Source organism: Phyllobates terribilis, unplaced genomic scaffold, assembly GCF_046119375.1.
Source record: "Phyllobates terribilis strain yellow unplaced genomic scaffold, ASM4611937v1 Scaffold_156__1_contigs__length_4398808, whole genome shotgun sequence".
NCBI lineage: Eukaryota > Metazoa > Chordata > Amphibia > Anura > Dendrobatidae > Phyllobates > Phyllobates terribilis.
This window is the reverse complement of record NW_027362916.1, coordinates 1,655,880-1,944,237: the sequence shown is the minus strand read 5'-3', so window position 1 is coordinate 1,944,237 and position 288,358 is coordinate 1,655,880. Positions and strand designations below refer to the sequence as shown.

At 45.6% G+C, this 288,358-nt stretch overlaps 4 protein-coding genes and 2 pseudogenes across 7 annotated transcripts; 4 read left to right on the top strand and 2 right to left on the bottom strand.

The window, feature by feature from the left end:
- Window positions 1-58,107: 58,107 nt before the first annotated feature.
- LOC141206999 (uncharacterized) lies at window positions 58,108-66,120 on the bottom strand. Its single transcript, XM_073664357.1, has 6 exons — window positions 66,049-66,120; window positions 65,740-65,919; window positions 65,533-65,656; window positions 65,352-65,449; window positions 65,063-65,153; window positions 58,108-62,029 (listed from the first exon to the last, which is right to left on the bottom strand). Exons 1-6 carry the CDS (start codon window positions 66,118-66,120, stop codon window positions 59,748-59,750), a joined length of 2,847 nt encoding a protein of 948 aa, XP_073520458.1. The 3' UTR covers window positions 58,108-59,747.
- Window positions 66,121-75,976: 9,856 nt separating this feature from the next.
- Window positions 75,977-158,033, bottom strand: LOC141206990 (gastrula zinc finger protein XlCGF66.1-like). The gene is made up of 5 exons (XM_073664348.1): window positions 157,939-158,033; window positions 77,701-77,850; window positions 77,392-77,571; window positions 77,186-77,309; window positions 75,977-75,981 (listed from the first exon to the last, which is right to left on the bottom strand). Exons 2-5 carry the CDS (start codon window positions 77,776-77,778, stop codon window positions 75,977-75,979), a joined length of 387 nt encoding a protein of 128 aa, XP_073520449.1. The 5' UTR covers window positions 77,779-77,850; window positions 157,939-158,033.
- Window positions 112,887-194,700, top strand: LOC141207004 (uncharacterized; annotated as a pseudogene).
- Window positions 185,273-185,942, top strand: LOC141207001 (oocyte zinc finger protein XlCOF29-like). The gene is made up of 2 exons (XM_073664362.1): window positions 185,273-185,476; window positions 185,606-185,942. The coding sequence occupies exons 1-2, from the start codon at window positions 185,384-185,386 to the stop codon at window positions 185,825-185,827; spliced, it is 315 nt and encodes a 104-aa protein (XP_073520463.1). The 5' UTR covers window positions 185,273-185,383; the 3' UTR covers window positions 185,828-185,942.
- Window positions 194,701-198,324: 3,624 nt separating the features above from the next.
- Window positions 198,325-212,057, top strand: LOC141207000 (uncharacterized). Of its 4 annotated transcripts, none has more exons than XM_073664358.1 (8): window positions 198,333-198,393; window positions 199,130-199,210; window positions 199,411-199,561; window positions 202,872-203,051; window positions 203,135-203,258; window positions 203,342-203,439; window positions 203,638-203,728; window positions 210,161-212,057. In XM_073664358.1, the coding sequence occupies exons 3-8, from the start codon at window positions 199,484-199,486 to the stop codon at window positions 211,486-211,488; spliced, it is 1,899 nt and encodes a 632-aa protein (XP_073520459.1). In that variant the 5' UTR covers window positions 198,333-198,393; window positions 199,130-199,210; window positions 199,411-199,483; the 3' UTR covers window positions 211,489-212,057. The 4 variants fall into 4 exon arrangements, with proteins under 4 accessions (XP_073520461.1, XP_073520459.1, XP_073520462.1 ...); XM_073664361.1 differs by having other exon boundaries at window positions 199,411-199,633; window positions 210,161-212,055; XM_073664359.1 differs by lacking the exon at window positions 198,333-198,393 and adding an exon at window positions 198,446-198,971.
- Window positions 212,058-246,721: 34,664 nt separating this feature from the next.
- Window positions 246,722-254,208, top strand: LOC141206989 (uncharacterized; annotated as a pseudogene).
- The last annotated feature ends 34,150 nt before the right edge of the window (window positions 254,209-288,358 follow it).

Below are 288,358 nucleotides of genomic sequence, written 5' to 3'. Positions count from 1 at the left end.
AGTCAGAGATGTTTCCAGAGGTCTTCCCCTTGCTGTTCCCATGTCTTTTCAGCACTGTATGCATGTGTCTGATGATGTGTCACACACCACATGGCCAGATAAGGTTGTAAAATGTTAAAATGACATTTCCTGGTGAATGCATTTGTCTTGGTTGAAAGCAATGCAAAAGTGCAAAAATGTGTGAAAAATGCTACGTGTGTAGGAGTATTTTTGTTTTTGTTTATTTATTTTGCCTTATATACAAGTCATCACCCTGGAAAGGATGTTCCTTACGCCGTAAAAGTGGCGTAATACTCTGACGACATTGTTGACAGCAGGGATCTGGGAGTCAGAGATGCTTCCAGGGGTCTTCCCCATGCTGTTCCCATGTCATTTGAGCACAGTTCCCATCGATTTGGGCAATTTTTAGGCCCTCTGCAGACCGCCGTGGGGAGCCACCTGAAAAATGCCCAAGTTTCCCCTAGACTTATATTGGGCTCATTGCTCGGGTTGAGCACCCGAGTATTTCAATTTGTTCGACCCGAGCAACGAGTACTCGAGCATTTTAGTGCTCGCTCATCACTAATGACAACCAAAAACATCCAAATAATCCTGACCAAAAAGTTCACATACCCTGGTGATTTTGGCCTGATAACATGCACAGAATTTGACACAAATGGGTTTGAATGGCTACTAAAGGTAACATCCTCACCTATGACCTGTTTGCTTGTAATCAGTGTGTGTGCATAAAGCTGAGTGAGTTTCTGGGATCCAGCCACTGACGTTTCTGGATTTTGAGATGGGGAAAGCAAAAGAATTATCAATGTATCTACGGGAAAAGGTAGTTGAACTGTATAACACAGGAAAGGGAGGCAAAAAGAGTATAACACAGGAAAGGGATACAAAAAGATATCCCAGGAATTGATAATGCCAGTCTGCAGTGTTCAAACTGTGATTAATAGAGATGAGCGTTGTTCTACTCGAACTGTTCGCCAATCTCAAATTCGAGCTGTTTTGGGCGGTGTTCGATCCGTTCGGCGAACACGAACAATTTGAGAAAAATTCGGCTGTTCGAGGTTATGTTCGATAACTGTTCGTGCACCAAAATCATAACTGGATTTTTTCTCAGTAATGATGAAAATTAATGTTAATACGCAGTTTGAGTGTACAGCGGGGTGGGGGGAGGGGCAGGGGATGGATCTCTGCAGGAACAATGAAGATCTCCATTTTTTTTTCTCTTTCCCGCATTTGCAGTGGGGAGGTGCAATCTGTCAGCCTATCAGCAGCGCACACACGGAACGAAGTGCTTTTTTTCACACAAGCAAGGGCATGTGTCATTGGCAGTGTATGTCACATGTCCTTGCCCTATAAGACCAAGCCATTTTCCCCGTCGCCACCATTTTCTCACTGCTGCAGCTGCGTGTTAGACGGCACCGCTGTTGCTGTGTGCGCTATACCTTGTTAATTTCAAGCCAATTTTCGCACAAATATACAGATAGCTTGGGAGTAGGGAATAGTTGTGATTGCAGTCCTTTTAAGGACTAGGTTACAGCATTTCCTACGACTTTTATCAGGGAGGTCTGTGCTCTTAAATAGATAGGTTGTGGGAGTAAAGACTAATTGTAATTGCAGTCCTTTTCAGGACTAGGTTACATCAGTTCCTATCAGTTTTTGCCAGGCAGGTCTGTGCCAGTGCTGTGCAAGTTTTTTTCACAGCATTTGGCTGAATCTAGCAAAGCTAATCCTTTTTGGCCTATTGCAGAGTGTGTTAGTCAGTGGAGTAGCCTATCTGTGTTGCAAGATATAACACCTGTGTATAGAATACCAATTTTTTTACTGCACCTAGTGAAGTAAAATCTTTTGGGCATAGCATCATTCTATTAGTCCATCTATACTGACCTCCATCAGGTTGCAAACTGAATATAATTTTTTTCTGCATCTAGCTCTGAAAAAATATTTGGGCTTCTAGCAGTGTGTGGGTCTTGGTCTATTAGTCCATCTATACTGACCTCCATCAGGTTGCAAACTGAATATAATTTTTTTCTGCATCTAGCTCTGAAAAAATATTTGGGCTTCTAGCAGTGTGTGGGACTTGGTCTATTAGTCCATCTATACTGACCTCCATCAGATTGCAAATTAAAAATAATTTTTTTCTTCATTTAGCTCTGAAAAAATATTTGGGCTTCTAGCAGTGTGTGGGACTTGTTCTATTAGTCCTTGTATACTGACCTCCATCAGGTTGCAAATTAAAAATAATTTTTTTCTGCATCTAGCTCTGAAAAAATATTTGGGCTTCTAGCAGTGTGTGGGACTTGGTCTATTAGTCCATCTATACTGACCTCCATCAGGTTGCAAATTAAAAATAATTTTTTTCTTCATTTAGCTCTGAAAAAATATTTGGGCTTCTAGCAGTGTGTGGGACTTGTTCTATTAGTCCTTCTATACTGACCTCCAGCAGGTTGCAAATTGAATATAATTTTTTTCTGCATCTAGCTCTGAAAAAATAGTTGGGCTTCTAGCGGTGTGTGGGACTTGGTCTATTAGTCCATCTATACTGACCTCCATCAGGTTGCAAATTAAAAATAATTTTTTTCTGCATCTAGCTCTGAAAAAATATTTGGGCTTCTAGCAGTGTGTGGGACTTGGTCTATTAGTCCATCTATACTGACCTCCATCAGGTTGCAAATTAAAAATAATTTTTTTCTGCATCTAGCTCTGAAAAAATATTTGGGCTTCTAGCAGTGTGTGGGACTTGGTCTATTAGTCCATCTATACTGACCTCCATCAGGTTGCAAATTGAATAAAAAAATTTTCTGCATCTAGCTCTGAAAAAATATTTGGGCTTCTAGCGGTGTGTGGGACTTGGTCTATTAGTCCATCTATACTGACCTCCATCAGGTTGCAAATTAAAAATAATTTTTTTCTGCATCTAACCCAGCCAATAGTTTTGGCCTAATACCACAGTTTGGCCACTCAGCTCTGCTCGGTTACCATCCATTGTTTTTTTGTGCAAACAACTCCAGAGTTGTGAATTAGTTAACCACCAAAATGAGTGGAAAAAGGCCTGCTGCTGGTGGAAAGGGGAATAGGCGTGTTGGGAAGGGGAAAAAAGGTTGTGTCCGTGGGGTAGGTGCAGAAGAAAGACCATCTTCCAGCCAAACTAAAATGTCTACTTCTTTTAGCGGACAATGTGATAAGATCCCTTTCTTACGGCCACGCCAATCGCTACAAATTCCAGATGAGGCACAAAAACAGCAGGTGCTTCAACGGATATCAAGTGCTCCTTTAAGTGGGCTCTCCTCCACATCAACTTCAACATCACAAATACTCCAGTCCTCAAAGGTGTCACCCAAATCGCACTTGCTTCCTCACAGCTCCCAAATCTCCAGCTGCCCGTCTGAGTATGAGGTAGAACAGATGGTTGAGTCTGCAGAGCTGTTTACTCATACTATAGCCTGGGAATCAGAGGTCGACTCCAGCGCTTCTGTGAATCCAGACGAGGAAATGATCTGCACTGATGCCCAGAATCTTTATGAGTCGGATCCAGGACCAGACGCAGAAGGTTCTGACCATAATGTAGACCCTCATTCCCAAACTGTAACTCCTGTTGGTGGAGACAATGAGGAAGACGATGATAAGACTCAAATACCTGATTGGAGCGACAACTTTAGTTTTTTGTCAGGGCAGGAACAGGTTGGCTCTGAGGACGACGGGTGTGATAACACACAGGGTGATGATGATGAGGTTGGAGATCCCACTTACTGTCAACCCACAGTCAGCCAAGAGATGAGGTCAGCAGAGGAGGTGGAGGAAGATGCTAGTGACGACGAGGTCAGGTTGCGCCTTCCTGGACAGAGACGTAGTACTGGAAGCACGTCAACAACTGCATCCTCAAACACAACTCTGCCTCTCACCACAAGTCGTGGTGGCTCTTCAGGTCGCATGGGTGCTAAGCCTTGCATAGCCTGGGCATGTTTTCAGATCGATAAAGATGACCCAACTCGTGTTATCTGTAACATTTGTCAGCAAAAGCTAAGTAGAGGCCAAAAAATACATAGTTTGAGTACTTCATGCATGAACCGGCACATGGACATGAAGCATAAGTTGCAGTGGGAAGCTCAGTGTGCTACAATGCGGCCTAGCCAGCCGGGCCAACCACCGTCTGCCATATCTTGTGCATCCGCGGCCTCTTCATCCTCTGTGACTGGGGGGACAGCAGTCACACCTGTTTTGGGGCGCAGACCTGCCACCTCTTTACCCGCAACAGCCAGCGTGATTGGCAGGTCATCATTTTCTTTGGAGGTGGTAACAGCAGCTGGTGTTGAGCGCTGTCCGACATCGATAGCACCACCTTTGGATCAAGGCAACCTAACATGTCCGCCTGCATCTTCCTCACAGACCGGCAGTTTGCCGGGGACACCCTTATCAACCCCGTCTAAGCACAATAGCCAGCCCTCGGTCCCTCAGATGTGGACAAGTAAAAGACCATTTCCTCCTAGCCATGAGAAAGCTAAGAGGTTGAATTTCACCATCTGCAAGCTCTTGGCTACAGAAATGCTGCCTTTCCGCCTGGTGGACACAGAGGATTTTCGAGACCTTATGTCCGTCGCAGTGCCCCAGTACCAGATGCCCAGTCGGCACTACTTCTCAAAGAAAGGTGTGCCTGCGCTCCACCAGCATGTCGCACACAACATCACCGCTTCTTTGAGAAACTCTGTGTGTGACAGGGTGCATTTCACCACAGACACTTGGACGAGTAGGCATGGACAGGGGCGTTACATGTCGCTGACTGGGCACTGGGTAACTATGGTGACAGCAGGACAAGGGGCTGCTGTCCAAGTCTTGCCGTCCCCACGAGTTGTGCGTCAATCCTCTTTATGTCAAAGTTCCTCCACTGCTTCTGCCTCCTCAACCTCCTCTCGGTCTTCCACCTGCACCCAAAGCCTGTCTGGTCATGCCACAAGCTTTCTAACTGCGCAGAAGGGATCCTGCACACCTCTTTACTATGCTGGCAGTAGGGCTCAACGTCATCAGGCGGTTTTTACATTGAAATGTCTGGGAAATGTGAGTCACACAGCTGAGGAGTTGTGGTCAGCTCTGGAGAACCAATTTCATGAATGGTTGTCTCCACTGGACCTGAAACCAGGGAAGGCCGTGTGCGACAATGCTGCAAACCTGGGTGCGGCCCTTCGCCGGGGCAATGTCACACACGTGCCTTGTATGGCTCACGTGTTGAACCTGGTTGTCCAGCAATTTTTAGCCCACTATCCCAGACTAGATGGCCTTCTGCAGAGGGCACGGTCGCTGTGTGCTCACTTCCGCCGTTCGCATCCCGCAGCTCAGCGACTTACATCTCTACAGAAGTCGTTGGGCCTGCCACTTCACCGGCTAAAATGCGATGTGCCTACCCGGTGGAATTCAACTCTGCACATGTTGCAGCGACTGTGGCAGCACCGACAAGCCCTGGTGCAATACGTTCTGACGTATAGCCTGGGCCAACGAGATCCAGAGGTGGGGCAAATCACGCTGGAGGAGTGGTCTCAGATCAGGGACCTATGCACCCTTCTGCACAGTTTTGAAATGGCGATGAAGATGTTTAGTGCTGACGATGCCATAATCAGCATGACTATTCCAGTGGTTTACATGCTGGAGCACATGTTAAACAGAATTCGGAGTCAGGTGGTGGCACAAGAGGAGGTGGAGGAAGTAGAGGAGGAGGAGTTGTATGCGGAAGGGCTAACATCTGCAAGGTCCAGACGGTCGGCAGCACCAAAGCGGCAGGCATGTGAGGGTGGGGGAGATGGTTTTACCAGGGCGCATGGTAGCAGCCAAACTAGTGAGGAAGGTGCAGGAGCCCAGGAAGAAGTGGAGGACGAACTGATGGAAGACTCATCAGATGAGGGAGACCTTGATCACATTTCTGTTGTGCAAGGTTGGGGGGAGAGGACAGAGGAAGGAAGCATGATTGTTACCTCGCCACCAACACAACAGGGACTTGGTGCTCCTGGATGCGCAACACACATGAGTGCCTTCTTGCTGCACTACCTGCAACATGACCCTCGAATTGTGAGAATTAGAAATAATCCTGACTACTGGGTTGCCACACTGTTAGATCCCCGGTACAAAAGTAAATTTGCAGAAATTATTCCTGCCATAGAAAGGGATGCACGCATGCAGGAGTATCAGCAGAGACTGTTGCAGAATCTTACATGTGCTTTTCCACAAAATACCAGTGGTGCACGTAGTGAATCTCACAGTTCCAACTTGCCAACCGTGGGTCCGTCAAGTGTTCAGCACTCAAACCGTAACAGAACCACAGTATCTGGTGGTAACATCAATTTTGCGGAATCATTTCACCACTTTTTTAGCCCATCCTTTGCAAGGCCACAGGAGACAAGAAGTCTGACACATAGTCAACGCCTAGAGACGATGGTACAGGAGTATCTCCAAGTAAACATTGAAGCCACGACTGTGTCACTGGACCCTTGCTCTTTTTGGGCTTCCAATCTGGATAAATGGCCGGAGCTAGCCACTTACGCCTTGGAGATCTTGTCATGCCCCGCAGCCAGCGTTCTGTCTGAACGTGTGTTCAGCGCTGCTGGTGGTGTGCTGACAGATAAGCGCACGCGGCTCTCCACTGATAATGTAGACAGACTCACGTTCATAAAGATGAACAAATCATGGATCCGAAACGACTTTTCTACCCCTGTGTCATCCTGGGGAGAGTAAAAGCTTGATGATTGTTTAAAATCACCCTACCAACCGTTTTAAGCTTTCAAATTACTAATCATGTTTATCTGTATCTTGACTGGAAAATAATTTGGGCTTTGTAGCAGTGTGCAGCACTGATCCTATTAGGCCATCTATAATAAGCTCCACCAGATTTAAAATTAAAAATAATTTTTAGCTGCATCTAGCCCGGAAAATAATTTTGGGGCTCCGAGATGCGCAAGACACATAAGTGCCTTCTTGCTGCACTACCTGCAGCATGACCCTCATATTGTCAGAAATCGAAGTAATCATGACTACTGGGTTGCCACACTCTTAGATCCCCCAAACTTTTCGATCAACCTTTTCATTTTAATAAAGACCAAAAAAATGGTCATTTTTGAAATTATAAGCATTAGCAGGTTGTTAGAAACTGAAATCAAACAGTTTTCAACTCAAAACTTTATTCTAGGTGATGTTACATTTTCACATAGGACCCCTTGTTCGAAAGGAGCTTCTGAACTCTCTCGTCCATTGAATTTGTCAGGTTTTGGATGGTTTCTGCTTCAATTGTTTTGCATGAGGACAGAATACCCTCCCAGAGCTGTTGCTTAGATGTGAACTGCCTCCCGCCATCATAGACACTCCTTTTAATGATGCTCCAAAGGTTCTGAATGGGGTAGAGGTCAGGGGAGCACGGGGGTCACACCATAAGTTTGTCCCCTTTTATGCCCATATCAGCCAGAGATGCAGATGTTTTATGTGTAGCATGAGATGGTGCATTATCATGCAGAAAAATGATCTTGCTGTGAAATACACGGTTCTTCTTCTTGAACCATGGCAGGAAGTGCTGTTTGAGAAAATCCACATACATTATGGAGTTCATCTTTAGCGCCTTCAGGGATCCTAAAGGGGCCGACAATCTCTCTCCCCATGATTCCAGCCCAAAACATTACTCCACCTCCTCCTTGTTGGCGCTGTAGCCGTGTTTGCGTGGGGTGTCCATCAACCAGCCATCCTCCACTCCATCCATCTGGACCATCGAGCGCTGCACGGCACTCATCCGTGAACAAAACAGTTTTGAAATCAGTCTTCATGTAATGTTTGGCCCACTGGAGCCGTTTCTGCTTGTGTGAAGTGGATAGAGGAGGTCGACAGGATGGCGTATGCACAGCTGCAAACCTCTGAAGGACCCTGCATCTTGTTGTTCGGGGGACGTTGGAGGCACAAGCAGCTTCAAAAACTTGTCTGCTGCTATGACAAGGCTTTTTTGCCGCTGCTCTTTCAACCTGACGTAATTGCCTGTAGGAAAGAGTCCTCAATTTGCCCTTATCAGCACGCACACGTGTGTACTGTGAATCAGCTACATACTTCTTGATTGCCAAGACACTTCATCCTGATCATCGCACAATGTTGATTGTAGTCATGCCTTGACCTAAACACTCCACAATTTGTTGCTTCTCAGCAGCAGACACATCCTTTTTCTTTCCCATTTTGGCAGAAAATGTAGGCTGCTGAATAATGTGAGAGAGCCTTCTTAAGTAGTCTTGCCTTTCATTGGACACACCTGCCAAACTAATTAGCACAGGTGTCTGCAATTGCTTACAGTGATATAAAGAGCCCTGACACACATCACCATCAATGAGTTTAACTGACAAACAAACAAATTCTTCCCTTATCACTCCTAAACACTTTTTGCATAATAATTTGGAACGCAGTGTACATGTGCTTTTCCACAAAACACCAGTGGTTCACGTAGTGAATCTTACAGTTCTAACTTGCCAACCGTGGTCTGTATGGAGTTGTTCAATAAAGGGCCCAAAATTAAGATAACATAGATGGGAGAGGTCTCTATGAATAGGAATTCCTAAGTATTTGATACCCTGTGAGGGCCAGGCAAAGGGAAAGTTGGACTGGATGGAATCCTATATGGATTTGGGGAGGGAGACATCGAGGGCCTCAGACTTCGCTGCATTGATTTTAAAATTTGACCATGTAACAAAGTGATCTATTTCAGCCATAACAGCATGGATGGATATATGTGATTGAGTGATATGTACTAGGACATCATCAGCAAATAGAGAGCACTTGTACTCGGTGCCTCCCACCTCAATCCACCTAATATTGGGGTTATGGCGAATTGATGAGAGCAGGTGCTCCGTCACTAGGATGTATAAGAGAGGGGACAGAGAACATCCCTGCCTTGTCCCATTGGTGATTGTGAAAGGTGATGAAAATGTTCTGACGCGCCCCCTGGGCCTTGGGACACCCGGAGCCGGACCCTTTTTGGTGGATGCTGGTGGTTGTAGTCTCCGTGGCGGCAACCCGGTTCCGTGGCTCAGGGCGGTCAAACCAGTGGCGGAACTATTTATGTGGTTTTGATGTTTAAATGTCCGACTACGCCACCCGTGGATTGCGGTCAGAGTGAACCGCCGCTCCAGGGCAGACCGCTGAGGCTGGTATTGTGGGTGCAGCAGAGCGTAGCATAACTCCCCACGGGAGGAGTATAGCCTCAGGGCAGTGTATGCGGAGGATGGGGGTGATGGTGCAGGGCAGCAGCAGTAATGACACGGAGTCAGTGATGCAGTCCAGGGCCTTTACTCACAGTTCTTATTATCCAGACCACGTCTGCAGGTAACGGCTGCCCACGTCGTACTGTGCTCACCAGGTGAGGGGCTCAGACAACTCCCAGATAACTTTGGAGTGCTTCACAGGACCCCCTTTGTGTGTCCTTTGTCTGGCCTTTCTTACCAACACTTCTGTCCGGCTGCCTCGGGCCTCCTCTTGGTAAACTTGGCGCCAGTTTCCCTGACCCTATGTGGTGCCTTCCTAGCGGGTGTAGCGAGGGGCTGCACCACATAAAATGTCACAGCCTCCTGTTTCTAGCTGAGGGTCGTTTCCTGCCTCCACTAGTTTCGGGGACCGGTCTCCCCCTTTGGCCTGACCCCTCCACGCAGGTGGATTCTGGCGTGCGGTGGCGACTCGCCCGTCCGCACCCCTGAGATCCCTTCGTTCCTCGTTCCTGGAGCCTTCTCCGCTCCTCTTCCTTCCTTCTCCCTCTTCCAGGCCTGGGCCTCTGTTACTAGGCCCGCCTCCGGAGCAGAGCTCATGCAGAGCCCCTGCTCCCTGCCACTTCTGCTCAGACTTCTCTGCACTGAACTAAGATGGTGCCCACCTTTTATACTCCCTTCTCAATGCACCCAGGAACTGCTTCCTCCCTGCTCCTGCACTACAGGGTTCCCCTTCCTCAGTGTTCCCTCCCCCCACTCCAGCCAGGGACAGGGACTGTCGTGCCCATCTCAGGGGCATATTGGTCGCCCTGCCCCATGGCAATGTGGTGTAATGCATGCAGGTGTCGGGTCCTGATCCACACTACATCCTTACCTGAGAGTGAGATATCACACCTCTGAGTGAGGTGCAATACCTCTGTAGCAACCGAGCCCTCAGGGTGCTACAGTTCCATTTATCTTCAGCCTAGGTGACGTATTGCGATACAGGGCCGTGATTTTGGCTATAAAAGGGTCCCCTAGACCCCTACCCCAAGCTTTTTAAGAGAATCATATATGGCGTGCCAGGAGACTCTATGGAATGCTTTCTCAGCATCCAACGAGAGTATCTAATTACAAATTTTTAACTGCATCTAGCCCAGGAAATACTTTGTGCCTAGTAGCAGTGTCTGCTAGTCAGCGGATTATCCCGGCTGTTAAGCAAGCTACACCACCTGTAGTTTGGACACTTCATTTTTTCAAAGGAAATGCTTCGGGACCACGGGATACTCAGTGAAGAGCATCAGGAGGCACCCCAAGGCATAGGGGCTGGGACTGGCAGTAGGATGCCTTGCGGTGGACAGCCGAGCTCGATCCTTATAAAAGCTTTTTAACTGCAGCAGCTTTAGTGGACGCTACTGGAGCTGGAATTACGCGGCTGCTGGCATGAGACTTGCCCTCCAATAGATCCTTGTAAATGGATTTAAAGTGTATTCATTCAAATTAGAGAGACAATTTAAATTAAAAAGCTTAGAGCTGCCTCCACCACAGGGGGGCTCGCTCGACCCACCAGCGGACAGGCACCAGTATTGGGAGAGGGGGGCTGGCCATCAGGGTTCACCGCGGCTCTGGCACAAACCCGGCGACACGGAGGTGGCACGGGCAGGAGCGGACTGGCGGTGTCGGCTTCTCACTTTTTGGATTTTAGAAGGGCATGACATGCCTATATCTGTGTCTCCCCCTCCTTTTACTCCTCCACCTCTTTTATTTTCGCATGACTATATGTACTTGTCACTTTTCCATGTGTTAGTTATGTCTTCTGAGCAGTTTGTCAGCTTTTGGACACCTTTGAAGGTGTTTTCTATGTGTTTCTATGTGTTTTTGTTTGCCTGCCATTGGTTTTAACGGTGTTCGAAGGTGTTCGACGAACAGTTCGACGAACAGTTCGGCGAACACACGGGTGTTCGACGAACCGAACCGAACTCGAACACTACGGGGGTGGCTCAACACTATTCACAATCCGTGTTGCTTCATAACTGGACAGGTAGATTTCACAGAAGTGTTATTGACTTGGAGTTACATTGTGTTGTTTAAGTGTTCCCTTTATTTTTTGAGCAGTGTGTGTATATATATAATATATTTACATATTTTTATTGATCATATTAAAATTGTACATATACACTGTGTTCCAAATTATTATGGAGGAGAGAGTTCAGAATCTCCTTTCGAAAAAGCGGTCCTATGTGCAAATCTAACATCACCTAGAATAAAGTTTTGAGTTGAAAACTGTTTGATTTCAGTTTGTAATAACCTGCTAATGCTTATAATTTCAAAAATGACCATTTTTTTGTTCTTTATTAAAATGAAAAGGTTGAAAACTCTGCTGTGCATAATAATTTGGAACATGCAGTTTGAGTTTTTTATTTTTTTAAAAATATATACTGTTATCATAGGCAGTTTGTGCAAAAACCTTTCAATTGTACTCTAATAGTTATTTGACTGGAAAATTACAATGACTGCAATTCATATAGGTAATTTGGGAAAATCTGAGAAAATATTATTTGCATAATAATTTTGAACACAGTGTAAAAAATAACCCAAAAAAGTTTGGTTGATTGGTCTGTGGCGTTCTTTTAAAGTGTTGCTTATAGCGGTCTCTGTGAGCTTCTCAATGCTGTTCAGCCAGCCAGGTATCCTGCCTGCAGTAGATGGAATGTGGCAATGGAACACTGCTGCGCGTGTCACAATAGGCTCTGAGCCTTTATATACCTGCGCACGGCAGCAGCCACCTTCAGTCTGCTGCTGGACAGCCAGCAGCAGCAGCAGCAAGCCGAAAAGTGCAGGCATGTAAGGGATCTAGAGGTTGACAAAATGTCTTCTTAACGGGAGTCCAGGTGCCCATCTCCACAAATGGACTTTTCAGGATCCGAGGGTGGCACCATAGGCCGCAACCAATTGCCACAACGTCTTTAATTTCATGCCTGCAGACTATAAAAAATAACCCAAAAAAGTTTGGTTGATTAGTCTGTGGCGTTCTTTTAAAGTGTTGCTTATAGCGGTCTCTGTGAGCTTCTCAATGCTGTTCAGCCAGCCAGGTATTCTGCCTGCAGTAGATGGAATGTGGCAATGGAACACTGCTGCGCGTGTCACAATAGGCTCTGAGCCTTTATACACCTGCGCACGGCAGCAGCCACCTTCAGTCTGCTGCTGGACAGCCAACAGCAGCAAGCCGAAAAGTGCAGGCATGTAAGGGATCTAGAGGTTGACAACATGTCTTCTTAACGGGAGTCCAGGTGCCCATCTCCACAAATGGACTTTTCAGGATCCGAGGGTGGCACCGTAGGCCGCAACCAATTGCCGCAACTTCTTTAATTTCATGCCTGCAGACTATAAAAAATAACCCAAAAAAGTTTGGTTGATTGGTCTATGGCGTTCTTTTAAAGTGTTGCTTATAGCGGTCTCTGTGAGCTTCTCAATGCTGTTCAGCCAGCCAGGTATCCTGCCTGCAGTAGATGGAATGTGGCAATGGAACACTGCTGCGCGTGTCACAATAGGCTCTGAGCCTTTATATACCTGCGCAGGCAGCAGCCACCTTCAGTCTGCTGCTGGACAGCCAGCAGCAGCAGCAGCAAGCCGAAAAGTGCAGGCATGTAAGGGATCTAGAGGTTGACAACATGTCTTCTTAACGGGAGTCCAGGTGCCCATCTCCACAAATGGACTTTTCAGGATCCGAGGGTGGCACCGTAGGCCGCAATCAATTGCCGCAACTTCTTTAATTTCATGCCTGCAGACTATAAAAAATAACCCAAAAAAGTTTGGTTGATTGGTCTGTGGCGTTCTTTTAAAGTGTTGCTTGTAGCGGTCTCTGTGAGCTTCTCAATGCTGTTCAGCCAGCAAGGTATCCTGCCTGCAGTAGATCGAATGTGGCAATGGAACACTGTTGCGCGTGTCACAATAGGCTCTGAGCCTTTATATACCTGCGCACGGCAGCAGCCACCTTCAGTCTGCTGCTGGACAACCAGCAGCAGCAGCAGCAAGCCGAAAAGTGCAGGCAGGTAAGGGATCTAGAGGTTGACAACATGTCTTCTTAACGGGAGTCCAGGTGCCCATCTCCACAAATGGACTTTTCAGGATCCGAGGGTGGCACCGTAGGCCGCAACCAATTGCCGCAACTTCTTTAATTTCATGCCTGCAGACTATAAAGAATATCCCAAAAAAGTTTGGTTGATTGGTCTGTGGCGTTCTTTTAAAGTGTTGCTTATAGCGGTCTCTGTGAGCTTCTCAATGCTGTTCAGCCAGCCAGGTATCCTGCCTGCAGTAGATGGAATGTGGCAATAGAACACTGCTGCGCGTGTCACAATAGGCTCTGAGCCTTTATATACCTGCGCACGGCAGCAGCCACCTTCAGTCTGCTGCTGGACAGCCAGCAGCAGCAGCAAGCCGAAAAGTGCAGGCATGTAAAGGATCTAGAGGTTGACAACATGTCTTCTTAACGGGAGTCCAGGTGCCCATCTCCACAAATGGACTTTTCAGGATCCGATGGTGGCACCGTAGGCCGCAACCAATTGCCACAACGTCTTTAATTTCATGCCTGCAGACTATAAAAAATAACCCAAAAAAGTTTGGTTGATTGGTCTGTGGCGTTCTTTTAAAGTGTTGCTTATAGCGGTTTCTGTGAGCTTCTCAATGCTGTTCAGCCAGCCAGGTATCCTGCATGCAGTAGATGGAATGTGGCAATGGAACACTGCTGCACGTGTCACAATAGGCTCTGAGCCTTTATATACCTGCGCACGGCAGCAGTCAACTTCAGTCTGCTGCTGGACAGCCAGCAGCAAGCCGAAAAGTGCAGGCATGTAAGGGATCTAGAGGTTGACAACATGTTTTCTTAACGGGAGTCCAGGTGCCCATCTCCACAAATGGACTTTTCAGAATCCGAGGGTGGCACCGTAGGCCGTAACTAATTGCCGCATATTCTTTAATTTCATGCCTGCAGACTATAAAAAATAACCCCAAAAAGTTTGGTTGATTGGTCTGTGGCGTTCTTTTACAGTGTTGCTTATAGCGGTCTCTGTGAGCTTCTCAATGCTGTTCAGCCAGCCAGGTATTCTGCCTGCAGTAGATGGAATGTGGCAATGGAACACTGCTGCGCGTGTCACAATAGGCTCTGAGCCTTTATACACCTGCGCACGGCAGCAGCCACCTTCAGTCTGCTGCTGGACAGCCAGCAGCAGCAAGCCGAAAAGTGCAGGCATGTAAGGGATCTAGAGGTTGACAACATGTCTTCTTAACGGGAGTCCAGGTGCCCATCTCCATAAATGGACTTTTCAGGATCCGAGGGTGGCACCGTAGGCCGCAACCAATTGCTGGAATTTCTTTAATTTTATGCCTGCAGACTATAAAAAATAACCCCAAAATTTTGGTTGATTGGTCTGTGGCGTTCTTTTAAAGTGTTGCTTATAGCGGTCTATGTGAGCTTCGCAATGCTGTTCAGCCAGCCAGGTATCCGGCCTTCAGTAGATGGAATGTGGCAATGGAACACTGCTGCACGTGTCACAATATTCTCTGAGCCTTTATATACCTGCGCACGGCAGCAACCACCTTCAGTCTGCTGCTGGACAGCCAGCAGCAGCAGCAAGCCGAAAAGTGCAGGCATGTAAGGGATCTAGAGGTTGACAACATGCCTTCTTAACGGTAGTCCAGGTGCCCATCTCCACAAATGGACTTTTCAGGATCCGAGGGTGGCACCGTAGGCCGCAACCAATTGCCGCAACTTCTTTAATTTCATGCCTGCAGACTATAAAAAATAACCCAAAAAAGTTTGGTTGATTGGTCTGTGGCGTTCTTTTAAAGTGTTGCTTGTAGCGGTCTCTGTGAGCTTCTCAATGTTGTTCAGCCAGCCAGGTATCCTGCCTGCAGTAGATGGAATGTGGCAATGGAACACTGCTGCGCGTGTCACAATAGGCTCTGAGCCTTTATATACCTGCGCACGGCAGTAGCCACCTTCAGTCTTCTGCTGGACAGCCAGCAGCAGCAGCAAGCCGAAAAGTGCAGGCATGTAAGGGATCTAGAGGTTGACAACATGTCTTCTTAACGGGAGTCCAGGTGCCCATCTCCACAAATGGACTTTTCAGGATCCGAGGGTGGCACCGTAGGCCGCATCCAATTGCCGCAACTTCTTTAATTTCATGCCTGCAGACTATAAAAAATAACCCAAAAAAGTTTGGTTGATTGGTCTGTGGCGTTCTTTTAAAGTGTTGCTTATAGCGGTCTCTGTGAGCTTCTCAATGCTGTTCAGCCAGCCAGGTATCCTGCCTGCAGTAGATGGAATGTGGCAATGGAACACTGCTGCGCGTGTCGCAATAGGCTCTGAGCCTTTATATACCTGCGCACGGCAGCAGCCACCTTCAGTCTGCTGCTGGACAGCCAGCAGCGGCAGCAAGCCGAAAAGTACAGGCATGTAAGGGATCTAGAGGTTGACAACATGTCTTCTTAACGGGAGTCCAGGTGCCCATCTCCACAAATGGACTTTTCAGGATACGAGGGTGGCACCGTAGGCCGCAACCAATTGCCGCAACTTCTTTAATTTCATGCCTGCAAACTATAAAAAATAACCCAAAAAAGTTTGGTTGATTGGTCTGTGGCGTTCTTTTAAAGTGTTGCTTATAGCGGTCTCTGTGAGCTTCTCAATGCTGTTCAGCCAGCCAGGTATCCTGCCTGCAGTAGATGGAATGTGGCAATGGAACACTGCTGCGCGTGTCACAATAGGCTCTGAGCCTTTATATACCTGCGCAGGCAGCAGCCACCTTCAGTCTGCTGCTGGACAGCCAGCAGCAGCAGCAAGCCGAAAAGTGCAGGCATGTAAGGGATCTAGAGGTTGACAACATGTCTTCTTAACGGGAGTCCAGGTGCCCATCTCCACAAATGGACTTTTCAGGATCCGAGGGTGGCACCGTAGGCCGCAACCAATTGCCGCAACTTCTTTAATTTCATGCCTGCAGACTATAAAAAATAACCCAAAAAAGTTTGGTTGATTGGTCTGTGGCGTTCTTTTAAAGTGTTGCTTGTAGCGGTCTCTGTGAGCTTCTCAATGCTGTTCAGCCAGCAAGGTATCCTGCCTGCAGTAGATGGAATGTGGCAATGGAACACTGCTGCGCGTGTCACAATAGGCTCTGAGCCTTTATATACCTGCGCACGGCAGCAGCCACCTTCAGTCTGCTGCTGGACAGCCAGCAGCAGTAGCAGCAAGCCGAAAAGTGCAGGCATGTAAGGGATCTAGAGGTTGACAACATGTCTTCTTAACGGGAGTCCAGGTGCCCATCTCCACAAATGGACTTTTCAGGATCCGAGGGTGGCACCGTAGGCCGCAACCAATTGCCGCAACTTCTTTAATTTCATGCCTGCAGACTATAAAGAATATCCCAAAAAAGTTTGGTTGATTGGTCTGTGGCGTTCTTTTAAAGTGTTGCTTTTAGCGGTCTCTGTGAGCTTCTCAATGCTGTTCAGCCAGCCAGGTATCCTGCCTGCAGTAGATGGAATGTGGCAATGGAACACTGCTGCGCGTGTCACAATAGGCTCTGAGCCTTTATATACCTGCGCACGGCAGCAGCCACCTTCAGTCTGCTGCTGGACAGCCAGCAGCGGCAGCAAGCCGAAAAGTGCAGGCATGTAAAGGATCTAGAGGTTGACAACATGTCTTCTTAACGGGAGTCCAGGTGCCCATCTCCACAAATGGACTTTTCAGGATCCGATGGTGGCACCATAGGCCGCAACCAATTGCCACAACGTCTTTAATTTCATGCCTGCAGACTATAAAAAATAACCCAAAAAAGTTTGGTTGATTGGTCTGTGGCGTTCTTTTAAAGTGTTGCTTATAGCGGTTTCTGTGAGCTTCTCAATGCTGCTCAGCCAGCGAAGTATCCTGCCTGCAGTAGATGGAATGTGGCAATGGAACACTGCTGCGCGTGTCACAATAGGCTCTGAGCCTTTATATACCTGCGCACGGCAGCAGTCAACTTCAGTCTGCTGCTGGACAGCCAGCAGCAAGCCAAAAAGTGCAGGCATGTAAGGGATCTAGAGGTTGACAACATGTTTTCTTAACGGGAGTCCAGGTGCCCATCTCCACAAATGGACTTTTCAGAATCCGAGGGTGGCACAGTAGGCCGTAACTAATTGCCGCATATTCTTTAATTTCATGCCTGCAGACTATAAAAAATAACCCCAAAAAGTTTGGTTGATTGGTCTGTGGCGTTCTTTTAAAGTGTTGCTTATAGTGGTCTCTGTGATCTTCTCAATGCTGTTCAGCCAGCCAGGTATCCTGCCTGCAGTAGATGGAATGTGGCAATGGAACACTGCTGCGCTTGTCACAATAGGCTCTGAGCCTTTATATATCTGCGCACGGCAGCAGCCACCTTCAGTCTGCTGCTGGACAGCCAGCAGCAGCAGCAAGCCGAAAAGTGCAGGCATGTAAGGGATCTAGAGGTTGACAACATGTCTTCTTAACGGGAGTCCAGGTGCCCATCTCCACAAATGGACTTTTCAGGAACCGAGGGTGGCACCGTAGGCCGCGACCAATTGGAGCAACTTCTTTAATTTCATGCCTGCAGACTATAAAAAATAAACCAAAAAAGTTTGGTTGATTGGTCTGTGGCGTTCTTTTAAAGTGTTGCTTATAGCGGTCTCTGTGAGCTTTTCAATGCTGTTCAGCCAGCCAGGTATCCTGCCTGCAGTAGATGGAATGTGACAATGGAACACTGCTGCGCGTGTCACAATAGGCTATGAGCCTTTATATACCTGCGCACGGCAGCAGCCACCTTCAGTCTGCTGCTGGACAGCCAGCAGCAGCAAGCCGAAAAGTGCAGGCATGTAAGGGATCTAGAGGTTGACAACATGTCTTCTTAACGGGAGTCCAGGTGCCCATCTCCACAAATGGACTTTTCAGGATCCGAGGGTGGCACCGTAGGCTGCAACCAACTGCCGCAACATCTTTAATTTCATGCCTGCAGACTATAAAAAATAACGCAAAAAAGTTTGGTTGATTGGTCTGTGTCGCTCTTTTAAAGTGTTGCTTATAGTGGTCTCTGTGAGCTTCTCAATGCTGTTCAGCCAGCCAGGTATCCTGCCTGCACTAGATGGAATGTGGCAATGGAACACTGCTGCGCGTGTCACAATAGGCTCTGAGCCTTTATATACCTGCGCACGGCAGCAGCCACCTTCAGTCTGCTTCTGGACAGCCAGCAGCAGCAGCAATCCGAAAAGTGCAGGCATGTAAGGGATCTAGAGGTTGACAACATGTCTTCTTGGGAGTCCAGGTGCCCATCTCCACAAATGGACTTTTCAGGATCCGAGGGTGGCACCGTAGGCCTCGAACAATTGGAGCAACTTATTTAATTTCATGCCTGCAGACTATAAAAAATAACCCAAAAAACTTTGGTTGATTGGTCTGTGGCGTTCTTTTAAAGTGTTGCTTTTAGCGGTCTCTGTGAGCTTCTCAATGCTGTTCAGCCAGCCAGGTATCCTGCCTGCAGTAGATGGAATGTGGCAATGGAACACTGCTGCGCGTGTCACAATAGGCTCTGAGCCTTTATATACCTGCGCACGGCAGCAGCCACCTTCAGTCTGCTGCTGGACAGCCAGCAGCGGCAGCAAGCCGAAAAGTGCAGGCATGTAAAGGATCTAGAGGTTGACAACATGTCTTCTTAACGGGAGTCCAGGTGCCCATCTCCACAAATGGACTTTTCAGGATCCGATGGTGGCACCATAGGCCGCAACCAATTGCCACAACGTCTTTAATTTCATGCCTGCAGACTATAAAAAATAACCCAAAAAAGTTTGGTTGATTGGTCTGTGGCGTTCTTTTAAAGTGTTGCTTATAGCGGTTTCTGTGAGCTTCTCAATGCTGCTCAGCCAGCGAAGTATCCTGCCTGCAGTAGATGGAATGTGGCAATGGAACACTGCTGCGCGTGTCACAATAGGCTCTGAGCCTTTATATACCTGCGCACGGCAGCAGTCAACTTCAGTCTGCTGCTGGACAGCCAGCAGCAGCAGCAGCAAGCCGAAAAGTGCAGGCATGTAAGGGATCTAGAGGTTGACAACATGTTTTCTTAACGGGAGTCCAGGTGCCCATCTCCACAAATGGACTTTTCAGAATCCGAGGGTGGCACAGTAGGCCGTAACTAATTGCCGCATATTCTTTAATTTCATGCCTGCAGACTATAAAAAATAACCCCAAAAAGTTTGGTTGATTGGTCTGTGGCGTTCTTTTAAAGTGTTGCTTATAGTGGTCTCTGTGATCTTCTCAATGCTGTTCAGCCAGCCAGGTATCCTGCCTGCAGTAGATGGAATGTGGCAATGGAACACTGCTGCGCTTGTCACAATAGGCTCTGAGCCTTTATATATCTGCGCACGGCAGCAGCCACCTTCAGTCTGCTGCTGGACAGCCAGCAGCAGCAGCAAGCCGAAAAGTGCAGGCATGTAAGGGATCTAGAGGTTGACAACATGTCTTCTTAACGGGAGTCCAGGTGCCCATCTCCACAAATGGACTTTTCAGGAACCGAGGGTGGCACCGTAGGCCGCGACCAATTGGAGCAACTTCTTTAATTTCATGCCTGCAGACTATAAAAAATAACCCAAAAAAGTTTGGTTGATTGGTCTGTGGCGTTCTTTTAAAGTGTTGCTTATAGCGGTCTCTGTGAGCTTTTCAATGCTGTTCAGCCAGCCAGGTATCCTGCCTGCAGTAGATGGAATGTGACAATGGAACACTGCTGCGCGTGTCACAATAGGCTATGAGCCTTTATATACCTGCGCACGGCAGCAGCCACCTTCAGTCTGCTGCTGGACAGCCAGCAGCAGCAAGCCGAAAAGTGCAGGCATGTAAGGGATCTAGAGGTTGACAACATGTCTTCTTAACGGGAGTCCAGGTGCCCATCTCCACAAATGGACTTTTCAGGATCCGAGGGTGGCACCGTAGGCTGCAACCAACTGCCGCAACATCTTTAATTTCATGCCTGCAGACTATAAAAAATAACGCAAAAAAGTTTGGTTGATTGGTCTGTGTCGCTCTTTTAAAGTGTTGCTTATAGCGGTCTCTGTGAGCTTCTCAATGCTGTTCAGCCAGCCAGGTATCCTGCCTGCACTAGATGGAATGTGGCAATGGAACACTGCTGCGCGTGTCACAATAGGCTCTGAGCCTTTATATACCTGCGCACGGCAGCAGCCACCTTCAGTCTGCTTCTGGACAGCCAGCAGCAGCAGCAATCCGAAAAGTGCAGGCATGTAAGGGATCTAGAGGTTGACAACATGTCTTCTTGGGAGTCCAGGTGCCCATCTCCACAAATGGACTTTTCAGGATCCGAGGGTGGCACCGTAGGCCTCGAACAATTGGAGCAACTTATTTAATTTCATGCCTGCAGACTATAAAAAATAACCCAAAAAACTTTGGTTGATTGGTCTGTGGCGTTCTTTTAAAGTGTTGCTTATAGCGGTCTCTGTGAGCTTCTCAATGCTGTTCAGCCAGCCAGGTATCCTGCCTGCAGTAGATGGAATGTGGCAATGGAACTCTGCTGCGCGTGTCACAATAGGCTCTGAGCTTTTATATACCTGCGCACGGCAGCAGCCACCTTCAGTCTGCTGCTGGACAGCCAGCAGCAGCAGCAAGCCGAAAAGTGCAGGCATGTAAGGAATCTAGAGATTGACAACATGTCTTCTTAACAGGTATCCAGGTGCCCATCTCCACAAATGGAATTTTCAGGATCCGAGGGTGGCACCGTAGGCCGCAACCAATTGCCGCAACTTCTTTAATTTCATGCCTGCAGACTATAAAGAATATCCCAAAAAAGTTTGGTTGATTGGTCTGTGGCGTTCTTTTAAAGTGTTGCTTGTAGCGGTCTCTGTGAGCTTCTCAATGCTGTTCAGCCAGCCAGGTATCCTGCCTGCAGTAGATGGAATGTGGCAATGGAACACTGCTGCGCGTGTCACAATAGGCTCTGAGCCTTTATATACCTGCGCACGGCAGCAGCCACCTTCAGTCTGCTGCTGGACAGCCAGCAGCAGCAGCAGCAAGCCGAAAAGTGCAGGCATGTAAGGGATCTAGAGGTTGACAACATGTCTTCTTAACGGGAGTCCACGTGCCCATCTCCACAAATGGACTTTTCAGGATCCGAGGGTGGCACCGTAGGCCGCAACCAATTGCCGCAACTTCTTTAATTTCATGCCTGCAGACTATAAAAGATAACCCAAAAAAGTTTGGTTGATTGGTCTGTGGCGTTCTTTTAAAGTGTTGCTTATAGCGGTTTCTGTGAGCTTCTCAATGCTGTTCAGCCAGCCAGGTATCCTGCATGCAGTAGATGGAATGTGGCAATGGAACACTGCTGCACGTGTCACAATAGGCTCTGAGCCTTTATATACCTGCGCACGGCAGCAGTCAACTTCAGTCTGCTGCTGGACAGCCAGCAGCAAGCCGAAAAGTGCAGGCATGTAAGGGATCTAGAGGTTGACAACATGTTTTCTTAACGGGAGTCCAGGTGCCCATCTCCACAAATGGACTTTTCAGAATCCGAGGGTGGCACCGTAGGCCGTAACTAATTGCCGCATATTCTTTAATTTCATGCCTGCAGACTATAAAAAATAACCCCAAAAAGTTTGGTTGATTGGTCTGTGGCGTTCTTTTACAGTGTTGCTTATAGCGGTCTCTGTGAGCTTCTCAATGCTGTTCAGCCAGCCAGGTATTCTGCCTGCAGTAGATGGAATGTGGCAATGGAACACTGCTGCGCGTGTCACAATAGGCTCTGAGCCTTTATACACCTGCGCACGGCAGCAGCCACCTTCAGTCTGCTGCTGGACAGCCAGCAGCAGCAAGCCGAAAAGTGCAGGCATGTAAGGGATCTAGAGGTTGACAACATGTCTTCTTAACGGGAGTCCAGGTGCCCATCTCCATAAATGGACTTTTCAGGATCCGAGGGTGGCACCGTAGGCCGCAACCAATTGCTGGAATTTCTTTAATTTTATGCCTGCAGACTATAAAAAATAACCCCAAAATTTTGGTTGATTGGTCTGTGGCGTTCTTTTAAAGTGTTGCTTATAGCGGTCTATGTGAGCTTCGCAATGCTGTTCAGCCAGCCAGGTATCCGGCCTTCAGTAGATGGAATGTGGCAATGGAACACTGCTGCACGTGTCACAATATTCTCTGAGCCTTTATATACCTGCGCACGGCAGCAACCACCTTCAGTCTGCTGCTGGACAGCCAGCAGCAGCAGCAAGCCGAAAAGTGCAGGCATGTAAGGGATCTAGAGGTTGACAACATGCCTTCTTAACGGTAGTCCAGGTGCCCATCTCCACAAATGGACTTTTCAGGATCCGAGGGTGGCACCGTAGGCCGCAACCAATTGCCGCAACTTCTTTAATTTCATGCCTGCAGACTATAAAAAATAACCCAAAAAAGTTTGGTTGATTGGTCTGTGGCGTTCTTTTAAAGTGTTGCTTGTAGCGGTCTCTGTGAGCTTCTCAATGTTGTTCAGCCAGCCAGGTATCCTGCCTGCAGTAGATGGAATGTGGCAATGGAACACTGCTGCGCGTGTCACAATAGGCTCTGAGCCTTTATATACCTGCGCACGGCAGTAGCCACCTTCAGTCTTCTGCTGGACAGCCAGCAGCAGCAGCAAGCCGAAAAGTGCAGGCATGTAAGGGATCTAGAGGTTGACAACATGTCTTCTTAACGGGAGTCCAGGTGCCCATCTCCACAAATGGACTTTTCAGGATCCGAGGGTGGCACCGTAGGCCGCATCCAATTGCCGCAACTTCTTTAATTTCATGCCTGCAGACTATAAAAAATAACCCAAAAAAGTTTGGTTGATTGGTCTGTGGCGTTCTTTTAAAGTGTTGCTTATAGCGGTCTCTGTGAGCTTCTCAATGCTGTTCAGCCAGCCAGGTATCCTGCCTGCAGTAGATGGAATGTGGCAATGGAACACTGCTGCGCGTGTCGCAATAGGCTCTGAGCCTTTATATACCTGCGCACGGCAGCAGCCACCTTCAGTCTGCTGCTGGACAGCCAGCAGCGGCAGCAAGCCGAAAAGTACAGGCATGTAAGGGATCTAGAGGTTGACAACATGTCTTCTTAACGGGAGTCCAGGTGCCCATCTCCACAAATGGACTTTTCAGGATACGAGGGTGGCACCGTAGGCCGCAACCAATTGCCGCAACTTCTTTAATTTCATGCCTGCAAACTATAAAAAATAACCCAAAAAAGTTTGGTTGATTGGTCTGTGGCGTTCTTTTAAAGTGTTGCTTATAGCGGTCTCTGTGAGCTTCTCAATGCTGTTCAGCCAGCCAGGTATCCTGCCTGCAGTAGATGGAATGTGGCAATGGAACACTGCTGCGCGTGTCACAATAGGCTCTGAGCCTTTATATACCTGCGCAGGCAGCAGCCACCTTCAGTCTGCTGCTGGACAGCCAGCAGCAGCAGCAAGCCGAAAAGTGCAGGCATGTAAGGGATCTAGAGGTTGACAACATGTCTTCTTAACGGGAGTCCAGGTGCCCATCTCCACAAATGGACTTTTCAGGATCCGAGGGTGGCACCGTAGGCCGCAACCAATTGCCGCAACTTCTTTAATTTCATGCCTGCAGACTATAAAAAATAACCCAAAAAAGTTTGGTTGATTGGTCTGTGGCGTTCTTTTAAAGTGTTGCTTGTAGCGGTCTCTGTGAGCTTCTCAATGCTGTTCAGCCAGCAAGGTATCCTGCCTGCAGTAGATGGAATGTGGCAATGGAACACTGCTGCGCGTGTCACAATAGGCTCTGAGCCTTTATATACCTGCGCACGGCAGCAGCCACCTTCAGTCTGCTGCTGGACAGCCAGCAGCAGTAGCAGCAAGCCGAAAAGTGCAGGCATGTAAGGGATCTAGAGGTTGACAACATGTCTTCTTAACGGGAGTCCAGGTGCCCATCTCCACAAATGGACTTTTCAGGATCCGAGGGTGGCACCGTAGGCCGCAACCAATTGCCGCAACTTCTTTAATTTCATGCCTGCAGACTATAAAGAATATCCCAAAAAAGTTTGGTTGATTGGTCTGTGGCGTTCTTTTAAAGTGTTGCTTTTAGCGGTCTCTGTGAGCTTCTCAATGCTGTTCAGCCAGCCAGGTATCCTGCCTGCAGTAGATGGAATGTGGCAATGGAACACTGCTGCGCGTGTCACAATAGGCTCTGAGCCTTTATATACCTGCGCACGGCAGCAGCCACCTTCAGTCTGCTGCTGGACAGCCAGCAGCGGCAGCAAGCCGAAAAGTGCAGGCATGTAAAGGATCTAGAGGTTGACAACATGTCTTCTTAACGGGAGTCCAGGTGCCCATCTCCACAAATGGACTTTTCAGGATCCGATGGTGGCACCATAGGCCGCAACCAATTGCCACAACGTCTTTAATTTCATGCCTGCAGACTATAAAAAATAACCCAAAAAAGTTTGGTTGATTGGTCTGTGGCGTTCTTTTAAAGTGTTGCTTATAGCGGTTTCTGTGAGCTTCTCAATGCTGCTCAGCCAGCGAAGTATCCTGCCTGCAGTAGATGGAATGTGGCAATGGAACACTGCTGCGCGTGTCACAATAGGCTCTGAGCCTTTATATACCTGCGCACGGCAGCAGTCAACTTCAGTCTGCTGCTGGACAGCCAGCAGCAAGCCAAAAAGTGCAGGCATGTAAGGGATCTAGAGGTTGACAACATGTTTTCTTAACGGGAGTCCAGGTGCCCATCTCCACAAATGGACTTTTCAGAATCCGAGGGTGGCACAGTAGGCCGTAACTAATTGCCGCATATTCTTTAATTTCATGCCTGCAGACTATAAAAAATAACCCCAAAAAGTTTGGTTGATTGGTCTGTGGCGTTCTTTTAAAGTGTTGCTTATAGTGGTCTCTGTGATCTTCTCAATGCTGTTCAGCCAGCCAGGTATCCTGCCTGCAGTAGATGGAATGTGGCAATGGAACACTGCTGCGCTTGTCACAATAGGCTCTGAGCCTTTATATATCTGCGCACGGCAGCAGCCACCTTCAGTCTGCTGCTGGACAGCCAGCAGCAGCAGCAAGCCGAAAAGTGCAGGCATGTAAGGGATCTAGAGGTTGACAACATGTCTTCTTAACGGGAGTCCAGGTGCCCATCTCCACAAATGGACTTTTCAGGAACCGAGGGTGGCACCGTAGGCCGCGACCAATTGGAGCAACTTCTTTAATTTCATGCCTGCAGACTATAAAAAATAAACCAAAAAAGTTTGGTTGATTGGTCTGTGGCGTTCTTTTAAAGTGTTGCTTATAGCGGTCTCTGTGAGCTTTTCAATGCTGTTCAGCCAGCCAGGTATCCTGCCTGCAGTAGATGGAATGTGACAATGGAACACTGCTGCGCGTGTCACAATAGGCTATGAGCCTTTATATACCTGCGCACGGCAGCAGCCACCTTCAGTCTGCTGCTGGACAGCCAGCAGCAGCAAGCCGAAAAGTGCAGGCATGTAAGGGATCTAGAGGTTGACAACATGTCTTCTTAACGGGAGTCCAGGTGCCCATCTCCACAAATGGACTTTTCAGGATCCGAGGGTGGCACCGTAGGCTGCAACCAACTGCCGCAACATCTTTAATTTCATGCCTGCAGACTATAAAAAATAACGCAAAAAAGTTTGGTTGATTGGTCTGTGTCGCTCTTTTAAAGTGTTGCTTATAGTGGTCTCTGTGAGCTTCTCAATGCTGTTCAGCCAGCCAGGTATCCTGCCTGCACTAGATGGAATGTGGCAATGGAACACTGCTGCGCGTGTCACAATAGGCTCTGAGCCTTTATATACCTGCGCACGGCAGCAGCCACCTTCAGTCTGCTTCTGGACAGCCAGCAGCAGCAGCAATCCGAAAAGTGCAGGCATGTAAGGGATCTAGAGGTTGACAACATGTCTTCTTGGGAGTCCAGGTGCCCATCTCCACAAATGGACTTTTCAGGATCCGAGGGTGGCACCGTAGGCCTCGAACAATTGGAGCAACTTATTTAATTTCATGCCTGCAGACTATAAAAAATAACCCAAAAAACTTTGGTTGATTGGTCTGTGGCGTTCTTTTAAAGTGTTGCTTTTAGCGGTCTCTGTGAGCTTCTCAATGCTGTTCAGCCAGCCAGGTATCCTGCCTGCAGTAGATGGAATGTGGCAATGGAACACTGCTGCGCGTGTCACAATAGGCTCTGAGCCTTTATATACCTGCGCACGGCAGCAGCCACCTTCAGTCTGCTGCTGGACAGCCAGCAGCGGCAGCAAGCCGAAAAGTGCAGGCATGTAAAGGATCTAGAGGTTGACAACATGTCTTCTTAACGGGAGTCCAGGTGCCCATCTCCACAAATGGACTTTTCAGGATCCGATGGTGGCACCATAGGCCGCAACCAATTGCCACAACGTCTTTAATTTCATGCCTGCAGACTATAAAAAATAACCCAAAAAAGTTTGGTTGATTGGTCTGTGGCGTTCTTTTAAAGTGTTGCTTATAGCGGTTTCTGTGAGCTTCTCAATGCTGCTCAGCCAGCGAAGTATCCTGCCTGCAGTAGATGGAATGTGGCAATGGAACACTGCTGCGCGTGTCACAATAGGCTCTGAGCCTTTATATACCTGCGCACGGCAGCAGTCAACTTCAGTCTGCTGCTGGACAGCCAGCAGCAGCAGCAGCAAGCCGAAAAGTGCAGGCATGTAAGGGATCTAGAGGTTGACAACATGTTTTCTTAACGGGAGTCCAGGTGCCCATCTCCACAAATGGACTTTTCAGAATCCGAGGGTGGCACAGTAGGCCGTAACTAATTGCCGCATATTCTTTAATTTCATGCCTGCAGACTATAAAAAATAACCCCAAAAAGTTTGGTTGATTGGTCTGTGGCGTTCTTTTAAAGTGTTGCTTATAGTGGTCTCTGTGATCTTCTCAATGCTGTTCAGCCAGCCAGGTATCCTGCCTGCAGTAGATGGAATGTGGCAATGGAACACTGCTGCGCTTGTCACAATAGGCTCTGAGCCTTTATATATCTGCGCACGGCAGCAGCCACCTTCAGTCTGCTGCTGGACAGCCAGCAGCAGCAGCAAGCCGAAAAGTGCAGGCATGTAAGGGATCTAGAGGTTGACAACATGTCTTCTTAACGGGAGTCCAGGTGCCCATCTCCACAAATGGACTTTTCAGGAACCGAGGGTGGCACCGTAGGCCGCGACCAATTGGAGCAACTTCTTTAATTTCATGCCTGCAGACTATAAAAAATAACCCAAAAAAGTTTGGTTGATTGGTCTGTGGCGTTCTTTTAAAGTGTTGCTTATAGCGGTCTCTGTGAGCTTTTCAATGCTGTTCAGCCAGCCAGGTATCCTGCCTGCACTAGATGGAATGTGGCAATGGAACACTGCTGCGCGTGTCACAATAGGCTATGAGCCTTTATATACCTGCGCACGGCAGCAGCCACCTTCAGTCTGCTGCTGGACAGCCAGCAGCAGCAAGCCGAAAAGTGCAGGCATGTAAGGGATCTAGAGGTTGACAACATGTCTTCTTAACGGGAGTCCAGGTGCCCATCTCCACAAATGGACTTTTCAGGATCCGAGGGTGGCACCGTAGGCTGCAACCAACTGCCGCAACATCTTTAATTTCATGCCTGCAGACTATAAAAAATAACGCAAAAAAGTTTGGTTGATTGGTCTGTGTCGCTCTTTTAAAGTGTTGCTTATAGCGGTCTCTGTGAGCTTCTCAATGCTGTTCAGCCAGCCAGGTATCCTGCCTGCACTAGATGGAATGTGGCAATGGAACACTGCTGCGCGTGTCACAATAGGCTCTGAGCCTTTATATACCTGCGCACGGCAGCAGCCACCTTCAGTCTGCTTCTGGACAGCCAGCAGCAGCAGCAATCCGAAAAGTGCAGGCATGTAAGGGATCTAGAGGTTGACAACATGTCTTCTTGGGAGTCCAGGTGCCCATCTCCACAAATGGACTTTTCAGGATCCGAGGGTGGCACCGTAGGCCTCGAACAATTGGAGCAACTTATTTAATTTCATGCCTGCAGACTATAAAAAATAACCCAAAAAACTTTGGTTGATTGGTCTGTGGCGTTCTTTTAAAGTGTTGCTTATAGCGGTCTCTGTGAGCTTCTCAATGCTGTTCAGCCAGCCAGGTATCCTGCCTGCAGTAGATGGAATGTGGCAATGGAACTCTGCTGCGCGTGTCACAATAGGCTCTGAGCTTTTATATACCTGCGCACGGCAGCAGCCACCTTCAGTCTGCTGCTGGACAGCCAGCAGCAGCAGCAAGCCGAAAAGTGCAGGCATGTAAGGAATCTAGAGATTGACAACATGTCTTCTTAACAGGTATCCAGGTGCCCATCTCCACAAATGGAATTTTCAGGATCCGAGGGTGGCACCGTAGGCCGCAACCAATTGCCGCAACTTCTTTAATTTCATGCCTGCAGACTATAAAGAATATCCCAAAAAAGTTTGGTTGATTGGTCTGTGGCGTTCTTTTAAAGTGTTGCTTGTAGCGGTCTCTGTGAGCTTCTCAATGCTGTTCAGCCAGCCAGGTATCCTGCCTGCAGTAGATGGAATGTGGCAATGGAACACTGCTGCGCGTGTCACAATAGGCTCTGAGCCTTTATATACCTGCGCACGGCAGCAGCCACCTTCAGTCTGCTGCTGGACAGCCAGCAGCAGCAGCAGCAAGCCGAAAAGTGCAGGCATGTAAGGGATCTAGAGGTTGACAACATGTCTTCTTAACGGGAGTCCACGTGCCCATCTCCACAAATGGACTTTTCAGGATCCGAGGGTGGCACCGTAGGCCGCAACCAATTGCCGCAACTTCTTTAATTTCATGCCTGCAGACTATAAAAGATAACCCAAAAAAGTTTGGTTGATTGGTCTGTGGCGTTATTTTAAAGTGTTGCTTGTAGCGGTCTCTGTGAGCTTCTCAATGCTGTTCAGCCAGCAAGGTATCCTGCCTGCAGTAGATGGAATGTGGCAATGGAACACTGCTGCGCGTGTCACAATAGGCTCTGAGCCTTTATATACCTGCGCACGGTAGCAGCCACCTTCAGTCTGCTGCTGGACAGCCAGCATCAGCAGCAAGCCGAAAAGTGCAGGCATGTAAGGGATCTAGAGGTTGACAACATGTCTTCTTAACGGGAGTCCAGGTGCCCATCTCCACAAATGGACTTTTCAGGATCCGAGGGTGGCACCGTAGGCCGCAACCAATTGCTGCAACTTCTTTAATTTCATGCCTGCAGACTATAAAAAATAACCCAAAAAAGTTTGGTTGATTGGTCTGTGGCGTTCTTTTAAAGTGTTGCTTATAGCGGTTTCTGTGAGCTTCTCAATGCTGCTCAGCCAGCGAAGTATCCTGCCTGCATTAGATGGAATGTGGCAATGGAACACTGCTGCGCGTGTCACAATAGGCTCTGAGCCTTTATATACCTGCGCACGGCTGCAGCCACCTTCAGTCTGCTGCTGGACAGCCAGCAGCAGCAGCAATCCGAAAAGTGCAGGCATGTAAGGGATCTAGAGGTTGACAACATGTTTTCTTAACGGGAGTCCGGTTGCCCATCTCCACAAATGGACTATTCAGGATCCGAGGGCGGCACCGTAGGACGGAACCAATTGCCGCAACTTCTTTAATTTCATGCCTGCAGACTATAAAAAATAACCCAAAAAAGTTTGGTTGATTGGTCTGTGGCGTTCTTTTAAAGTGTTGCTTATAGCGGTCTCTGTGAGCTTCTCAATGCTGTTCAGCCAGCCAGGTATCCTGCCTGCAGTAGATGGAATGTGACAATGGAACACTGCTGCACGTGTCAGAATAGGCTCTGAGCCTTTATATACCTGCGCACTGCAGCAGCCACCTTCAGTCTGCTGCTGGACAGCCAGCAGCAGCAAGCCGAAAAGTGCAGGCATGTAAGGGATCTAGAGGTTGACAACATGTCTTCTTAACGGGATTCCAGGTGCCCATCTCCACAATTGGAATTTTCAGGATCCGAGGGTGGCACCGTAGGCTGCAACCAACTGCCGCAACATCTTTAATTTCATGCCTGCAGACTATAAAAAATAACGCAAAAAAGTTTGGTTGATTGGTCGGTGGCGTTCTTTTAAAGTGTTGCTTATAGCGGTCTCTGTGAGCTTCTCAATGCTGTTCAGCCAGCCAGGTATCCTGCCTGCACTAGATGGAATGTGGCAATGGAACACTGCTGCGCGTGTCACAATAGGCTCTGAGCCTTTATATACCTGCGCACGGCTGCAGCCACCTTCAGTCTGCTGCTGGACAGCCAGCAGCAGCAGCAATCCGAAAAATGCAGGCATGTAAGGGATCTAGAGGTTGACAACATGTTTTCTTAACGGGAGTCCGGTTGCCCATCTCCACAAATGGACTATTCAGGATCCGAGGGCGGCACCGTAGGACGGAACCAATTGCCGCAACTTCTTTAATTTCATGCCTGCAGACTATAAAAATAACCCAAAAAAGTTTGGTTGATTGGTCTGTGGCGTTCTTTTAAAGTGTTGCTTATAGCGGTCTCTGTGAGCTTCTCAATGCTGTTCAGCCAGCCAGGTATCCTGCCTGCAGTAGATGGAATGTGGCAATGGAACACTGCTGCGCGTGTCACAATAGGCTCTGAGCCTTTATATACCTGCGCACGGCAGCAGCCACCTTCAGTCTGCTGCTGGACAGCCAGCAGCAGCAGCAAGCCGAAAAGTGCAGGCATGTAAAGGATCTAGAGGTTGACAACATGTCTTCTTAACGGGAGTCCAGGTGCCCATCTCCACAAATGGACTTTTCAGGATCCGAGGGTGGCACCGTAGGCCGCAACCAATTGCCGCAACTTCTTTAATTTCATGCCTGCAGACTATAAAGAATATCCCAAAAAAGTTTGGTTGATTGGTCTGTGGCGTTCTTTTAAAGTGTTGCTTGTAGCGGTCTCTGTGAGCTTCTCAATGCTGTTCAGCCAGCCAGGTATCCTGCCTGCAGTAGATGGAATGTGGCAATGGAACACTGCTGCGCGTGTCACAATAGGCTCTGAGCCTTTATATACCTGCGCACGGCAGCAGCCACCTTCAGTCTGCTGCTGGACAGCCAGCAGCAGCAGCAGCAAGCCGAAAAGTGCAGGCATGTAAGGGATCTAGAGGTTGACAATATGTCTTCTTAACGGGAGTCCAGGTGCCCATCTCCACAAATGGACTTTTCAGGATCCGAGGGTGGCACCGTAGGCCGCAACCAATTGCCGCAACTTCTTTAATTTCATGCCTGCAGACTATAAAAAATAACCCAAAAAAGTTTGGTTGATTGGTCTGTGGCGTTCTTTTAAAGTGTTGCGTATAGCGGTCTCTGTGAGCTTCTCAATGCTGTTCAGCCAGCCAGGTATCCTGCCTGCAGTAGATGGAATGTGGCAATGGAACACTGCTGCGCGTGTCACAATAGGCTCTGAGCCTTTATATACCTGCGCACGGCAGCAGCCACCTTCAGTCTGCTGCTGGACAGCCAGCAGCAGCAGCAAGCCGAAAAGTGCAGGCATGTAAAGGATCTAGAGGTTGACAACATGTCTTCTTAACGGGAGTCCAGGTGCCCATCTCCAAAAATGGACTTTTCAGGATCCGAGGGTGGCACCGTAGGCCGCGACCAATTGGAGCAACTTCTTTAATTTCATGCCTGCAGATTATAAAAAATAACCCAAAAAAGTTTGGTTGATTGGTCTGTGGCGTTCTTTTAAAGTGTTGCTTATAGCGGTCTCTGTGAGCTTCTCAATGCTGTTCAGCCAGCCAGGTATCCTGCCTGCAGTAGATGGAATGTGGCAATGGAACACTGCTGCGCGTGTCAGAATAGGCTCTGAGCCTTTATATACCTGCGCACGGCAGCAGCCACCTTCAGTCTGCTGCTGGACAGCCAGCAGCAGTAGCAGCAAGCCGAAAAGTGCAGGCATGTAAGGGATCTAGAGGTTGACAACATGTCTTAACGGGAGTCCAGGTGCCCATCTCCAAAAATGGACTTTTCAGGATCCGAGGGTGGCACCGTAGGCCGCGACCAATTGGAGCAACTTCTTTAATTTCATGCCTGCAGACTATAAAAAATAACCCAAAAAAGTTTGGTTGATTGGTCTGTGGCGTTCTTTTAAAGTGTTGCTTATAGCGGTCTCTGTGAGCTTCTCAATGCTGTTCAGCCAGCCAGGTATCCTGCCTGCAGTAGATGGAATGTGGCAATTGAACACTGCTGCGCGTGTCACAATAGGCTCTGAGCCTTTATATACCTGCGCACGGTAGCAGCCACCTTCAGTCTGCTGCTGGACAGCCAGCATCAGCAGCAAGCCGAAAAGTGCAGGCATGTAAGGGATCTAGAGGTTGACAACATGTCTTCTTAACGGGAGTCCAGGTGCCCATCTCCACAAATGGACTTTTCAGGATCCGAGGGTGGCACCGTAGGCCGCAACCAATTGCTGCAACTTCTTTAATTTCATGCCTGCAGACTATAAAAAATAACCCAAAAAAGTTTGGTTGATTGGTCTGTGGCGTTCTTTTAAAGTGTTGCTTATAGCGGTTTCTGTGAGCTTCTCAATGCTGCTCAGCCAGCGAAGTATCCTGCCTGCATTAGATGGAATGTGGCAATGGAACACTGCTGCGCGTGTCACAATAGGCTCTGAGCCTTTATATACCTGCGCACGGCAGCAGTCACCTTCAGTCTGTTGCTGGACAGCCAGCAGCAAGCCGAAAAGTGCAGGCATGTAAGGGATCTAGAGGTTGACAACATGTCTTCTTAACGGGAGTCCAGGTGCCCATCTCCACAAATGGACTTTTCAGGAACCGAGGGTGGCACCGTAGGCCGCGACCAATTGGAGCAACTTATTTAATTTCATGCCTGCAGACTATAAAAAATAACCCAAAAAAGTTTGGTTGATTGGTCTGTGGCGTTCTTTTAAAGTGTTGCTTATAGCGGTCTCTGTGAGCTTCTCAATGCTGTTCAGCCAGCCAGGTATCCTGCCTGCAGTAGATGGAATGTGACAATGGAACACTGCTGCGCGTGTCACAATAGGCTCTGAGCCTTTATATACCTGCGCACGGCAGCAGCCACCTTCAGTCTGCTGCTGGACAGCCAGCAGCAGCAAGCCAAAAAGTGCAGGCATGTAAGGGATCTAAAGGTTGACAACATGTCTTCTTAACGGGATTCCAGGTGCCCATCTCCACAAATGGAATTTTCAGGATCCGAGGGTGGCACCGTAGGCTGCAACCAACTGCCGCAACATCTTTAATTTCATGCCTGCAGACTATAAAAAAATAACGCAAAAAAGTTTGGTTGATTGGTCTGTGGCGTTCTTTTAAAGTGTTGCTTATAGCGGTCTCTGTGAGCTTCTCAATGCTGTTCAGCCAGCCAGGTATCCTGCCTGCACTAGATGGAATGTGGCAATGGAACACTGCTGCGCGTGTCACAATAGGCTCTGAGCCTTTATATACCTGCGCACGGCTGCAGCCACCTTCAGTCTGCTGCTGGACAGCCAGCAGCAGCAGCAATCCGAAAAGTGCAGGCATGTAAGGGATCTAGAGGTTGACAACATGTTTTCTTAACGGGAGTCCGGTTGCCCATCTCCACAAATGGACTATTCAGGATCCGAGGGCGGCACCGTAGGACGGAACCAATTGCCGCAACTTCTTTAATTTCATGCCTGCAGACTATAAAAATAACCCAAAAAAGTTTGGTTGATTGGTCTGTGGCGTTCTTTTAAAGTGTTGCTTATAGCGGTCTCTGTGAGCTTCTCAATGCTGTTCAGCCAGCCAGGTATCCTGCCTGCAGTAGATGGAATTTGGCAATGGAACACTGCTGCGCGTGTCACAATAGGCTCTGAGACTTTATATACCTGCGCACGGCAGCAGCCACCTTCAGTCTGCTGCTGGACAGCCAGCAGCAGCAGCAAGCCAAAAAGTGCAGGCATGTAAGGGATCTAGAGGTTGACAACATGTCTTCTTAACGGGAGTCCAGGTGCCCATCTCCACAAATGGACTTTTCAGGATCCGAGGGTGGCACCGTAGGCCGCAACCAATTGCCGCAACTTCTTTAATTTCATGCCTGCAGACTATAAAAAATAACCCAAAAAAGTTTGGTTGATTGGTCGGTGGCGCTCTTTTAAAGTGTTGCTTATAGCGGTCTCTGTGAGCTTCTCAATGCTGTTCAGCCAGCCAGGTATCCTGCCTGCAGTAGATGGAATGTGGCAATGGAACACTGCTGCGCGTGTCACAATAGGCTCTGAGCCTTTATATACCTGCGCACGGCAGCACCCACCTTCAGTCTGCTGCTGGACAGCCAGCAGCAGCAGCAGCCGCAAGCCGAAAAGTGCAGGCATGTAAGGGATCTAGAGGTTGACAACATGTCTTCTTAACGGGAGTCCAGGTGCCCATCTCCACAAATGGACTTTTCAGGATCCGAGGGTGGCACCGTAGGCCGCAACCAATTGGAGCAACTTATTTAATTTCATGCCTGCAGACTATAAAAAATAACCCAAAAAAGTTTGGTTGATTGGTCTGTGGCGTTCTTTTAAAGTGTTGCTTATAGCGGTCTCTGTGAGCTTCTCAATGCTGTTCAGCTAGCCAGGTATCCTGCCTGCAGTAGATGGAATGTGGCAATGGAACACTGCTGCGCGTGTCACAATAGGCTCTGAGCTTTTATATACCTGCGCATGGCAGCAGCCACCTTCAGTCTGCTGCTGGACAGCCAGCAGCAGCAGCAGCAAGCCGAAAAGTGCAGGCATGTAAGGGATCTAGAGGTTGACAATATGTCTTCTTAACGGGAGTCCAGGTGCCCATCTCCACAAATGGACTTTTCAGGATCCGAGGGTGGCACCGTAGGCCGCAACCAATTGCCGCAACTTCTTTAATTTCATGCCTGCAGACTATAAAAAATAACCCAAAAAAGTTTGGTTGATTGGTCTGTGGCGTTCTTTTAAAGTGTTGCGTATAGCGGTCTCTGTGAGCTTCTCAATGCTGTTCAGCCAGCCAGGTATCCTGCCTGCAGTAGATGGAATGTGGCAATGGAACACTGCTGCGCGTGTCACAATAGGCTCTGAGCCTTTATATACCTGCGCACGGCAGCAGCCACCTTCAGTCTGCTGCTGGACAGCCAGCAGCAGCAGCAAGCCGAAAAGTGCAGGCATGTAAAGGATCTAGAGGTTGACAACATGTCTTCTTAACGGGAGTCCAGGTGCCCATCTCCAAAAATGGACTTTTCAGGATCCGAGGGTGGCACCGTAGGCCGCGACCAATTGGAGCAACTTCTTTAATTTCATGCCTGCAGATTATAAAAAATAACCCAAAAAAGTTTGGTTGATTGGTCTGTGGCGTTCTTTTAAAGTGTTGCTTATAGCGGTCTCTGTGAGCTTCTCAATGCTGTTCAGCCAGCCAGGTATCCTGCCTGCAGTAGATGGAATGTGGCAATGGAACACTGCTGCGCGTGTCAGAATAGGCTCTGAGCCTTTATATACCTGCGCACGGCAGCAGCCACCTTCAGTCTGCTGCTGGACAGCCAGCAGCAGTAGCAGCAAGCCGAAAAGTGCAGGCATGTAAGGGATCTAGAGGTTGACAACATGTCTTAACGGGAGTCCAGGTGCCCATCTCCAAAAATGGACTTTTCAGGATCCGAGGGTGGCACCGTAGGCCGCGACCAATTGGAGCAACTTCTTTAATTTCATGCCTGCAGACTATAAAAAATAACCCAAAAAAGTTTGGTTGATTGGTCTGTGGCGTTCTTTTAAAGTGTTGCTTATAGCGGTCTCTGTGAGCTTCTCAATGCTGTTCAGCCAGCCAGGTATCCTGCCTGCAGTAGATGGAATGTGGCAATTGAACACTGCTGCGCGTGTCACAATAGGCTCTGAGCCTTTATATACCTGCGCACGGTAGCAGCCACCTTCAGTCTGCTGCTGGACAGCCAGCATCAGCAGCAAGCCGAAAAGTGCAGGCATGTAAGGGATCTAGAGGTTGACAACATGTCTTCTTAACGGGAGTCCAGGTGCCCATCTCCACAAATGGACTTTTCAGGATCCGAGGGTGGCACCGTAGGCCGCAACCAATTGCTGCAACTTCTTTAATTTCATGCCTGCAGACTATAAAAAATAACCCAAAAAAGTTTGGTTGATTGGTCTGTGGCGTTCTTTTAAAGTGTTGCTTATAGCGGTTTCTGTGAGCTTCTCAATGCTGCTCAGCCAGCGAAGTATCCTGCCTGCATTAGATGGAATGTGGCAATGGAACACTGCTGCGCGTGTCACAATAGGCTCTGAGCCTTTATATACCTGCGCACGGCAGCAGTCACCTTCAGTCTGTTGCTGGACAGCCAGCAGCAAGCCGAAAAGTGCAGGCATGTAAGGGATCTAGAGGTTGACAACATGTCTTCTTAACGGGAGTCCAGGTGCCCATCTCCACAAATGGACTTTTCAGGAACCGAGGGTGGCACCGTAGGCCGCGACCAATTGGAGCAACTTATTTAATTTCATGCCTGCAGACTATAAAAAATAACCCAAAAAAGTTTGGTTGATTGGTCTGTGGCGTTCTTTTAAAGTGTTGCTTATAGCGGTCTCTGTGAGCTTCTCAATGCTGTTCAGCCAGCCAGGTATCCTGCCTGCAGTAGATGGAATGTGACAATGGAACACTGCTGCGCGTGTCACAATAGGCTCTGAGCCTTTATATACCTGCGCACGGCAGCAGCCACCTTCAGTCTGCTGCTGGACAGCCAGCAGCAGCAAGCCAAAAAGTGCAGGCATGTAAGGGATCTAAAGGTTGACAACATGTCTTCTTAACGGGATTCCAGGTGCCCATCTCCACAAATGGAATTTTCAGGATCCGAGGGTGGCACCGTAGGCTGCAACCAACTGCCGCAACATCTTTAATTTCATGCCTGCAGACTATAAAAAAATAACGCAAAAAAGTTTGGTTGATTGGTCTGTGGCGTTCTTTTAAAGTGTTGCTTATAGCGGTCTCTGTGAGCTTCTCAATGCTGTTCAGCCAGCCAGGTATCCTGCCTGCACTAGATGGAATGTGGCAATGGAACACTGCTGCGCGTGTCACAATAGGCTCTGAGCCTTTATATACCTGCGCACGGCTGCAGCCACCTTCAGTCTGCTGCTGGACAGCCAGCAGCAGCAGCAATCCGAAAAGTGCAGGCATGTAAGGGATCTAGAGGTTGACAACATGTTTTCTTAACGGGAGTCCGGTTGCCCATCTCCACAAATGGACTATTCAGGATCCGAGGGCGGCACCGTAGGACGGAACCAATTGCCGCAACTTCTTTAATTTCATGCCTGCAGACTATAAAAATAACCCAAAAAAGTTTGGTTGATTGGTCTGTGGCGTTCTTTTAAAGTGTTGCTTATAGCGGTCTCTGTGAGCTTCTCAATGCTGTTCAGCCAGCCAGGTATCCTGCCTGCAGTAGATGGAATTTGGCAATGGAACACTGCTGCGCGTGTCACAATAGGCTCTGAGACTTTATATACCTGCGCACGGCAGCAGCCACCTTCAGTCTGCTGCTGGACAGCCAGCAGCAGCAGCAAGCCAAAAAGTGCAGGCATGTAAGGGATCTAGAGGTTGACAACATGTCTTCTTAACGGGAGTCCAGGTGCCCATCTCCACAAATGGACTTTTCAGGATCCGAGGGTGGCACCGTAGGCCGCAACCAATTGCCGCAACTTCTTTAATTTCATGCCTGCAGACTATAAAAAATAACCCAAAAAAGTTTGGTTGATTGGTCGGTGGCGCTCTTTTAAAGTGTTGCTTATAGCGGTCTCTGTGAGCTTCTCAATGCTGTTCAGCCAGCCAGGTATCCTGCCTGCAGTAGATGGAATGTGGCAATGGAACACTGCTGCGCGTGTCACAATAGGCTCTGAGCCTTTATATACCTGCGCACGGCAGCACCCACCTTCAGTCTGCTGCTGGACAGCCAGCAGCAGCAGCAGCCGCAAGCCGAAAAGTGCAGGCATGTAAGGGATCTAGAGGTTGACAACATGTCTTCTTAACGGGAGTCCAGGTGCCCATCTCCACAAATGGACTTTTCAGGATCCGAGGGTGGCACCGTAGGCCGCAACCAATTGGAGCAACTTATTTAATTTCATGCCTGCAGACTATAAAAAATAACCCAAAAAAGTTTGGTTGATTGGTCTGTGGCGTTCTTTTAAAGTGTTGCTTATAGCGGTCTCTGTGAGCTTCTCAATGCTGTTCAGCTAGCCAGGTATCCTGCCTGCAGTAGATGGAATGTGGCAATGGAACACTGCTGCGCGTGTCACAATAGGCTCTGAGCTTTTATATACCTGCGCATGGCAGCAGCCACCTTCAGTCTGCTGCTGGACAGCCAGCAGCAGCAGCAGCAAGCCGAAAAGTGCAGGCATGTAAGGAATCTATAGGTTGACAACATGTCTTCTTAACAGGTATCCAGGTGCCCATCTCCACAAATGGAATTTTCAGGATCCGAGGGTGGCACCGTAGGCCGCAACCAATTGCCGCAACTTATTTAATTTCATGCCTGCTGACTATAAAAAATAACCCAAAAAAGTTTGGTTGATTGGTCTGTGGCGTTCTTTTAAAGTGTTCCTTATAGCGGTCTCTGTGAGCTTCTCAATGCTGTTCAGCCAGCCAGGTATCCTGCCTGCAGTAGATGGAATGTGGCAATGGAACACTGCTGCGCGTGTCACAATAGGCTCTGAGCCTTTATATACCTGCGCACAGCAGCAGCCACCTTCAGTCTGCTGCTGGACAGCCAGCAGCAGCAGCAAGCCAAAAAGTGCAGGCATGTAAGGGATCTAGAGGTTGACAACATGTCTTCTTAACGGGAGTCCCGGTGCCCATCTCCACAAATGGACTTTTCAGGATCCGAGGGTGGCACCTTAGTCCGCGACCAATTGGAGCAACTTCTTTAATTTCATGCCTGCAGACTATAAAAAATAACCCAAAAAAGTTTGGTTGATTGGTCTGTGGCGTTCTTTTAAAGTGTTGCTTATAGCGGTCTCTGTGAGCTTCTCAATGCTGTTCAGCCAGCCAGGTATCCTGCCTGCAGTAGATGGAATGTGGCAATGGAACACTGCTGCGCGTGTCACAATAGGCTCTGAGCCTTTATATACCTGCGCACTGCAGCAGCCACCTTCAGTCTGCTGCTGGACAGCCAGCAGCAGCAAGCCGAAAAGTGCAGGCATGTAAGGGATCTAGAGGTTGACAACATGTCTTCTTAACGGGAGTCCAGGTGCCCATCTCCACAAATGGACTTTTCAGGATCCGAGGGTGGCACCGTAGGCTGCAACCAACTGCCGCAACATCTTTAATTTCATGCCTGCAGACTATAAAAAATAACGCAAAAAAGTTTGGTTGATTGGTCTGTGTTGCTATTTTAAAGTGTTGCTTATAGCGGTCTCTGTGAGCTTCTCAATGCTGTTCAGCCAGCCAGGTATCCTGCCTGCACTAGATGGAATGTGGCAATGGAACACTGCTGCGCGTGTCACAATAGGCTCTGAGCCTTTATTTACCTGCGCACGGCAGCAGCCACCTTCAGTCTGCTGCTGGACAGCCAGCAGCAGCAGCAATCCGAAAAGTGCAGGCATGTAAGGGATCTAGAGGTTGACAACATGTTTTCTTAACGGGAGTCCGGTTGCCCATCTCCACAAATGGACTATTCAGGATCCGAGGGCGGCACCGTAGGACGGAACCAATTGCCGCAACTTCTTTAATTTCATGCCTGCAGACTATAAAAAATAACCCAAAAAAGTTTGGTTGATTGGTCTGTGGCGTTCTTTTAAAGTGTTGCTTATAGCGGTCTCTGTAAGCTTCTCAATGCTGTTCAGCCAGCCAGGTATCCTGCCTGCACTAGATGGAATGTGGCAATGGAACACTGCTGCGCGTGTCACAATAGGCTCTGAGCCTTTATATACCTGCGCACTGCAGCAGCCACCTTCAGTCTGCTGCTGGACAGCCAGCAGCAGCAGCAAGCCAAAAAGTGCAGGCATGTAAGGGATCTAGAGGTTGACAACATGTCTTCTTAACGGGAGTCCAGGTGCCCATCTCCACAAATGGACTTTTCAGGATCCGAGGGTGGCACCGTAGGCCGCAACCAATTGCCGCAACTTCTTTAATTTCATGCCTGCAGACTATAAAAAATAACGCAAAAAAGTTTGGTTGATTGGTCGGTGGCGTTCTTTTAAAGTGTTGCTTATAGCGGTCTCTGTGAGCTTCTCAATGCTGTTCAGCCAGCCAGGTATCCTGCCTGCAGTAGATGGAATGTGGCAATGGAACACTGCTGCGCGTGTCACAATAGGCTCTGAGCCTTTATATACCTGCGCACGGCAGCACCCACCTTCAGTCTGCTGCTGGACAGCCAGCAGCAGCAGCAGCCGCAAGCCGAAAAGTGCAGGCATGTAAGGGATCTAGAGGTTGACAACATGTCTTCTTGGGAGTCCAGGTGCCCATCTCCACAAATGGACTTTTCAGGATCCGAGGGTGGCACCGTAGGCCGCGACCAATTGGAGCAACTTCTTTAATTTCATGCCTGCAGATTATAAAAAATAACCCAAAAAAGTTTGGTTGATTGGTCTGTGGCGTTCTTTTAAAGTGTTGCTTATAGCGGTCTCTGTGAGCTTCTCAATGCTGTTCAGCCAGCCAGGTATCCTGCCTGCAGTAGATGGAATGTGGCAATGGAACACTGCTGCGCGTGTCACAATAGGCTCTGAGCCTTTATATACCTGCGCACGGCAGCAGCCACCTTCAGTCTGCTGCTGGACAGCCAGCAGCAGCAGCAAGCCGAAAAGTGCAGGCATGTAAGGGATCTAGAGGTTGACAACATGTCTTCTTAACGGGAGTCCAGGTGCCCATCTCCACAAATGGACTTTTCAGGATCCGAGGGTGGCACTGTAGGCTGCAACCAATTGCCGCAACTTCTTTAATTTCATGCCTGCAGACTATAAAAAATAACCCAAAAAAGTTTGGTTGATTGGTCTGTGACGTTCTTTTAAAGTGTTGCTTATAGCAGTCTCTGTGAGCTTCTCAATGCTGTTCAGCCAGCCACGTATCCTGCCTGCAGTAGATGGAATGTGGTAATGGAACACTGCTGCGCGTGTCACAATAGGCTCTGAGCCTTTATATACCTGCGCACGGCAGCAGCCACCTTCAGTCTGCTGCTTGACAGCCAGCAGCATCAGCAGCAAGCCGAAAAGTGCAGGCATGTAAGTGATCTAGAGGTTGACAACATGTCTTCTTAGCGGGAGTCCAGGTGCCCATCTCCACAAATGGACTTTTCAGGATCCGAGGGTGGCACCGTAGGCCGCAATCAATTGCTGCAACTTCTTTAATTTCATGCCTGCAGACTATAAAAAATAACCCAAAAAAGTTTGGTTGATTGGTCGGTGGCGCTCTTTTAAAGTGTTGCTTATAGCGGTCTCTGTGAGCTTCTCAATGCTGTTCAGCCAGCCAGGTATCCTGCCTGCAGTAGATGGAATGTGGCAATGGAACACTGCTGCGCGTGTCACAATAGGCTCTGAGCCTTTATATACCTGCGCACGGCAGAAGCCACCTTCAGTCTGCTGCTGGACAGCCAGCAGCAGCAGCAAGCCGAAAAGTGCAGGCATGTAAGGGATCTAGAGGTTGACAACATGTCTTCTTAACGGGAGTCCAGGTGCCCATCTCTGTAAAATAATACTCTTTTCTGTACTATTTATTTTCTACTGAGGACTTCGCAAAGTATCAATATCAAGATTTTCTTATAAAAAAAATGTATCTATTTGTTCTTGGATTGTCCATTAAAAAGAATCAGATTGCAGCAGGTACATACAATAATTAGTTATAAAGTAATTGTCCATTTGTCCATAATTAGCTTAATTGTTGAGATTCACCCATCTTTCCTTGGATCCTGGCTGGTAAATCATGTCTTTGTCCAGCACGTGTCCGGGCCTACATGTCATCTGCTTCTCAGCATGAAGATTCTTCTTGTGGGGTGGGAAGAACAAGAGCGCCCCCCTTTCTGTACCATGGCTTTTATAGCCGGTCGTATGGACACCTGTTCTACATATGGTAGTGAACCAAAAATACACACACAAATAGCGCATGTCAACTAGACACGATGGCTGATGCAATCCTTGTATAGAACTCAAACTTAAGGATAAAATGAATATCCATTATTAATTAACATTCCAAATGAATTTCCATAATTAACCATTTAACATTCCCCCTTTTTGAGGATAAAAAGGACTGAAAATCCTCAAAAGAAGATAGGTTCATCATTAGGATAACAGTCATTGTTTCTTTCCTTCTTCCTTGGCAATATCATTTAATTTCCATAATAATAATAATAATAATAATATTAATATCGGATTATTGTTATATAATGATGTGAATTCATGTTATGGTAAGCCGTGACTAATATTCATTTAACATGTATAATTATACTTCCCTATATCTAAATCGAAGCAATCGCGGGTCCCATCGTCATCATCTGATGTCATCGGGTCGTCGTCTCGTCTTCTTCTTGGTTCTTTTATAACACAGTCTTTAGATGAAAACTCCTTTGAAATAAATGACAGCGTGTAGATATTGTACAGTCCATAATTGTGTTCATTATTGTTCAGTCCATAAACTGTTCTCTTTATTAGAAAGATCATGTGTGTCAACTGATAAGAAAACAAAATCCATGGATGAAATGTAGCTTTAATATCTGTGCAGTGTCACCTGGACTTACGTTGGATAGTTCTGGAATCTTCCGTGTCGTCCGCACTGGTCTAGTGTCACTTTTGGAACAGATGTGACGTCTTTGGTCAGTAAAGCAAGGGTTAACTTGGCACTTCCCTGCTTTATATAGCACCATAACCAGTACTCAGTCCTTTATGTACAGGACACATATGCCAGGTATTACCTGTTCACCAGCTTTCATTGAAGCTTTGCAGGTGATGAGAAACCACTGGAACGTGATGAAACTTGAACACAACCCAGTACATATAGGATCATCGTCCTCTGCGGTCCTGGTGGTCAGTGGTGAATGTAGGATCCTCGTCCTCTGCTTTCCTGGTGGTCAGCGGTGAATGTAGGATCATCGTCCTCTGCGGTCCTGGTGGTCAGCGGTGAATGTAGGATCATCGTCCTCTGCGGTCCTGGTGGTCAGCGGTGAATGTAGGATCATCATCCTCTGCGGTCCTGGTGGTCAGTGGTGAATGTAGGATCATCGTCCTCTGCGGTCCTGGTGGTCAGTGGTGAATGTAGGATCCTCGTCCTCTGCTTTCCTGGTGGTCAGCGGTGAATGTAGGATCATCGTCCTCTGCGGTCCTGGTGGTCAGCGGTGAATGTAGGATCATCGTCCTCTGCGGTCCTGGTGGTCAGTGGTGAATGTAGAATCATCGTCCTCTGCGGTCCTGGTGGTCAGCGGTGAATGTAGGATCATCATCCTCTGCGGTCCTGGTGGTCAGCGGTGAATGTAGGATCATCGTCCTCTGCGGTCCTGGTGGTCAGTGGTGAATGTAGGATCATCATCCTCTGTGGTCCTGGTGGTCAGTAGTGAATGTAGGATCGTCGTCCTCTGCGGTCCTGGTGGTCAGTGTTGAATGTAGGATCCTCGTCCTCTGTGGTCCTGGTGGTCAGTGGTGAATGTAGGATCCTCGTCCTCTGCGGTCCTGGTGGTCAGTGGTGAATGTAGGATCCTCGTCCTCTGCGGTCCTGGTGGTCAGTGGTGAATGTAGGATCATCGTCCTCTGCGGTCTTGGTGGTCAGTGGTGAATGTAGGATCATCATCCTCTGCGGTCCTGGTGGTCAGTGGTGAATGTAGGATCATCGTCCTCTGCGGTCCTGGTGGTCAGTGGTGAATGTAGGATCCTCGTCCTCTGCGGTCCTGGTGGTCAGTGGTGAATGTAGGATCATCGTCCTCTGCGGTCCTGGTGGTCAGTGGTGAATGTAGGATCATCGTCCTCTGCGGTCCTGGTGGTCAGTGGTGAATGTAGGATCCTCGTCCTCTGCGGTCCTGGTGGTCAGTGGTGAATGTAGGATCATCGTCCTCTGCGGTCCTGGTGGTCAGTGGTGAATGTAGGATCCTCGTCCTCTGCGGTCCTGGTGGTCAGTGGTGAATGTAGGATCATCGTCCTCTGTGGTCCTGGTGGTCAGTGGTGAATGTAGGATCGTCGTCCTCTGCGGTCCTGGTGGTCAGCGGTGAATGTAGGATCATCGTCCTCTGCGGTCCTGGTGGTCAGTGGTGAATGTAGGATCATCGTCCTCTGCGGTCCTGGTGGTCTGCGGTGAATGTAGGATCCTCGTCCTCTGCGGTCCTGGTGGTCAGCGGTGAATGTAGGATCATCGTCCTCTGCGGTCCTGGTGGTCAGTGGTGAATGTAGGATCATCGTCCTCTGCGGTCCTGGTGGTCAGTGGTGAATGTAGGATCATCGTCCTCTGCGGTCCTGGTGGTCTGCGGTGAATGTAGGATCCTCGTCCTCTGCGGTCCTGGTGGTCAGCGGTGAATGTAGGATCATCGTCCTCTGCGGTCCTGGTGGTCAGCGGTGAATGTAGGATCATCGTCCTCTGCGGTCCTGGTGGTCAGTGGTGAATGTAGGATCATCGTCCTCTGCGGTCCTGGTGGTCTGCGGTGAATGTAGGATCATCGTCCTCTGCGGTCCTGGTGGTCAGCGGTGAATGTAGGATCATCGTCCTCTGCGGTCCTGGTGGTCAGCGGTGAATGTAGGATCATCGTCCTCTGCGGTCCTGGTGGTCAGTGGTGAATGTAGGATCATCGTCCTCTGCGGTCCTGGTGGTCAGCGGTGAATGTAGGATCATCGTCCTCTGCGGTCCTGGTGGTCAGCGGTGAATGTAGGATCATCATCCTCTGCGGTCCTGGTGGTCAGCGGTGAATGTAGGATCATCGTCCTCTGCGGTCCTGGTGGTCAGCGGTGAATGTAGGATCCTCGTCCTCTGCGGTCCTGGTGGTCAGTGGTGAATGTAGGATCCTCGTCCTCTGCCGTCCCGGTGATCAGTGGTGTGAATTGTATTGTATGTAATGGACACAGTCTATGATCACTCAGCATTCACACCTGTGACCTTCTGAGACTTCCGGATATCGGCTGTTTCTTCTTGTAACTTTTGAGAATCTCTTTGATTTATAAATATGAAAAGTCTTTATTAAGATAGAATTCATAATTGCGATGTCTTGATTGAAGTCTTCATTCCCTAATCTGGTACCAAATCTGGCAATTTCCTAACCTATAATATCACAGCGTACCATAGCAATCACTAATATCCATCTAATTATTATCAAAATATAAAATAAATTATGTTTGGAATAATAGACAATAATAGATAGTAATTCAATCAAATTCTCCATGGGATAAAATATTTTTATGTCATAGGTGTAATTACCTTTTCCAACCCATAGGTGTCAGTGTGGTTTGAAACAACAAGTGTTTATATCTTTATTAAACCAATAATACCAAAGAATGTATACTCCTGAACTAAAATGAATAAATATATGAATGTATGAATGAATGAATGAATGAATAAATGAATGAATGAATTGTTGTGTTTACTCAGAAAATGTAAACATTTTTTCCTTTAACAATATATATTTAATGAAGAAATACTCTTGTATTAGACATTACTTTATTAAATATTAATATGTTTTCTCAATTGAGATATTGAACTGAAATAAAATCAAATGAGAATTAAAAAATGAAAAAATAGAAAAATAAGAAGTATAAAGTAAGAATAAAATTTTAAAAATGAAAAATAAAATTAAGAGTAAAAATAAGAATAAAAGTAAAAATAAGGCCTTTAAATTTTAATGACAAATGCAGAGTAATTATATTCTCCATAAAAAATACCCTTATATTTCCATTATCTGGATGATTTCATATTTGTCATAACCTTGTATCACCAAAAAATATTAAACTATGCAACTTTGCATGTAACACCCTTCTTAATTATATCATTGTACCTTATTATTGTTTCTTCTTTATTAAAATGTGTAAAAAATAAGTATTGATCAAAAGTGATTATGTAATCAGGATCAAAAACACATTTTCCCCCTTAATACCAAAAAATATTATTTTATAAAATAATTTATATATCAGAACCAAATTAAAAATAATTATTCTTCTAGAAATATTGTGCATAAATTTCATATCGATGAGTAGCATAGATTTGTCTAAAGAGAGGTGTGCACCTATTTAGGTTACCATTAAAAATAATATCATAGTTATTCAAGAATATTATCATGTGGAAAAATTATTGTAAATGTAAATTTGCTTTGTAAACCATTTTGATGTGTGGTTGCTCTTATCCACTATTAGTTAAATCAAGAAATAATAATTATTAAAGAAATATAGAAATATATATATTATGTAGATAATACCTAATTATGTATTATAATTTTTCTCAGAATTAAATATATTTTTGTACCTTCACATAAAGAAACGTTCTTTTTTTTTCCAAACATACAAACGTACGAGGCCTCTGTCACATCAATCACACTTAGCAGCTGCTGATTTACTCATCTGTCACATTCACAGATCTGTTCAACTCAAACATTCCACATATGAAGTTTTAGATATATATATATTTAACCCAAAATTGTTGTATCCCAATTTATTAATGCGCATTGTCATATCAATTAAATATCTTAATATTTCTTTGAATATTCCCCAAGTACATATTATATAATATGAGAGTAAGTCACTGGAATTTCAGACACTTGAAAAACCTCTTGTTATAGATTCTTTTTTCACTGGCTGCCCGGTCTTAAGTTACATCAGCTGGAAATAGAATGAATGGGATCTACACTATTAGCTCAAAGTTCAAAGGCCGCAGCTGTCACACGTCATGCTGTAAAGCTACTTGTTATAAAATAAACACTTCATGCATAGAAAATATTAATTAATTAATGTTACACATAATAATTAACTAGTTATTATTTTAAAATGTTATACACATAAAATCATGCAATTTTTCCACTTCCTGTGTGAATAAAGAAATAAATCCATTTTAGAGTTGTTTGATCAAATCCTGCTTTGGAATGAAACCTCTAAGGAAATATAAGAAAGTAAAATAAAATATCAAATTCATACAGAAACAGAATTATTTAAATATCTTATACATATATTGGTTGGTTCTAATGTAATTCAAAATATTGTTACTTAAATTTATATATGAAGTTCTAATTTATTAATTAATATATATATATATATTTTTTTTTATAAATATATATATATACAATTATACACAATCTCTACTTAGACAAGTGTATATATATATCATAGAATCATAGAATGGTAGAGTTGGAAGGGACCTCCTGGGTCATCTGGTCCAACCCCCTGCTCAAAGCAGGATTCACTAGATCATCTCAGACAGATGTCTGTCCAGCCTCTGTTTGAAGACGTCCATTGAAGGGGAACTCACCACCTCTCGTGGCAGCCTGTTCCACTCATTAATCACCCTAACTGTCAAAAAGTTTTTTCTAATATCTAATCTGTGTCTCCTCCCATTTAGTTTCATCCCATTGCTTCTAGTCTTTCCTTGTGCAAATGAGAATAAAGATGATCCTTCTACAATGTGACAGCCCTTGACATATTTGTAGACAGCTATTAAGTCTCCTCTCAGTCTTCTTTTTTGCAAGCTAAACATTCCCAAATCCTGCAACCGTTCCTCATAGGACATGGTTTGCAGACCAGTCACCATTCTGGTCGCTCTTCTCTGAACTTGCTCCAGTTTGTCTATGTCTTTTTTAAAATGTGGTGCCCAAAACTGTACACAGTATTCCAGATGAGGTCTGACCAAAGAGGAGTAAAGACCGATAATGACTTCACGTGATCTAGACTGTATGCTTCTGTTAATACATCCCAGAATTGTATTTGCCTTTTTTGCTGCTGCATCACACTGTTGACTCATGTTCAGTCTATGATCTATTAGTATACCTAAGTCTTTTTCACATGTACTGTTGCTTAGCTCTATTCCTCCCATTCTGTATATGCTTTTTTCATTTTTATTGCCCAGATGTAGTACTTTGCATTTTTCCCTGTTAAAAACCATTCTGTTGGTTGCTGCCCACTGCTCCAGTTTATTTAGGTCTTTTTGAATCCTCTCTCTCTCTTCTCTAGTATTAGCTATCCCTCCTAGCTTTGTGTCATCAGCAAATTTAATCAGTTTACCCTCAATTCCTTCATCTAAATCATTGATAAAGATGTTGAACAATACAGGTCCCAGGACGGAGCCCTGTGGTACCCCACTTGAGACATTCATCCAGCTGGATGTGAAGCCATTTACAACCACCCTTTGAGTCCGATCACTAAGCCAGTTATGAATCCACCTAACAGTTGCCTGGTCCATTGCATACTTGGTCATTTTTTCAATAAGGATGATGTGAGATACTTTGTCAAATGCTTTGCTGAAGTCAAGATATACTATATCTACAGCATTTCCCTGATCCACCCAGTCAGTGATTCTGTCATAGAAGGAAATTAAGTTAGTCTGACATGACTTGTTAGTTACAAACCCATGCTGACTCTGGTTAATCACTTCATTCTTATCCATGTACTTACATACATGTGGTTAATAATTTGTTCAAAGATCTTTCCTGGTATAGAAGTCAGACTCACCGGCCTATAGTTCCCTGGGTCCACCTTCTTCCCCTTTTTGAAGATAGGAACAACATTTGCTCTTCTCCAGTCTTCTGGGACTTCTCCTGTTCTCCAAGAATTTTCAAAGATTATGGAGAGTGGTTCTAAAATTTCTTCTACAATCTCCTTCAGTACTCTGGGGTGTAATTCATCTGGACCTGGAGACTTGAACTCATTTATGTTAGCTAAATATTCCCTCACAATCTTTCTGTTTACTGATAACTTGGATTCCTCTATTCCTTTAAAAGGACAGTGAAGATCAGTTGATGTTACATTTTCTTTCTGAGAGAAAACAGATGCAAAATAGGAATTAAAAAGTTCGGCCTTCTCAACATCCTCTCTTACCATTTCTCCATTTTCATCCTGTAAAAATCCTATAGCATCTTTGACTTTTCTTTTACTTTTGACATACCCCCAAAATCCTTTTTTATTGCTTTTGACATCTCTTGCAAGCCTTAATTCATTGTCAGCTTTAGCTAACCTGATACGTGCCCTACAGGATCTGCAGACTGCATTATAATCTTCTTTAGATATGCCTCCCTCTTTCCATTTAATAAACATTTCTTTCTTTCTTTTTAGCATGTGTTTAAGTTCTGTGTTCATCCATCCTGGTTTCCTTAAATGCTTCCCATTCTTCCTACTTTTCGGGATTGTTAACGATTGTGCTTTGAGAATCTCATTTTTAAAAATTTCCCATCCTTCCTGGACATTTTTGTCCTTAAGGACATCCAGCCATTGGATCACTCCTATTCTCTTTCTGAGTCTCTTAAAATCTGCCTTTCTAAAATCTAACCTTGAAGTTTGAGTCTTCACATGTCTTCCTCCTCTAGTTATCCAAAATTCTATAATAGCATGATCGCTGCCTCCTAGGGTCCCAGCCACCTTTACCTCCTCAACCATTTCCTCCCTGTTTATAAGGATTAGATCCAAAGTAGCAGATCCCCTTGTTTTCTCCCCTACCTTTTGGAAGATAAAGTTGTCAGCAAGAGAGGATAAGAATTTGCTTGACCTGTTAGTTTTACTTGAGAGAGATTCCCAATAAATGTCTGGATAGTTGAAATCTCCCATGACCACTACGTCATATTTTTTGGAGAACTTGGTCATTTGATACATAAAGAGTTCATCCATATCTTCAGCTTGCCCAGGTGGCCTGTAGTAAATGCCTACAATGGTGTCCTTTCCGTTGTTCTCTCCTTGTATTCTTACCCAAACAGTTTCCACAGAACTCCCAGTCTCTGAAGCTTCAATCTCTGTGCAGATATACGCTTTTCTAACATACAATGCAACACCTCCTCCTCGCTTATCAAGTCTGTTTCTTGCAAATAAGTTGTATCCTTTTAGCCTTTTATTCCAATCATGTGTATCGTCCCACCAAGTTTCAGTGATTCCAATGACATCATATTCCTTTTCCTGCATTAGTAGTTCCAATTCTCCTTGTTTGTTGCCCATGCTTTGTGCATTTGTATAAAAACATTTTAGTTTGTGATTGGTTTCTCTTCCTCCCATATTTTTATTATTTAGATTTTTTTGTCTTTGTTCTTCTTTTCCACTTCCAGTAGCAGAGATCTCAATAGTATTTGTCAGCTGTATGGCTTTTTCTGGCCTTTTGCTTCCCTTCCCACATTGTTCTAGTTTAAAGCTCTTCTGATGAGTGTAGCAAGGCGACTTCCAAATACATGTTTTCCAGTCTTCGTAAGGTGCACCCCATCTCTAGCAAGTAGTCCATCGTATAGGTAATTCATTCCGTGATCCAGAAATCCAAATCCTTGTTGACGGCACCATCGACGTAGCCAGTTGTTCACCTGTAGAATCTTATTCCACCTCATTGTTCCATGGCCATCCACTGGGAGGATGGATGAGAAGACCACCTGCGCTCCCAATTCTTTCACTTTCTTGCCTAAGTCTTCAAAGTCACTGCAGATGGTTTCCAGGTCCTTTCTTGCGGTGTCATTTGTCCCCACATGTATTAGCAGGAATGGGTAGTGATCTGTAGGTCTGAAGAGTCTTGATATCCTGTCAGACACATCTTTAATTTTTGCTCCTGGAAGACAGCACATTTCTCTTGAGGTTATGTCTGGTCTGCAGATAGCGGCCTCTGTTCCTCTTAACAGGGAATCCCCCATGACCACCACTCTCCGTTTTTTCTTCACAACATTCTTCTTTCTCCATCCAGGAGGATTCTGAGGGCTTACAAGGTTATTCATTGCTGGCAAAGTCTTATCTTGCTGTATTTCTTCATGGTTCTCCTGTGTGAGAGCCTGGTACTGGTTCCTGAGCAGTATGGGTGCTGACTGCCTCTCGATCCTCCTGCTTCTGTGGGTCACATGCTTCCATTCCTCTGTTTCGTCAGGTGCAGTTCGAATTTCTTCTCTTTCTGAATCATGAAGAGATAATTCTGCTCTGTCTAAGAACTCTTCACCTTCCTTAATGATTTTCAAGGTAGTTAACCTCTCTTCTAGATTTCGCAACTTTTCCTCCAACAGGGACACAAGCTTGCATTTAAAAAAAAGCTTCAAAATGCGCACAACCGGCAGGCGCGCGGTTTACCGATGTCCTCTTTTCAGCTCCAACAGCCAAAATCCAGTGTTCTTTGAGCTCGCGGAGACTCTTCACTTACCCCAAAATGCAGTGGGAATATGCAAATTATCTCCTCAGGACTCCTCCCCTGGTTTACCGATGTCCTCTTTTCAGCTCCAACAGCCAAAATCCAGTGTTCTTTGAGCTCGCGGAGACTGTTCACTTACCCCAAAATGCAGTGGGAATATGCAAATTATCTCCTCAGGACTCCTCCCCTGGTTTACTGATGTCCTCTTTTCAGCTCCAACAGCCAAAATCCAGTGTTCTTTGAGCTCGCGGAGACTCTTCACTTACCCCAAAATGCAGTGGGAATATGCAAATTATCTCCTCAGGACTCCTCCCCTGGTTTACCGATGTCCTCTTTTCAGCTCCAACAGCCAAAATCCAGTGTTCTTTGAGCTCGCGGAGACTCTTCACTTACCCCAAAATGCAGTGGGAATATGCAAATTATCTCCTCAGGACTCCTCCCCTGGTTTACCGATGTCCTCTTTTCAGCTCCAACAGCCAAAATCCAGTGTTCTTTGAGCTCGCGGAGACTCTTCACTTACCCCAAAATGCAGTGGGAATATGCAAATTATCTCCTCAGGACTCATATATATATGAACTATTAGAAACTATGTAACTACAATTTTACTGTATAAGATTATAAATAAATATTAAGACATTGTAACACTTCTATGCTACATTATAATTACAGTTTTTTCTTAGCCACTCCCTAAACCAAATCTTCTGTCTCTCTCAAATAGCTCCAGGAACGCCCTATTTAGGAAAGACATTTTTCTATCCTTCAAAACCTCAGAGAACTGCCTGTCCTTCTGTCCACATTCCATGACGTCACTCTCACCTGGTCGTCTCACCTGACTCTGTCCGTCTATTTCGGCCATTTTCTTTCTTAGGGAAAAGTCATAGCTTTGCATTTTTAACTCTTTCTGTGAAGAGATGGACCTTTGCACTGGCTGATATGGCTTATAACAGATATGAAATCTCCTGCGTATTCGATAGAGTTCACTTTGGGGATGACTCAGTCTAGGAGAGTTTGATATTGGCTTTTGGTAAGAATTTACCTTTTCTGGTTTTATAAATTTAACTTGATTTATTTTCTTTTCACGATTTTCATGTTTTCTAACAAAATCCAGCAACTGAGCACATTCAAATAATGAATTTTTTTGTGATGTCATAACTTGGGAAACTGGATCTAGGAATTTGAATTTTTGTACAAAAGTTGTTATCATTTGTTGTACTTTTCCATTTTTGATGAGAGCTTTGTACAACCGTTCAAATATGGACATGAATGTATATGTACATTCCTTCCTACCAATCCTTAGTTTCTGCAGATCTTCTATGTTGGGAAAATCCTTTGTGACACAGTAAATCAAATATTTTTACCTGTCCGAATCATTTTCCCATCCATTAGGAGAGTAACATCTGGACAATGTCACAGGAATCCATATTTTAAATAATTGATTCCTCTCCTCATTGGATAAATCAAACTTATCAGAAAAGCTCTCAAATGTCTCTGAATTTCTACAGGCATGGATTTTGACATCATATTTTGGCATGATTTTGTATAATTTCAGCAAATTTTTCCTCATTTTAATTTGTAGTTGAGCCTGGGTAATTCCTGAATTCTCTGATATTTTTAGTGGCTCTTGTACGTCCGTTCCTCCTACGTCACTCACGTCTCCTCCCACATCACCTAGTATGTCGGTTTCTCGTATATCAGTCATGTCTCCTCCCATGTCAGGTTTCTGTATGTCCGTCACTTGGTCAGACCCAAGGTCACCTTCAGTTACAGACACGTGTCTTACTTCTTGTTCATTTTCCACATTACAGTCAGAATCATTGTCACTATCTGACACTATTTCTACACTATTTTCCTGCTTAGAACTTTCAAGTACAAAATTATGAAATACATGTACAAGATGTAGAATATTCCGCAATTTCTGTTTGTCTCTATTTACCAATTTAGAAGTTAACTGTAAATTCTGCAATTCACATTCTTTGTATAAACTGAGCCACAAAAAGTCTAAGTCATTTCCTACATTAATTTTGAAATTAATATTACTTTGTTTAGCAAAAGAAGAAATTATATCCATATTTTGCTTACCTTAAGATTCCTTAGCTTCTCTTTATCAGCACGTCCTGTCTTCAGTTCGTCTGATTCTTTTCCTGTGTGATTCTGTTCCTTGTTAGTACCTCTGCTTCCTGTTAGTCCTCAGTCTGTAGGTTCCTTTCTGCTTCTTGTGACAAATTAGTGAATTTACTGACACATGAACAACAGCTGTTCAACTCGTCAGGAATACCCCCCTTTGTTCAAAAAAGGAAATTCACTTTTAAAAAAAAACGAAAAAACAGGACTGGCTGGCTCACCATTGTAAAATAATACTCTTTCTGTATTATTTTTTCTACTGAGGACTTCTCAAAGTATCAATATCACGATATTCTTATAAAAAAATGTATCTATTTATTCTTGGATTGTCCATTAAATAGAATCAGATTGCAGCAGGTACATACAATAATTAGTTAAAAAGTAATTGTCCATTTGTCCATAATTAGCTTAATTGTTAAGATTCACCCATCTTTCCTTGGATCCTGGCTGGTAAATCACGTCTTTGTCCAGCACGTGTCCAGGCCTACGTCAGCTGCTTCTCAGCATGAAGATTCTTGTGTCTTGTGGGGTGGGAAGAGCAAGAGAGCCCCCCTTTTCTGTACCATGGGCTTTTATAGCCAGTCGTATGGCACACCTGTTCTACATATGGTAGTGAACTAAAAATATACACACAAATAGCGCATGTCAACTAGACACGATGGCTGATGCATAGAACTCAAAATTTGAGAATAAAATGAATATCCACTATTAATTATTTAACAGGTACCATGAATACTAGGATAGGGACGAGGGGTACCCTACATACCAGGACAGGAATGCGGGGTACCATGCATACCAGAATGAGGGATGGAGTGCAATGCATACCAGGATAGGAATGCGGGGTATCATGAATACCAGGATAGGGATGGGGAACCATGAATACCAGGATAGGGATGAGGGGTACCATACATACCAGGATAGGAATGCGGGGGGTACCATGCATACTAGGATGAAGGGTACCATGCATACCAGAATAAGGATGAGGGGTACCATGCATACCAGTATAGGGATGAGGGGTGCCATGCATACCAGTATAGGGATGAGGGGTGCCATACATACCAGGATAGGGGATGGGGTGCCATGCATACCAGGATAGGGATGAGGAAGCCATATATACCATGATTGGGGATGAGGCGTGCCATGCATACCAGGTTTCTGGGATGAGGAATCCATACATACCAGAATTGGGATGAGGGGTGCCATGTATACCAGGATGAGGGATGGGGTGTCATGCATACCAGGATGAAGGGTACCATGCATACCAGAATAGGGATGAGGGGTACCATGCATACCAGTATAGGGATGAGGGTTGCCATACGTACCAGGATAGGGGATGGGGTGCCATGCATACCAGGATAGGGATGAGGGAGCCATATATACCAGGATTGGGGATGAAGCGTGAATTGCATACCAGGATAAGGGATTGGGTGCCATGCATACCAGGTTTCTGGGATGAGGTTATACATACCAGAATTGGGATGAGGGGTGCCATGTATACCAGGATGAGGGATGGGGTGCCATGCATACCAGGATGAGAGGTACCATACATACCAGAATAGGGATGAGGGGTACCAAGCATACCAGGATAGGAATGAGGGGCACCATGCATACCAGGATGAGGGATGGGGTGTCATGCATACCAGGATTGGGGGATGAGTGGTGCCATGCATACCAGGATGAGGGATTGGGTAACATACATACCAGGATTGGAATCAGGGGTGCCATGCATACCAGGATTGGGGGATGAGGAGGCCATACATACCAGGATTGGGGGATGAGGGGTGCCATACATACTAGGATAGAGATGAGGGGTACCATGCATACCAGGATGAGGGATGGGGTGCCATGCATACCAGGATTGGGGGAGTAGTAGTGCCATACATACCAGGATTGGGATGAGGGGTGCAATGTATACCAGATTTGGAATGAGAGGTGCCATGCATACCAAGATTGGGGATGAGGGGTGCCATGCATAACAGGATTGGGGATGAGGGGTGCCATGCATACCAAGATTGGGGATGAGGAGTGCCATGCATACCAGGATTGGGGATGAGGGGTGCCATGCATACCAGGATTGGGGGTGAGGGGTGCCATGCATACCAGTATGAGGGATTGGGTGCCATGCATACCAGGTTTCTGGGATGAGGAAGCCATACATACCAGAATTGGGATGAGGGGTGCCATGTATACCAGGATGAGGGATGGGGTGTCATGCATACCAGGATGAAGGGTACCATGCATACCAGAATAGGGATGAGGGGTACCATGCATACCAGTATAGGGATGAGGGTTGCCATACGTACCAGGATAGGGGATGGGGTGCCATGCATACCAGGATAGGGATGAGGGAGCCATATATACCAGGATTGGGGATGAAGCGTGAATTGCATACCAGGATAAGGGATTGGGTGCCATGCATACCAGGTTTCTGGGATGAGGCCATACATACCAGAATTGGGATGAGGGGTGCCATGTATACCAGGATGAGGGATGGGGTGCCATGCATACCAGGATTGGGGGATGAGTGGTGCCATCTATACCAGGATGAGGGATTGGGTAACATACATACCAGGATTGGAATAAGGGGTGCAATGTATACCAGATTTGGAATCAGGGGTGCCATGCATACCAGGATTGGGGGATGAGGGTTGCCATACATACCTGGATAGGGATGAGGGGTACCATGCATACCAGGATGAGGGATGGGGTGCCATGCATACCAGGATTGGGGGAGTAGTAGTGCCATGCATACCAGGATGAGGGATTGGGTACCATACATACCAGGATTGGGATGAGGGGTGCAATGTATACCAGATTTGGAATGAGAGGTGCCATGCATACCAAGATTGGGGATGAGGGGTGCCATGCATACCAGGATTGGGGATGAGGGGTGCCATGCATACCAAGATTGGGAATGAGGGGTGCCATGCATACAAGGATTGGGGATGAGGGGTGCCATGCATACCAGGATTGGGGGTGAGGGGTGCCATGCATACCAGGATTGGGAATGAGGGGTGTCATGCATACCAGGATGGGGATGAGGGGTGCCATGCATATCAGGATGGGGATGAGGGGTGCCATGCATACCAGGATGGGATGGTGGGGACAAGATGGGGGCAGCAGAAATACCAGGAGGGGGGCAGCACATACCAGCATGGGAGACCATATACCAATAAAAATGCTCGCCACCCGGGCATAGAACGGGTTCAATAGCTAGTTACAATATACAGGAGCATGATCTGAAAATACAGCAGTTCCTACCTGAGATGTAGGTTGCCATGTAGGCAAGTGACGGCTAATTAAGAAAAGGACTATATGGCTATGCATATTGTGCAAAGGAGAATAATAGGTAAAATCCTTTATGTCTGGATGTAGTATCCTCCATACATCGACCAGTTGAGACCAAAGCACAATTAGCAAAGCTTTTGTTTGTGTTTTAGATTGGTGACTCCAGCCCAGGGACGCGTCTAAAGAAGGATCCAAGACAAAATTAAAGTCACCTCCAATGATAAGGTCCTCCGCAAAATATTTTAGTTTGTTTAAGTAATAACGACATGTCTTAATTTGGTCACAATTAGGGAGATAGCAGTTCGCCAAAGTCATAATTTTGGAGTAGATGGAGATCTTAACAAACACGAACCTCCTCTCCGTGTCAGACAGTGTTTCTACAATAGTACGCGGCAGTGATCTGTGGCGGCCTATACTCAGCACCTTAGACTTCAAAACAGCATTTTTCTGGAACGCCAAGATGAATAATATCTGTTAGTAATCTGAGGTACAGTATATGATCGCCTCTAAAGTGTGACTCCTGAAGAAAGAGAAAATGTACGTGCTGTTTATGGCTACGATAAAACACTTGAGCTCCTTTCTCTGGAACATTAAGTCCTCTGACATTCAATGAACAAGTTTTGAGTTGTGCCATATTATATGAAAAAAGGGGGAGGGAAGGAGAGAAAGATTAAGAGAAAAGAAGTATAGATGGTAGATAGTAACGTCTACCTCTCAGTGTCTAAGAAGTATAGATTATGAATATATCAAAACAGTAGGAAATTGCGAAACAAGCAGATCCCAATGCAAGTCCCTAACTGGGGGTTGTTTTTACAGGCATAAGGGTATGTGCCCACGTAGCGTTTTACAAGCATATATGCTGCAGAATTTCTGCAGCATAAACGCTTGTAAAACGCTTGTTAAGCTGCACCCTATGGTCCCCAATGAGAATCTGCAAGTTCTATGCCCATGCTGCGGATTTTTCTGCAGCGTTTTTGATGCGCACAAAAATCCGCAGCATGTCAATTAATTTTTGCGTTTCTGCATGCGGAATTGCCTTCGCAATGCAATAAAAAACGCAAGGCAATTCCGCATGTAGAAAACGCACGATAAACACTTGCGAAATTCCGCATGCGTTTTTCCGGGAGAGGACATGCAGAAATGAAGCAGAAATTTTCTGCTTGATTTCCGCAACGTGGGCACATAGCCTAAGTCAAACTTTCAGTTCTAGGATTCCTATTAGGTGGAGCCATGGAATATAAAGCAAGTAAAGTAATATAGCCTGATATTACAGTAGTATCATGTGAACTCAACTTATATGCCAGTCTAAGATCTTATATGAACTTAGACATTCTATATAGTGGAAGAGTGGCACCTAATGCTCTATTTAGATATATCTAATTATATGCTCAAAGAAGTAAGCATCTGCAAACTGTCTCTCATCAGGGAAGACAAGATTCATTTCAGGAGCTCATATGATTGGCAGGTTCCTTTCCCATCTGGCTGCATCACCATCAAGTTCCTGATCCATTGAACACCTTCTGTGACGTGCTGGAACTCTCTGTGGCAATGGTGGAGCAGGTGGCCAGTCAGATATAGGGAATGTCCAGGGCATCACAGAAAGGTCTCATGTTGCTTGGATCTTTGAAAATATACAGCTGGAATGGGTACCCCCAGGAGTACATCAGGCCATTTTCCCGGATGGCATCAAGTAGTGGTTTCAATACCCTTCTTTTAGCAAGTGTCATTCAGGATAGATATGTGAGCAATTATATGCGTTTTCCATTGAAATCACCAGGATCCAACTCCTCTGCTTTCCTCACAATGGCCTCTTTTACATTGAAAAAATGTATGCGACAGATAATGTCCCTTGGACTCTCAGGATCTGGGCCATGATTGCCTATTGTACGGTGCGCCTTATAAATCTCCACCTCCTTATCAATAGGATCACCAAGGATATTATTGAATAATGATCGCAGTGTTGGCATAATCACTTGTGCATTGATGCTTTCAGGTATACCCCTTATCCAGATATTATTGTGAATTTATTGCTCATCAACCATATTAAACAGATGGTTTATTTACGGGCTGTGAAGATCCAGTGTTAGTTTCTGAGCATTATGATGGCCTCTAACTTGGATGACATTATCCTCTAATCTCTGTACCTTGTCAGTAAGCTGTGACAGGATAGAAGTGAGGGGACGTATTTCAGTATTGTATGTGGTCTCCAGCCTCTGAATATATTGCTCTATATCTTCTTTAGTAGGGATAGACGCAATCTGATATACAAATAAGTTATGTTGTTCCCCATATCAGAATAACCTGTGGCTGGGGGGTAAATGTCCCTGTGAAGCAAGCACTGCTCAGCATGGGGGCTTTGGTGAGAGTACAGGGAGATTTGTGGAGCTGTTTTCTTGTGAGGCCTACATTGAGAGAAGTTGGTGCAGGACTTACAGGCTGGAGCTGTCTGGCATCATGAGGGTTAAGACTGCTTCTTTTTCCACGCTGAGGTGAGGCAGTAATAGCTCCAGAGCAGGAAGATAAGACCTTCCATAAGAAACGCTGCATACCAGACATGCTGACGGAGGTGGAGAACCTCAGATTAACCTCTGATCTCTTCTTTCTTTTCCATATCGGACGTCATGTTTGAGGCTGTAAATTGCTTATAATTCCCCCAGGAACACGGTCTGAAGAGAATACTCTCAGTGTGTGCGTTCTCTTGGTGCTATGTCCAGGCCATGATGGGGAGCAGGATTGTGTGATGTAACAATCTTGTGTGATGTAACATCCTTACGGAAACGCGATTTGTGACACCGATGGAACAGCGCCAGAACAGGAAGTGCGTATGAGTGTATTTATTTTAACAAGGCCAAACATGAGGAATGAGGAGTTGTCCTAGTAGTGGACAACCCCTTTATGAAGATGCAATTTTTGGTTAAAAATGAAAAAGGCTTCTCCTCAGTGTGACTTCTCTGAAGTTTAAGAGTTGATTTCCGTGTAAAACATTTCCCACATTAAGAACATGAAAATGGCTTCTCGTCTGTGTGAGTTCTCTGGTGACTAAGAAATGATGATTTCTTCACAAAACATTTCCCACATTCTGAACAGGAAAAAGGCTTCTCCCCTGTGTGAATTCTCTGGTGCTTAAGAAAAGCTGATTTCCAGCTAAAACATTTTCCACATTCTGAACAGAAAAAAGGCTTCTGCCCTGTGTGAATTCTCTGGTGCCTAACCAAATCTGATTTCCGGCTAAAACATTTCCCACATTCTGAACAGGAAAAAGGCTTCTCCCCTGTGTGAATTCTCTGGTGCTTAAGAAAAGCTGATTTCCAGCTAAAACATTTTCCACATTCTGAACAGAAAAAAGGCTTCTCCCCTGTGTGAATTCTCTGGTGCTTAACCAAATCTGATTTCCGGCTAAAACATTTCCCACATTCTGAACAGGAAAAAGGCTTCTCCCCTGTGTGAATTCTCTGGTGCTTAAGAAAAGCTGATTTCCAGCTAAAACATTTTCCACATTCTGAACAGAAAAAAGGCTTCTCCCCTGTGTGAATTCTCTGGTGCTTAACCAAATCTGATTTCCGGCTAAAACATTTTCCACATTCTGAACAGAAAAAAGGCTTCTCCCCTGTGTGAATTCTCTGGTGCTCAACCAAATCTATTTTCCGGCTAAAACATTTTACACATTCTGAACAGGAAAAAAGCATCTCCCCTGTGTGAATTCTCTGGTGCTTAACCAAATCTGATTTCCGGCTAAAACATTTCCCACATTCTGAACAGGAAAAAGGCTTCTCCCCTGTGTGAATTCTCTGGTGCTTAAGAAAAGCTGATTTCCAGCTAAAACATTTTCCACATTCTGAACAGACAAAAGGCTTCTCCCCTGTGTGAATTCTCTGGTGCTTAACCAAATCTGATTTCCGGCTAAAACATTTCCCACATTCTGAACAGGAAAAAGGCTTCTCCCCTGTGTGAATTCTCTGGTGCTTAAGAAAAGCTGATTTCAAGCTAAAACATTTTCCACATTCTGAACAGAAAAAAGGCTTCTCCCCTGTGTGAATTCTCTGGTGCTTAACCAAATCTGATTTCCGGCTAAAACATTTTCCACATTCTGAACAGGAAAAAGGCTTCTCCCCTGTGTGAGTTCTCTGGTGCTTAACCAAATCTGATTTCCGGCTAAAACATTTCCCACATTCTGAACAGGAAAAAGGTTTCTCCCCTGTTTGAATTCTCTGGTGCTTAAGAAAAGCTGATTTCCAGCTAAAACATTTTCCACATTCTGAACAGAAAAAAGGCTTCTCCCCTGTGTGATTTCTCTGGTGTATAACAACATCTGATTTCCGGCTAAAACATTTCCCACATTCTGAACAGGAAAAAGGCTTCTCCCCTGTATGATTTCTCTTGTGCTCAACCAAAATTGATTTCTGGCTAAAACATTTTCCACATTCTGAACAGGAAAAAGGCTTCTCCCCTGTGTGAATTCTCTGGTGCTTAAGAAAAGCTGATTTCCAGCTAAAACATTTTCCACATTCTGAACAGAAAAAAGGCTTCTCCCCTGTGTGAATTCTCTGGTGCTCAACCAAATCTATTTTCCGGCTAAAACATTTTCCACATTCTGAACAGGAAAAAAGCATCTCCACTGTGTGAGTTCTCTGGTGATTAACCAAATCTGATTTCTGGCTAAAACATTTTCCACATTCTGAACAGGAAAAAGGCTTCTCCCCTGTGTGAGTTCTTTGGTGCTTAACAAAATTTGATTCATCGTTAAAACACTTCCCACATTCTGAACAGGAAAAAGGCTTCTCCCCTGTGTGAGTTCTCTGATATTTGATTAAACTTGATTTCTCTGTAAAACATTTTCCACTTTCTGAACAAGAAAATGGCTTCTCCCCTGTGTGACTTCGCTGGTGATTAAGAAGATCTGATTTCTGGTTAAAAAATTTCCCACACTTGAAACAAAAAAATCTATTCTCTGCTGTGTGAATGCTTTGATGTTTAAGAAAAGACTCTTCGAGGGAAAAACTATTTCCATATTCTGAACATGAAAATGGCTTCTTTGCTTTAGGAGCAGTTTGTTTTTTAATGCTTATTTTGTGACTTTGATCTTCCTTAGTAGTCGGTAATGAATCAGAAGACAGGACCTGTTTCAAATGATCAGATGACAGATCTTTGCTGTGAAGGGATGATGGTATATCTGGAGTAATGGCATTCACTTCAATTGTATCCTGTGGGATCTCAAGATGATCTGATTTAAAAATTGAAGATGTCAGCTGTCCCTCTGATCTCCTGGTACAGTCATCTGCCAAGAATAAAACCAATTATTATTTATGAATAACATATCCTTAAAATTTATATTGTTGAATATTCCTAATTAAACTCTATGTAAAAATGTACTTGGTAAGTATCATTATTTACCAAGAAAACATATCACAGAAAAAAATCAGCCTTACCAACACCAAATCAGATAACAAATGCATTAGCATTTTAGTGTTGGTTGGGTGTACTGGGGTGTCTGTCCATGTGGGGTGCACTTATATAGTGCTGGGCAGCCTTCCTGATGTAATAGTATGGGCATCATCACTATCCTAAGCCAGACACTGTGCATCAAACCTACCCGTGTGACTGGCGTCCTATGCAAGCTTCATCTGTGTGCATCTTTAATACAAGGCAACCACACCCTCCATGAATTGGTAGGTTTGTGAGTGGTTGCTCCATCAGTATTTTGCACCTGCGCTGCCCCCACCTTTATCATGGGGGTCTGCGGCATCCAGCTAGTGCATTTGTTATATGATTTGGTGTTGGTAAGGCTGTATCTTTTTCTGTGATTTTTTTTAAATTTTGCCCTATGTTAGCCGTCATTATTCACCAAGACAATAACAGTTCACAATCTAATAGAAAACCTCATAGGATGAACCAGTGGATCGTAGTGTCCAACTGTTTGTTCATTCTGCCTCCCAAATATGGAATAAAAAGCCACCAAACAATGTTATGTAGGCAAAAATAATATCAATAAAAACTTCTACTCATCTCACAAAAAACAAGTCCCCACTCAGGTCCACCATCTGTCAATGGAAAACCAGAGGTTTCCACATTATTAGTGGCTCAAGGGCTTTTGAAAAGCAACATGGCTTCAATAAACCAATCCAGCAATATCCGATCTCCCAAAGTCAGATCTCCCCCTCACTTCTGAGCCTTGCAGTGCGCCTAAACCACATTTAGCCTCCGTGTATTTGGCATTACCATAGTGAGAAGAACCCACTTAATTGATGGTGTGTGTCTCCTGGAGCACAATCTGGGCACTATGTGTTGGGTAATGAAATTATATATTTGTCATTTTTACTCTCCAACATCCACTGCGTGCTAATTTCCGGAAAGTGCCTGGGGAATCAAAATAGTCACTACTCCTATAGATTATTTCACTGAGGGTTAAAATTTCCAAAATGGAGTCACTTTATGGGGATTTCTACTGCTCTGGTTTTCTGCAATATGGTCACATTAGGACTTCTGAAAATGGTGTGTCCCATCTCCTCTGGGATCTGCTCCTGCGACGTCTGCTTCTCTCACCAGGAGCCGCCTTATTCATCCTGCAGGTGGCGCTGGTGATGGAGGAGACGTCAGAACCAGAAGCTCTGGGCGGCGCAGGCTCTGTCCAGCCACTAAGATTAGGGTTGCTGGGACCAGTAGTACCATCCAGTCTGGCAGTATGGGTGTGTGTGCTGTCCAGCTGGAGTAATCTGCTCCCTGCTTCAGCCATTTGGAAAGCACCACACCCTACTAAAGCTGGAAGCATATTGCTGGGAGCTGCCAGATACAGCCTTGTTCTCCTCTGGTTCAGTCCTCTGTGCTCAGCTCCCGGTTTGTGTATTTGTGTCCTGTTGTGACCTCGGCCAGTTTACTGACTACTTTTGTGTGATTTTGTATTTTCTCTGACCTCCATGTTCTGACCCGGCTACCTGACTATTCTTCTTTCCATCTCACACCACAGAACATTAGGTAACACTGTGGCCCAATCGTAGGGGGTCTCTGTCTAAGTCCAAATACATGTAGAGGGGTTAAAGGATGATGAGCAAGGCAAACCCTGGGATCTGGAAAATGGAGTAGATAGTGCCAAGCCTGTTTGTGGTGGCCATCTTTTGAGCTGCCAGGTGACAATGAACAGTGTCCCCAATACATTGTGTCTGCAAACTATTCCAGCAAGATCTGCATTCAAATAGCTAAATGTCACTCCTTCCCTTCTTAACCTGCCATGTGCCCAGACAGTAGGGTACAACCGTATATAGAGTATTGTCGGATTCAAGAGTAGTTGGAAGTTTGTAAGGTCCATTTGTTTCCTATTATCCTTTGTGAAGAATTCCAAAGTTATCACCATATAAAGTGACACACGTCAGATTTGAAAAATGGGTCTGATTAGGAACACAAAACTGGCTGCAGGAAGGGGTTAAAGCAGAGGATTACTGAAGTCAAAAACTGTGAGTATAGGCAATAACACATCTACTGAAATGATCAAACTCAACAGTCTCCATCAGTAAGTAGTGAGTAACTAGTGGTGAAACCTCTCTGGGGTAATTGGAGTATGGGGCTCGGTGGCTCTTGGGAATCTAAACTATCGTAAGGGAAAATATTTTCTGTCAGATGAGTTTCAAGAAGAAATATTAGATGTTCAAAGAGAACTTTTTATAATAGTGCAGAGCTGAGGTGTCTTATATTTAGCTTAGAGATATATCATGGCACAGGTGTAATGTTTTCTGTATAGTTTATCACAATCTGGTTTGAAGTTAGTCGATTTTAAAAGAAATTGAAAAGTCAGGATAAAGGGAAACTCTGCTGTTATTGTACAGAAATTCACACTTGTTCCTCACTGCACATTTAATGCTGTCGATCATAAAAGTGACGTTCGGCCAGAAAGACTGGACCTGGTCTTGTAGGAACCATATGAGCACATTCAGCAGCACAGAAGGGAGAGAAGGTAGATTCATCCAATAAGATATCAGGGATCTAGGAAGCCAACAGCATCATTACCCTCCACTTTCATCATAATATTTTTCTTCAAGTGATTTTCTGGCTTTGTGGTTTACAGATCTGGGCAGGTAACGGTCAGCGTCTCCTAATCCCAGGGGGTAGGTTGATCTTCCAGGTTGTAAGTTCTATGGAAAAGGGTTTTAAATGCCCAAAATCATTTGAACAGTTTTGGGTGGAGGAGAATGTTGTGATCTAGCGGCAAAATGGTGATCACACGATTGTGATATGGCCGGACTACACCACTGATAAAGCAGCCACAGCCGGTGACTGAGAATAATCTGTGACTTCTCTGCATTTAGTGGTCACTACTCACCTGGGTAGTCATATGTAGGAATCTCCTCTTTACACCGCTCATCACCCCTCACATATGTCTCTGTAGTATTAATATGGGTCAGATCTTCACCCTGAAACAAATATTGTAAAAGTCACAAACAGATGGAGAAGTCACATCTATGATCAGCTCTAATCCTGCCATCTCCACCGTTCTCATTACACAAATATAAAATATATAATACTGGTGGATAAAACAAGACTGAACACAAGACCTTCACAGATTTCTACACATCATAGGGGAGATCTCATGACACCTTCTCTCCATCTACCTGATGATCCTGAGGAACATTGGGATCTTCTTGTTTACAGTCCTGTGGAAGAAGAGGACGGGGACATCTCTCTGGTGTTGTCCTCTTACTGGATAGATCTGGAGGAAACACATACAGGGACTGAATTCATTCTTTACATACAGATAATTATAGGCAGTGTGTATTTAGTCCTGTCTATTACCTGGTGATGTGAGGGGCTGGGGAACCTCCATCATGACGTCCTTGTACAGATCTTTGTGTCCTTCTAAATACTCCCACTCCTCCATGGAGAAATAGACAGCGACATCCTGACATCTTATAGGAACCTGACACATACAATGATACAGTCATCCCCCCGATCCCTTCATAGTGTTACTGCATAATGTCCCAGCATTCCCAGCAGTGTCACCTCTCCATTCAGCAGCTCAATCATCTTGTAGGTGAGTTCTAGGATCTTCTGGTCATTGATGTCCTCATGTATCAGGGGGTGTCTTGGAGGCCCCGTGATTTGGCTCAGGGGTCTTCCCCATCCCTCAGACACAGGGTCCTGACAGCGCTCACTAGAGGTCTTCTTCACTACTGTGTAATCCTGGTTATGGAGAGACACATTAATAAATCTCACTACAGACATTTCCAGAGTCCTCACCTCTCCAGTTCTGTCCATCTGTTATTTCCATAGATAATAATGATGTAATGTGACATCATCAGAATCTCTCACCTCTCCAGTAAGACGGAAGAGGATCTCTAGGGTGAGGTGTAATATCCTCTCTGCCATCTTGTCTCTGTCCATATTCATCTTTGATGGGTCCATAAGGAAAATTCTCTTTAATAGATCTTCACTGAGAGGATCTGATATTGTAGGGACCTGAATGAGAAGATGATGAGCCGATGTAACATCATAAAAATCCTGTGTAATAATACAATTACTGGAGATAATACGGGGAAACATATGAGGAGATTTATTATTTTACAGTATTTAGTTTTCTTCTTTACATCTAGTAATAAAACCTATATATTTTAGGCCACAGACAGCAAGCAGTTTCTTCCTTGGAGTCTGCAGCTGAACACGTTTCTCATAGACTCATCTTCCATAAAGCTAATTCTCGTCTCATTTACCGACACTGCAATCGGCATTAGCAATACTGCAGGAGATATTCATTACACGTGACATGAGAAATAACTACTTCATGAGGAGGACGACATCTTTATCTTCTACTGCGGCTCTTGAAACATATTTAACCAGAGTTCTTTACTGACTACATCTCCACCGGTTGTTTATATGAATGTTTCCCGTCTTCCCCGGACTGTAATCTTCTATCAAGTGGCATCTCATGTCTTAACAGAAAAAAGGCTTCTCCCCTGTGTGAGTTCTCTGGTGCTCAACCAAATCTGTTTTCCGGCTAAAACATTTTCCACATTCTGAGCAAGAAAAAGGCTTCTCCCCTGTGTGAGTTCTCTGATGTCTGATAAAACTCGATTTCTCTGTAAAACATTTTCCACTTTCTGAACAAGAAAATGGCTTCTCCCCTGTGTGAATTCTCTGGTGATTAACAAGATTTGATTTCTGGTTAAAAAATTTCCCACACTTGAAACAAAAAAATCTATTCTTTGCTGTGTGAATGCTTTGATATTTAAGAAAAAACTTTTTCGAGGGAAAAACTATTTCCATATTCTGAACATGAAAATGGCTTCTTTGCTTTAGGAGCAATTTGTTTTTAATGCTTATTTTGTGACTTTGATTTTCCTTAGTAGTCGGTAATGAATCAGAAGACAGAACCTGTTTCAAATGATCAGATGACAGATCTTTGCTGTGAAGGGATGATGGTATATCTGGAGTAATGGCATTCACTTCAATTGTATCTTGTGTGATCTCAAGATCATCTGATTTAAAAATTAAAGATGTCAGCTGTCCCTCTGATCTCCTGGTACAGTCATCTGCCAAGAATAAAACCAATTATTATCTTTTTAATAAAAAAATCCTTGAATTTTATATTTTTGAACATTTCTAATTAAACTCTCCGTAAAAATGTACTTTATGTAAAAAGGAGATTTTTGTGTACTCACCGTAAAATCTCTTTCTCTTAGCCTCTAATTGGGGGACACAGGACCTTGGGTGTTATGTGCTGTCCACTATGCATAATCTGAAAAAGATTAACCGTGGCTCCTCCTCTGCAGCATACACCCCTGGACGGCATCAGCCTTCTCCAGTTTGTGCAAAAGCAGTAGGAGGAACGTAACATGGATAACATAACCATGCCTATAAGAAGGCAACTATGTACGAGCTCAAGGGAAAAACAATATGAGAACTCAACATAACAACGGCCCGGAACGGACAATAGGGTGGGAGCTGTGTCCCCCAATTAGAGGCTAAGAGATTTTACGGTGAGTACACAAAAATCTACTTTACTCTGTCGCCTCATTGGGGGACACAGGACCTTGGGACGTCCCAAAGCAGTCCCTGGGTGGGAAGCAATGGACGAATATTGTGTAGACGGGCGCCGCCTGCAGAACACATCTGCCCAGGCTCGCATCTGCTGAGGACTGGGTATGAACCCTGTAGTGTTTGGTAAACGTGTGTAGGCTAGTCCAGGTGGCTGCCTTACACACTTGTTGTGCCGAAGCCTGGTGCCGAATGGCCCAGGAGGCCCCTACCGCACGTGTGCCATAATACCTGCTGGAAGAGGAAAATTTTTGAGGCGGTAGGTCTCTTGTATGGTGGATTTGATCCACCTGGCAAGGGTAGCTTTGGAAGCTGGCAGACCCTTGCTGCCGCCTTCCAGAAGAAGGAAAAGAGAATCAGACTTCCGGAAGGGCGCAGTCCTAGACACATAGATACGCAATGCCCTGACAAGGTCAAGCGTATGCAGAGCCTTCTCCACTCTATGAACCGGGACCGGACAGAAGGATGGCAGTGAAATTTTCTCATTGAGGTGGAAGTTGGATACAACCTTCGGGAGGAAGGATGGGACCGTACGGAAGACTACCTTGTCCTGGTGAAAAGCCAGGGAGGCCGTCTGCAGGAGAGTGCTCTCAGTTCAGACACCCTGCGTAGCGAGGTGATTGCCACCAGGAAAACCACTTTCTGGGATAGAAGGCGGAGTGGGACTTCCCTAAGGGGTTCAAAAGGTGTTTCCTGCAATGCTGTCAGCACCAGGTTGAGGTCCCACGTTTCTAGTGGTCGTCTGTAGGGGGGAACCAATTGGGAAACCCCCTGAAGAAATGTCCTTACTTGCGGCTTGTTAGCGATGCACCTCTGAGAAAGCACTGAGAGAGCTGACACCTGGCTCTTAAGGGAGGCCAGGGACAGTCTGGCCTCCAGACATGATTGGAGAAACCCAAGTACCCTGGGGAGGGAATAAGGGAATGGGATTTGGCCACGAGAGATTCGCACCAGGTAAAGAAGGCTTTCCAGGTACAGTAATAAATCTTAGCAGAGGTTGGCTTCTGTGCCCTGAACATGGTTCCAATGACTTCCGGCGAGAACCCTGACTGGGTTAGAACCCAGGTCTCAATGGCCAAGCCGTCAAATTGAGGGCCTCTGAGTTCTGGTGGTAGAACGGGCCTTGTGACAGAAGATCGGGGTGGTCGGGGAGACGCCAGGGGACGTCTGCTGTGAGCTGTATGATGTCGGCGTACCATGTACGTCTGGGCCAGTCCGGTGTGATTAGGATGGTTGGAATTCCCTCTTGCTTGATCTTCCTCACCACTCTGGATATCAGGGTAAGAGGTGGAAAAATGTACAGGAACTGGAACTGGGTCCAGTCCTGAACCAGGGCGTCCGCTCCTAGCGCCTGCGGATTGTGTGTTCTGGCCATGAAGTTGGAGACCTTGGCATTGAAGTGGGATGCCATTAGGTCCACGTCTGGAGTCCCCCAGCGATGGCAGATCTGTCAAAAAACTTCGGGATGGAGAGACCACTCTCCTGAGTCCATTCCTTGCCGGCTGAGGAAGTCTGCTTCCCAGTTGTCCACACCCGGAATGTGGACCGCAGAGAGAGCCGAACCTGTGTCTTCCGCCCAGTGGAGAATGTGTGTCACTTCTCGCATCGCCTTGGCACTGCGGGTCCCCCCTTGGTGATTCACATATGCCACTGCCGTGGCATTGTCCGACTGTATTCTGATGTGAGAGGCTGCCAGTAAGTGATGGAAGGCTCTCAATGCCAGGAGGATGGCACGAATTTACAAGATGTTGATGGGCATGGTCGCTTCCGCTGGGGACCACTTGCCCTGTGCTCTGTGGTGTAGGTGTACCGCACCCCAACCCGTCAGGCTCGCTTCGGTGGTCAGAACCTTCCATTGACCAGTGAGAAAGGATTTCCCCTTTGTTAGTGAGGTTGGGTTGAGCCACCAGTGGAGGGACCTCCTGGTTGACGACGTCAGCTGGAACTCCCTGTCGAGAGAAAGAGGGTTCCTGTCCCATGAATTGAGGATGGCTAGTTGGAGAGGCCTGAGGTGAAGCTGGGCAAATGGGACCGCTTCTATTGCCGCCACCATCCTGCCAAGGACTCTCATGGCAAACCGGAGAGATCAAGGGGGTTTGCTGAGGAGGGTGCGAACTCCTAGACAGAGAGGCAGTGCCTTGTCCTTGGAAAGGAGCACTAGACCCCTTAAGGTACTGAATAGCATTCCCAGGAAGGTCAGAGACTGACTCGGGGTTGGTGATGACTTTTGTAGGTTGACTAACCAGCCCAGGCAACTCAGAGTGTCGATTGTGATTGAGACACTGAGCTCGCAGTCCTTGAAGGTGGGAGCCTTGATATGGAGATCGTCCAGGTATGGAACGACTACTATGCCTCTGGAGTGCAGGACGTCCATGGTGGCTGCCTTGACTTTGGTAAACACTCTGGGAGCCGTGGCGAGTCCGAACGGGAGAGCCACGAACTGGTAGTGGTCCTGGTCGATTGCGAGCCTGAGAAATCTCTGATGGGCGGGCGCAATTGGTATATGCAGGTATGCGTCTTGTATGTCTATGGAGGCGAGAAATTCTCCCTTTTCCATAGACGCAATGATGGACCGAAGGGACTTCATGCGGAAGTGACGTACCCGTACATATTTGTTGAGCTGCTTTAGGTCCAGTATGGGCCGTATGCCGCCTCCTTTATTGGGGACTACGAATAAATTGGAGTAGAACCCTCGGAAGCGCTCGGCCGCGGGGACCGGTACTATGACTGCAGCTTGAAGAAGCGAGAAGACCGCTTGGCGGAAGGCACGAGCCTTGTGTGGCGGTTTTGGGGGAACAGAAATAAAGAGTCTGTTTGATGGGTTGGAAGTGAACTCTATCTTGTATCCCGAAGACACTAGTTCCCTGACCCACCTGTCTTCTGTAATAGGCAGCCATACTTGATGAGAGAGCAAAAGTCAGTCACCTACAGGTGAGGTGTCTTCTGGAGTCCGTGAGTCATGATGAGGAGAAGGTCTGAGGTTTTCCTCCTTTGGACCTTGACTGGCCTGCTTTTGACTGCCAGGTCTTGTCCGACTTTTGCATCGGCCGCGAGTTGTACCTGCGTGGGAGGCGGTTGTTATTTTGTGCTGGCCGTGAGGCGGACCAGCCCGAAGAGTTCCGAAAGGATCAGAATCGAGTTTGGTTATGCTTATTGTAAGTGCGTTTGGGTTTCAGTTGGGGGAGGAGAGGTACTCTTACTCCCGGTGGCGTTGGATATCATCGTATCCAACTGTTCACCAAAAAGTCGACCACTGCGGTACAGGAGGTGCGTAAGGGACTTCTTTGAGGCTGCGTCTGCTTTCCATTACCGCAGCCAGAGGATACGCCGAATCGCGATGGCGTTTGATGCTATCCCCGCTGCACCCCTTGCATAATCCAGAGCTGCATGAAGCATGTAATCTGCTACAACTGCTATTTGAACCGCTTGGTCCGACAGCTCAGGAACAGATACTGGGAGGCCAGCTTGTAAATTTTGGGCCCAAGCCAGGATGGCCTTGGCAACCCAAACTGAAGCGAACGCGGGAGCCAGGGAGGCCCCTGCGGCCTCGAAAATTTAACGAGCCATGCGTTCTACCTGCCGGTCTGCTGCGTCCCTGAGGATTGAGCTATCTGGCAGTGAAAGGAGTGACTGTGCTGCTAGCCTAGAGACTGGGGGATCCACTTTGGGTGGATCTGTCCATTCCTTGGTGGTCTCCTGTGGGAAGGGGTACCGCGCTTCCAGATATTTGCGATTGGTAAACTTCTTCTCAGGCTGTGAGAACTGCTTTTTAAGGATCGACAAACTCTGGGTGGTCAAAAAAGACCTTAGGCGGCTTCAGAACTCCTTCAAATAAAATCTTGTTGTGGTGCCTCTGGGGGCGGATCAGAAATGTCCAGCACCTGATGGATGGACGAGATTAATACCTGAACTAGCGCTGTATTGCTAGGGGGAACTGGGATCAGGGACCCTTCAGTTTCCTTGTCTGAGTCGGAATCACAGATGCCTTCCGAATCCTGTGTATCGCTAAGGTGTCTCCTGCTGGGTGAACCAGGGTGGAGGCCTTCTCTGGTCGGGGATCCCTGCGGAGAACTGTATTGTATGTCCCTGGTAGGGGACGGTCTAGATGATCTGGAACTATGGTATGTCTCCCTAGAAGGGGATGACCGTGTGCTATGGGATGACGCAGATGAACGTGACCTGTGGGTCCGCTTGTGTCCTGACCTAGACGTGGATGTTCCCGGGTCGACATGTCCCTGAGTCGAGCTTTCCCTTTGCTGGGTAGCGTTCATAGCCGAGGCATGACTTTGCAGAGCCTGAAGCAATGTGGAAGTTAGGTTATCTATAGACTGTGTCATAGATTGCGATATCTGAGTGACCCATTCCAGCATGGCATTAGACACCGAAGCATTGGCAGGGGCTTCTTGGGGCTCTGGCACAGTAGCCTGGATGCAGTCCTGGCAGTGCGGATACATGCTGCCGCTGGGGAGAGTATTGCTGCAGGCTGTACAGAGTGCATAATAGCAGTCCTGCCTGGTTCTCTTGGACCTTGAGCCCGGCATAGTGCACTGGGGTGGCTATGCAGAGGGCCCTACAGGGGAGGCTATGCAGAGGAGCCTATAAGGAATAATGGACTCACAGCCGAGGAAGAACTCCAGCTGTGATCTTATCCCACCAGTGTGCCCCTAGGTCCAGCGCCGAAGATCCGCAGTCCTGTGCCCCCCAGAGACTGGCTATGTCCCTTATTCTGCAGCAGATAATGGTCGCCGGAGTAAAGTTAAGAAAGAAGGGGGGCGGAGAGCTGAAAGGGCGGCAGAACTGTGTAAAATCGCGCCCTTTCAGTCTCGATCCGCCCCCTCTATGACACTGTAAAGTGTAATATTTGTCATCGGGGGGGCGGGCCGGGGAGAGGAGGTGGTGGCTTCGGCTAGGCCGAAGCCGCAGCCTAAATTAGGTGCCTGATGCCCAAAGGGACTCCAGGCCGGCGCGGAAGTCCGGGAGGGGGCCGGATCTGAACCGGACCTCCCCGGATTTAAAGGCAGGGTAGCGGTGGGGTAGAAGCAAAAGGGGGTGGGGCCCTGTGAACCTGTGAAGAGTCCCCCTGAGGCACCATAGAACTTGTGCTGCCGCAGAAACAGGGCGCAGGAAGGCCTGTGCCTCTGTTGTATCATGCCTGCCTGCGCTCCCCCGGCCCCGACAGGAACCCGCAGCACGGCTGGGGTCCTTGGTACCTGTACAGGCCCTACCTGAGGCGTTTCAACCTAATACCCCCAGGGGCTGTCACTATCAGGGGGCTATATCCTCGCCTCGACCTCAACCCAGAAACCGAAAGGAACTGGGGAAGGAGGGGGGTCTCGTCTTCGAACCAGCACACGAGGGGCTGGGGAAGGAGCGATATGGGGAATAGCCATTTCGACTTCAACCGTGCACCCTGTAACAAGGGGCCGAGGAAGGAGCCATGCCGGGAGTCTCGCACTAGACCCACTTTTCTTCATCTGTAATCCCATCAGTGAAAACAGAGTAAAGGTTTTAGGTGTGCCTCCTATGCGACGCTAAGCAAAAACTGGAGAAGGCTGATGCCGTTCAGGGGTGTATACTGCAGAGGAGGAGCCACGGTTAATCTTTTCCAGATTATGCATAGTGTCGCCTCCTAGTGGACAGCAGCATAACACCCAAGGTCCTGTGTGTCCCCCAATGAGGCAACAGAGTAAGTATCATTATTTACCAAGAAAACATATCACAGAAAAAAATCAGCTTTACCAACACCAAATCAGATAACAAATGCACTAGCATTTTCGTGTTGGTTGGGTGTACTGAGGTGTCTGTGCATGTGGGGTGCACTTATATAGTGCTGGACAGCCGCCCTGATCTAATAGTATGGGCATCATCACTATCCTAAGCCAGACACTGTGCATCACACTTACCTGTGTGACTGGCGTCCTATGCAAGCTTCATCTGTGTGCATCTTTAATACTAGGCAACCATCCTCTCCATGAATTGTTCGGTTTGTGAGTGGTTGCTCCATCAGTATTTTGCACCTGCGCTGCCCCCACCTTTATCATGGGGGTCTGTGCCATCCTGCTAGTGCATTTCTTATATGATTTGTGTTGGTAAGGCTGTATGTTTTTCTGTGATTTTTTTTAAATTTTGCCCTATGTTAGCCATCATTATTCACCAAGACAATAACAGTTCACAGTCTAATAGAAAACCTCATAGGATGAACCAGTGGATCGTAGTGTTCAACTGTTTGTTAATTCTGCCTCCCAAATATGGAATAAAAAGCCACCAAACAATGTTATGTAGGTGAAATAATACCAATAAAAACTTCTACTCATCTCACAAAAAACAAGTCCCCACTCAGGTCCATCATCTGTCAATGGAAAACCAGAGGTTTCCACATTATTAGTGGCTCAAAGGCTTTTGAAAAGCAACATGGCTTCCATAACCCAATCCAGCAATATCCGATCTCCCAAAGTCTAATCTCCCCCTCACTTCTGAGCCTTGCAGTGTGCCCAAAACACATTTAGCATTCATGTATTTGGCATTACTATAGTGAGAAGAACCCACTTAATTTACGGTGTGTGTCTCCTGGAGCACAATCTGGACACTATGTGTTGGGTAATGAAATTATATATTTGTAATTTTCACTCTCCATCATCCACTGCGTGCTAATTTCCAGAAAGTGACTGTGGAGTCAAAATAGTCACTACTCCTATAGATTATTTCACTGAGGGTTATAATTTCCAAAATGGAGTCACTTTATGGGGATTTCTACTGCTCTGGTTTTCTGCAATTTGGTCACATTAGGGCTTCTGCAAATGGTGTGTCCCATCTCCTCTGGGATCTGCTCCTGCGACGTCTGCTTCTGTCACCATGAGCCGCCTTATTCATCCTGCAGGTGGCGCTGGTGATGGAGGAGACGTCAGAACCAGAAGTTCTGGGCGGCGCAGGCTCTTCGCAGCCACTAAGATTAGGGAGCCTGGGACCAGTAGTACCATCCAGTCTGGCAGTATGGTGTGTGTGTGCTCTCCAGCTGGAGTAATCTGCTCCCTGCTTCAGCCAATTGGAAAGCACCGTACCCTACTAAAGCTGGAAGCATATTGCCGGAAGCTGCCAGATACAGCCTTGTTCTCCTCTGGTTCAGTCCTCTGTGCTCAGCTCCCGGCTTGTGTATTTGTTTCCTGTTGTGATCTCGGCCCGTTTACTGACTACTCTTGTGTCTTCTGATTTTGTATTTTCTCTATCCTCTTGGTTCTGACCCGGCTACCTGACTATTCTTCTTCCCATCTCACACCACAGAACAGCAGGTAACACCGTGGCCCAAGCCTAGGGGGTCTCTGTGTAACTCCAGATCCATGTAGAGGGGTTAAAGGATGATGAGCAAGGCAAACCCTGGGATCTGGAAAATTGAGTATATAGCGCCAAGCCTGTTTCTGGTAGCCATCTTTTGAGCTGCCAGGTGACCATGAACAGCGCCCCCAATACATTGTGTCTGCGAACTATTCCAGCAAAATCTGCATTCAAATAGCTAAATGTCGCTCCTTCCCTTCTTAACCTGCCATGTGCCCAGACAGTAGTGTACAACCGTATATAGGGGATTGTCGGATTCAAGAGAAGTTGGAATATTATTTGTAAGGTCCATTTGTTTCCCATTATCCTTTGTGAAGAATTCCAAAGTTATCACCATATAAAGTGACACACGTCAGATTTGAAGAATGGGCCCAGATAGGAACACAAAACTGGCTGCAGGAAGGGGTTAAATCAGAGTATTTTGGGCACTAACTACTATAGTCAAAAACTGTGAGTATAGGCAATAACACATCTACTGAAATGATCAAACTCAACAGTCTCCATCAGTAAGTAGTGAGTAACTAGTGGTGAAACCTCTCTGGGGTAATTAGAGTATGGGGCTCAGTGGCTCTTGGCAATCTAAACTATCGTAAGGGACAATATTTTCTGTCAGATGAGTTTCAAGAAGAAATATTAGACTTCAAAGAGAACTTTTATAATAGTGCAGAGATGAGGCGTCTTAAATTTAGCTTAAAGATTAGTGATGAGCGAGTATGTTCTGTTAACCCTTTCGGCGAGCATGCTCGGGTGCTCACCGAGTATCTTCAGCGGTGCTCGGGCGTTATGTTTTCATCACTCAGTGCTCATGATTTGCGACAGTTTGACAGCTTTAATACATGTGAGGAATGCCTAAGAAACAGTCATTCTTAACATGTATTCAAGCTGTCAAACAGTCACAAATCATGAGCACTGAGTGACGAAAACATAACGCCCGAGCACAGCTGAAGATACTCGGGAAAACACCTGAGCATGCCCGTAAAGCTCGAGTAACGAGCATTCTCGCTCATCACTATTAAAGATATATCATGGCACAGGAGTAATTTTTTTTTGTTTAGTTTATCACAATCTGGTTTGAAGTTAGTCAGTTTTAACAGAAATTGAAAAGTCAGGATAAAGGGAAACTCTGCTGTTATTGTACAGAAATTCACACTTGGCCGTCACTGCACATTTAATGTTGTCGATCATAAAAGTGAAGTTTGGCCAGAAAGAGTGGACCTGGTCTTGTAGGGACCATATGAGCACCTTCAGCAGCACAGAAGGGAGAGAAGGAAGATTCATCCAATAAGATATCAGGGTTCTAGGAAGCCAACACCATCATTACCCTCCGCTTTCTCTTACAGGACCATCATAATATTTTTCTTCAAGTGATTTTCTGGCTTTGTGGTTTACAGATCTGGGCAGGTAACGTCTCTTAATCACAGGGAGTAGGTAGATCCTCCAGGTTGTAAGTTCTATGGAAAAGGGTTTCAATGCCCAAAATCATTTGAACAGTTTTGGGTGGGGGAGAATGTTGTGGTCTAGAGGCAAAATGGTGATCACACGATTGTGATACGGCCGGACTACACAACCGATAAAGCGGCCACAGCTGGTGACTGAGAAGAATCTGTGACTTCTCTGCATTTAGTGGTCAGTACTCACCTGGGTAGTCATATGTAGGAATCTCCTCTTTACACCACTCATCACCCTTTACATATGTCTCTGTAGTATTAATATGGGTCAGATCTTCACCCTGAAACAAATATTGTAAAAGTCACAGACAGATGGAGAAGTCACATCTATGATCAGCTCTAATCCTGCCATCTCCACCGCATATAATACTGGTGGATAAAACAAGACTGAACACAAGACCTTCACAGCCGTCTACACATCATAGAGGAGATCTCATGACATCTTCTCTGCATCTACCTGATGATCCTGAGGAACATTGGGATCTTCTTGTTTACAGTCCTGTGGAAGAAGAGGACGGGGACATCTCTCTGGTGTTGTCCTCTTACTGGATAGATCTGGAGGAAACACATACAGGGACTGAATTCTTTCTTTACATACAGATAATTATAGGCCGTGTGTATTTAGTCCTGTCTATTACCTGGTGATGTGAGGGGCTGGGGAACCTCCATCATGACGTCCTTGTACAGATCTTTGTGTCCTTCTAAATACTCCCACTCCTCCATGGAGAAATAGACAGCGACAACCTGACACCTTATGGGAACCTGACACATACAATGATACAGTCATCCCCCGATCCCTTCATAGTGCTATTGTATAATGTCCCAGCATTCCCAGCAGTGTCACCTCTCCAGTCAGCAGCTCAATCATTTTGTAGGTGAGATCTAGGATCTTCTGGTCATTGATGTCCTCATGTATCAGGGGGTGAGATGAAGGCCCTGAGTTTGGGCTGAGGGGTCTTTCCCATCCCTCAGACACATGGACCTGACAGCGCTCACTAGAGGTCTTCTTCACTACTGTGTAATCCTGGTTATGGAGAGAGACATTAATAAATCTCAGTACAGACATTTTCAGAGTCCTCACCTCTCCAGTTCTGCCCATCTGTTATTCCCATAGATAAGAATGATGTAATGTGACGTCATCAGAATCTCTCACCTCTCCAGTAAGCCGGAAGAGGATCTCTAGGGTGAGGTGTAATATCCTCTCCGCCATCTTGTCTCTATCCATATCCATCTTTCATGGGTTCATAAGGAAAATTCTCTTAAATAGAAGATCTTCACTGAGAGGATCCGATATTGTAGGGACCTGAATGAGAAGAAGATGAGCAGATGTAACGTCATAAAAATCCTGTGTGATAATACAATTACTGGAGATAATAAGGGGAAACATATGAGGAGATATATTATTTTACAGTATTTAGTTTTCTGCTTTACATCTACTAATAAAACCGATATATTTTAGGCCACAGACAACAAGCAGTTTCTTCCTTGGAGTCTGTAGCTGAACACGTTTCTCAAAGACTCATCTTCCATAACGCTAATTCTCGTCTCATTTACCGACACTACAATCGGCATTAGCAATACTGCAGGAGATATTCATTACACGTAACATGAGAAATAACTACTTCATGATGAGGATGACATCTTCATCTTCTACTACGGCTCTAGAAACATATTTAGCCAGATTTCTTCACTGACTACATCTCCACCAGCCGTCTATATGAATGTTTACCGTCTTCCCCGGACTGTAATCTTCTATCACGTTAGATCTCATGTCTAATTCACACACAGAAGTTTGAGGCTTTGATACACGGCAAGGTTTTTAATATTATACAGAGTAGGACTATTCCGAATAGGTTCACCTTGCCATGGTAGCTTTCATGCTATTTTTGATCAAAAACAGTGTTGCTAAGAACCCTATTTTATTTAAATGCACTTTTGCTTTTTATTTATTTACAGCAGGGTTTATGATCATTTTTCTTCTTATAGTTTTTTTTCTGATTTATGGCCATAGTAAACATGCATTTATGTGCTGCATGGATACCAACTTATACCAAGCTCAAATTCTGTGTTTTTTCACGGGCACCATAGTGGCCCTGTGGGCTGCTGATATGGATGATACACCCCTAACTATCCAACTATCATATGGTAAAAATCTCGTAGGTCCTGGATTTATTAGTATCTGCATGAAGAATGGGGCTAAGTGAGTATTTATTAAAGGGAATCCACTCCACCGACTACCCCACGGCCAGCAAGCATCAGAATCTTCACTGAATAAAAAGCCATTTCACAGCAAACAGACCTCTAATATGAGGCATTCAGGTACAGTACAGACCAAAAGTTTGGACACACCTTCTCATTTATAGATTTTTCTGTATTTTCATGACTATGAAAATTGTACATTCACACTGAAGGCATCAAAACTATGAATTAACACATGTGGAATTATATACTTAGCAAAAAAGTGTGAAACAACTGAAAATATGTCTTATATTCTAGGTTCTTAAAAGTAGCCACCTTTTGCTTTGATGACTTCTTTGCACACTCTTGGCATTCTCTTGATGAGCTTCAAGAGGTAGTCATCGGAAATGGTCTGCCAACAATCTTGAAGGAGTTCCCAGAGATGCTTAGCACTTGTTGGCCCTTTTGCCTTCACTCTGCGGTCCAGCTCACCCCAAACCATCTCGATTGGGTTCAGGTCTGGTGACTGTGGAGGCCAGGTCATCTGGCGTAGCACCCCATCACTCTCCTTCTTGGTCAAATAGCCCTTACACAGCCTAGAGGTGTGTTTGGGGTCATTGTCCTGTTGAAAAATAAATGATGGTCCTACTAAAAACAAACCGGATGGAACAGCATGCCACTGCAAGATGCTGTGGTAGCCATGCTGGTTCAGTATTCCTTCAATTTTGAATAAATCCCCAACAGTGTCACCAGCGTCGGGTTCACCTTTTCTGCGTCACACAAAGACACGGTGGTTGGAACCAAAGATCTCAAATTTGGACTCATCAGACCAAAGCACAGATTTCCACTGGTCTAATGTCCATTCCTTGTGTTCTTTAGCCCAAACAAGTCTCTTCTGCTTGTTGCCTGTCCTTAGCAGTGGTTTCCTAGCAGCTATTTTACCATGAAGGCCTGCTGCACAAAGTCTCCTCTTAACAGTTGTTGAAGAGATGTGTCTGCTGCTAGAACTCTGTGTGGCATTGACCTGGTCTCTAATCTGAGCTGCTGTTAACCTGCGATTTCTGAGGCTGGTGACTCGGATAAACTTATCCTCAGAAGCAGAGGTGACTCTTGGTCTTCCTTTCCTGGGGCAGTCCTCATGTGAGCCAGTTTCTTTGTAGCACTTGATGGTTTTTGCAACTGCACTTGGGGACACTTTCAAAGTTTTCCAAATTTTTCGCACTGACTGACCTTCATTTCTTAAAGTAATGATGGCCACTCGTTTTTCTTTACTTAGAATTTGTATTATGGCAAGAAAAAAGCAGCTAACAGTCTATTCAGTAGGAATATCAGCTGTGTATCCACCAGACTTCTGCACAACACAATTGATGGTCCCAACTCCATTTATAAGGCAAGAAATCCCACTTATTAAACCTGACAGGGCACACCTGTGAAGTGAAAACCATTTCCGGTGACTACCTCTTTAAGCTCATCAAGAGAATGCCAAGAGTGTGCAAACCAGTCATCAAAGCAAAAGGTGGCTACTTTGAAGAACCTAGAATATAAGACATATTTCAGTTGTTTCACACTTTTTTTGTTAAGTATATAATTCTACATGTGTTAATTCATAGTTTTGATGCCTTCAATGTGAATGTACAATTTTCATAGTTATGAAAATACAGAAAAATCTTTAAATGAGAAGGTGTGTCCAAACTTTTGGTCTGTACTGTATGTATAGATTCACATTTCTATTACTTGTATGCCAATATTAGAGGTCAGATAAGTCCCAGGGGGTGATAGATTCCCTTTAATCGGCCATGGGGTAATCATAAAACCAGATATGTATCAAAGTATTGTAAGGTGGCTAATGGTTGCGTAGTCGATGGGAGATATGTGTCACAGAGATGGCTGGTCTCTGTGATGTAACTCGGAGTGTTTCTCTAGGGCACATAAGCACTAAGAGGATCGTTTGGTGCACCTGGGAGATGGGTTACGGGTAGCTAGGAGAGAATGGGCAGGTCCAGCTACCCACATACCTCACCTCTGGGTGTGGTTAACAGCCTATAAAATGGAGGCTGTTGTTTGGCACATGGTTTGTGTGTTTGGACAGAGAAGGCCTCCTGTGTATGTTTGTCTTCAGACCAAGCCAGGACACTAGACGCTACCCCAGCTTGTGTACCACACAAGCCTGACTGAGCAGAGACCTGCTAAGGACATTTACTTTGTTTGCCTGATCTAAAGGCTATTTTCTTTTCTGTTTGGCTTCTGGGTTTATGAAGCAATAAACCCACATGAACTTTTAAAGGAACATGCCTCCTGTTTTCCTCCCATCGCCACCCAAGTGAGTAAAACCTCTACAATTGGTGTTAGAGGTGCGAGCAATGTTCCCAGCAGAGACGCGTGACTGCTACAGGATGGACTGCATGCCCTGGGTGAAGTCTGTCGCAAGCCAGCAAGCATCCCCAACAGGCTGTTACAGCAGATCCAGCAGCACTAGCAGGAACAATGGCAGCAGATGCAGCTTCTGGCAACTGCCATCCAGGGCATGATGAGTGCTCCAACCCCAGGTCCGACTGATGACTCCCATGTCCGGAAGGCGGTATAACGGGCTTTGCAGAAAATGACCCCGGGGGAAGACGTTGAGGCCTTCCTGACGGTGTTTGAAAGGGTCGCTGAGAGGGAGGAATTTCCGCAAGAGCAGTGGACAAAGGTACTGGCGCCATACTTGACGGGAGAGCCCCAGAACTACGCCTAGTAGGCTTACTATGATTTTGCTTTGCAGGACACCCTATTTAGCTTTGCATAGTACGTCCTATTTAGCTTTGCATAGTACACCCAAAAGGTGTACTATGATTTAGCTTTGCAGGATGCCAAAGAGTATGGCAAGCTAAAAACTGAGATTCTCGCGCGCTTGGGGGTGACAATGACTATCAGGGAACAGCTGGTTCGTATCACCGGAACAAACCACCTCGCTCCCAAATGTTTGACCTGTTGCACCTGGTCCAGAAGTGACTGCAGCTGGAGTCCTCAATGCCTGCGCAGATGGTAGAGTGGATGGTGATGGACCGGTTTGTGCACTCCCTGCCGAGGCCCATACAGCCTTGGGTTGCCCAGGGTGACAAGGTCCAAAGGGACGAGGGAGGTGGTGCCCAAGGTCCTTAAGGGTGATGTTGTTTGCTGGAGGTGCCACGGTCCAGGCCATATAGCCACCTGTTGTCCCCTGACCCTTGAGCCGATGGACTGCAGTATAGGACACAGTTGTTCATATTAAGTTTATCCAGCCAGCAGTGTGAACTGTCCACCCAGCGAGGGGCCACAAGCATGTCCCGTGAAGGTGAATGGATGGGAGGTAACAGCACTACTAGACTCGGGGAGGGAAAAAAGTCGGCGTTCGGTGCATTCATAGTGATGCTAAGGACAACCCATGGCCAGAGTGGACATTGAAACGGCCCACGGTACGGAGTCTCACAAGGTCGGCATCATTCTGGACTTGTTGCACCCTATTATTATAGGCTGGGACTTTTGTATGCTTTGGGATCTGTGGGGGAAGGGTTCTGGGTTCGCTGGCTCAGATAAGAAAACAGTTAATCCTAATGAGGTATCACCACACCCAGAGTCAGACAGGTTTCCCTTTTGTGTCCTTGTGGGGGATGAGGAGGTGGTGCCCCCTGTGTCTGCCATTCCGGAGTTAGGGGTGACCAGCGAGAATTTTGGGTCTGCCAAACATAGGGACCTAGCTCTGAAGGAAGCCTTTAATAATGTCACTGTTATAAATGGGGTTGCACAGGAGCTGAGGGTAACACAAGGTTTCCCCATTTTATGATGAGTGGGGAGTTGTTGTACCAGGTCAAGAAAGTGAGGGAGGAGCGTGCAGAGCAGTTAATAGTGCTGGGCCCGTTTAGACGGAAGGTGTTGGACATGGTCCATTCACATGTCTTGGGGGGACATCTGGGAGTGGAAAAAATACAGGAACAGATCATGCAAAGGTTCTATTGGCCTGGATGTCACCGGGAAATATTTAAGTATTGCAGGTCTTGTCCTACGTGCCAGTTAACCGCCCCCACCTCTCACTTTCAAAGTCCCCTCGTGCCATTGCCCATTATTGAAGTGCAGTTTGAAAGAATTGCTATGGACTTGGTCGGTCCCCTGGTTGAATCTGCTCGTGGGCATCAATATATATATTGGTTATCCTGGTCTATGCCACACGCTATCCTGAAGCGATTCCACTGAGAAACTCATCCGCAAAGAGTCTAGCCCGTGAGTTGGTCCATGTCTTTTCATGAACAGGCTTACCAAAAGGGAGATACTCACCGACCAGGGAACTCCCTCTATGAGTAAGGTGATGAGGGAGTTATGCAAAGCCCTTCAAATCTCCCAACTGAGGACTTCAGTATACCATCCTCAGACAGATGGCCTAGTCGAAAGGTTTAACAAGAATCTGAAGAGTATGCTGAGGAAGGCCATAGAAGGGGATGGAAGAGACTGGGACTGTCTCCTACCTTATCGGTTGTTCTCTAACCGAGAGGTTTCACAGGCCTCTACGGGGTTCCCGCCATTCAAACTCCTGTATGGCCTACATTCGCGGGGTTACCTGGATGTCACAAAGGAAACCTGGGAAGCCGAGGTCACGCCCCACAAGAGAGTCATCGAGCACGTTGCTCTGATGCAGGAGAGGATTGCGAAGGTGATGCCCATTGTAAAAGAACATCTCCTCCAGGCACAAGAAGCTCATGCCAGAGTCTACAACCAGTTAGCCAGAGTGAGGCAATTCAATCCAGGAGACCGAGTCCTCGTGCTAATTCCTACGATGGAAAGCAAGTTCTTGGCCTAGTGGCAAGGGCCGTATGAAGTGGTGGAAAAAGTGGGTGAAGTGAACTACAAGGTTCATCAACCGGGACGATGTAAGGCGTACCAGATATACCACGTCAACCTCATCAAGCCGTGGCAAGATAGAGAGGCTGTGGAAGCTCCATGCTTGCTGGGCAAGCCAGAAGGTGACGTTGGAAGAGTCGCAATAGCGGAAACGCTAACGAAGGCCCAGAAACAACAGTGTCGGGAGTTGATACAGAAGAACAGGGATCTGTTCTCGGAATTGCCGGGACGCACAAGTGTCATAGAACACGAGTTTCTGACGGAGCCTCATGTGCGGGTAAACTTGAAGCCCTATCAGATACCTGAGGCCCGACGAGAGTTGATCTCCAAAGAGGTAGCTTGTATGCTGAAGCTCGGTGTCATTGAAGAATCCAAGAGCGATTGGTCAAGCCCGATCGTCTTGGTCCCAAATCCCGATGGTGAGTGGAGATTCTGAAATGACTATCGGAAGTTGAATGAGGTCTCCAAATTTGACGCATATCCCATGCCACGCGTTGATCAGCTGATAGAGAGGCTTGGGCCAGCAAGGCACATAACCACCTTGGATATGACGAAGAGATATTGGCAGATGGAAAGGGAAAAGAAAAAACCAGCTCACCTCCATGAACCAGCTGGGTGTCTCCAGGATCCGTGATCAGCGCTGCTGCTTGCGCTCAGTAGACAGGTAATAGAAATGAGGATGATCCAGCTCCACAGACTCCAATGGTAAAAACAAATGTCTTTTATTTAGAATTTTTTTAAAAAAATATCCAGATGGCGATAATGTAACTCCAGCTGGTAGAAGAACAATATTAGAAGGGAAACACAGGGGCACCAAGGAGCGGTGCGCTACCAGACCAATATTGGCAGATCCCTATGGCATAGGTAGCCAAAGAGAAGACTGCGTTTTCTACACTTGACGGATGCTTCCAGTATGTCCAGATGCCGTTTGGACTGCAGGGGGCCCCTGCAACCTTCCAGAGAGCCATGGATCGCATCCTTGCATCCCATAAGAAATATGGCGCAACATACCTGGACGATATTATTATCTTCAGTCCAGACTGGGAGAGTCATCTGGAAAGAATCCAGACTGTGTTTGATGCTCTGAGGAAGGTGGGGTTTTCAATAAACCAGAAGAAATGTGGCATGGGGAAAGAAGAAGCCAAGTACCTCGGATATGTAGTGGGTAGAGGCGAGATAAAACCCCAAATTACTAAAGTAGAAGCAATCCAAAATTGGCATAGACTGCTGTCGAAAAAGCAAGACAGAGCCTTCCTGGGAATCGTGGGATACTACAGGAAATTCATCCCAAACTTCACCATGATGGCCGCACCCCAGACGGACCTCCTTAAAGGGACAAAATCAGCCATGGCCAAGTGGACTGCAGAGGCGGAGACGGCCTTTCAAGAGATGAAACTGGCTCTGTGTAGGCAACCGGTCCTGGTTGCCCCGGACTTCAAGAAAGAGTTTATACTCCAGACAGATGCCTCAGATGTCGGTTTAGGAGCAGTCCTTTCCCAGGAGATACACGGGGAGGAGTACCCTGTCCTCTGAGTAGAAAGCTGTCCTCCTGCGAGAAAAATTATTCGGTCATAGAGAAGGAATGCTTGGCCATAAAGTGGGCGGTGGACACTTTACGGTACTATCTGTTAGGTCGAAAATTTAGATTAGCATCCGACTATGCCCCACTCGGATGGATGAGGGGTCAACCTCTGTTTTTTAGCCCTACAGGACTTCTACTTCCATGTAGAACATAGAGCATGGAAGCTACATGGTAATGCCCATGCCCTCTCGAGAATCCCCTGTCTGGCAGTAGAAGATGCCAAGCCCCATGGCTTTAGGGTAGATATGTAAGGTGGGCGGGTCCAGCTACCAACATACCTCACCTCTGGGTGTGGTTAATAGCCTATAAAATGAAGGCTGTTGTTTGGCACATGGTCTGTGTGTTTGGAGGTAGACGGCCTCCTGTGTATGTTTGTCTTCAGACCAAGCCAGGACACTGGACGCTACCCCAGCTGTGTGCCGCACAAGCCTGGCTGAGCAGAGACATGCTAAGGACATTTACTTTGTTTGCCTGATCTAAAGGCTATTTGTTTTTCTGTTTGGCTTCTGGATTTATGAAGCAATAAACCCACATGAACTTTTAAATGAACATGCCTCCTGTTTTCCTCCCGTTGTGCCCAAGAAAGTAAAACCCCTACAATATGTATAAAGGAAAGGGTATGGTACTCAGAGAATGTTTCAATAATCCGCCTCAAAGCGTTTCCCCAACAGGTTCATTAGGAGGCTTGATACAGGGATGATAATTCATGATGTTCAGCATAGTGTGCCTAATAGCCAGGTGTCCATGTTTAAATATCACATTTCATCCAAAACCCCAGATTAGGAGACCCATTCCCATTCCTAGAGGTGAATTGTCACAGGATATACTGTACCGCGCCTACGCTACTTCTCATGAGCAAGAGGTTCGATAATGTCCATCTCCTAGTGTGCATGTCCGGAAGTGACGTGCTTTACGCTGAAACGCCAGATAAATTGATTGCCTCCGCATCACTCGTACCTGTGACTGCGCGTGCCCGCAGTTATCATTCCACGACAGAGCACATCTAGGATCATTGTCGACAAATGCGCATGGCCAGATGTCTGCGTTCCACGCTGGAGCGCATATGGTATTGGATTGCATTCCACCAACAGAAAAATCCTCTCTGAGATCAGTTTCATGGGAGACTAAAAACAAGTATTGCACATCCTCCCATCATGCAATAGGCATGTAGATCTACTTTATCACTACAAAAAAATATGGGATGGTGGCCCACAGTATATTCCTAGATGGTCATATTTGACCCCTATTGCATAATTAGAGATACACAAGGATCACCACACTTGTTAGTTACTAAACAGTATAAGTGGGATATAACTGATAAGAAATAATTCTGATATAGAAGCTCAGATCTCTTGATGAAGTAAAACAATATGTGAACCTCATTCACAGAGAACTGAATAGCAATGGGTAGAGTATAAAATCCAAAAATGTAATCCAGATTGGGGCTGTATTCATACAAAACAAGCATAGTAAATCTGCTTATTCAGTCCCTTAGGGGCTCTCGTGAATCCAGTTTGGAAATCCACTCACTTTCCTTTATGAGGATACATCTATTGAGATCACCCCCTCTCACATTGGGTTTAACCACCTCAACGATGCAAAAGGAGATGTCTCTTGTTTCACCTCAATGTGCACTGTTCATGTGTCTCACTAATGGGGTGTCCCGACCATGGCGTATTTCGCCCAAATGCCACCCCACACTCCTCCTAGACTGCCTATTGGTCGTGCATACATAATCTAGGAGGAAGGTGCATGTGGCCACATATACAAGTCCTGAGGTTTTACAGTTGGAATAATCCCTCTGGAAAAAGGTTTCATCTGTAGAGGAACTTGAGAAAGATTTAGATGGTGTCATCCAATTACATGTACAACTTTCTACACATCTAAAGAAACCACAGATTCTTCTATCTAGCCATGTCCCCTAGGGTGCAGGTTTTTATAGAAACTATGCACTAAACGGTCCCTAATTGACCAACCCTTTCTGAAAGTTATTGTGGGAGTAGATCCCACAGCACCCTCAGGTCCAGGTTGGCCACAAGTACATCCTAGTGTTTTCTGAAGATATTAAAGATAAGGTCACTGATTGTCACAAGTTTCTATTACTTGTGTTATCCCATCTTTTTCTTGGTCTCTTGGTTAGGTATGGAGGAATGTCTGTCTATCCTGTTTTTCTGTAAACAATCGTGCGGAATCCAAAATGTACTGTGGGTACCTTTTTCCTTGAATCTGGTGTTTATGTCTATTGCCTCTTTATTAATATCTGTGACATTAGAGCAGTTTCTTCTCAACTGTAAAAATTGGCCCTTGGATATTGCTTGTTTTTTTTTTTTTAGGAGGATGGGGTGGTTGCTATTCCACTTTAATAGTTTATGGTAGATGAGTGTCCCTAGGGTCCCATCCAGGGCTGTGGAGTCAAAGTCGTGGAGTCGGTGCCCATTTTGATGGAGTCGGAGTCGGCATAAAATGGACCGACTCCTAAAATAAATAAATTGGGTACAGTAGTACAATGTAGTTTGTGAGGAATATTTTTTCATAAGAATTTGGGAAAGTTATGAAATGTCCTATAAATGTCTGTCCTATTCCTGATCTAAGGGTCTAGACTTTTAGCTGAGAAAAATGTGTCCTACTGTAAATTTATGAGCCATGTATGAGGAAGTCGGTGTCATGAAAATTGAGGAGTAGGAGTCGAAGGTTTGGCTTACCGACTTCACAACCCTGGCTCACATCCCGTACTTTCTGGATTAGTATATCCAGGAAAGGCAACTGGTAATAATTAAACTGATATAAATCTAAGGCCCCACTCTATAGATATTGAGTTCCCTGACAAACTCAAGAAATTGTTCACTCGTCCTTGACCAGATGATAAAAATGTTGTCAATATATCTATCCCATGCCCCAATATATGATTGCCACCACTTATGATCATCCCTGAATATTGTGGTTTCCTCCCACCAGCCCAGGAATAAGTTATCAGATGAGGGGGTACAGGGGCTCCCCATTGCAGTACCCCTGAGCTCGGGTAAGTACTTCCTGTCAAAAAGAAAGACGTTACGAGTAAGAGTGAATTTTAGAAGATCGTCCATGAAGTCATTATGTCTGCTACACTCTATTGATCTTGATTTCAATAAACGTCTTACTCCTCTAATATCATCCTCATGCAGTATATTACTGTACAAAGCCTTGATATCTAGTAAGGCTTGCTCCCCTACATGCCTGTATACATGCTCGAGGGTATACATGTAGGGGAGCAGGCAAAGGGAGAACCACTGTCCGGAAGGAGTATTCCAACTGTAAAACCTCAGGACTTATTCCAACTTCAGGACCTCAGCCGGTACTGTGGGAACATTATACTGTGTGTGGGGGGATGGTGGTACTGTAGGAACATTACTCTGTGTGGGGGCATCATACATCCAGCATAATGGTACGTGACCCAACTTTTCCATCCTGATTTCCATGCAGCCTTCTCTGTACCTCTCTGCTCCTATTTACTAATGGTATGTTCTTCAAGTTACACCAGCTACCCCCCACTTTCATTTATGACCTTGTTTACTTAGCCTTTGAGTATCCAGCATCTGGTTCAGCCTTAATCAGTTGATCAAGATGAGCACAGACCACTCCCCTCTGGTTCACAGCTGAATGCATTCTGTTACAAATATATTGTGGGCCAGGAGTCTGTGTCCATTACCTTAAGTGTGGCCATTGCTTAAGTGTGAGAAATATGAATTAGTTCTGAATTGAACCTGAAGTGAACTGAAGGTAACTGGATACTAAGTCACAGTAAACAATGTTTGTGTTTTGTTTTCACTCTCACCCCCTTAATCCTTCACCTTTTCCAACCACCCCTAATCCCTACACCTAGTAATGAACTCTTCATCTCTCCCTTCATTCTCCCCACCCATCTCACCTCCTCCTCAGAGCTATTCCTCAACATACAATCCTTTGTCTAAAAACACAGACAGCCACCTCATGCCCTCTCCTGCTCCCACCTACTAACGCTTTCTCTGGTCCTCCTCACTGCCGGCGACATCTCTCCACATCCCGGCCCTCCTCACCACATCCCCACAGCCACTTCCACCTCATACCTACGATCTATCCCAAACTCTCATAACCCTTCTAACCTTATACCCATCTGCCCAGCCCCCGTAACAGGAGCTCTATGGAACGCCCGCTCCGTCTGCAACAAACTTTCCTACATTCACAACCTCTTCATCACTAACAAGCTTTCCTTCCTCGGCATCACTGAAACCTGGCTCACCCCCTCCGACACGGCCTCTCCTGCTGCACTTTCGTACGGCGGATTCCACCTCTCCCATACCCCCCGCCCCACCGGCAAGCACGGTGGAGGAATAGGTTTCCTCCTCTCAGATAACTGCTCCTTCACCCATATCCCACTGCCACCCTCAATTACTCTCCCCTCTTTTGAAGTGCACTGCGTGCGCATCTACTCCCCCTCCAACTGGCTGTCATCTACCGCCCCCCAGGATCAGCCACCACTTTCTTTGACCACTTCACCACTTGGCTACTTCATTTCCTCTCCGTTGACATCCCCACTATCCTCATGGGCGACTTCAACATCCCCATTGACACTTCCCTCTCAGCTGCCTCTAAGCTTCTATCCCTCACTTCCTCCTTCGGTCTTACTCAGTGGTCTTCCACACCCACCCACAAAGACGGACACACACTGGACCTCATCTTCACCCGCCTCTGTTCCCTATCTAACCTCTCTAACTCACTTCTCCCTCTCTCTGACCACAACCTACTTACATTCTCTAGCCTCTCCTCTCCAGGGCAACAATCCCCACTCCACAAACTTGCATACCCTCGCAGAAATTTTAAACACTTTGACCTACATTCACTCTCTGAATCCCTCCTCCCTCTCACAGACATTAGGTCCTTACATGATGCAGATGTTGATGCCACTTTATACAACACCACAACAGCTGCAGCTCTCTATTCAGTAGTCTCCCTCACACATACCAAAGCTCGCACAATCAACAGACAACCCTGGCACACCAGCCTAACTAAAGGACTGCGACGGGCCTCCAGGGTTGCTGAGCGTAGATGGAAAAGGTCCCACTCCAATGAGCACTTCATCGCATTCAAACAGTCCCTCACTACCTTCAAGTCCACACTCACTGCAGCAAAACAAACATACTTCTCATCTCTCATATCCTCCCTGTCTCACAACCCCAAACAACTATTCAACACCTTCAATTCTCTCCTCCGTCCCCCAGTGCCTCCTCCCTCTCCTCTTATTTCAGCCGAAGACTTTGCCTCATTCTTCAAACAGAAGATTGACACCGTCAGACAAAGCTTTTGCCTAAAGCCCCCAGAGCCCCTTCCCACACCTACTCAACCCTCCTCCTCCAAAACCACATTCTCCACCATTACCGAAGATCAACTTTCCTCTTTACTCTCTAAATCACACCTCACCACCTGTAAACTTAACCCAATACCGTCCCACCTCATCCCAAACCTTACCACTATCTTCATCCCAGCCCTAGCCCACCTCTTCAACCTGTCACTAACAACTGGTGTCTTCCCCTCATGCTTCAAACATGCCTCAATCACACCAATCCTCAAGTAGCCCTCCCTTGACCCATCCTCTCTGTCTAGCTATTGCCCCATATCACCTCTCCCCTATGCCTCAAAACTACTGGAACAACATGTCCATTCTGAGCTGTCCTCCCACCTCTCCTCCTGCTCCCTCTTCGGCCGCCTACAATCTGGTTTCCGACCGCACCATTCTACTGAAACTGCACTGACCAAAGTCACCAACAACCTACTAACCGCCAAATCTAAGCGACACTACTCTGTCCTCCTCCTCCTAGACCTGTCATCTGCCTTCGACACAGTGGACCATTCCCTCTTACTACAAACTCTCTTGTAACATACCTGGCGGCGTCCTTGCATGGTGGTCCATCTCCCACTGTGCAAGAGCGCGCACTTGATCTCCAGTCCAGAATGTCTCTCTGGCTTCCCTCCATTCTGTCTGTTTGTGTCTGTTTCTGCTGCTTAAGGGCGGCGCCCGATCACTTCCTGCTTTTTGTACCTGCTGTGGGTCACACCCCTTGTGCGTCCTCAGCCTATTGCTGTCTGTCACCTGGTATATAGCTCAGCTGCTCCAATCAATCCCTGCCTGAGCATAGTGTTTCATTCAGTGTGTGCTTGCACTCTGAAGGTGCCAGGTCCCGTTCTGTGTTCTCTTGTCTGCCTATCCTGGAGGCTGTATTTCCAGGCCTGTCTGAACACGCTCCTAGCCTGTTCCTCCCGCCTTCTAGGGGCCGATTACCTAGACCCGCTCCTGTATCTTGTCTGTCCTGTCTGAACACGCTCCTTGCCTGTTCGTCCCGCCTCTCTGGGGGCAGTATTCCCAGACCCGCTCCTGTATCCCGCTGCAGTGTCGGTCTCCTCCGTACACTCAGTTCCAGTCTGAACTCTCTCCTATCCTTTACCTGTTTTGCCTCTATGTCCGTTCCCTTCCTTTTTCTGCAGAGTCTGAACTCGTACCTAACTCCTGCTTGTTGTCTCTGTACTCCCGTTTGTGAGTTTGTGGTCCACTCGCTACTTCACTGCAAGTACCCTGTGGGTATCTGGCTCTGCCTTTCTCTTCCTGTCTGTTCCGTGTGAACAGAGCCCTGTCCCCCCTGCTCTGACTCCTTTGCTCACCGCTCCGGCGGTTCTAGCCTGCTCTGACTCCTTTGCTCACCGCTCCGGCGGTTCTAGCCTGCTCTGGCTCCTTTGCTCGCTGCTCCGGCAGCCTTGCTCCGCTCTGACCCTTTTGCTCACTGCTCCGGCAGTCTTGCTCCACTCTTGCTCACCGCTCCAGGCGGCCTCGTCCTGCTTTACTCTTGCTCACTGCTCCGGCAGTCTCGCTCACCTCTCTGGGCGGCCTCACTCTGCTGTGTTTGTCCGCCACATCTGTGGTTCTGTTCCTGAGTCCCAATGTGTACTGGGTCCTATCCCGCCAGTGTCCCTACCTGCTAGTGCCTCCCTGTCTGCACTCTAGCTGTGCTTGCCTGTACCCCTCTGCCTGTATTGTTCCTGAGTCCCAGTGTGTACTGGGTCCTATCCCGCCTGTGTTCCTACCTGCTAGTGCCTCCCTGTCTGCACTCTAGCTGTGCTTGCCTGTACCCCCCTGCCTGCATACCCGCCTGCCTGCATCCCAGTCGAGCCAGCCTATACCCACCAGTCTGTGTGCCAGCCTACCAGTCTGTTCCTGTATTCCCCTGTGTGGGTCAACAGCCGTGTCCGGGGTCTGTCCTGGAGTAGCACCTGGTCCCTCTGCTCGGTTCCTCCTTGGTGCACTGGCGTCGTATGCCATCGTGCGACCCTGGTCGGATCGGGTGAATACCTAGTTACGCCCCTCCAGGCATTCACTCTCCGGCACGGTCCAGTGGAATCACTACAATCACACGCACACGCCGCTCAGCCCGGGCGTGTGCATTACAGCATGCTCAGGCCATGGTTCCCGTTGAGCCCCACGGCCTTCGCTCTCTGAGAAGTTTTCCAGCGAATACATGCATTAAAATAAATAAATAATTTTTTTTTTCTTAGCTGAGTTCCAGGCGAATTACGCACCTGTCCAGATGGATCTATCTGCTCTCGTTCCTGCGGATCCGCCACGTTACTATGGGGATCCAAGACAAAGTCGTGCATTTGTGGAGCAATGCATGCTACACTTCAAGTTCTACCCTCTATGTTTTCCCACCGATCGGGTTAAGGTGGCATTCATTATGTCTTACCTAGCGGGTGATGCCTTGGAATGGATCAACCCCCTATTTGAAACACAGGATCCGATCCTCCTGGACCTAATGGCCTTCCTGGTGGCCTTTCTAATGGTCTTCAATGATCCTAACCCGGAGGCTCCTGCTGAAGCTTCACTTCCCAATATCCCGGAGCAGCCCCGATGGGTAATGTGTGTGGGTAGCGCAATAGTCCTCCAGCCCAATGAGACTACTGCCCACCCAGAATCCTCACAGGGTGACTACGCTTTCCGGAATATTTCTCCCAACCTCAAGAGGCAGTCCAGACGTGCTAGACGTAGAGGCAAGCCGTCACGCCAGGGTCTGTCCTCCCTGAGACCTCCTGACCCCAACCTTGAAGTCCCTACTGAAGCTTCATCTCCCTGTATCCCGGAGAAGCCCCAACGGGTAATGTGCGTGGGTAGTGCACCAGTTCTCCTGCCCGAAGAGACTTCTGCCCATCCAGACTCCACACAGGAGAACTTCCTGCACCCGGCATCAGATGCTTCACCCACTTTAACCGGTGTGCATGTCCAAGGATGCTCCAAAGCTGTGGTTACCTCAGAGTCTGTGCACCTCTACTACCTGGCGGAGGATCCCCTGTTGCCTCCTGAATCCTCCGGGATACCACTCGCTGACAAATGGAGAGAGACTTCTCTACACCCGGTACTCGATACTTTGTCCGCTTCGTCCTGTGAGCCTGACAATGGGTACCCCAAAGTGGTAGTTACCACCGAGTCTCTACACCCCTCCAACCAGGTGGAGGACCTCCAGTTGTCTCCAGAACCCTTCGGGGTGCTGCCTGGTAGCGAAAGGACAGAGACTCTCCTATACTCTGCACCTGATACCTCGCTCGCTTCGTCCAGTGAGTCCAACCTAGTGTACTCCGAAGCAGAGGTTACTCCCGAGTCTCTACACCACTCCGACCAGGCGGAGGACCTCCAGTTGTCTCCAGAACCCTTCGGGGTGCTACCTGGTAGCGAAAGGACAGAGACTCTCCTATACTCTGTACCTGATACCTCGCTCGCTTCGTCCACTGAGTCCAACCTAGTGTACTCCGAAGCAGAGGTTACTCCCGAGTCTCTACACCCCTCCGACCAGGCGGAGGACCTCCAGTTGTCTCCAGAACCCTTCGGGGTGCCACCTGGTGGTGAATGGACAGAGACTCTCCTATATCCTGGATCTGATACCTCGCTTGCTTCGTCCAGTGAGTCCGACCTAGTGTACTCTGAAGCAGAGGTTACCCATGAGTCTCTACACCCCTCTGACCAGGCGGAGGACCTTCAGTTGTCTCCAGAACCCTTCGGGGTGCCACCTGGTGGTGAATGGACAGAGACTTTCCTATACTCGGTACCCGATACCTCGCCTGCTTCGTCCAGTGAGTCCGACCTAGTGTACTCTGAAGCAGATGTTTTCTCTGAGCCTCTGCACTCTTCTGACCCAGCGGAGGACCTCCAGTTATTTCCTGAATCCTCCGGGGTACCACCAGATAACAAAGAGACAGTGACTTTTCCTCATTATGTACCTGATAACCCGTCTATTTCTTCCTGTGAGCTTGACAAGATGTACCTCGAAGCAGAGATTACCCCCAAGTCTCTGTCCCCCTCCAACCCGGTGAAGGACTTCCAGTTGTCTCCTGTACCCTCTGGGGTGCCACCTGAAAATATGTGGAGAGAGACTTCCTTGTGTGCTGTTCCTGGTACTCCACCCATTTCGTCTGTTGCTGAGGATGGCTGGATAGGAGGTAGCATCCTAGCTAACCAGATGGGATCAGTTTTTCCTGTGGACAGTGGAAGTGATCTCCTTGAAGTGAACGACTGGTCCTCGAATTCCCTGCAGAAGATTCTGGCAGGCCTGAAGAAGAGGGGGCGTAAGGGGGGGTACTGTAACATACCTGGCGGCGTCCTTGCATGGCGGTCCATCTCCCACTGTGCAAGAGCGCGCACTTGATCTCCAGTCCAGAATGTCTCTCTGGCTTCCCTCCATGCTGTCTGTTTGTGTCTGTTTCTGCTGCTTAAGGGCGGCGCCCGATCACTTCCTGCTTTTTGTACCTGCTGTGGGTCACACCCCTTGTGCGTCCTCAGCCTATTGCTGTCTGTCACCTGGTATATAGCTCAGCTGCTCCAATCAATCCCTGCCTGAGCATAGTGTTTCATTCAGTGTGTGCTTGCACTCTGAAGGTGCCAGGTCCCGTTCTGTGTTCTCTTGTCTGCCTATCCTGGAGGCTGTATTTCCAGGCCTGTCTGAACACGCTCCTAGCCTGTTCCTCCCGCCTTCTAGGGGCCGATTACCTAGACCCGCTCTGTATCTTGTCTGTCCTGTCTGAACACGCTCCTAGCCTGTTCCTCCCGCCTTCTAGGGGCCGATTACCTAGACCTGCTCCTGTATCTTGTCTGTCCTGTCTGAACACGCTCCTTGCCTGTTTGTCCCGCCTCTCTGGGGGCAGTATTCCCAGACCCGCTCCTGTATCCCGCTGCAGTGTCGGTCTCCTCCGTACACTCAGTTCCAGTCTGAACTCTCTCCTATCCTTTACCTGTTTTGCCTCTATGTCCGTTCCCTTCCTTTTTCTGCAGAGTCTGAACTCGTACCTAACTCCTGCTTGTTGTCTCTGTACTCCTGTTTGTGAGTTTGTGGTCCACTCGCTACTTCACTGCAAGTACCCTGTGGGTATCTGGCTCTGCCTTTCTCTTCCTGTCTGTTCCGTGTGAACAGAGCCCTGTCCCCCCTGCTCTGACTCCTTTGCTCACCGCTCCGGCAGTTCTAGCCTGCTCTGACTCCTATGCTCACCGCTCCAGCGGTTCTAGCCTGCTCTGACTCCTTTGCTCACCGCTCCGGCGGTTCTAGCCTGCTCTGGCTCCTTTGCTCGCTGCTCCGGCAGCCTTGCTCCGCTCTGACCCTTTTGCTCACTGCTCCGGCAGCCTTGCTCTGCTCTGACCCTTTTGCTCACTGCTCCGGCAGTCTTGCTCCACTCTTGCTCACCGCTCCAGGCGGCCTCGTCCTGCTTTACTCTTGCTTACTGCTCTGGCAGTCTCGCTCACCTCTCTGGGCGGCCTCACTCTGCTGTGTTTGTCCGCCACATCTGTGGTTCTGTTCCTGAGTCCTAATGTGTACTGGGTCCTATCCTGCCAGTGTCCCTACCTGCTAGTGCCTCCCTGTCTGCACTCTAGCTGTGCTTGCCTGTACCCCTCTGCCTGTATTGTTCCTGAGTCCCAGTGTGTACTGGGTCCTATTCCGCCTGTGTTCCTACCTGCTAGTGCCTCCCTGTCTGCACTCTAGCTGTGCTTGCCTGTACCCCCCTGCCTGCATACCCGCCTGCCTGCATCCCAGTTGAGCCAGCCTATACCCACCAGTCTGTGTGCCAGCCTACCAGTCTGTTCCTGTATTCCCCTGTGTGGGTCAACAGCCGTGTCCGGGGCTTGTCCTGAAGTAGCACCTGGTCCCTCTGCTCGGTTCCTCCTTGGTGCACTGGCGTCGTATGCCGTCGTGCGACCCTGGTCGGATCGGGTGAATACCTAGTTACGCCCCTCCAGGCATTCACTCTCCGGCACGGTCCAGTGGAATCACTACAATCACACGCACACGCCGCTCAGCCTGGGCGTGTGCATTACATCTCTCATCTCTCGGCATCACAGACTTGGCCCTATCCTGGATCTCCTCATACCTAACAGACAGGACATTCAGTGACTCTCACTCACAGACCACCTCCTCATCTCGCCCCCTATCTGTCGGTGTCCCCCAAGGTTCAGTTCTAAGACTCCTGCTCTTCTCCATCTACACCTTCGGCCTGGGACAGCTCATAGAGTCTCATGGCTTTTATTATCACCTCTATGCTGACAACACACAGATCTACCTCTCTGGACCCGATATCACCTCCTTACTAACCAAAATCCCACAATGTCTGTCTGCTATTTCATCCTTCTTCTCTGCTAGATTTCTAAAACTTAACATGGACAAAACAGAATTCATCATCTTTCCGCCATCTCATTCAAACCCCCCAACTGACCTATCCATCATAGTCAATGGCTGCCCACTCTCCCCAGTCCATCAACTCTGCCTTGGGGTAACCCTGGACTCTGAACTCTCCTTCATAGGAACAACATATCCAAGCCTTTTCCACTTCCTGCCGACTCCAACTCAAAAATATCTCCCGGATCCGCACATGCCTCAACCATGAATCTGCAAAAACACTAGTGCACGCCCTCATCATCTTCGGCCTTGACTAATGCAACCTCCTGCTCTGTGGCCTCCCTTCCAACACTCTCGCACCCCTCCAATCCATCCTAAACTCTGCTGCCCGACTAATCCACCTGTCCCCCCGCTATTCCCCGGCCTCTTCTCTCTGTCAATCTCTTCACTGGCTCCCCATTGCCCAGAGACTCCAGTTCAAAACCCTAACCATGACATACAAAGCCATTCACAACCTGTCTCCTCCATATATCTCTGACCTAGTTTCCCGGTACATACCCGCACGCAACCTCCGATCCTCACAAGATCTCCTTCTCTACTCCCCTCTTATCTCCTCCTCCCACAACCGTATACAAGATTTCTCCCGTGCTTCCCCCCCTATTCTGGAACTCTCTACCCCAACACATCAGACTCTCGTCGACCATGGAAACCTTCAAAAAGAGCCTGAAGACCCACCTCTTCCGACAAGCCTACCACCTGCAGTAACCACCACTCCACAAATACCGCTGCACGACCAGCACTACCCTCACCTACTGTATCCTCACCCATCGCTTGTAGACTGTGAGACCTCACGGGCAGGGTCCTCTCTCCTCCTGTACCAGTCGCTGTCACGTTTTGTTCAAGATTATTGTAATTGCTTGTGCTTTGTATACCCCTTTCACATGTAAAGTGCCATGGAATGAATGGTGCTATAATAATAATAATAATAATAATAATAATAAGGGGCATAATGGGGGCATTACACTGTGTGGGGGCATCATACATACTGTATAAGGGGCATAATGGGGGCATTACACTGTGTGGGGGCATCATACATACCGTATAAGGGGCATAATGGGGGCATTACACTGTGTGGGGGCATCATACATACTGTATAAGGGGCATAATGGGGGCATTACACTGTGTGGGGGCATCATACATACCGTATAAGGGGCATAATGGGGGCATCACACTGTGTGGGGGCATCATACATCCTGCATAAGGGGCATAATGGTGGCATTACACTGTGTGGGGGCATCATACATCCTGCATAAGGGGCATAATGGGGGCATTACACTGTGGGGCCAGTAAAGGGGTCCTGTACTATGAGAACAATACGTTTCCTCCTTCCTGTCTCCATAGTTGGGTCGAATGTATCTATTACAGGGAACAGAACAAAAACCTTATGATTCTTATAAAGGGGCAACACAAGACCCCAAAAGAGTCTCCGTGCTGAAGGGGTTAATGCCCCCTGGGCCCAGTAATGGGGGTCTCCACATACCTCCACCTGCAGAGCCGCCACTACATATATGGCTGCTCTGTGCGCACAGGAGCAGTGATGAGGTCACAGGAGGGGAGGAGTCAGGGGTCACATGATCAGGGGCCTCAGTGGATGCAGGACTCTGCTGTGCTGGTTGTCATGGTGCTGGATGAGCTGAAGTTTATGTGTGGGGTCAGGAGGGGTTTACAGTGTGGATGTAGCAGAGCCGTGTGTGTACGAGGTGTACGGAGCAGAGCCGTGTGTGTACGAGGTGTACGGAGCAGAGCCGTGTGTGTACGAGGCGTACGGAGCGGAGCCGCGTGTGTACGAGGCGTACGGAGCAGAGCCGCGTGTGTACGAGGTGTACAGAGTGGAGCCGCGTGTGTACGAGGCGTACGGAGCGGAGCCGCGTGTGTACGAGGCGTACGGAGCGGAGCCGCGTGTGTACGGAGCGGAGCCGCGTGTGTACGAGGTGTACGGAGCAGAGCCATGTGTGTACGAGGCGTGCGGAGCGGAGACGTGTGTACGAGGTGTGCGGAGCGGAGACGTGTGTACGAGGCGTACGGAGCGGAGCCGCGTGTGTACGTGGTGTACGGAGCAGAGCCGCGTGTGTACGAGGTGTACGAAGCAGAGCCGCGTGTGTACGAGGTGTACGGAGCAGAGCCGCGTGTGTACGAGGTGTACGGAGCAGAGCCGCGTGTGTACGAGGTGTATGGAGCAGAGCCGTGTGTGTACGAGGCGTGCGGAGCGGAGCCGTGTGTACGAGGTGTGCGGAGCGGAGCCGTGTGTACGAGGTGTGCGGAGCGGAGCCGTGTGTACGAGGTGTGCGGAGCGGAGCCGTGTGTACGAGGCGTGTGTAGCGGAGCCGTGTGTGTACGAGGCGTATGGAGCGGAGCCGTGTGTACAAGGTGGAGCCATGTGTACGAGGCGTACGGAGCGGAGTCATGCGTGTACAAGGTGTACGGACCCGAGCCGTGTGTGTACGAGGTGTGCGGAGCGGAGCCTTGTGTGTACGAGGCGTGCGGAGCGGAATCGTGTGTGTACGAGAGGCGTGTGGAGAGGAGCCGCGCGTGTACGAGGTGTACGGAGCTGAGCTGTGTGTGTATGAGGCGTATGGAGCGGAGCCGTGTGTGTACAGAGCCGTGTGTGTACAGAGCCCTGTATGTACACTGTATACAGCTGTATACTGCCAGGTTCAGGCTGAGACACCGCGGCTCTTTATCAGACTGTAGAAGAACTGACACTGGACACTCGGTAAAACTGCGCTCTTGCTTCTCGCACAGATATTGATAACATAAGATGGAGTCAGACGAACCCTCCTACAAAACCTGATAACAAAGTCATTACTACAGGACTGGATGAGAAAGGGATTTATTCTACAAGAAACGCTGGGGCCACAAATGAGAGAATCCGGGCCCTGTGGCTGGATACTCCTGGCCCCCAGCGTGTTAGGAGCAGACGGGGTCTTGTGTTTCCCCCCTCTACTAACCTAACTCTACCTAACATCGAAATTACCTTGGAGGGTTCAACCATAACTCTCAAGCAGCACGCCTGCTGCCTTGGGGTCATATTCGACACTAACCTTTCCTTTACTCCCTATATCTGATCACTCACTCGCTCTTGTCACCTGCATCTTAAAAACATCTCCAGAATCCGATCTTTTCTCACTTTTGAAACTGTTAAAACTCTTACTGTCGCTCTTGTTCACTCTCGTCTGGACTACTGCAACTCTCTCCTGATCGGTATCCCTCTTACCAAAATTTCCCCTCTCCAATCTGTCCTGAATGCGACAGCCAGGGTCGTATTTCGGATATAAACTCATTGCTCTCACCCACAAAGCTCTCCACAGTTCTGCACCACCTTATATCTCCTCTTTCATCTCAGTCTATCATCCTACACGTTCCCTTCGTTCCACAAATGACCTAAGACTAACATCCCCCATAATCCGAACCTCGCACCTCCGTCTCCAAGACTTCTCTCGTGCTGCGCCAGTTCTCTGGAATGCTCTACCCCAGACGATCCGATTGATGCCTAGCCCCGATGTCTTCAAGCGCGCTTTAAAAACCCATCTCTTTAAACAAGCCTACCACCTCAAATACTCAGTAAACTAACTTTCCCCTGTTCCCTCCTAAATACTATTCAGAATCTGCCCCCCACTGTTCATCTGTCTCTACACCCTCCATGCACACGATAACAGCACTCGGTATTTGAGTATTGCACTTGAACATACAAGCTGATGACCGGATCATACAGCCTTATATGATAATCCCGACCTATTATAATTGCCAGACCTGAAATAACAAGCACTTTCTACCTATTGTGTCCCCCCATTTCCTTGTAGAATGTAAGCTTGCTGATGTAACTGTTAAACTGTCTCACCTTGTATTGAATTTATTGCCTGTACATGTCCCCGCTTAATTGTAAAGTGCTGCGGAATATGTTGGCGCTATATAAATAAAAATTATTATTATTATTTGTCCCTGGAGCTTCTCTACTCGGTATAATGAGACTCTTATCTTGTTCTTATAAAGAGGGTTTGAGTAAAATAGAAGCTGCCTGAATATGAGGACCTTGTCTGATCTCTATGTCCTTGTGTACAGAGCTATGGAGATAGCGCTATTCTTCTGTATAATAGATGTGATGTCACTGGAGCCCTAATATTCCTATACAGGGGTCTCTGTAGAGATAATCTTACCCCAGCATTATGGATTGGGAGACGGAGAAAAAGGGATTAGGGGCATTTTATTGTAATTTACCTTTAAAAAAATGTGATAAAAAATAACTGATTATAAAAAGTGGTTCATTTTCCCACCATGTTGTCTGTAGGAAGTAAAGAGCCGAGGCTGAAGATGCTTTATCTCCACTAGTCTACAAAAGAGGGAGGATTGGCAACTCCGAATGTCCTTGTCTATTTTGGGATTGGGAGTTAGGAAAAGGGGCAGGAGAACATTTTGGGATTTGTTTTGTGGGGTGGGGGCAAGATATGCAATAATTGTCCATATAGTGTACATATATGAATACAGGTAGGTCCAGAAATATTTGGACAGTGAATCTTCATGATTTCAGCTCTGCAGGCCACTAATCTGGAGTTAAAATGAAACAGTAGTGATGAGCGAGCACTAAAATGCTCGGGTGCTTGAGTCGAGCAAATTGGAATGCTTTGGTGCTGGACCCGAGCAACAAGCCCAATGTAAGTCTATGGGAAACTCAAGCATTTTTCCAGCGCCTGCAGGGGGCCTAAAAATTGCCCAAGTCAATGGGAACAGCATGGGGAAGACCCCTAGAAGCATTTCTGACTCCCAGGTCACTGCTGTCAACAATGTTGTCAGAGGTATTACACCACTTTTACAGACTCACAATAAAACAAACAAAAACGAAACCAAAATGGATTTTCCTGGGAAATATGTTAAGGAACCCTTGGGCTATGTTCACACAAAGCGTTTTTGATGCGTTTTTGCATTACTTTCAAGTGTGAAAAATACATTCACCGGTAAATGACATTTTACAACCTTATCAGGCTATGTAGTGTGTGAGACATGATCAGACACATGCATACAGTGCTGAAAAGACATGGAAACAGCATGGGGAAGACCCCTGGAAGCATCTCTGACTCCCAGGTCACCGCATAAAACCGTGGTCATCAGACGTGATCCTATATTACTGCGATAATAATACAGACAGTTTTGGCAACGTGACAAATATTAAACTCTATTTAAAATGGGCAAGGCGCGTAGCAAGGGAGGGGGAAGTGGACATGCACGCCAAAGCCGTGGGCAACATGAAACTGCTCCTGCTGAGGGAGCACAACAGGCACCCACATCATGTCAAACTACCTTCCTGTCCCAATTTCTAGGGGGCTGTGTAATACCACTCTTGAAGCCAGAGCAGTGTGAAAAGGTTGTTGGTTGGTGTTAGAAAAACTAACACTTCCTTACTTTAGGTAAGGGTACTGTGAGAATAGAGAGGAAAACAATCTTGAATTGTGTGGATAAAACAAAAGCTTATTTAATGTTCATTCAAAAGTGATTACAAAAATGAAGAAATATATTTCATAGCACACAAAAAGAAGTATCAGGTTAGAAGAGAGAAAGGAAACAATTATAGGTTCTTACGTATCCAGTATAGAAGCATGATCCGTGTTGGAGATACTCGAGGAATGAGTGATCTCCCCCATTCATGTCCGGCTCTCCTTATATACCATCTTGCCTCATAGACATACATTGGAGAATATTTTTACAGTTTCATAACCCAATATGGTGACTTGCTGATATATTAGTAGCTTCTATCATATTAGAACAAAACTAGTAACTTGTGACATATGCATTTTGGCTACGTGCACATCACCTCTTGTTGGTATATTTTAAACATATGGCTAGTGACCTTTAAGGATCATTAGTTATCCCCAAATAACCCATATTGACAAGAGTCCTATAGGTTTGACAAAATTAACAGGTTTCTACCAAGGTCCCAGAATAACTCCAGTCTTTCTCTATATTTGAATCTAAGCATGGTTAGAGCCTAAGCATGTTAAAGCTTATGTATATTTTTCTATCATAAGAAATTAATATTTTACAGTCCCCCCGATTATGATTTAAAAAATATCATAATCAATCCTAAACTCATTCTCTCATCATTTGTATCACATTCATTCTTTATTCTGAAAACCTTGTATCAACACCTGTATTGAATGTCATCTGAGTTCCCAAAAATCTTCTAAATTAAAAATAAAAATTAAAATCAAAAAGTTATATTTTTTTATTTTAACATTTCTCTTAAAGTATCATCGTTTTAATTTCTGTCTTTATCTTTTTTGTATATTTTCTTAATTTTACACATAATAAAAATCTGATAAAAAAATGCACAGCAAGACCAAAATAAATATGATTATGATTGGATTTGTTAATACATTACCTGCTGCCATTTTTGCTGAAGACTGTGACCAACTTGTTACTGATCTTCCTAGATTTTTCCACCAAGATGAGCCTGACATACTTGTCCACTCATGTTCAATATCACTTAAATGACCTTGTTCATGTCTGAATACAATCTCAGCTTCTTTTAGTTGTTTTGTTAACAAACCTTTGTCTTTCTTTATCTCATTTGTCCACATATCCCAAGGGAAATTATTTATTTGTGACAAATTGAACTGTATCGGAAAGATTTTCAGATTTCTTGTCCCTATTGATGTAATATTAATACTTCCTTCCTTCTTGGAGATAGTTTTCACATTTCCCTCGATATAATATAAACCTATTGCCAGATTTTCAGCATGTACACAAGATGAGAAGAATGCAGAAACAACTTCTTTTTCGGACATAACCTGGAAACAAATTTTGTTCGAGCTTATTGGAGTCACCAAGTCATGTATCGTGTGCACATTCTCAACTCTGGCATGACATGAGGTATGATTATGGAAACACGAGTTATAAATGACTTTATCCTGTCCAGGTAGACACATTACCTTAGAAACGAAATGTAAGCATGAAGAAATGTCTAATTGTTCCGTGTTTGTACCATCAAATGCAAAATCTGTGTCCTGTAATGGATAATACAGCAATTGTGTATTACTAACAGGAATTCCCAGAACAGTAATAGGAACCATGGTTTCTTCTCTTCCTGATATTGGGATTAGTGATGTTCCTACATAAATGTTCTGTTCACATCCTAACCACTTATTTACCCACAAATCTGTGTGATTTAACGCAAAATTATATTCTGTAGGCAAATTTCTCATTATTCCTAAAAGGGTAATTCCACTTTGCAATGCTTGTGCAATCATTTTCAGATTGGTGGAATATTCAATCTGAATTTCTAGACATGCTCCGGCCACTTGGGATTCCTGCTCACTTTCTATTAGAGCTAAAGTAGCATCTTGTAGATGTGACACTGAAGATCCCAACACAGCAGCCGTGTTCAAAATCATCTTCTCAAGGAGTTGATGCAAACTTTTCTGAATTTTTACCCCTTTACCTCCAATATACCCAATATTTTCCAAATCTGATTTAAGTGTATGAATGTTCATAGTGTTAATTAAACTTCCCACTGTTCCTAATCCCCCCCAAAATACCTTCTAATATCCACCTCTTCTAACCTGTGTTGAAATTCTTTTCCCAAACCATTGTTCTATTCCCATTTCCATGTTAATGAGATGTGATTGACACTGGGGATATCTGGATGAGATTTTCCAACTAGACATGTTAAAAGTCCAGACCATAGTCATCAACACTCCATCCCTTAATAGAGGTTTAGATTGGAATCGATTGATTTGGAAAGGAGTAGATGGTTGAAACCTTGTCTGTGTACATACATTATCTACTGCTGACCAAACATTTACATCTTTACATTGTTTATAATTATTTTTAGTTAAAACGCAACACTGGTAAAGTCCAGAATCCTTAGGAGATGGATTATCTAGAGAAAAAACTAAATTCTTATCCAACCATCTCACATTCCCATATTGACCTCTGTGTATAACATTTGTTGGACCATTTGAAAAACTTCCCAAAAATAATTTGTTTCTGGTCCATTTTAACAAAGACTCGGGAGGTAACTCTAACCTTGTGTTGCATTTCAATAAAAGAGGAGCCATATTTTCATGACGATGTATTGCTTGTGGTGCAACCCTTACTTCTGGAGCGATAGTACTTGTTACTGTAAAAACTACAGATACTTGTACTGATTCTCTGGTTATCTGGAAATTCCATGTTTTTACCCAATCTTCATCTCCTTCTGTAATAGAAAGTAATGAAGGATCCAAAATTTTCCCCAAAAGTTGTGTCTTTAACACAATCTCTGTTTCGGATGTTCTAACTGTCCCTTTTGTGATCATATCATTAGTAATATCACCCGGCCACACAGCTTTCTCTTCACCTCTTATCTCTATATTCCAGTATAACACATCTGTAGGATTGCATTCCCATGTGCCTGTCTTATTATGTATATAATCTCCTTGCAACTGTGTAAATTTAGACTTAGGTCCTATGGTAGCATGTAATATTAAGTGACGTGTATGAAGTGTAGCTCAATACCGCATTTTACACCATAACCCATGCAAATGTTTCCAGTAATATCTACTGAATTGTCCGGTATGTCTTCATCTATTAGATTTTGTAGACTTGATCCTCTTGGTTTCCGTGAATGTAAAGTTCCTTTGATATGTCCATCCACTTCACTAGTATTTGTTCCATGATATAAAATGTCTTCTGCGTAGATTACAATTGAAACAGTACAAAGTAGCAGAAATGTGGTTCCCATCAGATAATAGCTTTTCCTGGGAAACTTTTTCTTTTCTTGAAGGATTGGTGTTGAATCCCTTCCATAAAGGACATGGTATTCCATATTCCAGCTCTTATTGGAATCCATTTCTTCCTAAAAGAAATGCAGTATCATTATTTTGCAATATACAATTTGCATTGATCAACATGTTCCCACAATTTTTGTTGTCTGCGGGTAGTTTTAACCATGTTGGATGCTGGTTGCACTAGGATCATAACTCATCCCATGGTGTCGATTATTTCAAATGGACCTTCCCAGTTACTTTCCCAAGGTCCATTCTTCCTGAAAGTTGTTATCATGACTAGAGCCCCTTTTTTGAATTTGGATTCATATGGTGGCTCCATCCTCTGCATTCTTGATGCAGGATGTGGAAGAATGGTTTTCAAGTTTTCCTGCAACAATTGCAACCATTTGAACCTTGCAACAGCATCTTTTTGAGGTGTGGACAAAAATGGTTCATGTGGGAAAATCAATGGCATTTTCCTTCCTGACATTAGTTCAAAAGGAGTAAACTGAGATGTGGAGGAAGTTGTTCCTCAAACACTCAACAGTACAAAAGGTACTGCATCCACCCAAGTATGACCTTTGTCCAATAACATTTTGGCAATTCTGGATTTTATTGTCCTATTCATCCTTTCCACAATACCAGCAGACTGTGGATGGTATGGTACATGAAACTGTTGTTGTACCCCTAGAAAAGTACAAACCCCTCAATAGTGACCCCTCTCTGTCCACTTCTATGGGAGTAGTGATGTAATGTGTGACCCCGCTCCGTTCACTTCTATGGGAGCAGTGGTGTAAGGTTTGACCCTGCTCCATACATTAGAAACTGTATCTAATCCCATCCTGTATGATACACTCTGCTGAGCTCAATATCTAATCCCATACAGGACTACACTTAGTCCTGTATCTAATAGCAGCATGTGTTACTCTAAGCGTATCTAATCGCGCATGTGATACAGTCCACATATCTAACCCCAGTTTATGATACAGCGAGCAGCACCATCTATCAGGATCAGCTCTGCCGGCCGTCCTCAGTGACACTGTACTTGTCAGTATCGCTGGCGGTCACCAACAAAATGTGCGATATTCCCCAGACCGGTGTATTTAATCCCGTCATTGTGTGCAATAAGCCCCGGACCGGTGTATCTAATCCCATCATTGTGTGCAATACGCCCCGGACTGGTGTATCTAATCCCATCATGTGATACACTACACTGAGCCCTATATCTAGATATGTGTAGTGTATCATGTGCTGTGAATAATCCCACTGTGTGTAACACTCCGTATTGTTATGGTAAATATTTATACTTTGATTTGATTATTATTTTAGACAATTAAATCTACCTACCGTATTTTTTTGGACTATAAGATGCACCCTTATATTTTGGGGTGGAAAATAGAAAAAAATATTTTTTATAAGATGGGGGTCCATCTTATAGTCTAAATAGGTATGGTATCTTACCTGGGGGGCAGTGAAGCGAGGGTCACAGGAGGCAGGGTCCCTCAGGAAGTCGGCGGCTGCAGCAGAAGAGGTCAGATGCTGTGGAGCCTGTGCCTGGCTGAGGCCCTCAGCCTGGCCGATTGCTGGGGCTGAGGCCTGTGGCTGGGGCTGAGGCCGGGGCCTCGGGCTGGGGCCTGTAGCGGACTGAGCCCGGGGCCTTGGACTGGGGCCTGTACCGTGCTGAGGCCGGGACCTCGGGCTGGTGCCTGTACCGGGCTGCGGCAGGTGCCGGGCAGTGAGCGGCGAATCAGTGCGGACTGCACAGGTTTCCGGTGTGCGCGGCCATCTTCCTAGAGCTGTGATCTACAGGAAAATGGCCACCAGAGCTACGGTCTGCGCATGCGCCGGCTCGGGCGGCCATTTTCCTGTAGATCACAGCTCTAGAAAGATGACTGCGCACACCGGAAACATGCGCAGGCCGCACTGCCTCGCCACCCAATGACGCTCACAGCCCGACACTGGCCCCAGCCCCTGTACCGGCCGGGCACAGGTCCCGGCCCCAGCCGCTCTGCCTCACCTCTGCTGCCGCTGCTACAACCACCGCGATCCTGGAGGGCCCTGCAATCCCACTTCACCACCACCGTAGGTAACGTTCGGACCATAAGACGCACCCCCAATTTTCCTCCCAAATATTGGGGGAAAAAAGTGTGTCTTATGGTCTGAAAAATACCGTATATATATATATTTGATAATTTTATATTTTAATATTAGTCTTATAAGTGTTACTCATAAAAGTGATAACACGGCATTGTATGAAATATAGAGCTGTCTTCGTGTTAAGCTTTCCTTTGTTTTTAAAAGTATAGTAAATTGGACAGAGCTGCTTTCAAGGACTGTTATTTCCAATTAAAATACTTTCTTTCTTAGGCAATGTTAGCCACCCCTTTCTTCTGGGGGTGTAATAAAATACTTGTTGCTTGGGTTCTGAAGGCAGACAATAATTGTACACTCAGACACTGGCTGTGTGTTATTTTATTTATCTGATGCATCGTATTTATTTATTTAATTTGAACCAAAAATGGCAGATTTGGAGATAATTATCTCAATCCAAATTCTTGGAAGGACTACAACGACAGTATCTAACCGCAGCTTATGATACAGAGAGCAGCACTAACAGAATTGGCGCGGCCGGCCGTCCTCGGTGACACTATACTTGTCAGTATCACTGGCAGTCACCAACAAAATGGCTCCACACTGTGATCCTAAATTTCATCCTCCCTTATCCTGTTACAAACACCCAGAAAGGGAGGAGAGGAGCGACATCACACACATGTACAGTGTCCATTTTATGACATGATCAGATATCAGAATGATGTCAGTTTGAGGCTAAATACCCTGTCTGACAAGTGATTCTGACAAGTGATTTTAAGTGACTTTTACAACTGTAATAATAATAATAAAAAGTCACTGTTGGGACTTGAACCCCAAATTCTGTATCCAGACACCAGTGCACTAACCACTGAGCTAATAACTCAGTTGAAGTAGGACCTAAGAGTTATATTATTTTAAGTGCAAACCTGATTGAAACTCATTGGGACTTATGCACAGACTGCAAGCAAGTGAAATTCAAATAGCCACGCCCCCTTGAGGAAGCTAGTGCGAAATGCGCATTGGGGCCAGGGGTCACGTGGTAAGTGGGTCCTAACAGCCTTTCTGACCGGTAATAGCATGTAATACATGATTCAACACCGCAAAATGAGATATTCTTGCTTGATTCAGTGAGGTGACACTAGCTGGGGTTTGAGATTTCAGCACAGGGTAACTGTGTACTGGGTACATGAGCACTGATAGTTTGCAGCCTGCATTCATGATTGCACTCGAGGCATAGACTGAGATATGTATATAATGTGCTGTTAAACTGTGACTGTTTTTTTTCTCTGCCTGCTGTTTGCTACCTCCCGTGGAGAGGGGAAGATAAAGCCCTTCTGATTACTAAAAAAGACTGGTGTTAAACTGTTTACTGCAATGTGATTTGATTGATGTTAATGCCACTCAGGATATACACTTGTAAACCTGCAAACCACCCCAATTGATCAGTTCATCATTTACTACGGTTCACTGTCTGTTAAATAACTGTTTTTAATTGTTTGTCAGCATATATGTAAAATAAATGGATTTATACTTTTTCACAAAAATTGCGGCATGTGTAATCACTCTGTTTTTTTAAATAAAATGCTTAATAAGGGCGTTAGCATGATTTATATCAAAGTCTGGTTCTTTTTGTGGTATATTCAAATTCAAATGATGTTTGATTTTGATGTGTGAGTCTGATGTGTGACTTTCTTCAAACATCAGAATCACAATGACTTTTAGTCACCCGGAGTATTTTCATGGTTGATCTCATAAGACAAAAAAGCTTTCAGTTGCTATCACTTGCCTGGATAGCTCAATGGTAAGGCATCAGCCTCTGATGCTACAGTGTCACAGATCAAATCCCAATAGAAATATTATTATTATTTTTTTTAAATTATGCCTGTTTAGCACACAAACTACAGGGATGTTTTACTTTTAATATCTGACATTTTGATTGTCATCCTGACGTGCTAAGAGTTTCAGACATGTTGTCTATTTGCATGGTAAATTACATAGCCAAACTAAATTGGGAGGCACTAATTTACTACATATCTATTTCCAAGTGACTGTACATTTGCATAATTTCTGTAGTTTGTGTGCTAAACAGACATAGTTTAAAAATAATAATATTCCTAGTGGGATTTGAACAATGACACTGTAGTTTCAGAGGCTGATGCCTTACCATTGAGCTATCCAGGCAAGTGATAGGAGCTGGCAGCTTTTCTTGTCTTATGAGATTCACCATGAAAATACTCAGGGTGACTAAAAGTCATTGTGATTCTCATTCTGAAGTTTGAAGAAAGTCACACATCAGACTCACACATCAAAATCAAACATCATTTGAATTTGGCTTGCTTGCAGTCTGTGCATAAGTCCCAATGAGTTTCATTATTATTACAGTTGTAAAAGTCATTTGTCAAAATCACTTTTCAGAATCACTTGTCAGACAGGGTATTTAGCCTCAAACATCATTCTGATGTTTGATTTTGATATCTGATCATATCCTAAAATGGACACTGTACTACAGAGACCCCTGTACAGAAATATTAGGGCTCCAGCGACATCACATCTATTATACAGAGAATAGCACTATCTCCATAGCTTTGTACACAAGGACATAGACATCAGACAAGGTCCTCATATTCAGGCAGCTTCTATTTTACTCCAACCCTCTTTATAAGAACAAGATCAGAGTCTCGTTATACCGAGCAGAGAAGCTCCAGGGACAAAGACCCCGTCTGCTCCTAACACGCTGGGGGCCCGGAGTATCCAGCCACGGGGCCCGGATTCTCTCATTTGTGGCCCCAGCATTTCTTGTAGAATAAATCCCTTTCTCATCCAGTCCTGTAGTAATGACTTTGTTATCAGGTTTTGTAGGAGGGTTCGTCTGACTCCATCTTATGTTATCAATATCTGTGCGAGAAACAGGAGACGTCCGAGCGCAGTTTTACCGAGTGTCCAGTGTCAGTTCTTCTACAGTCTGATAAGGAGCCGCAGTGTCTCCGTCCTAACCTGGGAGTATACAGCCGTACATACCCGGCTCCGTACACCTTGTACACACATGGCTCCGCTGTGTACACCGCTCCGTACACGCGTGGCTCCGCTCCGTACGCCTCGTACACGCGTGGCTCCGCTCCGTACGCCTCGTACACACGCGGCTCCGCTCCGTACGCCTCGTACACGCGCGGCTCCGCTCCGTACGCCTCGTACACACGCGGCTGCGCTCCGTACCCCTCGTACACGCGCGGCTCCGCTCCGTACGCCTCGTACACACGCGGCTCCGCTCCGTACCCCTCGTACACACGCGGCTCCGCTCCGTACGCCTCGTACACGCACGGCTCCGCTCCGTACACCTCTTACACGCGCGGCTCCGCTCCGTACCCCTCGTACACACGCGGCTCCGCTCCGTACCCCTCGTACACGCACGGCTCCGCTCCGTACACCTCTTACACGCGCGGCTACGCTCCGTACACCTCGTACACACGCGGCTCCGCTCCGTAAGCCTCGTACACACGTGGCTCCGCTCCGTATGCCTCGTACACGCGCGGCTCTGCTCCGTACGCCTCGTACACACGCGGCTCCGCTCCGTACCCCTCGTACACGCACGGCTCCGCTCCGTACACCTCTTACACGCGCGGCTACGCTCCGTACACCTCGTACACACGCGGCTCCGCTCCGTAAGCCTCGTACACACGTGGCTCCGCTCCGTATGCCTCGTACACGCGCGGCTCTGCTCCGTACGCCTCGTACACACGCGGCTCCGCTCCGTACACCTCGTACACGCGCGGCTCCGCTCCGTACACCTCGTACACATGCGGCTCCGCTCCGTACACCACGTACACACGCGGCTCTGCTCCGTACACCTCGTACACACGCGGCTCTGCTCCGTACGCCTCGTACACGCGGCTCTGCTCCGTACACCTCGTACACACGCGGCTCTGCTCCGTACACCTCGTACACACGCGGCTCCGCTCCGTACACCTCGTACACACGCGGCTCTGCTCCGTACACCTCGTACACACGCAGCTCCGCTCCGCACACCTCGTACACGCGCGGCTCCGCTCCGTTCACCTCGTACACACGCGGCTCCGCTTCGTACACCTCGTACACACGCGGCTCTGCTCCGTACGCCTCGTACACACGCGGCTCTGCTCCGTACGCCTCGTACACGCGGCTCTGCTCCGTACACCTCGTACACACGCGGCTCTGCTCCGTACACCTCGTACACACGCGGCTCTGCTCCGTACACCTCGTACACACGCGGCTCCGCTCCGTACACCTCGTACACACGCGGCTCTGCTCCGTACACCTCGTACACACGGCTCTGCTCCGTACACCTCGTACACGCGCGGCTCCGCTCCGTACACCTCGTACACACGCGGCTCCGCTTCGTACACCTCGTACACACGCGGCTCTGCTCCGTACACCTCGTACACGTGCGGCTTCGTTCCGTACACCTCGTACACACGCGGCTCCGCTCTGTACGCCTCGTACACACACGGCTCCGCTCCGTACACCTCGTACACACACGGCTCTGCTCCGTACACCTCGTACACACGCGGCTCTGCTCTGTACACCTCGTACACACGCGGCTCTGCTCCGTACACCTCGTACACACGCGGCTCCGCTCCGTACACCTCGTACACACACGGCTCCTCTCCGTACGCCTCGTACACACGCGGCTCTGCTACATCCACACTGTAAACCCCTCCTGACCCCACACATAAACTTCAGCTCATCCAGCACCATGACAACCAGCACAGCAGAGTCCTGCATCCACTGAGGCCCCTGATCATGTGACCCCTGACTCCTCCCCTCCTGTGACTTCATCACAGGTCTTGTGCGCACAGAGCAGCCATATATGTGGTGACGGCGGCTCTGCAGGTGCAGGTATGTGGAGACCCCATTACTGGGCGCAGGGGGCATTAACCCCTTCAGCACGGAGACTCTTTTGGGGTCTTGTGTGATGTGAACAGTGAGGTAACAGCTGTGGACAGAATGCGGCTTAGCTGGTTCCCGTCCACATTAGATCCATTCAGACGACTGCAGGATGAAGGACAGAAGCCCAGAGAAGTCCTCACACAGCGCCATTATTCCTCTCCTAGCTCCAGCACAGTAATGTAGATACTGGTGATTATCTCTCCATTACTGGATCGAGTATCGGGGGAGTTCTAGTCCGCCCCCCGTATGTCTTGTGTCTGTTATACGGCCAGTATACATTCGGGCATTGCCTGCCATACACTGTAGTGCTGTAGCCATGTTTTCTAGTGGCATTACTGCGATTGGCCGGCCACATCTTGTTATCGGTAGTGATGAGGGAACATGCTCCGATAAGGAACTAAAGGGTGCAACTTTATAATATTTAGGGGGAGGGAGTGGACATTAATCTAAGCACTCCCTCCTATAACAACTCTCCTTGAACTACTATACTTTCTGAGGACAGTGGGCCGAGCATCGCATTGCGGGGGTCTTTCGGTAAGAGCCAAGAACTAGTGATCAGCGAATGGTCTTTAGATAAGGGGTTAACCGAGCACGCTCGAGCACAACTGAGTATCATTGGAGCGCTCGTATATTATGTTCGAGTCCCTGTGTCTGCATGATTTGCGGCTGTTAAACAGCTTCAACACGTGAGGATTCCCTAACAAACAGGCAATCCCTGCATGTGTTGAGGCTGTCTAACATTTAAAAAAATGATGTGGAGTTCCCCCCTATTTTTGATGACCAGCTAAGGTAAAGAAAACAGCTTTGGGCTGATATTATCCAGCTGGGAAGGTCCATGGATATTGGCCCCTTCCAGCCTAAAAATACCAGTCCACAGCAGCCCCAGAATTGGAAAATCCAATTAGATGCGACAAATTTTGGCACTTTGCCTGCCTCTTCCCAATTGCCCTGGTATGTTGGCAACCGGGGTAATATTTTTTGGGTTTACATCAGCTGTGTATTGTCAGCTGTTATCAATTGTAACAGTTAGTATTAGAGAAGCGCCCCCATTACAAACCCAGTAAACTAAAAGAAAAAAAACACACAAAAATATTTTTTTTTAGAAAACAACTCCCCGACAGACAACAGAGGAATAAAGTTCAGAGAAGAAGCTTCATAGAAATACGTTGACGTTACAGACGTCATTTAACCCCTTGGGAGAAAGTGATTCTAGGGAGTAAATCCAGAACACGTCTCTGTAGAAGTTTACAGCGTTGTGATTGTGAATCCGCTGCGGTCATCTCTTCTAACACCGACCATCGGAGATCAGAACTTTTATCACCATCTCCGAGAAATGTCTGGCCACGGTGGTCTCAACAAACTTCTGCTCTTCTTCATTCTTTTTCTTGCAGGGGCCGCAGTGGATTTCATCCTAGACTCATAGAGCCGAATAGAGGAGCCATGTTCCTTCAGTCTGATTGTAATTGATCGTGGTGTTTGTCCAATGTCCACTTTAAAGAAATTGTCCACTACTTTATATGAACCCCCCAACTTATCCCCCCGGGGCCCAGAAATGTTTTTGCAAATACCTTGCTGTGCCTTTTCTGCCTCTGAGCGGCGCTATCGCTGGCCGCTCAGAGGCATCACGTGACGTGACGTGATGTCACGTCATGTGAGGTGTGACATCAGTGACGCGCTCCCCGCAGTGGATGCTGGGCTGTGGGCGGGGTTACCCCGTGCGTCACACCCAGCATCCACCGCGTGCTTTCCCAGTAAATGAGGAGAGGGAGAGTGCGCGGTGGATACCGGGTGTGATGCGCAGGGTAACCCCGCCCACAGCCCAGCATCCACCGTGGAACACAGAAGTGAGTACCCCCTGCTGCAGCCGGAACATGACGTGACATCAGATGTCAGAGCCGGCTGAACCGGGAGGTCACGTGATGCCTGTGAGCGGCCAGTGATAGCGCCGCTCACAGGCAGAAAAGGCACCACAAAGTATTTAGAGAAACACTTCCCTGGGGGAATACATTGAGGGATCATATAAAGTAGTGGACAACCCCTTAACACAAGGGCACTTTACTGAGTAATTCACACCAGAAATATAGCCAGTAAAAACCACCAATATCCACATGTGTCCCTTCTAATTGGTGGGAAAACTATCACCTCTAATAATCCTCACACAGTTCTGGAATGACAAACACTGAAAAGTGCCCCTTTATGGATTTGAAAGAAAGTCTGTTTAGACACTTTAGCTTAATAATATCAGCTCTAATCAAATGGTTAGATAGCGATTTACCTGAAGATTCACAAATTGTGGGGTTGTTTTGAAAATGTTATATTTAGGGTGTTTTTGTGAAGGAATCATGTATTGCTCCCATAGTACAGTGCCCCTTTCATGGCCCCCACACACAGTATACTGTTCCCCCTAGTACCACCATCCACCCACACACTGTATAATGTCTGCACACTACCTCCATCCCCAATTGTATTTTTTGGGGGTGTTTGTCATGTAATATATGGAAACCTACCGTATTTGCCGGAGTATAAGACGACTGGGTGTATAAGATGACCCCAACTTTTCCAGTTAAAATAAAGGATTTGGGATATACTCGCCGTATAAGACTACCCCTCTTCTAACGCAAATACGGTAAAAATTAAAAAAAAAAATCAGATTTGATTTCAATATGGTAATTTTAAAGTGATGAACCTTACCGGCGATTGGCTGGTTGTTGTATACAAATCCTGCTTGGATTGGTCAGCTCTCCCTGCCTGTCCAGCCCTCCCTGTCTCCAAGACTATCAGTGGAAACGATGAAGGCTAGCACTCAACAAAGTGGAAAGGCACGGTCCTAGTGAAGGGAGCCAGTGGTTCCGTCAGTAAAAATCACTGCACACGTAGAGAGGTATGGTATGCTTTAGGTGAAACTTTATTTAAAGGGTGATGCTTGCGGCGACTAGTGGACGTTTCGGCCAAGTGTTGGCCGAAACGTCCACTAGTCGCCTCAAGCATCACCCTTTAAATAAAGTTTCACCTAAAGCATACCATACCTCTCTACGTGTGCAGTGATTTTTACAGTTTTTTCCAAGACTATCAGAGCGGTAGCACATCCCTCTGGCCCTTGTATCATTACTGGTACCTCCTTCTCTGCCTCTCTGATCTCGCTCCTGAGGACTACAGTGACTACGTGAGGGGGACGCCTGCAGCTTGCTTCACTTACACTTTCCCGGTGAGGCGCCCCCTCACCTCATCACTGCAGTCCTCAGGAGCGAGATCAGAGAGGCAGAGAAGGAGGTACCAGTAATAGGATACAAGGGCGGTCCAGAGGGATGTGCTACCGCCCTGATAGTCTTGGAGACAGGGAGGGCTTATAAATTACTATAAATACCGTATTTTTTGGACTATAAGACGCACCGGACCATAAGACTCGCCTAGGTTTTAGAGGATGAAAATAGAAGAAAATGTAAGCAAAAAATTATTATTATTATTAATTTATATAGCGCCATTGATTCCATGGGGGTTACATACAAAATAAGAATATCACTACAGTAAACAAAGTAACAATGATAGACTGGTACGGAGGGAAGAGGGCCCTGCCCTTGCGGGCTTACATTCTACGGGAATAGGGAGGAGACAGTAGGTTGGGGGGTTGCAGTAGTAGTAGCTTCGGCGTTGTTGAGGAGGCAGCGGGGTCATTGCAGGATGTAAGCTTTCTTGAAGAGATTGGTTTTCAGGTTCCGTCTGAAGGATCCGGATGTGGTGGATAATCGGACGTGTTGAGGCACAGAATTCCATAGGATGGGGGATATTCGGGAGAAATCTTGGAGGCGATTGCGTGAGGAATGGATAAGTGTGGAGGAGAAAAGGAGGTCGTGGGAGGACCGGAGGTTACGTGAGGGAATATATCGGGAGATTAGTTCAGAGATATACGGAGGAGAGAGGTTATGGATGGCTTTGTAGGTCAGTGTTAGTAGTTTGAACTGGATGCGCTGGGCAATTAGGAGCCAGTGAAGCGATTTGCAAAGGGGCTTAGCAGAGGAGTAGCGAGGCGAGAGATGAACGAGTCGTGCAGCGGAGTTGAGGATGGACTGGAGGGGTGCGAGAGTGTTAGCAGGGAGGCCACAGAGGAGGATGTTGCAATAGTCGAGGCAGGAGATGATGAGGGCATGCACAAGCAGTTTAGTAGAGTTAGAGTTGAGGAAAGGACGGATTCTGGAAATGTTTTTGAGCTGGAGGCGACAGGAGGTGGCGAGAGCTTGGATGTAGGGTTTGAAGGACAGGGCAGAGTCAAGGGTTACTCCGAGGCAGCGGATTGTCGGTACAGCGGAAAGAGTGATGTCGTTTATTATGATAGATAGATCAGGTGGGGAAGATATGAGAGATGGGGGAAAGATAAAAAAATGTGTTCACGATGTACTTTTAAGGGGGAGGGGGTCTTCTGCTGACACTAGTATAGGGGTAATGTCCCCCAATTCTGACAATATCCGCCATCCTGGTATATATGCCCCCCCCCCTTCCTTTTATACGTGGCAATCCCCCATCCTGGTATGCATGGAACCCCTCCATCCTGGTATGCATGGCACCCCTCATCCCTGTCCTGGTATGCATGGCACCCCTCATCCCTGTCCCGGTATGCATGGCACCCCTCATCCCTGTCCCGGTATGCATGGCATCCCTCATCCCTGTCCCGGTATGCATGGCACCCCTCATCCCTGTCCCGGTATGCATGGCACCCCTCATCCCTGTCCCGGTATGCATGGCACCCCTCATCCCTGTCCCGGTATGCATGGCACCCCTCATCCCTGTCCCGGTATGCATGGCACCCCTCATCCCTGTCCCGGTATGCATGGCACCCCTCATCCCTGTCCCGGTATGCATGGCACCCCTCATCCCTGTCCCGGTATGCATGGCACCCCTCATCCCTGTCCCGGTATGCATGGCACCCCTCATCCTTGTCCTGGTATGCATGGTCCCCCTAATCCCCATCATGCTGCACATAAAAAAAAATAAACACTCCTACTCAACTTTCTTCTCTCTCCTCCAGCACTGCATCCTGTCTGCCTGCACTGATCTCTCCATGTGAGCTGCGCATGACGTCACTACGATTCGCGGCTCACAAGGAGAGCTCAGCTGCCGGAAGTCACTGCTCCCCACGCCGGGACTGTGTGCGCAGGGAGCAGTGACTTCACTCTCCTTCATAGCTGGTACACAGAGGAGCCGCGCTGCGGCTCCTGCTGCTGCCGGCTGTCTCCTGTGCCCGCTCATTAAAGGGCATGAATATTCACCCCCTCCCCACACCCATGGGCGTAGAGAAAGGTTGAATATTCATGTCCTTTAACAGCCGGCACAGGCGATTCTGGCAGCAGCAGGAGCCGCAGCGTGGCTACACTGTGTACCGCTATTAAAGAGCATGAACATTCAGTGCTCCCCATGGGCATGGGGAGCACTGAATATTCATTTTCAATAGCAGCGGGGACAGTGTAGGCTGCAGCAGGTGGCTGCTGCCTCCTGTGCCCAGCTCCTCCACCGCTGCCGCTCCCCCCACACACCACACATATTATATATATATATATATATATATATATATATATATATATATATATATATATATATATATATATATATATATATATATATATATATATATATATATATATATATATATATATATATATATATATATATATATATATATATATATATATAATACCCCCAACATTCGGAGTATAGGAGTATACGCCCTATACGATGACACCCGGCGTATAAGACGACTTCTGACTTTTGAGAAGATTTTCAGGGGTTAAAAAGTCGTCTTATACACCAATCCGGTACATGAAAATGCTAAAAAACTCCTATCATATCCAGAGAAAAAAATACATTGTACATGGAGAGTTTGGCATCAAATACCTCCTATCTTGATGTTCTTACAAACAAACTTTTATAAATGTCTCAAACTTCTGTGTGTGAATCAGACCTGAGATCTAACGTTACTAGATGTAAAGAAGAAAACTAAATAGTATAAAATAGTAAATCTCATATGTTTCCCTTATTATCTCCAGTGATTTTATTATTACACAGGATTTTTATGAATTTACATCGGCTCATGTTCTTCTCATTCAGGTCTCTACAATATCGGATCCTTTAAATAAGAAAAATTTTCTGATTCATCTATTAAGCATGGATATGGACAGGGACAAGATGGCGGAGAGGATATTACACCTCACCCTAGAGATCCTCTTCCGGCTTACTGGAGAGGTGAGAGATTCTGATGACATCACATTGCATCATTCTTATCTATGGGAATAACAGATGGACAGAACTGGAGAGGTGAGGACTCTGGAAATGTCTGGAGTGAGATTTATTAATGTGTCTCTCCATAACCAGGATTACACAGTAGTGAAGAAGACCTCTAGTGAGTGCTGTCAGGACCCTGTGTCTGAGGGATGGGGAAGACCCCTGAGCCCAATCACAGGGCCTCCATCTCATCACCTGATACATGAGGACATCAATGACCAGAAGATCCTAGAACTCACCTACAAGATTATTGAGCTGCTGACTGGAGAGGTGACACTGCTGGGAATGCTGGGACATTATACAGTAACGCTATGAAGGGATCGGGGGATGAATGTATCGTTGTATCTGTTAGGTTCCTATAAGGTGTCGGGATGTCGCTGTCTATTTCTCCATGGAGGAGTGGGAGTATTTAGAAGGACACAAAGATCTGTACAAGGACGTCATGATGGAGATTCCCCAGTCCCTCACATCACCAGGTAATAGACAGGACTAAATACACACAGTCTATAATTATCTGTATGTAAAGAATTAATTCAGTCCCTGTATGTGTTTCCTCCAGATCTGTCCAGTAAGAGGACAACACCAGAGAGATGTCCCCGTCCTCTTCTTCCACATGACTGTAAACAAGAAGATCCCAATATTCCTCAGGATCATCAGGTAGATGGAGAGAAGATGTCTTGAGGTCTCCCCTATGATGTGTAGATGGCTGTGAAGGTCTTGTGTTCAGTCTTGTTTTATCCACCAGTATTATATGTTTTATACTTGTGTAATGAGGACGGTGGAGATGGCAGGATTAGAGCTGATCATAGATGTGACTTCTTCATCTGTCTGTGACTTTTACAATATTTGTTTCAGGTTGAAGATCTGACCCATATTAATACTACAGAGATATATGTGAGGGGTGATGAGCAGTGTAAAGAGGAGATTCCTACATATGACTACCCAGGTGAGTAGTAACCACTAAATGCAGAGAAGTCACAGATTCTTCTCAGATAATAGCACTGCTGGAATAGGTGAACAAGTAGGGTCCATTCAAATAGCAAATGAAACTTGGCACTCAAACAGGCATAATTTTAATGTATTTAATTGCAGTCCAACACGGGTACAATTGTTTTGGTCCTCAAGACCTTCATCAGTGTGTACTGCAGCATAAAGACCAAAAAATTAAAAACTACATATATCAGACAAAAGCTTAAAAAGTACCGTATTTTTCGGTCTGTAAGACGCACCTAGGTTTTAGAGGAGGAAAATAGAAAAAAAAATGTAAGCAAAAAATGTGGTCATGATGCCCTGTTAAGTCGTGGTGAATATTCATGGCCTTTAATAGTGGGGACGCTGACAGCCGAGCGCAGCAGGAGCCGCGCTGCGGCTACAGCGTGCGCACTATTAGGGAGAATGAATGCTCACTGCTCCCCACGCACAGAGTCCCAGCGTGAGGAGCGGTGACTATTCCGCCACAGAGCTGGACACTGCACTGGAGGAGAGAGGAGGTGAGTATGAAAGTTTTTTTTTTTTTTCTGTGCAGCGTGAGGGGGATCAGGGGATGCCAAGCATACCTGGATGAGGGGACCATACATACAGGGATGAAGGGGGCTATGCATAGAGGGATGAAGGGGGCTATGCATAGAGGGATGAGGGGGGCCATGCCTACAGGGATGAGGGGGGGCCATGCCTACAGGGATGAGGGGGGCCATGCCTACAGGGATGAGGGGGGGCCATGCCTACAGGGATGAGGGGGGGCCATGCCTACAGGGATGAGGGGGGGCCATGCCTACAGGGATGAGGGGGGCTATGCCTACAGGGATGAGGGGGGCCATACATACAGGGCTGAAGGGGGCCATACATACAGGGATGAGGGGGGCCATGCATACAGGGTGAGGGGGGCCATACATACAGGGATGAGGGGGGCCATACATACAGGGATGAGGGGGGCCATACATACAGGGGGCCATACATACAGGGTGCCATACTTACCAGGAGCCGCGCTGCAGGCACAGTGTGCCGGTTATTAAGGAAAATGAATATTCACTGCTCCCCACGCCCATGGACGTGGGGAGCAGTGAATATTAATTTTCTTTAGTAGTGGGCACAGTGTAGACTGCCGCAGGCGGCTGCTTCCTCCTGTGCACCGCTACTCCGTCACTGTCACTTCCCCCACATCCCCCACCACTCACAGCCACAGTATTTTATGTATATCGGACTATAAGATGCACCCCCCACTTTCCTCCAAAATTTTGGAGGAAAAAAGTGCGCCTTATAGTCCAAAAAATACGGTACTAGAAATAAACTGTCATAAGGTATTTCTGAAATTCAAAAACATTGCAATAGAGTGCACATAATGGCTGTATAATAAGTGTGACCTACCAGACTGCTAGGAATATAGTTAAAGGTAAAAGCAGGAAGGACACAGTGTCTCAGTGGAAAGACAGGATCTAGGGAGACAAACAGCCATAAGAACATCAGCCCCATAGGGAATTATCCAATAGGGACCAGCAGATATATGTAGAAACATACCCAGTAGTGAGAGCAGGAAGTATGACAGGCGTGGAACATGGTATCTGCCACTGGTTCCTAAGGTCGCCATGTCAAGGGAGGAGAAAGCCTAGTATATGTGGTCAGAGGGCTGGAACTAATGTCCCAGGAGACCAATCAGGGTGAACCGCTGGTGTAATATTCCTGGAAGTGGACTGAAGTGTTAGAAGGCGGTGTCTGGATAGCAGTGACGTCAGGAAGTGACGCCGTGTCATACGCTGCTATCAATTGCCTGAAGGCATAGGAGGCGTGACTGGAGAAACTGAGCGCGAACGTGCGTTCCACGGTGCAGAACGTGCATGTCAGAGGCTGCGTCCTGCGTTCCAACAGCAGGAAGACTGTGTTCTGAGTGGGTGGAGTGCGTTCCAGAACAGGGGAGTTTGCGTTCCACTGTGGGATGAAGGATGGAAGCCGTGCAGGACTATAGGACAAAAGAATAATAAGCCTGGAAATATGACAGGAGGTGAACAGGTATAAGTGGATCAGCCTGTGGGCCGTGGAGGATGATGATCAGTGATTAAAATAAGGAGAAGCCGTTCTACAACATAAAGAATGCAAAATTAGTACCATGATAATGAAAGAAAATTAATCTCTCTAAAATGACATGCAAATACTGTATCTCAAAGCACATATATGTACACTCCAACAGTGAAAAACTCAAGGCTGACAACAATGTGGTACAACTTATGCAGTTCTCTCTAAAATTATCACAGGAATGACAATTAAACATATTCCCTATTGAGCCCCCTGGGGGTAAGGGTTTGAAGTTCATGGATCTAAAAGGCCTCCCTTATCTTCAGTAGGCGTGCACGGTCTCCTCCGCGTCTAGGGGAAAGCACCTGTTCAATGACCTGGAACTTGAGTTGAGATATGTTATGGCCTAATGTAACAAAATGTTGTAGCAAGAGTGTAGTAGATTCTTGCATCTAATTGTGGACTTATGCTTGTGGTTGTATCGTGTCACCAATGTATGCCAGACCACAAGGGCATTTAATGAAGTATAATATGAAGTTGGTGTAACAGGTAAAATACCCTTTGACCGGGTATTGTTTACCAGTATGGGGATGGTAAATGGTGTTCCCATGTAGGATGTTGTTGCATTGGTGGCACTGCAAGCAGGGGAAGGTCCCCCTCTTAGGAATTTGTAAAAAATGTTGTTTAACCCAGGTATGTGTGAGGCCCACGTCGGCACAAACTAGTCAATCCTTGAGATTGGGTGCCTGTTTGAAACATGGAAAAAATGGTTGTTGGAACTCTGGGATGTGGGGATAAGCAGATTGTAGAATGTTTCAATGTCTCAGGATGGCTTTGTGCAAGATGTATGCGAACTGATGGTAAGTGTGGACAAACAGAATCTGGTTCATGGTTTTAGGATGGGTGTGAGCTGAAGGTGTGTTATGTTGGTGTAGGATTTCAGGGGGATAGCCCCTTTCCTCAAATTTGTGGCACATTTCCGGTAACCTCTGTGAGTGTAATTGATCATTACTCACTATCCTATTTACCCGCTGGAAATGGGATTTTGGAATTGACCGTTTCATTTGTAAAGAGTGATTACTCGTAAAGTGTAAGAGACCGTTTTGATCGGTAGGTTTTGTGTATGTCAGTGGTTAGTAATCCTTGTTGGTCCTTGAGGACCATGGTATCCAGGAAACTGATTTGATGAGAACTGTGAGTCATGGTAAAGCCCAGGTCTGTCCAGGAGGAGTTCAAAAGGTCATACAATTCATTTAGAGATTCCTGTGGACACCCCTCATATGTAAAAAATGTCATCGATGTAACGTTTCCATGCGATGGAGTGAGTATGGAAGAATGGATTAGAGTACACTATTTGGGCCTTGAAGGTAGCCATATGAGAGTTGGCATAAGGGGGGTCATGTCAGAGCCCATCGCTGTCCCTTTAGTCTGTAGGAAGTAAGCATCTTGAAACAAGAAATCATTTTTGTTAAGAACTAAGATCAGGAGTTCAATGCCAAGTTCAATGATAAGGGGATCTGTCTGTGACTCAAGAAACAGACTGAGTAAAGCACGTATACCTTCAGAGTGTGAAATACATGTATAGAGGCTGTTGACATAAAAAAAAAACCAAGATGCATTTAGGGGGGACACATTTTAGGTCAGTGATAAAACTGAGAAAAGCTCCTGTATCTAGTAAAAAGGAGGGATTGTTTTTTTAATCAAAGGTGTCAATATTTTGTCTAAGAAAATTGATAAAGGTGAAAGAAGCAAATCTGTTGAGGTTACTATAGGACGACCGCGAGGATGGTCAAGGCTTTTGTGAATTTTGAAGAGTACATAAAAGACAAGTGTGATGGGATGTTGCTTAGTGAGAAAATCACATGCCTTACTATCGATCACTCCTCTGGAGAGAAAATGTTCCAACACAGATGCTATTGCAGTCCTGACTTGATGTGTTGAGTCATGGGGTAGTTGTTGGTATGTGGAGTTATCGTTAAGTTGTCTATTGACTTCCAGGAGATAATCCCCTTTATACATCACTATTATTGCACCCCCTTAGTCTGCCGGTTTGATGATAAGATTGCTCTCTTCCTGAAGGCTTCTGCAGCTCTGACTGTTAAGGGGAGAAATATTGGACTGGTAATGAAGCAGCCCTTTGTCTACCTTGGAATGCAAGTCCTGAAAGGCACTAGCCGTGAAACCAATGAAAGTCTTGAGCGCATATAAGCCATGTGGAGGTCTGTATGAACTTTTGGGGCATAGGCCGAGACTGGCAGCCGTGATGGAGGTATTGACAGAGAGGGTAGAGGAAATAAAAAAGGTATTGCCTAGTGTGTCATTGGCAAAGTGTGTCCTAAGGCGTAGTGAGAGATAAAAACACTAACTGCATATCAAGATTTAATGTGTTGTACTTGTTAGTGGGGCAAAAAGATAACCCCTTCTGTAGTACAGAAAGTTGTGCAATGCTCAAAGTCCTAGAGGATATATTTACCACCAACCATGCTGTGCCTGGGAGCGGATCACTCGTCCACGAGTCCACTTTTCCGCTTGTGTTGGCCACCTCTTCTGGTCTTCTGCTTCGGGAATATCTTTTTCGTTGACCTAAAAAAGGAGCAGAAGTGGTAAAAAGGTCCCTCCTGTCCGTGTCCGAACTGGAGGTAGAAGAATCTGTAGTGGATTTGGCAAATCTGGGAGCATAATTTCTTGAGGTCTATCTGTTTTGCCATCTATAGACCCAGTCTTGCTCGTAATCTTCGGTATCTCTCGCAAACTTATTCCTTTTCTTGCTCTCCGTATCTCGTTGATGCTGGTCGATGCTCGTCTTGATTTTGTTTTGTAGAGTGATGAGCGAGTATGTTCTGTTAACCCTTTCGCCGAGTATGCTCGGGCCGAGCTCCGAGTATTTACAGCTGCTCGGTAATATGTTTGAATCGCTCCTGTGTGCATGATTTGCAACTGTTTGACAGCTTTATTACATGTGAGGAATGTGTAAGAAATAGACATTCCTCCCATGTATTAAAACTGTCAAACAGTCGCAAATCATGCACACGGGAGTGATTCAAACATATCACCGAGCAGCTGTAAATACTCGGAGCTCGGCCCGAGCATACTCGGCGAAAGGGTTAACAGAACATACTCGCTCATCACTAGTGCTGAGTTCTTCTGTAGAGATAGTAGCAGCAAGTTGAGTCTCAATATTTTTTACCTGTTCTTTGATCGATAGAATAGCCTTCTGTAAGTAGTCAACTGTTAGGGTCATAAGATCAAAAGAGCATTTATTAAGGATATGTTAACATTTTATGCAGTACTCATACTGATCGCTAAACAGGGTTGGACAAATTGGAACCCTCAATCCCCTTGGGATCCTTTGTACTCTGAAATATTCTGTCAATGTGGCACAATGCAACTCTATGCTGGTGAAGTGGTGAAATTCTCGCTCTAAGTTATGTCCTCACGTCTCCTTCGGGGGAACTTTTAAGAAATCACATGATAGGTTAGATTGAGCAATGATATTGGATGTTTCCCCAGCATTATACGAGAACGTGGAAGAGGACATGACACTTCAGCGTGCTTACGTACTGGAGTAGATAATAGTGTAGAAAAACGCAGCACTGCTGGAATAGGTGTGCAAGTAGGGTCCAAAACCATTCAAATAGCAAATGAAACTTGGCAATCAAACAGGCATAATTTTAAAGTATTTAATTGCAGTCCAACACAGGTACAAACGTTTCGGTCCTCAAGACCTTCATCAGAGTGTACTGCAGCTTAAGCACAAAAAAATAAAAACTACAAATATCAGACAAAAACATAAAAAGTACTAGAAACAAATTGTCATAAGGTATTTCTGAAATTCATAATCATCTGAAAATGCAAAACATTACAATAGAGAGCACATAATAGCGGTATAATAAGTATCTCAACTCAAGTTCCAGGTCATTGAACAGGTGCTTCCCCCTACATGCGGAGGTGGCTGTGTACGCCTACTGAAGATAAGGGAGGCCTTTTGGATCCATGAACTTCAAACTCTTACCCCCAGGGGGCTCAATAGGGATTATGATTTATTGTCATTCCTGTGATAATTTTAGGGAGAACTGCATAAGATGTACCACATTGTTCTTGTTAACCTTGAGTTTTTCACTGTTGGAGTGTACATACAGTTAGGTCCATATATATTTGGACAGAGACAACATTTTTCTAATTTTGGTTCTAGACATTACCATAATGAATTTTGAACAAAACAATTCAGATGCAGTTGAAGTTCAGACTTTCAGCTTTCATTTGAGGGTATCCACATTAAAATTGGATGAAGGGTTTAGGAGTTTCAGCTCCTTAACATGTGCCACCCTGATTTTAAAGGGACCAAAAGTAATTGGACAGATTAAGTAATTGTAAATAAAATGTTCATTTCTAGTACTTGGTTGAAAACCCTTTGTTGGCAATGACTGCCTGAAGTCTTGAACTCATGGACATCACCAGACGCTGTGTTTCCTCCTTTTTGATGCTCTGCCAGGCCTTCACTGCGGTGGTTTTCAGTTGCTGTTTGTTTGTGGGCCATTCTGTCTGAAGTTTAGTCTTTAACAAGTGAAATGCATGCTCAATTGGGTTGAGATCAGGTGACTGACTTGGCCATTCAAGAATATTCCACTTCTTTGCTTTAATAAACTCCTGGGTTGCTTTGGCTTTATGTTTTGGGTCATTGGTTGTCGTTTCATACTACAGATGGACAATCAGTTTGGCTGCATTTGGCTGGATCTGAGCACACAGTATGGCTCTGAATACATCAGAATTCATTCGGCTGCTTCTGTCTTGTGTCACATCATCAATAAACACTAGTGACCCAGTGCCACTGGCAGCCATGCATGCCCAAGCCATCACACTGCCTCCGCTGTGTTTTACAGATTATGTGGTATGCTTTGGATCATGAGCTGTACCACGCCTTCGCCATACTTTTCTCTTTCCATCATTCTGGTAGAGGTTGATCTTGGTTTCATCTGTCCAAAGAATGTTCTTCCAGAACTGTGCTGGCTTTTTTAGATGTTTTTTAGCAAAGTCCAGTCTAGCCTTTTTCTTCTTGATGCTTATGAGTGGCTTGCACCGTGCAGTGAACCCTCTGTATTTACTTTCATGCAGTCTTCTCTTTATGGTAGATTTGGATATTGATACGCCTACCTCCAGGAGAGTGTTGTTCACTTGGTTGGCTGTTGTGAAGGGGTTTCTCTTCACCATGGAGATTATTCTGCGATCATCCACCACTGTTGTCTTCCGTGGGCGCCCAGGTATTTTTGCATTGATGAGTTCACCAGTGCTTTCTTTCTTTCTCAGGATATGCCAAACTGTAGATTTTGCCACTCCTAATATTGTAGCAATTTCTCGGATGGGTTTTTTCTGTTTTTGCAGCTTAAGGATGGCTTGTTTCACCTGCATGGAGAGCTCCTTTGACCGCATGTTTACTTCACAGCAAAACCTTCCAAATGCAAGCACAACACCTCAAATCAACTCCAGGCCTTTTATCTGCTTAATTGAGAATGACCTAACGAAGAGATTGCCCACACCTGTCCATGAAATAGCCTTGGAGTCAATTGTCCAATTACTTTTGGTCCCTTTAAAAACAGGGTGGCACATGTTAAGGAGCTGAAACTCCTAAACCTTTCATCCAATTTTAATGTGAATACCCTCAAATGAAAGCTGAAAGTCTGAACTTCAACTGCATCTGAATTGTTTTGTTTAAAATTCATTGTGGTAATGTCTAGAACCAAAATTAGAAAAATGTTGTCTCTGTCCAAATATATATGGACCTAACTGTATATGTGTTTTGAGATGCAGTATTTGCATGTCATTTAACGGAGATTAATTTTCTTTCATTATCATGGTATTTATTTTGTATTCTTTATGTTGCAGAACGGCTTCTCCTTATTTTAATCACTGATCATCATCCTCCACGGCTCACAGGCTGATCCACTTACACCTGTTCACCTCCTGTCATATTTCCAGGCTTATTATTCTTTTGTCCTATAGTCCTGCACGGCTTCCATCCCTCATCCCACAGTGGAACGCAAACTCCCCTGTTCTGGAACGCACTCCACCCACTCAGAACACAGTCTTCCTGCTGTTGGAACGCATTACACAGCCAAATCCGACACTATACGGCTGTACACTATTATCTGGGCACATGGCAGGTTAAGAAAGGAAGATGCGACATTTAGCTATTTGAATGCAGATCTTGCTGGAATAGTTTGCAGACACAATGTATAGAGAGCACTATTCATGGTCACCTGGCAGCTCAAAAGATGGCCACCATAAACAGGATTGGTGCTATCTACTCCAATTTCCATATCCGAAGGATTGTCTTGCTCATCACCCTTTAACCCCTTCACGACATTGGACTTATCCATACATCCAGGTCAGTAAGTACTTACCTACCTTGGATGTATAGATATGCCCAGTTGATTCTGCGTGCACAGGAGCTGGGCACGCACGATGGCCGCCGGGTGTCAGTTGATCTGACAGCTACACCTCAACTGTTCTCAGAATCATTGTAGGGTATTAGTAATTTATTAACTAATTCCCGTAAGGCAAATAATCCCTCAACTCAAGATTCTCTGTTAATATATATATTTACCAATAACAATAAAAGAAAATGTGTGCAATTTTAAAATTACAATGAATGTGTGGTCTTTATATGGTCTTGATGTAAAGCGTTCTAATTTATTATTGGAGATAAAGACAAAAAGCCGGCACCTGTGTATTTCAGAGCCTCCTTAAGCAGCAATGTTACAAAAGCAGTCAGGACACCTCATCCCACACAAGCCGGACGCATATCTGAATGGAAACAGTGAGCAATCATCTGTCAGTAAGAGGATAGATAGCACTCACTGACTGTAAAAATACCAGTCTTTATTTCATCACTTTAAAACCTAAGAGCGGGGGAGTATGTGGAACATATCGTGGATGACAGCCATTTCACGCTTCCTTGCGCTTCTACGGGTCTCAAGATGAATGCTATCTATCTTCTTACTGACACGTTCTAATTAGTGATGAGCGAGCATGCTCGTTACTCGAGATTTACGAGCATGCTCGGGCGAGCACCTAGTATCTTCAGAGTGCTCGGAGTTATGTTTGAATCACTCCCGTGTGCATGATTAGCAGGCATTTCTCACATGTATTAAAGCTGTCAAACAGTTGCAAATCATGCACACGGGAGTGATTCAACCATATCACCGAGCACTCTGAAGATACTCGGTGCTCGCCCAAGCATGCTCGCTGAAAGGGTTAACAGAACATACTCGCTCATCACTGGTTCTAATTTATTAATTTGTCACCAGTAACAGAAACTATATTATCTTTTCCATGGTATCACCTATATTCATTGATAATGAGCACGTCCACTAGAGGGCGTCTCCTACTAGTTCGACGTTGTCTCACTGTCAATAGTTTATAATGAGGGACTAACCACTTTTTGGTAGCACAGAGGCTCTGGAATAGTGCGAATGGCTTCTCGCTCCCCAAAAGAAATTTAGCAAATTCTGCTCTCCCAAATGCAAATGCTCCCATCCCTTCTGAGCACCACGGTGTGCCCAAATCGCGGTTAGCGTCCATATGTTTGGCATTTCTGTAGCGATGAAAGTTGGCCTAATTAACGGGTGCATGTCTCCAGAAGTATGAGCTAGGCACAATGTACAGGCACTACAACTTACTGGTCACTACAACGTACTAGGCACTACAAAGGTAGTTTGCAATTTTCACTCTGCAACATCCACTGCTGCTTGTTTCTGGAAAAGAAAAACATCTACACTACACCTGTAGATAAAATCCCAAAGGGGTTTATTTTCCAAAATGGGGTCACTTGAGGGGGGATTCTGCTCTTCTAGCACTTAGGGGCTTTGTATATGGAGTCCTGCGCTCTAGGAGGCAAATAGTGCTCTGTCCTTCCCGAGTCTCTGTGTGGCTAACCAGTACTGTACAGCCACATGTGCACATGTGGGGTATTTCTACATTGAGCAGAATTTGTGGGATTAATTTTGGTGCCATTTTTATCCATTTCCCAGTGTGAAAATGTAAAATCAAGGGCTAAAACAAGATTTTAGTGGGAAAAATTATATTATTTTTTCTTCACTGCCCAATAGTATAAAATTCTGTAACCCCCCTGTGGTGTCAATATGATCACTGCACCCCTAGATGAATTCATTGAGAGGTTTAGTTTGTAAAATAGGGTCTCTTACGGGGGAGGTTCTATTGTTCTGGCACCTCAGGGGCTCTGCCAATGGGATATGGCACACTCAAGCCAGCCCAGCAAAATCTGACCTCCAATATGGCACTTTTTCCCTTCTGAGCTTTGCACTGTGCCTCAAAAGTAGTTTTCTTCCACATATGGGGTATCGGCATACTCAGGAGAAATTACACAACAAATTTTGGGGTCCATTTTATCCCGCTATCCTTGTAAAAATGAAAAAAATTAGGGCTAAAACAACATTTTTGTGGGAAAAATATATATTTTTCATTTTCACAGATCAACGTTGTAAAATTCTGTGAAGCACTTGTGGTTTCAATGTGCTCACCACACATCTAGATAAGTTCCTTGAGGGGTCAGGTTTTCAAAAAGAGGTCACTTGTGGTAGTTTTTCACTGTTTAGGCAAATCAAGGGATCTCCAAATGCGACATGACACTCGCGGACCTGAAAGGTCTTGGAATTACTGTTGCAGAAGTTCCTTCAGTTGCTTAGCTCTTGCAGCCTCCGTTCTGTCGGTAAACTTCCTCTCCTGCTCTTCACCGGTCACATAGATCAGTGCAGAGCAGAAGAATAGACAGCAGCTCTTTCTGTGATTGGGGAGGATGCAGTATCAGCTTTCTCCTCCATCACAGGAAGCTACCTTCGGACTATAAGACGCACACACTTTTTAACAAGAATTTTTCTTGTTAAAAAATGCATTTTATAGTCCAAATAATATGGTAGATAAATTCCTTAAGGGATCTAGTTTCATAGAATCATAGAATGGTAGAGTTGGAAGGGACCTCCTGGGTCATCTGGTCCAACCCCCTGCTCAAAGCAGGATTCACTAGATCATCTCAGACAGATGTCTGTCCAGCCTCTGTTTGAAGACGTCCATTGAAGGGGAACTCACCACCTCTCGTGGCAGCCTGTTCCACTCATTAATCACCCTAACTGTCAAAAAGTTTTTTCTAATATCTAATCTGTGTCTCCTCCCATTTAGTTTCATCCCATTGCTTCTAGTCTTTCCTTGTGCAAATGAGAATAAAGATGATCCTTCTACAATGTGACAGCCCTTGACATATTTGTAGACAGCTATTAAGTCTCCTCTCAGTCTTCTTTTTTGCAAGCTAAACATTCCCAAATCCTGCAACCGTTCCTCATAGGACATGGTTTGCAGACCAGTCACCATTCTGGTCGCTCTTCTCTGAACTTGCTCCAGTTTGTCTATGTCTTTTTTAAAATGTGGTGCCCAAAACTGTACACAGTATTCCAGATGAGGTCTGACCAAAGAGGAGTAAAGACCGATAATGACTTCACGTGATCTAGACTGTATGCTTCTGTTAATACATCCCAGAATTGTATTTGCCTTTTTTGCTGCTGCATCACACTGTTGACTCATGTTCAGTCTATGATCTATTAGTATACCTAAGTCTTTTTCACATGTACTGTTGCTTAGCTCTATTCCTCCCATTCTGTATATGCTTTTTTCATTTTTATTGCCCAGATGTAGTGCTTTGCATTTTTCCCTGTTAAAAACCATTCTGTTGGTTGCTGCCCACTGCTCCAGTTTATTTAGGTCTTTTTGAATCCTCTCTCTCTCTTCTCTAGTATTAGCTATCCCTCCTAGCTTTGTGTCATCAGCAAATTTAATCAGTTTACCCTCAATTCCTTCATCTAAATCATTGATAAAGATGTTGAACAATACAGGTCCCAGGACGGAGCCCTGTGGTACCCCACTTGAGACATTCATCCAGCTGGATGTGAAGCCATTTACAACCACCCTTTGAGTCCGATCACTAAGCCAGTTATGAATCCACCTAACAGTTGCCTGGTCCATTGCATACTTGGTCATTTTTTCAATAAGGATGATGTGAGATACTTTGTCAAATGCTTTGCTGAAGTCAAGATATACTATATCTACAGCATTTCCCTGATCCACCCAGTCAGTGATTCTGTCATAGAAGGAAATTAAGTTAGTCTGACATGACTTGTTAGTTACAAACCCATGCTGACTCTGGTTAATCACTTCATTCTTATCCATGTACTTACATACATGTGGTTAATAATTTGTTCAAAGATCTTTCCTGGTATAGAAGTCAGACTCACCGGCCTATAGTTCCCTGGGTCCACCTTCTTCCCCTTTTTGAAGATAGGAACAACATTTGCTCTTCTCCAGTCTTCTGGGACTTCTCCTGTTCTCCAAGAATTTTCAAAGATTATGGAGAGTGGTTCTAAAATTTCTTCTACGATCTCCTTCAGTACTCTGGGGTGTAATTCATCTGGACCTGGAGACTTGAACTCATTTATGTTAGCTAAATATTCCCTCACAATCTTTCTGTTTACTGATAACTTGGATTCCTCTATTCCTTTAAAAGGACAGTGAAGATCAGTTGATGTTACATTTTCTTTCTGAGAGAAAACAGATGCAAAATAGGAATTAAAAAGTTCGGCCTTCTCAACATCCTCTCTTACCATTTCTCCATTTTCATCCTGTAAAAATCCTATAGCATCTTTGACTTTTCTTTTACTTTTGACATACCCCCAAAATCCTTTTTTATTGCTTTTGACATCTCTTGCAAGCCTTAATTCATTGTCAGCTTTAGCTAACCTGATGCGTGCCCTGCAGGATCTGCAGACTGCATTATAATCTTCTTTAGATATGCCTCCCTCTTTCCATTTAATAAACATTTCTTTCTTTCTTTTTAGCATGTGTTTAAGTTCTGTGTTCATCCATCCTGGTTTCCTTAAATGCTTCCCATTCTTCCTACTTTTCGGGATTGTTAACGATTGTGCTTTGAGAATCTCATTTTTAAAAATTTCCCATCCTTCCTGGACATTTTTGTCCTTAAGGACATCCAGCCATTGGATCCCTCCTATTCTCTTTATGAGTCTCTTAAAATCTGCCTTTCTAAAATCTAACCTTGAAGTTTGAGTCTTCACATGTCTTCCTCCTCTAGTTATCCAAAATTCTATAATAGCATGATCGCTGCCTCCTAGGGTCCCAGCCACCTTTACCTCCTCAACCATTTCCTCCCTGTTTATAAGGATTAGATCCAAAGTAGCAGATCCCCTTGTTTTCTCCCCTACCTTTTGGAAGATAAAGTTGTCAGCAAGAGAGGATAAGAATTTGCTTGACCTGTTAGTTTTACTTGAGAGAGATTCCCAACAAATGTCTGGATAGTTGAAATCTCCCATGACCACTACGTCATATTTTTTGGAGAACTTGGTCATTTGAAACATAAAGAGTTCATCCATATCTTCAGCTTGCCCAGGTGGCCTGTAGTAAATGCCTACAATGGTGTCCTTTCCGTTGTTCTCTCCTTGTATTCTTACCCAAACAGTTTCCACAGAACTTCCAGTCTCTGAAGCTTCAATCTCTGTGCAGATATACGCTTTTCTAACATACAATGCGACACCTCCTCCTCGTTTATCAAGTCTGTTTCTTGCAAATAAGTTGTATCCTTTTAGCCTTTTATTCCAATCATGTGTATCGTCCCACCAAGTTTCAGTGATTCCAATGACATCATATTTCTTTTCCTGCATTAGTAGTTCCAATTCTCCTTGTTTGTTGCCCATGCTTTGTGCATTTGTATAAAAACATTTTAGTTTGTGATTGGTTTCTCTTCCTCCCATATTTTTATTATTTAAATTGTTTTGTCTTTGTTCTTCCTTTCCACTTCCAGTAGCAGAGATCTCAATAGTATTTGTCAGCTGTATGGCTTTTTCTGGCCTTTTGCTTCCCTTCCCACATTGTTCTAGTTTAAAGCTCTTCTGATGAGTGTAGCAAGGCGACTTCCAAATACATGTTTTCCAGTCTTCGTAAGGTGCACCCCATCTCTAGCAAGTAGTCCATCGTATAGGTAATTCATTCCGTGATCCAGAAATCCAAATCCTTGTTGACGGCACCATCGAAGTAGCCAGTTGTTCACCTGTAGAATCTTATTCCACCTCATTGTTCCATGGCCATCCACTGGGAGGATGGATGAGAAGACCACCTGCGCTCCCAATTCTTTCACTTTCTTGCCTAAGTCTTCAAAGTCACTGCAGATGGTTTCCAGGTCCTTTCTTGCGGTGTCATTTGTCCCCACATGTATTAGCAGGAATGGGTAGTGATCTGTAGGTCTGAAGAGTCTTGATATCCTGTCAGACACATCTTTAATTTTTGCTCCTGGAAGACAGCACATTTCTCTTGAGGTTATGTCTGGTCTGCAGATAGCGGCCTCTGTTCCTCTTAACAGGGAATCCCCCATGACCACCACTCTCCGTTTTTTCTTCACAACATTCTTCTTTCTCCATCCAGGAGGATTCTGAGGGCTTACCAGGTTATTCATTGCTGGCAAAGTCTTATTTTGCTGTATTTCTTCATGGTTCTCCTGCGTGAGAGCCTGGTACTGGTTCCAGATCAGTATGGGTGCTGACTGCCTCTCGATCCTTCTGCTTCTGTGGGTCACATGCTTCCATTCCTCTGTTTCGTCAGGTGCAGTTCGAATTTCTTCTCTTTCTGAATCATGAAGAGATAATTCTGCTCTGTCTAAGAACTCTTCACCTTCCTTAATGATTTTCAAGGTAGTTAACCTCTCTTCTAGATTTCGCAACTTTTCCTCCAACAGGGACACAAGCTTGCATTTCTGGCATGTGAAGTTTGGCTTTTCCACTGGCAAGTCTGTGAACATGTAGCAGGATATGCAGCTCACCAAATGGCTCCTGGACTCTTCCATGTTCTTATTGTTAATGTTCTGAAAACAGTGAAAAAAGCTTAAAAAAAAAGCTTCAAAATGCGCGCGCCTCTCGGCGCGCGGTTTACCGATGTCCTCTTTTCAGCTCCAACAGCCAAAATCCAGTGTTCTTTGAGCTCGCGGAGACCCTTCACTTACCCCAAAATGCAGTGGGAATATGCAAATTATCTCCTCAGGACTCCTCCCCTGGTTTACCGATGTCCTCTTTTCAGCTCCAACAGCCAAAATCCAGTGTTCTTTGAGCTCGCGGAGACTCTTCACTTACCCCAAAATGCAGTGGGAATATGCAAATTATCTCCTCAGGACTCCTCCCCTGGTTTACCGATGTCCTCTTTTCAGCTCCAACAGCCAAAATCCAGTGTTCTTTGAGCTCGCGGAGACTCTTCACTTACCCCAAAATGCAGTGGGAATATGCAAATTATCTCCTCAGGACTCGTTCACTTGTGGAGGTATTTCCTCTATTCAGGCACATCAGGGGCTCTCCAAACACGACATGACACCCGCAGACCATTCCATCAAAGAAATGTCATTCCTTCCTTTTTGAGCCGTGTCGTACGCCTAAACACTAGTTTCCTCCACATATGGAGTATCTGCATACTCAAGAAAAATTGCACAACAAATTGTGTGGTGCAATTTTTCTTGTTACCCTTGTGAAGAAGTAAAATGTGGGGCAAAAAAACATTTTTGAGGGAAAAATTAGATTTTCTGTATTTTCACGGCTCAACATTATAAACTTCTGTGAAGAACATGGGGGTTCAAGGTGCTCACCATACTTCTAGATAAGTTCCTTGAGGGGTCTAAGTTCCAAAATGGTGTCACTTGTGGGGTGTTTCCACTGTTTAGGCACATCAGGGGCTCTCCAATCGCGACATGGCGTCCACAAATTTTACATTTAAAAAGTCAAATGGCGATCCTTTTCTTCTGAGCCCTGCCATGCACCCAAACAGTTGTTTTCCCCCACGTGGGGTATCAGCATGCTCAAGAGAAAATGCACAACACATTTTGGGATCCATTTTCTCCTGTTACACTTTGTGAAACTAAAAATTTCCTTCCACATTCCATTAATTCCTGTGAAACACCTGAAGGGTTACTAAACTTCTTGAATGTGGTTTTGAGCCCCTTAATGGGTGCAGTTTTTAGAATGGTGTCACTTTTGGGTATTTTCTGTCATATGCGTATTGACAAATTACCGAGAGGGTAAAAAAAACCCTGGTTGAGGGGTGTATAAAAGATGTCTTTTATTACTGTTTTACTAAAATGTGGTAAAGAAGTAAATTAAAACTACACTAGTTTTGTCTGTGCACTTACTATGATATTAAGTCTCTAGAAACTGTATAGTATTAGGATACATCTGATCTCATGAGCTCATTAAATTCATTATAGTTTTCCTCTATGTCTGCAGTTCATAGATTAGTTGATCACTTTATTTATTAGGACATACACAGGTTCCCTAGTGCTGCCGAAAATATATACATAGCCACCCCAACAATTTTCACCATGTTTGGCTTCCTCAGGGGGCTGGGGCTATTAGTGGCTGGACAGAGCCTGCGCCGCCCAGAGCTTCTTCTCCCGACGTCTCTTCCATCACTAGCACTGCCTGCAGAATGTATAAACGGTAATTACTTACCGGTAATTTGATTTTCCTGAAACCCATGACAGCACCATACGACAGAGTAGGATCCGCCCATTACTGGACAGGAAGCCCTGAGCACAAAATAAAAAGGCAACTCTCACTTCCTCCTTCAATGTGGTTTCCAGGAGTCAAGTAAGAGTCACCCAATTCATCATCATTTTTATTTATACATTCACTCAAGCACATTCTTCATTGTGAGAAGAGAAGACTAAGAACCATCAACCAAAAGCCAGAGGGAGGGAAAATTAGGATGCTGTCATGGGTTTCAGGAAAATCAAATTACCGGTAAGTGATTATCGTTTTTCCCTTCCCCCATGACAGCACCATACGAGAGACAATAGCAATGGAGCCCTTCAATAGGGAGGGAGCACCCATGTAGGATCTTACACCTGAAGAAAGATCCCCGAAATATCCTAGTTCAACAGATTGTGAATTTTTTAGATATCATTCAGTCTTCCTTCTTGAAGCACTATCAACATAATCTCTATCGATTTGGAGCTTAAACCAAAAGCACCTACAAGAGTAAAAAGGATTTTTACAACACTCTTTCCTCTTTATCTCCCAGAGAATGGTCTATATTTAGAGACTTCACTTATATACATGGTTGAATATCTTTCACAGATTTGATTAGATATTCTGTTTTCATTAAATCAACTAACCAACAACTGAAGTATATAAGAACTGGTACTAGGACACAGCGTGTAATAGAAGCAGAAGTTAATCGATTCAGGGAACCTGGTAACCTTAACCAGGCTTTGACTAGGGTTTCTACTTTAATATTGTTGGCATTTTCAATTGAAGGCCCCACTTAAGCCCAAGATCTGGGCCCTAAACCCTTTCTAGGGTCAATGATCACATAATTATTCAAAACTACCCAACTCTATGCTACCAAGAGTAGATAGAGCATCCCAGATTGCCAAAATGGGGATCTCAAAACCAGCAGAAATATTTAGTACTTTATATCCCTTAAGATGTAATGTTAAGTCCCCCCAAGAAATGTATTTAAGCCGAACGGACACTTATAGTTTGAGATTTCCATCCTGGGGAGTTTCTGGCTACCACAATCTAGCCAAGTACCAAGAGCTAATACAACTAGAAAGGGTAAGACACAGATCTGAGCTATTCCAAAAGAAAAGTCACAATCCACCGTTCATGCAGGAATGATCGTATTTATGCTATTCCCCTATAATAGCATTAATTCTGCAACTTTATAATCCAACCATGGAGATTGTTAGATTAAAATAGTTCAGATGCAAAATAGTTTAGTTTTCAAGCAAAGAAACTAAGTAAACCGAGTGATAACCATCACCTCTGATACACTTTTTTTTTTTCCGAAGCAACTCATTCAGAAAGAGATCTAGATCTCTTATGGTATTGGTCAAATCTCAGATGGTCTTAAGCTAAGGTATTAGCATTCCGGCCCGTTAAACATGTACCTTAAGTATGTATCATCCTGTGCTTGAGTAATAATCAGAACGGTCTTACCTCAGTGTGAAGGCATTCGTCTAAACTAGCTAAGATGCTTCTCCTTCACCACAGGAGTCTCACGGATACGGGGACATTTTAACTCATCTACTGATTCCTCCTTTTATAAGTTTGTTGCAGTCTTACCAGTCCAAGAGAGCACTGACTGGATATTTAACCAACTTGCCACTTAGTTGAGTCTACCAGTTTATGACTTTAATCGCAAGAATACATAGTGTAATATGGTTCCATTGACTAGCCGTGAGGCTCAATATGCAAGCCGCGAGGCTCAATATGCAAGCCATGAGGCCTAGCCGCGAGGCTTAATACGCAAGCCATGAGGCCTAGCCGTGAGGCTCAATGCACAAGCCATGAGGCCTAGCCGTGAGGCTCAATGCACAAGCCATGAGGCCTAGCCGTGAGGCTCAATACACAAGCCATGAGGCCTAGCCGTGAGGCTCAATACACAAGCCATGAGGCCTAGCCGTGAGGCTCAATACACAAGCCATGAGGCCTAGCCGTGAGGCTCAATACACAAGCCATGAGGCCTAACCGTGGGGTTCAATACGCAAACCATGAGGCTCAATACACAAGCCATGAGGCCTAACCGTGAGGCACAATACGCAAGCCATGAGGCCTAGCCGTGGGGTTCAATACGCAAGCCATGAGGCTCAATACACAAGCCATGAGGCCTAACCGTGAGGCTTCATACACAAGCCATGAGGCTTAGCTGTGAGGCTCAATACGCAAGCCATGAGGCCTAGCCATGATGCTCAATGCGCAAGCCATGAGGTCTAGCCGTGAGGCTCAATACACAAGCCATGAGGCTCAATGCACAAGCCATGAGGCCTAACCATGAGGCTCAATACACAAGCCATGAGGCCTAGGCCAAACAAACGTAGGTAGGTACGGAATCATTAAATTTAGATTCTTCCAGGCTGATGTTATCATTTCAGCGCCCAACTGGGCCCCTGCTCATTGCCACTCACTAGAGGTTGCTATAGAACTCAGCATGGTGTCCCATGATTCACTGGTGTTCCATGATTTACGGCTGCTCCAGCCGTGAGCTAAAGGCTTCTACATCCTTGAGGACAGGAAACCACATAGAAGGAGGAAGTGGGAGTTTCCTTTTTATTTTGTGCTCAGGACTTCCTGTCAGGTAATAGGGGCAGATCCTACTCTCTCGTATGGTGCTGTCATGGGGGAAGGGAAAAAGGTGGCTCCTGGTGACAGAAGCAGATGTCACAGTAGGAGATACCAGAGGAGATAGGACACACCACTTGCAGAAGCTCTTATATGACACAATGGCAGAAAACCAGAGCAGTAGAAATCACCATAAAGTGGCTCCATTTTGGAAATTATAACCCCCAGTGAATTAATCTATAGGAGTAGTGACTATTTTGACTCCAAAGCCACTTTTCTGAAATTAGCACGCATGGATGTTGGAGATTGAAAATTACAAATATATCATTTTATTACTCAATACATAGTGCCCAGATTGTGCCCCAGGAGACACAGACACTGTAAATTAAGTGGGTTCTTCTCACTATAGTAATGCCAAATACATGGATGATAAATGTGGTTTGGGCGCACTGCAAGGCTCAGAAGCGAGGGGGAGATTTGACGTTGAGAGATAAGATATTGCTGGATTGGTTTATGGAAGCCATGTTGCTTTTCAAGAGCCTTTCAGCCACTAATAAAGTGGAAACTTCTGTTTTTCAGATGATGGACCTGAGTGGGGACATTGTTTGGTGGCTTTTTATTCCATATATGGGAAGCAGAATGAACAAACAGTTGAACACCACGCTCCACTGGTTCATGCTATGAGGTTTTCTTTTAGACTGTGAACTGTCATTGTCTTGGTGAATAATTCATTTTTTTGCATAACTTCCCATTTTTACGGACAGTTTAAGTAGAAATGTTCAAAAATATATAATTACAAGGATTTTTTTATTAAAAAATAATAATTGGATTTATTTTTGGCAGATGTCTGTACCAGGAGATCAAAGGAACAGCTGACATCTTCAATTTTCAAATCAGATAATTTTGAGATCCCACAAGATATAATTGAAGTTAATGCCATTATTCCAGATTTACCATCATCCCTTCACAGCAAAGATCTGTCATCTGATCCTATGAAACAGATCCTGTCTTCTGACTCATTACCAACTATTAAGGAAAATCAAAGTCACAAAATAAGCATTAAAAAACAAATTGCTCCTAAAGCAAAGAAGCCATTTTCATGTTCTGAATATGGAAATAGTTTTCCCCTCAAAAAGTCTTTTCTTAAACATGAAAAAATTCACAAAGCGAAGAATAGATTTTCTTGTTCCAAGTGTGGGAGATGTTTTAATCAGAAATCAGATTTTGTTACTCACGTGAGAACTCACATAGGGGAAAAGCCATTTTCCTGTTCAGAATGTGGGAAATGTTTTACAAAGAAATCAGATCTTATTGCACATCAGAGAACTCACACAGGGGAGAAGCCATTTTCCTGTTCAGAATGTGGGAAATGTTTTACACAGAAATCAGATCTTATTGCACATCAGAGAACTCACACAGGGGAGAAGCCATTTTCATGTTCAGAATGTGGAAACTGCTTTACAGTGAAATCAAATCTTATTGCACATCAGAGAACTCACACAGGGGAGAAGCCATTTTCATGTTCAGAATGTGGGAAATGTTTCATAAAGAAATCAAATCTTATCAGCCATCAGAGAACTCACACAGGGGAGAAGCCATTTTCATGTTCAGAATGTGGGAACTGCTTTACAGAGAAAACATATCTTATTGCACATCAGAGAATTCATACAGGGGAGAAGCCATTTTCATGTTCAGAATGTGGGAAATGTTTTGCAAATCGATCAAATCTCATCAGCCATCAGAGAACTCACTTAGGGGAGAAGCCATTTTCATGTTCAGAATGTGAGAACTGTTTTACATTGCAATCAACGCTTATCGAACATCAGAGAACTCACACAGGGGAGAAGCATTTTTCATGTTCAAAATGTGGGAAATGTTTTAACCAGAAAGCGCATCTTGATAGCCACCGGAGAACCCACACAGAGGAGAATGCCGCAGCTACACCCAACTAGTCTCTGTGCAGACTAGAAAGGCCCTAGCTGCACAACTAAAAATGCCACGGACCTAACTCTCTAATAGGCCATTTAGGAGTTTCTCGTACCTCCTGAGGAACCAGAGGGGAGGCCACAACATACTGTCAACCAGGGGAAAGGAAAATATGAAGTAAAATATGAAAACCCTGAGTGAGAAACTAAAACACATTCATATAGGGCAAAGAAGGCAAGCTAAGGAGAACCAAAAATAAAAGGAACAAGTATAATCTCCCAGAAACCTAACATTGTTAGAATGAAAAGGTACTGGGAGGGAAAGCAAACTAACCGGGAGGATAGTTTCACCTTTGTGGTGAAACTTACAAAATTCATCCTCACCAACTGTATATGTAAAACATGTCCATTTATAATGACCACAGACCAGATAAAGATTCCAAACTCACATCAAGACCACAAGATCCCAGGTACTTTCAGCTGCATCACATCTAATGTAGTTACTTAATTATATGTACCAAATGTCTAACTGGGGGTCTGTATGTAGGGGAGACAAGGCAAAAACTTAGAACAAGGATGAATTCTCATCGCCACACAATAAAAGAAAAAAAGAATAGATCTACCTGTGGCCAAACATTTTTGTATTCCTGATCACAGGATCATGGACATGAAATTACTGGTATTAAAAGGTAACTTCAAATCTCAGAGAGACAGAGCTATGACAACCTTTGACACTTGGAGCAGGAATGAATGTGTCACTTGGATTTATGTCCTTTTACTAGTGATGAGTAAATACATTCGGCACTATTCGTTACTCGCACGAATAGTACACAATTCAGGCTATTCGGCGAGTAATTAGCTATTCACCTCGGTATATTCGAGTGACCCGCCCAGTATGTTTGGCGCTTTATTTGCAGCCAATGAACATGCTGGGCTTGCTTGCCAATCACAGTAATGCCGCTGCCATCTTTGTTGTGGCATTACTGTGATTGGCTGGCCTTACAGCATCGTAGGGGGATATTTAAGCCCTGCTGGCGCCATCTTGCGCTTATTACATCAACGTAGTGTGAAAGCAGCGTATAGGGAGAGTTCCTGAGTCCAAAAAGCTCTTTTAAGAGCTATTTAGAGTGAAGATTAGTTCTCTGTTAGGTTGAGATAGCTCAGGGTGAGATTTAATACGAGGGAGAGGAAAAGGGAGGCAGGGTGTTAGCATTGCAAGTACATGCTGCAGATCTCTGCTAGGTTGCATTGTGTATAGTCAGAAGCATATAAACCGAAGAACATGGCGGTATAGATAAACCATAGTTCATATGTGGGCGCTCTCAATAATGTACAACCTACAAAAAGAGTGGAGTGACTGAGCCCCAAAAAGAGTCAGGTCAACATCATAATGTTTTATTGTGTATCCAAAATATAAAAAGAAGGTCCCACGGACACTCCTAAATAGAGCACAACTAATAAAATAGTAAGTCATGGGTGAAAACTACAAAAAGGACAGAGACAACCATGTGAGTCCACAAATATGGGTACATAAAAAGAAGTGACAATATTATCAATCCAAGTATCAATTATTCCAGTTACCAAGTAAATGGACAACGTAACTTACAATTAATTACATTAAATGTCCTATGTTAATCCATTCCTGGACACTTCAACATGAATAAACAACCAAAATATCCAGATCAATATTGTTAGAACCTTGCTCTTAGGTTTTTTCCTTTGCTGGTCACATGACCTTGTTGGCCTATTTAATCCTGCTCCGCCCTTCTGGCTTTGCTGGACTTCATTGTATAACTACTTTCTAGCTAGCCTGTGCTCTGTATCTAACTCTGTTAGTTTGCTTGGTCTACGGACCTCTGTGTTCTATATATTTTGTTTGTTCGTCTGTCTGCTACTATTTCTGTTAGGAGGTGTCCATTCTCCTCCCAGTCCTTAGTACTTGTAGGGATTCCTTCCCCACATCTATATGTCTCCGTACAGACTAGCTTAGGACTTTAGCAGGTCTGATCGCAGGATCAGGTCCCCTGTTACATCGTAGGGATAAAGCTGAGTTCTATCGTAGGGACAGATCTCCTCTCTTTCCTTAGCTCTGGTAGCAGAACATAACAAATATATACTAAACGTCTGGACAAAGAAGAGATACCAGCTGCTTATAAAAGGTATATATTTTATTTCATCAAATTGATAAAACCAATTAACAAGACAGGGCAACAACCTCTATAAAGGAGCAACACATACATGAGCTGGGAGGGAAAATTAACCCCCAAAAAAGGCCAAAAAAATGAACATCACTAGTAAACTAGAAATATAATGCCATATACGTATTCATACAATGTACTTGTTACTAAGTGACATGAATCATACACATGATGGTAACATAACTTAATTTAAATCAATACTGAAGAGACTATCCTAATGAAAAAATACAGCCTAAAATGTCAAAGTTTAAGGTGCCAGTGCTTCAGTGACTATGATGGTCATACAGGTAATAGATAGGTATGTCATGATGTAAAACAGGCCTATGAATACAGGTAAACTGCAGACTGTGATATTTCAGTTTTTCTTTTTTAATAAATTTGCAAAAATTTCTACATTTGTTTTTTTCAGACAAGATGGGGTGCAGAGTGGACTTTAACCCCTTAATAACATCTGACGTACTAATACGCGTCTGTGCCCTGGGACTTAAGAGCCAGACCCGTATTAGTACGTCATCGCGATCGCGCGCGCACACAGGCTGTGCGGGCGCGATCGCCGCCGGGTGTCAGCTGATTGTCACAGCTGACACCCGGTACTATGTGCAGGGAGCGGTCACGCACCGCTCCCAGCACATTAACCCCCGCGATGCTGCGATCGAAGTCGATCGCGGCATTGCGGGGGCAAGGGGAGGTGATCGGCGATACTCACCTCCTCTTCCGGCTTCCAGCGCAGTCTGCAAAGGCTTCCCGGGTGTTGCCATGACGACCCAATGTCGTCATGACAACATCCGGGTCACCAGAGAGCAGGAAGATTGCTTGGACATGCGCAGTGCATCTCCAAGCAACCTTCACACTGTGCACTTCTGACAGCCTTCATGGCATAGGGATGGTGCTCCATTCCTGTGCCATGCAGGCGATCAGAAAAAAAAAAGTGAAAGTCCCAGAGTGGGACAAAGTAATAAAGTATATAAACTGTGTGAAAGTGGAAAAAAAAAAAAAAAAAATGTGCAAAAATATTATAAAAAAATAAAAAAAATAATACACCAAAAATAAAAATATAATGTACCCATCAATAAATATTATTATAAAAAAAATAAAAAAAAAACAATAAAAGTACACATATTTGGTATCGCCGCGTCCGGAACAACCTGACCTATAAAACTGTCCCACTAGTTAACCCCTTCAGTGAACACGGTAAAAAAAAAAAAAAAAAAACCAAGCAAAAAACAATGCTTTATCACCATACCGCCAAACAAAAAGTGGAATAACACGCGATCAAAAAGACGCATATAAATAAAAATGATACCGCTGAAAACGTCATCTCGTCCTGCAAAAAACAAGCCGCCATATAGCTCCATCAGCCGAAAAATAAAAAAGTTATAGCTCTCAGAATAAAGCGATACTAAAAAATATTTTTTTCTATAAAATAGCTTTTATTGTGTATAAGCGCCAAAACATAGAAAAATGATACAAATGTGGTACCGCTGTAAACGTACTGACCCGAAGAGTAAAGCTGCCTCATCAATTTTACCACACGCGGAACAGAATAAAAAAAAAAAAAAAAAAAACAATTCCTGAATTGTTGGTTTTTGTTTATTCTGCCTCCCAAAAATCGGAATAGAAAGCGATCAAAAAATGTCACGTGCCTGAAAATGGCACCAATAACAACGTCAAGTCATCCCGCAAAAAACGAGCCGTCACATGACTGTCTGCCAAAATCTGGAAAAATTATAGCTCTCAAAATATGGCGATGCAAAAACTAGATTTTACAAAAAATGCGTCTTTTAGTGTGTGACAGCTGTCAGTCATAAAAACCCCATATGATTCTGGCATTGCTGTAATCACACCGACCCGAAGAATAAAGTCGTCTAATCACTTATACCGCACAAGGAACGGCGTCAAAAATAAACTCTTGGGTTAGGATTGGGCTGGGTTTGGGGCTAGGGTTGTGCTGGGGCTAGGGTTGTGCTGGGGCTAGGGTTGTGCTGGGGCTAGGGTTGTGCTGGGGCTAGGGTTGTGCTAGGGTTAGGGCTGGGGTTGGGATTTTTTTCAAAAGTAAGAAAAAAAGATGACGATATGGCGACTAGTGTTGAGAGCAAGTGCTCGCTACTTGAGTTTGCATCGGGTGCTCTGGTATGCATTTAGTATCGTGGGTATTTGAGTGACATGCTCGAGTCTCTGCCCCATATGCTTCGCGGCCAAAAAACTTTACGGGGATTGCCTGCCATGCACGAGCGATCCCCGCATGTTTTTTTTTGGGTGTCTAATAACCGTGAAACATGCGGAGCAGGGACTCGAGCATGTCACTCGAGCACACGCTGTACATGGTGCATACCTGAGTACCCGATGCAAACTCAAGTAACGAGCACTTGCGCTCAAGAATAATGAAAACTTATTCAATATGATGACCTAATGTAAACAAATAATGTGCCGTACCTCTGGGTTCAAAATGTTCACTATACACCTTAATAAAATCTTTGAGGGGTATAGTTTCCAAAATGGGGACACTTGTGGGGGAGCTCCACTGTTTAGGCACATCACGGGCTCTCCAAACGCGACATGGTGTCCGCTAACAAATTGAATGGAAAATCGGCTCAAATTGTTAGCGGACGCCATGTTGCGTTTGGAGAGTCCCTGTGTGTCCAAACATTGGAGCTCCCCCACAAGTGACCCCATTTTGGAAACTAGACCCCCCAAGGCACCTATCTAGATGCATAGTGAGCACTTAGAACCCCCAGGTGCTTCACAAATTGATTCGTAAAAATGAGAAAGTGAAAATAAAACACTTTTTCATTTTTATGAATCAATTTGTGAAGCACCTGGGGTTCCAAGTGCTCACTATGAATCTAGATAGGTGCCTTGGGGGGTCTAGTTTCCAAAATGGGGTCACTTGTGGGGGAGCTCCAATGTTTGGGCACACAGGGACTCTCTAAATGCAACATGGTATCCGCTAACAAATTGAATGGAAAATCGGCTCAAATTGTTAGCGGACACCACATTGCGTTTGGAGAGCCCCTCTGTGCCCAAACTTTGGAGCTCCCCCACAAGTGACCCCATTTTGGAAACTAGACCCCCCAAGGCACCTTTCTAGATGCATAGTGAGCACTTGGAACCCCCAGGTGCTTCACAAATTGATTCGTAAAAATGAAAAAGTGAAAAAAAAAACACTTTTTCATTTTTATGAATCAATTTGTGAAGCACCTGGGGTTCCAAGTGCTCACTATGAATCTAGATAGGTGCCTTGGGGGGTCTAGTTTCCAAAATGGGGTCACTTGTGGGGGAGCTCCAATGTTTGGGCACACAGGGACTCTCTAAATGCAACATGGTATCCGCTAACAAATTGAATGGAAAATCGGCTCAAATTGTTAGCGGACACCACATTGCGTTTGGAGAGCCCCTCTGTGCCCAAACTTTGGAGCTCCCCCACAAGTGACCCCATTTTGGAAACTAGACCCCCCAAGGCACCTTTCTAGATGCATAGTGAGCACTTGGAACCCCCAGGTGCTTCACAAATTGATTCGTAAAAATGAAAAAGTGAAAAAAAAACACTTTTTCATTTTTATGAATCAATTTGTGAAGCACCTGGGGTTCCAAGTGCTCAGTATGAATCTAGATAGGTGCCTTGGGGGGTCTAGTTTCCAAAATGGGGTCACTTGTGGGGGAGCTCCAATGTTTGGGCACACAGGGACTCTCCAAATGCAACATGATATCCGCTAACAAATTGTCGGCTCAAATTGTTAGCGGATATCATGTTGCATTTGGAGAGTCCCTGTGTGCCCAAACATTGGAGCTCCTCCACAAGTGACCCCATTTTGGAAACTAGACCCCCCAAGGCACCTATCTAGATGCATAGTGAGCACTTGGAACCCCTAGGTGCTTCACAAATTAATTCGTAAAAATGAAAAAGTGTTTTTTTTTTCACTTTTTCATTATTACGAATCAATTTGTGAAGCACCTGGGGGTTCCAAGTGCTCACTATGCATCTAGAAAGGTGCCTTGGGGGGTCTAGTTTCCAAAATGGGGTCACTTGTGGGGGAGCTCCAAAGTTTGGGCACAGAGGGGCTCTCCAAACGCAATGTGGCGTCCGCTAACAATTTGAGCCGATTTTCCATTCAATTTGTTAGCGGATACCATGTTGCATTTAGAGAGTCCCTGTGTGCCCAAACATTGGAGCTCTCCCACAAGTGACCCCATTTTGGAAACTAGACCCCCCAAGGCACCTATCTAGATGCATAGTGAGCAGTTGGAACCCCCAGGTGCTTCACAAATTGATTCATAAAAATGAAAAAGTGTTTTTTTTTTCACTTTTTCATTGTTACGAATCAATTTGTGAAGCACCTGGGGGTTCCAAGTGCTCACTATGCATCTAGATAGGTGCCTTGGGGGGTCTAGTTTCCAAAATGGGGTCACTTGTGGGGGAGCTCCAATGTTTGGGCACACAGCAGCTCTCCAAACGCAACATGGTGTCGCTAACAATTTGAGCCAATTTTGCGTTAAATTTGTTAGCGGACACCATGTTGCATTTAGAGAGCCGCTGTGTGCCCAAATATTGGAGCTCCCCCACAAGTGACCCCATTTTGGAAACTAGACCACCCAAGGCACCTATCTAGATGCACAGTGAGCACTTGGAACCCTCAGGTGCTTCACAAATTGATTCATACAAATGAAAAAGTGTTTTTTTTTTCACTTTTTCATTGTTACGAATCAATTTGTGAAGCACCTGGGGTTCCAAGTGCTCACTATGCATCTAGATAAGTGCCTTGGGGGGTCTAGTTTCCAAAATGGGGTCACTTGTGGGGGAGCTCCAATGTTTGGGCACACAGGGACTCTCTAAATGCAACATGGTGTCCTCTAACAAATTTAACGGAAAATCGGCTCAAATTGTTAGCGACACCATGTTGCGTTTGGAGAGCCGCTGTGTGCCCAAACATTGGAGCTCCCCCACAAGTGACCCCATTTTGGAAACTAGACCCCCCAAGGCACCTATCTAGATGCATTGTGAGCACTTGGAACACTCAGGTGCTTCACAAATTGATTCATAAAAATGAAAAAGTGTTTTTTTTTTTCATTGTTACGAATCAATTTGTGAAGCACCTGGGGGTTCCAAGTGCTCACTATGCATCTAGAAAGGTGCCTTGGGGGGTCTAGTTTCCAAAATGGGGTCACTTGTGGGGGAGCTCCAAAGTTTGGGCACACATGGGCTCTCCAAACACAACATGGCGTCCGCTAATTATTCAAGCAAATTTTACAATCAAAAAGTCAAATAGCGCTCCTTCCCTTCCGAGCCCTGCCGTGCGCCCAAACAGTATTTTTTCCCCAAATATTGGGTATCTGCGTGCCCAGGGGAAATTGCACAACAAATTTTGGGGTCCATTTTTTCTTGTTACCCCTGTGAAAATAAAAAAAATTGGGTCTAAATTAACATTTTTGTGAAAAAAGTTAAATGTTCATTTTTTTCTTCCACATTCAAAAAATTCCTGTGAAGCACCTGAAGGGTTAATAAAGTTCTTGAATGTGGTTTTGAGCACCTTGAGGGGTGCAGTTTTTAGAATGGTGTCACTTTTGGGTATTTTCTGTCATAAAGACCTCTCAAAGTGACTTCAAATGTGATGTGGTCCCTAAAAAAATGGTTTTGTAAATTTTGTTGGAAAAATGAGAAATCGCTGGTCAACTTTTAACCCTTATAGCTCCCTAACAAAAAAAAATTTTGGTTCCAAAATTGTGCTGATGTAAAGTAGACATGTGGGAAATGTTATTTATTAACTCTTTTGTGTGACATATCGCTCTGATTTCAGGGCTTAAAAATTCAAATTTTGAAAATTGCAAAATTTTCAAAATTTTTGCCAAATTTCCGTTTTTTTCACAAATAAACGCAAGTGATATCGAAGAAATTTTTCCACAATCATGAAGTACAATATGTCACGAAAAAACAGTCTCAGAATCAGGGGGATCCGTTGAAGCGTTCGAGAGTAATTACCTCATAAAGTGACAGTGGTCAGAATTGTAAAAATTTGCCCGGTCATTAACGTGCAAACCACCCGCGGGGCTTAAGGGGTTAATGAGAAAAAAAATGAACTTTTTAGAATTTACCAAATGGCTGCAATGAAACAAAGAGGGAAAAATTTAAAGGGGTCTGAATACTTTCCATACCCAGTGTATATATTAGTATAAAATAACCCCTATACATTTAAAACCCACATCTAACATATTGATACAATAATTCACATAGACGACTATATTGTCACTGTAGTCTTCTTTCCCACACGTGTAGGGTCATCCGCGCGGATAGACACGCAACTGCCTTGCTCGTACAATTGAGCTGGTCCCTCAGCCACTGGAAACAGACATCCCGCACGACCCATCAACCCAGGCAAAAGCTTTCCTAAGGATGAATAAAAACCATTAAAAACACCAATACATCTACAATAAAACCATAAGATATTAAAAGAAACCCCCATCTACCCATTAGCCTCTATTATAGGAAGGTACTGAACCCAAAGCTTTCATTAAGTCCTGCCGGTGCTAGGGTACCCCGTCGATAGATCCACTTACTCTCCAGTTGTGCTAAAATCCTCCCCAGGTCCCCTCCTCTTGCTCCCATGGTGACTTGATCAATATCTATGATGCGGAATTCTCTTGGGCTGCATTGATGGTGATGTAAAAAATGGCGTGGTAAAGTTTTGAGTGCTAGGGTCTTCCACCGTTTTGGCTTTGATAATGTCCCTAACTTGCTCTCTTACTCAAATTTTTAATTCTTTAGTAGTAAGTCGACATATATCTTTTTACAAGGACATTGGGCATAATAAATTACGCCCTTCGAGGTACAATTTAAATGTGCCCTTATTTCAAATGTTTTGGAGCCACCAAAACTATCAAACTTCTTTGCCTTCTTCAAATATCCACACGCCTTACAAAGCCCGCACGGGAAAAAAACATTAATCTCTTTCCTGTTATCCTGTTTATCTCTACATCTCTCCGGATCATAGTGACTGTGAACCAACAGATCTTTTAAGTTTGGACTTTGCTTCGCCACCATTGAGGGTGCTGGGGGGAGGATTTGACGGAGGATCGGATCTGTTAATAGAACTTACTAGTGCTTCTGTAAAATTGATCTCACTTCAGGCCACTGATTGTTATATACCGAAATAAATCGTACCTCCTCCGATTTGTTGATGTTTTTTTTATTGCCATAAATTAATTGATCTCTTGGGGTTCGTGCTGCTATCCTGTAACCCCGTCTGATTAACCTATGGCTATATCCCCTCTTCAAACCGATTAGCCAATTCTGTCGCTTGTTCCTCAAATGTTTTCTCATTAGAGCATATCCTCTTGGCCCTAAGGAACTGACCTATTGGAATTCCTCTTATGGTGGAGGGTGGGTGTGCCAATTCTGCCTGTAACAACGAGTTTGTCGCAGTTGGTTTCCTAAATATGTCAGTAGTTATAATACCATTCTCAGATACCCCGATTTTTAAATCCAAGAAGTCCAGACTTCTTTCGAATTTATATGTTAGCCAAATATTCAAATTGTTATCATCCAGCTTGGTCATAAGCCTCTCCAAATCTCTGGCCGTAGCCTCCCACACAAACCATATATCATCAATGTATCTCATCCTTCCCTGGACCAAGTCCATCTCAACAGTGGTATCCCCCTGGAATATATCCCGCTCCCACACCCCCAAAAAAAGGTTGGCGTAGGAGAAGGAACAGGAGGCCCCCATATCGGAGCCCTGTTGTTGTAAGTAGATGTTCTTTTTGAAAATAAACACATGTCGAAGGACAAATTCCAGGAGGACCACGAGCAGCTCGGCCAGGGACAGCTTGAGACCACTTGACGTCAGATACCACGAAACCACCCTAATACCATCTTCATGTTTAATGAACGTATAAAGTGTCTCTACGTCTGCAGTGACCATGACTATATGGTCACCGAGGCAGAGGTGATCCAATCTTTGTAGGGCGGCCGTGGTATCTTGTAGGAGGGCAGGCCAGAGCCCAAGAGCTTCAAGTAGTGATCAACTACACTAGATATAATTTCACACAAACTGCCATTACCGGCAACAATTGGCCTACCTGGCGGATCAATCGGATTTTTGTGATGTTTTGGAATTAAGTCAAAGGTGGCCAAACGAGGCTGTAGTTTGCGCACCGTATCCAACAGCTCTTTTGGTATCACACCCTGTTTGAATGCCCCTTCGAGGATAGACACCAACTCATCCTGGAAAAAGGATAGGGGATTATAAGAAAGTTTTTTTATAACAATAGGGGGTATTCAGAAGTTTATATGCTAGCTTTTTGTAAAGGCTGACTGGCCAGACAACGAGGTTTACCCATTTGTCCGCAGGTTTAAAAATAACATCTTTCAATTTTTGTAAATATTTTAGCGTCATTTTTTCCATTTTACTTAGGTTAGATTTCTAAGGCGTACATTGGGAAAGATTCTCAATGTCCAAAGTGACCAACTTAGTGAATACCTCAATGGCAGGACATAGGCTGAGGGCTGGAAATTTCTTAGATTTGTTACATAGATTATGGGGAAAGTCACTAACCTCTGAATTACTTTCTGCCTCCAGAGATTCCAGGGTTTCCAATGCTTCCCTTTCTTCTCTGGTAGGAAATAGGTCACGCAACGCTGTTTTGTAATGTAATTTTTTGTAAATGAGTTTCCTTGCAAATAGATGTGTATCTTTCACCGTCGTGAACTGGTCTAGGTGATAAGAGGGAGAATAGAGTGTTAGTTGAGTTGTGGATAAGGTATGGGTAGATAAGGTAATTAATTTATCTGTCACCACCTACCTTTTATATGCAGCTGGTATCTCTTCTTTATCCAGATGTTTAGTATATATTGATCTGGATATTTTCGTTGTTTAATGTAACTTACAAGCACAGTATACAATCATGCATATGTGTTATCCTGGCACAACGTTGTGCACAACGCCCCCCGAAGAGTCTCACGCGAAACACGCGTCGGGGTCCCAGCGAGACACTGGTCCATACAGCACTATGGGTATGTTATGACTCATCTTTATGTCAGTGTCAATTTCTCTTCCCAGCCAATGTCAGTATATTTTTGGACATCAGAGAAGGTTAAACATGTCTTATGGGCACCTTTACTGTTATGATGCCAGGATAACACATATGCATGATTGTATCCTGCGCTTGTAAGTTACGTTGTCCAATTACTTGGTAACTGGATTTATTGATACTTGGATTGATAATATTGTCACTTCTTTTCATGTACCCATATTTGTGGACTCACATGGTTGTCTCTCTGTCCTTTGTGTAGTTTTCACCTATGACCTACTATTTTTTTGGTTGTGCTCTATTTAGGAGTGTCTGTGGGACATCCTTTTCATATTTTTAATACACAGTAAAACTGATTTTTTATCTGGAATAATTATGATATTGACCTGACTCTTTTTTGGGCTCTGTCACTCCACTCTTTTTTGGTAGGTTGTGCATTGTGTATAATGTAGGAACAGATTATGGGAGTAGGGAGAGAGGCAGGGTTTCATATCCAGTACCATAATTGATAAAACAGCTCCTTTTAGAGAAAAATATTATTCCTTAGTACCTGCATATACTAAACAATTTTTTCAGCTAAATAATATTCCTGGCCTATTGCTAAAATAGCGTATATTTATCTAGCAGTTGTGCGACTGGCGCAAAGCCTGCTGAGCTATGCAAACTAAACTATTTACCAGTAATTTTCCTGAGTCTGCTGTTGCCGTGTCTAATAAAGCTAAAAAAAATGACCCACACATTGCTACATACAGGGACTTTATACATAACACATCTGTGAGGGTATTTGTGAAAAATAAAGCCAGGGATTTTTTTTCATAAAGCATTTAATATGGGAAAGGGCGACGTTAAGGAACGGGGATGTGGATGTGGTGGTGCCCAAAGATCAGAAGTAGTGATGAGCGAGCGTGCTCGACACTGCTCGGTACTCGCCTGAGGATCTCACTGCTCGACATGCTTGGCGAGTATTTTTAGGATGCTTGGGCGAGAGCTCGAGTCCCTGCCCTGCATGTCTGGTACTCTTAAGAGAGCCAGTGAACATGCAGGGATTGTCTGCCACTCACTGTAATGCCGTTGCCATCTTGGTTGTGGCATTACAGTGATTGGCAGGCCGCATATCGTCATAGGGTATATATAAGACCTGGTGCCCCTATGCTCATCACAGTCTAACCCGGAAACAGGCAGAGTAGGGAGAGGTGTTGCTGTGTGAAGGACAGAATTGGCAGTGTAATAGTTAGGTATAGGTATTCCACACCAAGATAGAGATCCATCTGAACTAACAGTCCTTCTGAGGACTAATCCAGCTGCATATATTCAGTGGTGATAGCAGGAGTTAGGCAGGCAGGTTTTGTGGACACTGTATACAGCACAATAGGGTCCATTGCACGTTATGTCTGCTCCTGCTGTTACAGATATCTGTAGACATGGCCCCAGATATCAGGGGCCAGGGCTAATTTTTTTTTTATCTTAATCCTGATTAGTAGCTTAAAAAGCAATACAGTACACCATTTTGCTGCTCCATATGCTTGTTAGCAGAATACAGGCATTTTTTTTTTATTTTATTCACATTGCTGTATTGTAAAGCAGAGACAATTTTCCATCATCACACCTGATCCCATATTACTGCCGTAATAATAGACATTTTGTCGAGCGTGCCAAATATACTCGATTTAAAGTCAGCCAGCTGTGTGTTGTTGAACCTATTCACACTTGGTGGTTGAACAATACTATACTAAAAGGCCCCAGCCTAAAACCGTGGTCATCACACCTGATCCCATATTACTGCCATAATAATACAGACATTTTGTGGAGAATACCAAATATACTCTATTTAAAGTCAGCCAGCTGTGTGTTGTTGAACTTATTCACACTTGGTCGCTGAACAATACTATACTAAAAGGCCACAGCGTAAAACTGTGGTCGTCACTAGTGTTGAGCGAATTTGTTCGGCGAATGTTCGAAAGTTTCAAATTCGGCACGAATATGGCACATTCGGATTTGTGATCACAAAGGCGAGCAAACTTTCTTAAAATCTGAAAAGTTTAAGAATTTGCACGGGACCATGAATACAGGGCAACCACGGCGTTTTGAACAGTTTTGCTAGCATAGTGCAAGTGTATGATGGGCGGTGATATGTGTCTGGTGAGTGGGTGCTGTGGAGAGCTTAGAACAGGTCAGATCAGCGGCGCACTTTTTTTTCTTTTTTCCTGTGGGCGGTAACTTTAACTGAGGAAAGCGCAGCCAGCCAATCATAGCGCAGGAAGCATCTACACTGTCCAGACATAAGGACTTCTGCAATTGGCTGCAGAAATCACATGTCCTCTCAATATAAAAAGCGGCCATGTTCCCTCAGCACCATTATATCCATGTCACTGCTGGAGACAGACGCAGCTCAGTGTTCTCCTGTGTAATGAGAGATATTAGCTAGATAGATGGGCGCTTGTATCGTAGTCAGATAGTGTAGATAATTCCTGGCCTGTGTACCTCTGCAACCGCTGGTGCAGCACATTTTTGGTGTTCTTGTGCAAGTACTGAGATTCTGACAGAAACAGATGGCCCATGCCATACAATAGTGCTGTGCACCGCTGGTATAGAGCTCCATGTCTCAGTATACCTTCAATCTTGTTTTGCACTTGCTAATGTGATCAAGCAAGCGCAGTGCACCTTTTCATTTAGTGGGGTTGAAAACGTGCTCTGCACAGTCTGCAGAGCTTCTTATTGCAGAACACAAAATCTGTTTTTTTCTGCTGCTATTGGGATATTGAAAGCTGTGTGCACTAAAGTTTTTTTAGTGTCAGATACTATTTTAGTGGAGTTGAACTTTTCTCTTGCTACGCCCAGTCCAAAAAATATTTTTTCCTGTGCCAAAAGTCATACAGTGCTATAAGCCAGCTACTAAGTCAGTGGCGGTCAAATTCAGATGGACGCAGAACTTATGCAGAGCAACCCAAAAATATACAGCTGGCTAGATCTGCGTTTGAAATATTTGGTAGCATATATTCTATGTCATACTGGCCTCATCCACATTAAAAAAAAAGTCTTCTGTTCCTAAAGTAATACAGCAGGGGACATCTCAGTTTGAAATTGTTTGGAGAATATCTTGTCGGTTTTATCAGCCTCATGCACACTAACAAATTTCTTTTGTGTATTAGTAATGTTATACGGCAGGCCATATCTTACCTTGTCATTTAGTGTCGCTGAAATTCAGGTGTGTGCTGCGCTATTGCACAGGAAAAAAAACATATTTTTCTTTAGTTAATTGCGTGCTCCTACCACTGTATCTGACCAACATGAGTGGGAAAAAGAAAGGGCGTGGTAGAAGGGGGAATAGGCTTGGTGTTCAAGGTGTACGTGGGGTATGTGGTAATGTTAGTGAAAGCACTAGTGAACCAACACAAACAGGTCCTATCCAAAGACAACTGACAACTTATGTTAGTCCTTTGGCAGCCGCACAGCGATACGCCTTGTTGATAAGGCCCAGAAAGAGCAGGTGCTCCAGTGGATGGCAAGCTCTGCTTCTAGTGGCGTCTCCTCCTCTTCCTCAACCTCAACATCACACGCAGTACAGTCCTCAGAGGTGGCTCCCCAATTACTCATGTTTTCCCCTCGTCACAACTGGCTGTAGCGAACCACAGATGGGCGAGTCTGTAGAACTATTCACCCATTCTACACCATGGGCATCAGAAGTGTACTCCAAACAGTCACAGAGTCAAGGGGAGGAAAGCATCTGCACCGATGCCCAAATTTTTTTTAGCTTGGATTTGGGGCAGGACGAAGTAGGGTACGAGCAGGTTCCTGAACCTCATCACCAGACGTTAACCACAGGGGAGGGAGGTGATCCCAATGAGACTCAGATACCTGAGGCTCATGCGGATTGTACTGTGCTGTCAGGGCAACAAGAGGAGAGGGGTCACTCTGAGGGCGAGGAATGGGATAACACATTGGATGATGACGAGGTTGAAGATCCTACTTGGTGTGAACTCAGAGTCACGCAGCGGAGTAGCTCATCAGAGGAGATGGAGGAGGAAGACGAGGAGGTTACATTTCACCCTACGGCACAGACATGGAATGATGCAAGCACGAGGAGCACTGCATCCTTCCTTATCTAAATCTACGTGTGCCAGGGTGCATTTCACCACAGACACCAGGACGAGTAAGCATAGCCAAGGGCGTTACATCTCGCTGACTGGGCACTGGGTGACTCTGGTGGCCGTGGGGGAAGGGGCTGATCCACAAATCTTGGAATCCCCAAGGCTTGCAGAAGAAACCTCTGCATTTCCCACTTCCTCCGCTGCTTCTGCGTCCTCCACCTCCTCTAGGGCCTCCACCTGCACACTCAACCTCTGCCTTAACGAGACACACATTCTAAGGGTGCGGAGCGAATACACACCACCTCCATAATGCGCAGTCAGGGCTCACCATAATCAGGCAGTCTTCAAATTAATATGCCTTGGAAATCGCAGTCATACAGGCAGGGGCGGACACAGACTGTAGTGGGCCCCTGTGCAAGAAATTTTGGGGGGCCCCCCCTGCCCTTCATAAGGCAACAAAGTTATGTAAACATAACCCCCCATGTGCATCTCTCACCCCCCCATGTGCAGCTCTCATCCCACCCATGTGCAGCTCTCACCCCCCGTGCATCTCTCATCCCCCCCATGTGCATCTCTCATCCCCCCATGTGCATCTCTCATCCCCCCCATGTGCATCTCTCACCCCCCCATGTGCATCTCTCACCCCCCCATGTGCATCTCTCACCCCCCCATGTGCATCTCTCACCCCCCCATGTGCATCTCTCACCCCCCCATGTGCATCTCTCACCCCCCCCATGTGCATCTCTCACCCCCCCCATGTGCATCTCTCATCCCCCCCGTGCATCTCTGATTCCCCCCACTCCTAGTTAATTAATTGTATTTAAAAAAAATAAAACTTGTTATACTTACCCCCATGCAATCCCTGCAGAATCCTGGCGCTCGTCCACGTCGCTGCCACCAGGTTCTCCTGACGTTCGGCCATGTGACGGCGCCACATACATAGCCATCAGCTTTTGTTTTGGCCAAAAGATTTTTAAAGCCGCCACCACGATAAGGTAGACTCTTCTGGGCGGTCCCTACTCTAACCTATTAAAATTTTCTTAAAATATCCAATACTCTTTTTAGATATATTTTTATTTAGTTTTCTTTAAGGGAATGTGTCATATACATTTTTTTTTTAAATGACCAATAATACCACATACAGGGAATACCGCCACACCATGACCAGACCACATATTACCACAACATAGTGACCGAATAATACCACACAGAAGGGAGAAAAACTGCAACACCATGACCAGACCACATATTACCACTACATTACTAATATTACCACCACATTACTAATATTACCATAAGTGTCATTATACACGGGAGCTCTATACATGGTATGTATAACGTAAGTGTCCAGGTAATACAGTGATCACCAGTGAAATTATACACAGGAGCTCTGTATATAGTGTCAGTGTACAGGTAATACAGTGACATTATACACAGGAGCTCTGTATATAGTGTACAGGTAATACAGTGATCATCAGTGACATTATACACAGGAGCTCTGTATATAGTGTCAGTGTACAGGTAATACAGGGATCACCAGTGACATTATACACAGGAGCTCTGTATATAGTGTCAGTGTACAGGTAATACAGTGATCACCAGTGACATTATACACAGTGTACATGTAATAGACTGACTCACCGGTGACGTCTCTAGGTGAAGTCCTTCATCTTCGCTTTTCTCCTTCATCCAGCACAGACCGCCATCACGTCTTCCAGCCAGGACTCGTCTCTGCATAAAATAACACAGTTATCTAGAGCACATTCCCCAACTTCTACATTACGCAGCTGAATACAGACGTGCATCCACCATCAATATATGGTTAGTTATTAGGCAACCTACCATTCCAAATATAAATTGTAATCCACCACTGTGCCCCCATTAACTGTAAATAGGCACTTAATATATAATTTAATTAGAACCTCTACTCTTTCCGCCAATTTGTTACCAGTCACACTCCTGCATCCGCAACGCCCCCTACTCTATACTTCCTGCTCCCCGCATTCAATATTTACATGCACCCCCTGCCCCAATTCATTATATCATGTCCGTGCTCTCCCCACCCCATCATCATTTATCATTTACTCTCCCCCACCCCACATTCGTTATGTGCAGCTCATTATCCCCCTACTCCCAATTCCCCCATGTGCAGCTCTCAAACCCCCCCATGTGCAGCTCTCATCCCCCTCCATGTGCCCCTCTCTCACCCCCTCCCCCCCACATGTGCCCCTCTCATCCCCCTCCCCCACATGTGCCCCTCTCTCATCCCCCTCCCCCACATGTGCCCCTCTCTCATCCCCCTCACCCACATGTGCCCCTCTCTCATCCCCCTCCACCACATGTGCACCTCTCTCATCTCCCCCCACATGTGCATCTCCCATCTCCCCCCCCCCACACATGTGCATCTCCCATCTCTCCCCCACACATGTGCATCTCCCATCTCCCCCACACATGTGCATCTCCCATCTCCCCCCCCCACACACGTGCATCTCCCATCTCCCCCCCCCACACACATGTGCATCTCCCATCCCCCCCCCCACATGTGCATCTCCCATCCCCCCCACATGTGCATCTCCCATCCCCCCCCCACACACATGTGCATCTCCCATCCCCCCCACACACACATGTGCATCTCCCATCTCCCCCCCTACACACATGTGCATCTCCCCCCCCACACACATGTGCATCTCCCATCTCTCCCCCCACATACATGTGCATCTCCCATCTCCCCCCCCACACACATGTGCATCTCCCATCTCCCCCCCCACACACGTGCATCTCCCATCTCCCCCCCCCCACACACACATGTGCATCTCCCATCTCCCCCCCACACACATGTGCATCTCCCATCTCCCCCCCCCCACACACACACATGTGCATCTCCCATCTCCCCCCCCACACACACACATGTGCATCTCCCATCTCCCCCCCCACACACACACATGTGCATCTCCCATCTCCCCCCCCCACACACACACATACACACACATACACATGTGCTTCTCCCATCTCTCCACTCCTAGTTAATTGTATTTTAAAAAAAAACAAAACTTGTTATACTTACCCCCATGCGATCCCTGCAGAATCCTGGCGCTCGTCCAAATCGCTGACAGCAGGTTCTCCTGACTTCCGGCCATGTGACGGCACCGTCACATGACCGGAAGTCAGGGGAATCATGAAGGCGCTGCTGCAACAGCGCAGCTCAGCGCTGAAATGTCCCGGACCCGGCGCATAGCATGGGGCCGGGGGCCCCATGAGGAGAGAGACGCACAAGAGGGGGGCCCCCGAGGGGGCCCCTACCGGCCGGGCCCCATACTAGAGTCAGGGCAGTCATGCCCTGATGGCGGCCCTGCTGAAGGCTGGAGGGGCCCCCTCTCCCTCGGGGCCCCCGTTCAATGAACCGGCTGCACGGGCGGTAGTTCCGCCCCTGCATACAGGTGAAGAGTTGTGGGCAGCTCTCCAGGCTCAGTTTGAGCAATGGCTGTCTCCGCTGAATCTAGAGCCAGGGAAGGCCATGTGCGATTACGGTGCGAACCTGTTAGCGGCCCTAGGCTGAGGCAAGCTCGCACACGTGCCTTGCATGGCTGACGTCCTCAACCTGGTGGTACAGCGATTTCTCCGCCACTATCCTGGCCTGGATGAGCTGCTTCACAAAGTACAGAAGCTGTGTGCTCACTTCCACCTTTTGCACCCCTCATGTCATCGACTTGCATCGATACAGAGGTGTTTGTCTGTGCCAGTTGACAGGTTGATCTGCGATGTGCCGACGTGGTGGAATTCCACTCTGCACATGTTGCAGCGACTATGCCAGCAGCAACGAGCTCTGATGCAGTATGTCATGACATATAGCTCGCGGCAACGCAGTACGGACTTGGAGCATATCACGTTTGAGCAGTGGGAACAGATTAAGGACCTCTGCGCCCTTCTGCATGGTTTTGAAATGGCTACTAAACTGGTTAGCACAGACTATGCCATCATCAGCTTCACTATTCCGGTCATATACATGCTGGAGCAAACTTTGAATAACCTGCGGCAGGAGGTGGTGGCCCCAGAAGAAGAGGAGGGTGCGGAAGGGATACCAATGTCTCAAATTTCCAGACTGTCGTCACACAGGTGGATGCCAAGTGACGGTGGATTATAGCGATCAAGGGGGTTTGGTGATACCAGGAAAACTGTTAGTGAAGGTGCAAGAGCCGAGGAACTAATGGAGGAGGAAGAGGTGATGGGTGAGCAGCTTTCAGAGGATGAAGAGGATAATCACCCCCTCTCATTTGAATGTGGTTTGCAGGAGGGAATGGAGGAAACAAGCATCAGCGTTATGCAGCCCACAATACAGCCTGGCTTTGGATCTACTGGAAGAGCCCGACTTATGAGTGCTTTTTTGATGCTCTATCTGCAACATGATCCCCGTATAGTTAGGATTCAAAATAATACTAAATATTGCCACTCTGTTAGATCCACGTTAAAAGAGTCAATTTTGCCAGATGCCTCCCGCTCTGGAGAGGGACCCGCTTATGTTGGGGTATCGAAACAAGCTTTTAAGCAACCTTAATAGAGGTTTTCCCCAAGATAACAGTGAGACACACAGTGTGTATCGCAGCTGTAGTCTTTCAACCTCCAGCACGTCAGTTCGTCAATGCCAAAACATTAGTAGCAGCATAGTAAGTGGCAGAAGCAATTTCTGTGAATCCTTTCACATACTTTTTGCACAACAGAGTACAAGTCTGACACGTGGTGAACGACTGGAGAGGATGGTGCAAGAGTATCTAGAGTTCAATATCAATACCATCAGGGAGGGTTTGGACCCTTTTACATTTTGGTCTTCAAAAATGGATGAATGGCCTGAGCTCGCCTCTCACACCTTAGAAGTTTTATCATGCCCGGCAGCCATCATTCTCTCTGAACCTGTCTTCAGTGCTGCTTGTAGTGTCTTGACGGATAAGTGTACCTGGCTGTCCCCTGAAAGTGTAGACTGCCTAACTTTCACCAAGATGAACAAGTCATGGATCTCCAAGGTCTTTTGCACCCCAATTGCAGACTGTACAGAGTAGGCGATGTTGTTTTGAGTGTGCTGTATTGATCTCTTGAAATTGCAGTCTGTGATATGGCTTCTGTGCCTGCTCTTGCTGCTGCTGCAGGTTTTAGGCCCTAATTTTGGGAAATGTGGAGAATTCTGATTGTGTCTTCATCCATTGGGTTGGCTGTAGTGGGACATGTTTGGGTCTGTGTTAAACTACATGTAGTCTGATGACATTGATGCCACTTCGGTGGTGTTAGGCCCACATTTAGGGCAATGTGAACACTCCTGGTTAGGTCTCCATCTCCTGGGTTGGCTGTACTGGAAGAGGTGTGGGTCTTATTTACACTATTTGTACAGTAGTGAAATTGATGCCACTTTGCTGGCGTCTGCCACAATTTTTTTAAATGTGGGGAATCCTGATTGGGTCTCCATCTATTGTATTGGCTGTAGTGGAACTGGTTTAGGCCTCCTTTGCAATACTTATACTCTAGTGAAATTGATGCCACTTCGGTGGTGTTTCTTAGGCCCTCATTTATGGCAATGTGAACACTCCTGGTTAAGTCTCCATCTCTTGGGTTGTCTGTACTGGAAGAGATCTGGGTCTCATTTACACTCTTTCTACTGTAGTGAAATTGATTACACTTTTGCTGGCGTCTGCCGCTAATTTTTGGAAATGTGGGGAATCCAAAATGGGTCTCCATCCATTGGCTTGACTGTAGTGGAAGAGGTTTTGGTCTCCATGCATTTCTATAGTTATACTGTAGTGAAATTGAGCATTTGGTGCAGATATTATTCTCCTCAAATGGGTACACAAACATGATAAACTCGAAATTGATTTTCAATAAACAACCATCAGCCGCCCCATCAAACACCTCTGCTGCTTCTTCCTCCTCCTCTGTTACCGTGCCAAATTGTGTCACGCAGGTGTCCGACAGAACCAGCTGTATACCCGCTGCAGTTAGGCTGAGTGACAGCCCGTCAGCTGTAAGTGAAGCGGACATACCTGCTGTGTTTGTTTCTCTGAGCACACCACACGTTTCTCAATCCACCTTAACATCTGCACCTCACTCATGGTCTATCGGTTTGTCTATTTCACCATACTCTGCCCTCTCTCAGCCCTCAATCCCGCTGTTGTGGTCACGTAAAAGATTTTCATCCTACACATGACAAAGCTAAGAGGTTGAACTCCACCATCTCCAATCTGTTGGCCATGGAAATGGTGGTCTTAGGCCCTATTTTTTACATGTAAATACTTCCGATTGAGTCTGCATCTCCTGGGGTGGCTGTAGTGGGACAGGTATGGGTCTGCGTTAAACTACTTGTAGTCTGATGACATTTTTGCCACTTCGGTGGTGTTAGGGAGGGCAATGTGAACACTCCTGGTTAGGTCTGCATCTTTGTGGTTGGCTGTACTGGAAGAGGCGTGGGTCTTATTTACACTATTTCTACAGTAGTGAAATTGATGCCACTTTGCTGGCGTCTGCCACTAATTTTTTTTTAAATGTGGGGAATCCTGATTGGGTCTCCATCTATTTAGTTAGCTCTAGTGGAACCTTGCTGTTCTGCAGTCTAAGTTGTGTAAGGTTGCGTACTAGTCCTTGCTGCACTCCTGATACAGACTCTGCCTGCTGCACTCCTGATACAGACTCTGCCTGCTGCACTCCTGATACAGACTCTGCCTGCTGCACTCCTGATACAGACTCTGCCTGCTGCACTCCTGATACAGACTCTGCCTGCTGCACTCCTGATACAGACTCTGCCTGCTGCACTCCTGATTAGTGTTGAGCCACCCCCGTAGTGTTCGGGTTCGGTTCGGTTCGTCGAACACCGGGATGTTCGAGGAACTGTTCGTCGAACACCTTAGAACAGGGTTCCCCAACTCCAGTCCTCAAGGCCCACCAACAGGTCATGTTTTCAGGATTTCCTTAGTATTGCACAGGTGATGGAATTATTGCCTGTGCAGGTGATGCAATTATCACCTGTGTAATACTAAGGAAATCCTGAAAACATGACCTGTTGGTGGGCCTTGAGGACTGGAGTTGGGGAACCCTGCCTTAGAACACCGTCGAACACCGTTAAAACCAATGGCAGGCAAAAAAAACACATAGGAACACATAGAAAACACCTTCAAAGGTGTCCAAAAGCTCACAAACTGCTCAGAAGACGCTTTCTTTAAAAAAGCCGGCCGGCAATTCAGCAGCGGCATACACCGGTACCCGACAATTTAGACATGAAGGAATAGAGCATCACACATAGATTAGATAGATAGAAACATGTCAGTCACATATATATGAAGTACAGTGACAGTGTTGCTTACTGTACTTGTCATTTAGTGTAAAGGATTTATTAAAAAATATAATAGTGTTTTCGTGCACCGTCTCTTTAAAAAAGCCGGCTGGCAATTCAGCAGCGGTACCCGACAATTTATAACAGACAGAATAGAGCTTCACACATAGATTAGATAGATAGAAACATGTCAGTCACATATATATGAAGTACTGTGACAGTGTTGCTTACTGTACTTGTCATTTACTGCAAAGGATTTATTAAAAAAAATAATAGTGTTTTCATGCACCGTCTCTTTAAAAAAGCCGGCTGGCAATTCAGCATCTGTACCCGACAATTTAGAATAGAAGGAATAGAGAATCACACATAGATTAGATAGATAGAAACATGTCAGCCACATATATACGAAGTACAGTGGCAGTGTTGCTTACTGTAATTGTCATTTAGTGTAAAGGATTTATCAAAAAAAATAATAGTGTTTTCATGCACCGTCTCTTTAAAAAAGCCGGCCGGCAATTCAGCAGCGGTACCCGACAATTTATAACAGACAGAATAGAGCTTCACACATAGATTAGATAGATAGAAACATGTCAGTCACATATATAATAAGTACAGTGATAGTGTTGGTTACTGTACTTGTCATTTAGTATTAAAATAAAGGATTTATTATTAAAAAAAATTGGCGTGGGGTTCCCCGTAATTTTAGTCTCTAGCGGAGGTTAAGCAGACAGCTGGGGCAGATGTTTGAAGCCTGGGAAGGGGGTAATACCCACGGAGCTTCCCAGGCTACTAATATCAGCCCCCAGCTGAATACCTAGCCTTTACTAGCTATTAAAATGGAGGACCCCCCCAAAAAAAAATGACGTGGGGTCCCCCCTAATTTAATAGCTAGAAAAGGCTAGGCAGACAGCTGGGGGCTGATATTAATAGCCCAGGAAGGGAGCCATGAATATTGGCCCCCTCCCAGGCTAGAAACACCAGCCGTCAGCCGCCCCAGAAATGGCGCATCCATAGGATGCGCCAATTCTGGCACTTAGCCTCGCTCTTCCACGCTGCCCTGGTGCGGTGGCAGGGGGTAATAGGGTTGGGGTTGATGTCAGCTTATAATGCCAGCTGACATCAAGCCCAGGTTAGTAATGGAGAGGCGTCTATAAGACACCCCCATTACTAACCCCATAGTCAAAGTTAAAAAAAAAACACAAACACCCAGAATAAAGTCCTTTAATTGAAATAAAGACACAATTCTTTATTGTTCTAAATTAAACCATACTTACCATCACGCCCATTCCAGCTGAAGCCAACGATCTCCTGCAATAAAAGAAAAATAATAAAGCAACCTCATCCTCCAATAACGATTCCAGCCAATTTTGCATTCCAAAAGTCGAATGGTGTTCCTTTCCTTCCGAGCCCCCAAACACTAGCTTTCCACCACATATGAGGTATCAGCGTATTCAGGAGAAATTGCACAACAAATGGTATGGTGCATTTTCTCTTTTTATTATTCTGAAAATGCTAAATTTGGGCATAAAACAGAAGTTTTGTGGTAAAAATAAGATTTTTTTATTTTCTCAGCTCAACGTCATAAACTTCTGTGAAGCACTTGTGGGTTCAAGGTGCTCACCACATATCTTGATAAATTCCATGAGGTGTCTAGTTTCCAAAATGGGGTCACTTGTGGGGGTTTCCACTGCTTAGGCACATCAGGGGCTCTTGAAATGCAACATGGCGTCCACTACCGATTCCAGCCAATTTTTTGTTGCAAAAGTCGAATGGTCTTCCACCTCATATGAGATACCAGCGTATTCAGGAGTAATTGCACAACAAATTGCATGGTCCATTTTCTCATGTTAGATTTGTGAAAATGCAAAATTTTGGACAAAAGGAAAATTTTTGTGGTAAAAAAATAAAATGTTCATTTTTTTCCATTCACATTCCATTAGTTCCTGTGAAGCCCCTGAAGGACTTATAAACTTCATGAATGTTGTTTTGAGGACCTTGGGGGGTGCAGTTTTTAGAATGGTGTCACTTTTGGGTATTTTCTGTCATATAGACCCCTCAAAGTCGCTTCAAATGTGATGTGGTCCCTAAAAAAATGGTTTTGTAAATTTTGTTGGAAAAATGAAAAATCGCTGGTCAACTTTTAACCCTTATAGCTACCTAATAAAAAAAAAATTTGGTTCCAAACTTGTACTGATATAAAGTAGACATGTGGGAAATGTTATTTATTAACTATTTTTTGTGAAATATCTCTCTGATTTAAAGGCATAGGAATTCAAAGTTTGAAAATTGTGACATTTTCAACATTTTCGCCAAATTTCCATTTTTTTTTCACAAATCAACGCAAGTCATGTCAAAGAAATTTTACCAATGTTGTGAAGTACATGTCACAAAAAAAAACAGTCTCAGAATCAGGGGGATCCGTTGAAGCGTTCCAGAATTATTACCTCATAAAGTGACAATGGTCAGAATTGAAAAAAAATGGCCTGGTCACTAACCTACAAAGTGGCTCGGTCCTTAAGGGGTTAAACGGAGTATAATTATTATTATTTATTATTATAGAGCCACTAATTCCTTGGTGCTTTACATGTGTAAAAGGGTATACATAGCAAACAATGAGTACAATAATTTGAACAAAAATTAATCACCGACTGGTACAGGAGGAGAGAGAACCCTGCTGGCGAGGGCTCACAATCTACAAGGGATGGGTGAGTACAGTAGGTGAGCCACCAAGTGTGAATAGTTTGGAACAACACACAACTGCCAGGCTTTAAATGGAATATAAAGAACGCCTTGTAAACACCACAACACACGGCTCCACTTCATACACCTCGTACACGCACGGCTCCACTCTGTACACCTCGTACACGTAAAGCTCTGCTGCGTACGCCTTGTACATGCACGGCTCCGCTTCGTACCCCTTGTACATGCTGTGAAGGATCAGCTATTGGGTAGGCGCAGTTTCACACAGGAATGCAGCCTGCAGGTTCCAAAACAAACTGGTGGTTTATTAAATGTCCATAAACCAACCAGGAAAACAAAACATAACAGGCTTTTTTTGGCACAAAAAGGTATAACAGGATAAAACTCAAAATAACCAGTCCATATGCAGCACGGCTTCAGACGTTTAAATGTAGTGCTTTTCTGTGCCTCCAGAAGACTCTGGGCAGCACATGCAAGGTCTGCTCACCTTGCATAACACACTGAGACAGGCGCAGCTGTCTTAAATCAGGCCTTCCAAGACCTGGACTGGAGGTAAGTGAGCAGCTGATCCCCTCCCCCAGCTTTTTTAGCTGCTCGTAAAACCCGGCCCTTTAATCCGGGCCCATTAACTCCCTCTCAGCACTATGGGTGCTGGAGCCTGCTTTTTCGGGTCCTACATCACCGAAGCTTGGTAATTCGGGGACACATACCTCCCGTCCACGACCTGTCCGGTAGCAACCTTACATACCCCTCTTCTGCCCAAAGCGGGGGCCTTGGCACCTTCTGCCACCATACAACAGACCCTTGACAGGGCATCAGCATTCCCATGTTGTTTCCCAGGCCTATGCTCTACCTGGAAACTAAAATCTTGTAGGGCTAGGAATCATCTAGTTACTCGGGCATTGTTCCCCTTCTGTTCTCGCATTCACCGCAGTGGGGCATGGTCCGACACTAACCTGAACCTTCTACCTAACAGGCAATATCTGAGAGTGTCCAATGCCCACTTGATGGCTAAACATTCTTTTTCCACTATAGAGTAGTTCTTGTCGCATGTGGACAGTTTCCGACTGAGGTACATTAGAGGGTGTTCGTCTCTGTTAATCTCCTGGGACAAGACTGCTCCCAGCCCGACATCCGATGCATCCATCTGAACCACAAACTCTTTGGAGAAGTTGAGCGCCACCAAGACTGGCTGTTTACAGAGGGCCAGTCTCAATTCCTGGAAGGCCACTTCAGCTTCCGTGGACCACTTGGCCATAGCTGACTTCGTCCCTTTCAGCAGATCCATCTGCTATCAGGGCAAAGTTAGGGACAAATCTTCGATAGTAGCCCACGATGCCTAGAAATGCCCTGACCTGCTTCTTCGAGAGGGATTGTGGCCAGTTCAGGATTGCCTCGACCTTATTTATTTGTGGTTTTATTTCCCCTCTACCAACCACGTAGCCCTGATACTTTGCTTCCTCAATCTCCATGGCACATTTCTTCGAGTTGATGGTAAAGCCCGCCTTCCTTAGGGCGTCAAGTATGGCTTGAACTTTTCCAAGAATACTTTCCCAGTCCTGGCTGAATATGATGATGTCATCTAGGTAGGCCGCTGCATACTTTTTGCAGGGTGCTAAGATCCAGTCCATGGCTCTCTGGAAGGTGGCCGGAGCTCCCTGCAACCCAAACACCATCCTGATGTATTGATAACATCCGTCTGGCATCGAGAAGGCAATCTTCTCCTTGGCTTCTTTGGGCAGGGGAATTTGCCAATATCCTTTGGTGAGGTCCAGGGTGGTGATGTACCGAGCGGGTCCTAGCCTTTCAATAAGCTCAGCTAACCTAGGCATTGGGTAGGCGTCGAACTTCAAGACCTCGTTCAGCTTCCTATAGTCGTTGCAAAACCGTGATTCTCCATCTGGTTTCGGCACTAAGACTATAGGACTGGACCAGCCACTCTTGGACTCCTCAATGACTCCCAGGTTCAGGATCCGCTTCACCTCTTTCGAGATCACCTCTCTGCAGGCCTCTGGGCTCCGATATGGTTTTAGGTTGACACGAACATGAGGCTCTGTGAGTACTTCATGCTCTATGGCCTGAGTGAGTCCTGGCAACTCCGAAAACAGGTCTTTATTTCGCTGTAGCAACTCTGTGCACTGTTGCTTTTGGGCACGTGACAGTGACTCTGCCACCTTGACCTCTTTCACATCAGCGTCAGGCTCAGCCACTAAACACGAAGCTTCCACGGGTTCCCTATCTCGCTATGGCTTAATCAAGTTGACGTGGTACACCTGGTAGGGCTTCCTTCTCTCTGGCTGGTGGAGTTTATAGTTGACCTCACCAACCTTTTCATCTATTTCGTAGGGGCCCTGCCATTTCGCCAGGAATTTGCTCTCTGTTATGCACACGCCCGGGCAAAGCGGCGTGTGCGTGTGATTGGTAGTGATTCCACTGGACCGTGCCGGAGAGTGTATGCCTGGAGGGGCGTGACTAAGTATTCACCCGATCCGACCAGGGTCGCACGACGGCATACGACGCCAGTGCACCAAGGAGGAACCGAGCAGAGGGACCAGGTGCTACTCCAGGACAGACCCCGGACACGGCTGTTGACCCACACAGGGGAATACAGGAACAGGCTGGTAGGCTGGCACACAGACTGGAGGGTATAGGCAGGCACGACTGGTATGCAGGCAGGCGGGTATGCAGGCAGGGAGGTAAAGGCAAGCACAGCTAGAGTGCAGACAGGGAGGCACTAGCAGGTAGGAACACAGGCGGGATAGAACCCAGTACACACCGGGACTCAGGAACAATACAGGCAGGATAGGGCCCAGTACACACTGGGACTCAGGAACATTACAGGCAGAGGGGTACAGGCAGGGCAGGACAGGACTGCCGGAGCAGCGGGCAGAAGCAGGGCAGGACAGGACTGCCGGAGCAGCGGGCAGAAGCAGGGCAGGACAGGACTGCCGGAGCAGCGGGCAGAAGCAGGGCAGGACAGGACTGCCGGAGCAGCGGGCAGAAGCAGGGCAGGACAGGACTGCCGGAGCAGCGGGCAGAAGCAGGGCAGGACAGGACTCTGTTCACACGGAACAGACAGGAAGGGAAAGACAGAGCCAGACACCCACAGGGTACTTGCAGTGAAGTAGCGAGTGGACCACAAACTCACAAATGGGAGTACAGAGACAACAGGCAGGAGTTAGGTACGAGTTCAGACTCTGCAGAAAAAGGAAGGGAACAGACATAGAGGCAAAACAGGTAAGGGATAGGAGAGAGTTCAGACTGGAACTGAGTGTACGAAGGAGACCGACACTGCAGCGGGATACAGGAGCGGGTCTGGGAATACTGCCCCCAGAGAGGCGGAACGAACAGGCAAGGAGCGTGTTCAGACAGGACAGACAAGATACAAGAGCGGGTCTAGGTAAACGGCCCCTAGAAGGCGGGAGGAACAGGCTAGGAGCGTGTTCAGACAGGACAGACAAGATACAGGAGCGGGTCTAGGTAATCGGCCCCTAGAAGGCGGGAGGAACAGGCTAGGAGCGTGTTCAGACAGGACAGACAAGATACAGGAGCGGGTCTAGGTAATCGGCCCCTAGAAGGCGGGAGGAACAGGCTAGGAGCTTGTTCAGACAGGACAGACAAGATACACAGAAAGGACTCAGTACAGACACGGGAACTAATACCGCAAAGCAGGAGACAAACAGGACTCAGTTCAGACACGGGAGCTGATACCGCAAAGCAGGAGACATACAGGACACAGTTCAGACACGGGAGCTGATACCGCAAAGCAGGAGACATACAGGACACAGTTCAGACACGGGAGCTGATACCGCAAAGCAGGAGACATACAGGACTAAGTTCAGACAGGCCTGGAAATACAGCCTCCAGGAAAGGCAGACAAGGAAACAAAGACGGGACCTGGCACCTTCAGAGTGCAAGCACACACTGAAGGAAAACACTTTGCACAGGCCGGGATAGAAGGGAGCTGCTGAGCTATATACCAAGTGACAGACAGCAATAGGCTGAGGACGCACAAGGGGTGTGACCCACAGCAGGTACAAAAAGCAGGAAGTGATCGGGCGCCGCCCTTAAGCAGCAAAGACAGACACAAACAGACAGCATGGAGGGAAGCCAGAGAGACATTCTGGACAGGGGATCAAGTGCGCGCTCCTGCACAGTGGGAGATGGACCACTATGCAAGGACGCCGCCAGGTATGTTACACTCTCCACTGTAGGTACCAGTACCTGATCCCTAGGGTTGAAGTGTCTCACACGTGCCGATCTATTGTACACCCTAGATTGCGCCTCTTGTGCTAGGAGGAGGTGCTCTTTCATGATTGGCATCACCCTGGCAATTCTCTCTTGCATTTGGGCCACGTATTCGATTACACTCCTGCAGGGTATAGACTCCGCCTCCCAGGTCTCCTTTGCCACATCCAGGAGTCCTTGGGGGTGTCAGCCATCCAACAGTTCAAAAGGGGAGAATCCAGTACAGGACTGTGGTACCTCTCTGATGGAGAAGAGAAAGTATGGAAGTAGGCAGTCCCAGTCTTGGCCGTCCTTCTCTATGACCTTCTTTAACATGGCCTTCAAGGTTTTGTTGAACCTTTCCACCAAGCCATCCGTCTGTGTAAGGTAGACTGAGGTCCGTAGTTGTGTGATTTGCAGAGTTTTGCACTACTCTCTCATCACCTTTGACATAAATGGGGTCCCTTGATCCATTAGGATCTCCTTAGGTAACCCCGTTCTAGAAAAAAAATGGACCAACTCCCGAGCTATACACTTGGAGGAGTTACGTAGCGGCACAGCCTTCGGATACCATGTCGCATAGTCGAGTACCACCAGGATACACTGATGCCATCTGGCGGACTTTACCAGGGGCCCCAGCAGATCCATGGCTATGCGATCAAAGGGCACCTCAATGATAGGTAACGGCACTGGAGGCGTGTCACCGGAGTGGTCAGCTGGCAAGTGGGACAGAACCTACAATAATTTACAATTGCTCGGTGACAATCGGGTCAAAAGATCCTCTGGAGGATTCGTTCCTGTGTTTTTTCTACCCCCAGGCAACCACCTAACACATGTGCATGGGCCATGTCTAATACCTTACGATTGTATGTTCCCGGCACCAGCAACTGCTCGACGAGCTCCCCTCTCACCTTGGTGACTTGGTATAGCAAGTCCCCATTGACGGCAAAGTATGGGTATCTGGTGTCACCCCCGGCTCTTCAGCAACAACGTTAAGTATAGACACATTATCAAATGTCTCTTTAAGAGTTAAATCCCTGAGTTGGGCAGTTCCAAAGTTTCCCTCGGACACCTCCAGCTCAGGGATGTTGGCGTCAAGGGATGCTGCCCCATCCTCATCGCCCACAAACACACATGGGAAACTCTTTGGTTACGGCCTGCGGCGAGGTTTCTTCAGGGGTGTTCTGGCTGTCATCTGAGCAACCCGGTGTCACCACTTTCCCCCACGTCCCAGAATAATGCACAGTCCCGTCCGATTATTGTCAGGTGCAACAAGTCTTTAACGACCCCCACTTCCTGAGCTGTGGTGCCACAGTCCGCGTTTACATCTACCCGGGCAACAGGACATTTTTTAGCGTCCCCATGGATACACCGGACACCCACCACCTTCCCAGGAACCAGCCAATGAGGGAGTTTGGCGCTTATCAGGGTTACCAAACTTCCTGAGTCCAGCAGTCGAGACACTTGCATCCGTTCACGGACACTGAGCACGCCTGAGGGCTCTCGCCGTGTTGATGAACCGCGCTACAGGCAGGGTAGGCAAAGTAGGAGCAATGCCGGCCTACGCTGTAGTCGATTGGCTCAGAGTTCCTGGGCCACCAAGCAGCTAGATGGCCAGGGGCATGACAACTTCAACAGAGGATGGATTGGGACTGATTCCCCAGCTGCGATTCATCTGCCTCTTGGACTTTGGACGAACGCTCAGTGAAGAAGATTTAATCCCCTTCTTTTGGAGCCCCAGAAAGGTGACCTAACCACTGCTTGACCACCCAAGGAACCCTCTACCGCCCGGTACCTCTCTACTAGGCCCACCAGGTTGTCTGCATTTTGGGGATCTCTCTGGGCAACACTGGACTAAATTGGCTTTGGCAGAGAGTGGATAAACCGATCCATGACCACTCTCTCGACCATCTGGCTGGGGAACAAGTCTCTAGCTGCAGCCACTTCTGTACCAGGTGCAGAAGATCAAACATTTGTGACCAAGCAGGTTTGTCCCTGTGGAAGTCCCAGAGGTGGACTCGTTGTACTCTGACTGCCAGGGTTATGCCCAGCCGGGCCAGGATCTCAGCTTTAAACTTGCTATACTCCTTTAGAGTCCTGCAGTGCCAGATCAAAATACGCCTTCTGTGGTTCCCCGATCAGATATGGTGCAAGATCCTCCGCCCACTGCTCCGATGGTAGTCTCTCACGGTCCGCCACCCTCTCAAACAAGGCCAGGAACGCCTCAACGTCATCCCCCGGAGTCATCTTTTGCAACGCCCCTCTCAAGGTTTTCCTCACCTGGGTCTCGTCGCTTTGGCCTGGAGGTGGAGCGACTTCTCTGGCACGGAGGGCCTCCGCCAGGAGCGTCGTCTGTTCCTGCAGCTGTCTCCGCTGCATCTATTGCTGTTGAAGCTGGAACTGTTGTACTATCAATTTGTTAGTCTCCTGCTGAGCTTGCTGCTGATGCATATTTGCCTGCATCAGTTGCTTTATCAGCTCCTCCATGCTGCCGGACGAACCTTGCTGGCTGGCGGCCTTCACCCAGGACATATACGTTTTCCTGTAGAAGTCACACTGCCCCTTGGGATTTGTGCCCGCATTCTCCACCAATTTGTGACAGATTAGCTCTCGTGTAGGTGCAAGTTCACACAGGAATGCAGTCCTCAGGTTCCAAAGCAAACTGGTGGTTTATTAAATGTCCATAAACCAACCAGGAAAACAAAACATAACAGCCTTTTTCTGGCACAAAAGGTATAACAAGATAAAACTCAAAATAACCGGTCCAGACTTTTCTCTGCCTCCAGCCGACTCTGAGCAGTACATGAAAGGTCTGCTCACCTTGCACAACACACAGCACACTGAGACAGGCGCAGCTGTCTTAAATCAGGCCTTCCAAGACCTGGACTGGAGGTAAGTGAGCAGCTGTTCCTCACCCCCAGCTTTTTCAGCTGCTCGTAAAACCCAGCCCTTTAATCCAGGCCCATTAACACCCTCTCAGCACTATGTGTGCTGGAGCCTGCTTCTCCAGGTCCTACATCACCGAAGCTTGGTACTTTGGGGACACATGCCTCCTGTTCACGACCTGTCCGGTAGAAACCTTACAGCGCACAGATACATACACCTCGTACACGCACAGCTCCGCTCAGTACACCTCGCACACACACGGCTCCGCTCTGTACACACGCTGTTCCTTTCCGTACACCTTGTACATGCGCGGCTCCACTCCATACACCTCGTACACGCGCGGCTCCGCTCAGTACACCTCACACACACACGGCTCTGCTCCGTACACCTCGCACACACACGGCTCCGCTCTGTACACACGCTGTTCCTTTCCGTACACCTTGTACGTGCGCGGCGCGGCTCCGCTCCATACACCTCGTACACGCGTGGATCCGCTCCGTACACCTCGTACACGCGCGTCTCCGCTCCGTACACCTCGTACACGCGCGGCTCCGCTCCGTACACCTCGTACACGCGCGGCTCCGCTCCGTACACCTCGTACACGCGCGGCTCCGCTCCGTACACCTCGTACACACGCGGCTCCGCTCCGTACACCTCGTACACACGCGGCTCCGCTCCGTACACGCGCGGCTCCGCTCCGTACAGCTCGTACACGCGCGGCTCCGCTCCGTACACCTCGTACACGCGCGGCCCCGCTCCGTACACCTCGTACACACGCGGCTCTGCTCCGTACACCTCGTACACACACGGCTCCACTCCGTACGCCTCGTACACGCGCGGCTCCGCTCCGTACACCTCGTACACGCGCGGCTCTGCTACATCTACACTGTAAACCCCCTCCTGACCCCACACATAAACTTCAGCTCATCCAGCACCATGACAACCAGCACAGCAGAGTCCTGCATCCACTGAGGCCCCTGATCATGTGACCCCTGACTCCTCCCCTCCTGTGACCTCATCACAGCTCCTGTGCGCACAGAGCAGCCATATATGTGGTGGCGGCTCTGCAGGTGGAGGTATGTGGAGACCCCATTACTGGGCGCAGGGGGCATTAACCCCTTCAGCACTGAGACTCTTTTGGGGTCTAGTGTTGCTCCTTTATAAGAATCATAAGGTTTTTGTCCTGTTTCCTGTAATAGATACATACGACCCAACTATGGAGACAGGAAGGGAGGAAACGTATTGTTCTCATAGTACAGGACCCCTTTACTGGCCCCACAGTGTAATGCCCCCATTATGCCCCTTATGCAGGATGTATGATGCCCCCCACAGTGTAATGCCCCCATTATGCCCCTTATGCAGGATGTATGATGCCCCCCACAGTGTAATGCCCCCATTATGCCCCTTATGCAGGATGTATGATGCCCCCACAGTGTAATGCCCCCATTATGCCCCTTATGCAGGCTGTATGATGCCCCCCACACAGTGTAATGCCCCCATTATGCCCCTTATGCAGTATGTATGATGCCCCACACAGTGTAATTCCCCCATTATGCCCCTTATGCAGTATGTATGATGCCCCCATTATACCCCTTATGCAGTATGTATGATGCCCACACATAGTGTAATGCCCCTTTTATGCCCCTTATGCAGGATGTATGATGCCCCCATTATGCCCCTTATGCAGGATGTATGATGCCCCCACACAGTGTAATGCCCCCATTATGCCCCTTATGCAGGATGTATGATGCCCTACACAGTGTAATGCCCCATTATGCCCCTTATGCAGTATGTATGATGCCCCCTCACAGTGTAATGCCCCCATTATGCCCTTTATCCAGGATGTATGATGCCCCCCACAGTGTAATGCCCCAATTATGTCCCTTATGTAGTATGTATGATGCCCCCCACCGTGTAATGCCACCATTATGCCCCTTATACAGTATGTATGATGCCCCACACAGTGTAATGCCCCCATTATGCCCCTTATGCAGTATGTATGATGCCCCCACACAGTGTAATGCCCCCATTATGCCCCTTATGCAGGATGTATGATGCCCCCACACAGTGTAATGCCCCCATTATGCCCCTTATGCAGGATGTATGATGCCCCCCACAGTGTAATGCCTCCATTATGCCCCTTATGCAGGCTGTATAGGGATGTTAGGGAGAGACAGGGTGATGCTAGTCCAGATTAGGAGGTCACCTCTTCCCCCTTTTCCCTAGTATCTGGTCTCCCTTTCCCTTTCTCCTCTGTGTTGCACTCACACCTGGCGTGACTCTCTGCGTTGCACTCACACCTGGTGTGACATCAGGACACCCCATTAGTGAGACACATGAACAGTGCACATTGAGGTGAAAGAAGAGACATCTCCTTTTGCATCATTGAAGTGGTTAAACCCAATGTGAGAGGTGGTGATCTTAATAGATGTATCCTCAAAAAGGAAAGTGAGTGGATTTCCAGACTGAATTCACTAGGCCCTAAGGGACTGAATGAGCTAATTTCCTATGCCTGTTTTGTATGAATACAGACCCATTCCGGATTACATTTTAGGATTTTATACTCTACCCATTGCTTCTCAGTTCCCTGTGAACGAGGTTCACATATTGTTTTACTTCATCAAGAGATCTGAGCTTCTATATCAGAATTATTTCTTATCAGTTATATCCCAATTTTACTATTTAGTAACTAACAAGTGTGGTGATCTTTCTATATCTCTAATTATGCAATAGTGGTCAAATATGACCATTTAGGAGTATACTGTGGGCCACCATCCCATATATTTTGTAGTGATAAAGTAGATCCACATGCCGATTGCATGATGGGAGGATGTGCAATACTTATTTTTAGTCTCCCATGATACTGATTTCAGAGAGAGGATTTTTCTGTTGGTGGAATGCAATCCAATACCATATGTGCTCCGGTGTGGAACGCAGACATCTGGGCATGCGCAATCGCGGACAATGATCTTAGATGCACGCCGGTGTGGAATTATAACTACGGGCATGCGCAGTCACAGGTATGAGTTGCGCGGCGGCAATCAGTTTATCTGGTGTTTTAGCAAAAAGCACGTCACTTCCGGACATGTACACTAGGTGATGGACATTATCGAACCTCTAGCTCATGAGAAGTAGTTTTAGGCGCAGTATATTATTGTAGACAGACTCTATTCTGTATATCCTGTGACAATTCACCTCTAGGAATGGGAATGAGCCTCCTAGTCTGGGAGGGGTTTTGGATGAAGTGGGATATTTAAACATGGACACCTGGCTATTAGGCACACTATGCTGAACATCATGAATTATCATTCCTCTATCAAGCCTCCTAATGAACCTGTTGGGAAAATGCGTTGAGGCGGATTATTGAAACATTCTCTGAGTACCATACCCTTTCCTTTATACATATTGTAGGGGTTTTACTCACTGGGGCACAATGGGAGGAATACAGGAGGCATGTTCCTTTAAAATTTCATGTGGGTTTATTACTTCATAAACCCAGAAGCCAAACAGAAAAGCAAACAGCCTTTAGATCAGGCAAACAAAGTAAATGTCCTTAGCAGGTCTCTGCTCAGCCAGGCCTGTGTGGCACACAAGCTGGGGTAGCGTCCAGTGTCCTGGCTTGGTCTGAAGACAAACATACACAGGAGGCCTTCTACCTCCAAACACACAGACCATGGGCCAAACAGCCTTAGAATCATAGAATGGTAGAGTTGGAAGGGACCTCCTGGGTCATCTGGTCCAACCCCCTGCTCAAAGCAGGATTCACTAGATCATCTCAGACAGATGTCTGTCCAGCCTCTGTCCAGCCTTCATTTTATAGGCTGTTAACCACACCCAGAGGTGAGGTATGTGGGTAGCTGGACCCGCCCATTCTCTCCTAGCTACCCGTAACCCGGCTCCCAGGTGCACCAAATGATCCTCTTAGTGCTTATGTGCCCTAGAGAAACCCTCCGGGTTACATCACAGAGACCAACCATCTCTGTGACACATACCTCCCATCGACTACGCGACCATTAGCCACCTTACATACCCCCCCCCCCCTCTGCCTAAGGCCGTGGGCTTGACACCTTTTACTGCCAGACAGGGGATTCTCGAGAGAGAATCGGCATTACCATGTAGCTTCCCTGCTCTATGTTCTACAGGGAAGTAGGAGTCCTGTAGGGCTAAAAACTCGAGGTTGACTCTGGCATTTTTTCACTTTTTTCCCTCATCCATCTGAGTGGAGCATAGTCGGATAATAATCTAAATTTTTGACCTAACAGATAGTACGGTAAGGTGTCCACTGCACACTTTATAGCAAAGCGTTCCTTCTCTATGACCGAATAATTTTTCTCACTGGAGGACAGCTTTCTACTCAGGTAGAGGACAGGGTGCTCCTCCCCGTGTATCTCCTGGGAAAGGACTGCTGCTATCCCGATATTTGAGGCATCTGTCTGGAGTATAAACTCTTTATTGAAGTCCGGGGCAACCAGGACCAGTTGCCTACACAGAGCCAGTTTCATCTTTTGAAAGGACGTCTCCGCCTCTGCAGTCCACTTGGCCTTGGCTGATTTTGTCCCTTTAAGGAGATCAGTCAGGGGTGCCGCCATCATGGCGAAGTTTGGGATGAATTTCCTGTAGTATCCCATGATTCCCAGGAAGGCTCTGACTTGCTTTTTCGACACCGGTCTCAGCCAATTTTAGATTGCTTCTACTTTAGTATTTTGGGGTTTTATCTCGACTCTACCCACTACATATCCGAAGTACTTGGCTTCTTATTTCCCCATGCCACATTTCTTCGAGTTTATTGAAAACCAACCCCACCTTCCTCAGAGCATCAAACACAGCCTGAATCTTTTCCATATGACTCTCCCAGTCTGGACTGAAGATAGTATTGTCCAGGTATGTTGTGCATATTTCTTATGGGATGCAAGGATGCAATCCATAGCTCTCTGGAATTTTGCAGGGGCCCCCTGCAGTCCAAACGGCATCCGGGCATGCTGGAAGCATCCGTCGGGCGCAGTATTCTCTTTGGCTACCTGTGCCATGGGGATCTGCCAATATCCCTTCGTCAGATCCAAGGTGGTTATGTGCCTTGCTGGCCCAAGCCTCTTGATCAGCTCGACGATGCCTGGCATTGGATATGCATCAAATTTGGAAACCTCATTCAACTTCCGATAGTCGTTGCAGAATCTCCACTCACCATTGGGATTTGGGACCAAGACGATCAGGCTCGACCAACTGCTCTTGGATTCTTCAATGACACTGAGCTTCAGCATACAAGCTACCTCTTTGGATATCAACTCTCGTTGGACCTCAGGTATCAGATAGGGCTTCAAGTTCACCCGCACATGTGGATCCGTCAGAACCTTGTGTTCTGTGACCCTTGTGCAGCCCGACAATTCCGAGAACAGATCCCTGTTCTTCTGCATCAACTCCCGACACTGCTGTTTCTTGGCCTTCGTTAGTGTTTCCGCTATTGCGACTCATCCAACGTCACCTTCTAGCTTGCCCAGCAAGCATGGAGCTTCCACAGCCTCTCTGTCTTGCCACGACTTGATAAGGTTGATGTGGTATATCTGGTACGGCTTACGTCGTCCCGGTTGACGAACCTTGTAGTTCACTTCACCCACTTTTTCCACCATCGTATAAGGCCCTTGCCACTTGGCCAAGCACTTACTTTCCACCGTAGGAATTAGCATGAGGACGCCGGTCTCTCGAATTGAATTGCCTCACTCTGGCTGACCGGTTGTAGACTCTGGCATAAGCTTCTTGTGCCTGGAGGAGATGTTCTTTTACGATGGGCATCACCTTCACAATCCTCTCCTGCATCAGAGCAACGTGCTCGATGACGCTCCTGTGGGGGGTGAATTCGGCTTCCCAGATTTCCTTTGTGACACCCAGAAGACCCCGCGAATGTCGGCCATACAGAAATTCGAATGGCGAGAACCCTGTAGAAACCTGTGAAACCTTTCGGTTGGAGAATAAACAGATACGGTAGGAGACAGTCCCAGTCTCTACTGTCCCTTTCTATGTCCTTCCTCAGTATACTCTTCAGAGTCTTGTTAAACCTTTCGAATAGGCTATCTGTCTGAGGATGGTATACTGAAGTCCTCAGTTGGGAGATTTGGAGGGCTTTGCATAACTCCCTCATCACCTTACTCATAGAGGGAATTTCCTGGTCTGTGAGTATCTCCCTTTGGTAAGCCTGTTGGGGAAAAAACGTGGACCAACTCACGGGATATATTCTTTGCGGAGGAGTTTCTCAGTGGAATCACTTCAGGATAGCGTGTGGCATAGTCCAGGATAACCAATATAAATTGATGCTAACGAGCAGATTCAACAAAAGGACTGACCAAGTCCATAGCAATTCTCTCCAACGGCACTTCAATAATGGGCAATGGCACGAGGGGACTTCAAAAGTGAGAGGTGGGGGCTGTTAACTGGCACGTAGGGCAAGACCTGCAATACTTAAATATTTCCCGGTGACATCCGGGCCAATAGAACCTTTGTAAAAGATAATGCCTTACCAACACCAGATGCAGCAAGCCTCCATGATAAAGGCGGGGCCAGCACATGTGCAAAATACTGATGCAGACAGCCACTCACTAACCTACCAATTCATGGAGGGGGTGGCTGTGTAGTATTATACATGCACACCGATGGAGTCTGCGCCAGTCACACAGATATGTGCGATGCACAGTTTCTGGCTTGCAGCTTGTTGATGACGCCCATACTATTAGATCAGGTGGGCTGCCCAGCACTATATACGTGCACCCCCACAAGACAGACGCCCCAATTCATCCAGCCAACACTAAAGAGGCCTGGCCGCATCCTGCAAAAAAATGTGCAAAAAAGATGAAAAATAGTGTAGAAGATAAATACACCACATGAGGTATTGGTCGATATTTTGGCCAAAATACACAAGCTCGCAACCCAAACGTCAAGGGTCCTCATACTTGCGAGTCCTAACTCTAAACATTAAAAATGGTGAACATTGGACATAATTTCAAAAAACATCACAGTATGGCTGTATGCCCACTATCCGTTTTTTAAGCGTTTCCGCAGTGGCAATTCCACTGCAGAAACGCTTAAAAAACACTTGGTAGAAAGTCTGCCATGTTCCCCATTGATAATCCCATGTGCTGTGCACATGCTGCGGAAATTTCCGCTGCGGATTATCATTGCGGAAAAATCTGCAGCACTACCAATTATTTTGCTTTAGCGCGACGTTTTCGCCGCCATTGACTTGCATTGGAACGCATGGAATCCGCATCATAGCACCTGCAGATACGGAATCCATGCGTTTCAATGTGCGGATGGTACCCGGGTTTGGAGAAGAGGAGACTCTCCTCCGGACCCGGGTACCATAGAACCTGTAAAAAAAAGAATAAAATAAAAAATATACATTATACTTACCTTCTGATGGCCCCCTGTGTCCTTAGCGATGCGTTTCGGCTTGCCGGCAGCTCACGATGGTCTGAAAAGGACCTGCCATGATGTCAATTAGTCATGTGATGGGTCACGCGACCGCTGACGTCGGCAGGTCCTTTAGTCTACCGCGAGCTGCCGGTAAGCCAGGACGCATCGGATAAAGACACCGGGGGCCATCAGAAGTTAAGTATATATTTATTTTTTATTTTTTACCATTCTTTCGGTCACCCTATATAAATCCATGCCGGTTGCATGTATTTATATAGTGTGACCAAGTTGTCAAGCACTTTCCAAGTGATGCTAAAATGGCTTGGAAAGTGCTTGACAACCCGCTTGCGGAAATGCATGTGAAGAACGCTTCACTTCCGTACAATCCGCATGCGTTTTTTCTGCCAGGGAGATGCAGAAACGCTCAGGAAAAAATCCGGAGCATTTCTGCATCGTGGGCACATAGCCTAAAAGATAATGCCTTACCAACACCAGGTTAGATTACCAATGCACTGCAGGATGCAGCAAGCCATAATGATAAAGGTGGGGCCAGCACATGTGCAAAATACTGATGCAGACAGCCACTCACTAACCTACCATTTCATGGAGGGAGTGGCTGTGTAGTATTATACATGCACACCAATGGAGTCTGCATAGGGCGCCAGTCACACAGATATGTGTGATGCACATTGTCTGGCTTGCAGCCTATTGATGACGCCCATACTATTAGATCAGACGGGCTGCCAAGCACTATATACATGCAAGCCCACGAGACATATGCCCCAATTCACCTAGCCAACACTAAAGAGGCCTGGTGGGGTATTTATCATGTGGTGTATTTATCTTATACACTATTTTTCATCTTTTTTGCACATTTTTTTGCACTGTGCTTCACACATATCTGTGTGACTGGCACCCGCCCTATGCAGACTCCATCGGTGTGCATGTATAATACTACACAGCCTCCCCCTCCATGAATTTGGTAGGTTAGTGAGTGGCTGTCTGCTTCAGTATTTTGCACATGTGCTGGCCCTGCCTTTATCATGTAGGCTTGCTGCATCCTGCAGAGCATTGGCAATCTGACCTGGTGTTGGTAAGGTATTATCTTTTACTGTGATGTTTTTTGAAATTATGTCCAATGTTCACCAATAGAACCTTTGCACGATCCGTTCCTGCGTTTTTTCAACTCCCAGATGTCCCCCCAAGACATGTGAATGGGCCATGTCCAACACCTTCCATGTAAAGGGGCCCGGCACTATTAACTGCTTCACACGCTCCTCCCTCACTTTCTCGACCCGGTACAACAACTCCTTACTCATCATAAAATGGGGAAACCCTGTGTCAGCCCCCGACTCCTGTGCAACCCCATTTATAATAGTGACATTATTAAAGGCTTCCTTCAGAGTTAGGTCCCTATGTTGGGCAGACCTAAAATTCTCGTTAGTCACCCCTAACTCTGGAATGGCAGACTCAGGAGGCACTACCTCCTCATCCCCCACAAGGACACAAAAAGGAAACCTGTCTGACTCTGGGTGTGGTGATACCTCATTAGGGTTAATTTTTTTCTTATCTGAGCCAGCGAACTCAGAACCCTTCCCCCACAGATCCCAAAACAAGCAAAAGTCCCAGCCTATAATAATAGGGTGCAACAAGTCCTGAACGACGCCGACCTCGTGGGACTCTGTACCGTGGGCCATTTCAATGTCCACTCTGGCCCGTAGGGTAGTCTTTAGCATCACCATGAATGCACTGAACGCCGACTTTTTTCCCTGTGATAATTTGGAGAGGAAGAGTGGCCCTCATAAGGGTCACCAGGCTCCCGGAGTCTAGCAGTGCCGTTACCTCCCATCTGTTCACCTTCACGTGACATGCTTGTGGCCCCTCGCTGGGTGGACAGTTCACACTGCAGGCCGGATAAGCATAATATGAACAACGTTGTCCTATGCTGCATTCCATCGCACAAGGGTCAGGGGACAATGGGCGGCTATATGGCCTGGGCCGTGGCACCTCCAGCAAACAACATCACCTGTATGGACCTTGGGCACCACCTCCCTCTTCCATTTGGACCTTGGAAGTCCCACCACCTTTTGGGCCTCCACCCCCTGTTGGGAATTCCAGTATGTAGTGGGCTGCCTTCCCAAGGAACCTTCAACACCCTGGTATCTCTCGATCAGTCCGACCAGTTCATCCGCATACCGGGGATCACCCTGGGCAACCCAAGGCTGTATGGGCCTCGGCAGGGAGTGCACAAACCGGTCCATCACCACCCACTCTACCAACTGTGCAGGCATTGAGGTCTCTGGCTGCGCCACTTCTGGACCAGGTGCTGCAGGTCAAACATTTGGGATGGAGGTGGTTTGTTCCGGTGATAAGAACCCGCTGTGCCCTGATAGTCATTGTCACCCCCAAGCGCGTGAGAATCTCAGTTTTTAGCTTGCCATACTCTTTGGCATCCTGCAAAGCTAAATCATAGTACGCCTACTACGCGTACTTCTGGGGCTCTCCAAGTCAAGTATGGCGACAGTACCTCTGCCCACTGCTCTTGTGGAAATTTCTCCCTCTCGATGACCCTTTGAAACACCATCAGGAAGGTCTCCACGTCATCCCCCAGGGTCATTTTCTGCAAAGCCCGTCATACCGCCTTCCGGACATGGGAGTCATCAGTCGGACCTAGGGTTGGAGTGCTCGTCCTGTCCTGGATGGCGGTTGCCAGAAGCTGCATCTGCTGATGTTGTTTCTGCTAGTGCTGCTGGATCTGCTGTAACTACAGCCTGTTGGTCTCCTGTTGATGCTGCTGCGACTGGAACAGGTGTTTCAGCAGGTCCTCCATTTTGTCTGGTGATGCTTGCTGGCTTGCGACAGACTTCACCCAGGGCATGCAGTCCACCCTGTAGCAGTCACACGTCTCAGCTGGGAATGCTGCCCGCAAGTCTAACACTAATTGTGGAGGTTTTACTCACTTGGGTGTGACAGGAGGAAAACAGGAGGCATGTTCCTTTAAAAGTTCATGTGGGTTTATTGCTTCATAAACCCAGAAGCCAGACAGAAAAGAAAATAGCCTTTAGATCAGGCAAACAAAGTAAATGTCCTTAGCAGGTCTCTGCTCAGCCAGGCCTGTGTGGCTCACAAGCTGGGGTAGTGTCCAGTGTCCTGGCTTGGTCTGAAGACAAACATACACAGGAGGCCTTCTCTCTCCAAATACACAGACCATGTGCCAAACAACAGCCTCCATTTTATAGGCTGTTAACCACACCCAGAGGTGAGGTACGTGGGTAGCTGGACCAGGTGCACCAAACGATCCTCTTAGTGCTTATCTGCCCTAGAGAAACACTCCGGGTTACATCACAGAGACTATCCATCTCTGTGACCCATGCCTCCCATTGACTACACAACCATTAACCACCTTAGAATACCTTGATACATATCTGGTTTTATGATTACCCCACGGCTGATGAAAGGGAATCTGTCACCCCCTGGGACTTATCTGACCTCTAATATTGGCATACAGGTGATAGAAATGTGAATCTATACATACCTTTATGCCTCATATTAGAGGTCTGTTTGCTGAGAAATGGCTTTTTACTCAGTGAAGATTCTGATGCTTGCTGGCCGTGGGGTAGTCGGTGGAGTGGATTCCCTTTAATAAATACTCACTTAGCCCCATTCTTCGTGCAGATACTAATAAATATTGGACCTATAAGATTTTTACCATATGATAGTTGGATAGTTAGGGGTGTATCATCCATAGCAGCAGCCCACAGGGCCACTATGGTGCCCGTGAAAAAACACAGAATTTGAGCTTGGTTTAAGTTGGTATCCATGCAACACATAAATGCATGTTTGCTATGGCCATAAATCAGAAAAAAACCTATAAGAAGAAAAATGATCATAAACCCTGCTGTAAATAAATAAATAAAAACCAAAAGTGCATTTAAATAAAATAGGGTTCTTAGTAGCACTGTTTTTGATCAAAAATAGCATGAAAGCTATCCCACCATGGGCAAGATGAACCCATTCAGGATAGTCCTACTCTGCTTAATATTAAAAACCTTACCATGTATCAAAGCCTCAAACTTCTGTGTGTGAATCAGACATGAGATCTAACGTGATAGAAGATTACAATCCGGGGAAGACGGGAAACATTCATGTAGACAACAGGCGGAGATGTAGTCAGTGAAGAACTCTGGCCAAATATGTTTGTAGAGCCGTAGTAGAAGATGATGTTGTCGTCCTCCTCATGAAGTAGTTATTTCTCATGTCACGTGTAATGAATATCTCCAGAAGTATTGCTAATGCCGATTGCAGTGTCGGTAAATGAGACGAGAATTAGCTTTATGGAAGATGAGTCTTTGAGAAACGTGTTCAGCTACAGACTCCAAGGAAGAAACTGCTTGTTGTATGTGGCCTAAAATATATAGGTTTTATTACTAGATGTAAAGCAGAAAACTAAATACTGTAAAATAATATATCTCCTCATATGTTTCCCCTTATTATCTCCAGTAATTGTATTATTACACAATATCAGATCCTCTCAGTGAAGATCTTCTATTTAAGAGAATTTTCCTTATGGACCCATCAAAGATGGATATGGATAGAGACAAGATGGCAGAGAGGATATTAAACCTCACCCTAGAGATCCTCTTTCGTCTTACTGGAGAGGTGAGAGATTCTGATGACGTCACATTGCATCATTCTTATATATGGGAATAACAGATGGACAGAACTGGAGAGGTGAGGACTCTGGAAATGTCTGTAGTGAGATTTATTAATGTGTCTCTCCATAACCAGGATTACATATTAGTGAAGACCTCTAGTGAGCGCTGTCAGGTCCATGTGTCTGAGGGATGGGAAAGACCCCTGAGCTCAATCACAGGGCCTCCATCTCACCCCTTTATACATGAGGACATCAATGACCAGAAGATCGTAGAACTCACCTACGAGATGATTGAGCTGCTGACTGGAGAGGTGACACTGCTTCGAATGCTGGGACTGTATACAGTAATGCTATGAAAGGATCGGGGGGATGACTGTATCATTGTATGTGTCAGGTTCCTATAAGATGTCAGGATGTCGCTGTCTATTTCTCCATGGAGGAGTGGGAGTATTTAGAAGGACACAAAGATTTGTACAAAGACGTCATGATGGAGGTTCCCCAGCCCCTCACATCACCAGGTAATAGACAGGACTAAATACACACAGCCCATAATTATCTGTATGTAAAGAATAAATTCCGCGACTGTATGTGTTTCTTCCAGATCTATCCAATAAGAGGACAACACCAGACAGATGTCCCCATCCTCTTCTTCCACAGGACTGTAAACAAGAAGATCCCAATGTTCCTCAGGATCATCAGGTAGATGGAGAGAAGGTGTCATGAGATCTCCCCTATGATGTGTAGACGACTGTGAAGGTCTTGTGTTCAGTCTTGTTTTATCCACCAATATTATGTGTTTTATACTTGTGTAATGAGAACGGGGGAGATGGCAGGATTAGAGTTGATCATAGATGTGACTTCTCATCTGTTTGTGACTTTTACAATATTTGTTTCAGGGTGAAGATCTCACCCATATTAATGCTATAGAGGCATATGTAAGGGGTGATGAGTGGTGTAAAGAGGAGATTCCTACATATGGCTACCCAGGTGAGTACTGACCACTAAATGCAGAGAAGTCACAGATTCTTCTCAGTCACCGGCTGTGGCTGCTTTATCGGTTGTGTAGTCCGGCTGTATCACAATCGTGTGATCACCATTTTGGCTCTAAACCACAACATTCTCTTCCACCCAAAACTGTTCAAATGATTTTGGGCATTGAAACCCTTTTCCATAGAACTTACAACCTGGAGGATCCACCTACTCACTGTGATTAGGAGACGCTACCTGCCCAAATCTGTAAACCACAAAGCCAGAAAATCACTTGAAGAATAATATTATGATGGATCTGTAAGAGAAAGTGGAGGGTAATGATGCTGTTGGCTTCCTAGAACCCTGATATCTTATTGGATGAATCTACCTTCTTTCCCTTCTGTGCTGCTGAATGTCCTCATATGGTCCCTACAAGACCACTTCCAGTCTTTCTGGCCAAACTTCACATTTATGATCTACAACATTAAATGTGCAGTGAGGCCAAGTGTGAATTTATGTACAATAACAGCAGAGTTTCCCTTTATCCTGACTGTTCAATTTCTTTTAAAACCGACTAACTTCAAACAGGCTTGTAATAAACTAAACAAGAAAAAACATTACACCTGTGCCACCATATATCTCTAAGCTAAATTTAAGACTCCTCATCTCTGCACTATTATAAAAAGTTCTCTTTGAATGTCTAATATTTCTTCTTGAAACTCATCTGACAGAAAATATTGTCCCTTACGATAGTTTAGATTGCCAAGAGCCACCGAGCCCCATACTCTAATTACCCCAGAGAGGTTTCACCGCTAGTTACTCACTATTTACTGATGGAGACTGTTGAGTTTGATCATTTCAGTAGATGTGTTATTGTCTATAGTCACAGTTTTGACTATAGTAGTTAGTTCCCAAAATACTCTGATTTAACCCCTTCCCGCAGCCAGTTTTGTGTTCTTATCAGGGCCTCTTTTTTAAATCTGACGTGTGTCAGATTATATGGTGATAACTTTGGAATTCTTCACAAAGGATAATAGGAAACAAATGGACCTTAGAAATTATTTTCCACCTTCTCTTGAATCCGACAATACCTTATATACGGTTGTATACTACTGTCTGGGCACATGGCAGGTTAAGAAGGGAAGGAGCGACATTTAGCTATTTGAATGCAGATTTTGCTGGGATAGTTTGCAGACACAATGTATTGGGGACACTGTTCATGGTCACCTGGCAGCTCAAAAGATGGCTACCAAAACTGGCTTGGCGTTATCTACTCCATTTTCCAGATCCCTGGGTTTGCTTTGCTCATCATCCTTTAACCCCTCTACATGTGTTTGGACTTAGACAGAGACCCCCCTGAGCTTGGGCCACAGTGTTACCTAATGTTCTGTGGTGTGAGATGGCAAGAAGAATAGTCAGATAGCCGGGTCAGAACCAGGGGGTCAGAGAAAATACAAAATCACACAAGAGTAGTCAGTAAACGGGCCGAGGTCACAACAGGAAACAAATACACAAGCTGGGAGCTGAGCACAGAGGACTGAACCAGAGGAGAACAAGGCTGTATCTGGCAGCTTCCGGCAATATCCTTCCAGCTTTAGTAGGGTGTGGTGCTCTCCAAATGGCTGAAGCAGGGAGCAGATTACTCCAGCTGGACAGCACACACACCCATACTGCCAGACTGGATGGGACTACAGGACCCAGGCAACCTAATCTTAGTGGCTGGACAGGGCCTGGGCCGCCCAGAGCTTCTGGTTCTGACGTCTCCTCCATCACCAGCGCCGTCTGCAGGATGAATAAGGCGGCTTCTGGTGACAGAAGCAGACGTCACAGGAGCAGATCCCAGAGGAGATGGGACCCACCATGTGACCAAATTGCAGAAAACCAGAGCAGTAGAAATCCCCATAAAGTGACTCCATTTTGGAAATTATAACCCTCAGTGAATTAATCTATAGGAGTAGTGACTATTTTGACTCCACAGGCCCTTTCCGGAAATTAGCACGCAGTGGATGTTGGAGAGTGAAAATTACAAATTTATAATTTCATTCCCCAACACATAGTGCCCAGATTGTGCTCCAGGAGACACACACCATCAATTAAGTGGGTTCTTCTCACTATAGTAATGTCAGATACATAGATGCACAATGTGTTTTGGGCACACTGCAAGGCTCAGAAGTGAGGGGGAGATCTGATTTAGGGAGAGCAGATATTGCTGGATTGGTTTATGGAAGCCATGTTGCTTTTCAAAAGCCTTTGAGCCACTAATAATGTGGAAACCTCTGGTTTTCCATTGACAGATGATGGACCTGAGTGGGGACTTGTTTTTTGTGAGATGAGTAGAAGTTTTTATTGATATTATTTTTGCCTACATAACATTGTTTGGTGGCTTTTTATTCCATATTTTGGAGGCAGACTGAACTAACAGTTGGACACCACGCTCTACTGGTTCATCCTATGAGGTTTTCTATTAGACTGTGAAATGTTATTGTCCTGATGAATAATGATGGCTAACATAGGGCAAAATTTAAAAAAAATCACAGAAAAAGATACAGCCTTACTAACACCAATAATCGTACCAATTCATGGAGGGTGTGGTTGCCTAGTATTAAAGATGCACACAGATGAAGCTTGCATAGGACGCCAGTCACACAGGTAGGTTTGATGCACAGTGTCTGGCTTAGGATAGTGATGATGCCCATACTATTACATCAGGAAGGCTGCCCAGCACTATATAAGTGCACCCCACATGGACAGACACCCCAGTACACCCAACGAACACTAAAATGCTAATGCATTTGTTATCTGATTTGGTGTTGGTAAAGCTGATTTTTCTGTGATGTTTTCTTGGTAAATAATGATACTTTTACATAAAGTACATTTTTACGGAGAGTTTAAGTAGAAATATTCAACAATATAAATTTTAAGGATATGTTATTCATGAATAATAATTGGTTTTATTCTTAGCAGATGACTGTACCAGGAGATCAGAGGGACAGCTGACATCTTCAATTTTTAAATCAGATGATCTTGAGATCCCACAGGATACAATTGAAGTGAATGCCATTAACCCAGATATACCATCATCCTTTTCCAGCAAAGATCTGTCATTTGATCCTTTGAAACAGGTCCTGTCTTCTGATTCATTACCGACTACTAAGGAAAATCAAAGTCACAAAATAAGCATTAAAAAACAAATTGCTCCTAAAGCAAAGAAGCCATTTTCATGTTCAGAATATGGAAATAGTTTTTCCCTCGAAAAGTCTTTTCTTAAACATCAAAGCATTTACACAGCGGAGAATAGATTTTTTTGTTTCAACTGTGGGAAATTTTTTAACCAGAAATCAAATCTTGTTAATCACCAGAGAAGTCACACAGAGGAGAAGCCATTTTCTTGTTCAGAAAGTGGAAATTGTTTTACAGAGAAATCAAGTTTAATCAGACATCAGATAACTCACACAGGGGAGAAGCCTTTTTCCTGTTCAAAATGTGGAAAATGTTTTAGCCGGAAATCAGGTTTGGTTAAACACAAGAGAACTCACACAGAGGAGAAGCCTTTTTCCTGTTCAGAATGTGGGAAATGTTTTAACCAGAAATCAGATTTGGTTAAGCACAAGAGAACTCACACAGGGGAGAAGCCTTTTTCCTGTTCAGAATGTGGAAAATGCTTTAGCCGGAAATCAGATTTGGTTAAGCACAAGAGAACTCACACAGGGGAGAAGCCTTTTTCCTGTTCAGAATGTGGAAAATGTTGTAGCCGGAAATCAGGTTTGGTTAAGCACAAGAGAACTCACACAGGGGAGAAGCCTTTTTCCTGTTCAGAATGTGGGAAATGTTTTAACCAGAAATCAGATTTGGTTAAGCACCAGAGAACTCACACACATGAGAAGCCTTTTTCCTGTTCAGAATGTGGAAAATGTTTTAGCTGGAAATCAGATTTGGTTAAGCACCAGAGAATTCACACAGGGGAGAAGCCTTTTTGCTGTTCAGAATGTGGGAAATGTTTTAACCAGAAATCAGATTTGGTTAATCACCAGAGAACTCACACAGGGGAAAAGCCTTTTTCCTGTTCAGAATGTGGGAAATGTTTTAACCTGAAATCGGATTTGGTTAAGCACCAGAGAACTCACACAGGGGAGAAACCTTTTTGCTGTTCAGAATGTGGGAAATGTTTTAAAGATAAATCAGTTTTGGTTAAGCACAACAGAACTCACACAGGGGAGAAGCCTTTTTTTTGTTCAGAATGTGGGAAATGTTTTAACCAGAAATCAGATTTGGTTAAGCACCAGCGAATTCACACAGGGGAGAAGCCTTTTTGCTGTTCAGAATGTGGGAAATGTTTTAACCATAAATCCGATTTGGTTAATCACCAGAGAACTCACACAGGGGAGAAGCCTTTTTCCTGTTCAGAATGTGGGAAATGTTTTATCCAGAAATCGGATTTGGTTAAGCACCAGAGAACTCACACAGGGGAGAAACCTTTTTCCTGTTCAGAATGTGGGAAATGTTTTAAAGATAAATCAGATTTGGTTAAGCACCAGAGAACTCACACAGGGGAGAAACCTTTTTCCTATTCAGAATGTGGGAAATTTTTTGTGAAGAAATCACTTCTTAGTCACCAGAGAACTCACACAGACGAGAAGCCATTTTCATGTTCTTAATGTGGGAAATGTTTTACACGGAAATCAACTCTTAACAAACTTCAGTGAAATCACACAGGGGAGAAGCCTTTTTCATTTTTAACCAAAAATTGTATCTTCATAAAGGGGTTGTCCACTACTAGGACAACTCCTTCTCATTCCTTATGTTTGGCCTTGTTAAAATAAAAACACACATACGCACTCCCTGTTCTGGCGCTTTTTCCATCGCGTTTCCGTAAGGATTTTACATCACACAAGATTGTTACATCACACAATCCTGCTCCCAATCACCGCCACCTTCAGACGTATTGTACATCAACAGGAAGGACATGGCCTGGACATAGCACCAAGAGAATGCACACACTGAATGCACTCTCTTCAGACCGTGTTCCTGGGGGAATTATAAGCAATTTACAGCCTCAAACATGCTGTCCGATATGGGAAAGAAAGAAGAGATCAGAGTTTAATCTGAGGTCCTCCACCTATGTCAGCATGTCTGGTATGCAGCGTTTCTTATGGAAGGTCTTATCTTCCTGCTCCGGAGCTATTACTGCCTCACCTCAGCATGGAAAAAGAAGCAGTCTTAACCCTCATGATGCCAGGCAGCTCCAGCCTGTAAGTCCTGCTCCAACTTCTCTCTTAATGTAGGCCTCACAGGAAAACAGCTCCACAAATCTCCCTGTACTCTCACCAAAGCCCCCCTGCTGAGCAGTGCTTGCTTCACAGGGACATTTACCCCCCAGCCACAGGTTATTCTGATATGGGGAACAACATAACTGATTTGTATATCAGATTGCGTCTATCCCTACTAAAGAAGATATGGAGCAATATATTCAGAGTCTGGAGACCACATCCAATACTGAAATACGTCCCCTCACTTCTATCCTGTCACAGCTTACTGACAAGGTACAGAGATTAGAGGATAATGTCGTCCAAGTTAGAGGCCATCATAATGCTCAGAAACTAACACTGGATCTTCACAGCCAGTAAATAAACCACCTGTTTAATATGGTTGATGATCAAGAAAATCACAATAATATCTGGATAAGGGGTATACCTGAAAGCATCAATGCACAAGTGATTATGCCAACACTGCGATCATTATTCACTAATATTCTTGGTGATCCTATTGATAAGGAGGTCGAAATTTAAAAGGCGCACCGTACAATAGGCAATCATGGCCCAGATCCTGAGTGTCCAAGGGACATTATCTGTCGCATACATTTTTTCAATGTAAAAGAGGCCATTGTGAGGAAAGCAGAGGAGTTGGATCCTGGTGATTTCAATGGAAAACGCATATAATTGCTCACATATCTATCCTGAATGACACTTGCTAAAAGAAGGGTATTGAAACCATTACTTGATGCCATCCGGGAAAATGGCCTGATGTACTCCTGGGGGTACCCATTACAGTTGTATATTTTCAAAGATCCAAGCAACATGAGACCTGTTTGTGATGCCCTGGACATTCCATATATCTGACTGGCCACCTGCTCCACCATTGCCCCAGAGAGTTCCAGCACGTCACAGAAGGTGTTCAATGGATCAGGAACTTGATGGTGACGCAGACAGATGGGAAAGGAACCTGCTAATCATATGAGCTCCTGAAATGAATCTTGTCTCCCTGATGAGAGACAGTTTGCAGATGCTTACTTATTTCTTTAAGCATATAATTAGATATATCTAAATAGAGCATTAGGAGCCACTCTTCCGCTATATAGAATGTCTAAGTTCATATAAGATCTTAGACCAGCATATAAGTTGAGTTCACATGATACTACTGTAATATCAGGCTGTATTACATTACTTGCTTTATATTCCATGGTTCCCCCTAATAGGAATCCTAGAACTGAAAGTTTGACTTACGCCTGTAAAGACAACCCCCAGTTAGGGACTTGCATTGGGATCTGCTTGTTTCGCAATTTCCTACTGTTTTGATATATTCATAATCTATACTTCTTAGACACTGAGAGGTAGACGTTACTATCTACCGTCTATACTTCCTCTTTTCTCTTAACCTTTCTCTCTTCCATTCCCCCTTTTTTTCATATAATATGGCACAACTCAAAACTTGTTCATTGAATGTCAGAGGACTTAATGTTCCAGAGAAAGGAGCTCAAGTGTTTTATCATAGGAATAAACAGCACGTACATTTTCTCTTTCTTCAGGAGTCACACTTTAGAGGCGATCATATACTGTACCTCAGATTATTAATAGATATTATTCATCTTGGCGTCCCAGAAAAATGCAGTTTTGAAGTCTAAGGTCCTGAGTATTAGCTGCCACAGATCACTGCCGCATACTATTGTAGAAACACTGTCTGACACGGAGAGGAGGTTCGTGTTTGTTAAGATCTCCATCTACTAAAAATTTTGACTTTAGAAAACTTCTATCTCCCTAATTGTGACCAAATTAAGGCATGCCGTGATTACTTAAACTAAAATATTTTGTGGAGGACCTTATCATCATTGGAGGTGACTTTAATTTTGTCTTGGATCCTTCTTTAGACGCGTCCCTGGGCTGGAGTCACCAATCTAAAACACAAACAAAAGTTTTGCTAATTGTGCTTTGATCTCAACCGGGCGATGTATGGAGGATACTACATCCCGACGTAAAGGATTATACCTACTATTCTCCTTTACACAATATGCATAGCCATATAGTCCTTTTCTTAATTAGCCGTCACTTGCCTACATGGCAACCTACATGTCAGGTAGGAACTGCTGTATGGTCAGATCATGCTCCTGTATATTGTAATCTGACTATGCCGGACTCCACCAAGGATTCAGATGTAGGAACCTAAATGATAATCTGCTGAAAGACTCGCTCTGTGTCTCAGACCTTCTTGAGACTATAGGCTCCTTCAAATATATGAGCATGATGAAACTGCCTTACCATTTAAATGGGAAGCACTCACATGTGTCCTCAGAGGGATAATAATAAAACATAGATAAAGGCTAAAAAAAGGAGAGAACAGCTAGTCTCCCATTTGCTTGAGCGGATTGATCTACTTGACAAACAACATAAATGATCTGCTTCTCTCCAGGTATATGTAGATCTGCTTAACACTAGAAGGGAGCTAAAGTAGTTTCATGGATGGGGTACTTGAAAATATTGTGTAATTTCAGGGCACCTACTTATGGAAGGAACCAAGTGGAAGCTTCCATTCTCGGTACTAGATATGGGGCCTCCTCGAGAAAATGACTTAAAATGTCGTACACTAAAGTTAACATATAAGGCGCGGGATAGGGGTAAAAATATTCTGTGAATTGGAAAGTACACAAATTATACTCCTTTATGGCACAGCTATAACTTACCAGAGCTACATAAACTAAAAAATGTTAGTGAGTGGAAGGATAGGGGTATATGTTTGGTGTCACAACTCTTGAGGGATGGATTATTCAAGAGCTTTGAACAAATAAAGGCAGGTTTTAACCTTCCGCATAGGGTGTTTTATCAACATCTTCAAATACATCTTGCATATAGTACACAACTAGAATAAACGCCATACTGATTGACATCACCCAATAGACACCATTACTACATCGTTGGATACAAAAGGTCTATTAACCCTTATTTATAGGCAATTACTGGCCCTACATTTGGATAACTATCTTTTGATAGATAAGACATGGGAGGGGGTGAGGGTCCCTTATCTGAGGAGCAATGGGGGAAATACTGGATTTGACACTGAAACTTTCATTATCAGAGTCACAAAGATTGTCCCGAATTCTTCTCATTCATAGAGTATATAGACCCCCAAGTATTTTATTTAAAATTGAAATACAAATGGAGGACACATGTCCTAGATGTGGTCAAAAGGACGCCCACTTGATGCATATGATGTGGGAATGTGTAAATATTGGTGACTACTGGAAGGGAGTGATCGCTCTTGTACTATCTGTATTTGGGATACAAGTTCAGTTGGAACCTAAAATCTGTATCCTAGGACTCCTGAGAGAGGATGTAGATCCTGACTACCATATGGCAATAGATAGCTCAGGAATATTATTCCAAGCCAGAACGTTGTTGGCACTACATTGGATAGACAATTCTCCCCCAACGATAACAGAACTAAAATCCAGGATAAAAAACACTCTATGCTTGGAAAGTGGAGCTTATATTAAAGGAACGCTCTCAAGAAATCCATACACATGGTTAATTACCCCAGGTATTTCTTCAGAAATACTATACTGGACCATTTGTACATATCCCTGCAGTAAACCAGGAATTTATATCCTGATACCTAAGGTGTCCGCAAATAATAATTGTCTCAGTCCACACAATTGCCCCTTCTTAGAGATATTCTTTTCCTTTTGATGTCCCAATAGGGAAAAAAAAGCAGTCAGGAAGTATTCAGATATTTATGTACAAATGTAAAATTACTGTTCCAAAACCTTGTACTATAGAGTAATATTGGGTTTTATATCATTGTAAACCAGTTGTTGTATTGTTTACTGGTTTTCTTTCTTTTTATTTTTTTTTCACAGAGTTTATATGACAAAAACAAAATGTTGGTCTTTCTTTTGTTAAATAAAAATTATCTGATTGAAAAAAAGAAAGGAGCGAAGATCTTTAATAGATCAAACGTATACAAAATATCAAGATCGCATGTGAAGGTACTCGTATGAATTCACAGATAAATGTGGTCACTCATTGACAAGGAAGTTACATCCACGGATACAAAGGACATACAGCTCCGGCAAAGATTAAGAGACCACTGAACAGTTTTCTATTGGAAAGACTGGTGGAAAGCATGGCAAGAGGAATGAAAGCTGTGATTAAAAATCATGGTTAGTCCACCAAATATTGATTTCACATTTAAAACATGAGTAATTTGAGGTCTGAAAACACTTGTTTCTTTTTAATATTTTGACACTATCATTTGCTGCAAATAAATACAAAATTTTTAGCTTTGAATTTCGGAGACAAGTTGTCAGTAGTTTATAGACTAAAACAACAATGTACATTTTACTCTATAATATACCTATAAAGAGAAAAATCAGAGAAACTGAAAATTTTGCAGTGGTCTCTTAATTTTTGCCAGAGCCGTATGTATCCAAAACAAAAGGAGCACGACTGCTATAAATTCCTAACCCCACTGACATAGCTGACGCATTTCATTGCTGTTATAGCTCACTTCATAATATTCATGGAAAATATATACATTTTCTTGAAACAATAATTGACAAATATATTTTGGACACTACCGTTCCTTCCTTACAGACCCCTGAGCAGGAGATACTAGACAAATCTTTCACTGAACAACAGATAGGGAATGATTTAATGGCCTGTCCTATCGGGAAGAGCCCTGGGCCAGATGGATTCAATAATAGATTTTATAACATGTTTAACCTCTGTTATTACCATTAGTGTTCAATAATATCTCACAAGACTCCCCCTTTTGCCCCCCAATCACTTGAGGCTCACAACAGTTTTATCAAAGCCTGGAAAAGAACTAAATGCCTGCCCTAATGTTCATCCAATTTCATTAATATACATCAAAATATTCTCTAATATAATTGCACCATGGCTCTCCCACTACCTACCCTCAATTGTTAGCAACGATCAGGTTGGCTTCGTTAAGGGTAGAGAAGTGCGTGATAATACCAATAAAACGTTGTTAGTTTCACGTGCAAAAAAACGGGATCCCAATGTGCCTTGTTTCTTTGGACGCTGAAAAAGTGTTTGACAGAATGCACTGGACTTTCTTGAAGAGCACCTTACGAAAAATTGGGTTAGGCTCTTTCTTGTTATCTAAAATTCTATCCTTCTACACTGACCCTAAAGCTATAGGGTAAACGGCCTTCTATCTGACACATTTTCTATTAAAAATGAGACAAAGCAAGAGTGTCCCTTATCACCTCTCCTATACACATTGGTGATGGAACATTTCGCGGTAGCATTACAAAAAAATCCAGATATTAGTGGAGTTGCTATAGGCTCACATCACTATAAACTAGCTCTATACGCAGATGACTTGTTGCTCTATTTTCAAACCCAATTATCTCATTTCCTTCTATACTAAAGGAATTCGAAGAATTTGGTCAAGTAAGCGATTTTAAAGTCAACTGCTCTAAATCAGAAGCAATAACATAAGACAACGGCTAATTTTTAACTTTCCCTTTAAGTGGCAGAAAGACACACCTAAGTACCTCAGTACACAAATTCCAGGCAACATGGATGATCTGTATAGCTTAAATTATATCACTGTCCTTGAACAAACTCTTTAAAATGTAATGAATTATAACTCCAAACCCTTGTCCTGGTTTGGTTGTATTTATGTGATAAAATGGACATTTTGCCAAAACTTCTTTATATATTCCAGACCGTTCCTGTCTGCGTTCCTCAGACCTTTTTCTCCCATCTCGACAACGCTATTAGGTAGTATGGGGAACGTCGAGGTCTAGGATATGTTTTAAAATATTGTGATGTTCCAAAAATAAAGCGGGGTACTAGTATGCCCGTTCTAAAAAAAATTACCATCAATCTTTGATTCTTATGAGAGCAGTGGACTGGTTCACATCTGTGGAACATAAGCAATGGGTGAAACTGGAAGAGGACCTCTATCCGTGGATACTCACATCTCTACCTTGGATTGACTAAATACATGTACAAACTAAACAATTATCAATACCCATTCAACACTTTTTGAAAACATGGGATCAAGTCTTAATCTCTTCATCTATATCACGTAGGTTGGGTCCATTAATGCCCTTGTTTGACAACCCAGATTTTCCCTCTGCTTCAGGTACGGACTCATTTCTAATCTGGGACTGATCTGATGGGGTTAGATTGAGACACGTTCTCATGGGATCAGGCTCTTTTCCTTCCTTTATAGAACTTCGTGGCTCCTTTCCAATTAGGAGTCTATCCTGCCTGGCTTATTTCCAGCTCAGGTCATTTATAAATTCTCACATGTTACTAGTATGAAAGATGAACTCACTCCTTTTGAACCCTTAATCACGCAAGTAGGTCCTTGTACTAAACTTCTATCTTGCATACACAAAGCAACACAAATGGACACCAGCGATGACCCTCTACCCTTTACTGGGGTTGGGAGAAGGAATTGGGTAGTCAAATTTCAGAGAAGGATAGGCAAAAAACATACATAATGCCAGAAATGTCACTGACTGCGGAGACATCTCCATGTAGCGTCTTCACTCCGGATATCACTGTACAGGAGCCGCACAGTTCACACTGCGCATTCACTGAGGCCCCTGATCATGTGACCCCTGACTCCTCCCCTCCTGTGACCTCATCACAGGTCCTGTACGCACAGAGCAGCCATATATGTGGTGGCGGATCTGCAGGTGGAGGTATGTGGAGATTCCCCATTACTGGGCGCAGGGGGCATTAACCCCTTCAGCACGGAGACTCTTTTGGGGTCTCTGTGTGGTGTAAACAGTGAGGTAACAGCTGTGGACAGAATGCGGTTTAGCTGGTTCCCGTCCACATTAGATCCATTCAGACGACTGCAGGATGAAGGACAGAAGCCCAGAGAAGTCCTCACACAACGCCATTATTCATCTCCTAGTACTATCACAGTAATGTAGATAGTAGTGATAACCGTCCACATATTCTCTTTATACCCTCCGGTGCGATGGATTTGGCCTCAGTGTCCAGGAAGCTTCACGGTTCAGCAATGCCCCTCCGCCATCTTCCCTCCACCTGAACGATTTACCCTTTCAATGCCACAAAACCGAAAGTTCTTTCAGTCACCAGTGTGTTCTCTTAGGAAATGTGTGGAAACGTTGGAGGGGTTAATGGCCGCGGGATTAGTGGGGTCTCCTATGTGCTCATTAATTCTCTGCCTTATTTACGGGAGGAGCAGCCGACATATCTGACATTACATCCCAGACACTGAATACAATATACTACAAATTCTCTGCTGCAGGTGATACATTGTGTAATGAAATGTTTTATTTAATGTGATTAAATCTATTTCTTGTGTTCGGCATATTTACATGGTGGACATTTATCAATGCCGCATCTGTGAAACCCCAGAGGTGTAAGCCAGGTTCTCATTATGTGTTTCTCTAACGATTAATTTAGGAGACAGGAGTTGTGAAAGGGTCGGGGCCGAGAACAAACAACCATCTCATAAAACCATCAGACCACCATCTTGTGAGAAAGGTATTCAGCTGCAGACTCCGAGGAAGAAACTGTTTGTTGTCTGTGGCCTAAAATATATAGGTTTTATTACTAGATGTATAGAAGAAAACTAAACACTGTAAAATAATAAATCTCCTCATATGTTTCCCCTTATTATCTCCAGTAATTGTATTATTACCCAGGATTTTTATGTTATATCTGCTCATCATCTTCTCATTCAGGTCTCTACAATATCGGATCCTGTCAGTGAAGATCTTCTATATAAGAGAATTTTCTTGATTTTACCCATCAAGGATGGATATGGACAGAGACAAGATGGTGGAGAGGATATTACACCTCACCCTAGAGATCCTCTTCCGGCTTACTGGAGAGGTGAGAGATTCTGATGACGTCACATTACATCCTTCTTATCTATGGAAATAATAGAAGGACAGAACTGGAGAGGTGAGGACTCTGGAAATGTCTGTAGTGAGATTTATTAACCCCTTAACAACATTTGACGTACTAATGCGCGTCTGTGCCCTGGGACTTAAGAGCCAGACCCGTATTAGTACGTGATGGCGATCGTGCGCGCACACAGGCTGTGCGGGCGCGATCGCCGCCGGGTGTCAGCTGATTGTCACAGCTGACACCCGGTACTATATGCAGGGAGCGGTTACGCACCGCTCCAGCACATTAACCCCCGCGATGCTGCGATCGAAGTCGATCGCAGCATTGCGGTGGCAAGGGGAGGTGATCGCAGATACTCACCTCCTCTTCTGGCTTCCAGCGCAGTGCATCTCCAAACAATCTTCTCCCTGTCCAGCGCTGACAGCCTGCATGGCACAGGGATGGTGCTGCATTCCTGTGCCATGCAGGCGATCAGAGAAAAAAAAAGTGAAAGTCCCATAGTGGGACAAAGTAATAAAGTATAAAAACTATCAGAAAGTGAAAAAAAAATTGCAAAAATATAAAAAAATAAAATAAAAAAAATAATCCACCAAAAATAAAAATATAATGTACCCATCAATAAATATTATAATAAAAAACAAAAAACAAACAAACAATAAAAGTACACATATTTGCTATCGCCGTGTCCGGAACAACCTGACCTATAAAACTGTCCCACTAGTTAACCCTTTCAGTGAACATGGTTAAAAAAAAAAAAAAAAAAACGAAGCAAAAAACAATGCTTTATCACCATACCGCCAAACAAAAAATGTAATAACACGCGATAAAAAAGACAAATATAAATAAAAATGGTACCACTGAAAACGTCATCTCGTCCCGCAAAAAACAAGCCGCCATACTGCTCCATCAGCCGAAAAATAAAAAAGTTATAGCTCTCAGAATAAAGCTATGCTAAAAAATAATTTTTTCTATAAAATTGCTTTTATTATGTAAAAGTGCAAAACATAGAAAAACTATATAAATGTGGTACCGCTGTAAACGTACTGACCCGAAGAATAAAGCTGCCTTATCAATTTTACCACACGCGGAACAGAATTAAAAAAAACAAAAAAAACAATTCCTGAATTGTTGGTTTTTGTTTATTCTGCCTCCCAAAAATCGGAATAGAAAGCGATCAAAAAATGTCACGTGCCTGAAAATGGCACCAATAACAACGTCAACTCATCCCGCAAAAAACGAGCCATCACATGACTGTCTGCCAAAATCTGGAAAAATTATAGCTCTCAAAATATGGCGATGCAAAAACTAGATTTTACGAAAAATGCGTCTTTTAGTGTGTGACAGCTGTCAGTCATAAAACCCCCATATGATTCTGGTATTGCTGTAATCACACCAACCCGAAGAATAAAGTCGTCTAATCACTTATACCGCACGAGGAACGGCGTAAAAAATAAACTCTCGGGTTAGGGTTAGGGCTAGGGTTAGGGCTAGGGTTAGGCCTGGGTTTGGGGTTAGGGTTGTGATGGGGTTGGGATTTTTTTCAAAAGTAAGAAAAAAAGATGACGATATGGCGACTAGTGTTGAGCGCAAGTGCTCGGTACTTGAGTTTGCATCGGGTGCTCTGGTATGCATTGAGTATCGTGGGTATTTGAGTGACATGCTCGAGTCTCCTCCCCATATGCTTCGCGGCCAGAAAAACTTTGCGGGGATTGCCTGCCATGCACGAGCGATCCCCGCATGTTTTTTTTTTGGGTGTCTAATAACCGTGAAACATGCGGAGCAGGGACTCGAGCATGTCACTCGAGCACACGCTGTACATGATGCATACGTGAGTACCCGATGCAAACTCAAGTAGCGAGCACTTGCGCTCAAGAGTAATGACAACTTATTCAATATGATGACCTAATGTTATCAAATTCTGTGTCGTACCTCTGGGTTCAAAATGTTCACTATACACCTTAATAAAATCCTTGAGGGGTCTAGTTTCCAAAATGGGGTCACTTGTGGGGGAGCTCCACTGTTTAGGCACATCAGGGGCTCTCCAAACGCGACATGGTGTCCGCTAACAAATTGAATTGAAAATCGGCTCAAATAGCTGACGCCATGTTGCGTTTCGAGAGCCCCTGCGTGCCTAAACATTGGAGCTGCCCCACAAGTGACCCCATTTTGGAAACTAGACCCCCCAAGGCACCTATCTAGATGCATAGTGAGCACTTGGAACCCCCAGGTGCTTCACAAATTGATTCATAAAAATGAAAAAGTTTTTTTTTTTTTCACTTTTTCATTTTTACGAATCAATTTGTGAAGCACCTAGGGGTTCCAAGTGCTCACTATGCATCTAGATAGGTGCCTTGGGGGGTCTAGTTTCCAAAATGGGGTCACTTGTGGGGGAGCTCCAATGTTTGGGCACACAGGGGCTCTCCAAAGACAACATGGCGTCCGCTAATTATTCAAGCAAATTTTACAATCAAAAAGTCAAATTGCGATCCTTCCCTTCCGAGTCCTGCCGTGCGCCCAAACAGTGTTTTTTCCCCACATATGGGGTATCTGCGTGCCCAGGGGAAATTGCACAACAAATTTTGGGGTCCATTTTTTCTTGTTACCCCTGTGAAAATAAAAAAAATTGGGTCTAAATTAACATTTTTGTGAAAAAAGTTAAATGTTAATTTTTTTCTTCCACATTCCAAAAATTCCTGTGAATCACCTGAAGGGTTAATAAAGTTCTTGAATGTGGTTTTGAGCACCTTGAGGGGTGCAGTTTTAAGAATGGTGTCACTTTTGGGTATTTTCTGTCATAAAGACCTCTCAAAGTGACTTCAAATGTGATGTGGTCCCTAAAAAAATGGTTTTGTAAATTTTGTTGGAAAAATGAGAAATCGCTGGTCAACTTTTAACCCTTATAGCTGCCTAACAAAAAAATTTTGGTTCCAGAATTGTGCTGATGTAAAGTAGACATGTGGGAAATGTTATTTATTAACTCTTTTGTGTGACATATCTCTCTGATTTAAGGGCATAAAAATTAAAATTTTGAAAATTGCAAAATTTTCAAAATTTTTGCCAAATTTCCGTTTTTTTCACAAATAAACGCAAGTGATATCGAAGAAATTTTACCACAATCATGAAGTACAATATGTCACGAAAAAACAATCTCAGAATCAGGGGGATCCGTTGAAGCGTTCCAGAGTAATTACCTCATAAAGTGACAGTGGTCAGAATTGTAAAAATTGGCCTGGTCATTAACGTGCAAACCACCCTTGGGGGTTAAGGGGTTAATGTCTCTCTCCATAACCAGGATTACACAGTAGTGAAGAAGACCTCTAGAGAGCGCTGTGAAGACCCTGTGTCTGAGGGATGGGGAAGACCCCTGAGCCCAATCACGTGGCCTGCACCTCATCCTCTGATATATGAGGACATCAATGACCAGAAGATCCTAGAACTCACCTACAAGATGATTGAGCTGCTGACTGGAGAGGTGACACTGCTGGGAATGCTGGGACTTTATACAGTAATGCTATGAAAGGATCGGGGGGATGACTGCATCATTGTATGTGTCAGGTTCCTATAAGATGTCAGGATGTCGCTGTCTATTTCTCCATGGAGGAGTGGGAGTATTTAGAAGAACACAAAGATCTGTACAAGGACGTCATGATGGAGGTTCCCCAGCCCCTCACATCACCAGGTAATAGACAGGACTAAATACACACGGCCTATAATTATCTGTATGTAAAGAATGAATTCAGTCCCTGTATGTGTTTCCTCCAGATCTATCCAGTAAGAGGACAACACCAGAGAGATCTCCCCGTCCTCTTCTTCCACATGACTGTAAACAAGAAGATCTCAATATTCCTCAGTATCATCAGGTAGATGGAGAGAAGGTGTCATGAGATCTCCCCTATGATGTGTAGACGGCTGTGAAGGTCTTGTGTTCCATCTTGTTTTATCCACCAGTATTATATGTTTTATACTTGTGTAATGAGAACGTTGGAGATGGCAGGATTAGAGCTGATCATAGATGTGACTTCTCCATCAGCCTGTGACTTTTACAATATTTGTTTCAGGGTGAATATCTGACCCATATTAATACTACAGAGACATATGTGAGCGGTGATGAGCGGTGTAAAGAGGAGATTCCTACATATGACTACCCAGGTGAGTAGTAACCACTAAATGTAGAGAAGTTACCAATTCATCTCAGTCACCGGCTGTGGCTGCTTTATCGGTGGTGTAGTCCGGCCGTACCACAATCATGTGATCACCATTTTACTTCTAGACCACAACATTCTCCTCCATCCAAAACTGTTTAAATGACTTTGGGCATTGAAAGCCCTAATCTATAGAACTTCCAACCAGAAGGATCCACCTACCCTTTGAGATTAGGAGATGCTGACTCTTACCTGCCCAGATCTTTAAACTACAAAGCCAAATGACAGCGTACATAGAATTTGCTGACAAGTTAGAAAATCACATGAATAATAATATTATGACGGGCCTGTAAGAGAAAGCGGAGGGTAATGATGCTGTTGGCTTCCTAGAACCCTGATATCTTATTGGATGAATCTACCTTCCCTCCCTTCTGTGCTGCTGAATGTGCTCATATGGTCCCTACAAGACCAGGTCCAGTGTTTCTGGAAAAGTTTCATTTTTATGATCGACAACATTAAATGTGCAGTGAGGACCAAGTGTGAATTTCTGTACAATAACAACAGAGTTTCCCTTTATCCTGACTTTTCAATTTCTTTTAAAACTGACTAACTTCAAGGAGGATTATGATAAACTACATAAAAAAGCATTACCCCTGTGCCATGATATATCTCTGTGATGCTGAGTCACTTTTCATGGCCAAGCCGTGAGACAGGATAGTCAAGGAGTCCTGTAACATCCCTGGCGGCATGCTTACATGGTTTACCACCTCCCACCATGCAAGACCGCAATCTTACCTATCAGTCCAGGCTGCACACTTTGCTCCAGTGCCTTCTGTTTGCATGTCTCTTGTCTGATTGCTTAGGGCGGCGGCGCTGTTGCTTTCTGATTCTTATAGTTGCAGTGTGTGCACTCCTAATGCGTCCCCAACCTATTGCTGTGAGTCACTGGATACTTACACCCCCTCCACCCAGTAGGAGGTGCCTGAGCAACTCTTTCATTCAGTGTGTTCTGTGCAACTGAGTTGCCAGGTCTTGTCCTGTATCTTGCCTGTTTCTGCCACCCTGGGGGCTGTATACCCAGGCCTGTTACCTGTGACTTCTAGTCAGTTTCCGCCATCCTGGGGGCTGAGTTCCCAGGCTCGTTCCTGTATCTTGTTCCTGGTTCGGATCCTGTCTGAACAGTGTCCTAGCCCTTTACCTATTTGTCTCTATGTCTGTACCTTCCCTTTTCCTGCAGTGTCTGAACCTGCACCTAACTCCAACTCGTTGTCTCTGTACTTCTGTTTGTGAGTTTTGTGTCCACTCGCTACTTCATTGTAAGTACCTTGTGTGTATCTGGTTCTGCTCGTTCTGTTTCCCTGTCTCCTTATCTACTCCTGTGTTCCAGCTATCTTCTTGTGTTTTCCAGTCTGTTCCATGTGAACAGAGCCCTGTCCTGTCTACCGCATCTGCGGGTTTTGTTCTGCTCTGCTTGTCTACCGCATCTTTGGGTTTTGCTCTGCTCTGCTTGTCCATCGCACCTGTAGTTTTGCTCTGCTCTGCTTGTCCACCGCACCTGCGGTTTTGCTCTGCTCTGCTTGTCCACTGCACCTGCGGCTTTACTCTGCTCTGCTTGTCCACCGCACCTGCGGTTTTGCTTTGCTCTGCTTGTCTACCGCACCTGCGGGTTTTGCTCTGCTCTGCTTGTCTACCGCATCTGCGGATTTTGCTCTGCTCTGCTTGTCTACTGCACCTGCGGGTTTTGCTCTGCTCTGCTTGTCTATCGCATCTGCGGCTCTGTTCCTGTATCATAGTCTGTACTGGTTCCTATTTTGCCTGCATTCCTACCTGCCAGTACCCACCTGTCTGCATATCAGCTGTGCCTGCCAGTACCCACCTGTCTGCATATCAGCTGTGCCTGCCAGTACCCACCTGTCTGTATGCCAGCCTAACCTGCCTGTTCCTGCATTCCCCGGTGTGGGTCAACAGCTGTGACCGGGGTCTGACCTGGAGTAGCAACTGGTCCCTCTGCTCGGTTCCTCCCTGGTTTACAGAGTCGATTGAGCCGCCGTGCGACCTTGGTCGAACCGGGTTGATACTTAGTCACGCCCCTCCAGGCACTCCTCGGTTCATGATCCAGTGGGATCACTAATCACGCTCACGCCAGTCAGTCCGGGCGTGAGCCTAACAAGTCCGAAGTCAAAAGCCAGGAGGGTACATCATAAACAAAAGAAAGAAAGAAGTAGACAGGTAACATTCCGTTCGTCAGAATACCAGGAGGATAGCGAATCAGAGCATAAGGGGTTAAACATACGGATGGTCAGAACAAGGTCAGGCAACAGAAGATCAATTCACAGAACATAAGGCACAGAGACAAACCTCACACAAGCTGAATGTACATCTGGCAGAAACAGCCCAGTTAAGTAGCCTGGCAATCACCTAGGATAATGAACACTTCGAGATAGCCAGTTCCTTTTAGTCTCAGATTGTACGGCTGAGCTGTCAATCAACACACTGACAGCTCAGCACAACCCTGCACCAGACTGGATGACCGAGTTGTCAGTAACTGCATCCCAGACACACTGAGTGGTAGAACCGTGACAGTACCCCCTCTTCTAATGGAGGCCACCGGACCCCCAAGCTTCCCAAGAAATTTTAGATGGAAGGTCCTGACTAACCAATCTGCCTTCACATCTCAAGCTATGACCCACGTTCTCTCCTCTGGTCCATATTCCTTCCAATGGATGAGGTATTGGAGGGAATTTCGGACCCTATGAGAATCCATAACCCACTGAAACTCATACTCCAAGCCACCGTCGACTGAAACCAGAGGAGGCGGGGAAGAGGGAGACAATGCCGAAGGGACAAACTCCTTTAATAGGGATTTATGAAAGACTTTAGTGATGCGAAGAGATGGAGGAAGCTTTAATCTGAATGCCACTGGATTGACCACCTCTAGGATCTCATATTGACCAATAAAATTTGGACCCAACTTTGTCGACAGCACTTTAAGTTTAATGTTCCTATGACAACCAAACCTTATCCCCGATCTTAAAAACAGGACTCACTGAACGTCTTCTATTGGCCTTCTGTTTTTTGGCGAATCTGAGCAGTCCCAATATTCTTTTGAACATCCTTTCAGACATTCCCAAATCTTAGTATTGTGACCTCCATCCCAAACCATTCAGAAATAATCCTAGGAAATTCACCAAAATAGGGATGAAAACCGTAATTACAGAACAATGGTGAGGTTCCAGTAAACTGATTCACTCAGCTGTTAAATGGAAACTCGGCAAGTGTAAAAACGAAGACCTCCTGCTGAGCCGCCACAAAGCATCTTAAAACTTATTCCAAAGATTGATTTGTCCTGTCAGTCTGACCATTGGTTTGAGGGTGGTAAACAGATGAAAATGATAAGTCAATCCTGAGTTTACTACAAAAAGCTCTCCAGAATTTAGAGACAAATTGTACTCCCCTATCAGACACAATGTTAAGAGTGATCCCATGTAACCTTACAATATGAGAAAAACAACCTGGAGAGTGTCTCTGCATTAGGTAATCCTGACAAAGGAACAAAATTAGCTTGCTTGCTGAATTGGTCAACTACCGCTCTGATAGCAGTTTTCCCACGAGACAGAGGAAAATCCGTGATGAAATCCATAGACAGATGAGTCCACTGGCTTTCTGGAATTGTCAATGGATTCAATTCCCCAGCCGGCCGGCTATGACTGACTTTATCATGGGCGCAAATTTCACAAACAGATACAAAAATCTTTGATATTATTATGCATGCACGGCCACCAAAAAATCTAGCAATTGCTTTCTGTGCAGCAATAACCCCAGGATGACCACTCAAGATCCTGAAATTCTTGTAACACACACAATCTTAGGTACACAGGCACAAATAATTTAGATCCTGGAGTAGCGGAAGGAGCCAACGACTGGACTTTATGGATCTACTCCTCCAATTTCAAGGTTACCATAGAATCCACAATACCGTGAGGAATAATGGAGGATGCAGGTTCTGGAGGAGAAACTGAATCGAGACTACAAGATAATGTGTCAGCTTTCACATTCTTAGACCTTGGCCAGACATAATGTGACGCTGTGTCACCTTTCATGGCCAAGTCGTGAAGCAGGATAGTGAGGGAGTCTGAAGTCAGAAGCCAGGAGGATGCATCCTAAACAGAAGGAAGAGACAATGGCGTGGTCAGGTAACGTTCCGCTGGTCAGAATGCCAGGAGTATAGCGGATCAGAGCACAACTAGGTCCAAGGTCAGGCAACAGAAGATAAATTCACAGAACACAAGGGGCAGAGACAAACCTCACCCAAGCTGAATGTACGTCTGGCAGAGGTCTAGGAGAAACAGCCCAGTTAAGTATACTAGCAATCACCTGGGATAATGAACACTTCGAGATAGCCAGCGCCTCCCAGTCTCAGATTGGACGGCTGAGCTGTCAATCAAAGTACTGACAGCTTCAGCACGCCCCTTTACCAGATTTAACGGTTGAGTTGGCAGCAACTGCATCCCAGTCACACTGAGGGGTGGAACTGTGACAATCTCTAAGCCTTCACTGACTTGCCTCTTATTTTACATAATGCATTTAGTAGTGCAGGGTTAGGTAAAATAGGAGGCAGGTCAGTGAGCGATCAGTGAGCTGTCATAAGAGCATACAGATGAATATGTAAGCAGAGCACCAGATAGCGCACCCCCCACAGGCCGCCCCGGAGCAAATGTATATCATTATCTCCAAACTGAAAGTAAAGATAACACAGCAACCACAGGACGGATTTCATCAACCAAGGTATCATATTAATCAGTGTAATGGTGCCCACCAGACAGTGTATGTAGTTTACTGAGCACAATCCCGCTGACAGGTGCGCTTTAAGATCTAGGAAGAGCTGACAATTAAACTCCTTTCGGAAGACCTTGCAATAGAACATATGGGGAAGTGAGAGATAATGGTTTAACTTCTTTTGAAGCATAGGAACCCTGTAGTGTAGAGGTAATTAAACAGGAAAGTTATTTTAGGAGAAAACATGCCAAAAGGAGAGGGGTTTACTGCAGGAGAAGTGTGCTTTCCCAGGCACAGAACTTTTATTCATGCAGCACAGATTGTAGTCAACCCGGCTCCGGGGTTCAGACCGGAATATTGGGGTTGGTATCGATCCGATATGTATGCGATATAGATTTTCAGCATTATAACGAAGGGCGGATGTGACGCATTAACTCACATCAGCGGGGGGGTGCACTAGAATCACTCCAATTGAATAACGGTCTGATAGATGGTGCGAACAAGGTCATATTTGATCTTTATGTACAGGTAAAATCATGATAAAAAAATATGACATCAATATCTAGTGCCTGTGATCTTCAGAGGTGAAGATATCTTAAGTTGTTGCTCTCCTAAAATCCTTAAAGGCTGAGAACATCTCACAAACAGCCACACATGAGTTCATAAAGGAGAAGTGTGTAGGCGTAACTTAGGAGCTAATAAAAAGCAAATCCTGGGTCTGGATCATTGTCAGCACCTAGGAAGACATACAGTAGTTCGCTGTGGAGGTTCTGTCCAATTCCAAATCAAAGTGCTTCCCTTCGCTAACAGTGGGTGGATCTGCGTGACCCCTCTGGCTATGTATCTTTGACGCAGTGCCTAATGACAGAAGCAGACTTCGCAGGAGCAGATCACAGAGGAGATGGGACACACCATTTACAGAAGCCCTAATTTGACAAAATGGCAGAAAACCAGAGCAGTAGAAATCCTCATAAAGTGACTCCATTTTGGAAATTATAACCCTCGGTGAATTAATCTATAGGAGTAGTGAGTATTTTGACTCCACAGGCACTTTCCGGAAATTAGCACGCAGTGGATGTTGGAGAGTAAAAATTGCACATTTGCCATTTTACTGGTTCTCAGATTGTGCTCCAGGAGACATACACCGTAAATTAAGTGGGTTCTTCTCACTATAGTAATGTCAAATACATGGATGCTAAATGTGGTTTGGGCGCACTGCGAGGCTCAGGAGCGAGGGGGAGATTTGACTTTAAGAGAGCGAATATTGCTGGATTAGTTTATGGAAGCCATGTTGCTTTTCAAAAGCATTTGAGCCACTAATAATATGGAAACCTGTTTTTCCATTGACAGATGATGGACCTGAGTGTGGGCATGTTTTTTGCTTGATGAGTAGAAGTTTTTATTGGTATTATTTTTGACTGCAGAACATTGTTTGGTGGCTTTTTATTCCATATTTGTGAGGCAGAATGAACAAATAGTTGAACGCCACGCTCCACTGGTTCATCCTATGAGGATTTGCATTAGACTGTGAACTGTCATTAATTTGTGAATAATTCAATTTTTTTACATAACTTTTTATAGACAATTTAAGTACAAATGTTCAAAAATATAAAAATCAAGCATATATTATTCAAAAATATTAATGGTTTCTTTTTGTTGCCAGATGACTGTACCAGGAAATCAGAGGGACAACTGACATCTTCAATTTTTAAATCAGATGATCTTGAGACCCCACAGGATACAATTGAAGTGAATGCCATTACTCCAGATATACCATCATCCCTTCACAGCAAAGATCTGTCATCTGATCCTTTGAAACACGTCCTGTCTTCTGATCCATTACCGACTACTATGGAAAATCCAAGTCGCATTAAAAAACTAACTGCTCCTAAAGCAAAGAAGTCATTTTCATGTTCAGAATCTGGAAATAGGTTTCCTCTCAAAAAGTGTCTTCTGAAACATCAAAAAAATCACACAGCAGAGAGCAGATTTTCTTGTTCCAAGTGTGGGAAATGTTTTAACTACAAATCACAGCTTGTTAGTCACCAGAGACGTCACACAGGGGAGAAGCCATTTTCATGTTCCGAATGTGAGAAATGTTTTACAAAGAAATCAAGTCTTATCAGACATCAAAGATATCACACAGGGGAAAAGCCTTTTTCATGTTCAGAATGTGGGAAATGTTTTGTAGATAAATCAACTCTTGTTAGTCACCAGAGAACTCACACTGGGGAGAAACCATTTTCATGTTCAGAATGTGGAAAATGTTTTGTGAAGAAATCATCTCTTCTTAGTCACCAGCACTGTCACACAGGGGAGAAGCCCTTTTCCTGTTTAGAATGTGGGAAATATTTTAGACAGAAATGTAATCTTGTTATACACCAACTAACTCACACAGGAGAGAAGCCTTTTTCATGTTCAGAATGTGGAAAATGTTTTAACCGGAAAGCTAATCTTAATAGCCACCAGAGGATCCACAGAGGGGAGAAACCTTTTTCATGTTCAGAATGTGGGAAATGTTTTAACTGGAAATCAGATGTTATTATACATCAAAGAACCCACACAGGGGAGAAGCCTTTTTCATGTTTAGAATGTAGGAAATGTTTTAAACGGAAAGTGCTTCTTGATAGCCACCAGAAAACCCACAAAGGGGAGAAGCCTTTTTCATGTTCAGAATGTGGGAAATGTTTTAGCTGGAAATCGCTTCTTGATAGCCACCAGAAAACCCACAAAGGGGAGAAGCCATTTTCATGTTCAGAATGTGGAAAATGTTTTAATCGGAAAGCGTATCTTGATGGCCACCATAAAACCCACACAGGGGAGAAGCCTTTTTCATGTTCAGAATGTGGGAAATGTTTTAATCGGAAAGCGCATCTTGATAGCCACCAGAGAACCCACACAGGGGAGAAGCCTTTTTCGTGTTCAGAATGTGGGAAATGTTTTAACCGGAAAGCACATCTTGATAGACACCAAAGAACCCACACAGGGTAGAAGCCTATTTCATTTTAAGAATGTAGGAAATGTTTTAAACGGAAAGTGCTTCTTGATAGCCACCAGAGACCCCACACATGGGTGAATCCTTTTTCATGTTCAGAATGTGGGAAATGTTTTAACCGGAAAGCGCATCTTGATAAACACCAGAGAACCCACACAGGCTAGAAGCCTTTTTCATGTTCAGAATGTGGGGAATGTTTTGTGAAGAAATCACATCTTCTTAGTCACCAGAGCAGTCACACAGGGGAGAAGCCTTTTTCATGTTCTTAATGTGGGATATGTTTTACACTGAAATCATCTTTTAAAGGGAACCTGCCACCAGAAAAAACGCTATTAACCTGCAAAAATGGGCTTAATCTGCAGGTTAATAGCGTTACTAACTTGCCCGGCACCTGCACATAGCCAAACACTGCTGGGAGAAAATTAACTTTATTCTCCTCGGCAGCATTCAATTTCAGTCACGAGGGCAGTGCCTGTGCGGATTTTGTTACCGCTCGGAGAATACAGAACGGCTGTTGTAAACAAACCCCAACTCTGACTACCACTGACTCTGCATGGGGGCTGGCTGTTAGTCAGTGCTGCGGTGCTGTTACAGTCACCGCTCCTTATACTCAGAGTGGTGACTGAACCAGCGACAGCACCGCCCCTGTGACTGAAACCGAATGCTGCTGAGGAGAATAAAGTTAATTTTCTCCCAGCAGCGTTTGGCTATGTGCAGGTGCCGGGCACGATAGTAACGTTACTAACCTGCAGATTAAGCCCATATCTGCAGGTTAATAATGTTTTTGGTTGTGACAGGTTCTGATTAATAAGTATCTGAGAAGTCACACAGGAAAGAAGCCTTTTTCATGTTCAGAATGTTGGAAATGTCTTAACCGAAAATTGTATAATCTTTAAGGGGTTGTGCAATACTAGGACAACCCATTGTCATTCCTCATGTTTGGCCTCGTTAAAGTAAAAACACTCATTCTCAGCTCCTGTGCTGGCGCCATTCCAGGCGTTTCTGGTCTCGCCTTTTCGGTGTTCATGTGAGGTTGTTACATCTCACAAGCCCTGCACCCAATCAGTGCCGGCTTCACTGTCCCTGACTTTGAATGTATTGAATATCAACAGGAAGCCAGGGCTGTGGTTGCTCTCTGACTTCCTCATGATGTCTGAAAGTGGTGTGAGGCAGTGAGTGGGATCATATTCGAGGGACGGTATATATTCGCTAGGATGCGCATAGAGGCATATTGAACCCGCTGAAGTGCACTGCAGTCACAAAAACACCTGTGGTTGCAGTGCAAAATAAAAGTAAAGTTTGGACTTGGTCAAACTATTTGACCAAGTCGGATTTAATAAAACCCGGCATGGGATTTTATTTTTGAAGTGATCTACAGGTGGCAGTGGGACGGGTCACTCCTATTCCATTTAAACCTTTAGCAAAGGTTTGGTTGTGTCAATGTTTTATTTGCAAGTTGCAGAGCAGGAAGCTCTGTGCACTGCAAGCCTGAGTGAAGGCATAACACAGGCTTGTGAAGGAAGCCCAGAAGGTGCACCCCAGACTGGCATGGCGCGGCCGTCCCCCACGGCATCAAATTTACACGGACTGTTTGGATATCACAGCTGCGATCTGGAGGACAGCTTTTGCATTTGAGTTGGGAGTTTTGGCAAATAAAGACATTTAAGTTGAACTTTCCTTGGGTCACTGCCTCATTACCGCATAGTGTGAACACCGCCGCACTACAGTGGGGACATTGACATCAGTACTGATTGGGCACAGGGCTCACGTGACATACCAATCTCACATGAGTCCCGGAAGTGCAAGTGCTGACACCGCTGGAATGGCGCCGGCATGGAAAGTTTGTATTTTTTGTTTTATTTTAACAGGACCAAACATGAGGAATGAAAAAGGCTTGTCCAAGTAGTGGACAACTTTTTTATACATAAAAAAAATGAATTACTGGAAAGTTGTATTTTGTTGACCATCAAAAAGACTCCTATGGGGAGAAACTATATATGTTATTGACAAATTATACAAAAACATATAACACACAGTTGTATAATTAAATGAGAAAGGGAAATTACTTTAGAACTTACCATATTTTTTGACCTATAAGACACTTTTTAGCAATAAAAAAATATTGCTAATAAGGGAGTGTGTCTTATAGACTGGAGGCTGCTTCCTGTGACAGAGGAGAACAATGAGACAGTTTCCTTCCTGATCACTGAGATAGCTGCTCTCTCTCCTCCAGCCCATACTTATCTAATTGATTGGTTTTAGAGCATAAGGGGACGGTACCGGGACCTGCTCAGAGGCTGTACGTCCTGAGTGAGCAGCTTAAGAACCTTCCACCCAATTAGCTCATAGATGTTTCAGATCATGTAACACTGTTTTACATATTTTCAAACTTTCTCAGGTTCAGTTATGAAATGAGCCATTTCTTATGATTTTGACCTTCTGCATTCAAATATGACAATGAAAATTTTTAGTTGTCTCTTATTTCTATGATATCAAAGAGTTTTCCTTTTACTGCTACATATAATTAATGCATAAAAGTTTCAACACTTTGAAACATTATTATTTTTGAAAATATAAAGATTCAGAATATTTTGTTATTCCAATTTTCTGATATTTACTTAGAGGAAACTTGGCAAGAATTCAAAAACCTAAAATCTGTCTAAACACTATTGTGAATCATCAACAGTTAAAGAAATTGCATTACAAAATTCGGTACTCATTCAGTGACAACTCTTTTTTGCTTGTCTCTTGTATTCCATCAGCTCTTCTCTTACAATTGTCCTTCAATAATCTGCAAGCATTGATGGATTCCATTTTCTTTGATGTCTTTTTTCCATAGCTGCAATATCTTGGTGAAGTCTCTCAGCTTGCTTGTCGCTCACTGCTCCGCAGTTTGGTGGACGAAGGTGATGTAAGAAATTAATCTTTAATTATGGGACCAAGATAGAGAAGGTGGCTTGTATGCCGATGATTTGCTCTTCTTCCTAGGGAAGGCTAGGGGGAGTCTCTGGAGAGCATGATGTCGACTATCTCCAGCTGACTTATTCCGTCCAAAGACCATACTGAGGAATAGAGGGCACTTATTACAGGTGGAAGAATGGCCAATCAAGCAAACAGGCAAGAGTTCTTTACAGTTAGAGCAGTCAGACTGTGGAACGCCTACCACGAGATGTAGTAATGGCAGACACTATTGTGAAGACCCTAGGTCTTCCGTGGGTGTAACACTACTCAGACAACACAGGGTGAGGGTAAAACAGTGTGGTAATACTTTATTGAACCACAAAGCGGACAATAAACAGATAGAATAGTCCCAGCAAGTACCCTATATGGTGCAAATGACAAAGTCCTCACCATTTCGCTGGCCTGCCGGGAATAGAGAAGCTGTGATTTCGGGGCTTCCAGGGTCGACTACACCCACCACTGGCACACCACTTTTGTAAGGCCCCCAACGAGAGAAGGTAACGAAAAGCTTAGAAAACTATCCGAGAGCAGTGAAGTCAGGGGCCAGGTGACCTGGATTCTTCAAGATGTCTCTGAGGGTTCAGCAATGGTCAATGGAGCAGATCTGTATTCCTCCAGCTGGGGCCAAAGTCCCCTAAGCTGGCCAGCTGTAGAGTGACACTGAATAGAGGCAGAGACCCCTTTTTATAGATCACAGTTGTCCTTTCAGCCACCATTCAAAGGTCAGAGATCAAGGTGGAAGGGGCTCATGACTCATTGTTTGAGCATTTCATCAACTTCCATAGTTTGTCCTCCATTTCTCAGCAAATCAGCAACTCCCTGGGCTGGTGTAATACGTAATCAGCATATTATCAAACTGTATTGCTTGATGACCCTATCTTGCAAGATTTACAGACAATTCAAGTGCTTCTCACTAAATTAGAATATCATCAAAAAGTTAATTTATTTCAGTTCTTCAATATAAAGAGTGAAACTCATATGATATAGAGTCATTACAAGCAGAGTGATCTATTTCAAGTGTTTATTTCTGTTAATGTTGATGATTATGGCTTACTGCCAACGAAAACACAAAAGTCATTATCTCACTAAATTAGAATAATTTACAAAAAACACATGCAAAGGCTTCCTAAGTGTAACATCCCTGGCGGCGTGCTTGCATGGTGCACCACCTCCCACCATGCAAGACCGCAATCTTATCTGTCAGTCCATTCTGCACTCTTTGCTCCAGTACCTGCTGTGTCCATGTCTCTTGTCTGATTGCTTAGGGCGTCGGCGTGGCTTTCTGTTTGTTTCTTATAGCTACTGTGTGCACAGTCCTAATGCGTCCCCAGCCTATTGCTGTGAGTCACTGGATACTTAAACCCCCTCCACCCAGTAGGAGGTGCCTGAGCAACACTTTCACTCAGTTTGTCTTTTGCAACTGAGTTGCCAGGTCCTGTCCTGTATCTAGTCTGTTCTGCCAGCTTGGGGGCTGAGTACCCAGGGACGCTACCTGTATCTCTGACTTCTAGTCTGTTTCTGCCACCCTGGGGGCTGAGTTCCCAGGCTCGTTCCTGTATCTTGTTCCTGGTTCAGACCCTGTCTGAACAGTGTCCTAGTCCGTTACTTGTTTTTCTCTATGTCTATATCTTCCCTTTTTCCAGCAGTATCTGAACCTGCACCTAACTCCAACTCGTTGTCTCTGTACTTCTGTTTGTGAGTTTTGTGTCCACTCGCTACTTCATTGCAAGTAGCTTGTGTGTATCTGGTTCTGCTTGTTCTGTTTGCCTGCCTCTGTATCTAACTCCTGTGTTCCAGCTATCTTCTTGTGTTTTCTAGTCTGTTCCATGTGAACAGAGCCCTGTCCTGTCTACCGCATCTGCGGGTTTTGCTTTGCTCTGCTTGTTCACCGCACCTGTGGTTTTGCTCTGCTTTGCTTGTTCACCGCATCTGCGGGTTTTGCTCTGCTTTGCTTGTTTACCGCATCTGCTGTTTTGTTCTGCTTTGCTTGTTCACCGCATTTGCGGGTTTTGCTCTGCTTTGCTTGTTCACATCTCCGGTTTTGCTCTGCTTTGCTTGTTCACCACATCTGCGGGTTTTGCTCTGCTTTGCTTGTTCACCGCATCTGCGGGTTTTGCTCTGCTTTACTTGTTCACCGCATCTCCGGTTTTGCTCTGCTTTGCTTGTTTACCACATCTGCGGTTTTGCTGTGCTTTGCTTGTTCACCGCATCTGCTGGTTTTGCTCTGCTTTGCTTGTTCATTGCATCTGCGGTTTTGCTCTGCTTTGCTTGTTCACCGCATTTGCGGGTTTTGCTCTGCTTTGCTTGTTCACCGCATCTGCGGGTTTTGCTCTGCTTTGCTTGTTCACCGCATCTGCGGTTTTTGCTCTGCTTTGCTTGTTCACCGCATCTGCGGTTTTGCTCTGCTTTGCTTGTTTACCGCATCTGCGGTTTTGCTCTGCTTTGCTTGTTCACCGCATCTGCAGGTTTTGCTCTGCTTTGCTTGTTCATTGCATCTGCGGTTTTGCTCTGCTTTGCTTGTTCACCGCATCTGCGGGTTTTGCTCTGCTTTGCTTGTTCACCGCATCTGCGGGTTTTGCTCTGCTTTGCTTATTCACCCCATCTGCGGGTTTTGCTCTGCTTTGCTTGTTCACCGCATCTACGGTTTTGCTCTGCTTTGCTTGTTCACCGCATCTGCGGGTTTTGCCCCGCTCTGCTTGTCTACCGCACCTGCGTCTCTGTTCCTATATCCCAGTCTGTACTGGTCCCTATCCTGCCTACGTTTCTACCTGCCAGTACCCGCCTGTCTGCATGTCAGCCGTGCCTGCCTGTGCCCACCTGTCTGCATGCCAGCCGTGCCTGCCAGTGCCCACCTGTCTGCATACCAGCTGTGCCTGTCAATATCCACCTGTCTGCATACCAGCCGTGCCTGCCAGTATCCACCTGCCAATATGCCAGTCTAACCTGACTGTTCCTGCATTCCCCGGTGTGGGTCAACAGCTGTGACCGGGGTCTGACCTGGAGTAGCACCTGGTCCCTCTGCTCGGTTTCACCCTTGTTCACGGAGTCGACTGAGCCACCGTGCGACCTTGGTCGGATTGGGTTGATACTTAGTTACGCCCCTCCAGGCACTCCTCGGTTCATGGTACAGTGGGATCACTAATCACGCTCATGCCAGTCTGCCCGGGCGTGTGCATAACACTAAGCATTTAAAAAGGTTCCTTAGTGTGTTTCAGTAGGCTCCTCAATCATGGGGAAGACTGCTGACTTGACAGATGTCCAGAAGGCAGTCATTGACACACTCCATATGGAGGGTAAGCCACAAAAGGTCCACTCTGTCCGCATCTACTTTCCCTCCAACCTCCAAGTGGCTGTCATATACCGACCTCCAGGTCCGGTCACTGCCTTTATTGACCAATTCAGAACCTGGCTTCTTTACTTTCTCTCACCTGACATTCCCACAATCTTCATGGGCGATTTCAACATCCCCACTGACACTCGCCAGCCAGCAGCATCCAAACTTCTGTCGCTTACTTCATCCTTTGGACTTACTTAGTGGTCCTCCTCAGCCACCCACACAGACGGACACACACTAGACCTCATCTTAACCAAACTCTGCTCCCAATCTAACCTTACAAACTCCCCCCTACCCCTATCTGACCATCATCTACTCACGTTCTCATCCCTGTCCTCCTCACCTGTCACCCATGTCCAGCAACTAGCACACTCCCGCAGAAACCTTGCAAATATAGACACTCGCACACTCTCTGACTCTATTCTACCACTGACATCCATATCTTCACTCCACGACACAGACAGCGCCACTGCTTTCTACAATGCCACTCTTGCATCTATTGACTCGGTCGCCCCTCTTATGCTTGGCAGAGCGCGACGAGTCAATAGGCAACCCTGGCACAACAACCTCATTAACAGCTTCAACAAGCGTCCAGGGTTGCGGAGCGTCGTTGGAAGAAAACACATTCTCAAGAGGACTTCACTACATTCAAACAAGCAACACTCGCATTCAAATCAGCCCTCACCTCTGCTAAACAGACCTACTTCACAACCTTCATATCTTCCTTATCCTACAACCCCAAACAGCTATTCAACACTTTTAAATCTATCCTCCGCCCTCCACTGCCCCCTTCGACCTCCGTCATCTCTGCTGAGGAGTTTGCCACACACTTCAAAAACAAGATTGACCAAACAAGGCAAGTTTTTACTGCCCAACCACCACAACCCCTTTGTTTTCCAGACCATTCCCCTTCCCACATAACCTCCCTTCCCAACATCACAGAAGACCTCACTCGTCTCCTCTCCAAATCACACCTCACCACTTGTGCACTCGACCACATCACATCCCACCTCCTCCCCAACCTCACCCCACACTCATCCCATCCCTAACCCATCTCTTCAACCTATCACTAACTTCTGGTACCTTCCCTGCTGCCTTCACACATGCCACAATCACGCCCATCCTCAAAAAGCCATCCCTTTACCCAGCCGCCTTATCGAGCTATTGCCCCATATTGCTGCTCCCATTTGCCTTCAAACTCCTTGAGCAACACGTTCACGCTGAACTTTCCTCTCACTTCTCGTCTAACTCTCTCTTTGACAACCGACAATCCGGCTTGTGTCCCCACCATTCCACTGAAACTGCCCTTACCAAAATCACCAATGACTTACTTACAGCCAAAGCTAACAGACAATTCTCTGTACTCCTTCTTGACCTGTCCTCTGCTTTCGACACAGTTAACCACTGCCTCCTACTAGAGATCCTCTCTTCTTTTGGTGTCAATAACGTTGCCCTATCCTGAATCTCCTCATACCTTTCTAACTGCACATTTAGCGTCTCCCACTCCTACACTACCTCCTCACCTCGCCCCCTCTCTGTTGGAGTCCCTCAAGGCTCTGTCCTAGGACCCCTACTCTTCTCAATCTATACCCTTGGCCTGGCACAGCTCATAAAATCCCATGGCTTCCAGTACTATCTGTACGCTGATGACACCCAGATCTACCTCTCTGGCCCAGATGTCACCTCTCTGCTGGCCAAAATCTCAGCATGTCTAGCAGCCATATTCTCCTTCTTCTCCTCCCACTTCCTCAAGGTCAATGTGGACAAAACTGAACTCATCATCTTTCCCCATCTCGCATGTCTTCCCCACCTGACCTTTCTATCACAATAAATGGCATCACACTTTCCCCTGTACCAGCAATCCGCTGCCTCGGCGTAACCCTTGACTCTGCCCTGTCCTTCAAACCCCCCATCCAAGCTCTCGCCACCTCCTGTCGCCTCCAGCTCAAAAATATTTCCAGAATCCGTGCTTTCCTCAACCCTCAATCTACTAAACTGCTTGTGCATTCCCTCATCATCTCCCGCCTCAACTACTGCAACATCTTCCTCTGTGGCCGTCCTGCTAACACTCTTGCACCCCTACAGTCCATCCTTAACTCTGCTGCGTGACTAGTTCATCTCTCACCTCGCTACTCCTCTATTATCCCCCTTTGCAAATCCCTTCACTGGCTCTCAATTTCCCAGCGTATCCAGTTCAAACTACTAACACTGACCTACAAAGCCATTCATAACCTCTCTCCTCTGTTCACCTCTGAACTAATCCTCCCGATACATTCCCTTACGTAATCTCCGATCCTCCCAAGACCTCCTTCTCTCCTCCACACTTATTCGTTCCTTGCCCAATCGCCTCCAAGATTTCTCCCGAATATCCCCCATCCTATGGAATTCTGTGCCTCAACACGTCCGATTAGCTTGCACATTTGGATCCTTCAGATGGAACCTGAAAACCCATCTCTTCAAACAAGCTTACAGCCTGTCATGACCTTGCCTGCTGCCACCTCAACAACACCGGAGCTACCGCAACCCCCCAACCTACTGTCTCCTTCCCCATTCCTGTAGAATGTAAGCCCGCAAGGGCAGGGTCCTCTTCCCTCTGTACCAGTTGTAAGGTTGCGGTGTTCACACCATGCAGTAACTGAGGCAGTGATCCAAGCAAGTCCAACATAAACAGCTTTTATTCAGCAACTCACGGGTAAACAGAAATTCCTCCGGTTTGCAGCCGAGTTAACATGAGTCCATAAACAGCGGTTGCCGTGGGCAACGGCCACACCGGGCCGCTCAGAGCCTGATGGGTGCAGAGCCTTCCCGGGCGTGGCTTCAGCTACTCTCAGGTCTGCAGAGCTTTCCTGCTATGCTCCTTGCAGGACCCAATACTGAACAACATTAATCCTTAATGCAGGGTTTTTAAAGGACCTGTGGCAAGAGCCACTGGAAAACCCGGGTTGGAGGGAGGAGGCTGCCCCACTGCCTTCCTGTAGCCTCCTCCAAGAAATGAAGGCCCTTCCGAGTTTTTTCTAATCTGCCTTAGCCAGATAGCCTGCCCAGGTCAATGCTCACCTTCATTCCTGCATTGCAGCCGTAGGTGTGTCTGTGACTGCAATGCACTCCAATGGATTTAATAAGACTCTGTACACATTCTGGGGATATAGAACGTCCCTCTTATACAATCCCAGTCACTGCCTCAGATATCCCCTCCCTATGTTCAAACTTGTGGGGTTGAACATTTGTCACCATACAGGGTGCCCGGGACAGGGCATCCGTGTTTGCCTGCGACTTCTACAGAGAGACTGAAATTTTGCAGTGACAGAAACCGCCTGGTGACTCGCACATTCCTCGATGACTCCTAACTGGAGCATTTGTTTTACCTCAGCCGTGCCGGCTTGCCAACGGGCTTCGGGTACCCGGTACAGTCTTATTCGTACCCTTACCCTAGGTTCGGTGACAATGTCATGCTGGAGAACCACAGTCCTACCGGTAGCTTTGAGAACACGTCGGTATTCCACTGTACCAGCGAGCGAGCCTCCCGTCGCTGCTGTTTAGTGAGAGCATCACTTATCCTGACCTCTCCCCCGGACGCACCCCTGGCTGAGGGTGCACGTACTACCACCCAATCGCCCTTGTTAAAAGACCTGACCGTGGCTCTTTTATTATATGTGCGCCTCCGTGCTGTCTGGGCATCTAACAGATGTTCTTTCACGATGGGCATGACCGCCGCGATCCGGTCCTGCATACTAGCCACGTGTTCAATTATACTCCAGTGTGGAGTCAGCTCTTGTCCCCACGTCTCTTTGGCTACATCCAACAGACTCCTAGGGTGTCTGCCGTACAATAACTCAAAGGGAGAGAACCCTGTGGAAGCCTGGGGTACCTCACGGACGGCGAACATCAAATAGGCTAGTAACATGTCCCAATCCCTTCCGTCCTTAGAAACCACCTTTTTTAACATGGACTTGAGGGTTTTATTGAACTGTTCTACTGTCCCGTCGATTTGAGGGTGGTACGCTGAGGTGCGCAATTGTTTTATTTTTAGCAGTTTGCACAGTTCTCTCGTCACCTGTGACATAAAAGGGGTCCCTTGATTCATCAGGATCTCCTTAGGTAGCCCAAGGCGACAGAACATGGCAAACAGCTTCCATGCAATCAGTTTCGCCGAGGTGTGGCGTAGTGGTATAGCCTCCGGGTACCGGGTGGCACAGTCGATGACCACAAGTATATGTTGGTGGCCAAGAGCAGATTTTACAATGGGCCCTACCAAGTCTATTGCAATCCGTTTAAAAGGTACCTCTATCACTGGCGGAGGTACCAATGGGCTATGGAAGCTTGCGGTGGGTGTGGCCAGCTGACACTCGGGGCAGGATTCTCAGTACTATTGAACCTCCGCGTAAATCCCTGGCCAAAAGAACCTCTGCAAGATACGCTCTTGCGTCTTTTTAACCCCTAAGTGTCCACCCAGCAGCTGTGTGTGTGCCATCTCCAGAACCACCCGGAGGTACGACTGAGGTACCACTAACTGTTCCACGACCTCGTCCCTGATTTTGTCTACCCAATAGAGCAACTCACTGTTGATCACCATGTGTGGAACCACAGTATCTGCACCGGGTTGTTGAGCTACACCATTTACCTCTAAAACCCTTTTCCGCGCCCGAGTCAGGGTGGGATCCTGTAGCTGAGCTGTCCCAAGTGTGCCCTGGGACACCTCCAGCTCGGGGATCAATGGGGTCTCCTCGACCTCTCCTGCCAGCACCTCTAGGGGAAACCTATCGGGGTTACACTCTGTCCCTAGGTTGAACACCCCTACGGCAGGTACCCCTGACTCAGGTTCTTTGGGTACAGCGCCCGTAATAAATTTTAGCGGGGAAGAGTGATTTTTGTTTTCCCACAGAGTCCAGAACAGGGGCAAGTCTCTTCCCAACCCAATCCCATAGGGAAGAGTTTTTTCCACCCCCACCACATGTTTCCTGTCACCACATGGCGTGGACAACACTGCCTCCGTGGTTGGGTATTCTCGGAGGTCCCCATGGATACACTCAACCCCGAATGTCCGTCCACTGGGGTTGTCTCCTGCCACCAGTGACTCATGTATCAAAGTCACTAGGCTACCCGAGTCTAAGAGGGCCTCTGTTGGGTACCCATTAACCAGTACCTGGCACAGTTGGGGTTCACTGTCTGGGGGGTCGGCACTCGCAGAGCACACGGTCTGGATGTACAGTGAGACCCGGCGGTTATACCCGCAATCCATGGGCTCTGTAGTCAGGGGGCAATTAGCAACCACATGTCCCGGCCCCTGACACCGCCAGCACCTAATGGTGGAGGTACTGTTAGATCTTGTGACCTTTTGGGAGGGAACCGGTCTCCTGCCACTCTCACTCCGGGGTTCCCCTTCAGCCCAGGTACGGTTCCCCTTCAGCAGAGGGACGCGACCCCTTTCCCGGTTCCTGATCTGGCACGGTCCAGCGTGACAGCCGCAAGGGGGCAGAGTTCCGTATAAAGTCCTGAGTGGCCGAGTACCGCTCGATCAGGCCGACCACCTGGTCGAGGGTGCCGGGGTCCCCTTGCCCCACCCAACGTTGGATAGAGTCCTCACGAGCCAGTCGACCACCACCCTCTCCACCATCTGGGCTGGAGTCAAGACTCAGGCTGGAGCCACCTCTTGACCAGCTGCAAAAAGTCAAAAGCCTGAGACCGGGCGGGTTGGGTCTCCACAAAGGCCCATGAAAACATGCGCTGAGCCCTCACGTACATATTGACCCCCAGCCAGGCAAGGCTCTCACCTTTGAGCCTCTGGTAGTCCTGGGCGTCCTCCCGACCGAGGTCGAAGTAGACCTTCTGGGCATCACTGACCAAAAATGGAGCCACCACTTCCACCCACTGGCCAACTGGTAGGTTTTCCCGCTCTGCTCTGCGTTCGTAGATGGTCAGGAAGGCTTCCACGTCGTCCTCCGGTCCCACCTTCCTCAACGCTGAGCGAACCTTGTCCCGGGCCTCTCGACGTTCCGGAATCGGTGTTGTGGCCATTTCCTGCAGGGCAGCAATCTGTTGCAGCATCAGTTCATTTGTTTTTTGCTGCTGCTGGTACAGTAGCTGCTGCTGCTGATTATGCTGCTGTTCCCACTCCTGCTGTTGCCACTGGAGACTCAGGTACTGCTCCTGCTGTTGCCGCTGGGTGAGTACCAGCTGCTTTAACAGCTCTTCCATTTTGTCCACGGGGTGGGGATGAAAGGTGGCAGGCCAGATTGTGGTCATGCAGCTGCCGGTGGGGTATGCCTCAGTCACAATGCCTGCATTCTCCACCAAGCTGTAAGGCGGCGTTGTTCACACCGTGCAGTAACTGAGGCAGCGACCCAAGCAAGTCCAACATAAACAGCTTTTATTCAGCAACTCACGGGTAAACAAAAAGTCCTCCGGTTTGCAGCCGGGTTAACATGAGTCCACAAACAATGGTTGCCGTGGGCAACGGCCGCACCAGACCGCTCAGAGCCTGACGGGTGCAGAGCCTTCCCAGGCGTGGGTTCAGCTACTCACAGGTCCGCAGAGCTTTCCTGCTATGCTCCTAGCAGGACCCAACACTGAACAACATTAATCCCCAATGCAGGGTTTTTAAAGGACCTGTGGCAAGAGCCACTGGAAAACCTGGGTTGGAGGGATGAGGCTGCCCCACTGCCTTCCTGTAGCCTCCTCCAAGAAATGAAGGCCCTGCTGGGTTTTTCTAATCTGCCTTAGCCAGATAGCCTGACCAGGTCAATGCTCACCTTCATTGCAGCCGCAGCTGTGTCTGTGACTGCAATGCACTCCAATGGATTTAATAGGTCTCTGTACACATTCTGGGGATATATAATGTCCCTCTTATACAATCCCAGTCACTGCCTCACACAGTCTATCATTGTTAGTTTGTTTACTGTAAGTTATATCTGTATTTGGTATGTATCCCCACCTTATATACAGCGCCATGGAATCAATGGCGCTATATAAATAGCAATAAAATAACAATAATTATAATAATTATTACAGAGTGCTGTATCCAAGCATATTAATGGAAAGTTGAGTGGAAGGAAAACGTGTGGTAGAAAAAGGTGCACAAGCAACTGGGATAACCGCAGCCTTGAAAGGATTGTTAAGAAAAGGCTATTCAAAAATTTGGGGGAGATTCACAAGGAGTGGACTGCTGCTGGAGTCATTGCTTCAAGAGCCACCACACACAGACGTATCCAGGACATGGCCTACAAGTGTTGCATTCCTTGTATCAAGCCACTCAAGACCAATAGACAACGCCAGAAGCGTCTTACCTGGGCCAAAGAGAAAAAGACCTGGACTGATGCTCAGTGGCCCAAGGTGTTGTTTTCAGATTAAAGTAAATTTTGCATTTCATTTGGAAATTAAGGTCCCAGAGTCTGGAGGAAGAGTGGAGAGGCCACAATCCAAGCTGCTTGAGGTCTAGTGTGAAGTTTCCACAATCAGTGATGGTTTGGGGAGCCATGTCATCTGCTGGTGTAGGTCCACTGTGTTTTATCAAGACCAAAGTCAGCGCAGCCGTCTACCAGAAAATTTTAGAGCACTTCATGTTTCCCTCTGCCGGCAAGCTTTTTGGAGATGGAAATTTCATTCTCCAGCAGAACTTGGCACCTGTCCACACTGCCAAAAGTACCAGTACCAGGTTTAAAAACAACAGTATGACTGTGCTTGATTGGCCAGCAAACTCGCCTGACCTTAACCCCATAGAGAATCTATGGGGTATTGTCAAGAGGAAGATGAGAGACACCAGACCCAACAATGCGGACGAGCTGAAGGTTGCTATCATAGCAACCTGGGCTTCCATAACACCTCAGCAGTGCCACAGTCTGATCGCCTCCATGCCACGTCACTTTGATGCAGCAATTGATGCAAAAGGAGCCCCGACCAAGTATTGAGTGCATTTACTGAACATACATTTCAGTTGGCCAATATTTCGGATTTTAAAATAATTTTTCAAGCTGGTGTTATAAAGTATTCTAATTTACTGAAATAATGACTTTTGTGTTTTCATTGGCTGTAAGCCATAATCATCAACATTACCAGAAATAAATACTTGAAATAGATTACTCTGTAATGACTCTATATATGAGTTTCGCATTTTGTATTGAAAAACTGATATAAATAAACTTTGTGATGAGTGTCTCAGCATTAGGTAACCCTGACAAAATGAGCCTATTTACTGAATCAGCCAAACACCACCCAAATAACAGTCTTCCCACCAGACAAAGGCAAATCTGTGATGAAATCCATGGACTGATGCGCCCACTGTCTTTCTGGAATTGGCAATGGAGCATATTCCCTGGCCGGCCAGTTATGACAGACTTTAGTGCATGTACAAACTTCACAAGCGGATACAAATTCTTTAATATAATTATTCAGAGATGGCCACCAAAGAAGCCTAGTGATAGCTTTCCGCATATCTGTGACCTCAGTATGACCACTCAAGATGGAATCATGAAACTACCGCAACAGACGCAATCTTAGGTACATAACTACAAATAATTTGGACCCGAGGAGTGGTGAAAGGAGCCAAAGACTGCACTTTACGGAAGTCACCTTCTAACTCTGAGGATGCCACAACCACAATACCCTAAGGCAGAATGAAGGATGGAGGTTCTGGAGTAGAAACTGAACTAAAAGTTTAGTGAAAAAGAAATTGAATCTAAAGAAAAATAAGGATCATCTGACCTGTCTAGGAGTTAGCTGTTTAGCTGTTTCAATATATACTATATTCTCATTTTAACTGAAGCAGAAACAAATTTATTATCAAGAGGTTTAAACTTTGCCCCCACAAATAATAACTTGGACATTTTTTCCACACTATCAGACATAAATAAATTTGTGCGAGATCCAACAGTCAGAAATTTGGCATGCTGAGACTTCTAGTACTAAGGAAAAGCCTCTAGTACATGAAAACATCTTTAAGGGGTGATTTTTTGGGGAACAAACGAGTTTGGCGTGCTTAACCGCTTCCCGACCGCCCACTGTATATAAATGTCGGCGCTGCCTGGGCTCTGTGCAGCGCCGATGTTTATAAACGGTTGGTGGTCCCGCAGCGCTCAGGACCCCCAGGGTTCTGCAGGCGCTACGGTTGCGGTTCAGATCAGTAGCAGTGACAGGGGACATCATCGGGACCTGATTGGATCAGGTCCCAATGATGTTAACCCTTTGCTATCTTCTAGATGCCGCGATCTATAGCGATTGAGGCATTTAGAAGATAGTGATAGGAGAGGGGGTCATCCACTTACCTCTCCGACGGCCCCCTGATGTCTGAGAGTACCTGCCGTTGTCATGGCAGAGCCTCCGGGTCTGCCATGTACGGTGTACTGCTAGACTCAGCCTGCAGCTGAAGTCTAGCAGGAGACACTGACAGTGTGAAATTGTCAGCAGAGCTCTCATGCAATGCAATACATGTCTATTACATTACATGAGAACAGTGATTAGAAAAATAAAAATTAATGTCCCATACAGGGACTAAGTAAAAATGTAAAAAAAAAGTCTAAAAAATGTTTTCAAACTGTTAAAAAAAATCACAAAATAACTAAAAATAAAATATTAAACCAATAAATCCGTATATTTATGCAAAAACAAAAAAAGTACACATATTTGGTATCGCCGCATCCGAAACAACCCGATCTATAAAACTTTCACACTAATTAACTCCTTCTGTGCATACCATAATAAAAATAAAAAACGGAGCAAAAAACTATGCTTTTTCATCATATCGCCAAACAAAAAGTGGAATAAAATGCGATCAAAAAGCAAATGGAAATAAAAATGGTACCGCTGAAAACGTCATCTTGTTCCGCAAAAAAAAGCCACCATACAGCTCCATCAGCAGAAAAATAAAAAAGTTATAGCTCTCAGAATAAAGCGACGTAAAAATTATTTTTTCTATAAAATTGTTTTATTGTGTAAAAGCACCAAAACATAAAAAAATATACAGTAGGTGTAGTATCGCTGTAAACGTACTGACCTGAAGAATAATGCTGCGTTATCACTTTTACCACACGCAGAACGGCATAAAAAAAACCTCAAAAAACAATTCCTGAATTGTTGGTTTTTGTTAATTTTACCTCCCAAAAAACGGAATAGAAAGCGATCAAAAAATGTCACGTACCCAAAAATGGTACCAATAAAAATGTCAACTCGTCCCGCAAAAAACAAGCCATCACATGACTTTGTCGGCCGAAATATGGAACAATTATAGCTCTCAAAATATGGCGATGCAAAAACTAGATTTTGCAAAAAAAAGCATCTTTTAGTGTGTGACAGCTGTCAGTCATAAAAACCCGATATAAATCTGGTATCTCCCCCTGACGAATGGAAGACCGAAACGCGCGTCGGGGCATCCCTGCTCCGCGTGTGCTGCCCCCTGGACGAACCTCTGCCCTCCTATTACCTCTGTCTGTACCTTCTACTCACATCCCTGGTATGTATACAGTGGTGATTGTTTTCTATATATTATATATGAATGGGGACTCATTACCCATGATATAGACAGTTGCATTAGGGTAGCGTACATCAATAATATTACTAGATATACTATTTATCAATATGTATCTATGATATTTATATGGGGATATTAGGATGATTTTGATAATGTTGGTGTACGGACATTATGTCTTAATATCTAGTTGTTATCCTTTTTTATTGCTAGTCTTTCCTCGGTGGTAGCCATGCGTTGAGGGTTGTTGTGGTTTTTGCGTCATACCTCTTTTTGTGCTCCTATATATGTCTGATTAACCATTTATTCTAATAAATATTATATATGTTTTGCAATATTTTAGGCTCCTCTTTCGTTCTTTTTTTTGTGTGTATGTTTATGGTTTGACGATGGAGCACTATTGGTCCAAAATAGGATAGTATAATGACCTTTTGAATAGTAATGTATAATATACAGTGCTATATATACTATCCGCCCATGAATTGTGTTATTTATCTCTGTAATCGCACTGACCCGAAGAATAAAGTAATCTCATCACTTATACCGCACGAGGAACGGCGTAAAAAATAAATAAAACCAATTCTTCACCTGCTACTGATTTGTTTATTATGTCTCCCAAAGATTGCAGTAAGGCTCTGCTCACATTTATCCTGCGCTCTGCGCTGAGCACTTCCGCCAGAGTTTCCATGTAAATCTCTGAAATACATGATTCAGACGGAACCCATGACGCTAGATTCCCTGTAATGAGGCAGATATAGGCCACTGTGGATGCCGTCTGGCCTGTGATCCCACGGTGTCAGTTTTTTTAGGCATGCATAAAAGTGCGGTTACCCACAGTTTTGTGCACTTCTGAAAAAAGGACACCGCTAAACCGAGGCCAGACGGAGTCCAGAGTAACTCTGCTGCCTCATTACAGTGAATGGATCCGGCAGGGGTTTCATCTGAATTACATCACTTGGAAATTTAGATGGAAACCCCGATGTAAGTGCTCAGCCTAGAGCGCCGGATAAACAATATGTAAAATGTTCCTAATAAAAGCTTCAACTCAGTCCTCAAAAAAAAACTGGTCCCCACTCAGGTCCGTTATCTGTTATAAATATAAGGGACTTCCAAGTTACTGGTAGCAGAAAAAGCAAAGGGGTGGGGTGGAGAAGCGCTGTGCTTGTGTGAACCTGTTTAATTGATGGAATACATATGCAGATACCAAATGGCTGCTCACCTTGATGGGTTGTGCAGACCACACAACCCGGGTTTAGAGGCCTCTGGTGTTTAAAGTGTTACCGCCGCGTCCACTGTGTCTCCTCTAAAAACGCTGCCGGAGCTTCCGATCACGTGGTTCCGAATGTAGATCACGCGGGCGGTGACATCATCACAGGTCCTAGTTGCTGAAAGTGCATCCAGTTCCCTGCAGCTCCGAGCCACGATTCCCAGTGGGAAAGAAAAGACAATGTGCAAAGTATTGTGGTCAATTCGGGGGCTGGTCACTGAATTAAGCACCTGGGAAAGGTTACTTAAAAGAAACGAACCTCTTTATTTAGACACTCTTATGCCCACGACGCGTTTCTGCAGCGGTCTGCTGCCTTCATCAGGTAGAATTATCCACCTGATGAAGGCAGCAGACCGCTGCAGAAACGCGTGTTTCAGTGTCCGGCGCCCGAATTGAGCACAATACTTTGCACATTGACTGGTAGCAGAAAGGCTCTGGAAAAGCGAAATGGCCCTTGCCCCCCCAAAAAAATTCAGAAAATTTTGTGCTCCCAAATCCAAATGCCTATTCTACAATAATTTGTTCTCCAATTGTCAAATAGCGCTCCGTCCATCACAGATCTCACCGTATGGCTAAGCGGTACGGTACAGCCACATATGGGGTATTGGCACTTTTAGAAGAAATTGTGTGACACATTTCGGCACCATTTTTACCCATTGCCCTGTGTGAAAATGTAAAATCTGAGGGTAAAACATTTTTTTGTGGTAAAAATATAATTATGTTTTCTTCACTGCCCAATGGTATAAATTTAAAAATTAAAAAATACTCACTACTTCCCTAGATGAATTCCTTGAGAGGTGTAGTTTACAAAATGGGGTCACTTGTGGGGGCCTCTGCTGTTTCGGCATGTCAGCGACTCTTCAAATGTGACATGGTGTCTGCAACCTATCCCAGCCAACATAGAGCTCCTTTCTCTTCCGAACCCTGTCGTACACCAAAGCAGTGGTTTTCCCCCACATATGGGGTATCGGCGTACTCAGCAGAAATTGCACAACAAATTTCAAGGTGCAATTTCTCGTGTTATCCTTATGATAATGCAAAATTAGGGGATGAAAAACATTTTTTGTGGGAAAAATGTGAAAATTTTATTTTTACTGCTCAATATTATAAACTTCTGTGAAGCACCTGGGGGTGCAAGGTGCTCACCACACATCTAGATAAGTTCCCTAAGGGGTCTAGTTTCCAAAATGGTGTCACTTGTGGGGGGTTTCCACTGTTTTGGCACATCAAGGGCTCCCCAAATGCAACATGGCGTCCGCTAATTATTCAAGCAAATTTTACATTCAAAAAGTCAAATGGCGTTCCTTCCCTTCCGAGCCCTGCCGTGCACCCAAACAGTGGTTTTCCTCCACATATGGGGTATGTTAAATAATTAATAGTGGATATTCATTTTATTCTCAAATTTTGAGTTCTATGCATCAGCCTTCGTGTCTAGTTGACATGCGCTATTTGTGTGTGTATTTTTAGTTCACTACCATATGTAGAACAGGTGTGCCATACGACTGGCTATAAAAGCCCATGGTACAGAAAGGGGGGGCTCTCTTGCTCTTCCCACCCCACAAGACACAGAAGAAGAATCTTCATGCTGAGAAGCAGCTGACGTAGGCCTGGACACGTGCTGGACAAAGACATGATTTACCAGCCAGGATCCAAGGAAAGATGGGTGAATCTCAACAATTAAGCTAATTATGGACAAATGGACAATTACTTTATAACTAATTATTGTATGTACCTCTGCAATCTGATTCTTTTTAATGGACAATCCAAGAATAAATAGATACATTTTTTTATAAGAAAATCTTGATATTGATACTTTGCGAAGTCCTCAGTAGAAGAAAAATAATACAGAAAGAGTATTATTTTACAATGGTGAGCCAGCCAGTCCCGTTTTTTCATTTTTTTAAAATTAAGTAAGTGAATTTCTTCCGTGAACAAAGGGGGAAGTCCTGACTAGCTGAACAGCTGTTGTTCACGTGTCAGTAAATTCACTAATTTGTCACGAGAAGCAGAAAGGAACCTACAGACTGAGGTACTGTAACGGGTCTGGGAGGCGGAACCTCTGGGCTACTATACAAGGGAGCGGTCCTTGTAAGGGAGCGGGTGGCGACCAGGCAGGCAGTCACAGCAGGTGACCGGGACAGTCTCTGGGTGTACGGGCAGGAGGTCACGGCAAGTGATCAGGGCAGTCTCTGGAAGAACGGGCTGGAGGTCACGGCAAGTGACCGGGGCAGTCTCTAGGTAAAGGGTAGGTACGACCTGTGATGGCTGAACCTCCAGGTAGGCTAGCAAGGCAGATGGAGGATGTGTGCTCCCAGGTGAGCAAGCGAGAGTCTCTGGAATAGCAGGTGGTCACAGCACGTGACGGCGGAGCCTCCAGGTAGGCAAGCAGGCAGGTAGCGGAGAAGCGCTCCCAGGTGAGCGGGCAAGAGTCTCTGGAATAGCTGGTGGTCCCAGCACGTGACAGCGGAACCCCCGGGCAGGCAAGCAGGCAGGTAGTGGAGAAGCGCTCCCAGGTGAGCGGGCAAGAGTCTGGAATAGCTGGTGGTCACAGCACGTGACAGCGGAGCCTCCGGGCAGGCAAGCAGGCAGGTAGCGGAGAAGCGCTCCCAGGTGAGCGGGCAAGCTGGTCCATAGACAGACTGACCGGAGTTGTAAGGCAGACCGTCGGACCTCAGGCAAGCAGGCAGGTAGCTGATGTGCGCTCCCAGGTGAGCGGGCAAGTTGGTCCTTAGACAGACTGACCGGAGTTGTAAGGCAGACCGTCGGACCTCAGGCAGGCAGGCAGGTAACAGGAAATCAGGCAGGATTAGGACAGCAAGCTGGCAGGAATCTGGCAGGTAACTGGCAGGTAACTGGCAACGGGACCTGAGGGCTGAAGCAGAGTAGAACGGTGCAACAACATTGCTCGGGCACCTCCATTTTGGAGGAGGTGCCTTATATATATAAAGTCCTCCGGCCATTGGCCGGGGACTCCTTAGGACGGCGCGCGCGGCCCCTTTAAGAGGGAGGGAGGGCGCGCGCGCGCGCCCTAAGGACAGTGGCCGGGAAGGAGCGCGCGCTGCCAGCAGAGCGGGAGAGGGACGCCGGGCACGGAGCAGAGCGGTGAGGGGAACAGCATCCCTGCCTAGCAGAGGGCAGGGACGCCGGCACTACAGTACCCCCCCCTTTAGGCCCCCCCTTTTTTAGGCCAGATAGAAATTTAGCTAGGATGAGAGGGGCATGGATGTTCTCCCGGGGCTCCCACGTTCTCTCCTCAGGACCAAACCCCTTCCAATCTACCAGAAAAAAGGTCTTTCCTCTTACCCTTTTGGTGGCAAGAATGTTCTCTACCTCAAACTCGTCCTCAGCAGAAACCGGAGCAGGAGGCGTACCTGTAGACTTGGAAAAAGAGTTTAGCACCACGGGTTTGAGGAGAGATACATGGAAGGAGTTAGGGATCCGTAAGTTGGCCGGGAGTTTCAATTTATAGGTCACCGGGTTGATCTGACTGATGACCTCCAGAGGACCGATGAACCGAGGCCCTAACTTGTAAGAAGGTATCTTGAGTCGAACATATTTAGATGAGAGCCAGACTTTATCTCCTGGACGAAATTGTGGAGGATCCAGGCGTTTTTTGTCAGCGTGTCTTTTCATACGCTCGGATGACAGAAGGAGTGCGGACCGGGTACTCTCCCATATGGAGGAAAATTTGCTAACGAGAGATTCCGCAGCCGGGTTGTCCACAGAGGTGGAGACAGGAAAAGAAATCCGAGGATGCTGACCAAAGACTACAAAAAACGGGGATTTGGAGGAGGATTCGCTCTCGTGATTATTATAAGAGAACTCGGCCCATGGTAGGAGATCCACCCAGTCAGAATGGTGGGCATTAACGAAGTGCCGGAGGTAACTGGTCAGGTTCTGATTGATCCGCTCCACTTGACCATTGGACTGTGGGTGGTAAGCGGAAGAGAAGTCCAGGGTGACGTCTAGTAGTTTACAAGTGGCTCTCCAGAAACGTGAGGTGAACTGTACCCCACGATCCGACACGATGTGGAGGGGCAGGCCATGAAGACGGAAGATGTGGCGGATAAAGTCTTTAGCCAGCTCGGGTGCAGACGGAAGGCCTGGCAGGGGAATAAAGTGAGCCATCTTGGAAAAGCGGTCAGCGACCACCCAAATGACCGTACAACCGGCAGAGACGGGGAGATCAGTTATAAAGTCCATTGCTATATGCTGCCAGGGGGCAGCAGGTACAGGAAGCGGAAGGAGGCGTCCGGCTGGCAGATGTCTCGGGACTTTGTTGCGGGCGCAGGACACACAGGCAGAAACAAAGTCCATTATGTCCTTGTGCAGGGTAGGCCACCAATAGTGCCGGGCAATAAGCTGGAGGGTCTTTTTCTGACCGGCGTGGCCAGCTAGTTTAGACGAATGGCCCCAGTGTAGGATCTTCTCCCGATCAGGTACTGAAACAAACGTCTTACCGGGAGGGAGACGATTTAGACTCACGGGAGCCACCTGCATTACTCTGGCGGGATCGATGATATGTTTAGGTTCTTCCTCGAGATCGGACACCAGAAAGGATCGGGACAAGGCGTCTGCTTTGACGTTTTTGTCAGCCGGGCGAAAATGAAGAACAAAATCAAAGCGAGCAAAAAACAAGGACCACCGGGCTTGGCGCGGGTTAAGTCTCTGGGCATGCTGGAGGTAAGCCAAGTTCTTGTGGTCAGTGTAAATTATTACCGGATGAAGAGCCCCCTCGAGTAGGTAACGCCACTCCTCCAACGCCAGCTTGATGGCCAATAACTCTCGGTCTCCTATGGAATAGTTGCGCTCAGAAGAGGAGAAGAGTTTGGAGAAGAAGCCACAAGTTACCATTCTCCCGGAAGATGATTTTTGAGTAAGTACCGCTCCGGCTCCAGAGGAGGAGGCGTCAACTTCCAGGAAGAACTGCTTGTTGCCGTCCGGGCGATGCAGCACCGGGGCGGAAGAGAAGGCCTGTTTTAGGGAAAGAAAGGCCTCCTCTGCTTCGGGCGGCCACTCTTTGGGATCAGTACCCTTACGGGTGAGCGCGGAAATTGGGGCAGTCCGGGAAGAGAAGTGCGGGATGAAGAGGCGGTAATAGTTGGCGAAGCCCAGGAACCGTTGAATAGCCTTCAACCCCTCTGGTCGGGGCCATTTCTCGATGGCAGACAGTTTCTCAGGATCCATTTGTAGGCCGGTCTGAGAGATAATGTAGCCCAGAAACGGAAGCGAGGTCTGCTCAAAGAGGCACTTCTCATATTTAGCGTAGAGATGGTTCTGCCTGAGCCTGAGCAGGACCTGACGAACATCCCTCCGGTGAGTCTGGAGATCCGGAGAGAAGACCAAGATGTCGTCCAGGTACACCACTACGCAGGAGTAGAGAAGGTCCCGGAAGATGTCATTGACCAACTCTTGAAAGACGGCAGGAGCGTTACAGAGGCCAAAGGGCATTACCAGATATTCATAGTGGCCGTCCCGGGTGTTGAATGCCGTCTTCCATTCATCCCCCTGACGGATACGAATCAGGTTGTACGCCCCACAGAGGTCCAGTTTGGTGAAGATTCTAGCCCCCCTCAGACGATCAAATAACTCCGGAATGAGCGGAAGGGGGTACTTATTCTTCACCGTGATCTGGTTAAGGCCTCTATAGTCTATACAGGGACGGAGAGAGCCGTCCTTTTTGACGAAAAAGAAGCCTGCTCCCGCCGGGGAGGTAGATTTCCGGATGAATCCCCTGGCCAGATTCTCCTCAATATATTCGGACATCGACCAGGTCTCAGCAGCGGATAATGGATAAATACGCCCACGGGGAGGAGAAGTACCAGGTAACAGGTCGATAGGGCAGTCGTATGGTCTATGAGGGGGTAGTGTCTCTGCCTCCTTTTTATTAAAGACATCAGCATAAGACCAATAAGGAATCGGAAGTCCAGGTAGATTAGCTGGGGTAGGAGAAGGACGGACGGGATGAACGGGAACCAGACAGGTCTTATGGCAGCCCTGTCCCCAGCGAAGGACTTCTCCGGTCTGCCAGTCAAGAACGGGTGCATGTTTCTGGAGCCAAGGTAGGCCTAGCAAGAGGGCGTGAGAGAGTCCAGGCAGAACATGGAAGGAGATACTTTCAGAATGCAGCATTCCCACCTGCAGAGTAATGGATTCGGTGATGAGTTGGATGGGGCGTGGTAAGAGCCCCCCATCCACGGCAGCAACAGACAAGGGTACAGCCAGAGGTTTGGTGGGGATGCGGTATTTCTCTACCAGGGACTGTGAAATAAGATTCCCGGCTGCTCCAGAGTCCAGTTGGGCTAGTTCGAAATAACGGTTCTCCCCGTAGACGATTGAAACTGACAACAGCAGGGATGGAGAGGATTTATTCTTGTCTAGGTGGACCTCTCTGAGCGAACCTAGACACAGGCGTTTCCCGACCTCTCCGGGCAGGCACGGATCCGGTGCTCCTTACTGCCACAGTAGAAGCAGGTCCCCTCGGCACGGCGTAAGTCCTGACGGGTCTTGACCATCTTGGTCTGGTCGACCTGCATAGGCTCAGGAGGGTGTACCTGGTTAGAGACAGAAGGAGTGACGGGTTTCTGAAAAGTAGGAGCTAGACGTGGTAACCTCCTCTCACGGCTGACCTCTCTGGCACGCTCCTGGAACCGTAGGTCAATCCGGGTGGCAAGAGTTATTAAGTCATCGAGAGTGGTAGGAATGTCCCGACCGGCAAGTTCATCTTTAATACGGCCGGACAGACCCTCCCAGAAGACGGAAACCAGAGCGTCATTATCCCAGGCCAGCTCTGAGGCAAGGGTACGGAACCGTATGGCATATTGGCCCATGGTGAGACTTTCCTGACGGAGGCGTAGCAACGATGATGCGGATGAGGTCTTCCGTCCGGGTTCTTCGAAGACTTTCCGGAAGGCCGTGAGAAAAGCAGGCAAGTTGGACACCAGGGGGTCTCCTCTCTCCCATAGAGGATTTAGCCAGGCCAGGGCCTCCCCGGTGAGATGGGACATGATGAATGCAATTTTGGCTCGGTCGGAGTTAAACTGGTGGGACAATAGTTCAAAGTGCAGGGTGCACTGATTTATGAAGCCCCGAGCCTGGGCTGAGTCGCCTCCGAAGCGAGGAGGTGCAGAAAGCTGAGGTCCGGGGTAGGATATCATGGTGTTAGTGGACAGCGGAGCTGCCGGATTGCGAGACATGGCACTGGCGGAGGTTGTTGGTGGAACAGTCAGAGTGTCCAGGCGAGTATTGACATTCCGCAGGTGACCCAGGATGGACTCCTGTTGGGACCTTTGACGGGACAGTTCATGACACAGGTCCGAGAGCGAGGGAGCTTGGGTGCCACCGGGTTCCATGGCCCGAGCAAACTGTAACGGGTCTGGGAGGCGGAACCTCTGGGCTACTATACAAGGGAGCGGTCCTTGTAAGGGAGCGGGTGGCGACCAGGCAGGCAGTCACAGCAGGTGACCGGGACAGTCTCTGGGTGTACGGGCAGGAGGTCACGGCAAGTGATCAGGGCAGTCTCTGGAAGAACGGGCTGGAGGTCACGGCAAGTGACCGGGGCAGTCTCTGGAAGAACGGGCTGGAGGTCACGGCAAGTGACCGGGGCAGTCTCTAGGTAAAGGGTAGGTACGACCTGTGATGGCTGAACCTCCAGGTAGGCTAGCAAGGCAGATGGAGGATGTGTGCTCCCAGGTGAGCAAGCGAGAGTCTCTGGAATAGCAGGTGGTCACAGCACGTGACGGCGGAGCCTCCAGGTAGGCAAGCAGGCAGGTAGCGGAGAAGCGCTCCCAGGTGAGCGGGCAAGAGTCTCTGGAATAGCTGGTGGTCCCAGCACGTGACAGCGGAACCCCCGGGCAGGCAAGCAGGCAGGTAGTGGAGAAGCGCTCCCAGGTGAGCGGGCAAGAGTCTGGAATAGCTGGTGGTCACAGCACGTGACAGCGGAGCCTCCGGGCAGGCAAGCAGGCAGGTAGCGGAGAAGCGCTCCCAGGTGAGCGGGCAAGCTGGTCCATAGACAGACTGACCGGAGTTGTAAGGCAGACCGTCGGACCTCAGGCAAGCAGGCAGGTAGCTGATGTGCGCTCCCAGGTGAGCGGGCAAGTTGGTTCTTAGACAGACTGACCGGAGTTGTAAGGCAGACCGTCGGACCTCAGGCAGGCAGGCAGGTAACAGGAAATCAGGCAGGATTAGGACAGCAAGCTGGCAGGAATCTGGCAGGTAACTGGCAGGTAACGTAACGGGACCTGAGGGCTGAAGCAGAGTAGAACGGTGCAACAACATTGCTCGGGCACCTCCATTTTGGAGGAGGTGCCTTATATATGGTAAAGTCCTCCGGCCATTGGCCGGGGACTCCTTAGGACGGCGCGCGCGGCCCCTTTAAGAGGGAGGGAGGGCGCGCGTGCGCGCCCTAAGCACAGTGGCCGGGAAGGAGCGCGCGCTGCCAGCAGAGCGGGAGAGGGACGCCGGGCACGGAGCAGAGCGGTGAGGGGAACAGCGTCCCTGCCTAGCAGAGGGCAGGGACGCCGGCACTACAGGTACTAACAAGGAACAGAATCACACAGGAAAAGAATCAGACGAACTGAAGACAGGACGTGCTGATAAAGAGAAGCTAAGGAATTTTAAGGTAAGCAAAATATGGATATAATTTCTTCTTTTGCTAAACAAAGTAATATTAATTTCAAAGTTAATGTAGGAATTGACTTAGACGTTTTGTGGCTCAGTTTATACAAAGAATGTGAATTGCAGAATGTACAGTTAACTTCGAAATTGGTAAATAGAGAGAAACACAAATTGCGGAATATTCTACATCTTGTACAAGTATTTCATAATTTTGTACTTGAGATTTCTAAGCAGGAAAATAGTGTAGAAGAAGTGTCAGATGGTGATATTGATTCTGACTGTAATGTGGAAAATGAACAAGAAGTAAGACACGTGTCTGTAACTGAAGGTGACCTTGGGTCTGACCAAGAGACGGACATACAGAAACCTGACATGGGAGGAGACATGACTGACATACGAGAAACCGACATACTAGGTGATGTGGGAGGAGACGTGAGTGACGTAGGAGGAATGGACGTACAAGAGCCACTAAAAATATCAGAGAATTCAGGAATTACCCAGGCTCAACTACAAATTAAAATGAGGAAAAATTTGCTGAAATTATACAAAATCATGCCAAAATATGATGTCAAAATCCATGCCTGTAGAAATTCAGAGACATTTGAGAGCTTCTCTGATAAGTTTGATTTATCCAATGAGGAGAGGAATCAATTATTTAAAATGTGGATTCCTGTGACATTGTCCAGATGTTACTCTCCTAATGGATGGGAAAATGATTCGGACAGGTTAAAATATTTGATTTATCGTGTCACAAAGGATTTTCCCAACATAGAAGATCTGCAGAAACTAAGGATTGGTAGGAAGGAATGTACATATACATTCATGTCCATATTTGAACGGTTGTACAAAGCTCTCATCAAAAATGGAAAATTAAAACAAATGATAACAACTTTGGTACAAAAATTCAAATTCCTATATCCAGTTTCCCAAGTTATGGCATCACAAAAAAATTCATTATTTGAATGTGCTCAGTTGCTGGATTTTGTTAGAAAACAAGAAAATCGTGAAAAGAAAATAAATCAAGTTAAATTTATAAAACCAGAAAAGGTAAAATCTTACCAAAAGCCAATATCAAACTCTCCTAGACTGAGTCATCCCCAAAGTGAACTCTATCGAATACGCAGGAGATTTCATATCTGTTATAAGCCATATCAGACAATTCAAAACTCCATATCTCCACAGAAAGAGTTAAAAATGCAAAGCTGTGACTTCTCCCTAGAAAAGAAAATGGCCGAAATAGACGGACAGAGGCAGGTGAGACGACCAGCTCACAGTGACGTCATGGAATGTGGACAGAAGAACAGGCAGTTCTCTGAGGTTTTGAAGAATAGAAAAATTAATTTTCTAGAGAGGGCTTTCCTGCAGATATTTGAGAGAGACAGAAGATTTGGTTTAGGGAGTGGCTAAGAAAAAACTGTAATTATAATGTAGCATAGAAGTGTTACAATGTCTCAATATTTATTTATAATCTTATACAGTAAAATTGTAGCTACATAGTTTCTAATAGTTCATATATATATATATATATATATATATATATATATATATACTTGTCTAAGTAGAGATTGTGTATAATTGTATTTATATATATTTATAAAAATATATATATATATATATTAATTAATAAATTAGAACTTTATATATAAATTTAAGTAGCAATATTTTGAATTACATTAGAACCAACCAATATATGTATAAGATATTTAAATAATTCTGTTTCTGTATGAATTTGATATTTAATTTTAGTTTCTTATATTTCCTTAGAGGTTTCATTCCAAAGCAGGATTTGATCAAACAACTCTAAAATGGATTTATTTCTTTATTCACACAAGAAGTTGAAAATTGCATGATTTATGTGTATAACATTCTAAAATAATAACAATATATCTAGTTGGACTATAATATATATGTAATACTTATTAATTATTATGTGTAGCACTTATGAATTAATATTTTCTGTGCATGAAGTGTTCGTTTTAACCTGTAGCTTTACAGCATGACGTGTGACAGCTGCAGCCTTTGAACTTTGAGCTAATAGTGTAGATCCCATTCATTCTATTTCCAGCTGATGTAACTTAAGACCAGGCAGCCAGTGAAAAAAAGAATCTATAACAAGAGTTTTTTTTTCAAGTATCTGAAATTTCAGCAACTTACTCTCAAATTATATAATATGTACTTGGGGAATATTCAAAGAATATTAAGATATTTAATTGATATGACAATGCACATTAATAAATTGGGATACAACAATTTTGGGTTAAATATATATATATATATATATAAAGCTTCTTATGTGGAATGTTTGAGTTGAACAGATCTGTGAATGTCAGAGTGAACATGACAGATGAGTAAATCAGCAGCTGCTAAGTGTGATTGATGTGACAGAGGCCTCGTACGTTCGTATGTTTGGAAAAAAAATGTTTCTTTATGTGAAGGTACACAAATATATTTAATTCTGAGAAAAATGATAATACATAATTAGGTATTATCTACATAATATATATATTTCTATATTTCTTTAATAATTATTATTTCTTGATTTAACTAATAGTGGATAAGAGCAACCACACATCAAAATGGTTTACAAAGCAAATTTACATTTAGAATAATTTTCCACATGATAATATTCTTGAATAACTATGATATTATTTTTAATGGTTACCTAAATAGGTACACACCTCTCTTTAGACAAATCTAGGCTACTCATCAATATGAAATTTATGCAAAATATTTCTAGAAGAATAATTATTTTTAATTTGGTTCTGATATATACATAAATTTTATAAAATAATATTTTTTGGTATTAAAAGGGGAAAATGTGTTTTTGATCCTGATTACATAATCACTTTTGATCAATACTTATTTTCCACACATTTTAATAAAGGTAAAATATTAATAAGGTACTATGGTATAATTAAGAAGGGTATTACATGCAAAGTTGCATAATTTAATATTTTTTGGTGATACAAGGTTATGACAAATATGAAATCATCCAGATAATGGAGATATAAGGGTATTTTTTATGGAAAATATAATTACTCTGCATTTGTCATTAAAATTTAAAGGCCTTATTTTTATTTTTATTCTTATTTTTACTTTTAATTTTATTTTTCATTTATAAAATTTTATTCTTACTTTATACTTCTTATTTTTCTATTTTTTCATTTTTTAATTCTCATTTGATTTTATTTCAGTTCAATATCTCAATTGAGAAAACATATTAATATTTAATAAAGTAATGTCTAATACAAGAGTATTGCTTCATTAAATATATATTGTTAAGGGAAAAAATGTTTACATTTTCTGAGTAAACACAACAATTCATTCATTCATTTATTCATTCATTCATTCATTCATACATTCATATATTTATTCATTTTAGTTCAGGAGTATACATTCTTTGGTATTATTGGTTTAATAAAGATATAAACACTTGTTGTTTCAAAACACACTGACACCTATGGGTTGGAAAAGGTAATTACACCTATGACATAAAAATGTTTTATCACATGGAGAACTTCATTGAATTATTATCTATTATTGTTTATTATTCCAAACATAATTTATTTTAATATTTTGATAATAATTAGATGGATATTATTGATTACTATGGTACGCTGTGATATTATAGGTTAGGAAAGTTGCCAGATTTGGTATCAGATTAGGGAATGAAGACTTCAATCAAGACATCGCAATTATGAATTCTATCTTAATAAAGACTTTTAATTTTTATATATCAAAGAGATTCCCAAAAGTTACAAGAAGAAGCAACCGATATCCGGACGTCTCCGGAGGTAACAGGTGTGAATGCTGAGTGATAATAGACTGTGTCCATTACATACAATACAATTCACACCACTGATCACCGGGACGGCAGAGGACGATGATCCTATATGAACTGTGTTGTGTTCAAGTTTCATCACGTTCCAGTGGTTTCTCATCACCTGCAACGCTTCAATGAAAGCTGGTGAACAGGTAATACCTGGCATAAGTGTCCTGTATATAAAGGACTGAGTACTGGTTATGGGGCTATATAAAGCAGGGAAGTGTCAAGTTAACCCTTGCTTTACTGACCAAAGACGTCACATCTGTTCCAAAAGTGACACGAGACCAGTGCGGACGACACGGAAGATTCCAGAACATCACACAGATATTAAAGCTACATTTCATCCATGGACTTTGTTTTTTTATCAATTGACACACATGATCTTTCTAATAAAGAGCACAGTTTATGGACTGCACAATAATGAACACAATTATGGACTGTACAATATCTACACGCTATCATTTATTTCAAAGGAGTTTTCATCTAAAGACTGAGTTATAAAAGAACCAAGGAGAAGACGAGACGACTACCCGATGACATCAGATGATGACGATTGGACCCGCGATTACTTCAATTTAGATATAGGGAAGTATAATTATACATATTAAATGAATATTAGTCACGGCTTACCATAACATGAATTCACATCATTATATAACAATAATCCGATGATGAGATTATTATTATTATTATTATTATGGAAATTTAATGATATTGCCAAGGAAGAAGGAAAGAAAAAATGATTGATGAATGTATCTTCTTTTGAGAATTTTCGGTTAAAGTCCTTTTATTCTCAAAAAAGGGGGAAATGTTAAATGGTTAATTATGGAAATTCATTTGAAATGTTAATCGATAATCATTTTTCTGAGTTCTATGCCTCAGCCATCGTGTCTAGTTGACATGCGCTATTTGTGTGTGTATTTTTGGTTCACTACCATATGTAGAACAGGTGTGCCATACGACTGGCTATAAAAGCCCATGGTACAGAAAGGGGGGGCTCTCTTGCTCTTCCCACCCCACAAGACACAGAAGAAGAATCTTCATGCTGAGAAGCAGATGACATGTAGGCCTGGACACGTGCTGGACAAAGACATGATTTACCAGCCAGGATCCAAGGAAAGATGGGTGAATCTCAACAATTAAGCTAATTAAGGACAAATGGACAATTACTTTATAACTAATTATTGTATGTACCTGCTGCAATCTGATTCTTTTTAATGGACAATCCAAGAATAAATAGATACATTTTTTTATAAGAATATCGTGATATTGATACTTTGAGAAGTCCTCAGTAGAAAAAATAATACAGAGAAGAGTATTATTTTACACACACAGATCTCAGCAGCTGCTCATAAGCTCATCTGTCACATACATGAGGCCTCACGCTTAGTCAAACAGATCTCATCAGCTGCTCATACGCTCATCTGTCACATACAGGAGTCCTCACACTCAGTCACACAGATCTCAGCAGCTGCTTATACGCTCATTTGTCACATACATGAGGCCTCACACTCAGTCACTCAGATCTCAGCAGCTGCTCATACGCTCATCTGTCACATACATGACGCCTCACACTCAGTCACACTGATCTCAGCAGCTGCTCATAAGCTCATCTGTCACATGCATGAGGCCTCACACTGTCACACAGATCTCAGGAGCTGCTCATACGCTCATCTGTCACATACATGAGGCCTCACACTCAGTCACACAGATCTCAGCAGCTTCTCATACGCTCATCTGTCACATACATGAGGCCTCACACTCAGTCACTCAGATCTCAGCAGGTGCTCATAGGCTCATCTGTCACATACATGAGGCCTCACACTCAGTCACACAGATCTCAGCAGCAGCTCATACGCTCATCTGTCACATACATGAGGCCTCACACTCAGTCACACTGATCTCAGCAGCTGCTCTTACACTCATCTGTCACATACATGAGGCCTCACCTAGATCTCAGCAGCTGCTCATACGCTCATTTGTCACATATATGAGGCCTCACACTCAGTCACACAGATCTCAGCAGCTGCTCATACGCTCATCTGTCACATACATGAGGGCTCACACTCAGTCACACAAATCTCAGCAGCTGCTCATACGCTCATCTGTCACATACATGAGGCCTCACACTCAGTCACACAGATCTCAGCAGCGGTACCACCAGCGGAACTTCATCGCCAACACACACACTGTATACGACGTACGCACCACACACACACACATACACTGTATACGCCGTACACACCACATACACACACACTGTTTACGCTGTACGCACCACACACACACAAACACACACTGTAACGCCGTACGCACCACACACACACACTCTATACGAAGTATGCACCACACACACATACACTGTATACGACGTATGCACCACACACACACTGTATACACCGTACACAACACACACACACAATGTATACACTGTATGCACACACACACACTGACACTGTGTACGCCGTCTGCACCACACATACACTGTATACGCCATACGCACCACACACACACACAAACACACACTGTATATGCCATACGCACCACACATACACACACTGTATACGCCGTACGCACCACACACACTGTATACGACGTATGCACCACACACACACACTGTATACGCTGTACGCAGCACACACACACTGTATACGCCGCACACAACACTCACAATGTATACACTGTACGCACCACACATACGCACACTGTATACGCCTTATGCACCACACACACACACCGTATACGCCGTACACACCACACACACACACTGTATACGCCATACACACCACACGCACACACAGACTGTATACGCCGTACACACCACACACACACTCTATACGCCGTGCTCATGAAACACACACACTGTGTTCGCCGTACGCACCACACACACACTGTGTTCGCCGTATGCACCACATACACACACACACTGTATACGCCTTATGCACCACACACAAACTGTATACGCGTATGCACCACCACACACACTCTGTATACGCCATACGCACCACACACACACTGTATACGCCGTACACACCACCACCCATACACTGTATACGCTGTACGCACCACACACACACACTGTATACGCCGTATGCATGATACACACACTGTGTTCGCCGTACGCAACACACACACAGTATACGCCGTACGCATGACACACACACACTGTGTTCGCTATACGCACCACACACATATTCTATACGCCGTACGCACCACCACACACACTGTATACGCTGTACGCACCACATACAAACTGTATACGCCGTATGCACCACCACACACACTCTGTATATGCCATACGCACCACACACACACACTGTATATGCCATACACCCCAACACACACACACACTGTATACGCCTTATGCACCACACACAAACTGTATACGCGTATGCACCACCACACACACTCTGTATACGCCATACGCACCACACACACACTGTATACGCCGTACACACCACCACCCACACACTGTATACGCTGTACGCACCACACACACACACTGTATACGCCGTATGCATGATACACACACTGTGTTCGCCGTACGCAACACACACACAGTATACGCCGTACGCATGACACACACACACTGTGTTCGCTATACGCACCACACACATATTGTATACGCCGTACGCACCACCACACACACTGTATACGCTGTACGCACCACATACAAACTGTATACGCCGTATGCACCACCACACACACTCTGTATATGCCATACGCACCACACACACACTGTATATGCCGTACACCCCAACACACACACACACACTGTATACGCTGTACGCACCACACACACACTGTATACGCCGTACGCACCACACACACACACACTGTATACGCTGTACGCACCACACACACACTGAGTACGCCGTGCACACACACACACTGTATACGCCATATGCATGACACACACGTACTGTGTTCGCCGTACACACCACACACACACTGTATACGCCGTACGCACCACACACACTGTATACGCCGTACGCACCACACACACTGTATACGCCGTACGCATGACACACACACACTGTGTTCGGCGTACGCAGCACACACATACTGTATATGGCTTACGCACCACACACACACTGTGTTCGCCGTACGCACCACACACAAACTGTATACGCCGTACGCACCACCACACACAAACACACAGACACTGTATACGCCGTACGCACCACCACACACACACTATATACGCTGTATGCACCACATACACTATATACACCGTACGCACCACACACACACTGTATACACCGTACAAAACACACACACACTGTATATGCCGTACGCAGCCTCTTGTGCGGTACCAACAGCGGAACACCGTCGCGTACACGCCATACACCCCGCCGCCAGGATCAGCCGAATGATTCACTGACCACCGCCATCTTTGTACAGGAGGAGAGCATGTGCAGTTTTAATGTGACCGCCGCTATCTGTCTGCACAAAGATGGCGCCGGTCTGATTTACTGCGCCTGTGTGAATTTCGCGCAGGCGCAGTGAATCATTCGGCTGATCCCGGTGGCAGATGCGCGACGTGTCTACAGGCTGAGGAAGCCGCTTACATTAAACGGGTTTACCCACGAACGAAAGTTCATTTTAAAAATTGTCTGTGTCTGACTGTGTACGGAGCATACCACATCTCCTGGGCGGGGGAGGAAGGAAAAGACAATACAGACATTACAGCAGGGGATCACAGAGGATTCATTTTGTGAGGTAAAATATTGTTTAAAAACAGGCAGGGAAATATTTCACCTCACAAAATGAATCCTCTGCCGAATCCTGCAGTGGATGCTGTGTGTACAGTTACAAAGTATGGTCGACCAGATCTGTTTGTCACCATGACACACAATCACAGTGGGCTGAGATTACACAAAATGTAGAACCGTGGCAACGTGTGGAACATAGGCCAGACTTGGGGGCACGAGTTTTTAAAATGAAACTTGATTCCCTATTAGCAGACATGGACAATGGCTTATTTGGAGAGGTCACCGCAGCCGTCCATGTCATCGAGTTTCAAAAGCGCGGTGCGGTCGGCCACACGCTCATATTTTAATAATCCTTGAAAGCAATTCAAAAATAAGAACTGAAGAGGACATGGACAACATAGTATGGGCAGAAATTCCCGATGAATAGTGTTGAGCGATACCTTCCGATATCAGGAAATATCGTATCGGATTGGATCGGGCCGATACCCAAAAAGTATCGGATATCGCCGATTCCGATACCGGAAACCAATGCAAGTCAATGGGACACAAATATCGGAATGAAAATAAACCCTTTCTTTCCTTGTAGGTTAATTCTACATGAAGTAAAACAACTAAGAATAATGTAGAATGACATGAAAAGCCGGCAATTCATCAGCGGCATACACCGGTACCCGACAATTTACAACAGAAAGAATAGAGCTTCACACATAGATTAGATAGATAGAAACATGTCAGTCACATATATATGAAGTACAGTGACAGTGTTGCTTACTGTACTTGTCATTTAGTGTAAAGGATTTATTAAAAAAAATATTAGTGTTTTCGTGCACCGTCTCTTTAAAAAAGCCGGCCGGCAATTCAGCATCTGTACCCGACAATTTATAACAGACAGAATAGAGCTTCACACATAGATTAGATAGATAGAAACATGTCAGTCACATATATAAGAAGTACAGTGACAGTGTTGCTTACAGAACTTGTCATTTAGTGTAAAGGATTTATTTAAAAAAATAATAGTGTTTTCATGCACCGTCTCTTTAAGAAAGCCGGCCGGCAATTCAGCATCTGTACCCGACAATTTAGAATAGAAGGAATAGAGAATCACACATAGATTAGATAGATAGAAACATGTCAGTCACATATATATGAAGTACAGTGACAGTGTTGATTACTGTACTTGTCATTTAGTGTTAAAATAAAGGATTTATTTAAAAAAAAATTGGCGTGGGGTTCCCCTTAATTTTAGGCTCTAGCGGAGGTTAAGCAGACAGCTGGGGCAAATGTTTGAAGCCTGGGAAGGGGGTAATACCCACGGAGCTTCCCAGGCTACTAATATCAGCCCCCAGCTGAATACCTAGCCTTTACTAGCTATTAAAATGGGGGACCCCCCCAAAAAAATGACGTGGGGTCCCCCCTAATTTAATAGCTAGCACAGGCTAGGCAGACAGCTGGGGGCTGATATTAATAGCCCAGGAAGGGTGCCATGAATATTGGCCCCCTCCCAGGCTAGAAACACCAGCCGTCAGCCGCCCCAGAAATGGCGCATCCATAGGATGCGCCAATTCTGGCACTTAGCCTCGCTCTTCCACGCTGCCCTGGTGCGGTGGCAGGGGGTAATAGGGTTGGGGTTGATGTCAGCTTATAATGCCAGCTGACATCAAGCCCAGGTTAGTAATGGAGAGGCGTCTATAAGACACCCCCATTACTAACCCCATAGTCAAAGTTAAAAGAAAACACAAACACCCAGAGTAAAGTCCTTTAATTGAAATAAAGACACAATTCTTTATTGTTCTAAATTAAACCATACTTACCATCACGCCCATTCCAGCTGAAGCCAACGATCTCCTGCAATAAAAGAAAAATAATAAAGCAACCTCATCCTTACCTTTCGATGGTTCCCAGGACAGCTCCAGCTCTGCTACATCGAGATGACAGGCTGGACCGCAGCAGAAAGCTGCCATCCAGCCTGTCATCCCGCAGACACTGAGAAGCGCAGGCATGCTTGCGCTCCTCAGTGTCTCTCTGTGACGTCATCCAGATGAGCCGAGTTCATGTCCAATGAACTCAGCTCACCTCATGCACGTCACTGACAGCGTGGGAAAATTCTCCTGCACTCAGCGCTTCAGCGTGAGAATTCTCCCACGCTGTCAGTGACATACATGAGGTGAGGTCATGTCCAATGAACTCAGCTCACCTCATGCACGTCACTGACAGCGTGGGAAAATTCTCACGCTGAAGTGCTGAGTGCAGGAGAATTTTCCCACGCTGTCAGTGACGTACATGAAGTGAGCGGAGTTCATTGGACATGACCTCGGCTCATCTGGATGCCGTCACAGCCAGACACTGAGGAGTGGAAGTATGCCTGCGCTTCTCAGTGTCTGCGGGATGACAGGATGGATGGCAGCGTTCTGCTGCGGTCCAGCCTGTCATCTCGATGTAGCAGAGCTGAAGCTGTCGTGGGAGCCATGGAAAGGTAAGGATGAGGTTGCTTTATTATTTTACTTTTATTGCAGGAGATCGTTGGCTTCAGCTGGAATGGGCGTGGTGGTAAGTATGGTTTAATTTAGAACAATAAAGAATTGTGTGTTTATTTCAATTAAAGGACTTTTTTCTGGGTGTTGTGTTTTTTTAAATACTTTACTAGAAATTCATGGTGGTCATGTCTAATATTGGCGTGACCCCATGAATTTTGGGCTTAGGGCCAGCTGATAATGCCAAGCTGGCCTTAACCCCTTTATTACCCAGTGAGCCACCGCACCAGGGCCCTGGATGAGTTGGGTACAGCGCCAGAAGATGGCGCTTCTATGAACGCGCCATTTTCTGGGGCGGCTGCGGACTGCAATTTGCAGCGGGGGTGGCCCAGAAAGCTTGGGTCTCCCTGCGCTGCGGATTCCAGCCCCCAGCTGCCTAGTTGTATCTGGCTGGGCACAAAAATAGGGCGAAGCCCCACGCATTTTTTTTTAAAATTATTTCATGAAATTCATGGAATAATTAAGAAAAAAAGGGCTTCCCTATATTGTTGTGTCCAACCAGGTACAAATAGGCAGCTGGTGGTTGGGGGCAGCCCATTCCTGCCTGCTGTACCTGGCTGGACACAAATATAGTGCGAAGCCCCACGTCAATTTTTTTTTAATTATTTCATGAAATAATTTTTTTAAAAAAGGGCTTCCCTATATTGTTGTGTCCGGCCAGGTACAAATAGGCAGCTGGTGGTTGGGGGCAGCCTGTTCCTGCCTGCTGTACCTGGCTGGACACAAATATAGGGCGAAGCCCCACGTCAATTTTTTTTAAAATAAGTCCTTTATTTTAACACTAAATGACATTTGAGGAGTTAATAAAGATGCAGTCCCTAAATTATTATTTATTTTTTAATTAATTTTTCCCAAAACTTTTGACGTGGGCTTCGCCATATTTTTGTATGCCAGCCAGGTACAGCATCCAGCTTCTATGAACGCGCCATTTTCCGGGGTGGCTGCGCACTGCAATTTTCAGCGGGGGGAGGGGGGGGGGCAGAAAGCTTGGGCCTCCCTGCACTGCAGATTCCATCCCCCAGCTGCCTAGTTGTACCTGGCTGGACACAAAAATAGGGAGAAGCTTCACGTATTTTTTTTTTTTAATTATTTCATGAAATTCATGAAATAATTAAGAAAAAAAGGGCTTCCCTATATTGTTGTGTCCGGCTAGGTACAAATAGGCAGCTGGTGGTTGGGGGCAGCCCGTTCCTGCCTGCTGTACCTGGCTGGACACAATTATAGGGCGAAGCCCCACATAATTTTTTTTTAATTATTTCATGAATTTCCTGAAATAATTAAAAAAAAATTGACGTGGGGCTTCACACTATATTTGTGTCCAGCCAGGTACAGCAGGCAGGAACGGGCTGCCCCCAACCACCAGCTGCCTATTTGTACCTAGCCGGACACAACAATATAGGGAAGCCCTTTTTTTCTTAATTATTCCATGAATTTCATGAAATAATTAAAAAAAAAAAACGTGGAGCTTCTCCCTATTTTTGTGTCCAGCCAGGTACAACTAGGCAGCTGGGGGATGGAATCTGCAGCGCAGGGAGGCCCAAGCTTTTTGCCCTCCCCCCCCCCGCTGAAAATTGCAGTCCGCGGCCGCCCCGGAAAATGGCGCGTTCATAGAAGCTGGATGCTGTACCTGGCTGGCATACAAAAATATGGCGAAGCCCACGTCAAAAGTTTTGGGAAAAATTTATTAAAAAATAAATAATAATTTAGGGACTGCATCTTTATTAAGTCCTCAAATGTCATTTAGTGTTAAAATAAAGGATTTATTTAAAAAAAAAATGGCGTGGGATCCCCCATAATTTTAGTCTCTAGCGGAGGTTAAGCAGACGGCTGGGGCAGATGTTTGAAGCCTGGGAAGGGGGTAAAACCCACGGAGCTTCCCAGGCTACTAATATCAGCCCCCAGCTGAATACCTAGCCTTTACTAGCTATTAAAATGGGGGACCCCCCAAAAAAAAATGACGTGGGGTCCCCTCTATTTTAATAGCTAGCAAAGGCTAGGCAGACAGCTGGGGGCTGATATTAATAGCTCAGGAAGGGTGCCATGAATATTGGCCCCCTCCCAGGCTAGAAACACCAGCCGTCAGCCGCCCCAGAAATGGCGCATCCATAGGATGCGCCAATTCTGGCACTTAGCCTCGCTCTTCCACGCTGCCCTGGTGCGGTGGCAGGGGGTAATAGTGGTGGGGTTCATGTCAGCGCCAGCTGCCATGAAGCCCAGGTTAGTAATGATGGCCGTCTATATGACACCCCCATTACTAACCTACAAAGTGTTAAAAAGAAAAAACACACTACACCCAGAAAAAAATAATTTATTTGAAATAAAACACCATTTTATTTAATTCTTAGTTTACTAAAAAAAAAATAGTTACCTGTCCACGTTCCTGCGCTGATCTCCCATGCACAGCTGTCACATCTGGAGATGGTGACAGCTGTGCATGGCTGCTGTAAGCTCACGCTGCCGGGAACACGTCCGCTCCCGGCAGCGGGAGCCACTGACTGAGGTCACCGGAGTGCATTCAGGCAGCGCAGCTCCGGAGACCTCCTTTACGGCAGTGCTGTACCGTGGGAATTTCTCACGATACAGCAGTGCCGTAAAGGAGCTAACCGGAGCAGCGCTGCCTGAACTCCGGTGAACCCTTACGGCCCCGTCATTCTAGCGGCGGCAGCGGTTCAGAGCGGTCACATTCTATGTGGCTGCTCTGAACTGGAGATCTTCGTGGGACACTCGTGGACTACTACGGAGGGGTAAGGATAAGGTTGTGGTTTATTATTTTATATTTTATTACAGGAGATCGATGGCTTCGGGGAATTAGGTGTCTTGGTGAGTATAGGTGTAGTTTTTTATTTTTTACTTTATTTTAGGTGGCGATCGGCGGGGACAGGTAATGTATGAACTAATTTCTTTTAGGTAACCACTGGCCACCAATGACATGTATTTAACATTTATTGGGGACACAGTAGGGCAATTTAAATAGCAGGATCAGGCTGATGGGAACTACTGCTCCCATCGAGCTGATCCTGCTGGCAGGAGTGGACGGGGGACAGACATAGGCCGATGGGAGTAGTAGTGTCACATCGGCCTATGTCTGCCCGCACACACACCCGCACACACACCCGCACACACACACCCGCACACACACACCCCGCACACACACCCGCACACACACCCCGCACACACACACACCCCGCACACACTAATCATGACGGGTCCGGGAGGTGAGGCTGACCTGTGCGGCCGTGGGAAAGTTCATGTGAGTTCATGCAGTCAAGCATGAACTCACATGAACCCTCTGAGGGCACCGCGGCTACTTCAAATGAACAGCTGATCGGCATCACCTGATACCTCAGCTGTTCATTTGAAATAACCGGCGGGAAAGCGCAGCACAGAACGGGAAAGCCGGCGGTGAAGTCTTTTCACTGCCGGCTTCCCCGCCCGGGTCCTTCGCTCCTTGGTGCTGCGCTCCCCGCCCGGTCCTAATTTACGATCGGGATGGGAGGTGGCGAGGGGAGCGGAGGATCGGGGTGGGAGGCTGCGGGGAAGCAGTATGGGGCTGCGTGATTGTTTAAAAGCCGGCGGCTTTTTACCGCGCGCCGGCTTTTAAACAATCAGGAGAATTCTCCCACGCTGGGATGGCATTCTGATGACAAGCTGGATCGCAGCTGAGCGCTGCCATCCAGCTTGTCATCCTTCAGAGACACTGCAGAGCGCAGGCATTATGGGAACTTCCGATTCCGGTATTCGATATTATAAAAGTATCGGAATTAAGTATCGGAATTCCGATACAGTGAATATCGGCCGATACCCGATATTTCAGTATCGGAATGCTCAACACTACCGATGAAACAAAATACCCTCAGCTCCACAACATTGTTATTAAGAACATGATTCATGGTCCCTGTGGAGAAGCCAATCCTAACTCTCCCTGTATGGATGATGGGAGGTGTTCCAAAGGTTTCCCAAAAAAATACCAAGAATATACCATCAAAGAAAAGGACGGCTATCCAAGTTACCGCAGAAACTTTGGGAGCACATACGACCATCATTCAAAGACAATTGATAATTCATGGGTTGCTCCATATATTTGTGCTCAAAAAATACAACTGCCACAATAATGTGGAAATCTGTGCTTCCATCCAAAGTGTAAAATATTTGTTTAAATATGTATACAAAGGACACGACAAGACTAATATTGAAATAGCTCAAAGTGACATCAAACATGATGAAACAAGCCAATTTGTTGATTCGAGATACGTCAGTGCGCCAGAAGCTGCATGGAGAATATTTGCTTTTCCAATGCATAAACAATCTCATGCCATCATTCGCCTAGCCGTACATCTGCCTAACTCTCAGCCACTATATTTTCATGGAGACGATCCCATTGACAACATTCAACAAAAGCTCCAAAATAATTCCACACTAATGGCGCACTTCAACCTTAATAAGATCGACATAAATGCACATCAATATTACCGAGAAATTCCTGAGCACTATGTTTGGAAACAAGGCACATGGGAACCCAGAAAGCGACGAGGCGAAAAAGTAATTGGAAGAATGTATACAGTTAGTGTGAAAGACCAAGAACCATATTATTTACATTTGTTATTATTGCATGTAAAAGGCCCAACAAGTTTTGAGAGCATTAAATCCGTAAATGGTGTTACACATCAAGCATTTAAAGATGCTGCATTACCACTAGTATTATTAATAAATGACAGTGTCTGGAAAAATACTATAATAAAAGCCACTGTTCTGAACATGCCTACACAACTTCGGGAGATGTTTGCTTACATCTGTGTTTTCGGCCCACCTACTAATCACCTAGAGTTGTGGAATGAGTTTAAGGAACATTTTTTAAAAGACTACTGTCATAGATACCACAATAACACAGAAGATTGCATCAATTGTGAAGGCTACGCTATGAAAGATGTGCAAGATGTGCTTCTAATCCATGGGAACTCTTTTGATGATTTCAATTTACCACAAACAGCAAATAAAAAAAGTCAGCCTTAAGAGGACTACGATAAGGAATATGAGTTGACAAGGGCTGCAGAGATGTAAGAAACTCTGAATCAGGAGCAACGTTTTGCCTACAAGGCCATAGTTCAAGCTTTACAAGATACCACATTAACACCTAAGTGCTTCTTTATTGATGGCCCCGGTGGCAGTGGAAAAATCTACCTATACCATCTACTCATACGTTATGTACGAGGACAAGAAGACGTTGTCTCACCTGCAGCCACAACAGGAATAGCAGCTAACTTGCTACGAGGAGGACGAACAATGTACTCTCTCTACGGCATACCAATTCCTATCAACGAAACATCTGTTTCCAGGATTAAAAGTGATACCAACGCCGCCAAAAAGTTACAACATACTAAACTTTTTATCATTGATAAAAGCCATGCTTTGAATGTCATTGATAGACTTCTACGTGATGTCATGACAACACATGTTGCTGACAAAAATCATGTACCCTTTGGTGGTAAAGTTTTCGTTTTTGGAGGAGACTTCCGACAATGCCTTCCTGTATTTGCTAATGCCACAAGAACAGAAATTGTAGACTCCTGTGTTAAATATTCAAAACACTGGAAAAACTTTATCAGACTGCCGCTATTCAACAACATGCGCTCCAGTGATCCAGAATACAACAGTTGGTTGCTTAAACTAGGAAATGGTGAGCTGTCAAACGAACACAACCTTGTAGATGATGTCATAGAAATTCCTCCTGACAAAAATTACCATAAATGCCAATGACAAAGACAGTGTTAACACTGCAGCCTCACATGCAATACTCTGTCCAAAAAATGAGGATGTACACCTTCTCAACACTCAAATAATGGATAGAATGAGTGGCGAGTACGTTGTATAAACAAGCGACGATTCTGTGGATGCTGATAACGATGATGAACGTGAACAGTACCCGGTGGAATTTTTAAATTCTCTGACGTCATTGGCAATGCCATCACATCTGCTCCAACTTAAAATTGGCACAATTGTCATGCTACTGCGAAACCTCAATACCAACCAAGGTCTCTGTAATGGAACTCGGCTGATTGTCACTGCCTTACACCCCAACATCATACAGGCTAAAGTGATTACTGGATCAGGCGAAGGGGACATTGTATTTATTCCACGCATTGATTTGTGTCCTTCTGACACTGGGTTACCCTTTAAATTAAGAAGACGACAGTTTCCAGTCAAACCTGCATTGGCAATGACTATTAACAAATCCCAAGGACAGACCCTCAATCGAGTGGGTATTTATTTCCCTGAACCAGCCTTTGGACATGGACAGCTATACGTTGCTTTCTCCAGAGTGAAGCAACGCTCCCATGTCAAAGTGAAATTTAAACACCACTTCAAGGAAAGTTGTTATGTAATAGTGATAACATTTTTACAAGGATTGTTGTTTATAAAAATGTTTTAAATTAATTTATTTAACTTGTAATATGATTAATAGATATCGTGTATGATTTATAGGTAGATGATGGATAAATATCACATAGATATACATAGATAGTATAATAAATAGAAAGATATTTTATATATACAGTGCCTACAAGTAGTATTCAACCCCCTGCAGATTTAGCTGGTTTGATAAGATGCAAATAAGTTAGAGCCTTCAAACTGCAAACGAGAGTAGGTTTTATGAACAGAAGCATAAATCTTACAAACCAAAAAGTTATGTTGCTCAGTTGAATTTTATTAAATTTTAAACATAATGTGTGGGTCAATTATTATACAACCCCTATGTTTAATATTTTGTGGAATAACCCTTGTTTGCAATTACAGCTAATAATCGTCTTTTATAAGACCTGATCAGGCCGGCACAGGTCTGTGGAGTTATCTTGGCCCACTCCTCCATGCAGATCTTCTCCAAGTTATCTAGGTTCTTTGGGTGTCTCATGTGGACTTTATTCTTGAGCTCCTTCCACAAGTTTTCAATTGGGTTAAGGTCAGGAGACTGACTAGGCCACTCCAACACCTTGACTTTTTCCCTCTTGAACCAGGCCTTGGTTTTCTTGGCTGTGTGCTTTGGGTCGTTGTCTTGTTGGAAGATGAAATTACGAACCATCTTAAGATCCTTGATGGAGGAGCGGAGGTTCTTGGCCAAAATCTCCAGGTAGGCCGTGCTATCCATCTTCCCATGGATGCGGACCAGATGGCCAGGCCCCTTGGCAGAGAAACAGCCCCACAGCATGATGCTGCCACCACCATGCTTGACTGTAGGGATGGTATTCTTGGGGTCATATGCAGTGCAATCCAGTCTCCAAACGTCACGTGTGTGGTTGGCACCAAAGATCTCGATCTTGGTCTCATCAGACCATAGAACCTTGAACCAGTCTGTCTCAGAGTCCTCCAAGTGATCATGAGCAAACTGTAGATGAGCCTTGACATGACGCTTTGAAAGTAAAGGTACCTTACGGGCTCGTCTGGAACGGAGACCATTGCGGTGGAGTACGTTACTTATGGTATTGACTGAAACCAATGTCCCCACTGCCATGAGATCTTCCCGGAGCGCCTTCCTTGTTGTCCTTGAGTTAGCCTTGACTCTTCGGACAAGCCTGGCCTCGGCACGGGAGGACACTTTCAAAGGCTGTCCTGGCCGTGGAAGGCTAACAGTAGTTCCATAAGCCTTCCACTTACGGATGATGCTCTCAACAGTGGAGACAGGTAGGCCCAACTCCTTGGAAAGGGTTTTGTACCCCTTGCCAGCCTTGTGACCCTTCACGATCTTGTCTCTGATGGCCTTGGAATGCTCCTTTGTCTTTCCCATGTTGACCATGTCTGAGTGCTGTTCACAAGTTTGGGGAGGGTCTTAAATAGTCAGAAAAGGCTGGCAAAAGAGATCTTTAATCCACACATGTGAAGCTCATTATTCTTGGTGCCTGAACTACTTCTTAATACTTTAGGGGGACCAAACAGAATTCTTGTGGTTTGAGGGGTTGAATAATAAATGACACTCTGAATTAACTTTTAACGTTTAAAAAAAACAAACAAAAAAAAAACAAAATTTGCTGCAGTGCATTTCCCACTTCCAGGCTGATCTACAGTAGAAATGTCACAATGCCAAGTTAATTCCGCATGTGTCAACCAGCTAAATCTGCAGGGGGTTGAATACTACTTGTAGGCACTGTACATACATATGGCATAGACATAGATAGGTGTATAGATAGATGCACATACACATAAATAGATGTTTCATAGCTATGAGATAGATATAGATAGATTGTGTGACAGATATTTAATATTGTAAGGTGATCACAGGGGAGATATGTGTCATCCAGTTTGTAAAACTTGGTGATATGAACCAGGATTTAATGCTCCAGTGTCACAGATGCTGAGAGACTTAAATTAACTTTAACAGGGCTTGTTTTTTTGTGAACAGCTAAAGAGATGGGCGGGATGGTTGTTCACCATATCTCCACCTCAGGGTGTGGCCCATAGAGATATATAGATATAGACATACATAGATAGATAAATAGATAGCTAGATAGATATGAGATACATAGATAGATGATAGATACATATGAGTTACATCGATGATAGAGACATACATAGATGAGAGATAGATAGAAATGACATACATACATTAAATATAGATTGAGACACATAGACAAATAACAGATGATAGAGACATAGATAGATGATAGATCAATATAAAATACATATATAATAGATACAGGGATAGATAGATAGATAGATAGATAGATAGATAGATAGATAGATAGATAGATAGATAGATAGATAATAGAATAAAATGTGTTTTTTGTCCTTATGTGGATACATTGTAAATTAAAGCACCTTTGTCATAAATTTTTCCATGTTAATAAAATGTTACCTTTACCTATTTTGCTTTCATTTTAACACAGGGGGAGGGATGAGTGCACAAAGGAAAGAGGACACACAGGGGGGAGACAGCTCAAACGAAAGAACACATGAGGGAAGAAGACAGCACAGGGGAGGAGAGAGAGAGCAGACAAGGGGGATAGGACATGCGGTGCACAGGTCAAAGAAGAGATCACATGAGAGGAGAAGACAGCAGATGGGGGAGAGAGAAAGCACACAGGGGGAGAGAGACAGAGCACAGGGGGGGGAGACAGCTCAAACGGGACAGCACATGAGGGAAGAAGACAGCACAGGGGTGGAGAGAGACAGCAGACAAAGGGGATAGGACATGCGGTGCACAGGTCAAAGAAGAGATCACATGAGAGGAGAAGACAGCAGATGGGGGAGAGAGTGGATAGGTGGGTGAGCACATGGGGGGGGGAGATTCTCAGCGCTGCAAAGCCTGCCCCCATCGTGACATTACCGCCCTCCCGATGCGATAGCATCAGGTCTCCATCTAGTAATTATATATTATTTTAAACCTGTGTCCAACCTTCATCCATCAACTCATATGAAAGTCGTTGTTTGTTCTACGGGGTTTTGGAGGGAGAGGAGGCAACTGGTGATATCATTTTGGTGTCGCTGCAGTCTCACACTGACCTGAAGGATCATATTGACAACTATTAATGTTGAAACCAATATCCTTCCCACCTTGCTTGCCAAAGAAACAAAACAAACAAAAATAAGAGGCATTGCGTTTATTCACTCCATGTTTTAATTGCACTGTGGGGAAGGGACGCCATTTTAATTTTTACCTCAGTTATTAGGCAAGATAAAAATAGAATTAGACTTACCAGTAATTTGGTTTCTAATAACCCACCACTACAGCACCACAGCAAGATATCACCCCCCCGTAATAGCCTAGGGACAGTAAACACAAAGAGGTAAAAAAGCCCCTCCCACATCCTCTCTCCAGGGTTATTATAAAGGACCATAAGAGTATGAATGCTTCAAATTATGTTTATTTTCACCTGATTGAAAGTAATGCAATAAATAATTGAGCAAGGCGAGGGAATTACCTGTGCTGTCATGGTGGGTTATTAGAAACCAAATTACCGGTAAGTCTAATTCTGTTTTCTCCAATTACCCCCATGGACAGTGTCAGGCAAAATGTATTTTTGTCCTAGTTTTAAAAATGTTAAAAGGACAGCCAGAGATGTCTTAAATCTCCACCCCTGCTCATTTGGAAGAGACCTAGATAGAACTCACTCTTGCTTTCCCCCAAACCAGGAATTTTTATGACCGCCATAAAGCCTCAGCAAAGAACAAGCATTCTGGTCTAAACTGGAAATCCCCTCCAAAATCCTATTGTCTAACTGTACAAACTTTTAATGTCGATTTTAATAATGCCCATGACTGTCACAAACACAGGGACCACATTTTTGAGATGTTCACCTTTTTCCAATTGTGATGGTGTGGTTTTCGTGGCTGGAAGACCACCAGGAACCTGGGAAATGGGTTCTGAGCTTCTGAGCATCATAGAGATATCATATTTGATATCCATCTTCATGAATAGTGGTGATGGCAAACATGATGTCTCCATCTTGGATGTGGGACCCCCCATACCAAGATATGAAATCTGAAGGATTTTTATGTCTTGTGCAGCTGGGTGGGTTCACAAAACCGAGCCCCCGTGTGAGGTAAACAACATAGGTGTGTTCTAGTGTTTTGGCCCCTTACTAAAAACCAGAACGGCCATTTTACTTCATTCTTACCCCGGGACGTCAGACGCATGCATTCCTCGCTGCATGGAGGAATCACATCTAATTTCCGGGGAGCCGTCCCCCCTACAGAATCTGAGACCATCACCTCGTGGCGCAGGTTTTGCTATTATTTACCCCTTTTATTTTAATAACTGTTTATGCATATATGTAAATTGTCTCTTTTATAATATCTTGTATATCTTTTGTAAACACTGCCCACTTTGGGGAGTAAATCATTATTATTTACCAGCTTCGTTCTTCTTGTCCTATGTCGTGCAAACACGTTCCTCACCCGCTAATTCACGTTACCTAACGGGTACCCGATCCACCTGTTAAGCGATCGGTGGTGGCAGTATACCAGTATTTATGTGATATTGTGGTTTGAGGGTGGCTGGATGGAGGTATATATACGTTCCTGGAAGGAACTGGTGGTATATATACGTTCTGTCACATCACGTGCCACAATAGTCGACATAAATTAGAGCAGCTGCGCCCGTGCTTATCCTCGGTCAATACCGTGTCTGACCAGCAGGATAAGGGGGCGCCAGAGGGCTGCAAGGTCTGACCAAGTGTTTTTCGTGACAGACAGCACCACAGGAGGAATACCAAAACTAATGTTTAACCCCTTTACGACATAGGGCTTATTAATGCGTATCTGTGCCCTGGGCCTTATGGACCAGATACGTATTAATACGCCCTATCTTTAATGCGGCACCGCGACCGAAGTCGCGCTGATAACATTAAAATTCCGGTGCCATCTTATGTTAGGGTAGATGGCGCCGGCATCTGGGGGGGTGTCACCGCCCCTTTCCACCCACGATCGCTGTGATTGGCTGTTCAATTCTGAACAGCCAATCACAGCATTTCTCACTGTTTCCGGCAATCAAAATGCTGGAAACATTGATGTGCAGCCAAGGATCAGTGCTCCTAAGAGCACCGATCCTAGGCTGTTGCCTAGTAACCCCAGCTCTCTCCCCTAAACTGCTAGGATCGGTGCGATCGCCTATCTGATTGATCGAACCGATCACAGCGGGACCGCACGGTAACAGGGCAGTCACGGGGCGGTGACAGGCTTGTGACCTGCCTGTTACCTCCGCATGACCCCCTGTGATGTTATAGAAGCCCCAGACAGCTCTGATTGGAGCGATGGATGATGACATCGATCGCTCCAATCAGAGTACCTGAACACAGGTGACAGGGCGGTCACAGGGTGGTGACCGGCATGTGACCTGCCTGTCACCTCCCTGTGACCCCCTGTGGTGCGTGCCCAGGCCCCAGCCATCTATGATTGGTGCGATCGATGTCATCATCGATCGCACCAATCAGAGTACCTGACCAGGAGGTGACCGGCCTGTGACCTGCCTGTCACCACCCTGTCACCCCCCTGTGACCGCCCTGCAGATCCTCACACTTGGTGAGGATTTCTACAGAGCGGTCACGTCTGATCTGCGCTGTGCTGGGCCTTGTAGTGCCACAGAATTTTCTGTTGAACTACAAGACCTTTCTCTTACCTGCTCCAGTCGCTGCTGCTGCTCCGGCATCCTGCTGCGGTCTCCATGGTCCTGGATCTCCTACTCCGGCGTCCTGCTGCGGTCTCCAGGGTACTTGGTCTCCAGCTCCTTATCCTGCTGCTGCGGATCCTGCTCCAGAGCCTCTTCCAGAACCTGCTGCTGATCCTGCTGAAAGAAGAACAGAGAAGACTTTGGTAAGACCATCTCTGTTCTCCCCTCATCCACCCCTCTCCCCCCCTCCTCCTCTCCCCCCCTCCTTTTACCCCCAATCCTCCTCCCCCCCAGTTTTTTTTTTTCGTGCGTCCTGATCAACGTCCATGCTCGCTGCTTTTCAGGACTTTTTCTTGTCCCTGTCAATTCCCCCCCCCCCACCTTTGCACCACATCCGCGCACACACCCAGCAGCTGCCGAGAGTTGATTGGTGACATAGTTCACCGATCTGCACTCGTGCTCGTTGTTTGCACCACCTACGGTAGTTCCTTTTTTTCTCTTTTTTTTTCAGAAAAAAAAAGTTCACACCAAGCACACTGACACACACACACTCTAAATAAAGTACTGACACACACGCACCACATACACGAGAAAAAAAAAATGTCCGGCTCATCCCAAACTCGCTATTCAGCGGAGGAGGCATACGCTATTGTTGCCACTGAGACTGACAGCGAGGGCGAGGATCCCACATTTCTTTACTTTTCCGACGCCTCATCGTCCTCCTCTTCCTCCTCTTCTTCCTCCTCTTCCTCCTCAGGTGCTGCTGGACCGCCCCGCAGTCGTTGCAGGAGAGAAGATGTTCCAGCGCCCCCCACTACTGACCCCATATGGACCTCGCCCCCCCGAAAATTTTGAGCCACTGATTCCTGATTTCGTGGCCGAATCAGGAATCAAGCTTGACACCACTGGCCTCACAGAAATAGACTTTTTCAAAGTATTTTTCTCTGAGGATTTTATAAACCTCATGGTGGGCCAAACTAATTTGTATGCTCATCAATTTTTGGAGCAAACCCTCTCTTCATTATTTTCTAACTGGTCTCCTGTAGACGCAGAAGAAATGATGAAGTTTTGGGGCCTGGTCCTTCATATGGGGATCCTGAAGAAGCCAGAGGTTCGGCAATACTGGAGTGTTGACGTTTTGTATAACACTCCAGTGTTCCGAATGGTCATGACCCGGACACGTTTTGAGGCCATCCACAAGTTCTTGCATTACCAAGATAATGCAAGGTGTCCTGCACGCGATGACCCGAACTTTGATCGTCTTTTCAAAGTTCGGCCGGTCATCGACCACTTCAACAACAAGTTTGGTGAAGTGTACGTGCCCCAAAGGGACATCTGTGTGGATGAGTCCTTAATTTCTTTTAAGGGGCGGCTTGGATTCCGGCAGTACCTGCCCAGTAAAAGGTCCAGGTACGGGATCAAGCTGTATAAACTTTGTGAGAGTACCTCAGGGTACACTCACAAGTTTAGAGTTTATGAAGGGAAGGATTCCCGGACTGAACCCCCTGAATGCCCCCCTGTTCTGGGAGTGAGTGGGAAAATTGTATGGGACTTGGTGCACCCACTGCTGGATAAAGGTTATCACCTGTACGTGGATAACTTTTATACAAGTATCCCGCTCTTCAAGTCCCTCTCTGCGCGACATACCGCAGCTTGCGGTACTGTCCGCAAAAATCAGAAAGGCCTCCCAAAGACGCTAATTGGGCAGCTGCTCAGAAGGGGTGAGAGCAGAGCCCAATGTAGCGACCACCTGTTGGTGGTCAAGTACAAGGACAAGAGGGATGTCCTTCTCTTGACCACCATACATGGTGATGGCAGCACCCTCAGCACTGTAAGAGGTTCCACTACACAGGTCGCCAAACCAGACTGTGTAGTGGGGTACAACAAGTACATGGGGGGAGTTGATCTCTCCGATCAAGTCCTCCAGCTGTACAGTGCTTTGAGAAAGGCCAAGGTATGGTATAAGAAGCTGGCCGTGCACATTGTTCAGATGGCAATGCACAACGCTTTCCTTCTGTCAAAATGTGCAGGCCAAGACTTCTGCGTCGTACCTTCACTTCCAGGAGACAGTTATCAAGGCCCTGATATTTGGCAGTGGTGGCGGAGCGGGCCCGACTACTTCTGGAACTGAAGGACCTCGAATTGTACCGGGCCAGCATTTCCTAGGGCAGATCCCTCACAGTGGAAAAAAAGGTACGTCACAAAAGAAGTGCCGAGTGTGTTACTGAAGGGGAATACACAAGGACACCATTTACCAATGTGACACCTGCCCCGACAAACCTGGCCTCTGCATGAAAGACTGCTTTGAAAGGTACCATACTTCCATGGACTATTGAATTAATTTCTGACGTATGAAAACATGACGAACACTACACAGCTGACGTAGTGTTCGTCAGGTTGTCATACTTCAGTTGTGTAGTGTTTGTCAGGTTGTCCTACACATCTGGCGTATAACACTACATTATAAAATTCACAAATCAGGTATCCGTTCCAAAAAGGGGGCACTTGTTGGGCATTTCCACTGTTTAGGCACATCAGGGGCTCTGAGAACGTGACATGACGCCTGCAGACCATTCCATCAAAGTCTGCATTCCAAAGCGTCACTCCTTCCCTTCCGAGCCCTGACATGCGCCCAAACAGTAGTTTTCTCCAACACATGGGGTATCAGCATACTCAGGAGAAATTGCACAACAACTTTTGGGGTCCAATTTCTCCTAGTACCCTGGTGAAAATAAAAATATTGCGGCTAAAAGAGCTTTTTTGTGGAAGAAAAATGATTTTTTTTTTTCACGGCTCTACGTCATAAACCTTTGCAAAACACTTGAGGGTTAAAAGGGCTCACCACACATCTAGATAAGTTCCCTGAGGGGTCTAGTTTCCAAAATGGGGTCACTTGTGGGGGAGCTCCAATGTTTAGGCACACAGGGGCTCTCCAAATGCGACATGTTGTCCGCTAACAAATTGAATGGAAAATCGGCTCAAATTGTTAGAGGACACCATGTTGCGTTTGGAGAGCCCCTGTGTGCCTAAACATTGGAGCTCCCCCACAAGTGACCCCATTTTGGAAACTAGACCCCCCAAGGCATCTATCTAGATGCATAGTGAGCACTTGGAACCCCCTGGTGCTTCACAAATTAATCCGTAAAAATGAAAAAGTGGAAAAAAAACACTTTTTTATTTTTACGGATTAATTTGTGAAGCACCTGGGGGTTCCAAGTGCTTACTATGCATCTAGATAGGTGCCTTGGGGGGTCTAGTTTCCAAAATGGGGTCACTTGTGGGGGAGCTCCAATGTTTAGGCACACAGGGGCTCTCCAAACGCGATATGGTGTCCGCTAATTATTCAAGCAAATTTTACAATCAAAAAGTCAAATGGCGCTCCTTCCCTTCAGAGCCCTGCCGTGCGCCCAAACAGTGTTTTTTCCCCACATATGGGGTATCTGCGTGCTCAAGGGAAATTGCACAACAAATTTTGGGGTCCATTTTTTCTTGTTACCCCTGCGAAAATAAAAAAAAATTGGGTCTAAAGTAACATTTTTGTGAAAAAGTTAAATGTTCATTTTTTTCTTCCACATTCCAAAAATTCCTGTGAAGCACCTGAAGGGTTAATAAAGTTCTTGAATGTGGTTTTGAGCACCATGAGGGGTGCAGTTTTTAGAATGGTGTCAATTTTGGGTATTTTCTGTCATAAAGACCTCTCAAAGTGACTTCAAATGTGATGTGGTCCCTAAAAAAATGGTTTTGTAAATTTTGTTGGAAAAATGAGAAATCACTGGTGAACTTTTAACCCTTATACAGTACAGACCAAAAGTTTGGACACACCTTCTCATTTAAAGATTTTTCTGTATTTTCATGACTATGAAAATTGTACATTCACACTGAAGGCATCAAAACTATGAATTAACACATGTGGAATTATATACTTAACAAAAAAGTGTGAAACAACTGAAAATATGTCTTATATTCAAGGTTCTTCAAAGTAGCCACCTTTTGCTTTGATGACTGCTTTGCACACTCTTGGCATTCTCTTGATGAGCTTCAAGAGGTAGTCACTGGAAATGGTCTTCCAACAATCTTGAAGGAGTTCCCAGAGATGCTTAGCACTTGTTGGCCCTTTTGCCTTCACTCTGCGGTCCAGCTCACCCCAAACCATCTCGATTGGGTTCAGGTCTGGTGACTGTGGAGGCCAGGTCATCTGGCGTAGCACCCCATCACTCTCCTTCTTGGTCAAATAGCCCTTACACAGCCTGGAGGTGTGTTTGGGGTCATTGTCCTGTTGAAAAATAAATGATGGTCCAACTAAACGCAAACCGGATGGAATAGCATGCCGCTGCAAGATGCTGTGGTAGCCATGCTGGTTCAGTATGCCTTCAATTTTGAATAAATCCCCAACAGTGTCACCAGCAAAGCACCCCCACACCATCACACCTCCTCCTCCATGCTTCACGGTGGGAACCAGGCATGTAGAGTCCATCCGTTCACCTTTTCTGCATCGCACAAAGACACGGTGGTTGGAACCAAAGATCTCAAATTTGGACTCATCAGACCAAAGCACAGATTTCCACTGGTCTAATGTCCATTCCTTGTGTTCTTTAGCCCAAACAAGTCTCTTCTGCTTGTTGCCTGTCCTTAGCAGTGGTTTCATATTAGCTATTTTACCATGAAGGCCTGCTGCACAAAGTCTCCTCTTAACAGTTGTTGAAGAGATGTGTCTGCTGCTAGAACTCTGTGTGGCATTGACCTGGTCTCTAATCTGAGCTGCTGTTAACCTGCAATTTCTGAGGCTGGTGACTCGGATAAACTTATCCTCAGAAGCAGAGGTGACTCTTGGTCTTCCTTTCCTGGGGCGGTCCTCATGTGAACCAGTTTCTTTGTAGCGCTTGATGGTTTTTGCAACTGCACTTGGGGACACTTTCAAAGTTTTCCCAATTTTTCGGACTGACTGACCTTCATTTCTTAAAGTAATGATGGCCACTCGTTTTTCTTTACTTAGCTGCTTTTTTCTTGCCATTATACAAATTCTAACAGTCTATTCAGTAGGACTATCAGCTGTGTATCTACCAGACTTATGCACAACACAACTGATGGTCCCAACCCCATTTATAAGGCAAGAAACCCCACTTATTAAACCTGACAGGGCACACCTGTGAAGTGAAAACCATTTCCGGTGACTACCTCTTGAAGCTCATCAAGAGAATGCCAAGAGTGTGCAAAGCAGTCATCAAAGCAAAAGGTGGCTACTTTGAAGAACCTAGAATATCAGACATATTTTCAGTTGTTTCACACTTTTTTGTTAAGTATATAATTCCACATGTGTTAATTCATAGTTTTGATGCCTTCAGTGTGAATGTACAATTTTCATAGTTATGAAAATACAGAAAAATCTTTAAATGAGAAGGTGTGTCCAAACTTTTGGTCTGTACTGTAGGTCCCTAACAAAAAAAAAATTTTGGTTCCAAAATTGTGCTGATGTAAAGTAAACATGTGGGAAATGTTATTTATTAACTTTTTTGTGTGACATATCTCTCTGATTTAAGGGCATAAAAATTCAAATTTTGAAAATTGCAAAATTTTCAACATTTTCACCAAATTTCCATTTTTTTCACAAATAAACACAAGTGATATCGAAGAAATTTTACCACAATCATGAAGTACAATATGTCACGAAAAAACAGTCTGAGAATCAGGGAGATCCATTCAAGCGTTCCAGAGTAATTACCTCATAAAGTGACAGTGGTCAGAATTGTAAAAATTGGCCTGGTCATTAACGTGCAAACCACCCTCGGGGGTAAAGGGGTTAAGGAGAGATAATAGCCTGGAGAACTTTTCTCCCAAAGGCCCAATCTTTAACAGACGTTAAGTCTAGTCTGTAATGTTTGGAGAAGGTACGGACTAGTGATGAGAGAGTGTATTTGTTACTATTCGCTATTCGCACGGATAGTACGGTATTCGGGTTACTCGTTATATTGCTAGTATTTGTGTACTCGCTTCGCTATATTCGGATGTCCCGCCCTGCAGTTTTGGCACCTCCTTTGCAGTCACTAAACATACTGGGCTTCTTAACCAATCACAGTAATGCCGCAGACATCTTGGTTGTGGCATTACTGTGATTGGCTGGCCACCCAGCATCATAGGGTCTATTTAAGCCCTGTCTTCGCCATTTTTTCCATGTTGCGTCTGGTGCTTGCATTCTATAAGCATAGAGAGAGATCGCTGAGCTGCTAGGGAGAGTGTTTAGGCCTCTTGATAAAACAAAAGCCCTTGTAAGGGCTACCTGCAGTGTATACTAGTTCTGTGTTTAAAGGAGCCGCTCACTAGCTCCATAATACCATCAAAAAATATCTCTTTTCAGAGCTGAAGACACACAACAAAGTCAGAGTACAAGGAGGGAGAGATTGTGTATTAGGTAGGGAGTGTATTAGGTAGTGTTCTTCCAGTGTCCATATTAAAACAGCTCTTGTCAGAGGCAAAGCAATATTTTTCCAGCACACACAGAAGTAGCATTTTGTGCTGCCTTTTTTATTTTTTAGCACCGGTCTATTTTCCCTGCAGTTTTAAGGGTCAGAGCCTGACAAATTAGTCCACTTAAAAAAGCGTTTTTTTGCCCTACACTAAGCAGTAGTCCAAACATTTCCTACTGCCTGCAACAAAGCACGCACCAGGCCATTTTCCCCGCTGTTTTTGGGGTGTCAGCCTGCCTTCTATCCATATTAGTCCACTTAAAAAATCGTTGAGTGCCTTACACAAAGCAGTAGTCCAAACATTTTCTACTGCCTGCTATAAAGCACGCACCAGCCCATTTTAACCACTATTTTGGCTGTGACAGCTAGCTTTGCTTGTGCCATCAACATCTGAAAATCTGTCAACAAAACCCAAAATGCCAAAAAAGCCTGTTATTAAGGGACGTGGACATGGACGTGTTGTTGTCAGTGGTGCGCGAGAAGCCACTCAGTCTATGTCAGGTCAGAAGCAGCTTGATGTATACACTATGTTCCTGGAAAAATTTCCCGGTCTGGAACGTAAACGTGTGTGGAAGCCAGAAGAGCGAGAACAAATTCTGTCTTGGATAGCAGACAAGGCCTCTACGCATTTGTCAAGCAGCAACAAATCTTCCACGACCACACAGTCTACTGTGAATACACAGAAGGCTGGCCCATCCAATCCTGAAGCTGGTTCTCCTTCCTCCAGCCATTATCAGTCACAGGAGACATATGACCCCAAGCTTGGCCACTCCAAGGATCTGTTTGTTACGTATCCTTTAGGCTCTGGACTATCACCATGCAGAATTGAAGAGGGACAAGAGGAGGTGGAGAGCGTTGATGCCCAGAGTGAGAACTGGGTCAACTGTTCCCAAGAGCACCCCTGCTGTGCGCCAAGTCAGGGCAAGGGGGCGTTCAGCTGCTGTTTGGAATTTTTTTTTCTGAAAGTCCTTCAGAGAAAAACATGGTATGGCAGATGCTACAGACTACACAAACTACAAAGTTGAGCAGAGGCCAGGGCAAAGGCAACCTAAGCATCACTAGTATGCGAAACCACATGGCAGCCATGCAACCCAGTAGGTGGACAGAACACCAGGGTACCAAATCTGCATCTGCGGGTCAAACCAATGCCATGTCGCCTGGGCTATGTCCTTCAGAATCTGCTGTTCAGGAAGCAGGCGCTCATACCTTCTGCCCACAAGCTGCGGTTGCTCACACACAACAAACATCAACCACATCCACTTCCTTGTCCCAGCAAAGCGTCCAATTGTTCGTGCCTGAGAGCTTGGAAAGAATGCGTAAATGCCCAGCCACGCACCCACAGGCACAAATACTAAACTCGCAGATTGCCAAATTGCTAGCTGTGGAGATTTGCCGTTTAGGTTTGTGGGAACACAGTTTTTCCGTGATCTTTTGTCTGTGGCTGACCCACGATACAGTGTTCCCAGCCACCACTATTTTACCCGGTGTGCTGTTCCTGCGTTACACAAGCTTGGGTTAAACAATCTGAACCGCGCTCTCACCAATGCCGTAACTGGGAAGGTTCACCTAACAGCAGACACCTGGACAAGTTGTTGTGGACAGGGATGATACATTTCTGTCACGGCACACTGGGTGAACCTGGTGGAGGGTGGGACAAAGGCGCAAACTGGAACATCACACATCCTACCCATGCAAAGAATAGCGGGCCCAACTTCTGTCAGGGTGTCCACCTCATCATATTCCACTTCCTCTCTCCCCTCCTCCTGCTACTCATCTTCTGCTGAATTACCCTCCCCATCACTGCCAAGCTATGACCTGTGCAGCAGCGCATCGGCAAAGCGGCAACATGCTCTGCTGAAGCTGATCTGTTTAGGTCAGAAACCACACACTGCAGCAGAGCTGTGGCAAGCTTTAAAACAACAGACCGATCAGTATCTCTCCCTGCTGCACCTTCAAGCCGGTCTGGTCATCTGCGATAATGGGCGTAACCTGGTGGCGGCTTTAAAGGTCGGCAAGCTGGTACACGTGCCATGCATGGCTCACGTGCCGAACCTAGTTGTTCAGAAGTTTCTGAAAACTTACTGTGACTTGCCGTACCTAATTGAAAAGGTGCACCGTATTAGCGCCCATTTCCGCCATTCCTCTACCACTTTTGCTGCTCTTACAGCTCTGAAAAAGCACTGGAATTTGCCAAGTCACCGACTCATTTGCGACCTGCCCACGCGGTGGAACTCCACCTATCATATGTTGGCGAGGATTAGTGAACAGCAGAGGGCAGTAGCTGAATACCAGCTTCAGCATGCCGGTCAGACTGAGAGTCAGCCACCACACAACAACTGTCGAGTGGGTGTGGATCGCTGACATTTGTGAAGTTCTTGAGAACTTTCAGTACTGCACCAACCTCGTGAGCGGTGATCAAGCTATTATCAGAATAACCATCCTGCTGCTGTGTCTCTTGAAACAATCACTGCATAATCTCAAAGAGGAAGCTTTGAGTGCCCAGCATGTTGGTATGGAGCCAGATTTCCCAATGGGTGTTACTACCCAGCCCAGCCAATATTCTGAGGCAACAATGGGTGATGAGGAGGAAGATGAGGAGGATGAGGAGGGAGAGGACTTGTTTTTCTATGCTGCAGAGGGGACACCCAACCCAAGCTTCATGTCTGTCCAGGCTGGATGGGCTGGAGAGGAGGATGACGAGGAGGAGGAGGAGGTGAGGCAGCATGAGGAGAGGATGGGTAATTTTTCTACTGTTGGGGACACAGACTATTTGCCTTTTTGGAGCTTGGCCCACATGGCACAGTTCATGTGTAACTGTCTGTGGCAAGCCCCTTGTGTGATACACATTTTATCCAACAACTTTATACTGGTTGGCCACCTTTCTCGATCCACAGTACAAGGAGAAATTTCCTTCTCTCCTTTCGGAGTCGACAAAGAGTTTTACAATGGAATCGTTCAAGAAGGCCGTTGTAGATCAGTTGCTGAAAACCTCACCCTCAGACGATGCTGGTGGCAGAGGTACCAGCTCTTTTCAACATCAAGGGATAATGGGGAGAGACACAAACACCAGCTCCAACAGAGGTGGGGGGAAAAGGTGCACAAATTGGTCAATTTTCAATAAACCAGCACAACAGCAAGGGTTATCTGTGCCTGTAACAATGCCAAAGAGGGATAAGTTGCAGAACATGATCAAGGGTTGCTTAAGTGACCATACGTGTGTCCTTTCTGACACTTCAGTTCCCTTTTAATTATTGGGTGTCTAAGCTGAAAACTTGGCCTGACCTCTCCTTATATGCCTTGGAGGTGCTGGCCTGCTCGGCTGCTAGTGTGGTGTCTGAGCGTGTTTTCAATTCCGCTGGGGCAACCATCACTGATAGGCGCACACGCCTCTTCACGGAAAATGCAGACAGACTTACTCTTATTAAATTCAACAAGGACTGGATTTCTCCACAGTTTGCAATCTCTCCAGATGACAGCAAGCCAACCTAAATTCACCAAAAATGCAGATTCATGCTACTGCTGTTAACGTCACCCCCTTTCCATAAAAACCCGTTTCCTTCCTTCGTCAACTGTAACTCAGCCCATAGGGCTAATTTTTACAAACCCTATGCACATTGTGCTGTGGACAAACCAGGACAGTATTCCTACTCCAGCCAAACTACGATTTGTGATTGGAGGCACTTGGGTTGGAGGCTTACTGCATCAACCATGACTCAGCCCATAGGGCTAATTTTTACAAACCCTATGCACATTGTGCAGTGGACAAACCAGGACAGTGTTCCTACTCCAGCCTAACTACTATTTGTGATTGGAGGCCCTTGGGTTGGAGGCTTACTGCGTCAACCATGACTCAGCCCATAGGGCTAATTTTTACAAACCCTATGCACATTGTGCAGTGGACAAACCAGGACAGTATTCCTACTCTAGCCTAACTACTATTTGTGATTGGAGGCCCTTGGGATGGTGGCTACCTGTGTCAATCATGACTCAGCCCATAGGGCTAATTTTTACAAACCCTATGCACATTGTGCAGTGGACAAATCTGGAATGTACAGTGATCCTACCAAACTAATATTTGTCATTGGAGGCCCTTGTCACAGGTTGTGCCACATTGTGACTGAGATAGGGAATACATATTCAATAGAAATGTACGGTCAGTCACCCGATTTGGCTAAAAACATGCCTGGCTTGTGACACATTGTGACTGAGATAGGGGATACATATTCAATAGAAATTTACACTGACTATTGATGACCGACTGATGGCCCCCTGAAAACTTGAATTGAGGGCCACAACTACTACAGTACTCCATCGTAGATAATGTTTGACAAGGTAGGCCCTTGTCATGGAATCTCCCTGCTCCTATGACACAGCCCCCAGGAGTAATTTTTGGAAATACGATGCGCATTCTGCACTGGACCAAGTAGTACAATATCAAGAAGTCTTCTCTTCCTATATAATCAAAATCTCTGAGCCATTTGGAGAAGCTTCTCCAACCCATCCTGGAGGGGGTCATCATATATCCTTTGTCCATTGACTTGCACAAGTGATATACTTGAGCTCGTCATCCAGTTGACTAGTGCAGCTTTATTTTTCCAGTTCACAGAGTTCAGCCATACCTGAGGATCGCAGGCTGCACTCACTGCTACCTTCTAGTACTCCATGTATCTTGGCCTTTTTCTCTGTAGTCTCTGCCCTTAAATGAGTTAAATAATAGAGTGAGGACCCTACAATATGAATAAGTGAGGGCACTCTGAAATGTACACAAGAGGGACCTCCAATATCTCTAGAGGAGGGCACTTAAAAATGTATGTTACAGGGCCACACGAGGACTCTCACAAAACTCCACTTTCCTGCCTACTGCAGGGCCTCTCAACATTTGAATTTAGGGCCACAGTATCACATGGTCGTGGAGGAGGAGTAGGAGGAGGAGGAGGGTCAAGCCCAACGCTACAATGGGCACATTGTAAACTACTATGGAATATGTATTCCACTATCTGAGTGTCAATGATGGAGGGACCGCCCAAATGTCTAAGTAACAGCTGTCCCTCCAAATCGCATGTTACAGAGCCACCTGAGGCCTCTCAGGTCAAAGATCAACGTACCTACTGGTGCGTTCTAGCTGTGCTTGTAAAGTGCTGGGGAATAGCGAACTAAAAATGATATATGACAGAGGGACCTACAAAATGTATAAGTCAGGACCCTCCCAATTGTAAAAGGTGAAAAAAAGCCACAGCAGTAAGTGTGAACAAAGGCTAAAAGGGATATTTTTTTGGTTTCTCTGGTTTATTTAGCCTTATATACAAGTGACTGTGCAGGAAAAAACAGTTTCTTAACCTTTTTGGTCTGTTAAATGCAATTTAGGTTAGGTTTGGTAGTTGTTCTTGTGTGTCTGTAAAAGTGGAGTAATACTGCGACAAACTTATTCCCAGAAACCATATGTGAGTCAGAAATGCATGCAGGCACATTCTCCAGGCTCTTCCCATTCTGTTTCATTACTTTCCCATCCATTTCAGCCTTTTCCTCAGGCCCCCAGACCACTTTTTAGGTCCAGCAGAAAATTACTCGCATTTCCCATTGACTCACATTGTACTCGCTATTGTGAACGAATACACCATTATTACAAAGTACTCGTTACGAGTATAGCGATTACGAATATTACGGTACTCGCTCATCACTAGTACGGACCTCTGCAGATCTGCTCAATGGAAGCGCTAGCTTTCTCAACCCAGGAGACCGATGTTGCTCTAGTGAAGTGAGCCGTAAGTCTCACCGGAGGTGAGAGGTTCTGGATCTGATATGTTTCGATAATTGTTCTTCTGATCCAGTTGGCAATAGTGATTTTGGATGTTTTCTTCCCTTTATTCTAACTGTAGAGCTGGATAAACAGATTCTGGTCTTTTCTCCACAGCTGCATCTCCTGGAGGTAATGAAGGACTACTCTACCTACATTCGGAGAATGGAATTCTTCCTCCTTCTTGTTTGCTGGATTCTGACAGGAGGGGAGAATTATCTCCTGCGGCCTGTGGAACTCTGAGACCACTTTGGGTAGGAACAATGGGTCAAGACAATAAGTCTGTCTTTTAGGATTCTCAAGTATGGTTCATTGATTGAGAGGGCCTGAAGTTCACTCACTCTTCTGGATGTAGTGATCACTACCTGAAAGGCTGTGTTTCAGGACAGTTTATCCAGCTTTATTGATAAAGGTTCGAATGGTGGAAGAGTCATCCCTTTAAGGACTATATGAAGGTCCAGAAGGGGACTAGGTTGGTCACTCTAGGACGAAGACGGGAAGCTGCAGTTATGAATCTCTTCACCCAATGATGGTCGGCCAGGCTCAGATAAAAATAAGAACTTAATACTGCCCCCTGAACCTTGCGGTTGCTAGGTTTGAGATCCTTTTCCAGGCCCTCTTGCAAGAAATTTAGAATCTGAACAATGTTCGGTTCGGTTCGGTCTGGAAGATCAGGTGCACACCATGACACGAAAGTTTTCCATATTTTATGATATATGGCATTCGTCACTTCTGGAGAGTTCCAATGACTATCCGCGAGGCCCTTGGTTTTCGAAATTGCGAATTCAGAAGCCAGGCAGCCAGACATAGACTTCCAGGGTCTGGGTGGTAGATTGGCCCCTTGTTAAGGAGGTCTCCAATTGTGGAAGAATCAGGGGACCATCTATACTCCGGTTGCTTGAGGTGCCGAACCAGCTTCTCTTCGGCCAGAGTGGTGCTACCAGGATTACCTTTGCCCTTTCTGTTCTTATTTTCTGTAGTGTCCTTGGTAGGAACGGAACCGGAGGGAAGGCGTATGCCAGTTTGAATCTCCATTGGTGGGCAAACCCGTACTTGCCTAGACAGGCATCATTTGGATTAAAGCAGAAGTACCGATTTACTTTTGCATTCTGGTGCCCTGTAAAACGACCTACCTCTGGACAACCCCACATTCTGGTTAGCATTTGGAAGACTTCTGAATTTAGAGCCCATTCTCCTGGATAAATATCTCTCCTGTTCAGTAAATCGGCCTGAATGTTGACTGAGCCTCTAATGTGGAGAGCTGATAGGAAGAGAAGGTGTTCTTCTCCCCAGGAGAATAGTCTCGCCGAGACTGTTTTCAGGTCTTCGAGTCATGTGCTTCCCTGATGGCAGAGGTGAGCAACTGCAGTCATGTTGTCTGAGTAGACTTTTACGTGGGTGTCCTGAATCAATAATGTTGCTGATTTGAGTACTTCCTCTACTGCCTTCAGCTCCCTGAAATTGAAGGATTGTTGGCTGATCTCTCTTGACCAGAGTCCCTGTAAGGAAGTTTGGGCAAACCATAGTCTCCCATCCTCTTTCGCTGGCATCTACTTTTATAGTTATTAGAGGTTACAGGATCTAGGGAACTCCTCTCTTCAAGTTCTCTGGACTGAGTGACCAGGATAGAGGCTTCTACCTGCTAAGGTACTAGAATATTTCTGTCTAGGGATTCTGGTGACCCATCCTAATTTGTAAAAATATAGGTTTGCAAGGTTCTGGTGTGTGCTTGGGTCTAGGTTACCGCTTGGATGCAAGATATCATGGAGAAGAGGACTGACATAGCAAACCTCACTGACGTTAATTTTTAGCCTTGTAGGAAAGCTAGCCTTGATCTTAGCTGGATCTGTTTTTCTTTGGGTAAGAAAGATGTTTGTCTGGGAGAATCCAGTAGAACACATTGGAATGTCTTTGCCATGGAGGGATCCATGTCTGATTTTTGATCATTCACCAGCTATCCCAGTGATGTTAGAATCTGGGTTGTTGTTTGTAGATGTTCCTGAAGTAATGGTGCAGAGGGAGTGGGTAGACACGGGGGGTCTCCCGTGGGCATAATACTACTCAGACAACACAAGGTGAGGGTTAAACAGTATGGCAATACTTTATTGAACCACCAAACAGACAATAATCATATAGCATAGTCCCAGCAATACCCAAGATGGTGCAGATTACATTGTCTCACCCGTCAGATAATTCACTGGGATTAGAGCAGCTGCAACCCCGAGAGGTTTCCAAGGCCGACTACTCCCACCAGTGGCACCACGCTTTTGGCAGACACCCACAGAGATAATGTAACGACAAGCTTAGCAAACTTACAGTCCTTTGAGGTACATGGCCAGGAGACCCAAGGGACCCAACCTGGCTTCTCCGAACATATCCATGGAACCAGGTGACCGGATGGTCCCAAACTAGCTTTCTCCAAAAGTATCCATGGGTTCCAGGTGACCGAAGGGTCCCACCTGGCAACTCCAAACAACATCCATGGGACCAGGTGACCGCATTGTCCCAACCTGGTTTCCCCAAATGTATCCATGTATCCATTTTTTCTGTGATAGTCAATGGAGAAGATCTGTATTCCTCCAGCCAGGGCCATGGTCTCTTAAGCTGGCATCATGTAGAATCCAAATCTGTGTCCCTCTTGATGGAGCCATGTTGTCCTAAGTGTTGTTTTGGCAATTCACTCTGATTCTGAAGAGTCTCTCAGATTCTACTTGCAGAACGATAGAAATCCCTTTTTATATTTACATCTGTGGCTCAGGTCATCATTCATAAGTCGGGGGGAGGTGGCAGGGGCTCATGTCTCATTGTTTTAGCATTTAATCAATTTGCATAGTTTGTCCTCCATTGCTCTGTAGATCAAAAAACTAGCTGGCCAGGTACAATATGTAATCAGCATATTAGCAAAATCATTGTTCCATGACCCTGCATCTCTGTCCTCCACAAATAACAGACAATAAGATACATCAAACATTAACTGAAGTGTCAACATTCAGACAATATGACAAAGTCTCCTGATCTACTGAAAATAGACGTCTGGATAATTAAGATTAAATTCTGTGTTGTCACAGGGAGCAACAAGAAGGACATTGGTATTAAACAATTATTTTCTCTCCTGATGCAGGCCATGACTTCTGCCAAAATCTTTGTAAAGATTCGTGGTGCCAATGATATTCAAAATGGTACAACATTGAATTGGTAATGCACTACCTGTCTTCCCTGGGCAACCGCAAACCTCAAGAATTTCCGATATGTTAGGTGAATGGGGATATGATAATACGCGTCCTGTAAATCGATTGTTGCCATGGAAAAAGTCTTGTCCTATCAGGTTGTGAGGATCTGAGTTTGTGGGCTTTTAATAATCACCTACCCAGGTAAATGATGCAACAATATTTTATTCCTTTCATCTTTGGTAATTCAGCAATTCCAGGTAAATGTCCAAAATACAATTGTCTCAGTCCACAATCCTCCATATGACAGATAAAACGATGGAAGCACAGGTATCCAGTAGCACGTTTATCCAGCCCAGCGGGGCTGCCACCAGGAATTTCAGGGCCCCGTACTGGCAAAATTTCTGGGCCCCCTTGAGACTCCGCCCGGGCTCCACCCCAGCTCCGCCTCCACCCCCTGAACCTTCGACAGTCCCACTGCCTACTCTTGGAAAAACTCCACTTCCGCACCAGGTCCTCACCAATCACACATTAACAGTTCCCATCGAACAGCATATCACATACATAGCCAGCAGCATTTGTTTCGGCTAAAAGATTTTTTAAACAGCTACCACGACAAGGTAGACTCTTCTGGCCGGGTCCTACTCTACTCTAACCTATTAAATATTTCTTATAATACACAATACTCTTTTTGATATATTTTTCTTTATGGGAATGTGTCACATACATTTTTTAAAAATGACCAATAATACCACATACAAGGAACAAATACCACCACACTATGACCATACCACATATTACCACCACATGGTGACCGGATAATAACACATACAAGGAACAAATACTGTCACACCATGACCAGACCATATTTTACCACCTCATAGTGACCAAATAATACCACATACAAGGAACAAATACCGTCACACAATTACCAGACCACATATTACCACATATGATGCATGTAGACTGTACCTTATCTGCCACCACCGCTCTATAATCAGCATGTCTGTTTATCCATTTCTCTTACAGGTACCTGACTCAGCTTTCCCATCCTGATTTCCATGCAAATTTCTCTGTACCTCTCTGCTCCTATTTACTAATGGTATGTTCTTCAAGTAATACCAGCTACCCCACACTTTCATTTATGACCTTATTTACTTAGCCTTTGACTATCCAGCATCTGTTTCAGCCTTAATCAGCTGATCAAGATGAGCACAGACCACTCCCCTCTGGTTCACAGCTGAATGTATTTTGCTACATACAGTCATATGAAAAAGTTTGGGCACCCCTATTAATCTTAAGCTTAATGTTTTATAAAAATTGGTGTTTTTGCAACAGCTATTTCAGTTTGATATATGTAATAACTGTTGGACACAGTAATGTTTCTGCCTTGAAATGAGGTTTATTGTACTAACAGAAAATGTGCAATCTGCATTCAAACAAAATTTGAAAGGTGCATAAGTATGGGCACCCTTATCATTTTCTTGTTTTAAATACTCCTACCTACTTTTTACTGACTTACTAAAGCACTTTTTTTGGTTTTGTAACCTCATGGAGCTTTGAACTTTATAGCCAGGTGTATGCAATCATGAGAAAAGCTACTTAAAGTGGCCACTTGCAAGTTGTTCTCCTGTTTGAATCTCCTCTGAAGAGTGGCATCATGTGCTCCTCAAAACAACTGTCAAATGATCTGAAAACAAAGATTATTCAACATAGTTGTTCAGGGGAAGCATACAAAAAGCTGTCTCAGAGATTTAACCTGTCAGTTTCCACTGTGAGGAACATAGTAAGGAAATGGAAGAACACAGGGACAGTTCTTGTTAAGGCCAGAAGTGGCAGGCCAAGAAAAACATCAGAAAGGCAGAGAAGAAGAATGGTGAGATCAGTCAAGGACAATCCTCAGACCACCTCCAGAGAGCTGCAGCATCAACTTGCTGCAGATGGTGTCACTGTGCATCGGTCAACTATACAAGGCACTTTGCACAAGGAGAAGCTGTATGGGAGAGTGATGCGAAAGAAGCCGTTTCTGCAAGCACGCCACAAACAGAGTTGGCTGAGGTATGCAAAAGCACATTTGGAGAAGCCAATTTCTTTTTGGAAGAAGGTCCTGTGGACTGATGAAATCAAGATTGAGTTATTTGGTCATACAAAAAGGCGTTATGCATGGTGGCAAGAAAACACAGCATTCCAAGAAAAACACTTGCTACCCACAGTAAAATTTGGTGGAGGTTCCATCATACTTTGGGGCTGTGTGGTCAATGCTGGCACTGGGAATCTTGTTAAAGTTGAGGGACGCATGGATTCCACTCAGTATCAGCAGATTCTTGACAATAGTGTTCAAGAATCAGTGATAAATATGAAGTTACAAAGTGGATGGATCTTTCAGCAAGACAATGATCCAAAACACCGCTCCAAATCTACTCAGGCATTCATGCAGAGGAACAATTACAATGTTCTGGAATGGCCATCCCAGTCCCCAGACCTGAATATCATTGAACATCTGTGGGATCATTTGAAGAGGGCTGTCCATGCTCGACGACCATCAAACTTAACTGAACTGGAATTGTTTTGTAAAGAGGAATGGTCAAAAATACCCTCATCCAGGATCCAGGAACTCATTAAAAGCTACAGGAAGCGACTAGAGGCTGTTATTTTTGCAAAAGGAGGATCTACTAACTATTAATGTCACTTTTCTGGTGAGGTGCCCATACTTATGCACCTGTCAAATTTTGTTTGAATGCAGATTGCACATTTTCTGTTAGTACAATGAACCTCATTTCAAGGCAGAAACATTACTGTATCCAACAGTTATTACATATATCAAACTGAAATAGCTGTTGCAAAAACACCAATTTTTATAGAACATTAAGCTTAAGATTAATAGGGGTGCCCAAACTTTTTCATATGACTGTATATATTGTGGGCCAGAAGTCTGTTAGACTTTAGTCTGTGTCCATTGCTTAAGTGTGAGAAATATGAGTTAATCCTGAATTTAACCTGAAGGGAACTGAAGGTAACTGAATACTAAGTCACAGTAAACAATGTTTTTATTTGTTTTCACTGTCACCCCCTTAATCCTTCACCTTTTCCAACCACCCCTAATCTCTACACCTAGTAATGAACTCTTCATCTCTCCCTCCATTCTCCCCACCCACCTCACCTCCTACTCAAAGCTATTCCTCAACATACAATCCTTTGTCTCCAAACACAGACAGCCACCTCATGCCCTCTCCTGCTCCCACCTAATAACGCTTTCTCTGCTCCTCCTCACTGCCGGCGACATCTCTCCAAATCCTGGCCCTCCTCACCACATCCCTACAATCACTTCCACCTCCTACCCATGATCTATCCCAAACTGTCGTAACCCTTCGAACCTTATACCCATCCGCCGAGCTCCCGCTTCCCCAGTCCCTCTAACAGGAGCTCTATGGAACGCTCGCTCCATCTGCAACAAATTTTCCTACATTCATGATCTCTTCATCACTAACAAGCTTTCCTTCCTCGGCATCACTGAAACCTGGCTCACCCCCTCCGACATGGCCTCTCCTGCTGCACTTTTGTATGGTGGATTCCACCTTTCCCATACCCCCCGCCCCACCAGCAAGCATGGTGGAGGAATAGGTTTCCTCCTATCAGATAACTGCTCCTTCACCCATATCCCACTGCTGCCCTCCATTACTCTCCCCTCTTTTGAAGTGCACTATGTGTGCATTTACTCCCCCTCCAACCTCCAACTGGCTGTCATTTACCGCCCCCCAGGATCAACCACCACCTTCTTTGACCACTTCACCACTTGGCTACTTCATTTCCTCTCTGTTGACATCCCCACTATCCTTATGGGCGACTTCAACATCCCCATTGACACTTCCCTCCCAGCTGCCTCTAAGCTTCTATCCCTCACTTCCTCCTTCAGCATTACTCAGTGGTCTTCCGCACCCACCCACAAAGACGGCCATACACTGGACCTCATATTCAACCGCCTCTAACCTCTCTCTGACCACAACCTACTTACATTCTCTACCCTCTCCTCTCCAGGGCAACAATCCCCACTCCACAAACTTGCATACCCTCGCAGAAATTTTAAACACTTTGACCTACATTCACTCTCTGAATACCTCCTCCCTCTCACAGACATTAGGTCCTTACATAATGCAGATGTTGCTGCCACTTTATGCAACACCACAGTGACCCTGGGAACTATAGACCAGTCAGCTTAACGTCTGTTGTGGGTAAATTGTTTGAAGGATTTCTTAGAGATGCTATTGTAGAATATCTTAATGATAATAACTGTCTAACTCCATATCAACATGGATTCATGAGAGATCGCTCCTGCCAAACAAACCTGATTGCCTTCTACGAGGAGGTGAGCTCACAGCTGGACCGGGGAGAGTCAGTGGATGTTGTATACCTTGACTTCTCCAAAGCGTTTGATACCGTGCCACACAAAAGGTTGGTATATAAAATGAGAATGCTTGGTCTGGGGGATAATGTGTGCAAGTGGGTAAATAGCTGGCTGAGTGATAGAAAGCAGAGGGTGGTTATCAATGGAGTAAGCTCAGGGTGTGTCAGGGTTACTAGCGGGGTGCCTAAAGGGTCTGTCTTGGGCCCTATATTATTTAATATATTTATTAATGATCTAGTGGAAGGGTTGCATAGTAAAATAGCAATATTTGCAGATGATACTAAACTTTGTAAAGTAGTTAACACAGATGAGGATAGGGCACAGCTACAGGAGGATTTAGATAAATTGGGGAGTTGGGCCAAAAAATGGCAAATGGGGTTCAATGCCGATAAATGTAAGGTCATGCACATGGGAAAGAAAAACAGCAGTCACCCATACATATTAAATGGGAAAACGTTGGGGAAATCTGACATGGAGAAGGACCTGGGCGTCTTGGTTAATAGCAAATTAAATTGGAGTGCCCAGTGTCAGGCAGCAGCTGCGAAGGCAAATAGAGTCATGGCATGCATCAGAAGAGGAATAGGGGCATATGATGAGAACATTGTTCTTCCTCTGTATAAAGCGCTGGTAAGGCCGCACTTAGAATATTGTGCACAGTTCTGGGCTCCGGTGCTCAGGAAAGACATATTGGAGCTAGAGAGGGTACAAAGGAGGGCGACTAAGGTAATAAAGGGAATGGAGGGACTAGAATACCCAGAGAGGTTGTCAAAATTAGGCCTATTTACGTTGGAAAAGAGAAGGCTTAGGGGAGACCTCATAAACATGTATAAATACATCAGGGGGCAGTACAGAGATCTCTCCCATGACCTGTTTATACCAAGGATGGTGACAAAGATGAGGGGGCACACTATGCGTCTGGAGGAAAGGATGTTCCTGCACCAGCATAGAAGGGGATTCTTTACGGTCAGAGCCGTGAGACTCTGGAACTCTCTGGGAGAGGAAGTGGTGATGTCCAACTCACTTAATGAGTTCAAGAGAGGCCTGGACGCCTTTCTTGAGAACAATAAAATTACATCTTATGCTTAGTGATAGTTAATTAATCCAGATTGGTGTCGGGAAGTGAATTTTTTCCTCAATGATGTCAATTGGCCTATACCGCATGTTTTTTTTTTTGTTTTTTTGTTTTTTTTGCGTTCCCCTGGTTCAACGCTGCGGAATAGCTGCAGTGCACAAGAAATAGGCTGAACTGGATGGACGCTTGTCTTTTTTCGGCCTTATAAACTATGTAACTATGTAACTATGTAACAACAGCTGCAGCTCTCAATTCAGTCGCCCCCCTCACCCATACCAAAGCTCGCTCAATCAACAGACAACCCTGGCACACCAGCCTAACTAAAGAACTGCGATGGGCCTCCAGGGTTGCTGAACATAGAATTCTCTCCTCCGTCCCCCAGTGCCTCCTCCCTCTCCTTTTATTTCAGCCGAAGACTTTTCCTCAATCTTGAAGCAGAAGATTGATACCATCAGACAAAGCTTTTGCCTAAAGTCCACAGAGCCCCTCCCCACACCTACTCAACCCTCCTCCTCCAAAACCACCTTCTCCACCATTACGGAAGATCAACTTTCCTTTTTACTCTCCAAATCACACGTCACCACCTGTGAACTTGACCCAAACCCATACCAGCTCATCCCAAACCTTACCACTATCTTCATCCCAACCCTAGCCCACCTCTTCAACCTGATATTAACAACTGGCATCTTCCCCTCATGCTTCAAACATGCCTCAATCTCACCCATCCTCAAAAAGCCCTCCCTTGACCCATCCTCTCTGACTAGCTATCGCCCCATATCACTTCTCCCATATGCCTCAAAACTACTGGAACAACACATCCATTCTGAACTGTCCTCCCACCTCTCCTCCAGCTCCCTCTTCGACCGCCTACAATCTGGTTTTCGACCGCACCATTCTACTGAAACTGCACTGACTAAAGTCACCAACAACCTACTAACCGCCAAATCCAAGCGACACTACTCTGTCCTCCTCCTCCTAGTCCTGTTATCCTGTCATCTGTCTTCGACACAGTGGACCATTCCCTCTTACTACAAACTCTCTTCTCTCGGCATCACAGACTTGTCCCTATCCTGGATCTCCTCATACCTAACAGACAGGACTTTCAGTGTCTCCCACTCACACACCACCTCCTCATCGCATCCCCTATCTGTCGGTGTCCCCCAAGGTTCAGTTCTAGGACCCCTACTCTTCTCCATCTACACCTTAGGCCTGGGACAGCTCATAGAGTCACATGGCTTTCATTATCACCTCTATGCTGACGACACACAGATCTACCTCTCTGGACCCGACATCTGCTCTCTACTAACCAAAATCCCACAATGTCTGTCCGCTATTTCATCCTTTATTCTCTGCTAGATTTCTAAAACTTAACATGGACTAAACAAAATTCATCATCTTTCCGCCATCTCATTCAACCCCCCCAACTGACCTATCTATTAACGTCAATGGCTGCCCACTCTCCCCAGTCCCTCAAGCTCGCTGCCTTGGGGTAACCTTGGACTCTGAACTCTCCTTCAAACCACATATCCAAGCCCTTTCCACTTTCTGCCGACTCCAGCTCAAAAATATCTCCCGGATCCGCACATTCCTCAACCATGAATCTGCAAAAACACTAATGCACGCCCTCATCATCTCCCGCCTTGACTACTGCAACCTCCTGCTCTGTGGCCTCCCTTCCAACACTCTCGCACCCCTCCAATCCATCCTAACCTCTGCTGCCCGACTAATCCATCTGTCCCCCCGCTATTCCCCGGCCTTTTCTCTCTGTCAATCTCTTCACTGGCTCCCCATTGCCCAGAGACTCCAGTTCAAAACCCTAACCATGGCATACAAAGCCATCCACAACCTGTCTCCTTCATATATCTCTGATCTAGTCTCCCGGTACATACCCGCACACAACCTCCGATCCTCACAAGATCTCCTTCTCTACTCCGCTCTTATCTCCTCCTCCCACAATCACATACAAGATTTCTCCTGTGCTTCCCCCCCTACTCTGGAACTCTCTACCCCAACACATCAGACTCTCGTCGGCCGTGGAAACCTTCCAAAGGAGCCTGAAAACTCACCTCTTCCGACAAGCCTACAACCTGCATTAACCATCACTTCACCATACCGCGCCACGACCAGCCCTACCCTCACCTACTGTATCCTCACCAGTCACTGTCACATTGTGTTCAAGATTATTGTAATTGTTTTTGCTATGTATACCCCTTTTTCACATGTAAAGCACCATGGAATAAATGGCGCTATATTAATAAATAATAATATTACCATCACATAGTGACTGAATACTACAATACTGATCATTAATAAAGAAACCACAATACTAATATTACCATAAATGCCATTATACACAGGAGCTCTGTGCATAATATAGAGTCTATAGTGTAAGTGTACTGGTAATACAGGGATCATCAGTGACATTATACACTGGAGCCCTGCGTACAGTGTAGTGTATAGTGTACAGGTAACACATCGACTCATCAGTGACGTCTCTAGTTGAAGTCGTTCATCTTCGCTTTTCTCTTTCATCCAGCACAGACTGCCAGCACTTCTTCCAGCCAGGACTCGTCTCTACATAACACTTTATCTAGAGCAGTTTGCAGAGCACATTCCCCAACTTTTACACTACAACAGATGAAGAAAAAAAAGTGACATAGTGCTGCCCTGCACATTAACCGGATCACCTCTCACTGAAAACAGTATCCTTAAAAATAAAATACATCCTGCCCCCATGTGTCTCACCATCATCAACATCCTGCCCCCGTATGTCTCCTCCTCAGCGTTCTGCCCCGTGTGTCTCCTCCACAGTGTTATGCCCCCATGTGTCTCCTCATCATTCTGCCCCCGTGTGTCTCCTCCTCAGCATTCTGCCCCCATGTCTCCTCCTCAGCATCCTGCCCCCATGTGTCTCATCCTCATCACCATCCTGCCCCCGTGTCTCATCCTCCTCATCACCATCCTGCCCCCGTGTGTCTCATCCTCATCACCATCCTGCCCCCGTGTGTCTCATCCTCATCACCATCCTGCCCCCGTGTGTCTTATCCTCATCATCATCCTGCCCCCGTGTGTCTCAGCATTCTGCCCCCGTGTGCCTCCTCCTCAGCATTCTGCCCCCGTGTGTCTCCTCCTCAGCATTCTGCCCCCGTGTGTCTCCTCCTCAGCATTCTGCCCCCGTGTGCCTCCTCCTCAGCATTCTGCCCCCATGTGCCTCCTCCTCAGCATTCTGCCCCCCGTGTGTCTCCTCCACAGTGTTATGCCCCCATGTGTCTCCTCATCATTCTGCCCCCGTGTGTCTCCTCCTCAGCATTCTGCCCCCCTGTCTCCTCCTCAGCATCCTGCCCCCATGTGTCTCATCCTCATCACCATCCTGCCCCCGTGTCTCATCCTCCTCATCACCATCCTGCCCCCGTGTGTCTCATCCTCATCACCATCCTGCCCCCGTGTGTCTCAGCATTCTGCCCCCGTGTGCCTCCTCCTCAGCATTCTGCCCCCGTGTGTCTCCTCCTCAGCATTCTGCCCCCGTGTGCCTCCTCCTCAGCATTCTGCCCCCGTGTGCCTCCTCCTCAGCATTCTGCCCCCCGTGTGCCTCCTCCTCAGCATTCTGCCCCCCGTGTGTCTCCTCCTCAGCATTCTGCCCCCATGTCTCCGTTTTACATAAAAATGAAAAAAAAAAGTTCTCCTTACCTTGCTGCCGCTCCACCGACGACTCTCCTCCTCATCTGAGGCGCGGACGCCAGCCAGTTACAGGCCGGCAGTGACATCACATGCTGGCAATGTGCACACTGACGTCAGGCAGCTGCTGGCCTGCGATTGGCTGGCGACTGTTAACTACTGCCGTGCGTGAGCTTCCCGCACGGTAATAAATTTAAAGTGAACCTATGTCCGAGGACGTAAGTTCAGATTGCTAGGTCCCCGTCGGGCCCCTCTGCTCACAGGGCCCCCATACGCCACTAAGGGCAGTAATGCCCTGATGGCGGCCCTGCAGCCCAGTCGGTCCTTAGATTAGATCCTCTCCCTTCGACATCATTCCAAACAACTCCCACCAAACACATGGCTTCTCTTACTCCCTCCCTGGGATCAGCCTCCTCCCCTAGACATTTGCTTTTAGCTGTAAAAATTAAAAATCTTTCAGATGCCCATCACTGGTGACCCCTGTGCTGATTCTCAGAGAACAATGGTTTAAGGCTCCTGAGCAATGGTCATTGAATGGAAGCATTGATTCCTGAAGCTGAACTGATGAGCAAACAAATCACTACTGAGATTAATGGAATGCTGGACACTTTACAAGTGAATCTATTGCAATTACTGACAAGCAAGCAGAACTATATAAAACATAACAAGTAAATCACTAATAAAACATAATAATAATAATAATAATAAATATCGACAGAACCAGTGCTCCGTGGTAAAAAAGTGTCATAGTCTTTAGTAAGTGGGCAGCTCTCCACATAGGTGGAAAGTCGATCTGATGTACTCCATCTTGAATCTTCTGTATACGAGGTATTGGTTCAGTTTTTCTCTGCTTCTGGAACTAGGGAGATTACTCCTGAGGATAGCAAGCCTCTTAGGCCGGACATCAAGGGGTCATAAAGCTTTGAAGACTAGAGGCGAGTTATCTTCATTCTTTGTTGAGGATAAGGGGAGAATTCTATTTTTATCCCTTCTTGAACGGATTTTAGGGTCTATGGGTTTTTGCACATCTTGTGCTTTTGTGGAGGAATTTTAAAATGCGGACCCCTACTTTTTTAGCATCATGGTTTGCTCTGACATTGACTTTGGGAGAGAAATACATTTTTGACCCGCACTCATTTTCGATCGTTCCACCTACCCGACTTTCCCTTAACTCTGTACTGAGGTGATTGTTCTTGAGAAGGTCGAAAGGATCTCTTCCTGGAGATTCTTGGCGCAGGCAGAGATTTTCTCTTGTCTGGGGCCTTCTCTAATAAGTCATCAAGAGCTGGTCCAAACATGTAGTTTCCTTTATAGGGAATAGAACACAGCTTCATCTTCAAACCAGAGCGCACGTCTCAAGGAATTCGATAGAACTGACGATCTTGCATCCACCCTTACTGATTCTGCCGACACGTCTGCTAGAAAACCCAACCTTTCTTGAGGAGAGGTAAGGATGCTAGGATATCTTCTCTGGGAGTGCCCATAGAAAGATGTTCTTCTAGCTGAACAAGCTGGCGGGACATTGATCATGCTATGCAAGTGGAGATGACATTTGTGTTCAGCAGGGCTGCTGAAGTCTCCCAGGATCTTCTTTAAAGACTGTCCATCCATTTTTGGCCACTCTTGCAACCTGAATGTCTATTTTCGGACCAGTATTTTGCAGTTTCCTCTACCACTGGAAACCAGTCTCTTAGTTCGGTGGGAATACTAAGCCTCAACGGGGATTCCCATTGATCCAAGATTAGGTCCTGGATGTTTTTGTTTATGGGAAATACCAACTTCTTTGACCGGAGGCCGCCGAACAACTCTTCTTGAACCATAAGTGTAGTTTTTTTCTTCTTCCACCTTCTTCCATGGTTTTTCTCACTGCCATAAGGAGGTCTTCCATATCCTTGGAAGAGAAATAATATTTTCTATTCTGAACAGCTTCTGGGGCTGGGCTTAGTTCGCCTTCCTCTAGACGTTTTTTCGGTATGGACATCTCTTCCGACAGTCAGAGTCCCCTTCTTCTTCCTTGCTAACTTTTCTTTTCTTAGCCACTGGAGGGATACTGGGAGTGGATAGGGAAAAAGAGGCCAGGGAAGATTGGATTTCATGGTGAACTATCCCCTTGATATCCTCCATTAAGGAAGGTTGTTCACCTTTAACAATTTTTTCAGTGCATTACTCGCATACCGGCATTCTATGGGAGAATGTCTGTTTTTTTTGCACAAATTGCAAATTTGCAGCTCAATGTTTTAAATCAGCTCCTTGGTGCAGGAGCCTTGTCCCCTAAAAGAGAGGGGAGAAGGAAAATATTGCTATCATACACAACAACCTGCTCCAAGGAGAAGGGCTCCTCAATGCCAGACAACTTACTGAGATTGGAACAGCGCTAGGCTCTGCAGACGAAGAGCGGGAAGAACTTAAATCCTCTATGTAAATCACAACAGGATTGGTCCTACCTTAGGGTGTCTTCAGTCCGAGCTCTTATATAGGGAACTGGACCCAGCACC

Coding starts and splice junctions, on each gene's coding strand:
- LOC141207001 (XM_073664362.1), top strand. CDS start 185,384: ATGGACCCATCAAAGATGGATATGGATAGAGACAAGATGGCAGAGAGG. Junction 185,477..185,605: donor TCTTTCGTCTTACTGGAGAG/GTGAGAGATTCT, acceptor CTCCATAACCAG/GATTACATATTAGTGAAGAC.
- LOC141206990 (XM_073664348.1), bottom strand. CDS start 77,778: ATGGATATGGATAGAGACAAGATGGCGGAGAGGATATTACACCTCACC. Junction 77,572..77,700: donor TCTTCCGGCTTACTGGAGAG/GTGAGAGATTCT, acceptor CTCCATAACCAG/GATTACACAGTAGTGAAGAA. Junction 77,310..77,391: donor TTGAGCTGCTGACTGGAGAG/GTGACACTGCTG, acceptor TGTATGTGTCAG/GTTCCCATAAGGTGTCAGGT.
- LOC141207000 (XM_073664360.1), top strand. CDS start 199,484: ATGGATATGGACAGAGACAAGATGGTGGAGAGGATATTACACCTCACC. Junction 203,259..203,341: donor CCAGCCCCTCACATCACCAG/GTAATAGACAGG, acceptor TGTTTCCTCCAG/ATCTATCCAGTAAGAGGACA. Junction 203,729..210,160: donor TCCTACATATGACTACCCAG/GTGAGTAGTAAC, acceptor TTTTGTTGCCAG/ATGACTGTACCAGGAAATCA.
- LOC141206999 (XM_073664357.1), bottom strand. CDS start 66,120: ATGGACAGAGACAAGATGGCAGAGAGGATATTACACCTCACCCTAGAG. Junction 65,450..65,532: donor CCAGCCCCTCACATCACCAG/GTAATAGACAGG, acceptor TGTTTCCTCCAG/ATCTATCCAGTAAGAGGACA. Junction 62,030..65,062: donor TCCTACATATGACTACCCAG/GTGAGTAGTGAC, acceptor TATTCTTGGCAG/ATGACTGTACCAGGAGATCA.